Consider the following 288,358-nt stretch of genomic DNA (forward strand, 5'->3'; position numbering starts at 1 on the left):
GAGACTTCCAGAACAATGCAGCAGTTTTCCATCTAGGCAGCTTGTCTCCGCTATATTTGTGTCCCCAGCTGCTTAGCAACGGGATTAAACTGTCACAAAATGCTGGCGGTGCCCTCCCTGCCAGGGCAGGGGCAGGGCTGCATCCCGTGGGACTGTCTGCCAGAAGAGTGAGCAGGTCCTGCTGTCTGTGGCTGTGCCCAGGCTCCAGCCCTCGCCCAGTCTGACAATGCTATGGGAGAAGTCAGGCCTTCTCCCTGTCGGGTGGCCCTGCTCAGTAGTTCTGACCCCCCTTCCAGGGCCATGCAAAGGGCAATAGATGAAAACAGAGTTGTTGGGAGGGCAGTTTATAATATCACTTGTCCTTCTAAGTGGCTGACGTGCAAAAGATAGTTGTTTGCTAGAGTTGACAGCTTGTGTTTACCTCGATCTGCAAGTATTTGTGATTCATTTCCAAAATGATGAAGCTCTAGACATACTGGGGACATTACAAATGACCCTCAGCGCTCTGATGTGCTTCCAAAACATGCGCTGCCATGAGTTAAAAAGCATGAAGACTCAGATGTTTCTGGGGAGAGACAGGGAGATGATGCAGATAAAATGAAAATGGTGGAGATAACTCATCTATCTCTATACAAATATTTAATTTTGATGGCTGGAAGCAACCACAACTATTACAAATGGGGAGAAGGCTCCATCGCTCTGAGCACCTCTCCTGCCTGACGCCACGGCACTACAAGGAGCTGGTGCTAGCAGTAGACCCATGCTTTGGTTTTTATTCTCTCCCACACCTCCTGGCCCTGCTGTGCCTCAGGCACCACTGTGCTGATGGATCAAGAGTCTGGGGACCAGTGTCACACCTCATGGGGGTTGGAATATACCTATGACAGAAATAGGACGTTTTGGAGGTGGGTGGCACTGCCAAAGATTTGGCGTTACTGAGCTTTTCAAAGAAGCATGAGGTAACTTCTGTCCACACAGGTGTCCAAAATTTCGGCTCTTTCATCTCTGTGTGGTGAAAGAACAGAATGCAGTTTTGCTATTTCTCAGTTTCTTTACGTTTTTATGGCAGTTCCTCACGGTGCTCTGTGCCAGGTTGGATATTCTCCAAAATAATGGTGAGGCATTGGAATAGGCTGCACATGGAGGTGGCGGGGTTGTCACTGTCCCTGGAGGTATTGAAGAACTGTCTGGATGTGGCACTGAGGGAAGTGGTTAGTAGGCATGGTGGGGGTGGGCTGAATGTTGGACCTGATGATCTGAGTGATCTTTTCCAAACTTAATGATTCTACGATTCTGTATCTCTTGTGACTAGGGCAGGAAACCTCTGAGACTGGAAAATCCATTGCAAAATCTGCATCAGAAACTGGTGGTGGAGGTGGGTGGGCCAGCTCTGGCCAACATCTGGCTTGAGGTTTCAGCAGCAGGTTTTAGGGAGGCAGTTTTTGTTCTGAGAGGAGCAGGAGAGGACGTTCAAATTGCAACCTTGTGGCTAAGTGATTTTTTTTCCCACCAGAAATATGTCTGAAAAATGCATCTAATGTTTCCCATTAAAGCAACCACTAACATAGAGGCAAGGCTCCCAGAATGAGCCAGTACTTGCTGACAAGATCTGCATGCACCACATGAGGGAATGTATAGCTCTCATGGCTTTCAGACCACCCTAAGTGATTTGCCGTAGCTCTTGTAATGATGCAGAGCCAAACATGTCCATACCTCATGTCACAGAAGGCAGAAGGATCTGACTTCAAACTCCTTGGCTGAATTAAAAGGGAGCCAGCAAGCCCAGAGCTCTGCTTCTGGGCATTGGACTGCCCTCCTGAGAACCAAGCGCTGAAAGGAACTATTGCATTCTGACGGAGCTGTGAAGTCAAATGTCTTTCACTCGCCCACCCATTCACTTGCACAAGCAGTGTAACAGCAAAATAAAAGCCCATACCTACAGGAGAGATTATACAATCCTCCACTTTCAGATGCCCTGGCTCCCAAGGTTACTTTTCACTTTTGGAACAGGGCCTTATTCTAATTTGCAAAGGATTCAGGTGTTAACTCAGATTCCTTGTGATACAATCAGCAGGTAACTGTTCTGAGTGGGCAGAAAACAAGCCAGACTGTTTTTGTCTTAAATGCATGAATTTTCACTTAAATGCAGAGATTTTTACTCGTGCTCTCTTGCTCCCACTCCAGTATTTATCACTTTCCTTTAGTAAACCTGATCTTTCCAAGACACCATCAGCTCTGTCTAGAAAAACACAAAGCTACAGTGGAGGAGCCAAACATGGATAAGTCTCTTTTCTTCTGCATGGCTTGTGAATATTGCTTCAGAAAGAAAATGTATTACAACAAATTTGTATCAACATCCAAGCTCATACAGAGAACCAGCTAAGAATCTATTAAGTTAGTTTCAAGTGTGTTGCCAAATATTTATAGGACAGTCTAGATTTCCATGCAAACTTTCACAAATTTAGACAGCTGCCTCCAGTGCTGTTGAAAGCACATACAATCAGCACATCTGAAAATCAATACATCCCATTGGGTTGAGCACCTCGGTTGGTCACATACTGCAACCACTACCTTTCTCTCAGTTTTAAGTTAGCTCCACAGCATTTTCTATACAGATACCATTGTTACTATATGGATTGCCATTGTTGGGAAAATAAAGGGATATTTTAACCATCGTGATCCTTTTTTTCCCTGTAGTTTGAGCTTCATCTTTATTGCAGCTCGATTTTCATTCCAGAATTGCTCAGCAGGTTTAAATCTAGAGAAAATAGAGCCCTGGCTGTCTTAGTGGTCCTGGACAGCGGAGAACACCAAGCTCTTCTAGGGCCATCTGTTTTGCTGCAAGAAAGGCTTTCGGAAACAAATCCAGATAGTTGATTCATTATAAAATAGACATAAGTTATGAAGATATTCATAGAAACAAATCCATTGAAGACCTCTTAAGTTCCTGGCTGTTATTACTGTTATTTTTTAAGTCAGCACTGACTATCAGCATCACATGAATAATGCAGTGCAAGAGACAAATGCAAAATAGCAATAGCTGTAGAGATCAGAGCCTTACCACTGGTAGCATTTAGATCCCATAATATGATTGTAATTGCTCTTCTGGAGGCATGGTTGTTGTGGGATCAAACTCTGACTGTGGGTGGGGGAAGATGTCCCCAAGCAAGAGCTCACTGTCTCCTGAGCCACGTGTGCCTCTGAAGATGCAGCCAAGCTGTGTGCAACTGTGTGCAGACTCTGGCTTGTGGGACATTGGCCCAGACAGAAGAGGAACTGAGGGGAGTGAGATGCAAAAATTTTTCTCTAAATTAAATCTATGATGAACATCAGGTCTTAGCTTAAATAAACATCCTTCTAAGGAAGCCTGGACCAGGGACCTGTGTCTTAAGTGCCTATTCAGGGATGGATTTTCATCCATCCCTTCACAGAATAGCAGGCTGAAATTCATGTGGCTGCAACAAGAGGCTTGTTATGTAGCCACACAGCAGGCCTGGAAATAAATTCCAAATCAAACAAAATTTAATGCAACTTTATATTTTTAAAAGCATCTTAAAGCAATCTGTAGCCAAGCAGCAATAAAGATGTTTAATCATTGTAGTCTGTGCTATGCTGGAACTAAATGCAATCCTATTTCATAAAGGACTCAGGGGCATCGGTTTCAGCCTGCTTGAGAGGCACGTGTGCCTCATCCAAGTGTCTCTCCCAGTAACAAATACATCAACAGGTTTTATCAAAATTAAAAACAAAATGAGATCTGTCTGTTGAACTCCTAAACACAACATGGCTGGAGACCAGAAAGATGAGCAGCATTAGTCTTCCTCCACACAAAAGCTCCTGGTGAAGTCTGCATGAGAAGGGCATCACAGCTGTTGGAGCAGAAGTCATGGCAGTGACAGCACAGGAGACTCCTGGCATCCAAGTCTGACTTCCTCAGATGTTCATTGCCAAGTTGATGAACTAATATTGAAAGAAAGATCGAATTTACAATAAGTAATTTCAGGCCCTTCAGCTGCCTCCCCAAATGAAAGAGCAAAGTTCAAAAGCACTGCCTTGCTCCGATTTGACCTCACACAGGGAAGGGGATCTTTTTTCACTGACTTTTATGTCCCATTCCTACACGGAGACCCTAGGTAGTATGCAAGCAGGACTTTCCAGCATTTACTTCTGTGCTTAGAGGGAAGAGGATAGAGCTCTTTGAGTACTGAATGCCAATAACAGCAGTGTGTTTATTTCCTTCACCACAGCCCACATGAGCTTTCACATTTGCTGTGCCAGGGAACTCAATGTGCATTGCCCCAGGAAACTTCGGATAAGTGTAAAATCAGAGACAGACCATGTGTGCAACAGTAAGACAAAGAGAGCACAAAGAAAACAACAAGCCTATGCTGAGAAGCTGAGGATGCACATTAACTGACATGCTGATTTCAACTCCTGAGGGAGTTGAAAGAATCCCGTCCCAGTTTGCTGCCTCTCCTTTCCCCCACTGTGAGCTGGCACCCAAGGAAGGTAAAAGCAGAAAAGCCAGAAGGGGGGATGGGAAGCTGTCTGTGTGCAATAGGGCAAGGAAGGAAATAGCACCAAGGAGATGTAATCAGTCTGTGTGCTGTAAAATCACAGCCCTGATGAAATCTATGGCAGACAGTCCTGTGCTCTCATGGACACAGATTTCACCTCCAGTTCTCATGTGAAGACCAAACACTAGAGAAGCCACATCATTTTGCTGGTGTTTATGAAGCTGTGCTCATACCTCGCCAATATTCAGGTTAATGAAATCCTTGTTTTTCACACTCAATGCTTGGAATACTCCTGAAATGAAAAGCAGGACACAGGAGCTATAAATATACTTCATTCATATTCATGCATGAGCTCCCCATCCCACATCGGGTGGCTGTGTCTAGGACAGGGAGGGCCTGGCACAAAGGCTGGATGCTTAGGGCTGCTGAGTGGTGGTGACTGCTCTGAAAAATGAATTCCTTGGAAGGGGAAAAGTCTTGCTGACTTCAGGCCTCTGTGAAAGCCTCACATCAGGAATCAAAAAGAAATGAATGCCTAAGCACTCAGATTTGGATAATCAGAAATGAAACCAAGCAATTTGCATTTCTTTCTTCATCTAATTTTTCTCTCAGTACTTCATACTTCTCACAGAATCACAGAATGGCCAAGGATGGAAGGGACCTCAAGGATCATGAATCTCCAACCCCCCCCACCACATGCAGGGCCACCAACCTCCCCATTTAATACCAGACCAGGCTGCCCAGGGCCCCATCCAATCTGGCCTTAAACACCTCCAGGGATGGGGTGTCAACAACCTCTCTGGGCAGCCTGTTCCAGCACCTCACCATTTCTATTGCCACGGACATACCCAGGAAGTATAGAGAAGAAAAAACAAAAAATATTACTCAGGAAAGTTAATTGCAATTCTCATTGAGTTGAGATGTGTTGTGTTCCAGTTGAGTTTGGAGCCACACTGATGATCACTTCAGTATTTATCCTGCCATTTTACTTGTCTCTACTGCTTCTGCTCCAAAACAAGTGGAACACTGCATGTGAATGAACTAAGACCTATGGTGCCTTGATGAGCAGACAACAGTATCTTCAGCCAATTCAAAAGAAACTGGAGGGAAGTGGTGACAGTGAGTCTGAGTACTGGGGAGAATCGGGGCTGAACCCAACAGGACACACAACTGCTCCATATTTTTATGAGCGAGATTTGGCTAAAAACTGGCTTGGCCCCCTATTCCAATGGGTGAGACACAAGGACACAACACAGACTTTGCCAGCATTCTTTACATGCCTTCTGCATTGCTGCGGAGTTTATGAAGCTGGCTCTATTCATGTGGGGAAATTTTCCATCAGCAGCAAAGCATTTTTCTCTTTACAGGAGAAAAGCTATTCTAAAGACAAATGCTAAACAGAGCTACTTTATGTTAGCCATTGAATATACACGCTTTACCTCAGATATTATGCAATATGTTTGATAGCAACCAAAAGTGTTGTTTTTTTTTTCAAAGGGAAAGAAATTCCAGAGGAAGAAGATACTCACGACTTGCATTCTCTAAGCGAATTAGGCAGTTTAGGAAATCATCAAAATCAATCTGGAACTGCTCATCAGAGTATCGGAGGACGATCAGCTGCAGCAGGTAGTTGTTGAGTTTATATCCTTCCCAAACACATAGACAAAGGAAAAAATGAGCAGCCTCATAGAACAGGCAAGAATCTGCAAATCTGTACTAATGTTGAAAACCAATTAATGGGAGGATGTGCAATGACACACATCCACCCAGGAGGTGATCTGACTGTGAAGTGAATAACTAACTCTGAACAACAAATTTTGCAGTCATTGGATATGACAAACAACTCTTTCTCTCTGAAAATTGAAGAGATTTCTGCAAAGCTAGGTGCTTTAATAATAAAAATACTTTTTGATGTTATGCAAACCCACTGATTGCTCTTCATAACAAACAGCTTACTCACTGCCCCTACACACCTGAGGTGGAGATGGGCTCCAAAGTGTTTTCCTTTAGGGTTTAACCCTGCAGTGTTGAGTTTTACAGAGCTCAACAAAAATGTAAACATTTATCTGACAAGCAAGAGGATGGAGCATGCCACTGGCCCATTACTGGCTGCTTCCAGCCCCAGCTTGGCCATGCTGCTTCAAACTCTTGTGGGCACAAGGAAAGCTAAGGTTGGCCAAGCAAGTGCTCTAACTAAAGGGAAGTCTGATCTTACCAACATCTCTGTACACATTTCGGAAGAGGCTGCAGGGTCATCACAAAGGAACATGCAGGTTTTCACTTGGATGCTAAAAGTCCATTCAATTTCCCTCCTACATACCTAACGCCTTCTCTGGGACTTAACACTTCTTGCAGTTATGGAGTGCCCAGCTGGCATCATTGGTTGCAACCATCTTTGCCTACAGCAAATTTACATGACTTGTCTTACCTGTAGAGCTCATAGTGCTTGTCTTACCTGCAGCTTTGAGAGCACTGCGAAGCTCATAGGAGCACATGGAGCCAGATTTATCCAAGTCAAATCGAAGAAAGATATTCTATTATGCAAGGAGCAGATGGAAAGTTCATTATTTCCACATGAAAGGGAGAGCAGAAATGGCATACAAGGGCAAGGTATTTATCTGTGTGGCATAAGCACTCAGGAAAGTTGACAAGACTTTAGACTAGATCTAGTTTGATCTGCAGTAACTGAGAAGAACATCTGGGCCCCAATTCTCTGTCATATAGACAGGTTGTTGTGAAACTTAAGTACTGCCAAACCCAAGCATTCAGAAATGATGAAGTGCTCTTCATAAAAAGAATTCTGTGATTTTTAAGAAGTAATTTTATCTGAGAAGGATGTATTTTTATTTGTCTTCTAACTTCTTTCTCCTAAGGCAGAATCCTGAATCTCTTTTCATGTGTTTCTCTATAATCCTGAAGGTAGAAACTAATTGTTTAACAAGAAATTGAGATTATCCCTTACTCATTTGCTTGTGGATATAAACGTTCTAAATACTCATGGTGTACCTGGTGCAACTGGTTTTAATTTTGACCTAAGTATTAAATAATGAAATTGGAGTTCAAATCCATCCTTTTAATGAGATGACAAACACAAATCTCCCTTAGAATATGAGTTAAATAGAGACGTTTTCACATTCAGTTTGAAATTTGCTATCAGATATATGTGCAATCTTCTTACAGAAGAAAGGATTTCTCAAGCTTCCTTATTAAAAAACAATGCATCTTTTGATAAAAGAGGTATGACATTAGGACCCAGAATCAGTGTTTGCCATTTCTGATGGCACAGACAAGAAGCAGAGAGCTGCATATTTTGAATGCTTGGGTGAAGTATGAATTCAGAAAAAAAAACTATTAATGACCAGGAGGAAGCAATTATGATGCCTTTATTTGAATATTCAGTCTGTGCCCTGATTCTGAAAGTCTGCTTCTTTCTACTGCCATATACAGTGGCAGGAAGATGTGTTTAAAATTGGAATCAACTTTCCCAGACTTCAGTACTTTTGATTACTGAGAGATCACTAATGTAAATGCAGTGACTTATGAGATGATTGTTTCCTACTAGAGATGAATCATCATTTTCTTCTGTACATCAGTTATGTATCAGTTATCCTTAATTTTCATTTTGATTGGATTCCTTGGTAGCACCCACTACATTCTTTGTCCCAAACACACTTGATTTCCTTATAAAAATCTCTGTTATTTCCAGAAAACCATTAAGGTTTAGCATCATGGAAAGCCAAGGATGTCTTTGATGATCCAAAACAAGCAGTATACTTTTAAAACATTTGTTTTGAGTTTAAATTTCTGGCTTATAAACACTCCTGTCTCTATTTTTGTCTGCATATGCATAATAAGCTAGGCAGGAAATAGCTACTAACATGGAGAAACAAATACAATGCATAATGTCACCTACTATCCATTTCTTCAGTTTTTCCCAGAAAACTTTGAACTCACTGAATTCCAGTTTCCCGTTGCCACTGGTCTAATCATCTGGATTAAGGAAAATAACACATTGTATACAGGTGCAAATTCCAGCTGAATTTACTATTTCTTTAAACATATAACATTACATTGTCTGGTGCCACTGAATCTGATGCAGGATTTATCACGAGGTGCAGCTCAAGCAGTTACAGTCATGGCTGTGGCTGAGATACTTAGGAAGCATAATGTGATAGAAAAACACAGCTGAACAATGCAGGCTCCACAGAATAAGAAAGACAGATCGTTCTGAGGCAAGAACAGCTTTGAATGTAAATGTGATCTAGACGGTTCAGAGAATGAAATTACCTGATTAAAACAAATTGCTACTGTAGTTGAAGCAGTTAGTCAACCAATGTGTTATTCAGTATTGTTATCTAGAGATGATGCTCTACTGCAGTGACTCCATCAAAGATTAAATGAGAGTTGTGAGACGAGGCTGGTAAAATCTGGTCTGAAATAATAGTCTGTAAATTAGTGCTGAGAGATGGTGACAAGATGTACCTGGACCTCACTGTTCCTAAAATGTGAGGGTCTTCTTAATACTTACTGTACTTAGTTACTGACGGTCACCTCACTCGTATTCCTCTTCCCCTTCCCATCTTACTTTTCAAGACAAAGCCCTTGCTCAGATGGACACTAGCTCAGCAATGGTCAGTGTGTGCCAAGCAGGGTCTAGCTCACCCTTATTTAAACAGCATGCTTTTGTTTAAGCTTCTGTACTGGTGACATTACTGAGGGCACCCACAGGTTCCATGGACATTGTCATTCCTATGAAAAATCTGTCTTTGTACCCAGCCGGGTTCTTCTTCCTGGTGTCATGTCAAGACTTTGCTCCCATCCCCACCGCTGCATGGTGACAATTAGGGAATTTGGTGGCATGTGACATGGAATGGACTTGCAAGCATCAACTCAAGCTTACATTTGTGTCCTTTTGCTCCTCCATTTTACTTTAAATTCCATGACCATTATGAGATGATTGTGCCTGCATTCCTCTTGCTTCCAAAGCAGATGAAGAGATATCTCCCCATTAATTCAAAACTATGTAGAGATTTTCTTGGAAGCACTACAAAACATGGAAACTATTTGGTTATAACCTAAATAGTAGGAACTGCCATGAGCCAGGGTCAAGTGTAGACTCTTGTTCTGCTCTAAAACCATGTAAGGATGAGAGGTGAACATGGCTGGCTCCCTACTGAAGCTTGGTTTCTAAGGGAGGAGATTTAGGACTGGTCTGCTGTTTCTTGTTGCATGTGTATGGTGACGGATCTCCACCAAATTTTAATGTTATGGACATAGCTTTTACAGGATACAGTTTTATTTGTTTCAGTTTTGTATTAGAAGTATTTGAGAACATGCTACTGCCATCATGGACTTGAGCAACTGAAGGAAAACATAAGAATTTACTAGTTGAACAAGCAGGACAAAACTCACATATTAGATAGTTATCTTGTCAGAACTGTATCTGTTTTGTCTCTTGTAACAAAATCAACTATCAGAAAAGCATACTACCAAAAATAGGTGTACCTGAATAGAAGCCATACAAAATTCAACAGACAGCAAAATATTGCAAACGATGAACCCAGTGGAGAACTGCCAGGGCTGTGATTCATCAAATCTAATATCTATGCCATCATTTAGCATTTCTCACAGTCAAGCACATCCAGAACAAGCATAATTATACCATTCTTTTCACTGTCTATAGGAGAAGTCTAGAAAGCTAGCACAGATGTAGGCACTTCCATCACAAATGCCTAAATTTAGACAGAAAAATCTTACCCACAAGTCTGTTTGCTGGAGTTCCAGAGTCCAGCTGAATGACCAGATTTACCAGCTTTTCATCTGGCTGTCAAAAAACCCACTGCCTTGATGTCAGTGATTTTTACCAATCTGCTGACTCCTAATTTTCTGACCCATAATTTCCATGCACACCTCTGTCTGGTGAATTCCACTCTACAGACAGCAGACCAGGGTAATACTTCAGTAATCTTTTCCAGATCTTTTTTTAATAACCTGCATCTTGAAAAATCCACTGTTCTGAATTTGAGATTTACTTGTACAGGTGTTTGGCTTGAAGCATCTCCCTCTGAATTATGCAGCAGAAAATGATCTGTCTTGAAACTCCTAACCCTGAATTTCTAAAGCAAAAATCAGGATACAACTTTCACTTTTATTTTCTTTTCCTTTCCAGTGGACAGTGTTCTGAACATGACATTGCCACACTCATTTCCAATATCCATGACAGGCCCTGCTATGAACAATTATATTCAGTATTTGTTCAGCACCACGAGCACTTATTTAAAAGGATACATCCATAAGAGAAATGATGTTTCGGCATGAAATGAGACTTAACTTCTTGAATTTGATGTCCTTTGCTGAAAAAGGACAATAATAAGAAAGAAATCACTGGGCAAATCTGCCTGTTATAATTCCATAATAGAAAACAGAATTTCATAAGCACTGATAGCTGGCTCTTAGGCCTCATGTGGAAGAATTTGTGCACTGGAACATGAAGACATCCCACTCTGTATGGAAATCATCATCCAGACAGAGGAGGTATGAACTGAAGACATAAAAGAAAATATTCTCTTCGTTTCTGGTTATACAAAGGGCCTATGGCAGTGCCATGAACTATGTCCAGGTCTTACTAGTCCCATTCCCAGTCTCTCTAGAGCAGAGTAGTGCAGTGTAGAACTAGCTTCACTGAACTGACATGGGTCATGTCAGAGGCAGGGCAGTCAAGTGGTTAATTCACAGACTAGATGATTTTCCAGCTCTGCCCTGGCTGGAGGACACCATGCAAGACTAGTAACACAGCCTTTATTTTTCCATCTGTAAGGGAGCTTAAGAGCAGCTTTTATAAAGTTCTTTATGGCTCTTAACTGCATGCCACCAGGCAATAACAGAGATTATCAGTACTTACTGTTTTTTAATACTGCATTTAGAACATATTCAAGTTCTTCTGCAGCTACTTCCATGTCCTGAAGTTTAAAAAAGAAAAAGAAAAAAAGAGAAAAAAAAAAAGAAAAAAAAAAAAAAAAAAAAAAAAAAAAAAGAAAAAAAAGAAAGAAGCATCTGGTGCTTGAATGTTTCTAGAATAAGACATATAAAAAAACTCAGAAAATATCATCCCATTCACCTGCACTTTATTGCACCTCAGGAAAAGAGAACCATACAAAACCCAGAAAAGGCTAAAAATCAAAGAGCTAGCAAAATATAGAAATGCTATTGTGTGTGAGGCTGTCTGCAAACAATCTTAAGATGGAACCACTGATTCAGAGGAAGAAAAATGCAGCTGGACACTGAACCATATAGGCTCCCTAGGGACTTGAGTTCTAGTCCTGAACCTCCTGTTGCTCAGTAGGAACTGTGTCCTTCTTCATCTAAGTATAAGGCATGGTGACACCTGGTGCCTAAATGACACACTACAGCTAGGCACACTGCCCCCAAAACGCAGTTTTTGCCTCTCTTGGCCCTGAGAGGGAGCAGAACTCTCTCCTCCTTTCTATCTATCTGTTGTCATCACACACACAGATTTTGCACTCACCTTTCCTGAGATCTGCTCAAACAGTGCCCGGAACTGTTTTTCTTCCTCAGTTTCTTGTGGACTTGGGGTTGGGTTTGAAGGCTGCAGTATCAATCACAGTAAGAAACTGTATGTGAAACATGGTGTTTCTCCTGCACACAGCCCCTCTTTGCATCAGGGGACCATAGTGTATCTTACAAAAGGGTACATGTTCTTGAGCATTGTTTGCTTTGACGGCAAACCTTAGGCCTTCCTACCATCTAGCTTTCTGAGGGGAGTCTCATCCCTCACTGCCTTTCCCTGGATGATTACATAGTGTGCCATTGCTTTGGCTACTTCAAAACCACAACCATCAGCACTGGAAAATGCCTCTTGTCTCATCTCAACACTACACCACTCTGCTTCCACAGTCCTTGAACTACCTTGTTCAAGGAAGCTCTTTCCAGAAGCATCATCCAGGGACTTCTGGCCCCTCTCGATGGCATCAACTAGAGGTGGCTGCATCTCAGCACTTTGCCCAGGGCAATTGCATGCCTATAAGCATTTTCAGTCACCAAGAGCCTCAGTATCATTGCAGGGTGTAGAGCCCCGGATTCAGTCTGCCAATGACACGTGCAACAGCGTCGGGCCATTGCTACAGCTGTGGTGACCATGCAAACAGAGAGCAGTTCTTGTGCCAAACAGTGGGGGAAAGGAAGGCAACCAACAGCATAGCAAACAATGCAAATAATTGAGCTTTGCTTTCTCTATGTAAAGAAGATAAAATATAGGTGATATTTAGCATGTCACCCTCTCAACACTGCTTGGTCATGTCTATTTTTTTACCAAATGCCTGTTCTTCACTTTGTACTGCTCAGGTTTGGGTGCATTCCTTTAAAGATACTGGGCAGATTTACTTTGACCCTGAACATGGCCCTGAGACCCTAGAAATGAAGGGGTACACTTGCTAGTTGGTCTCTGGAGAAGGTTTCTAATAAAGAGATTCACATAGAATCATGGCTTAGCTTGTTTGCGTAGGAATTCACACCACAATGAGCAGATTAGCTGCTGGGAAACGCTAAAACAGGAGCTGACCTGGATTCACCTGCAATTGGTGCTCAGCAGGCAGGTCAGGCCATTCAGGAATAAAAAGAATTTTATCGCTTCACTGGGCACATGCGTTTACCAAGCCTTTCCTTCCAAGCCTTGTGGATAATGGTAGGTTTGTATTCAAAACAAACATAGGTCTGTAGAAATTCTATTGCCTTTTATTTTTTCCACAATAAACAGAATTCGAACAGATACGAAAGGTCACGTGAAACCCCATGCTAACTAAATTTGCACTTTCAGTGCATCTGTGGTAGCTAATAGCAAGCTCTGGTCTATCTGACTGCCTTGAAGCAGCTGCAGAAGTACAGCAACTGTGATTTTGATTGTTACAGCTCTTTTACCATATTCAGCAGAACTGAATGCTTCAGTCACTCACACAAAGCTGGCAATTGTGGAACATTCCTGGGAAATGAATGTGCTTTAGCCAAAGACAGTAAAAGCAGTGTGAGCTGGCTTACACCGAGCTATCCTCTTGCTATTTTAACTCTGTGGACTTACCTCAGGGAGATCAATGGCAACATTTTCATCCAGATCCCTGGAGAAAACAAAACCTTATTCAGTATCTGAAGATGTTCAATGTCTGCTTGGGGTGGAAAGGGCACAAGCTTGCTCATTACATTTTCCAGAGGTGAAAGATAAAACTGCATTTTTTTCTTACTGAACTACTTATGTTTAGACAAAATTAATCAGAGAGATTTTTGCACAATTCAAATTCTGGCATGAGTCGTTATAACAGAATTTAAGCAGGACCTAGTGAGGGCAGAGCCTCTGTGCATGCTGTCTGCAAAAGAAATAATCTTATTAATTGTGTATTTTTTTCCTCATTTTTTTTTTCATACAGAATTGTCACATGGGCAGATTTTGTGAGGAAACATAGAGGAACCAAACAGTATTGGAGCCACATATTGCTGAACAGCAGCAGGCAGCTAGCAGTTTTTCCCTGCAAGCTTCCATTGGATTCACCATGGCAAGCCATATTTCTCCACCTCCTATATTCCTCTCCAAAATAGCCAGATTTAGCAAAAATGGGCAAATGCATCTGCAGATGGATTTTTTCCAACCACTTTGAAAGCAACCAAGCAGATGAGCCTTGACCAAGTTCAGCTTCACATTGGAGGGCACGCTGCAGGCCAAAAGCCCATTTTCAGACCATTCCTTATTCTCCTTACTAAGCAAAAAAAAATCGCAGAGAAGCAAAAAGTCCTCAGGAGCTTCCCACAATGTGGCTCTGTCATAGGACTGGGCTCCCAGCATCCAGACCCTTCCCAGGAATTGGCAGCCCCATGCAGAGGAAAGCATCAAAAGGGCTGGTGCTTTCTGCTGACTTACTCAGTGATGGCCTTCTTCTCTGAAAAGATTCTCAGGCAGAAATCTGCCTCCTGGTGTGGTTCAAATGTGGTTGGAACAAGGATGTAGTCACCTGGTGGCAGCTTGAATCTGTCAGACACTTCCCTTAAATTGATGTAGGTTTTGCTCCTTGCCTTGGAGGCATGGTACCTGAAGAAATCTTTGCTCAAGTGTTCTTCTCCACCAGGGCTCTACAGGGGATTCAAGGCAGCACTGCGTTGGCTGTGGTATACTGAGGGCTACCCCCACCCTCTTCCCAGTCATGCACCAAACTCTGCCTGACACAGTGCAACCCTGACTGTCACCCCCCTTGCCCAAGCACTCACAGAACCTAGCTCATGCTTGTTGGCAAGGACTTGTCTTCTTCCACCCAGAGGACAATCTAAGGGGACACTAGGACACTGCCTTCCTGCATAAACATTTCCTGTTATTAAAGATCACAATTCCAGGAGAGGTGTCACAGAGCAGTGAGACTTCACGGTCCTCTTCTGGATGGAGAACATGCCTCAAAAGATTTTCTAATCCAAACTTCACACAGGGACAGGAACCATCATACACAATGAGCCCCAAGAGGCTCACAAGATGCAAGGGAGCCAGGCAGGGAGATGACACAGTTACAGGGCTGAGGAGTTTACCCTGGATACCCATGGGACTCCTAAATTCTCCTTTGAAAGGACTCCATCCTAACCAAGTCAAAATTCTCCATGGGGTTTGATGTAACCAAGAAGAGTATTTTAGGAGAAAGGGCCCTAAAAATATCTGATGATTGGCAGGATTACAAATCTGGAGAAAGATGCTAATATTGATGGTGCGGCTACTGCACTGTAAAAGCAATAGAGCACCTCATAAATGGAGTAGCCAATGCTTAGCATTTCAGCACCAAGCTTCCTGAGTTTACGGCGATCCTTTTGCATCAGTGCTGCTATGAACGTGCAGTCGTTTTGACCATCGTCTTTCTCTGTCAAATGCAGCTTGATTTGTGGATTGGTCCAGAAAGTGTCTGCCAATGTAAAGAACACCAGAACATTTCTCGCCTCAGAATAATACCACAACCACAAAAAAAAAAAAAAAAAAAAAGAATAAAAAAGTAAACAAAGAGGACAATTAAGCTGAGGTTTTGCTCAAAATTATTTTTTTCCATTAGTTGTCATGCTTCTTTCCACTCAGCTCTGCAGAAAATTAGCCAAATCCTGAAGTCCTTCATGGAGTTAGGTGTAGAAAAGATTTTAGGGCTGATATTTTATTAAGTTACTGTGGTTTAAATAAAGCTGTCAGCTGGGATTTTGTTCACAGTTACCATGATTCCATACTACTGGTGCCAATATGGAGTAACACAGTTCAGATCCACAGTGCTACTTCAGAGCCACATAAACATGCTGGCTGAGCTGGATTTTTGTCTCATTTTACACTTACTGCTGCATTTTAAGTGACTTATTTAGAGCTAGTACGGCTTGTACAAATGTAAGTGAGAGAGAAATCAGATCCAACAAACTTGAGAGCGAAGAAAGCAGTTCCTTTACCCCAAGTCTCAAGTAGGACTGTATTTGTACCTTTGGCTGGCTTCTACTAGCTGAGACTCAGCTGGCCTGTCCTATTTCCACAGTTGTAGCTCTAGGGTAACAGGAGAGGTGTCTGAGAGAGGTTAATGGCTTCTGTGCCTGTTTTTCATTTTCAAAGCAGTATCTACTTGCCTAGAAAATTTCTGCATCCTCCTGCAGTGGATCCCCGGACCCAGCTCCCCTCATGGATGGTCACCTCCCACTTGTGGGCAGTGCTGTCTTCCAGGGCATCTGGAGTCAGGTTGCAGATCTCAACTTTATCAAAATGCACTTTGAAGTCTTCAAATTTCATCCTGAGTGAAAGACATGGGAATTAATGGACAATTATTCACTTCAGTGAAGGATGCCCAGACAAGAACTTACACGCCTGGGTCCCAGGGCCAGACTACCAGCTCACATGGATTTGAATAGCTCCACTGACCATGGAGATAAGCTGGATGCCCACAGAGGAAGAAGATAAGTCTAATTCATTGTGGTGGTGTAAAACACAAACAACCCTACTGTCATAGTCTGATTTTGACATCTCTTACACCTTTATTTTTACACCAATTTTATTCATTTACATTTGAGTGTAAGATACGGTGAAGAGACACTGGCATAAAACCTACTGCAGAAAGAAATACTTAACCGACTCTGTCCCCCTCTGTCTGGACTTCCAGATTCTAATCCTGAGTTGCATCCATACTGACAGAGAGCCAACCAAAGGATGGCAGGCATCCACATAAGAGCCAAGTTTGCCTACAGATCATCTGTGCATTCAACACCAGCCACACAGCAGCACTACAAGTGACACACTGTGATGGATTAGCCAGGCTGTGGTACAGCTAGCCTGTCTGCACTGCAGTTAAAGTAATGTTTGGGCCTCTGGCAAGGTTCTTTGGCTCAAGTTTCTCACCCTTTCCTCTATTATGGATGCCTGGGACTTTGTCTTAGCAAAAACATGCACCAAGCAGAGGGGCAAAAAGTATATTTGGACTTGAATAAAGACACCAGCCAGTCCTTGAAGGTGATACGGACACTGCTGGAGTGTCATACAGATTGCAGTATATGTATTTTAAACCCAAGCTGGATACATACACATGATTACTGAAAGGGAAAAGTTAATGCCAAAATACAGTCATTTTTGAGTTTCTATGGTGGATTGGTCAAACTTAGCCTACTCAGCATGCTAAGAAGCAGATAATTTATGGGATTTTAGCTAGCAAGTAAATTGGAAAAGAAATGACAAACTTTCTGGCTGGAGAGCTGAGTATTCAGGGCTGAGCAAATAGCCAGGAAAAGGGACAGCTGGAGGCAGGCATAGTGCATAGAGTGCAGTCCTGGGCAAAGGGACTAAGCAGAGAAACTACTCCCTCCTGACACAAATTCCTGTAGCTATCCTTTTTCTCCTGTGACTAATGCATAACAGCAAAAACAGAATAGAAGGAAAGTGAAAGCTCTTCAAGACCACATGTATATCTGTGCTAGTGGCAAATAGGACCCAGCTAGCAATCAGTGCAGCTCACTGGATAGATCATATTCCATTTTTCTGCTGTATAAGAAATGGATTGTCTATGGTGTCAATAATTTACACCTGCTATGGGCCATTTTACAACATTTTTTTCAGTGACGGATGAAACAGTAGAACTTGCATTCCTGGGATTTTTCCTCTTTCTTGTCAGCTCATATGTACTGCTGGCCTTGCATGCCACAGGCTCTGTTAATTATTACTGTGGTGCTCAGTAGACTATAGCAGGAGCAGTATAGCAAAATCTCTGCCTCTAATTTCCTGGCCATTCTAGGCAATCTGGGGCTCTCTGGAAGCATGCTGCAAAGTAGATAAAAAAATTGCATTCTACGGATCAGAATTGGCTTAAGAGATAAAACATCTATTTTGACTTCTGTAGGGCTGTCCTAAATTTCCACTGGTGAAGGCGAAAGAGGACTCCAAGCCTCTGATTTTATAAGGGAAGAGACTAAGGCAAGTTAGAAGCTGATTTCTTAGTCAGCAGTAGGATATCTTTTTCCTATTTGGTAGAATCATCATTTCATCTGCCATGACAAGACAGATCTTTACTGCTAAAATATGACAAAATGCCTTTGGGACAGTTAATGAGGTAAGCAACCCTGAGCATGTTACCATGAAGATTTTCTTCAGCTCAAAGAACAGAAAGTTCAAAAGGACTTATGAGATGACTTTGCTCACCTTGGCTGCCTTATCCTGTGTACTGTTTCACAACCATGCTGCCTTTTTGGACTGAGTGAAGCCACTGTGATGAAACAGCACTTATCTTCCTTTAAACGTCCTGTAGCTTTTGGTCAATTTTCCCTTCCTAACTTTCCTATTCTACCTAGCATGAAACCAAATGCAATACATGAGAATAAACAGGAGTATTTCCTCTTCTGCTTCCCCTGTTTCATTTTAACAAAAATGAGCGTGTGCATGAGAAATGACCATTGCTTTTTGTGCACATGAAATAAGCTGGGTCCAAAACCTGGAGCACAATTACAGAAGTTGTTCAGGAGAGCTCTCTGACTGTATTACCTAACATTAGGTCTACTTCATAGAAACTAGTTGTCACTAACAAGAAAAGTGGCAGTGCACCTAGTGTTACCTGCTAAGTACAATGATAATGTGTATCACAGAGAACATGTTTTGAACTCTTGAAGACCTAATTACTTCGCTACTCACTGTTTCTAGCAGCAGGTTTAAAAATGCAAAGATCACTCCAGCTTTCCAGGGAGACAAGCCAAGTCACCACCAGAAGTCCTGGTGAACAGGCTGGCTGAAGGTCCCCAGCTACAGAAGTAACAGTAAAGCTACATCTCTTCATTTAAACTGCATCAGCAGTAGGAACAAACTGAAAGCAGGGGAGAAGCAGCTCTCTTCATCATGTTCCTCATTCTGACCACTTCAGTGTCTTTAGGGATTTACCACAATCATTGATCATGCAAAGTCTGTATACTTATCCTGATGGGGAAGCCATCAAAGTGTGTCTTAGAAAGGGCAAACAGACAAACGCTCCCTAAAGAAATACACAAAAGTCAAAAGGCATCAGGATAAATAAGTCTGATGGACTAGGTGGAAAGTTTACTGGTCTCAACCTTGTTTGACTGGTTTTGGAAGAATTTATTATATTTTACATATGATTTTTGTCCACTTAACCACTTCACGGAAAATTTCAGTCCCAATGGCTTTTGTTTCTGCTCTCAGTGTCTGAGACGCTGTATGAAGACCAACATTTGCCTGGGCGTGGTGAATCTCATTCATTTTACTGACTTTCTGAGGATGTACTTAGCTATCAATAGCAAAATAACTAAAAAACATCATATGTAAAAATGCTTAAGTAATGTATCAGTCACTGGTCCTACTTCCATCAGGAGCTATCAAAGTGTAGGTGTATGGGAACTGCTGAGTCACAGCCTGAACCTCTGATTGATCACCTGAGGCGAGCCATGAGTCAGCCAGAGGAGCACAGCTGAAGGCAATTCACCTGTGCTGCAGGAAGAGCAGACAGACCTATTTAAGAGCTGGCTCCTGGGGAGGGGAAGGATCCCTTCTGGAGATTGCCTCTACTGGTGTTTTGTGGATGAGCCCAGGATAAGGGTAAGCCTTCCATTTATTCTCTTTTGTTATCATAGTCTACTTTGCCTAACTCTTGTTTATTTTGTGATTATAACAGCCTAATATTCTTTGATTATACAGTAGGATAAATGATTTTATGTGACCAAATGCTCTTTGTCATCTTTCTTATGTCACTTGTCAGGCCTGAAGTTAACTTGTAGGAAAGATTTGAAATACCGCTGCTGAATACCTCTCTACATTTACCTCTGTGTAAAAGAGATAAGCATCTGGACCCAGAAAATATGATCAGACACACTGTTAGTAGAGTATGGCGTGGCTGACATGGGGTAGAGTGGGAGAGGGAATCTTGTGCAAGTCAGCCATCTGCTCTGTCTGAGGTAGTGAATTTGGCATGAAGAACGCTTCACACTTCTAAAGAAATTGCTACCATTTGGGGGGGGGGGGCGGGGGCTTTTCATCTTTTCTTAAATCTTTCCTTCATTTCACACATATTCTGGTGTTCTTGTACTTTCTGTAACATAGCATCGCTTATAAGCACTTCCTTCTCTACCAGTATATCACTAACATCAACCCTGAAGGCATTTCATAGCTAATACAGTGTAGAACAATGCTCCCTTGTGTGCTTCAGTTCCTGTCAGGGATTTAAAGGGTATTACAGCCATGGGAGACACATAGTATTTGAAATATGCTAATATCATTAACTAAACTGATATTTAAAACACTTTTTGTTAATAAAATACATATGTACTCACATGAAAACATGCAGTACCTTCTCTCTCCTAGGAGGAAACTGAGCATTTGATCACTCAGATTTCTTCCTTATCACTCATTTTGATCACTCGTGCCTTGATTTTTGACCGGAGTCGCACTTCAACCCTGTGGCTTACCAGAACTCTCCATCATCCAGTGCTGTCTGAGCCAAACGCTTCTGCTCCAATGGGCTGACCAAACGCCACTCTAGAGAGCTGCAAGAAAAAAAATTAAGATATACTGTGAATGATAGAATATTCTGAGTTGCAAGGGGATCCACATGGATCACAAATCCAACTCTGTCATCAGTTTCAACTCCAGTAATTGAATGCAACTCCAGCAGAGTATATGGCATTTAATTTCTCCTCACTCAGAACAATTGGCTGGACACATCTGCAAGCTGCTGTTCTCCCAGATATGTTTTCTTTGAGCAGCACACACAAATATGGATGCCTTTAAAAGATTTACTGAACCCTACTACCATTTCGCCTAGTGGTATAGACTCAGCTAACATACCTGGAAGGAGGACTGGGACAAAGACCTCTAGGCTTCCCTGAGATGATCCTGCCTGAACTATTCTTTGCACTCAGCACTGGGACTGCTGCCAGGCATTGGAGATAGGTAAAATGTGGTAGTCATTAACACCAATGTTTTTGTAAGTCACAGTTCTCTTTAAAATCTGTTTTTCATCCGTAGACAAACATTTTGACAAAGTTGATGTAGAGGGAACCAAATAGGCTCCTTGCCCTGTACAGAGAGACTTGCTGAAGTAGCTGGGTTGCGGATAAAATCCTTGCCTCCATTTTATTTATCTTTACGTCTCCAGCTGCAGCAGATCAAAACCAAACAAAAATCTACTAAGACTTTTATTAAAAAGTAGGAAATGCCCTAATGCATTTATAGGCCCTGATAGCATGCATAGGGCACCTCTTGTGAGGTTTTCAATTCCAGCAATCATTGCAAAAAGTTAATGCAGATTACTGCATTGACCAGGGAGGTTCTCTGCCTTAGCAAAGCTTTGCTCTGGTATCCTGAGTCCCAGAAATCCTCCACTGTGCAGAATCAGATCTCTGCTTTACAGGGACAGTGTTTTTTCAATATACAACCTGAATTGTCAGATGCTTGTCCTGATCTGAACCTCTCTGTTCTTTTGAGATTTCATCACTTGTATGTGCCAATTATCCACATTTTTCATATAAAACAAAGGATTTGAGATTATGCAAAAATATTTCATTGATTTGCATTCAAAGGAGTGCTAGAGAGGACTAGAAGTCGCAGCAATTTTAAAGGTCCAGCCAGGTTATGGCTTCTCTCTGTGACATCTGTGTGAACAAGAAAAAACTCACTAGAAAAAAAAGAAATAAAAAGGAAGTGAGATGTGTACGAATAAATTGGAAATCTGTTTGTTGGGGGGGAGATGTGTTATTTTTTTACTATATGCTTTTGTTTTGTTTGTTTTATTTGCACTTCATTTACTTCTAGTAGTAGAAGCAGACTGCTTTTCAGACCAATCCTACTGTGTTTTTGTGTCTTCCCACAGCTTTGAATGGCACCACAAGGAGAGAGTCTCATCTAACTATCTTATTCATAGAATCATCATAGAATCATTTGAGTTTGAAGGGACTTTTAAAGGCCATCTAGTTCAACTCCACTGCAATGAACAGGGTTTGCCTACCAGCCTGACCTTGGACATCTCCAAGGACTGGACACCCACCATCTCTTTGGTAGACCTGTCCCAGTGCTTTACCAACCTTATCATGAAAAAAAAAATTTCTTATGTCCAAACTAAATCTCACCTCAAGGTGACCTATTCCTAAAATGTTTAGAAACCCAAAACAAATGTAGCTAGAGGGGGTGAAACATCAGTTTTAACTTTATCTATAGTAAGATTAAGTATGGATTTTGTGTTACAAGCACTACAGGAACAGGCTTGTATTTAAAAAAAAAAAAAAAATCACTTCAAACATATAATTTAAGACATTTAAATTATAAAATTCTTAAAATTCACTTATCCTATTTATATTAATGCATGATTTTTGCTAGTACTCTATTTTAGGGCTAAACAATCTGGACAGTGTCCCATTAATTGAGCAGCCCTGAAAATATTGAAGATGACAGCCAGTGTGACAGTAATATTGTTAAGCATATGCAAATCCTTAATTTAATTATCTGTGAAATTACTGCATCTACAGAAAGCTAGATGTAGAGCAGCAGATTGATTTATGTTTTTTGCGTGGTGAGTGTATATGGCATAGTGCACGCACTTATCGCTCCAAGGCCCGTTCCACTCCACTTCTCCCCAGGGGTTCCTTATTCTTATGAGCTGCACTTTCTGGCCCTGATAGCTCACCTGCAGTAGAAGGAAGCAGAGAAAATATTGCGTGTCATTAGCTAGGGAGCAGGACTTCACCAGCATGCATAGGTTGGAGAAGTTGGTGTAACTGGCAGGTTAAAGGTGCACTGCTACAGGAGACGTGGGAGGGAAAGATGGATGGGAATTGGAATCCCTCACTCAGGATAATTCCTTCCATCTCTTAAGAGCAGTAGGCACTCTTTTATCTTTTGACCGTATTTCTCCTTGCCCTGCACTGCTGACAAAAGCCGGAGGGAACGTACCTCATCAATGCCAGTTACAGAGTAAGCATGGCCCTTTATGAGGCCAAAGGGTGTCCTGGCTTCTGACTCGGCAGCACTGCTGGTCTGAAATATGGAAAACAATGTGAAAATATCTTTTTTCATGGTGAGGCTGCAAGCAGTACCTCTTGGTCCCTTCCGAGAATCAGATGAAAGACCAGCAGCTAAACAGCATTGTAAACAGGCAGTTTGTCTTTCTGCTCCATGCTGGCAGTGATAGTGCAATGGTCTCCTCTGAAAGGGAACTCCTTAGAGCTGTGTGATTTTCTTTTTTGGAGCGTTGTGCACTCTGAGGGAAAACAAGGTGATTGCAGCCAGGAAATAAAGTTCATTCTTCCCATGTGCTCATACTAATGTCATCATTACCTTAAATACCATAGCCATCACACGATGAAATATGCTGAATCTTCTTTTCTTTTAAACAACTTTCAAACTAGGCATTACATTAATATTACATATCTATCATTTCATAGCTATTATTTGCAGAGTCCAGTGCATATTTTTAAATGCAGAAATGATAAAACTAAGCTGAGAAAATCAGACCCCCTTTCTTACTCACATCAATAGAGCAGCCCACCATTGATGATCTTTTCAGAGCTTTCTCTAGGATTTCAAAGAAATTGTCAGGAGCTTTTTTAACCTCATACATTTCTCCCACTCCACCAGTGAAATCCTCCATGGCTTCTATTGTACTGCCTCCTTTCAGAGCCTCATAGCTGCCATTCAGCCTGGAAAACACATGTGAGACATGCTTTCAAAACTTTGAAGATATCCATGTGTGAGAGCTTTCTCACCGTAGGTATAAAATTGCAGCAAGGGCACTCAGATCAAGAGAGGTGTCCCAGATCGCAACCAGGAGATATGTGAGGTGTCATGGGAACCTTCTGCTTTCCTTGTTCTTTCCTTTTTAATTCATTTGATCCTCCATACCTTAAAGCCTGGGGGTTTTCTTTTGTTCGTGCCAGTCATCAGGTTGGCAAGGCTGATATCTTTGCGTTATCCGTGGCTAGCTACCTCCCAAATCAGTTAAAAATCTAGAGTTAGCCAGAACCATCATTTGAGTATCAGCAGTGACACAAATGGTAGGATTCAGGCTTTGATCGAGCTCTACTGCTGTAATGTCAGATTGTATCTAATGATCTGATGGAAGATGGATGAGCTCAAAAAGGATAGACATAATATCTTTAGGTCAGGGCAGCAGCAAATAATAATAATAATAAAAACAGGATAGAAGCTGTTAGCTTGAATTGTGTATAATGTATTTACAAACTGTGTATAATGTATGTACAAATAATGAACTGTGAATGTACAGTGTGGTATACCAGACTTACTTGGCATAGGCTTTCTCTAGTAAAGCACTCCAAAATTCATTGTGTTCAGCTGAATGTACGAATACCAACCGGTCTTTGAAGGTGGGCAATCGATCATCAATCACAACATCCAGCCACTCATTGTGCTGCCAAAACTATTTAGAAAGGATGGAACGTGAATTGGTTGCCAGCATGTCATTTCCTGAGCATAAGAATTTGGTGTTCCAGTGCTTTTAAGCATAAGTTAGTGCCAATCAAAGGCTTTCTCAGAAGTCAAAGATAAACCATCTATTCCCACTAAGCCATGATATGTTGGTCTGAAGGAAGGACGCAGTTCAACTCTTGATTCGTCTTTAACACCTTATCTCCTAAGAGAGGTTAGGAGGGAAAATGAGAAATGATTCATAAAGCCATATTTTGCTTCACAGAGACTGGCTGTGTATGTCTGTCTGTAAGAGGCTGTTCCTCAAAATGCAAACAGCAAAGTGAGTTCAGCAATCTCACTTTCTGTCAAGTTTTTTCTGGAATAAGTGACAGCCCCACCACAAAGCAAGACACAACGTGCAACAATCAACTGACCAGAAATGTTATCGTGCTGTGCCAGATGTTCATCTTACCTGGAAGTGAAATATCCCAGCATAACCTGGCCCAAAATTTTGCTCCAATGGCACTACTCTTGCTAGTGTTTTCTCATTCAGTGTGAGAGAAGCTATGGCTGCTAATAGCCAGCAGTCACCTGCGAATTGAGAAGGGGGAAGAAAAAGCTTCATTTTCTTCCATTTGAGAGGAAAAGAAGGTGTTGTGGGGATGAGGGGAGATGTTGTCACAGACAGCTGCCATTCCCATTGAAAAGTTATCATGTGTGTCCCAGGAAGAACATCCCCAGGAAGTGTCCGTGACCAGTGAGTGCAGTTGGGAAGTGCGAGGGGATGAAAAGCTCCTTTGGGCTCCCAGTACATTTGCATGGTGATCTTTCCTTGGCCTTGAAACCCACTGCACCAGAATGATACTTGGCAAACATGGAAGCATGCCACCAACAAGGTGGTTATGGGCAAAGTCAGCATGGGAGGTGACTCCAGCCTGACTGCTGCTATTGGTTCAGGAGGGACAACATCCCCTCACTTGCGAAGATATGCCTACTGCTCTACACAGGCTGCAGAGGAATCACTCACCAAGATCCCCTTGGCAAATGTCAGTTCTTGTGGCTCCTCCGAGGATAAACTTGGGATCTTTGACAATGTCCTGGAAGAGTGGGAGTGAGACACAGAATGACTGAAAACATGCCAGAAAATACCGCTGTCACTCTGACCCCAGATGTGTGGCACTCTGCATATGAGGAATCCCTACTAATTAATTGTAATGTAGAGCAATTAAAGAATTAGCTATCCTAATTTCTTCCAAATTAGTTGGCTGTTAATGAAAGGCTGGCATTCTTTGTTTGCCTATAAGCAATTATTGAAACATAGTACATCCTGGTTCAGAATCCCAAAGTTAAGCTACAAGCCTGGCTAACGCTTGCTTTTTTTTTGTTCCTCAACAGCTGAAAAAGAAACCCTAGAATTGGCAATTTACCTCAAACACAGTATTATGTCTTGTATTTACCTGCACATAATATGGACTTATGGTTGTCAAACACTGTATATTCTATTTCCTTCTCAAATAAGGAAACAAAAAAGTAGACTCCAGGCTTGTTTGTTTTATATAGCTGGTTTTTAGGAGTTGTTTTTTAATACTACCCACCCTTGTATGCTCCGAAGTTGGAGAGAGTATGTGACCATGATGGCATTAAAGTAATTCTCAAGTATCTCAGCAGGATAGAAAAATTGAAGTGGTAAACCACAAAAGTGGCAAAACCCCCCTTCCCTCCCCCCCTTTCCAATGAACTGTAAATTGGATTGAACTGAGTAGGAAAGAGAGGAGGATAACATGTAATATTCTACTGGAAGATTTCCCTGATATCCTACTGCAGACCTGTTGCCTGAAGTTCTTTTATTCAACCATCAGTTTGCCAAAAAAAGGCAAACTAAAGAAGAAGGAAAAACAGCAGAGTTAATTCAGTCACTTAACCTGTGCAGTTGTCCATAAGGAAATTGGGTTACTCTTGGTTCATGTCAGTGCATTTTGTGAGGTCATAAGGGTAGGATACAGCTAGTTTTGTTCAGCTTCCTACACTTACTCATGAAACATCTGCCACTGGCTGCTGCTGCAGCTTGGGCTGTGACCAGATAATCCCTACTGCTGTTCTCATTTTTGGCAGCAAAGCCTGGGCATGCCCCAAATGTGCAGCCTGACTTTTTGGTCTGTCAGGTCATGCAATGCTTTGTAAGGATTTGCAGATGGCAATGGGCTAGTACTGATGCTGAAGGGAACAGCGGATGTACTAGACAGAGTAGTTGGCTGTTTGCAGATATCATGCCTGAGAGTTCAGCTAAGATGCACACAACTTGCATCATATCTGAACGTTTTTAAACAAAAAGCACAGGTGTGTTTTTTGGACAGTCAGAGCAGGTTTACTGCAGCAGCAGCAGTACGAAAAGATCGTGCTGTATGTCATTCCATGATGGGCAGTGTGCAAGCATTGTCTAGTGAGCCAAGCCAAGGCATGCCAGCACCACTGTTTCATTTCCTCACGCCTTCCTAGTAAATTTTGTTGTATTCATCCACTTCCTGTGAGGTGGCTGTGCCAGACATGACCCGCATTACAGCAAACCATGCAGCTCATCACATCAACCACCTCCCTGCTTACAAGAGCAAATTATCCATGACTTACTTGTTGATGAGTAAGCTTCTCTTGGCAAACTCACCCTCCAATGGGTGGCTTGTGCTGATCCACACAGCCTGTCTCCATATTGCTGAAAGCCTTTATACAGGTCTGAGGTGTTCAAAACTCTCTTGTGGACTGAACAAACAGGAGGGAAGAGAGGAACATCTGCAGACTACTGGTGAATGCGTTTGAAATGGCCCTGGCTATAGCAGCTTAAGCTTTCTGCTTTGTGCCCACAGAGCCCACAGTGCTGCTCTAAGGCAATGCTATCCTGAATCCTCTTCAAAGCTCTTCAAAGCTCACATTTAAGACAAGCAGTGAGTGACCCAGTCTTTCAGAGAAGATACACATCCCTGTCGAACATGTAACAGGGACTCTCCCATAGCACCTGGAGCTTGACAGGTCACCAACTCTATTCCATCCTTGTCAGAGTGCTATGATGAGGGTGAAAATGATCCAGGTACTATATCTACGTGTGAACTTACCTGGCTGTCACTAGCTGATAAGTGGCTTTCTGTGACTTCAGTGTTGGAGAGAGTGGTCCTTAGAGAAAAGCCGCAAGTCAGCACTCTCCTGTCATTAACACTCTATTTGGACAACAATCCTCACTGCCTACTGCCAGTTTTAGCTACTGAAGCACACACTGCAGGAGCCAATGAGCCAGTTCTAACAGCTGAGGGGAAGAAAGAATCACTTAGATGGCTGAGGAAAATGGCACACAGCCACAGAAAAGAAAGCAACACCTACGAAGCCAGTCCCACAGAGGCACCATATGGGCAGGAAGCTGGTTTCATATTTTGTTTGCCTTTGCTGTGGAGGAGGTAGTGATAAGGTTGTAACCCCAGTGTACCTGGCACAGGGAAACCAAACAGCACTTCCCTGTCACCTGGCCCACCTGCTTGTTAAATACAGCCAGTCATGTGTGGATGGGATGGGAGTGATAAAAGCACAGCTCATTGCCTTTAGACATGAGTATTGTGATGGCTGATAATGTAGCTGATCTTCAAGAACATGCCTTATTTTAGCACTAGTGCTTCTGGGGAATGTGATTCTCACAGCAATCACTGCATTTAGCAGTTACCAAGAAACTCTGTGTTAACAAAGATACTGAAATACACTGACACAGACATAAATGCTGCTGAGCATTGTGAGTCATTGCTCTTTGCCTATTACACAGCTCTACAGCTAAGAAATGAGAAAATGTTTTCAATCTCTGTGTCTAAAGCAAGCACAAATGAAAATCAATGAAAAGGAATTTAAAGGACTTTGAGTGGACTTGTGTCACATTCTCTGCTACACAAAAGAAAACCAAGCACTGCAGTTTATGAGTGGAAGTTATAAAAATACTGTTAAAGGAATTTTCAGTCTGGGTACTATATAAATTTTAATCAGTTCATTCAGAACATTAAAGGACAAAGCATAAAATTAGGCCCTGCATTCATGCACAGCAGATAGCAATTCAAGGCTTCACCTGCAGAAGGGTGTTGCCTAGAAGCAGAGCAGGGCAATGTTCAGGGAGATGAAAGGAGGCACCTGTACCTCTCCTGCTGTCTATGTTTCTTTAGAGTTACCTGAAGATAAATGGCATCCCTTAGGTCTCTGTCACATATGGGAGATATGTGGAGATCTAAGAAAAGCTGAGGCTGTTTGATGGGGTGTTATTTTTTGTTATTATTATTTCTCTGTCTGTTTCTAGTATATAGTTCCTGTCAGACCAATGGATGTTTATATTAGGATAATTTCCTTATTATTCCTCCTATAAACCATGGGTAAAATGTATTTGACTTCCTTTCCTGGTTTTTCATTCTTTGTCTTACAAGTCTCTAGCTTTCCCAGACACTGAGCTATTAGAAATAAGTGACAGATATACCAGTTTAACAGTTGAATTCAGATATAAATTAACAAGGAAAGAGAAGGAGAAATACAATAAGAAAATGGTAATTTATTCTTAACATTATTCTGAAATTTTATTAAGGCCTAATTTCAAAGATTTCATTTGCAAGGGACAAGGGATTACCAAACTAAACTGCTAAATATCTTTCTGACTCTCTGAGCACTTTATGTAGAAATCTAGGTGTTGTATTTATGTAGAAATCTAGGTGTTGCCCTGGTGCAGCTCACTGTGGTTGAAGACTTACAGACTTAGGGTGGCTGAGGGTCTGGTTCACGTTGTGTACAAAGGTCTATGCACATGAAAACAAGGAGAAAGCCTTTACTCCCATTTCTGAACTATATCAGGGTGCAGATTTGAGGGTTAACATTATTTTGCCCTGCAATTACCTGCATGCATTGTACTACGCTATGCTTCAGTGGAGCCACTGTAAAACACTGGTAGGCAAAGCAGGCAAAACCAGCCACCAAGAAGCCATTTGAGCTCTGATACCCACATGCAGGGGCGGTGCTGTTGGGCTCACACTGCCAAGGCACACAGCTTGGCTAGCTGAGCTGTGATATCAACCTGGCACCTGCTCCAGGCTCATACCCCACCTGCAAAATGCTAAGTCAAAATGATATTACAGTGATTGTATTTGCTGCTGTAAGTATGTATAAGCATAAACATAATTATAATGTGAATATTTATACTTGTAAGTGTATGAATATACTGATGGCTAATAGAGATGAAAATAATTCAGCTTAAATGCTGAGGAGTTAGAGGAGAGTTAAACCTTGTTTTTTGGGTCCTCAAAGCCTCCCCTGAGCTGTATCTCTTGCATCTCTTGCTGTGTTGCTCACAGAAGTTCAATTTTTTTTTTTTTTTTTGCATGGTGGAAATTGGAGCAGAGTAAAGGCAAAGACTGTATCAGGTGACTTATTTATCATAGAAAAATTTCCACTTCAACTTACAAACACCCAGAAGCTTAGAGCAGTAAGAACAACAGGCAGACCACCCTCTTCTCTCCTGGAGTGCCACATACAGGAACACAGAAGCTCTCAGCTGCTACCAGTCACACCGTGGAGGAAGGCAACTCACACCTCCAGCCTGCTCTTGGGGTAGCCCACAGCCTCCCTGTCTTTCAGGGCAATATCAGACAAGATGGCATCAGTGCCATTGGGGCCATCTCTTGGGTTTTCATAGCTGAAACTTGTTGAGGAGTAACGGCTTTAATAACACCGCAGTGGCACTCCATCAGCTATCAGACAGTAAGGCATTTGAATGCTTCTCATGGATTAAGTGAAGCTAAAATATAAACCCAGCTTTAAGCTTCTTTTGTTCTTTGTCGCTCGTTATCACTATCAACAAAAGTAAGCTATCTAATAAGTGAGAAGCTTTCAGACTATGAAGGAAAAGAGAATAAATGTCAAGCATTAGCAAAGAAATGAAATTAGCCACAAATTTTCTGTGGCTACTAGTTAAACTTGGTTGATGATGGGTTTGTGATCTGAGAGCATGTGACTGGTGAAGCTTCAGGCTATCACTGTGCTATTAATGACTGTTATGCAAGATGCATTAAGAGATGCTCATCAAGCCCTGGGCTACTGCAGAATGGCTCAGTGACTGTGGTATGTGCTTCATGAAGGAAGCATCTCATTTTTAAAAGTGAAAAGTTTTTTTTCTTCCTGTTTAGCCTTAATTATGAATTTCCTCTATTAAGAACACTTGTTTAGATAGTTATCACATCACCATGATGCATTCCTTGCAAGCTCTCACATTTTCATCTTTACACTACTTTTGTTTAGCAATAATGTAGGAGAAAAGCCTGATTAGAAATTACTTATGCATTTAAATAAACATGTGCACATTAAGTGTGCCTGCACATTAAGCTACAGGAGGCAGAGCAGAAGAAAAACTACATACAATATTTAAAATGAAAAAACTGAAGGCCTTCAGATGAGCAAGGGAAAATGGACAAATTATAGGATTTTTCAGAATAGTCTAAAAAGTTACGTGCTTCAGAAACACTTGCAACGTTTTATGAAAGATTTTAGCATTTACAACAGTATCCCTACCCTTCCACCCCTCTCTGCAGTCGTAAGCCAGCAACATGCAAATCTGCATTTGCTGGAAGGCAAAACCTTCCAGCTCTTCTCCTTGCCGAGAGGACAAGACCTCACAGAAGCACCCCAAGCAGACATCACGTTTCACTGCTGGATGTAGCAGCGATCCCACGGAACAGTGGGCTGAGTGGACATTGTGTACTCACCCCAGGCCTCTTCCAGAGGAAGGGAATCGGTGGCTTTTCACTGAAGAAGAGGGAGGCATTACTGGCGGGGAAGTCAGGGTCCTCAAAGAGGCAGCCACTGCGCAGGCACTCCTGCTTCAGCTCCTGGTAGCCCTTCCCTGAGCTGTGGATGGCACGTGCCTCCTGTGGCAGTGGCGGTGGCCTTGGCTTTGAGTCGTGGAGGAGGTAGGGCATAGTTCCCAAAAGGGAGAAGTGCAGTGGGCTGAGGTCTAGCAGAAGAGGGCACAAGGGGAGAAATGAGTGGGAGCAGCTCCGAACAGCACGAGAGGTGATGAACACCCTGAAAGCAAACAGGGAGGGAAAGCGTCTGGCCCAGCCACACCAGCTGCTGGGGTGGAAGCGGGAAGGTGGTGCCAGACCCTCCCTGGGGCAGGGCTGCTGTGCCCACCCGGTGGCAATGGGCCCACCCGGGGCCTGGCACCACTCCCGGCTGCCCCAATGAGGATGTGGGGACAGGCAGGAGGCGGCTGCTGACTTCAAGGTATGCAGCTCCTGAGGAAAGCCCTCGTGGCAGTGAGCCACTGGAGTGAAACTGGAGCTGCAGGAGGGTGTAGCCTCAGCAGACACTGCAAGCTCGCCCTTCTCATCCCGCATCAGAGAAAAGCCTGGCATGCCCAATGGTGGGGCTGTCTCTGTGGCCAGGCGTTGACCATATTCAAGGACACCAGGGCTGAGATCTGCAAGGGCTGGCTCCGTGTTTGAGGTGGTGGAAGCTGATGCAGAGAGCTCAGAGCTGGGCAGGTAGCAAGAGATTTTAACTAAGGGAGGGATTCTATTGGACTGTGCATTTAAGAAGTTCCACGCCCTCTGTAACTCAGGATTTTAAAACCAAACACACGCTTACCTGCCACTGAGTTCAGGGTTTCACAACCTTATTCATCTCCTGTTGTGCTTTTGCTGCCAGCCATATCACATCTCACATTAGACAGAAAAACACTGTCCTAGAGAGGATGCCAGTACTGAGGATGATCTGAAGATATAATGGCAAGATTTCGGAGACAAACAGGCATGGATACTCCTATATGCGTTGAAAAGAAAGAGATGCCACCCTCTCAGAAAAATTACAGTTCCTGTAACACAAAACACAGCCTTGAGTACAAACACTACACAGCATCCCTTTTCTTCAATTGGCCCTTTGGTGGACCAGTCAGAGCTTGCTGTCAAAGATGATTTATGGAGAGCAATTAGGTGAAACAGAATTAATTCCTTTCTGTTCTGCTATTTTTCACAGCAGTGCTGTGAGCAAAGCTTTCTCAGAGTGCATATTCCCATGTTTAGTCTCCATAATTGTACCCACTGTTGCTGTCTGCAGGCTCCCTCCTGAGACCAAGTTGTCCAAGAATATAGATGCTGTCCAAATGTGTGAGCAGGGCCAGGTCTTGTATTCCAAATGTGGCAGTCATTTGATCAAACTTTGGGTGTGCAGAGCAGATCCCAAACTACACATCTCTGCTTTTTCTACAGTCAGCACAGAAGAGCTGTGCCTCCAGCGAGTGATTCATTGTGTCCTCATTCATAAGATCTCTCTGCAAATGACCGTGTCTTTTGACTGCCTAGAGGTGAAGCCTCATGGCCTATCTTACAGAAGCTATTAAATGTGTGTACCAAGTGAGATGAATCTCAACTAAAAGTCTAAGATAGGCAAAGGGCACGAATGCCAACATGAGCCTTACGGATGTGATGTACCCAGTGTACCATATTCAGACAGTGGTTAAAAGGGGAATGTTCTTTAGCCCTCACAGAGATGCTGTGGATTAGGGTCACTCTCACATGTCAAACTAACATGAAGACTGGAGAAGGAAATGCTCAGCACCCTGGACACAGCTATAATGTGCTGAGCTCTGAGGGGTGCTCTTGCTGCTGAAGGGGAATTGATACAGTTTGTCTCCTATGTGTATACTTCGGTGCATCATAAGGGATGTTTTCATACTGCAGCAACTCACTCAGAGGGTATGGACAGCCCTTCCCACCTCCTCCCCTCCATCCCCCCAGCATGAAGCTTCAAGTCACGATGCTGCATGAAATGTCGTATCTCTGAGATCTCAGCCTTACTTCAAGTCTGCCTGAAAATGGCCTAAAGAGATGATGCCTGGGGAAGGCAGATGGAAAGCCCCATCCCAGGAGGCATTCAGGGCCAGGTTGGATGTGGATCTGGGCAGCCTGATCTAGTGATTGGCAACCCTGCCCACAGCAGGGGGGTTGAAACTAAATGATCTCTGGGTTCTTTTCAACCCAGGCCATTCTATGATTCTATGATGACTCTGTGAAAGAGACAAACGAGCAGAAAATGCTCCCAAAAATGTTTCAGTTCCCAGATTTCTACATCACTTTGTATCTAGCTAGCCATGCTGAAGTGTTTTACAAGAAAAGGGTCTTCAAGCAGTTTTGGTCTTTTACATGAAGTCTCCTTTTAAAGCAGAGAAGTACATTTTTCTCCTGACATAACTCTTGTTATTATTACCACTTTGTCTGTCTGCAAGCCCTCAGATGTGGTTATAGGCTGGGGGAAAGTGAAACATTTGCATCTTATTTCAGGTAGGATAGTGCAGTAAGTTGTGGATTTCTAATAGGAAAAGAGTGGATGAAAGAAATTGATAATATCTCTCTCCATGAATGACATTGGCTGGTCTCTTCATTCATCGGGGCAATTATTTGTGTTAGATTTATGTATAGTAGGGACTATTAAACTCTGCATTGCGCTTGTAGCTGTGTAGATATGTTCCCTGCTGGAACAATGCTGTATGTATAAGATATGAGGTAATGGGGAGATAAAAGAGAAAGGCTATAAAAGTGTTTTTGAAAGGTGGATGTGGCAGGGAGATTAATGTGAAGAGATTACTTTGATACAAGAAAAAAAAAAAAAAGGCAATTATACCTATTTGTCCTGGCCACTTTGCCACAGATAACTGCAAGGATACCAAAAGTAGCAATTATTTTTGTGGTATTCCACTACGGACAGTGCAGCAGAAATGCTAACTTGCAGCTGGACCCAGTGATTCAGCACCTGGTGAGAAGGCCAACCCAGGGAAGCTCAGGTGCATGCAATGTACCGGAATGACCAGAAGAGGTGGAGCCAGGATGCACCCCTTCCGAGACCTCATTTAAGGATTAGCAGTGCAAGTGAGGGTATCTTGCTGGAGTTCTCTGTGTGCTGGAGATCTCCTAAAGGTAAGCAGATTTTCTTCTCTTGTTTCTGCATCTATGGCTGCTGCACCTGGGCTTGTTCTCATTTGCTGTAGCCTAGGATTGTGACGCTCCACTGTTATTGTGCTGCTTTCCATCACATTATAGTATTACAGACAGACAATAGGAACATGTTGTTATAGCTCAGGGTACTGACAGACAGTATTAGATCCACTAACTTAAAAAGGCTTTGATCCTTAGTCATGCTCATCCTCTGAGAAAAAGCTGAGTAGATTTTAATACTAGAAAAGGAGGTGAAGGCAGACAGTGAGAGGCTGTGATAGCAGGCTTTGTATGCTTTCACTTGGCAAGCTGTTGCAATGGACATACTGTCATATTAAAGCAGTGTAAAGAGGAGGGCTTGTGACAGGCCTGTGCAATTCCTCCATGCTTGCATTGTCTCAGTGCACAGCAGATTTCCATTCCCCTCTCTCAGCAGGGGTGATAGAGCAGGTCTGTCCTGGCCCTGCAGAGTGAATGCCTGCATAGCTGTGAAGGCACGGTCATCTGAGAGATAGATGTCAGAGTGCATGCAATTAGCTCCCAGTAGTCCTTCTCTGGAAAACCAATAGGCTCTTGTAGATGTGACTGGGCAGGATGTTAAGTTAACGGTGTAGAGTTCATGTGATGCACAGGCTGGCAATGTCTAGTGAAGCTGTATTTTTTTTTTTTTTTTTTTTTTTTTTTTTTTCTCCTCTCTCTATACACCATGGCTAAATACCTATTCCTTAACAGACAAAGCTCCATCCATTTTACCTTCAGCCCTATCCAAGGGCTCTAAAACGTACAGAGAACGTGAGCACTAGTTCAACAGCTGCTGCCCACAGACCATCATTCAGGCTCCAAGGGTGTAGGCTGCTATTGGAGCCTTTAGGCAAAGGCTGTGTGAAGCACAGCTCCTGGGAACCACCAGCCCATAGCCAGGAGAGCTTGGACAGGTGGGATTTCGCTTTTTCTATTACCGCAGAGGTGATACCTTTGTTTCTGTTCTCCAGAGCTTTTGAGTGATGAGACTTCATTTCCTCTTCCATCATTAATGCTGTCAGATTAGATTTCCTTGACTTGTTGCCTTTTCATTGAGAAGGCATAAGGTTTGATTTGGATTTCTGTGGCCTTAACTGCCTTTCACGTGAGGAAGACTCTTAGCGCCTCTCTCTTCAGCTGTTAGTCAAGGTGACATAAATGGAACCTAAAAAGCCCAACATAGAAAACTATTATGTCCACTTCTTGCTGGGCTTTGTGCTACAGCTCTGAATTTCAGCCCTCATTTTAAAACATCTGGTATGAGCTTTTCTTAGTCACGCTTATGTAATTCCTTCTCCATCGACACCAGGTGGACCCTGGTCACTCAGGATTTAAAGTTGGTTATTCAAATGACAGCAACCTGATTAAGTCTTTCATAACCTTGTTGTCATTAAACCTCATGTGCTGTCGTCAGTTTAATGTTTCAGGGTTTATCCTCTGACTTGACTGATCCTAGGTTCTCTAGTGCTTGTTGGCTGCTAAGCCCTTCCATTGCTCTATCCTTCTGTAAGGGGCTGTTTTTAGGCCAGATGATTTCATTTTGTGCTGTCTCCAGGGGCTTGAGAAACATGATTGGTTTGTCTGGGTCTCTTTATAGCTCTCCCTATATTTGCACTGATTTATGGATAGAATTTACTACGTAGATTGAGATGCCTCTGTGAAACTGAGCAGCTCTCTGTCCTTGCTTCCTCCTCTGACTTTGTATGAAGTTATATAAAACATCTTTGTTCTGTCTCTGAGATTAGTCTCATTTTAAACTACTTGGTGCTTTTCTGAACTTTGCATTGATTTGAATCCAAATGTCACAGCCACAGTCACATGAAACCACAGTTTCTTATACTTTCCATTACTTTGGCCCATTGTAGTGTGGACTTGTGCCCAGTGTATTGCAGCCTGGCAGGGTTTGCTCATGCTCCTGCACACATCTTTGCTAACTGGGAGCATGTTACAACTGAAACTGAGACTGGATGAAACTGAGCCTAGCTTGGGGTTAGTTTTTAAAGACTTTTCCTTCAGTTTTCAGCAGTAAGGTAATACAGGCTTTCTGTGGCCTGTTCTCTAGGGACAACATCCTTCTCTTCTGTTTCCAGTGGCAGAAGAGAGGTAAAGGAAGGGGAGGTCAGGAAGGTCATGCAGAGTTTTAGGGGCTGTGCTGGGACTGCAAGAGCCAGGCCTGAGATCTAGACTGCCCTACTAAATGTCATGGCCAGCCTAGTGGAAAAATGCTTCAGAGCAATGAGAAAAAAGGGTTCTAGAAACCACGGGGAGGGGCTTTAATAACTGCCCTTTGAAAATCCTGTCTGATGTTTGTTTGTTGGTTTTTAAGAAAAAATCCCTTGGAGGGACTGAAAGATATCAGAATCTTATCTAAAGGAGGAGACCAAAATTACATGCTTAGACCATTTTGCCCAGCAGAGAGATGCTAGATGCCCCTAGGCAGTTGCTTTCTCTGTGTTGAATAGTAGCAGAAGAGGAGTCTGTCCCAAATGCGGTCTTAATATTCAGACATGCTCACACCACCTGCGGCTCTGCCATCCCTGACTGCTGGCAAGGAGATGCTGACACAGAGCAGATGCATCCTGGGGCTGTGTCATTACCCTGAGTAAGGGTGACACCCAGGGCAGACCCCTGCTGCTACACGCAGGCCCCTTCTCTGCCCTCCCTGCACAAGCCTGGCAGTAGCATTGCTACTTCTCTCTTTGTGCACCCAGAATGAAAGACAAAAGACATCATTCTGTATGCTTTGGTGAGTAATGACAGCATTATCTGTGCTGGCAGCTGCAGTATCAGGCAGCTCTCTAAGTACTTTACCAGGGCAAACAGGCATAGCTATCTGAGCTGCAGGTCCAGGTTTTCTTTGAGCCAAGCCAGCACTGCTGCATTCATATGCTACTTTGAAAGAGGAGTTGTTTAACGAACAAAAGGGTGCTTTTATGATTATTTATTTTTATTCTTTTCTTTTGAGCTGTGAAACACCAAGTGGCAGTGTAGGAGAGCAGTCAGCTGCTGCACCTCCTCAACCCTTTCATCACAGGAAAGCCGCACAGAAACTCGGATTGTATTGGGAAAATGGATGTCAGAGCATCCACTGGGCTTTTGGGGAACTTAGGGTTTACAAAGGCTTCCATTAGTGTGTGTTCCAGCACCCTGACCAGAGGCAGTCCTACTTGTTTTCTCACTGAGAGCATCCTGGACTGAATTCACTGAATTCATTCAGTTCCATCCCCCAGGCAGTAAGCTGAAATCTTATTCTACAGTTAATACTGAAAAGGTGGAACAACAAGGCAAGGTAAAATAAACCCAAAACCACATCAAACATTTAAGTGCTTGCTTAGGAACCATCCAGTAAAAACAGAAGAGTAGGAAACACTGCTCTCTGACTGCTTTTTGCCACTTACTGCATCCTCAGAAACTTCAGTCACGAGCTTTCGTTATTTCCTGTAAGAAAACAGCAGTGGGCCTACGTTTAACTTTCATCCCCCTTGCTTCCGGAGCTGTTGGCTGGGCAAAGCGAAAGGTTAATGACATTTCCAAGCGCTGCGTGACTGGGGTCCTCCACACGGTGGCAGCTTCGGCTCAGGAGAAAGGAGCGGCAGTAGGCGGCCGGCGGCCGGAGCTGCTGCTCTGCTGTGTCCTGTGCTGTGCTGTCCTGCGAGCTTCTGGGCTCCAGGCAGCCCCACTGTGGATGCAAGCAGCTCAGTGGGAGCTGGTGCGACTGCAGCAGCTTGTATATGTAGCCTTGCTACATATACAGCCTGTCAATGGAAGCTGTATCGTACCGAATGTCGTTATAAGCTGCAGCAGTGCCTGCTGGTGTTGGTATGTTTGCAGGTGTTGTATTGTTAGGTGAGCTTTGGAGATAGGTGTGCACCAGCAGAAAGGTCATCTGCAAGAGAAGAGGAGATGCAGAGTTGGTGGTGCTGCTGCAGGGAGCTGGGAGCAGCCTCCTCCATCATGCAGCAGGGCTTGTGGCACTGCTAGAGCACCTTGGGAACATGGCGCCCCATGCATCGTTTTGGGGAGACCTTAGCTACTTGAGTCAGCCCCACAGCTGCCCACTCACAATCCGTGTGCCCAGGTATAGACAGTGAAGCTGTGAGGGATCTGGAGAACAAGTCTTACAGGGAGCAGCAGAAGGAACTGGGATTATTTAGTCTGTAGAAGAGGAGACTCGGAGGCTTTATTGCTCTTTATCTGAAATGAGGTCATAGCAAGGTTGGGGGGGGGAGGGGGTTGGTCTCTTCCCCTAGTCTGACTGGTAGAATGAGAAGCAATGGCCTCAAGTTGTACCAGAGGAGATTTGGATTGGATATTAGGACTCAGAAAGAGTGGTGAGGCACTGACACAGGCTGCCCAGGGAAGTGTATTGCGTCACCGTTCCTGGAAGTGTTGAAGAACTGTGTAGATGTGGCATGAGGGATGTAGTAGGCATGGTGGGTTGATGGTTGGACTAGGTGATGTTACTGGTCTTTCAATGATTTTATGATTCTATAACCAAGTCGAGCACAGCACTGATTCAGTTTTCATGCTGAAAAATTGGCATTAGGGTTAACCTTTGCTCACATGGTCCCTGGGTTTAGTTGTGCTTCTCTTCACTGTGAGAACCAGCATCAGCAGCAGGATAATCTCTTTCATCATCTGCACTTTGAATGCTATTATTGAGAAGCATTTTTGCAATCCTCTTTACACAAAAAATTGGGCAAGTGCTGAGTACATCCCTCATGTTCACCAGCTGCTTTCACAGAAAAGTGTGTCCTGCCAACAAGGGCAGAAGTCAGGTGTACAGAGAGAACATGGGAAAATAAAAATTGATAAGGAAAAGCTTTGTATGTAAAGTGTTATTAGAATAGTCCAAAAAAATTACTTCACACAGCCTTTCCCCCTCAGAGATGAGGAAAAACAAACAAAAAATGGCAACTTGCCATAGCTGTCACAGAATGGGGGAAGGCTGGTTTAGTGTCATGCAGAAACCTGCCTGGCCTATCAGCAGGTCTGTACTACCTGACTCCTCCCTACTTATTTACTCTGGGAAAATTCAATGAGTACTTTGTGTGCAGTGGAAGTGAGAACAGACCCTGAAAGTCTGGCAGGAGATAGAGAATCAAATTTCAGGCCTCGTGCAGTGAATCTGCCAGTAGTTAATATGAGTGCTTTGACTAAGCAAGAAAAGAAAAAATCCCCTTAAAGTGCCTAACTGATATTAGGAGCCTAGACACTGTTCTTGCACACTGTTCACGTTTCCCTGGGCTTATTGGTGTTTTCTTTTTCTTTTTGAAAAGACAACAGTGTGCTCCTAAATGTGCTGTACGAAGGAGCACTGCCCAGCTGGGGTCAGGTTTGCTGGGTGTGATGGTTCATTGACATAGTGACACTGAAATAGTATTTCTATTTCTGCAGAATGAGCCAGGTTAAGCTGACCTTAGCTCAGAAATTTGTTTCCACCATAGGCAGTGGACAGGCACTTAGAGAGGAGTCTGTGAAGTGCTACATAGATCTAAAACTCGTGACGGCTTATTGTGTGGCATCTGCTGAGTTAGCACCTGAACTATCATGTTCTGCATCTTCTGATGACTGTGCCCTTAGTGATTTCACGTAAAATTTTGCTTCAGTTAAACACTTTCAGTTTCTACAGCGTCCTGTGGCTGTGTCTTCTGCAGTTTGTGTATGAAGCAGGACACTTCCTTTCTTTTACATTTTCTGCCTGTAATTTTACTGAGAACTTGCTAATTATGGCAAAACGGAGTCAACATTTGGTGTGTGACTTCATCATTTTGTATTTTCTCTTCCAATCCCAGTGGTTATTCTTCCAAACCAAAATGCCATGTTCTCCCCAGGCACTTGGTTGCTCTACAAAGATTATACTGGGGGTTTCACAAAATCTCTTCCTTCCAGCATGCCTGCTGTCTCACAGCAATCACTACACCTATCCTTAAAGCAATATTTCCTGTCCACTTCTTGGCAAGTCCTCCCACACGGGCTTCCTCTTTCTCTTTCCTGTCATTTTTGTAGTTTGTCCCCTCCTTGTCCAGACCTGATGTGATGCTCCTTTTTCAAAACAAAAGGGAGAGAAGAGTTATGAATGTTGATGGTGAACAGAGATTTGTGATTGCCAACCAAAGTTCACAAGTTGTACAGATAAACTCTTTTGGTCCTGCTTTCTATTCAAGGTAAATCAGTCTTAAAGAAAGATACTCTACAATTTAGTAACATGTGCACATAGTCACGTATCATACACTCTGAGTTAACCCTATGTGAATTCATAATCAATGCAGGCCAGAAGTGTCAACTCAGCCTATGAAGAGCTTGTGTTGATGTTCTTAGCACTGCCTTTGGGCTGAGTCTGAGCACATCATTCCTTATCCTCTCTCCAAAGTGAGTTCTTTCTGCATGAATCCCATCCTAACTTCACAGGTGACTATTGGGATGCTGTCCTAGTAGTATGCCTGGCCCCTTTGAGTTCAGGTCTCAGAGTGAATTATGGAAGACTGGAAAACAAAGGGAAAAAAAAAAAAAAAGTACAATATTTACTAGTATCTCTGCACAAAATGCTGAATTTTATATGGCCCTTCCCAGAACTTGGATCAATGGGTGCTTCAGCAGAACGGAGACAAGGTGTTCTTCAGCAAGAGAATTGCTGGCTTGCTGATCAATTGAAGCTTGGTGTTGGGCAAAAATATTTTTTTCCTATTGAAGACCTGATTACTCACTTCTGGCTATAAGATCAGTATTACTCTACTGGGGTTAAAAATTCTGAACCATATCTGGCAGCTTTTACATAAGTAAGCAGTGGCAGGAACACACCCCAGAAGTTTTCTTGGGCAATAAAACTATCCGCTATTTGCACTTCAGAAGAGAAAGGCTGGTAAAGGGGTTTCTTTTTAATGGAGCAAAGGAGATGAGGGAGGCTGCAATCAGAGCAGTGACTGCAGTATCAGCAGGAGCAGATTCTCAGCCACTCTCTGCTTCCTTTCTGGAGAAGGCAGCTGTGACCATGAATAACAAACAGGAAAAACAGAGGCAGGTCTTTTTTTTTTTTAATAAAAGTAGGGCAAGGGGAGGGATGAGAAGCTTGGGCTTGCTTATGTAAGGGTGAGTACAAAAGGGAGTTCCAAGACCCCCTCCAGAGATCAGGAGGAGTGAAGCAAAAGAAGGGCAGGAACTTCTTCGTTGAACAGCAAGCTTGAGAGGTTTGTGCTTCTTTATACCTTTATTGTGGGTATTGAAAGATGAGAGTTGCAACAGAAAATCGGGGCTTTCTTTGTACAGGCAATGATTTTAGGAGGGATCTTGCTTCTATGTTCTTGAATCCCTAGCTGCTGGAAAGCCCTGGGGAACTGGTGGAATTGCTGTCTTTGGAGGCTTTCAAGAAAAGGCAGCTATGGCACCTAGGGATGTGGCTTAGTGGGTGGGCATGGTGGTGATGGTTTGACAGCTGGATGAGATGACCTAAGCGGTCTTTTCCAACCTTATGATTGTATGAAAATTTTTCAACCACTTTTTTCCCAGTGCAATTCTTCTGCCACGGTTCTCTTTGGGGACAAGAGTCATCACAGCTGACAGGCAGGATACTTTTTCTCTGGCAGAGTGGTCAGGTGTTGGAACAGGCTGCCCAGGAAGGTGGTGGAGTTACCATCCTTGAAGGTGTTCTAGAATGTTTAGGTGTTGTGCTGAGGGATGTAGTTTAGTGAGAATATTGGTGAGTTGTGGACAGTTGAATTGGGTAATCTTTGAGGTCTTTTTCAACCGTGGTGATTCTGTGATAGAGACTGTCATCCTGCTGAAGTCTAGCTTTTCAAGCACAGCATCATTCCTAAAATGATAGCAGCTCAACAAAATTAAGCCTGACAAAAGCGTCCACGTATAGTAATTGGGATAATGCTTGTGCTCTCTACCTTAAAAAGAGCTCAGAAGTGAAATGAAAACCTGTAATTAAGTCATACTAGGAAAAAATATGTTCCCAGTTGTGACAATGCATACTCTCTATAATCTTAGAGTATCTTCTTTAGTATAAAATGAAAAAGTAAATGTCAGAGATCTAAGAAATACACTACTGAATGATGCGTAATTGTAGGGGAATGCTAATTGAATGAGCATAAGGGACTGGCAAACTTGGTGGGAGTTGTGTCTGAGCTTTGCACTGGGGCATAAACATGGGCAGAAATCAAAGTCTTTACCACCATAAGGCACAGTTACCACCATGCTGTTGAGAACTGTGCCTACAGACAGCAAAAGGAGAGCGTGATTCACTGCAGGAGCTGCAATGTGATGTGGTTACAGCCTACAGGGCAGCTGGAAGCTGGGATTACCCAGGCTGCTCCCTCTGGGTGCTACAACAGCATTTCTGTATCACATGTGAGGCAAAATGACTTAAGAAAAAAAAAAGTACAGTAGCTAAGGGTTAGATGATTTCCCATCCAGTACATAACATCCACAATAAATACGTAAGTCTGGCAGCTTATTACTGAGCAACCCTCATTAAGGATACTTTTCAGTTTTATAGAGCACAAGGTGCCCTTTGCTGAAACAGCCCAGACTTCAGTGTTCTTGATACTGAGAACTTCAGATGGAGCTTGCATTTTCTCTGTGCCCAGGCCTGACTCAGTAGGATGCAGCAGGCTGGCTGTGGTCCATGGGCATGGTGCAGCCCAGCTCAGAACATGCTGCTAGGCCCGATGCCTCCTGCAGGCCTGACTGCTTTGGTAACACATGCACCTTCACTGGCCCTGGGGAATGGAAGGTTAAAAAGGGAGATTACAATCTTTAGCTGAACACAATGCATTCTTAATGCAAGAGCTGCTTCTCCCTTTGCTTGGATGTATGGCTGGGCTCCATGCATCTTATAGCCATTTGGAGATGGTGCAGATGCACAGGGCTTGTTCTGCAGCCAGATGCTCCTTAGATTCAGATGGAGAAAACACGTTAAATATTTCAAGCTGTTTGTTTAGGCCTTGTTGCATGACAGCATGCCATATGTGGCTATGCTCAGGACTGTTTTCAAACCTCATTACAGCTTAAGTAGTGAAACTGTTCAAATGAAAGGCAGTGCTGCAGAGATGGACGTTTTCCATCCCTCCATCAGGGCTCAGATGTCACTGACAGACCCTTCAGTTTCACCACTTCCAACAGCCCAAACTCATCTAAAACTTTGTTCAGTCTTTCTTGGCTTGCTTCTTGAAGTCCTCATGTGACTGAACTCTATAGCACAAATTGGGCCTGACTGGCTCTTTAAAACTGAGACCCTAGGATGTTGTCAGTTCTATTCCCATTAAGGCCATAGGATTTAAATTGCTGACTATAATGATGGTGCTGAATGAGACCATCTATGTCACCCCCAGTTTAATTTACCACTTACTTGCTTAAAGAGGAAGAGGGGCCATACAGGGGAGTAGGTCTCTTCCAACCTGAGCAATACTATGACTCTAGGCCAAAGCTGGAAGTTTGCTTCCAAAGCAGCAGAAAGATCTCTGAGTCCCTCTCTTTTTTTTTCTAAATAGGACTGTTGGAAGTTGAGACTGGGAGAGGTGAATTCTGTTACCTGGATCTGGTGTCCTAATCCCTTCTAGTTTTCATCCTCTTCTTTCCAGCACATTTGCTTTGAAAAGGAAAATGAATAAACTGTTGATGTTATGGGTAGATTAAGAGGATAAAAATTGAAATATCCCACTCACTGATGTGTCACAATCACACTGACAAGCCATAAGTTAAAGATTTTTATCCAAGAAGAAAAATATCTGATCTGACTGCAAAAACTGCAAGCACAAGGAAATCTGCATTTATTTGAGTCTGGCACAAAATAAGCAGGGTTATTTTCAGGTCCTATAATCAGTTCTTCTGCATAACAAAACATCGGTGTCCATCTTAGTCAATGTGTAACAGCAGGCTGCACAAATGAGCTGGGTCGGGTTAAAGGTTGTGTATTGATCTTTAGGGTTTTTTGTGCATCGTCCAATGTTAAATTGCACTCGAGTTTCATTGGGTCCTTTCTGGTATGATTTAACTTTTTTCAGCCTTCCCACCCATGAGGTAGCTTTGTGCAATGCTACTGGAGACATTTGGGAAGGCCCCCAAATTGGGAAGGGCATAAATGCCCCTGCAGCCACCACGCACTGCTCAAAAGGAACCACAAGGAGTCTGCCCCAGAGGACAGGGCATCTGTGGGGGACAGCAGCACGGACACTAAGCACACACGGTGGGTTTGCTCTGAATGCCAGTTGTTCACCTCAAGTTTTCTTCCTTTTCTGAAAGGCTCTGTGTGGATTCACTTAGGGAAATACAGCATGTTTGCTTTGCACAGATCAGGTTGTTTAAGTGGCAGCAGTGAGAACTGCCCTCCTGCTGTTTCTGCCTGTGAGAGTTGGTGTGGTGGCTCTGGGGGAAGCAATCTGCCAGCACCAGCTGCTGTGAGGATGAAGGCAGAGAGTGGAGGGAATAGCAGCACCAGCTACTGCTGCCGATGTGCTGATTTAGAAGATGGGATGGGAGTAACTACAACAGCAGAAATTCCTTTTGTAAGCCAAACCTGTTAGACATGTGCCTACAGCCTGAGAATGTGAATGCATGTTAACAGACACGTACCTAGTGAGGTGTCTGTCTAATTACTAAGTGTCTATTCCTCTCAGGTTTTGCGTTTGCAAGAGGGTGGTGATACTGCAGACCCGAGCATTATTAGGCATGAAACACCTGGAGATCCCTGAGCAAAACGAATATTGTTATACCTTGTAAATCAGGTGGGGTGTCAGCTCTCAAATGGCTGGATTTAATCCATAGCACTTCCACTCTGTGTAAATTAAAGCGTTAGTGAGACAGACATTGCACTGCATCTTCCTAAAAGTGTCAAGCTACCAGGCTGGCACTACTTGGAGACTGTCACCACTCAAAAACTGGAGGAAGAAGGTGGAGATCAGAGCTTGGTTAGCATTTCGCTTGTTCAACAAACTCTGCAGAGACTGGAAAGGGCAATAAGAAGGTGAAAAGAGTTGAAACAAACAAGATATGACTCGTGGTGTAAAAATGTAGCCCTGAATAACAGCATTATGGCCCATAACAAGCATTACTCTCATGGAAGAGTAATGTCTTACGCATTTGGATTTCAACTATGTGAATCTGAAGCTGTAGACTACAAACCCAAGGAAGGTGCAGCAGAGTTATTAGTTATTAAAAAAAAATAATGATACAGGAGAAGTGAGAATTACAAATACAGAGAAGTTGTCAGTGTGTTTATGTATACAAGTGTATGTGGATATGTATGTGCACGCATACATGTTGTGCCTTTCTTGTAACCTATATGCAGCTGATCCCTTGTGCTAAAACACTGGTAATGTCCATGTTCAGGAGAAGTCTCCATTTCTAGTCAGGAAAAACAAGAGCGGCAGGAAACCTTTTACTGGAGAAAAGGATTACTTGTGCAACAGAGAAAAACTGAGTTTATCTTTCTTAATCCTGTTTTTAAGTGACGAAAGTGCTATGAAGATAAATACTTGGTTTCAGCGGCAACACACTTGTGTAAGAGAGCCTTGAGGCAGTTTGTCTAGAAGCTAGAATGAATGTTTGCACTGGGCTGTGGAAATATGAAGTGCTTTGTTAGTGCCATGCACTACACTGACTTGACATACAGAGCAGGAGAGCTCAGTGATGGGACCTTAAGAGAACTGGTTTTCAAACCCACTTCCCCCGTAACAGCAGGCAAATCGCTTAGCTTGTCCTCGTGTCAGCAAGATTTAGTGCAGCAGTATGCAGGCAGATCTTTGACTAGGTCCCAGGAGCAATATAGCTGCATTGTTATAATGTTTTGAAAGAACTAGCAGTCTAGTTTGCAAGCCTAGCTCACTGAGATCTGCAGCCCTGTTTCTTACAGTGCACAGTCTTCAGGTTGTGACAGTGGGTAATGCAGTCAGATCCACATTTAGCATTTTCCCATCTGCAGCCACTGAATCTGGTGGTCACTCCACCCTGGCCTTTTTGTTGAGCAGACAGTGCAGGCAGCACTAGACACTGCTTCCTGCCTTTGTAACACACGAAGTGCGAGCACCTCACCATAAAGGAAACAGCATTTATAAGAGGCTGATCAGTCTTCTTTCCTCCCTGCTTTTTCTTTCAGCAGACGCTGTGGAAGTGGTTTTTCAGCATGAAGCTGGCAGCAGACCTTCTCTGTTTGCTCCTGTGCTTCACTGCAGTGGGTTGCGATCGGGTCTACGTCCACCCTTTCAGTTTGAATGCTGTAAATGAGAGTGCCTGTGAGGAGCTGGAACACTTGGCCCAGGAAGGAAAGAAAACATTTGTGCCTGCCTCCATTGAATCCCAAACCACGCCTGCCTATGAAGAGGATGTGAAAAATGAAGTCAGGCTAGATTCCCCTAGCCTAAGTGTCCGTGGAAGGCAGAAACTTATCTACCTGAAGGACTTCGTACATGTCCTTGGCATGCGATTTTACAGTTTGCAGAGGGAAGCACGGCAGGGCCAAAATGTCCTGTTGTCCCCTACCAGTCTCTATGGCTCCTTGGCGTCTTTCTACTTGGGTGCATCCAATCAGACAGCTGCTGATTTGCAGGGTTTGCTGGGATTTGTTCCCCCCTCTGGAGACTTCGATTGCACCTCCAGGGTGGATGGGCACAAGCTCCTTGCAAGCCTGAGGACTATCGAAAACCTTGTCAAAACCCAGGATGAAGATCTGCTCTTTTCCAAGATGTTCTGCCTCTTCTCTGCCCCTGGCATACCCTTATCCCAACAGTTTGTGCATAACTTGCTCCGCTCTGCTGATGCTTTTTACACACGAGCTGTGGACTTTACAAACCCAAGTGAGGCAACAAAACAAATAAATGCCTTTGTGGAGGCCAAAAGCAAAGGCCAAAGCAAGCACATACTGACAGACCTCGACCCGACTACTGACTTAGTGTTCGCAGTGGATGTTCGCATGGCAGGTGAGAGGGAGGCAAGTACTTATGTTGAGGCAGACTGGGTGGAAGAAAGGTTAGCTACTGTGCTTCCAGGGTAGAAACAAGGCCAAGAAGTGAGAGAGAAGAGCTCACTCGCATGGGAACCTTGAGCACTGCTCCATGCAGTGTCCTGTTCCTGGGGTTCTGCCCACATGCCACCTCCTCTCAGCCAGCCTCAAGATAGCCAGGGCAATGGAGAAGAAGTGGAGGGGGTGGCATCAGGGGACTTTTCCTAGACCAGCTAAGGTGAAGAAGGGCTTGGGAAGGTGAATAATAGAGTGCTATGCATGATTTCTTACAAAAAAAGTATCTAAATGTCCTGAGGGGCTTTGGGCAAAAGTCATCTGGAAAATAGGTTTAAAGCAAACAAAAGCAATACCTTTCCACAGGCTAAAGGAAATATCAAGGTCAGAAAGTAAGCCACCAGTTAAGGAAGCTGGGAGAATATGCAAAAACTAGAAATAGGGCAATCTCATAATTATGTGGTGTTATTCCATTGCTAATGTGCCAGAACTCCCTCTGTTTTGCATCTAAGAGTGTAGTTGGTTTTCAGCATCCTAATGCCTGAATGCAATATCAGAGATGGCAAATTTTTGGGCAATCTGTGTAACAGTGACTGTACTTCAGAAAATTTGCAGTGAATCATAAGTTTCTAAGTGGGCTTCTACTGCCAGCACTGGAGCTCTGGTGTTCATAAAATGCTTTTGTACCTTTATCTTCTCAACTGCAAACTTGATTTCAGATTTCCTTTGCCTTTCATGAGTGCTGTCAGAGGATGCTCTGTAATGCTCATTAACTGACCCAAATTCTGCAGAAGAGGTGTGACAGACCATTACCTTTTAGTCAGTGTGAGGTCTACCATAGAGATAGCACTACAAAAATAATTTTTTGAATTGAAGACTAGGATGCAGAATTTTCTTTTAACAGAGAAATTTTTCTTTTTCTATATAGGAAACTTGTAATTTTATTTGCTTAGCAACACGTCTGAAGCTCTGAACGGCACTAGGTCAGCTGTTCTGCCTCCTCTTTCAAAACAATGCACTTGAGATGCTGCATTCTCCACCTGTGGGCTGGAGAATATTGGCTCAAGGATGAAATAATTAGATAAGTAACTCTTTATTAATAAACGTGGGAAATGGGTGGCAGCATTGGCTTGGCCATTTGACTACGGAGGGACAACAATGACAGCTTATGCTGTCTTGTTCCATGTTCTGCCTTGTAGCTGCAGGAAGAAAAAAAAAAAAAACCCAACATTTTGCTCTGACACATATTATAGAGGTTTATGAAACGCTTCAAGAGCCAAAGGATTGATAGAATGATGTGGCAGAAATCTGAAGGCTAAATTTCCTCAAATAGTCTCAACTGCTGCTCACTTCTCACAGTTGTTTTCACATTTATAGACTTACTGCTGAGCAGGAACTGCTATTCAGAATCCAGCAGGGAACATTAAGTGCAAATCTTACTGATTCAACTTTTTTTTTTTTTTTTTTTTTGAGGTTGCAAAATAATTACCAACCAGTGAGTGAAGACACTGCAGTTGCATACATGATTTTAAACCCACTGGCATTTAGCAAAACAGCGTACAACGAAATGGTGATATTCCCAAGCAGCACCCTTGCTTCGGAGGGCAGACTTTCTGCATCCAAAGTCACGTTAAATGCTCCAGAAGCAATCAGCTTCCTGGCATGTTGTGTTAAGCCTTTCTGGAAGCTCCTTTCATTTAATGGGAATGCAGAAACTGCCTGGAGCTAATCCAAGGTCTGTGCCCTCAGGCATTCACCCTTGCCAGAGGGCAGTGCTGCTTCGGGGAAAGGAGTGAGAAACACCAGTAGGCAGCCTACTGATCACTTGCTGCCTCACAGAGTTGGGCATCACTTTATTTTCCCCTCAAGACCAGGTTAGGTTTTTAAAAATCAGTTACTATCCCAATTTAATGCATTTAACCTGAAATTTCAGTTCTATTCATTTCTCTTTTAATTCTGTTCTTGGCTTCTGCTCTCCTGGGCCTAAGTTTGGCAAGGTTACAGATGCTGTGAAAGTGGCTCGTTACTGCTTTCAGGTGCTTTCTCTTTCTCCTGAGATGTGGAAAAAAAACAGTGAGCAACTCTTTTCTGTTATTTTGTTGTGTTCATAGAATGGCTTAGTTTGGAACAGAGCCTAAAGCCTTCCCAGTTTCAGCCCCCTGCCATGGGCAGGGCTGCCACCCACCAGCTCAGGCTGCCCAGGGCTCTATCCAACCTGGCTGAGAGCCTCCATGGATGGGGCACCCACAGCTTTTCTGAGCAGCTGTGCCAGTGCCTTGCCTGCCTTGCATCTGCCTTCCTGGCTGCCTCAGCTGTGAGAGGGCACTGCATAAGGGCTGCCCTGGCAGATGGGTTCAAAATATGCAGCTGTTGTGCACAGTCATCACAGCTGCATGGGGGATGTAGAAGGAATCCATGTCTTCTGCATCTCACTATAAGCCATTCAAGAACTGCTTAGCAGCTTGGGAGGGAGTAAACAACTGAGCAGGCAGACATTTCGGCCAGCTTTGTAGCCCTTTATGGTTGCAAAAAGTGGTATAAACACAGCAGTTTTGATCAGTCTTGATAGCATTTCAGAACCTGTGCTGTGAGTCTGTCCCAGCCTCTGCCTGATGCTACCAAAAGGCGTATTAAGGTAGGTTACACAAACTTGCAGTAGCTAAATGCAATTGTACATGTGCAATCCTTGTCAGAGACAGTGTGTTATAAACAAACATAGCCCCCAGTTAAGGGGCAGAGGGGAGAATGAGAAAGAAGAATCAATTTAAATTTTTTTTTTTGTTTGTTTGTTTTTTTGTTTTGTTTTGTTTTGTTTTTTAGTGAATGCTAAGAAAGCCTCTCGGATGAAAGATCCTCAGGAGTTCTGGGTTGATTCAAACAGGGCAATCTCAGTCCCCATGCTGTCAGTAACTGGGACGTTCAAGTACATGACCGACACCAGTGAGACCTTTTCTGCAACTGAAGTCCCTGTTGGCAAGAACGTTCTGCTGGTGCTGCTGCAGCCCATCAATGGCAATGACCTGGACAAAGTAGAGGCTGAGCTTCCCTTGCAGTCATCAGCCTGGCTTGAAAATCTGTCCCCAAGGTACATTTTGGACACCATATGATTTCCTGTAAGAATGAATGGGTGAGGGTGTGCAGTGCAGCTCTGCCTACTTCCTGCTCTAGAGCGAGGTTTGGATCCTGCCACTGAGAATGTAGCATTTAATGCAGAGATGCACAGAAACCCAGGGATGCCACATTATTAGTAGAAAAAACTTCCACTGTGTGGCAACTGACAGATCTATACAATGTGAAATGCGTTGCAACAGATAGGTGATGACAGAAGGACAGGCACAATAGAAAGGTGCTATAAAGGAAGGGAAGATGATTGCTGACCCGTATCAGAAGATTCCAAGGTTCACAGGAGAAAGTTTCACCAAGGAGGGATCCCCAACCAGAGATCCTTCCCCTGTGGGGGAAGCCCTTAAATGAGGCCTAACAGAGGTGCAGCCAGGTTCCACACCTTCTGGTCACACAGCTGAAGCGCCTTCACCTGTGCTTCCAGGGTTGACCAGGTCCATCCTCCAGGTGCTCTATCAGTGGTTCAGGTCCTGACTCAACAGCTGCCCAAAAACTACCCAAACACTCTGCTCTGATACTACAGGATACACTCTTCTTTTTTTTTTTTTTTTTTTTTTTTTTTTTTTACTTTTTTTTCCCCCTCCAGAAAAATTAAATTAACTTTGCCTGAGTTAAGAATAGAAGACAGCTGTGATCTACAAGAATTTCTTGCAGATATGAAACTGCCTGCACTGTTGGGGAAGGAGGCAGATCTCAGTAAAATAAGCAACGCCCACCTCACTGTTGGAAAGGTACAGTACACATCACTGGTGTTCAACAAAATATGCCTCCTGTAGCTGTATAACTTCAGAATCATAGAATTATTAAGGTTGGGAAAGATCACTAAAATCATCCAGTCCAACTGTCAACCCAAGCTTTTTTCTCGTTATGGAATGAATATTTCAATGGCTTATTTAACATCCATGAGCCTGGTGGTTATGGCTGATCCAAGTAACTGATTATTGCATGTGCTTTTTTATTTACTTAAATTCTTATCATATCCTGATGCCTCACCTTTTGCGTTACAGATAATGAACAAAGCCTTTTTCAAACTGAGCAGCGATGGAACACATCAACCAGAAGACACCACAGCACAGGAAGAAGATTCAGTGCCCCAGGAAGTAATGCTGAACAAACCGTTTCTTTTAGCAGTCTTTGAAGCAAAGTCAAGGGCAATGCTTTTCCTTGGTAGAGTAACAAACCCCCTGCAGGAGGTTTAAATGCAAGCAGCAAGGAAGAGGGGAGAAGAAAAAGGATGCACATTTCCCATCACCTTTTTGTACTAATAAGCTGTTTTTATGATCATGTTGAGTGCTCTGCCCTACTTGTAGGTCAAGGGGAAAGGGTTTGAAATACAGCTTTTTAAAAACTAAAAAAAAATTACAACATCCCATCTTTTGTTTCATGCAAACCACCCAGTTCCCTTCTTTCCTTCTCCCCCTCTTCTCTTCCTCTGCTCCACCGTTTTTCAAGGCAGTGGGGATAAAACAGTAATCAGCAAGTCAACTTACACTGTTATTTTATAAGTGCAAATGCCACTTACTACAGAAAGGTAGGAAAAAGGATCAGTTTTGCAAGACATCTCTCCAATTTTTCAAATTATCCACAGGGACTTCTAGCTTGATCAGCAGTATTTGCCTTTAAAATGCTGCCAACAGCATGGGAAGGCTTTACTTGTACCACTGAGACAAGATTTTGCCTTGCAAGCAAAAACACAGTTATAGAAGTTTCTTCTTTCTGCAGCCTCGATGGACACATTTATTTCTCAACTCCGTGGAAAAACTAAAAATAGGGCTGGTAGCATTAATGAATTGCTGCAGATGAATTCTCATAGCCTGCCAGCAGTTTCTCTGATTATTTAGAAAAAAAGAAAAAAGAGGCCCACTTACTATTCCAATACAATTTCATTACTTAGAATATTTACTGATCTGAGATGCATTTATTACGGTCTTATGGTGAAAAAAAGAACATTACTGGTTAGAGGTAAGATGTGTAAGCCTTAACACATCCAAACTATATTTTCTGAGGGGGGAAAAAAAAAGAACATTATAGTATTAGTGGCAGTAATCTATACTAATGGTGGGTGTGCTGCTACATGTTAATAAAATGGTTTTAACAGTCCGAATTTTAGCAGTCACAGAACTTGGGAACATTAAACTGGAACAACAGATTATTAAGAGTTGAATCCTGAATGAGAAAGAGAGAAACTGGGAGTGAAATCTTGGTACTGTAAAAGCCTGCAAGAGCTTTTCCCTTTGATTTTATTGGCACACAGACTTCCACCTCACATTTTTAGATTTGCCTTTGGAGCTGATGGCATTCAGACAGTAACTGCAAACCCCTCTGCAGTACGATACCAGATGTATTCCACAGGGAGCAGTATCTTACTGTCATCCACAGCGGTACAAATTTCTATCTTGCCCAAAGCCACTCATGTCAGCAGCTAGCTATCGGTGCTACAGATACACAGTGGATTCTTCTACTTAATAAAAAAGACTATTAATAACACAACTCACTCTTGTGAGTACTAGGATTTCAAATGCTGTAATATCCATGCATTTATCTAATTATTCTGTATGTATTCCTGATGCTTTAACATATAAATACTGTGCTTGCAATATACACAGCAGCAATTAACTATGAATTTGCAGAACAAGAAAGCTACAAATAAAACCGACTTCTAATTGCTTTGCCACAGTTCAGTTGGATTTATGCCTGTAACAACTAAATCTCTTGTTCTAACTTTTGAAATTTGCTCTAAATCAGATTTATGTTTTACAGGACAGTAAGTTGCAAATTACTGCCACCGCTATAGCTGTAAGCATGAAACAGACAGCTTCCAAGTATTCATAAAGGCTCAATTTAAGTTATTCCACTTATTCATTGAAGCCAGAAGGTACAATCAACCGCAAATAAAACTGCAGATCATAAAAGTTTCCATTTTTACCATGAAGATGGGAGTGTAATGTAAGGGAGTCCCTGGCAATGATGCCATTAAGTTCTAGGACAAAACACCATCATTTGTAGTTGGGGGACTACAAGATACTAAAGGACTCCATGTACTGCTCAGTATTACAGAGAAGAGAAACAAGGAAAATACTGGCAGTAGAAAGCAGCTGTCCATTGACACCCTGAGGACAAAAAGGAAGAAAGTAGATGCATCCAGCTGGATGCCTAAGTCTGAGAGTCCAAATGGATTCATCCTAGGGAACTCACAGCTGGCTGATGTTATTGTAAGACCTATTTTTCAATGGTCTTGTGAATCTGGAGGGGTCTCAGCTGATTAGGAGCTGGCAAATGCAGTCCCAGGTTTCAAGAATTACAAGAAAGAAGAGCCTGCTAATTACAAGCCAGAAAATTACTCTGGGAGTTATTGAAAAACATCTGAAAAACAATGCAATCTTTGTTCACCATCAACATGGAATCACGAGAAATTGTTTAATGAACTTGTATCTCCTTTTATGACACAATTACCTACTCAGTTGACCAAAAGAGGCCACCTGATTTAATCTTTTTGTATTCCAGCAAAGCTTTCCATGGTGTTTCTCACAGCTTTCAAATGGAAAAGATGTCCAGCACATAGCTAGGCAAAAACATAGTATGATGGGTGAACAACTGGTTGGCAGGTTGGGCTCAAAGGGTAATAGTAGATGGGGTTACATCAGGCTAGTGCCCAGTCACTGTTAAGGTTCTCCAGGGCTCTGTTTTAGGTCCAATTCTCTTCCGCATTTTCATCAATTGCTTGGATATAGGACTTGAAGGCAAACTAAACAACTCTGAGGACAACACTAAATTGGGAGGAGCTGCTGACTCCTGTAAAGCGTTGCAGAGACATCCTGATGCACTAGAGAGCTGGACAATCACCAGCTGCATAAAGTTTAACAAGAACAAGCTCCTGCTTCTGCACCTGGGATTGGGCAAGCCCTGGTATATGTACAGCCTTGGGGAAGAGAGGCTGGAGAGCAGCCCCATAGAAAGGGATCAGGGGGTTCTATGTGGAAGAGAGAAGTTCTGGAGTCCGTGCTACAGTATGAAAAAGATAAGCTTTCCTGAATATTCAAATGCTGAAAAACATGGCATCTGTTCACTTTCCCAACAACATTATTTTACTGAGACTTGTTCTGACATCAATTTTACGTCTAAAATACTTACCACGTATTACTCTTCACTCCATATAGCTAATGAAGTTCTAACAGAAAGGTGGATGTGTTATTTTTTGTTTTCTTCTTTTTCACCTCCACAGTTAATAATTTTCTTGGTATTTAAGCTCCAGCTGCAAAACTTCAGTACAGGCAGCAAAGCAGATTCCAAGAAGAGCTCAGACAGAGTTCCAAACCCATGAGGGAGTTTGCCAAGCTAACAGTTTAAAAAGCTCTCACTCTTTTTATAAAATGAAACATATTAAGACAGATTTTCTCCTGGCAGTATTCACACTGTATCTTACATAACTGCATACGAAACACTACCAAAAAACAGTGAAAGCTTTTCAGTCTGCCACTTCTCAGCAGCTGTTCTGTTATTGCCACATATATTCTTCCCAGTCTTCTGTCCCATCAGAATATGGATGCAAAAATCCCACTGAAACTTAGGAAACACAGTTTCCCCAGTCCTAACAAATTCTTCCACCACACATGCAATAATGTACACAACAGGTATCCTAAGCACCATTCAAACACTGAGCTCTCAGCTGTAGTTTACATCAACAGTCTAGCGAATGAGCACCCAAAATCATGCTCTAGAAGATAGGAGATCTGGAGAAAGAAAACAGAGGATAACAACACGGATCATCATTGAGCACAGCCTACAATTATGCATAAAGTCTACAATGCATCTCCTACTCATCTCTGACTGTGTTACATATTCTTCACTTAAAGAAATGTCAGAAGGCAAATCACCCTAGGTTTGAGGAAACTCTTTAAACTCTTTTAACCATTTAAACCTTAATAACACTTAAAATTTTCAACTATGCAGTGATGCACTTTGTATTGAGGTAGCTAGGTTTCTAATCACAAGACTTCCGCATGCATTTAGGTAAAACGTATCTAACTGCAAAAGGCAAATTGATCTATACCAAATCTGAATAAATTCTAGCTTAGTATATTAAGTTCTAGTTTGAAGGGAAACAATTATGGAAGCAATAGCCAGAAAGTTAGGTACCGGTACTACAAATGACTTTTTAATTATACAGTACCTTAGCAGCTTTCTGTACGGAGCACTTCTCACCAAAAAGGTCCATTAAAAAAAATCTGTAAGATAAGAACATCTGAAATCCTAACAAGAGCTAACCATGACTCATGATGAGGCAAAGCTGATGAATGCAAAGCAACAGCAATAAACAGCGGACAGGTATTCCTGTGAACAGTTTCATTATTTCAGAACAGCTGTTCCTTAGGAAGATTTAGACAACTAGCAATACATTCGATTCAAAAAAACAAATGGGACATCAGAGTTAGGAAGACAATTTATTACATACTATTTTCATCATATATGTTCATTCTTCTACATATTAAGATTTACAAGAAAAATAATGGAAACATTTTCTTCCACTTCCCACTTCTGCAGTAAGAAGTTTAAACTTACGATTGCTTTCCATATAATGGAAAACTATTGGTAAACTCTCAATCTTTTGGTGAAACAAACAGAAGATGCACCGATTTGTTGCTTGAGATGCAGCAGGAAGCACTTCATTGCTACTTATTTGGGAAAATAACAAATAGTTCTCCTTCATCGTCAATCACGTTTTCAAAACCACTTAGGATTGTTCCACTGTAGCCTGATCCTTGGCAGTTAGAACAAGCTCTGTAAGGGCTGAAAAGCTTTTTATGTTGTTTGTTTCCAGTCCCATCTTTCGTATCTAAAAAGAAACAAAAGCAGCATTGATTTGCTTTAAAACAACAAAAGCTCATGTTGTTAAAGCAACTGGGAAAGTATATGTTTTATCTTACATTAATGAATGGTAAAAAAAATAAGAAAAGAAAACTCTACAGTAAAGTTACTACAAGACATTTCTTACCTAGGAAATCTGTTGTTCTAACAGTTAGAAAAACACAACAATGATAAACTTGAAAGTGCAATGAAATCTAAATATACTAGTAATGAAATAATCCTGAAAAGGTGTTCATTGCTGGAACTCCAAATTTCGTCCAAATGTACCAAATCAGCTCCTAAATGATTATTCATAATCTAACCCAATTCAACTTAAATTCACACATTGCAATATTGTTATTGCACATAATAGGAACACAAAAACCAAGAACCCAACTCATGCTCCTAGCTAAAAACTGCCAAATGGTATTTCCTGTTAATACTTTTCATGCCTCCACTTAAATCACTTTCCTTTCAGTTAAGCCTCAGAAATGAGAAAAGCATCAGTTCACACACAGGCCAAACGTATCTGCCTGTTATAATGCAGCCACAGCATGTGCTCATAAACAAGACTGATGACAACTGCTTGGCAACTAATGATGTAGACTACACTTATTTGTTTATATCTGCATATTACATATAGAAATGATGACTGCAAATCAGGATGTTTATGCAGTTTGATACAGCTACTACACATATTTCCTGGACTATCTTCTTCCCCTTTTTTTTTTTACTTTGGTAATTAAGGTTTCAGATTTGGCACTGAAAAGAGCTTACTACTGCGTAACACAACAAATAAGAAATCCTCTAAGATCTTGGATGTAAACCCTTGACTATGCATTAAGGCAAGGCTGGAAATACCCAGAGAAAAGACAATCAACAACTGAAGCCATGGAGTCATTTCTACTGGAGGAGAGAAGAAAATTCCCTCTGATTTGTCCACTTAGTATTTCTTTTTAGCTTCTGAGTACTAAGAAATATTTGAATTCAGAACATTGAGAAATACAAGCTTTCTCATTTATGTAAGAAATCACAGGAAAGCATCTATCGCTCAAGAAGACTCTACACTCAGGTTTCAAGTCATCTGCATTACACAGCTGTAAAAGTCAACCAAACAAAATGTATACAAAGTTTCACTTTTGAAAAATGAAGCTGAACTTTCCTCCTGCATCTCCTCTCCCTTCCCAAAACCAGTAATAGCACTAAACAAATGTTTTCTCTTTTAACTTACTTGCTCTCCAAAATACTCGACATCTAGAGCCAGCTGCAGTCGGATTTTATCATCATCACTCATGCCCCCATTTGTACCAACAGGGTTCAAAGCTGCAGTCCTCCTGGCCTGCTTCAGCCTTTTTAAGCTCTCTTCCATTTTCTTAACCGAACTCAGAACATCTGATACAGTTTCATAATACCTAAAAAAAGGAAAATTAATGAGAGCAAAAATTTCACTGTTACAAAAAGCCCACCTGCTGCACAGAATGTTATGTATGGCTCTCTTACCTTTGTGTGCTTTCAGAGAGGGCACCTTCCAACCACTGATGGATCATAGGCTGTTTCAGGACATTTCTGTACTCATTCTGCAGTCGGTAGAAGGGCTTAAGAGCACTATCAACATAAGATGAAGCTTTAGTTGGCACTTCCTGGGAGAAGACAGAGAAAGAAGGTAGAAAAAACAAATAACCTGTAATTTATCTACTGATAAGACAGACACCAATTACAGCATGTATGTAGAATGCTAAGGGTGGATGTAAGCCAAGAAATAGATACTTATTCATGCCCAATCAACAAAGAGGTCTTCATATGCAGGAAAGACACTATGACAACATCATTTAGTAGTGTTATTCTATGGAATATACTATGGAACAATATCCAAAATGACACAAGTTTCTGAGGATGCATGTGCCAGCCAGCTACTCGTATCATAAGGGCACTTCCTACTCACAATGGCCTCAAGAGAAGCTGAAAAGACTCAGTATATATGATGCATTTTTGTTAGAATAGCTACTATCTTGTATTATACTTCACTAAACTGAAAACACTGCTCCTTCTATTATTATACCACCCTATTACCTCAGCATATTTTCCAGAAGAATGCTTCTGGGATAACTCCAATATCCACCCCCTTTACTACCTTCTTCTGAGCTAGTCTTGGATGCAGAATGTTTCAGCTCTCCAGGACTGATCATCCATCCAAGAGCTTGGACAAGCCTCACTATTGCAGAGGAACCAAACATATACAGGGTACACCTGAAATAACTGTTACTCAAGTTTTCTTACATTGCCATTTTCTTACATCAGACCAAGCTAGCCACAACAACTGTACAGCCTGGTGAAAAACAAAATCACAGTAGCAAAACAAGGCAATATCTGATTTGGGGTTTTTTGGAAACATATTTATGAATTAGCTTTTGTTAACTTCTCACCAAAACAATATTAATTTTTTGTCCATTCTTATTTGTTCTTTCTGTACAATACACTTCCTGAATAAAATCTAAGAAATTAGCTCACTGGGAAAAAGTTTCTTGACACAGGAGTCAGAAAGAACCACCCCCCTGAACATACTCTAAAAGAAGCCTGCAGCTCAGTAGCAGCTCATCTTCTGATACATGCTATGACACAAGGGAAACTTTTATTCTTATTATTAACCCTTTTTTGTTTGCCTAATAGTTCTACTCCTTGCCTTTCCTTCCATCACAAGCCTGTATTCTCATTGTTACCTCACCTAAAATTTCAAAAAAATTGTAGAATCATTATGGTTGGAAAAGATCACTAAAACCACCTAATCCAACCATCAGCCTGTCCCCACCATGCCCACTAACCACATCCCTCAGTCCCACATCTCCAAATTTTCTGAACACTTCCATGGACAGTGACTCCACCACCTCCCTTGGCAGTCCATTCCACTGCCTCAACACTCTTTCGGAGAAGAATTTTTTCCTAATATCCAACCTGATTCTCCTCTGTTGCAGTGTAAGGCCACCATCTCTTGTCCTGCTTTGTCTGGGAGAAGACGTTTCCCACCTCACTACACCCTCCTTTTGGGTAGCTGTAGAGAGCTCTCAGTACTCAGGAAGACATTTAGCCTCATCTCCCTTGGGCTCCCTTCCTTTCTATGAGGTAAATGGCAATCACTAAGTCATCGAAAGTTATAAAATAGTTCTGTTGACTGCTAAACAGATACAGACAGCCCTGGAGCAAAATGTACTGCTCAGTTAGCATTCTTCACGCAGACTCCCCAAGATGTATTTTTAAATCTGCAATCAGTACTGACCTTATTGGTTCTCCTATATAATCTTGGAATTTCCAGTGCACTCTTCAGGTAAGTGAAAGAGGACTCGCTGAGATCCTGGATAATCCTGCTATTCAGCGTCGGTATGCAGGCTGATAAGGAAGTCTTTGAGTCTTCCAAGGCTCCTATTGAAGTAAAAATACTAAAGTTTAAGATGAGCTACCCTGCCCCATCACAGTACAAATCCGCATCATTCCCATCTCTCTCATCTGTCCTAGATGGCTGCTCCTGGTGTCAAATACAGGATAGTTAATAAATACATACATATTAGCCATTTATAAGACATCTCCACTAATATCAGCCATTCCTCAGCCAGAAAAATGGGTTCACAGAAGAAGCAAACAAACAAACAAGGTAAAGTGACATTCTCCAGGTTCACAATATTTTTCCAGCAATGTACCAGCAGTTTACCAACGTAGCAAGGGGCTTGAATCAAAAAGCTCAGATCCAGCATGGAAACTGGGACTGTAAAATTGTTTTCCACAGTACCTAAATTCCCCAGGGAGTAACTGGAACATGCCTAATGCACACTCGCAATTGTCAGACCATCTACTGAGTTGCAACGTACACAAGCTCCTACCTCTCTTACAGACTTGGACATCTACCCGTAATATTTTAGTTTCAACTGGATACTGCAAACCATCTCCTTTATTGTTCTCCATTTTCCTTACTGCAAGAGTTTAAAGATTTGATACTGATCTTCCAGACTGAGGTTCCTCGCTTCATGGAGAACCATCTTAATTACTAGACAAGTTCTCTCCCAAGAAACTACTTTAGACTCAGTAAATTTTAATTAAATGTTTTCTAGTCTTCACAGTTCCATTTAAGGCAGTTTCTATTTCTCAGAATCACAGAATGGTTCAGATCAGAAACAAGCACCATTACATAAACAAACATAAAACATTCCTATTTTCAAGCTTTTCATTGTAAACAATACAACTCTGCATAAAAGCTGATATGGTTCAGTTAGCAGAGGGACTTGGGAAAGGGGGAAAGACTGAATTCAGTCTCTCAGATTTACCTTCAATACAAGACAAATTCTTGAAGCCAATCATCTCAAGTTTTGGTTTAATCATTTCTAAGATGCCAGGAATCTAAGGAGTGAAATATAAAATAGACACAATCTTATTATAAACATATTTCAATAGCTCTTCCTGTACTCCGCAAGTTAGCAGTGTATCAAAAGACCCTTTCAACCTTCTCTGCTTTTTTGTCATGTTTATGGAAACCCAGACTCAGGTTAATGAGAATATTATGGGAATTAAGGCCTATTCATTCAATTCCCTACATTACCATTTTTGTCCTCAGAGAAAATAACTGACAATTCACAAAACATTATCGACACAAATGCAGCTTCACAAGATACAGAAATTTCAGTCTCACTGACTGAAGTACATTAGAAGAGTTCCCACTGAAAGCATATTAATATCATATAGCTCTTTTAAAGTTTCTGGATCGTTAGTAAAATACGATGATGATACAACTCTTTTCAAGAGGTCTTTTATAAAAGAGAACATAATATTATTAAAGCCAAAATTGCACCACACTTTGAGGCCAGAGATCTTACAGGCAGAAGTGAGACTCTGGGAACAGCGCTACTGTGCACCAAAAAATGAGCAGAAACATTTTAGGAGTAGAGTCTATCAGCTACTGATTAAATATCCAAACAGGTTTTTCTTGTAACTTGTAACTCAAAGTAGGTAGAGAATAGACCCCTTATTCCAGGTGATATTTTCTCTGTCAGACTACTCCAGTTTCAGTATTCAAGATGCATTTTAAAAAATAAGTACTTTTTTTTCTTTTTTTCATTTATTTTTGAATGAACAAGATGCAAAACCAACAATACTGGCACACAGATTGACAAAGACTTCTGTATGTGAAGTCACAAGCACCAACCTTTTCCTGGAGTTTATCCAGATCTGCAGCAACATGCACCAACTGAGTACTTGATATGGAAGGCAAAGGCTGACTTTCTGGGGAAGATCCATTCCCTTGGTCCTCATTAGAGCTGAGGTTTACAGAAGTTTCCCTTCTACCAGCTGGCATTAATTTTTTGCTTTCTTTTGTATTCTCACTGGAAATGGGCCTTACAGAAACCTGAAATGTCAAATTGAGATGGCAACAATAAAGGCAGTTAAGATTGCATTTATAGAGACAGTATATAAAGGATTAATAAGTTTTTCACATTACAATGTTGCAATTGCAAGAGATAACTGTATCCCTCAATTACATTAAAAGAGATGATTTTAAAGCAGATTTTGGTGCACTAAGTAATTTGATGACTTAGAGTTTTTTTGTCACTATACAACAAGGCAGTACAGTTGTGGAGTAATTTTCACCTGTGTGGTGCTCAGATGAACAGACCTGATTATCACCTGCTTTACAGAAACTGTTCGTTCCTGTGGATTGTGTGGGATGGGTAATTCTCCACTGCAGAGACAACCAATTCCACTGCTAGAGTGTTTGAGTCAAAGCCAAGAATCAACACACAATCTATTCCACTGTCACACTTTTGAGAGGAATACTCAGGCACATGTCTAGAAGAGTTTTAAGGATTTTCTAGGCCAATGAAATCACCAAATGGAGGAGTTTGAGCCCTCCCCAGTCATTCATCCTCCCTTTTGCTCATATCTGTACAAGGCTAGCCAAGGTCTTGCTTGGTTTCAAGAAACATAACTCACTGTTGTCAATCATCTCCTTTCTCTCACTTCCTCAAGCCCTCTACTGCAAAGCACGCGTTTCACTCAGCTATCTGTTTTAATTCTGAGACTTATCAACACTTTTCAAGAGACAATTCAGCTGAAAGAACTGTACTATTCAGTCTCACAAGGAGTATTGTCTTTAGCAACCTACGGGGAATGCATAGAGGAGATGGAATCAGACTTTCCCCTTAAGTTAAAATGAAGAAATGGACAAGTGCAACAAAGGCAACTGTATCGAATACAAGGATATTTGATTGTGAAGGTGGTCAATCACTGGAAGGAGGCTCAAGAGGCTGTGAAGTCTTCAACTTTGGATATTCAAAATTTAACCTAACATGGTCTTCATAACCTTACCTATTGTGGCCCTGTTTTGAGCAGGAATTTGCACTACGGGACTTCCAAAAGTCCCTTTTATCTTCAATTATTCCCCAGTATCAGGTGTGGGTTGTTTTTTTTTTGTTTTTTTTTTTGGTTTTTTTTGTTTTTTTTTTTAGGAGGACTCTTACTGATGGGCATAATCTTCAGAACCATAACTATGTTGTTCTCTTACCTCATTAATGAACACAGAGTACCGTGCCAAAATTTGCAGACTAAGTTTCCACAGACGGTGTGCTAACAATGGTAAAAACATTTGATCCGACCAACACTTCAAAAGACTCATCCAGACCATGTGAGTAGCCAAAAGGCAATACGAGCTGCCCTCTAAAAAGAATCAGGCAACAGAAGTTAAGCTCCTAAGCACACTCTTGAAAGATGTTAATTACTGATGTTAATAAATGCATTATCCAACATTTAACAAAAAAATTTCACTGAGACACAATCACAAGGATAGCAAAGAGGATTTGTTAAATACAGACTAAAATAAACTCTGAAAATACCAGTTCCTCACTCCTTTAGAATATTGTCTAATGACAAGCATGCTTTGCAGGGCCTTATGCAAGAGTAAAACTGTATTAACACTGAACTACTGTTCCTTTCATAGTTAAGTGTGAGGAACATGCTAGAAACAGGTACTGAAAACAGTGGGAATATCCATATTGAAACCAAATACTTATAAAGCAGTTTATGCACTAACATTTTTCCTCTTGAAAGATAATGTGGCTGAAAGACCAGCTGAAGTGCCTCTATACCAATGCATGCATTGAAATTAGCAGGAGTTGGAAACTGTGGTGCAATTGAAGAACTACGATCTTATTGTTATCATAGAAACATGGTAGAAAATGAAAAACAATGTGAACTAGCAGTGTGTGCTTGCAGCCCAGAAGGCCAAGGGTATCCAGTGTGTACCAGCTGGATGAGAGGTGATTGCCCCCCTCTACTCTACCCTTGTGAGGCTCCATCTGGAATACCATATCTAGGTCTGGAGCCCCCAACACAGGAAAGATGTGGAGCTTTTGAAGTGTTGAGAAAAGGGCCACAAAGATGATCAGAGGACAGGAGCACCTCTCCTATGAAGACAGGCTAAGGAGCTAGATTTGTTTAGACTGGAGATGAGAAGGCTGCACAGAGACCTCATTATGGCCTTCCAACATTTAAAGGGAAACTATATATAAACTTTTTACATGGGTAGATAGTGGTAGGATGAGGGAGAACGGTTTTAAATTAAAAGAGGTTAGATTTAGATGTCAGGGGGAAGTTTTTCATTGAGAGTGTGGTGAGGTCCTGGAACAGGCTGCCCAGAGAGGCTATGGATACCTTCTCCTTGGAGCTGTTCAAGGCCAGGCTGGATGGGGTGTCTTTGGCAAGCTTATCTAACACTTGACCTAGTGGATGGCAACCCTGCCTGTGGCAGGGGATTTGGAACTCAGTGATCCTAAAGTCCCTTTCAACCCAGGCTATTATGACTCTGATTTTATAGCATAGAATCCAAAAGCTAATTAATGTGATCGTGAGTTCCAAATAAATGCCTCGAAGTTGTAGGATTTACTCATTTCATCTTCATGAGTTTTTTTCCTCCTTACTTTCTTTAGCTTAATAGTTAAAAGTTCAAAATATTACACACAAGATGTGTATAAAGATATGTATACATATGTGTGCATTATATACGTACATTACTTTTCACTGCCTTCCTCACAGGTATTTTACTCAATTAACTGAAGTAAAAGCTTGTCTAATTAAAATATACTTCTAAGAAATACCCTAGGTTTGTCCTTCCACTATAATCTTTTCTATGCTTGCCTTCTCACCTGCTCATAAATCAACGTACATGTTTTGAGTAGAAGCCAACAATACAAACCACAGAAAGCCTAAATGCTGCCAACAGATAGACATCTTCCTCTCCACATGTAACAAGAAATGTGCCCCAACAACAAAGCATAACCTTTCAGATATCATGCACAGGTTGCCAAGTGGAAATTTAGACCTTTTTTGACATAAGGGAATAGACTCACAAATATGTTAATTACTGCTACCATAAGAAGTGTTTTTAGTAAGTGATCACCGAACAATGCTTTTACATTGCCTTCCCCATAAAAATGTAGTCTACTGTTAAATCTGTTCATAAAAAAAACAACAAAACAGCAAATGTGAACACTGAGGATGCAAGTCAGTAAATGATGAAGAGGCAATAATCACTGCTACTTAAAATACAGCTTCCATCACAATAGGGAGAACTACTAATTTTCAGTGGAAGTTTACCTGGTGCTTCCTCCAGGGAATCTGAAAGTGCAGTTTCTAAGGCCCCTGCTATTTCTCTAAATCTGAAAAACAGGGAAGTGTTGATTATAAATAAATCATTTCTTAAATTGATGCCTCAATACTTTTCAATGTTCAGTCTGTATGCCATTAGTGTATACACACTGACAGGTTATACATTTATTATTTTCCTCAACGTAACCCGGGATATAAGTAGGGCCAACAATCAACAGATACTTGAAAGACAACATTTCATTTTATATAGGCAGATTTAAAACATAGACATTACAAGTAAATATACAACTTAGAATTAAGATCATGTCAAGTATTTAGATCTTTTTTTTATGGAGAAAGGTTTGTGTTAGTGGGCTCTTTTTCCTAATTGTTGTTGTTTTCACACTAGAAGTGAACACATTACCACATACTTACTTAAGCTGACCTTCAGGTATGTCACGTGGCACTGGGAGCCTCTAGCTTTCTATGTGTTTGTTAATGGACAGTGGCATAAGGTTCTGCAAACAACTCTGTACCTGACAAAAATCAATAGTTCCTCACAGGATGCCCTACCCTCCTCTTTTTCTTTTTTGCCTTTTTTTTCTCCCCCTGAAGTTTAACAGCAAATAAGACAGCATTTCCCTTGGATAAAAATGTAATCATTAGTAACATTTTTATTCCTAACTCTGAAATAAAACTATATTTTAAACTTCTCTATAGAAAGCTTTTGTCATTCTTCCTTATTGCTTTTATGTTCATCACAGAAATCTCTACACCTACCAAACTTTCTAATTATGAACCTGCAAAGATCATCTTAAAACTTCTCAGCTGTCATTTCCAAATCAGAGCAGGCACCTGCCCAGCTTTTCCTGTTCCAGCTACTAATGTACCAGATCCATATTTAAAGTAATTTAAGTAGCAATATCTGTGATTGACACATTAAGGAGAAAGAAACCCACAAGAGGTTTCTTGTTCAGTTGCTACCAAGAGTTAGCATGTATTTTGAAGTATTTGTGAAATGGCTTCAAATCTTAATTCCTGCCTGTGCAACACTTTCACTGACAAAGCAGCACATTCAGGTCTCACAGTGAAATGAATTAGAGAACTTAATCACTTTTTTTTTTTTTAATTATTCAGCTTTTGCTAAATATTTCTCACACGGGAAAACAATCACAAGCGTGAGTTCCTTACAGTCCCATTATCTGTTGTACTGATGTAATTGAAAGAAATGGCAAGGAAAAGAGTTACTGAGGCAGCTGGTACCTGCACTGCTACGGAAGAAATGCCTCTACGTCTGTCTATTCCTTACAGACTGCTTTGTAGAGGCTTTAGTGAGGGCTCTTTGTTCTGGGCAATTTCTGTAATTGAAAAAACTAGCAATCTTAACCATAAGTGCAATAGTGGAAGAACACACTTCACTACAAATCCTGTGTGACTTGGGGATAGTTACATACAGCAAAGAAGAAGCTTCCACGCTATGGATGTGTTTCATTATTCGTGTACTAAAGGATTCATGGGCAATTCCAAAAGTTATCAGATCATTCCAACATATAGGAATGATACTGATGAAAGATGAAGCAACTCCTGTTGCCCAATCATCTCCTGAAATAGTGCACTGTTTGGATTTACAGTAATCTTAAAGGAGAATTACTATTTTTTTCCTTTTTGTTAGTCAGAACTCAAAACACCTAAGAGATTATTATTTTCTTTTAAAAGAATACGCTGAAGATTGTTTTCAATGTTTAGAACAGCAGTATTACAGCTTGATCAAGTGGTCACTTGTTAGAAAAGCTGTGCTTTCAAACAAAAGGGAAGATTCATAGACTCATTAATGATACCTGCCTTTTGCTAAGAAGTTTATAATTGCTGTAGTTCTACAGACACTTACAGTCTGCATAGTCAGCACCACTATTGTAGTGAGTACTCCTGCCCTTTCCCTTGGGCCAGCATCAATATTTGTACAGTTAAGTGGCTTGGAAAAATTGATTGGAGTTGGAAGTCAGCCTTTTTTTTTGCCCAAGGTAACAGTTCTTCATGTTGGTTCACTACACAGCTGCAGAACAGTTGTGCAAGTGGAAAAAAAAATAAATAAAGAAGGATGTCAGAGGAGGCCAGGACCACCAGTTTACAAAATGTAGCACATCATCAAAACACTAACAAACGTGCTCCCATCCCCACGTTCCTAACACTTGTCTTGAATTCGCTCCAGCTCTCATAAGATACCCAGATGGAATTTTTCAGCAGCATCAGATTTACACTGGATTAAACATGATGTATAAACGTGGCTATGGCTGTACCATACTCATCATTTATAGACATGCAATAAGGAAAGCCACCATGGTGATCCAGGTTAAAAAATAAACCTCATTTTCTTATCCTTTTTTTTTTGCATATCATTCCCTTTGCTGCCACTACCTACTTCTCCTCTTTTATTTCTTAAAAAAAAACTGATAATTTCAGTGATCCAGCATGTAGGTCAGCCCCACAAACAGCTGAGGTGGAACAAATAAATGTGTAGCATAGTGGGAAACAAAGGCAAGAAAATCTTGTGACTGGATTTGCCAGCATAGAAAACATTATCCAAACCACATTCAAGTAGAATGCAGGACAAGAGGCTACATAGAGTTAGGGTAGAACACAGTGTATACAACACATCCAGAACAGTTCTTAGGCCAGCTTGTTCTAAACTAAAAGCATATTAAAAAATTCATTAATATCGTGGACTGTAAACAAGAATAAGCCATAAATTCAAGCATTCATCCTCACTGTTTGTATGCAAACTGAAAGACATGTGGAACAGAAAACTGAGAAAGGAAACTGTTAGCTGCCTCTGCTTGTGATCTGATTCCCAACTAACAGTGCCGCATTACCCTCAAGGGAACAAGATCTACTCCTGCAACAAATAGCATATGAAGCTGTTGAGAGACTCTCAGAATGCTTTTCAACCTTTGCAACCTACTGTAGGGAACCTGCTTTAACTGGGAGGTTGGACTTGACAATCTCCAGAGGTCCCTTCCAACCCCTATGGTTCAGTGATTCTTTGACTCTGGAATGAGAGAGATAACACACAGCACATTTTACTTTTGAAACAACCAACAGATGCTTACCAACCTTATCTGAAAATAAACAGGCAAATTCCATTTGTTGTTAAAGCTGTGGTAGGAGGGATGAGATCTCAACCGTTTCACACTGGCCTGTGAGCCACACTGCCGTTCAAACTTCCGTACAAAATCCATGCTGGTAGTGTACTTCTGCAGGAAGAAAATGAGCATTCTGATCACTGCCAGGGTCCCATTAAGCAATGAAGGCCACAACCCTCTGAAAAGAACTCCCATATCAGCCTACAGTTAAGCTCAAGGCTCAGAATGGGCCAGCACCAATACCTAATCATATAATGCCAAAATCCTGGAGTGCAGTGAAACCAGAACCAGTTATCTAATAGGTATTCCACTGGAATATGAAAACCCAGTGCATGGCACTTCTGAAAAGTATTAAATTGTCTGAGCTACCTCAACAGCCAGATCAGAGAGACCTGTAAGTATTTCTGAGCTGAATCACCAAGGTGGAGCAACACTGGCGCACAGCACTAAGAACAGTCAGTCCCAGTAAATGAGAAATAAAGGGATACAGCAGATGGATTTTTTGTTCTTAGTTACTTCCAGAAATATGCTCCACCAAAAGCACATGAGAATGAAAGTATGGTATTTTATTTCTGTTATATAGAGCTGTAGTGTAGGAATTTCTAAAACTGTTTCCCCAAATGTAAGTTTTAGAAACAACAAATACATGCTAACAGAGCACAAAAACTATGTAAATCAAGGAGTTGTAATATAGCTCCAACTGAAATCTGCCTCTCTGCAATGAAAAATAGCATGGTGACATGCAGAGTTCTGTTCAGCTAACAGACAAACCCAACAATACTGAAACACCCCTAACCAAAACAAAACAAGAAACACCCAGAAAACAAATCAGATGTTGTCTTGTGACATTAGATTGTGCTCATTAAGCCACTGTTGAATTAACGAAATATGCCTGGATTAATCTCCAGGCTACCCAGTTCAATCAGTAGTTGGACAACACTCTCAGGCATAGGGTTTGAACTTTGGGTAGTGCTGTGTGGAGCCAGGAATTGGACTCCATGATCCTTGTGGGTCCCTTCCAACTTAGGATATGCTAATTCTACTTCTCTAGGGGTACACTGATTTTACTTCTCAGTGCTTCTGACAGTGCAGGGCTGTAAGCAGCAGGACTTTTACCCCACTCCAGAGCAGCCGGCGAGCAACACACTCAGATTCTCTTACGAAGTAGTAAAACATCCCCAGAAGTTCCTGAGTTGATGCTGGTAGGTTCAACCCCCAGAAACGATCCTGGGCAACGCACTGGCATGGACAAGCTTTTGCATGGCATGTCTCAGTGCATTTGGAGCCTTCTGTCAAATATATAATTACAGTATGCTTTTCTTGTGATGTGGCAATTGCATGGTGTGGAGATGGTATACTGGAAGTGGCACACAAAAGCCTTCAGGTTAGCTACTTTTGTCCCTGTGTAGTTGTATTTAGAACACAATAAAACTGTAAGAGATGTGGGAATTGAATCCAGAAACAATGAGAGATCAGTGTTCTTTCCACCTGCTTTCTTAAATAATAAACTCAATACTTCCAAAAAGATAAACAAGGCATTAATGCTCAACTGCCTGACATATTAGTCAAAGGTATAAACAGAACACTCCGGAAAGATGTCTGACACCTTCAAAACAGACGACAACTCTGACACATTACCTAGTTATTGATAATATTATATTTAAGAGAGGGAACTACAAGCAAGGTTGGTTCCCTTTCAGCTTCTGGGACTGGATACCTGATGAAGTTGAATGATGAAAATGTGAAAAAAAAAAAATGCAGCAGCTTTCAAATACAGGAACCTAAATTCAAATCAGTGCTGAGAAACAGAAGATACATTATTCTCAAATGCCTCTAAAACTACAAATCTGAGTTTGAACGAAAGGCACAATAACCTAAAACAACTTAAAAACTCTGCACAACAACACAGTTACTTTAACACATGTTTAAGCCAGTTTGATTTTACAGCATGACCTGAAAGAAAAGTTTTTTCCATCCACTCCCTCCACACATAAAGACCCTTTAACAAATAATACTTCTGAGTATTACAGCTATACTTACATATACAAAATAACCAAACCAACTTGGAGAAAAAGACTACTCTGCAGTTCTATCAACCTAGGAAACAGAAGACTACTGACTACAGTCTGCACTAATAGATTATCAGCAACATGGCAAATGTTTCACAGGTATTTTTCCCTCCTTCATTTATAACTACTCCTACCAGTTCTTCCACAGACATCTGAGCACTTTTACACTTGGCACTTCAGTGATTTTTAGATAAAATATATTAATGGCCTAGACTCCAAGTTTTATCTTATGTAGACAAAAGCAGCCTTGAAAGAAATTAAGAACTTTGGACTGATTACATTAAGTAACTGGAAGTCATTGTGGGTGTTTCTTGGTTGTTTTTTTTTTTTAATAAATACAACAGCACCATTGGTTGATATCAGCTCAACGTAAGATGAAAGGCTTTTAAGAATAATTCTTTTAAAAGAGTAAAACCATCTAAGTATAAAATACATTCTTGTATAAAGCAAACAGCACAAGTCACAACGTCAGGTGAAAGCCTGAAGGATGACTGAAGCTTTGTGGGAAATTGAGAGGTATTAGGGCAAGTTGTAACCTAGCTGTTTAATAAAAAAACTAAGACAACAGCCCTTTACATACAGAAGACCTGATCTTGCAAAAACACCATAGCCATCCACTTCCACCATAATCAATGTTGCAATTCTATAACTAAAAAAGGATAGTTACTCCTAAAACAAATATTTAAGGCCAAATTCACATGACAAACTGGCTTCCAGTAACCCCTGTAAGAGCTTTCCTGACAGCTGTGATTTAACCCAGCAGGCAGCTAAGCCCCACACAGCTGTTTGTTCCTGCACCCCATGTTTGCTTGCATGAGATGTGGGAGAAAACTGGGGGGAAAAAGAAGAAAAAAAAAAAAGGGTAAATCTTCTGTGTTGAGACAGATTGGTTTAACAGGACAAGAAAGAGATTGGAAAATAATAATAATAATAGAATACGTAAGACAAGCAGTGCACCATGTAATTGCTCACCACTTGCAGACTGATGCCAATGCCTGACTGGTTCTCAAGCAGTGGCAGCCCCTCCAGCTAACTCCCCCAGTCTTATAGTTCCACGACCCACAAGATAGGAGACATCCCTCTGGCCACTTTGGATCAGTCATCATGGTTCAGCCCCTCCTCATGCATCCCCAGCTCCTCACCAGCAGCACAGCACAAGAAGCTGAGAGGCCTTTGGCTCTGTGCAGCACTGCTCAGCATCAACAGAAACACCAGTCTGTTATCAACACAATTCACATGCTAAATCCAAAGCACAGCACCATACCAGGTACCAAACTGAAACCATGATGCTGACAAATCTGAGGGGAGAATTAATTGCTATGAAAAAAATCAAGTGTTGTGAGATAGTCTTCTCTTCCAAGCCATGCACAACAGAAGTTTACATAAAAGCAGTAGGAAAAGAAAGCTAGAAACTCATTCATACATGTGTCACAGAAATAGCAATTGGAAAATAAGTCACAAAATTAATTACCTCATGAAACACATCTGGGTTTCCAGGGTTAAATAGTGATGGCAATTTTTCTTCTAAACCACGTACTATTTCTGGCCACACTGAGTTCACTAAGAAATCATATCCAGGAACAATATCTGCTTTTTCACTGAAATAAAAATGAAATGATTCCATGGTTGTATTTTACCACTAGGCTTCTATTTAGAGGTAAGGACAACTAAAAAGATATGCACTGCATTAGACAAAATGTAATTACTTTTTTTTTTTTAATAAACATAGGAATGCTGGTTTTTTTTTTTTTTTTTTTACACTGTTCTTCCTTCCACATTGGGATGATCCCAATGATCTCAACAAATTGCAAGTATTTTTATAACCCTGAAAGTGTTTTACAATTTTATCAGTTACATACTTTGCAAGTGTGCCTGGAAAGCATCTGCTTTTCAGCTGAAAACTCCTAACTCTTACTCATGTATTTTCAAGATTTAAACAGCTCCAAACTTGAAAGAAACAGCAAATATGTGCAAGGTGACTTACGCAATGGAAAGAAAGAGAATTCTCTTTTGTCATTGTTCCAAGCTGTATTTATACACGTTACAGTGATTCCAAACGATTGAAAGCCACCCTCGTTAGGAAAATTTATAAATCAAGAGCAGAAGAGACGCAAGCATTTCTTTCCATTTCAGTATACAAAAGTCAAAACCTTCAATTATGACAAATACAGATAAAAAAACTTGCTGAAAGATTAGAGGTATTGTAACAGTAATAAAACTTAAGAGCAAATGATGACCAGAAAAACAATTCTGCAGTCCCCATGGGATGTGTTTGTAGTTCTGCTAATTACAGCATTCCACTCTATTAACCAGCCTGCAAGCAGATGGATAAGTGGATACGATTCGGTACACATAAAACATTTAAACTTCAGAAAAGGCAATTTAACTGCATAGGGAATTAAGCTCTTTTTAAGACAACAGTGGAAGTACCATAGAAATCAATTAAACGTTGTCATGCAATAAATCTGTCAAATTGCTGGGGATCTCCACTTTTTTGATGCACCCTAGCAACCCAGTCACTTTTGAACTTTTGTTTTCTAATAGCTTTATGATGCCCTTGGATGAAACATTCAATCATGTTTACTTGAGCGGAAAAAAACCAAAAACACAACAAAACTTTAGATTTGTGGCACATTTTATTGTGATTAGTACTCAATTCTAGTACTGAAATACAGGATTTTATTTGCCTCCTGTGAAGGTTTGGACCCCAGATCAAGAAAATTTGTTCACTGTTTTAAAAACACACATGTGATACAAATCAAAATTGAATATGAATCCTCCAGAAAGACCCTGTAAGTCATTTATGCATGGAAGGTCAACACACAAAATACTTCAAAAATATATTATCTTTGAGATAGCCATAAAAGCAGTAGCAACCATAAAAGCTTAGAGCAATTGAAAGAAACCCCAAACATTTACCTTGAAATAGCTCCCCCTGTAACTTCACGCAAGAGACGGCAGTGGTGAGGAACAAACTCCAGCAGTTTATTGTACATGGCCTGAAGGCCGTTAGGATGAGCTTGGACATACTGCTCCACAATCACCTGTCAGGAAGAGTTCAATGCTGAACATCAGAAGAGCAAGTATGAAATACAGTAGTAAAAGATTCAGATGTCTATTCACTCAAAACTCCCAATACCTTATCCAAAAATACTGCAATATTCAGTATTTTACTTTCCCAGTTTCCAAGCAGGACACATCAGCTTGAGAGAAAGAAGACCATTTCCCACTGCAGCAGTTCCAACAGCATTACAAAGCACCCAAAGGAAGTCCATTCTTAAGTGGATGTCACCAACATTCTACTTCTTCTACCATCCAAAAGCCATCAGCTTTGTTTTCTAAGAGTATGTGCACACAAACTAAAAACAGAACAATTTTAAATGTTTCCTTTCTAAAGAAGGGAAGATGCATCCTGTTGACAATGATAAACAGCTCACATTTTATCAGATAGACTGTTCTTTCACCGGGGAAGGTAAATAATTTCATATCTTGGCTGCTGAAGGAATTACTAAGTGTTAAAAAAAAAAACAACAGTAATTTATTTCCCCTATCTTGATTTAGAAAAACTCCTTCATCAGAAGTTATACAGATTAGCTTTTGCTTGCCTTAGTTAGAAACACTGCATGGCAAACTGCCTCTAAATAAAAGAAGGAAACAAATAGCTTAAGTTCACTTCTGCATTAACATGTAGGAAGGCACACTAACCTTCGAAAAGGCAATTAATACTGTCTAATGCTACACATTCAACATTTTTAGGAATAATGTTCACACTGCTTTTATGGGTCTTAATAGAAATGTCAACTCTTTAATATGAGTGTAAAAAAAACAGTAGAGAATAATTGTTTTAAATATCCTGAAAGCAGAACAGTGCCTTGCATCATCCCATGCCTCTCACTTAAGGGTTTATGGAGCCAGGGGAACACCACTAAACATTTCCATTTCAAGAGCAATGGTAATTAATGAAAATACAGACAGCAAAGAGAAAGATACAGTAATGTAACTTGGGACTTAAAGTACTGAAAAGTGTTGTCTCTTTTAGAAGCAATGATGAGGGAAAGGAGATCTATTCTGTTTCCTATCAGCATACACCAATTTGAGCAATCACAATCACTAAGGCAGCTCTCATACTTCAAGGCCTTACCTCCCCAAGGACACAGAAGTGAAAGCTTGTAGCCAAACACAGAATCAAAGAATGGTCTGCGTTGGAAAGACCTTTAAGATCACCCAATAACAACCCCCTGCTATAGACCAGGCTGCCCACGGCCCCATCTCAGCCTGGCCTTGTATGCTTCCAGAGAGGGGGTATGCACAGCCTTTCTGGACAACCTGTTCCAGTGTCTCACCACCCTCACAGCTCTTCCTAATACCTAGTCTAAACCTACCCTCTTCAGTTTAAAGCCATTTGCCCTCGTTCTGTCACTGTGCACCCTTACAAAAAGTCCCTACTCAACTTTCCTGTAGGAAATCATAATTAACACTGCCGAGCCGTGCATAACGCTAGTTTTAGAACAACTTTATAGCCCTGGCACTGGCCCAGCTTAACTTTTTCTGTAAGACCAGTGAATTTAATAGTTTTATAAAATGTTCTGATAATCTAGTGAAAACCATGGAAACTGCCTAGAACAGGGCAATTAGTTAGCATTAGAACTTATACTGTAAAAGGACATTGATTCACATCTATCCCAGTACAGAAAAAAATATCTGTCTGCAATGACACATCATTACTACCTGACCTGGACATAACTGCCAACACACTGATGAAAACTTTCTTAGCATCTATTGCCGCTCCGCTCTTACAAGAGTCAATGCTTCCCAAACAAACCCTTCATCTTGCTCCTACTTTTGTCCTGGCACTGGTGGGAACTGCAGATGTTGCCTCTTCCCGCAATGGGAAGAAAAGGACATTGCACTAAGAACTACTTTTGCTGCATTTGCTTGGTACTGAGCCTGCTGATGAAAAATGCTCACTTCAGTCCTGATTCAATGCACTCCAGAGTATCCAGAGTAAATTGTGTTTTACTACAGTCATTTGCTTAGTTTCAAGTCTGTTAGTTGGATCTCTCCCCTGCCCAAGAAAAACATAGGTAAAGAACCTCAAATGGATATACCCAAAATTGGTGACAGGTGAATAGAGAATTCCTCCACCTTTTTTCCTTAAGTAAAAGAAACAGAAAACGACATGGTCAGTTCCCTCACTCCCTCCACAAAGGTACTTTGAAACTGCTAACCAGAGCTGGAAAAATAAGTATTCTTGCAAGTCAGTTCACTTTCCTAGGATTCTTGATTTTCTCTTACCTCGTCCATGTAAGGTTTTACAAGCACTTGACCAACTAATGCCTCTGCATCTCGTGTTTTGTCAATTGTTGCATAAGTGCGAAGACAGTGACGTATTATGTCAACATTTGAAGTCTGAAGTCCCTCCAAGAGTAGTCCTTCCAGAGACTGCTGCAACATAGCTGTTATTCCAGCTATACGCTACAAAGAGAAACAAAACATGGTAGTTAAAAAAAGCCTTGCCATCATTGCTAAAGTAAATTCTTCCAGAAATACTTGGTTCAGCTTTCAATTTTTATTTGAAAAGCACACGAGTTCTGATAAATGTTAACATCAAATGAGAATTAACACAAGCTTTCTTGGTTACGGACGTTATTCAACGCAGTATTTATTATAATAAATGTTAAATTAGAAGGCAATTATTTTCTTGTATATTTTGAAAGAGACATCATAACTTACCTAAGGTACTCATTATAGTGAAGAAATAGGTCGATAATTATTCCTTGTTCAGCTGAAAAACTACGTGTGATAATACACAAAACTTTTTCAGTATGTCACCTGGGTAACAACTGCAGCATTTATCCCTCTGTCACATACCAAAGACACTGAATTATACTGGCAAAAAAACGATCTGCCAGTACATTCCTTCTGACTTCTGCTAAACAGCTGCTTCAGTTAGCATACATCCTCCTGTTCAGTGTGTATATCCCCTACATTTCTTCTATTAGACCCAACTCCCTGCTACACTAGCTGCAGATATGATGTTGGCCCAAGATGGTCCCTTGCAGCTCTGTACTGAAAGTGAATTCAATAACATGCAATAATTAAATCAAAGTTGAACTATCAATTCAACAAGTCAAATCCTCTCTCTAGCACTTATTGCACACATCCATCTTAAAGTTATTTACACTGGTACGTTCAAATTTTTCATCACCAGTCCAAAATAAATTTTAAAAAGCACCAAACAGGCTCTATTAAGAGATCACCCAACCAAAACTGGGATATCAACAAAAAGTATAGGAGACCAGGCAAACACTTTTAAGAAAGCTACACAACAAAGGTTCTCCCACCATAAATACTACTCCTACTACATCCTGTTGTTATTTCATAGTCAGTAGCCAGAATAGTCTTGTGAGCAGTCCATGAATCAACAAGGTACCACTGAAGTCTTGATATAAAACAAGCTCATATTGCCAGTAGGAATAAGTAATAGCAAGAAGCTATAATGATGAAACATCTCACTAGCTCAAAAGCCATTAAGAATGACAGATTCCATGCTAATCTGCCTGAAGCATTACCTCAACTCATACTATCTACTTCTTAAGCACCTGCCTTTGTTCCTTCTGACTAGGGAAAAAAAAAAAACAGTAGTTCATCTTTTACATTATAGTTGCTATAAACAGGCTATCCGGGAGATCAGCCTACCAGCCAGGACACCACAACAGTTAGGCACCAAATACCAGCAAGAGATGAACTTGAATTTATTCAAGTCAGCCACTCTAAGCACATTCAATTTATATTTTGGTCTGGATGCTGCAGCTAACAAAAACAATGTACATTTCTGGAACTATGCTTTGTTATTATTAAGCAGACAAACTGCAAGATGCATTTAGGCTAACAAAAGTGTCTGTCATATTTCCCACTATTATTTTAAGTAATTTATCCTGAAGTTAGCAAACAAAACACAAGAAATAACACTTCACCACAGCTGATAAAATGGCCTCCTGAAAATAATTTTATCTTCTGTGGAAATGGACTTTTGTTTTCTAATAGTATCATTTTAGCTCGATCATGCAAAAGGTTAAGCCGGATATTAGGCAATACTCACTGGTCTCACTTTGTCTAGAAGGGGCATTCCTTTGCTTTGTACTGCATGAAATTGTAGTTGATTAAATTCTGTGGCAATTCTCTCTAAAACCTGTCCAGTTAAAAGCGGGCTAGAAAAGAGATAATGAGAAAATGAGCACACACAGATCCTTTTGTATCAACTTACTTTCATTTGCATCAGACAGGCGACTCCCTTCCTCAATTTTTGTGATTTGACACAAATATTTGAAATTTAGTACTGCTGCAACCACATGATAATAGCACATAGACTATCACAGTTGTCTGGGGCCCATGAGGATACAAGATTTGTGAGCAGAAGCTGAGGAACACGAGATCCTGTTTAGAAGTACGAAGTGTTTTTTTATTTTGTGATGATGCTTGCTGTCATAGACATCAGTCTCACAAAGCTCAAAAACTGCAGTAAGTGATCTTTACCATCCCAATTTCCTTATTTCCTTCTTCTGTCCAGTGGTAAAACTAACAACAGCTACTTCTAGAGAAACCATCCCTCTCAAGTTTATACGGTGCCAATAAATTTTGAGTCATTGAAGCAGTCTTGCTTCCAAACATGATCCTGCAAAGTCTCTGACCCTGACAGAAAACACCTGCATATGCTTTTTTGTTCTGTGTATCTAGTTAGTCTTCTGTCCACCTCCACCCACTCACTGCTGTGTGATCCAGCAGAACACCAGAGCTTATCTCACATTCAAACAGGTTCATGAAATTGTCTTTTTCCTCTGCCTTTAAGTAACACTTGCATCACAATTAACTATTACAAGCACCCAGATGGTACATCAGTTACAAAACTAAGAGACATTTTCCATCACTCCAAGATAGAGGGAAAGGACACTTTCCACAACGCTGTTAAAAATCAAAACTTGAGTCTGTAGAAGACTAAGCTCGAAAAAAAAAACCTAAAATAATAGTCACATATTCCACCAGAATTACAAAGATGTACATTTGTAAATTCATTTACAACAATACCATAAAATTCAGTTGGTCCCATCAATTAAGCAAGCACTTTTTCTTATTTTTTACCTGTTTCCTTCTAAAGTGGATAACTCATTAGTGCCTTGGGAATGTAGAATTTTCTCAATTTTCTCAACTGACTGAATAACATGGATAAGCCTCAAGACACACACCTGTAAGTAAAGAAAGACTTCTTAATGTCTGACCTCAAACCCACTACAATACCTCCGAAGATATCTGGGATACCTTTTTTTTTAAATATTATTTTTCTCCCCTGATGTAAGATCGCTGCCTTCTTAATATTTAAATGGTGCATCAGTTACTGATCAAGTGAGTCTATAAAATCCCTCAATGTAGGAGAACAGCTGTTCTTACCCCTGAATTTTTCCAAGTCAAGCAAGAAGCCAAATGTTATTTTTCCCCCCATACAAAAATTAAGCTGCTGTGTTTCAATTACTTTCACAATATACAAGTTTACAGACTGCTACAAACAAAAGTAAGAGCAACTGTAATTCAAAAAGCCAACTGAGCCAGTGTTTCCAACAAACAAAGTATTTATCATCAAGAAGACGTAATAAAAATGAAGTCAATCAAAATATCTCAGTTTAACAACCACAAAATTCTGCACAGCATTCATCTACATGGCCTAGATCTTTATAAATTCAATTTTCTAGGGGTTAATGTCAGAAGCTGCCCTAATAGACATCTCTTCAAGTTAACAGTTTATCTATCGTACCTTTTTTTTCCTGATATCTTCCTGTTTGGACAGACGATCATCTATTGCTTGAATTCCCTCACTGACACATGACCTTAGACTCTGTGAGAGAAAAAAAGTCAGCATGAAAAGCTGGCTTGCTACTATGAAGAAGTAGTTTAAAAAAACAACTAAAAATCCGAACTCTAACAATGCAGAATAGGAAACAGATTAACTACTCTCAAAGTAAAAAAAAAAAAAGGCAGAAATAGTTCCAACATTCTGTATAGATTTATCTTGCAGGAGTTCACTTGTTCATTATTTAAGGAATCCATAATTGCTTGATTGAAAGGCAGTACTACAATATAGGAAATGTAGTTTCTGCAAGTCCTAGAAAACACATCTCCTCTATTACCCAACCAGGAATATAATTTTTAAAGATTATAACAAAGACTAACATAAATAAAATATAGTTTACATATCATGCAGAAGTAAACACAAGTTATAATGACTTTTTTGAGCATACCATAACTTCTTCTCTTAACTGTCCCAAGGGTACTGAAAGCTGATTGAGGGCCTTGTCCATGCCAACCTAAAGAAATTACCATAAAAACATTTGCAACTCATTTGATAAGTTAGTTGGTGAAATTACTATTATTCTATAGATACTGAAGGAGAACTGAGATATATCCTCCTATAGACTCCAGTTTTAAGTGCAGTACAAAAAGATGTTACTTTAAACGCACGTATACAGATATCAGATTGTCACATAAAGCCAAAAGTGAAAGAAAATAACAATTTGTAACAACTTTTCTTACAATAAAAAAGATAAACCTCAATCTTTGAACCTGTTTGATGTTGTAAAATGAGGTAAAAGAGTAGGAGAAATAGGGAACGAGTAATTTTAACACAGAAGGGATTAAAACTCTCGGTAAAATGAGCTAGAACTTCTAAAGATGGGCAGTAAGTTTGAAGACTCGTGAAGAATCCTGCAGAGTGGCCTTGTCTGAAACTTTACTATTGAATATTAATGACTCACAGCATTCAATTTTACAAATATTAGAAGATGAAAACAGAAAGCATCTGCCTTGAATCTATTTTCCTCATCAGTTATAATACATAATCAGAACATATATATATATATTATACTATAAAATATAATCAGAACAAAAGTGCATTCTAAAACATATATGATGGGTCAATCCTCTACTTCAGCTAAATTCTCCAGGAATGGTCTTTCACCTCCTCTCAATGCAAGGAGACACTGTTTAACATGCCTTAAATCTAACATACGCTTTTCACATGGAAAAACAAGAAGCACGTTACAATGCACAGCGTAAACACGACAGCAGCACTTACCAGGTTCGTTGAGAGATTAACAAAGTCCGCATAGTCCTTATTTATGAGCTCTACCATGGCCGTCTTAAGGAGTTTGTAATAGAGCTCCAGATCCTCCCTGAGCTCCTCCAACTGCACGCGCTTCCTACACTCAGATACAAAGTGATCGACGTCAAAATCCGGCTGGAAACGAAACAGGAAAAGCAGAACGATGGAAGGAGAAGCGCAAACCAAGCACGCACACACCCATCCCACCCATCCCCTTCCCTGGATCAACCCCAGCGACACACACCACTTCCCCGCTGCGGGCTCAAAGAGCCTGACCGAGGCTGCAGCCCCCCCCGCTCATCCCCGGGGCACACACGGCCCCCACCCACCTTCATGAACTCGTCCTTGTCGAAGCAGAGGTTCTCGGGGCCTCGCGGCAGGTTCATCTTCCTGGCTTCCATGACAGCCCGGCTCGGCAGGCCCAATACGACAACACGAACCAGCTGCCGGCGCAACGCCTCATCCGCCCCGCGGCCCGGACGGGGCGGGCCCGGCGTGCGATAGTGGCGCGGCACCCGCTGCCGCCATGGCAGCGCCCCCTGCAGCGCTCCGAGCGGCACTGCGGGCGGGGCCGGGCAGCTCAAAATGGCGGAGCCGGGATGAATGCGGGGCTTGTCGTTTGTGCTGGCTCGCGCAGAGCTGGCAGCCCCAGGCCGTGCCAGGCCCGGTCCCTGGGGTTTGATATCTTTTGGAGTAGAGTTCCTGCTGCTTTTCTTGGTAACCTCTGCCCCTGACAGCAAAACCAGCTTTTCCTTGTCCACGCGTTTCAGGGTGTGCCCATGTGTTCCTGAGTATCAGAAATGAGTCAGAGCATAATTCACCTCCTCCATTCTGCTGCCTTCCAGTGTACTCTGTTAACATCTTCTTTCCTTTCAAGTCTTTCATTCGCAGTTTCTCACATGTTAATAAAGGTAACTTCAGATCTAAAAATATGCCTGGCTATCCTGTGCTTCTGTATGCTGCCTCAGAATGGAAGAATAAATGACTTCATTCCTCACATAAGTGCTTTACTTTCTATTTAACCTTGCCTCTTTGACCTGTACTGAGCCATTGCACTGGTGTCCCTGTTGCAGTGCTCTTTGCATGTCCATGGACAGTGGTGGGAGAGGGTCACTGGGTGCAACAGGTGTGGGTTTTGGTAGGGAGGTCAGTAAGGGAGGGCTGAAGCCTTGCAGATCTGTGCAGCGTGGGTATTAGCAGGCTGGAAGCCTACATCCCAGCTTAACTTGTTGAGCTGGTCTCTCCCGGCATGTAGTTAATTAGGATTTCCATGACTTATCAGGATGAAGAACTGAAGAGTTCAGTAACAACTGTGGGCATTTTACCCCACCTGCGTGCTGGTTGTCCCTGTGTGATAGACAGGCTGGTTTGCATCCTGTGAAACCAAGAATCCCAAGGGTCATCAAGTTCCAACCTCCCTGTCACTGGCAGGGTTACCAGCCACTAGATAAGTACTAGATCAGGTTGCCCAGGACCCCATCCAACCTGGCCTTAAATACTTCCAGGGATGGGGCATCCAGAACTCTTGGCAACCTGTTCCAGCACTTCACCACTCTCTCCATAAAAAACTTCTCCCTGAATCTATCTTCTATTATTTTTGTGCTAGGATTATTTATTTCATTTCTATTATGAAGCCTTTCTTGTTTTTCCTTTCCCAACTTTCATCACTCATTCCAAGATTTCTAGGTCTAGCAAAGCACAGGTTTTAAATTTTTTGCTCATCATTCTTCCCAAGATGCAAAGGCATGACACTTAATAACTTCCTATGAAAGCTGGAATCACTATATAATCTGCAGGTTTTGGATAACATATGATTAATGAACTCATTGAATGAATGAAGAGAGAGCATCTGAAAGTGTATCTCACTTTATTATTACTACCTGAATAGGGTTGTTGTAGGGGCTAGTGAGTAGAATAGCTACTTTTAGCTTTTGTGTGGGCACTGAATTTTAAAGATTCCAGCATCCCTTCTTATTCTCAAATAATGAGCATTGTGAGGGATGTGTAATGATATGACAAATCACGCTTAGTATAATTATATAATCATTTTCTTGAAGGCTGCCAGTGACAAATCCACTATCTTGGAACTACTTTCATTCCAGTATACATTAGGTAAGCTGGAAAAGAAAGCATCTGCTTTTACCTCCCACCACATTCTTAAGACTTCTCTCTGTTTCTATCGTTTTAAAAAGCTGAAGGCCTGACATGCAATTTATGATAAAGGAGAGAAGTGTGACAATGTGCATCATGCAGGGACAGAGATACTACAGGTAATTTGTGGTGAACGCTCTAGGTACAAAAATCCTTCAGGAAATGTAGATAATATTTGACAAACTATCATGCCAGCTTGAGTATCTTGCCTGACTAAAATGACTTCTCCATCAACATATCTCTTGGCTCTGGGAAAAGTGTGAGAAAAAAAGGTGTTTGCTGCTTTCAATACATACTAGAAACAAAGAACTCCAGCTAAACACAGAAGTTCACAACAAAAAAAAGGATATTTTCCTAATATTAATGTTTTACAGCTTTTTATTTGTTTTCTTTTGATGCATAAGACATAGGAATGAACTTGCTTCCGTGAATACAGAAAGAAGTGTTTATGCCCCTTGTTCCAGTCCTGAACACTGAAGTCAATGAATGAATGCTGCTGATTTCTTGTATGACTGTCACTCATTGCAACATGTCACTGCCTAACTCTAAAGACGTAAATAATTCTAGTGTTATCTTATCAGTAGGCAAATTAAAAAAAAAACACTTTGTCCTAATTGGACAAGGTAAGGAAGTTTGCTAATTCCTCAGGTGATGTGACTTGGAAGCTAACAATAAAATTGAAGTAATGCCATTGTTTTGTGATTATATTAAGATCTATTGGGTTGGTTTTGTTTTGATTTGTTTTGATTTAAGTATGATATGTGCTGTAAGATCTATAGTGAACATATGTAGAATATAGAACTGGAGTTTGAAAATGAACTGGCTTAAAACATGTTTTGAACATATGTCATGTTAAAATGTTGCAGAATAGCCTCTGTTCCCTGATGTGCTCTGTACGAGGTAGTACTTTACATAAAAAAACTCCTTCTGAGATGCTCACCATGATTGTGATGGGAGCTCTCATAATTCAACTTAATTATTTTGAGTTAATCTGAAAATTTCTTCTGGGCTGTTGGTGTCTCAACTGGCTCCTTGAAACTGATCAATATCCTAGACAGCGCAGAATTGGCAGCATTGGAGCTGAGATAACTGCCTGTGGCTGATTCAACTGACTCTTGCCCAAAATTCAGAGACTATCAATTTATTTCCATTGGGAAAGGAAACAGATGATAGAGTTGCTTATTTCTTTGAGAACCTGATTATTTATAACAAAGCGCATTTTCTTCAAGAGGAGAGAATTCAAACAACACCTTTTTTTTTTTTTTTTTTTTTTTTTTGTCCCCAGCCTTTCTTAGCCAACACTCTGCCCAAAAGTGCCTGTGATGCTTTTCATCAGAAGTATGTTATGGCTGTTGCTTTTGTTTCTTTCTGTGTTCTTTCTTCATCTTCTCATGCTGTCATTCACACACCTCCATAGAAGACTATCTAGTGAAACCCTTGTATGTATACAGCTAATACTTCCCAGTAGTCTCATATCTGATTGTTTAGTTGGTTTTCATTGTAATCTGTATCTGTTTTGATGGGAGATGCCTTTGGTGGCATGATTTCAGCCACCCGGTTTCTCAAAGGGACTCTGTAGGTTCTTACACATAATACAGATGAAAAAGAACAATTACATAATGCATGATCAGTGAGGTTTAATCAAACCCAGATAAGGATGTATTGTGAAAGATCCAGGAAACACATCTTTTCTGCCTTTCTACTTTTTCAAGCTGCCTGTTACAGAAGGAGAAGGAGAAATATTAGGTGTCCCTTGAGAACAGGGGTTAAGCATTCTTACCATTTGTGTTGGTAACCACTGGATGTCACTAATGCTTCACACAAACATAGAAATCCATGTATATTTTCCAGGCTGTAAAAAAAAAAAAGACTTAAGGAGCTGGCCTGGGGAAGTATTTCTGGTTAGAGTGGGAGCAGATTGTATCAGTGTGCAACAAACACAGAGCCTGTTGGGTTCACCAAGTTGTGTTGAACTGAATGACTTTATAAGTGCTAAGCAGATCTTCTATTGTAAGACTTCGAGAAACAAAGCCTGCAAAGGTTTTTTGCATGTGTCAGTTAAGAAACATGAGCACAACCAAGCTGCTAGAGAAACTACAAATGGGAAGGCACTGATATGAGTTGGGATGCATGTATGTTTTACACTGTGTGTAAGTGTACACACATGCACACACAGACTTCATCTATTATCAGCAAAGGAAAGGAAATAATGAAAAAGGCTAAGATATGTCACTACTGTATAAAGTTAAGAGGAAGAATACGTCTGAGGATTTTCATAACTGCAATTTAAAATGGCAAAGCATCTTCTGCTGGCATCACCACATAGGTTCCTCTACTGTTGTGCCCTTTTTGAATGGCTTGCACTGCAATTCTCAAAGAGACAGCTTACTCAGTGTCTTATGCTGTCATGACTTTTGCATTAAATTATCAACCACTAGGATACCTGCTGCAGATGTATGTAGGATTTCCAGACTTCTGTTCAAGAAATCTCAGAGAGATATTTCTATTTATGCAGTGCATATGCCAGATATCAGACATATCCCAGCTGCTTCAGATTTGCTGTGAATTTAGAGATCAACTGTGCAGCCACTCTGCAAGAGATGTCTGTCTACTGCCATCCAGGCAGCTGCTTTGGTCAGATTCAGCAGGCTCCGTTGCCATCCCCTTGCTGAGAATGCCATGAATTCCCTGACGTACCCAGGCAATCTGCTTGTGCACCACCAGCGATCTGCCAAGGTCTGTCTTGCTTCTAGAAATCCCAGAAAAATAGCCAGACTTCTTATCCTTCCAAGACAAAAACTGCAGAAAGTAAAAGAGGGTGTGCCAGGCTTAAAACTCTATAAGCAAGCAATAGTGAGCAAAAAAAAAGAAAAAAAGATACACTTTGTACATATACCATACTATACTATATACTATATACTATATGGTATATGCTATATACTATATACTATATACTATATACTATATACTATATACTATATACAGTATGGCCTGCTACACAAGTCAGGCTGGACAGGGCTTCGAGCAACTTGTCCAGCTGTAGGTGTTCCTGTTCATTGCAGAGAAGTTGGACTAGTTAGACTAGATGACCTGTTAAGGTCTCTTCCAACTCAAATTTTCTCAAACTACCATTTCATTCTTTATTCTTTTGCTATCCTTGTTTTGAATATTATTATTATTTGTTTTGTTGTCTGTTAACTGTTCGCTCTCTTTTCCTTCCATTTCGAGATTAAGGTTTTATTGCTATTTCATAATTGTCATCATTTTGATTCTTGTCTGTTTACTAAAGCCTAGGCCCAACTCAAAGGAAAGTGGCAGCAGCACTAATGTATGTAATGTATGAATCTTACGGTGTGGCATACAAAGAAAACCCAGTCAAAGCATAATGATGCTCAGTGTACTAATCATCTTGCTGTAACTATGATTTTACATGGATTGTATCAACAGAACAAAAATTTAATTTCTTTCTATAAGCAAAAAGGCATGCTGAGTCAACATTTATCGATGGGAGCTGAATGTGAGAGAGACGTTTGCAATCTTAAGGGACTGATCATTCATAGACAGCATAGCTACAGCTCTCTTCTGGCAGTCCCTGGGCCAAGGACAGATGCTTGCAAGAAATCTTGTCAGTTCCTTTGTGGAACAGCATCCTGCTGTAAGACCTTGGGGAGCTGAAACTTTAATCTTAACTCTGGCATTGAGTTTCTTTCTGATCAGAGGCAATGTACTTAACCTTTACTTGACTCCATTCCTTCACATTTCTAAAAATGACACTGCATAGCTAGAAACTTAGTGATATTAAAGAAAAAATAATGATCCTAAACTCTATTGAAGTTAAGCTTACCCAAAGGTCTGGAAAAAGATCTCTTTTATGAGGAAAGCTGTATTTGATTGGAATTAATTTTGCCCCTTCCTACCAGGATGCTGTCAGGCTGCATTGTTTTCTTCTGAGAAGAATTCTTAATCCTTATGCAGATGGGAAGTAACAATAAACACCATCTGCTGTAAATTCGGTTACTCTCTTAGCAACCACTGTGATCAGGCTCTGTCTCAGCCTCTCATTTCTCTATGCTGAAGTATGCACTGGCACTTCAGCTTGTATCAGAGGAAGTGATCAGAAAAAAAGTGGAAATGAGAAATGAAAAATATTTCTTCCTCTCCTCTCTGTGAGATCCTGCCCTTCCTGCCAATCCTGCTACGTTACTGCTGGGGAGCGCTGCTCCTCACCCACCTTCCTCCTCTGGGGGTGGTGAGAGAAGTATCATCAAATGTTGGCAACCTCTCAGCTGCTCAATGCTGGGAGCCATCCCCAGAAGTAAATAGAATCAGCAGGAAAGGGCTGCTTACAGGAAAGAAGCTTAAAGCTGCCTGCCACTGGCAGAGCTCGGGGGGGGGGGGAGAGCCAGCAAGGCACTTGATTGCAATATGGCTTCCCCCATCCCATCCCATCCCATCCCATCCTCAGTGTTTGCCTCTCTGATCAGCCATCAGTCTTCTCTTAGAATCAAAGAATCATGGAATATCTTTGGTTGGTCTTCCCTGCTTCACCCAGAGATGGCTCCGTGATTACAGCATGCCAAGTTGCTTAGGACAGCAAATGTATGGACAGACACTTGTAATTCACTTGGCGTGGCACTGCTCCACGTAAGGTGATCTAAAAAGAGAATGATCTTTTTTTTCCCCTCCCCCAGTGTTTCACCTGGTGCCTGATCAGCACTCTGTCCATGAGATCTTGACCAGGATTGGGCAGCTGTAAGTTCAAGTTCTGCACCTATCACGCACACATACACTCAGAAGACATAAATTCAGTCTTCATAGTCATTTAAAGCACCCTTCTTATGCAGCTATATAAGGAAACCTTATCCTTATCTTGAAATCACCAAAAATATACTTGTAGATAAAGGCCTTGAATTAGACTCACTGTCAGAGGAAAGATCTTTCTCTTCTTTATACAAATATTTTGGAAAAAAATGTGCCCATCTTGACAGTTTCAAGAACTCCTCATAGAAATATTGTATGTGTCATTCCTTTCTTTGTATTTGTCATGCTATTGTTTTGAGTCAGCACACAGGTAGGCACTCTTAATCACCAGGGACCAACCTTTTTAATCTGCCCCGAAAATATTACTATCTCTGTCCTGGATTTGTCAAATTAACACATGCAACACACAATGAGACTCAGCTGATTGCAGTGAGCAATGTAGTCTGTTCAGTGCTGCACTCATCTGCCTGTGGACACATCAGTTGCGTGTGCTAACCAATGGGTGCTCCTGAGAAGTGCAGGATTTATGGGCACAGCCTTGTGCTCATGTGTTGTTCCTGCATCTCAGGCACTATACAGCTGATCTGTTGGCGCTTTGAGGAGATACCCCTTGCTTTCCAGACATACATGGCTGGAGCTAGTGAGAAATACTGCCATCTGCCCAGAATTCACAGGCAAATGTGAAAAATCCTCTCATTCTGCCCAGGCAAACTTTTTAAGTGGGAAAAGACCATATTTGAGACATATGGCAGATGAGATGCAGGCTGAGTCACTGTCATCTAATGCTGTACAGTTAGAGCTGGGAAAAAAAACAGAGCAACAAGGTTATGATATGCAGTCCGCATTCTGTCCTTAGGCCATCTTTGTCAGGTCTCACTTAGGCTACCAGCTAATTTACACCTGGCAATAAGTGATCAGAGATGACTTCACATTTTCTCTCGATTCCACCATTTTCAGCTTGTCCTCTGCAGTATAAATGTAATTAATGGCTCTCGATGGGATGCTTCTGCAGCCAACTACTTTTTTTAAAAGAAGCTTCCCCTGACCTTAGCTACAGTGTGGAAAGATATCGTAATGAAATTTTCAAGCAATTAGTTGTGTAGTGCTTTTGGCTTAGATAGGATATAACAATTTGAAGAGACCACATATTCAGAAGGTTCTTAAGAATCAGATCCTTTCAAGATGGATCGCCTTCAGTATCTGAAGGCAAGGCAGGAAAAATCATGAGTCATAAAAAAGTAGAACAAATCTGTGCTTTACCAGAGGTGTAATTTATGTACACTAGGATAAGAAAGCTCTTCTTATGAAGAAGAATTTTTAGCACGCAATCTCCTGAGATATAAGCAAAGAAATTAGCAATAGAAATGACCTATTTGGTCATTAAGTCTATCCCTTTACAGCAGGATAGATTCTATGCAATGCAGTGCACAAATAGCTCAAATAAGCTTTCATTTCTTGCACAGAAGGCTCACAGCAAGATATTACTTCTTTTTATAGATTAAAGAGACTTGCTTTGATGAATGGTCAATGTTTGGTATAAAAAAATCATTGTGACAAGATGACAATGCCCACCTTTGATAGTCTCTGAAAAGCAAAAGCCATGGTTTTGTCTTTTCTGCTATGAGTATGAGGTTCCTGTGAGATATGGGAAAAATATGCTATGGAGACTGATAAGAAACAGACATGCTCAATATTCATTTGCTGTGAAGAATATCTTCCATTCCTCCCTCACTGATCAGTGAGGGCCATTCTCCACTTTTGGAGCACACATGAATTGTCCTTGCATGTAGACGTTGCATGAATGACACTGAATGTACTCAGCTGGGGTTCTTGCTCCTCCTGGAAATGTAAAGGTGGAGGGCAGAGTGCAAGGGTGCATAGACACTGCCTGTGACCCCTTCCTGCTGAACTAGTAGGGTGTTTGCACCTGAGGCACCCTGAAGTGCAGGGAGGCATCCGTGACAGCTCTTCTCAGTGTTCCCACTCCCACTGCTTGCTGAGGATCTTTATTGTAAGTCTCACAGTAAATCACTTGTTTCCTTGGTGCTTTCATTTCTATTTCACTTTCCCACAGCCAGATGACAGAATGAGCAACAGCTGCTTTTCATTCAGCGGGTGAATCCTTGCTGGTATGTACAGGGGCCAATGGAAAGGCATTTAATCACAGAATCACAGAATTGTAGAGGTTGGAAGGGACCTCCAGAGATCATCGAGTCCAACCCCCCTGCCAAAGCAGGTTCCCTACAGCAGGTTGCACAGGTAGGCATCCAGGCAGGTCTTAAACATCTCCAGAGAAGGAGACTCCACCACCTCCCTGGGCAGCCTGTTCCAGTGCTCCGTCACCTCACTGTAAAGAAGTTCTTGCGCACATTTGTGCGGAACTTCCTATGCTGCAGTTTCTGGCCATTTCCCCTTGTCCTGTCACCATTCACCACTGAAAAGAGTCCGTCCTCGCCATTCTGCCCCCCACACCTTAGGTATTTATAGACCTGGATCAGGTCCCCTCTCAGTCTTCTTTTCTCAAGGCTGAACAGACCCAGTTCACTCAGCCTTTCCTCATAGGAGAGATGCTCAGACCCTTCACCATCTTCGTGGCCCTCCGTTGGACTCTTTCCAAGAGATCCCTGTCTTTTTTGTACTGGGGAGCCCAGAATGGATGATTAGAGAATTTAAGAGCACTTCTCAGCCTGAAAACCGAGCTTCACACCTCCCAGACATGGGTGCAGCCCAGAGCAGGACTGAGAGGTGTTTTTGACAGGCATTCACAGTTACTGTTTAAAAGCCTGTAGGACTGAGGAAGCCCATACAGAGTATCCTTGCATCTCAGCTGAGGAGAGCAAGAGGACAAAATCAGAGGAAGAATGATACTGAAGGAGATGTAGACTGAACTTACCTAGCAAACCTATATGCAGATACTGCTGAGATGTCCAAGAGTGCTGTGTAAATTGTTTGAAGTAAAGAAACCACAGGAAAGGAACATGGAAGAGTTATGGGCTATTTGGGAATACTGAACAAAAAGTGGATTGAAGACAAGAGAAAGGATAGTCCCTGTCTGAGTCATGGTGAAGACAAGTCTATAATGTAAGTCTATAATATTCTAAGCCTCTCTGAAGCCCACTTTTAAGTTGTTGCCTTCAGAATTCTTGGTAGTGCTGAGCTGTGTGGTGCTATGCAATGATGCTTTTCCTTGCTAATCACAGCTGGATTCCTCTTGGCCAGGTAGAGTCTCTCTTGATCTATCTCCATTGCTTTTGTATTCATCAGAATCTTGGTAAGCTGTATTTTACAGGTATACTAAGTGATGCCCAGCTGGGTATGTTACCACTCACATAAAAACAATGACAATATTGTTTGAAAAAGAGAAAAGCTTGGAGGAATTTTCAAGATTGAGGTGCATTTAGAGTAGCTGTGAGTAGACTAAAACCATAATCATATCTGCTTTTCTTTTCTAACAGTTCCCAAGATCACAGGTTCTGATTGTCACACTCAGCAAGGACAGGAGAATGCAAAAGAAAGAAAAGAATACTGCTTGCAGTGTAGAAAATGCAAGTTTAAAATTTATTTCTGTCTCACAGGCCCTAAGCCATGACTATTTTGTGCAGGTGGTGAGTTCAGCCGTGAAAGCGCGTGGGGTCACCTTGCTATGAGTATAACTCACTGCTATTTTCTCTCCTTGTCTCACAAAGTATGGCATGGGTGGTTTCAGTTCCACTTTGTTCTCTCAGCTCTCTCCCATGCTGCGACATCCCTTTCTTAAAATGTTTTCTCTCTTCCTATTTGTAAATTAAAAATGTTTCCACTTCAGCTTTTCAGTTCTTCTTTTATTTATATATATATATATATATATATATATATGTATGATAGCAGTTGCTACAGAAACTCTGACTGACAGCTCAGCTGGCCCCACATTCTGTCTTTGATGGTGTCTAAAAACAAGGATATTTATTGAATCTCTGAAAAATATTCTACTGAAATTTCTCCCAGTCTAATTCTTGAATTCACTCAGATGCCTCAAAGCAAAATTACATGGAATGTCAAAAAAAACCCCAACAAAATAAAACAAAAAAAACCACCATTTTTGACACAGTGATTGCAGTGTCCCCATTACTGAAACAAAAGACCAACACTTGTTCATACACAGTAAGAACCAATCACTGCTATGATCATATGTCACTCTTCCCAATTCTGCATCCTATCAGGCAAACCCTCTGCAGCAACTGCTTAAGTGCAGGCTTTAATTCAGGATAATTTGATGCCTCTTTCTCAGAAGGAGAAACAGCTTCATGTGCCCTGTGGCACAAGGAATGCTGATGGGAGCAGTGGATGCATTCTGGTGGGAGGTAATGCATTTGCAGCTCCCAGACCTCTTCTGCAGCGCCCCATGCACAGACTGAGCGATGCCAGGACCTGTGCTGCCCACAAAAGCTCTGTAGAGACCTGGAAAGCAGGGTGCAGAGAGAAGTGAGCAATGGAGGTGAGCAGAGAGAGTGTGGGAGAGTCAGGAATGGTGGGGACAGCCACAGGGTGGGCACTCATCCCTGGCGAGAAGGTAAATTGACTTATTTTAGAGCTACTGAATCCAAGCTTGGCTGCTGGCCCAGTTTTATTTCAGGCCAATCTTTACAGCACATATTCACTCCTCACCATGGAAGAAGAGTTTTCTTCACGACATCTGAGCTGACAGGACCAGCTGGAAGCAGAGAGAGTGTGAAAGGGAAGAGGGACTTTCCACTGGTCTTCACTGGCCTGGTTGGTGGCAATAATGTAATTTGTTGCTTCAGCTCAGAAAGCTCTGCAGAGAGCAGACTCGTCAGCATCTTAATTTGTCATTCTGACCCTAGGGCAGAAATCTGTGATGGTTGTTTTTTTTTTTTTTTGCATTGACCTCTTAGATTGTTATATTTTAATTTTTTTTTTTTAAAGAGAGGACACAAGGTATTCCATGTGCTCTAACAACATTTGCTGTTTATTATCCTCCATCTTATTCAGATTATGGCTTGCAGCTTCTGCACACCAGGGAAGTCTGCATAATAGTTGCAGTTCACTTGTTAACAGTAATTATTTTTTCCTAGCTTCTCATTTGATGTACACTTAGTAGCTTGGCCTCTAAGAGATGTAATTAGTGATTCCTGCAGTTTGCTATGGAATGGGGCAATTGCATCATTAAATTCAAGATAAGTCTTCACTTTGTGTTTCAGACACTCACATAGCATGTTATGCATCAAGGGAATAAAAGCTATGAGAATCTGCTCTTAGAACTTTGCCCCAGCTATTTCCGCCTCTCGACAGCTCTAACACAAAGTGATAAAACACTGATTTATCAGTGCAGGTGAAGAGATATTAGCTGCCCCCACAGCACCAGCTGACATGTCACTGGCTGGTGTGACATGGGGTGAGAGGCTCCTTCCACTCCCCTCACCCTTTTGACTATTCAGCTTTTGACTATTCAGCTAGGAGAGTCTGGACACAGAAAGCACACCAGCAAAGACAAGAAGCGATATTAACTCAAGAGAAATTAAGAAAACAATCCTAACTTACTTGAAATGAATCATATCTGGGAAATTCAGGTCAATCATTCAAGAGATTTATCATTTACTATTTTCTCTGCAATTGTTCAATGTCTTCTGTGGAAACTCAGTTATCAACAACACTTGATTTTTTTTTTTTTTTTCTAGCATTTTCTACTGGTGGATATAAAAGCAATGTTATTTAACCTTCATCTCATTCCTGCAAAATAACCGTGATGTTATTGGTAGGAATGCCTCACCCCATAGGGAAATGAAAGCACAGAAATTGTAACAATATTCGTCTATGGCTGTGCATAAGTGGAAGAGTGGAGAACTGACCCCTCACAGCATGTAGCTTTTGCAGTTTCCTGCCTTCCTGCTTCACTTCAATTTTGAAAGAACTCAAAAAATAATCTTTTCACTGGGGAAAAAAAAATAATTAGAGTTTTATTTAGTAAAATTGAAATACACTATTTAAAATATTTTTTTATTATTTTCATTTTATTCGCCCCCCTTCTTTGCAAATAACTAGGGTTGATTTTAAGGTAAAGGCTCTGGAAAATTATTTATGAAATCCCTAAAAATGTCTCTGCTTTGGGACTCTCCTTTCCTCAAAGTCATACACCCTATGACAAGGCACCATTGTACCTGCACACACAAGTCCTAACACTGCCTCAGTGATTAATAGGACACTGCCACACAGGAGACAGAAGCTCTTTTTTTAACAAATTGCAACCCTGTCTTAGGATCAGAACTGCATGACACTCAAAAGAAGTGGCAACTGCACCAAAACTTATCACCTTTATTTCTGTCTGAAGTGCCCTGCAAGTTAATACATAGCTGGATGGATGTCTCCAGTACCTGCTATCAAACCATCATTCTTTCAAACCACCTAAAACTTATATGGTCATCCTTTGACTGTTCTAAATGCACCAAGAGGCTTCCATTCCACAGTTGTAAGACAGTTTTACCAGCACTAGTGCCTCATCCCTCTGACATTTTCAGAAAGAGGAGAAATTTGGTAGAAAGATTCGGTTTTTTTGTGCTTTGTTGTCTTTCTCACCATTTTTTTCTGTAGTGTCTCTCTTACCTACATACTCTTTTCTGAAAGACGTTCCTTCATGCTCTCTTCCCTCCCACTTCTTATCTGTTATAGTTTTTGCTCTCTTACTCTTTCTCTCATTCCAATTCTTCACTTTGATCTTCCTGCAAGAATAGCCCAGATATTCTGATGGATCCATGTGAATACTGGTTCAGATTTAAAATTCATTTTAACCAAAAGAAATCTATTTCAGCTATAGAAAAAATAGTATAACAAGAACTGGAGTTTGGCCTATTTGGAGTCTTCTTCAGAAGAACAGATCACGCATTGGAATTTGGCAAATCTGTCCCATATGTTATTTTTTCCCTTTGTGGAGATCCAGTCCTTTGGTAGGCTTTGTGCATGCTTCCCCATGTCCAAATTAACCACATCTCTTTTAATTTTAACACACAGACTCCCTTATAAATGTTTCATATTGTAGCAATATCAGTATTTCCTTGAAGAAGATGCACATCAGTTCTTTCTTTAACAAGCTCTGCCTCGCCTAAAACCTGGAATCATTTTTTGAAGATATCCTTTTAAGCTCAGTTAATTGGTCTGTCACATTTATATATCAAGCATTTAATTCCTCATTCTTGCTGTATCAAATAGACCTGGAAAACACAACATTCCTCTAAAGCATGCTACCAAAAAGATCAAGCCCAGCTTCTTAGGCTGATTTATGAGATTTACAAGACCACTCTCAGGTGGCTGAACCTTTATTTCTCTTCCCATTGCTGCCTTTCCCATTGATGGATGCACCTTCCAGGGATCTGTGAGGTGACAATGACTGTGCTGTATAACTCTTCCTATCTTTGGTTCACATTATCCTTCTATTCCATCAAGGTTTGCCAAACAATGTAGAAAAACAACAACAGGTGGAAATCTCTGATTAAGCTAGGAACAGGAGCTGTTGTAGTGACATATGTGAAGAGCAGCTCCCATAGCATTCCCAGGAAGCACAGCTACTGATAAATGTTAATTAGTTCATTAGCATCCGCATTAGTATCTGGCCGAGTTTGATTAAGCTGCACAGAGCACAATGGGGAAGCCAGTCAAAAAGCTACGGGGATCTCAATCCACTCTGTAGAATTCTGCCAGCAACAGAGCCTCAGAGGGTTCTACTCAGTGGCAACAACACAAGTTACAGTAACACCACAGGAGTGAGAGGAATAGAGGTTCTACCTTATTATCAACATGAGGAAACTTCACCAAGAGCGCTGTTGGGAGTGTCCATGGCCCACCTCCAGCCTTTCCCTGCTTTCTCCTTAAGCTAAAGCTTGAGGAGCCTGCAGCTCTGAGCAGTGAAGTGAGGCATAATGCAGATAGATACTCAGCAGAGCTGGCCCACATCAGGTCTGGCATGAGAAGATTGTTGCAGGCACAAGAGAAATATGACCATCGTGGTGTTTTGTGTTTTCTGATCCTGCCAATGTTGCTACTTTAGCATTATCTGTATATCCTCTAGGGCAGATCTCTGTATTCTAATAAACACTTCTGTAAGAAAAACTGGATGGAGAGTTTTTGAAGGCAATGCTGTGGGAATTACTCTTTTCTTCACTGCTAATACAGCACATTCTTGCACCTCTATCATTTACTGCATTAGCATAATTTTGTTTCTACTAGAAGTCACTGCTCAGTGCTGTTTCTTCGGTTTATTGTTCTCTTTTAATGATTAAATGTGGTGCTGATGGAAAATGTCTCCTTATCTAAGACACAGACTCTGTGTTAGCTATCAGTCCTTACAGGAATATCCTTGACCATCACACTAGAACAGTCCAGCCTTATTCTTTTTCACAGAGAGGGAAGGGTATTTGATTTCTCACTTTATAATCCCTGTATTTCCCAGTATCTGCAAAGTTCTTCTCCTTACATGGGAAGAATAGCCACTGAGGTTTTGAGTGTGCAGGTGGTTCTACCATGAAGGGATGCTCCATTACCCAGGACTTGGCAGTGAAGGTGTGTAGAGGCTGCAGATAAAACAGGCAACTCTCTGGTAACAGAAATACCAGCCATGCTTTGCTTCTAACAAACAGATTAATCCTTCGCAGCCACCAGCAAATAGAGCTTATGAAGTGCCACAGCCTGGGTCTGTTGTCTGTTGTCAACATTTCCCACTCCTCAAAGACAGAACATCACATTCCAGGTCAATGCACACATAGGCCCAAATCAGCTGGGTGGCATACTGAAATCCAGAGCTGCTGCTCCTTGGTGTCACTATAGGACAATAGAACTGGTAGGATCACTGCCTCCGCAGTAGCTGGAGGTTGTTTTGTAGAAGTTATTTAACAATCATCTGGGGAAATAACTTCTCCAGTCACTGAATATTGCAATGACTTTGCAGTTTGTGACAACCCCGAGCTTTACTGATTTAAACGGCTCCTTGCAATATTCTCACTTCTAAATTATTAATCAAGTGGCTTAAGAAAGTTCTGGTAGCAAACTTGTGGCCACTTGTTTCCCTGCTGTGGCTTAGGCACTATTTTTTCTGTAGTTTCCTTGCGTGAAGCATAAATTGTCAGTTGCATGGTACTGTGCTGGAGACACATCCTTCAGAAAGATGAGAAAGAGCCAATTATGACAGAAATTATTTTGGATAGCCAAAGAAAGCTGCCTTCATATGCCAAGCTTAGCTGTCTTGACAAGTCATTAATATTAGGTTGACAAAAACCTCCTTTTTCATTTTAATCTATATTTTTTAATTTACTGTCCCCATTGATTTTATGGAAGACTAATACTGAGCCAATACAACCAGTGAAAAATAGGGCACAAAGTTACCCAGAGGAACCAATAACAAGGAGAAGAAACATGAAAAACCAGACCAAGTTCATATCACTGCCTAGAGGCAAGGCTGCCTGACACTTCCCAGGTAGAACTACTTTCTTTGACTCTAATTTTATAAATCTATGGCTGCTTAGGACAGAACTTGCCTTGCTGGGTGTCTGTCATAAATTGTTGTTGGATTTTATTATTATTATTTTTTCTCTTAATGCCAGCTAAATACTCAATAACAGAAAAGAAAGCATAGGGAAGCTTTTCATGGTATTCACCATCTGGAACAAGAAATTCCAGACTGCAATCTTCTGAAACAGACCTATCCAGAAAAGAATCCTCAATTCATTATGATATATGTGGCTACTGGATAAGCCACAACAGCCTTACAGATAGAACTGAATAGACTTCAGTTCTCTGGAGTGTTTGTGGGTTGAAAAAAGAGAAGCTCACACTTCGATATTGTTAAAAGCAGAAGAAATAAATCATGACACAAATGAACTCACTGGGTGTGACTTCTGAAAGTAAAGAGGTGCTGAGCTTTTCTCTCTTTCTTCCTGCAGTCTTGGGGAATTCCTCTGCAACAATTGGAAGCCAAGAAATGTTTGGTTTGTCCTTGTAAGCTATGAAAAGCACTTTCTTTTTGAGTTCTGATATCCTGATCAATGTCACACTTTTAACATAACACGCAGCTGTGAAAATATGCTTTATGTACATGACATCATCACTTCTGCCATGTCAGCTAAGTAAAACTGAAAAATTTGCTAGTCAGAGCTGGATTAAGAATATGGTTCTGCACAAACACCCTGAGCTGAAATTTCTGCAGTTGATGGAAGTCTAAAGAGTTACCAGTTTTTTAATAGTTTTGTAGCTTTTGCCTTCAAATTTTAAGTGGATGCTGAACTTTGGGAAATGAAAGTTTTGAAGTAGGCAGCTTAAAAACATTCACCTGCCATCCTGATTTTTTGAATTTACTTTTTCACCTACTTTTGCATTTTCTCAGACTTTGCTTGTGTATAATCAAGATGTTATAATCACAATATAATTGTATAATCAATAGATATCAAGATGTTATAATCACAATATAATCAAGAGAATTAGGCAAAGTAAACAACGATCACAAAAGAGAATTAGTGGAAGAGCTTACCCTTTGGCTGAGCTCACCAGAAGACACCAAGAGAGGTGATCTCCAGATGAGATCCTTCCCCTCTGGTAGCCAGCTCTTAAATAGCTCTAGGAGGGGTGGAGCCTGGCTCCACCCCTTCCTGCAGCACAGGTGAATTGCTTTCACCTGTGCTCCTCTGGCTGACTCATGGCTCGCCTCAGGTGATTAATCAGAGGTTCAGGCCGTGACTCAGCAGTTCCCATACAGCTTGTTATTAGGACCTCAGAATCCTCATTAATTTCCAGCTTCTGGCAGTATTGCTCCTAGCAAAAGTTGTGGCTTCTTAACTCTTTGGATGGATAGAAGTGAATTGATTATTGTTTTTATAGGAATGTTGTTGGTGAAATTTCCATTCTTTGCAGTACTTTCGAGAGTCTGATAATTGAGATTCAGTAACAAAGGAGTAGATTAACTTTCCTATCTGTCACAACATGCTCCACTATTCAAAGCCTCTTTCTGTGGCCTTTCACTGCATCCTTTGAAAACACACTGTACCAGATAGCTTTGGAAAGTAGAGTCAAAGCTTTCAAGCAGACGGTTCCTCACACTTGGTGAAAGAAGTGCATGCCTGATACTGTGACTAACACTTCCCACCTTATGTCCTGAAATACAGCACCCTGTTTGGATCATCTCTTCCTTCCCTTTTCTTCCCTTCCTAGATATGTAAACAGTTTTTGGCTTGTCCTTTATGTTGGCTTTTGGCTTGTTGCATTCAGAGCATGCCCGTGACAACAAATACATGTAGCTCGTATTTCCTTCTATTGCTGTCTGCTTTCTACTCCTGACACAGAGCTGAGCCTATTAGCAAAGCCATTAGTGTGTATGCTCTTTTTTTTCCCCACAAGAAGTTATTTTTCCTCATAATAGCTAATCTCAGTGACATTCATCATGTGACTTGTTTATTTAATAATTTCCATTTTATTTATAGCTTGTTTGAGATCATCATCAGCTTGCTCCTTGTGCAGCAGAATAATTGATCATGTGGTTCACAAAATTCCCCTGGCCAGAATAGCTTGCACAGGCACTATGTTAACACTGCATCCAAAGATCTAGTCAACACAATATATGAAGAAGTGTCTTCCTTGGCTAGAATTTTCTTGAGATGATTCTGCACTGGGAGCAACTTTCTGCATTCCAAATATTATTATAATCAGTTCTGTGCTTACTTCTCTTCATTCGGGGCATGAAGGCACTTCTGGTTTGAAAGTCTTTATCCAGCCCTTCCTCCTTCATTGCAGGTGGATGCCCATACTGAGTGAGAGCAACAACTCCTACAACTCAGCATCCTGTCTCTGATACTAGATGCTTAGAAAAAGAAAGTAAGAAAAAGGGCAAATATTAAACAATCTGTCTTCCATTTCTTGCAGCCTCAGCTGTGGAAGCTGGTGATATGAGATTTTTTTTAATTGCTTTAGAACTGATTTTCTAAATCATCTTTTATTGTCCAAAAAAACTTTGTCATCTAGGCATTCATACCCTCCTGTCATCTATTTTTTATATCATCCTGTCATACATTTCTCAAGTCCAAGCTTAAAATATTTTAGATTCTTGTTAGTAATTTCCCTTCCCTTATTAAAAGCGATCATTTGTTCCTATTTTCCCTCTTATGCTAAGCAGTTTTTAGTGACAAAAGTTCCTTCTTTCCTAAGTCATGATAACTATATTCCTTTAAAAACTTACTGTGAAAGAGCTTACTGAAAGCTTAGAAAGGAGTTTTGACCTTTGAGTGCTGAGGATTCAGATTACAGAGCAAAGCATCTGGGTCAGCCAGAGGGAAGCTAGAGCTACTGAAGGTCACGACAAAACAGCTGGAGAAAACACTGAGGAGACCTAAAATTAGGACTGGCTGAGACAAAACAGGTTGGAGAGGCTAAATGATCAGCTCATGCCAGATCTTGCTCAGAAAGCTAATTCAGATTAAGCTGTGCTATATGAAAGCAAAGAATTATATTAAAATCACATCACAGAAAAAGGATTAGATGACTTGACATAGAGGCTCTGTATCTCATTCCTCTCCGACTGTCAGTTTAAATCCAGATCAGAGCTGTACTGCTCAAGACTTACTAGTATCGTGTGGCCCATCTGTGTACAGTATGATTATACCTGCAATCTCTAGTAATTCAAATGGAGACAACATAGGAATTTTCCCTCTATGTCTGCTCCACCCTGGTCCAGTTCTCACGATCAAACCTCTTAATATATGTGGGTGACCCTTGGTCCTGAAATGCCATATTAGAAACTGGGAATTAATTCAGAGTGGGTACAGCTCTTCAGACACAGTGAAGGTGGGTATATCTTAGTTTCTCTCACAACAAATATTGATGGGTAGGAGCCAAGAGCTCAGTTTCTCATCAGCCTGTTAGTGATGAAGGGTGCCAGCAGAGATGCCAAAGACTGACGAAATAGGCTGGAGGAAATACCATATTTCCACCTCCAAGCAGGTTCATTTCTGATGGCTGATGATTGAAGACATACAGTTCTAGGTGGGTGAGGTCTTTCATTCAATCTATCCTGTTTTCATGCTATTGCTTACCTCTGATCTATTTGATTTATAAATGTTGCATCATTCTGAAAATTGTTTTTGAAAATATTCAGAGCTTTCCTCTTCATTCCCTAGCTTTGGCTTTTTGAATTCACTGCATGCTCCATCCATCTTTGTAAGACTTAGTGAACTCTGCTGCTACCAAACTGTCCTATTAATAAAAAAAAATACTGTGTTTAATTGTTTGAATTTATTTTCATTTCCTACACTTCCGTTCACTCAAACTGCTATTTCTCGAGTGTATTTTTAAAAAGCAAGGAAATAAAAATACCTAATGATCTATTTGAAACAAAGTAATGGTTGAGAGGGAATTTTAGTTTATATAAAATTATATGTTTTAGTCGACAGACAGGGTTCTGATTGCATACGAGAAAATTTCTTCCCTCTTTGTTTTAATGTGACCAACAGAGAAAGGAGTATTTCTTTGTAGAGTCTTCTCATTTTTCATCACAGACTTGCACCTGGTTTATCTTTGAAGAAATGTTTTTACTGTATGAAAAGGGAGTGTTCAGTATGATATATTGTTGTGCTGTGCTAGTGGTGACTTTTGCTATTTTAGTGCATAAGGCCAAAAACTCTTTCAGTCTGGAATGACTTTAATTTAAATTTCATATAACAAACTTCCATGTCAGATAGTACAGTGTGCCTCTCTTCTTTTCAGACTACTGAGAATTCTCCCAGAGGGTTATTAGTTTGAAAAGTTAGACACGTGAAGCCATGACTCTCAGCTGTTGCCTTTATGACCTGTATCTCAAAGACCCTTCACTTTGTACAAGTAATGAGGTCTTTAAAAGAGAATTCCTTGATTGTCTCTACTTACCACCTCCTGGTTTGATTCACCAAGTGCTGTCTGTGCAGAGCAACTAGATTTGCTAAACTGGAAACTCTGCTCCAGCCGTGCACCAAATGCTTTCTCACTCCTGATGGGAAACATCAAGTTTTGTGACAGCTACTGGTCCATGGGACCTGATCAGCTTCACTTACACCAGATTAACTGCCTGCAGACAGCTCCTGGATACCCCAGTCCTCAGCTGGTCGGTAGTACTGCTAAAACGACTGACAAAACCAGACATCTTCCAAAGATAAATTCCCACAGTCTAAGACTTGGTGGGATGGACAGGAGGAGCAGCTCCTTGTTGCCTCGCTGTGTGGCCAGAGGCTACCCTGCTGGGTGAATGGAGATCAAACAAATCAATCTCAGATTTCTGGGAGCAAGTTGTACTCTGACTTCCCACATAGTGTCAGGTTGGTTGAAAAAACCTTCCAGTGAAGCAAGATTGTCAGTACTAAACATGCTTTCAGCTGAAGATGTTGTATTTCTAGGCAAAACTTTTGTCTTTTCAAACTTTCCAGATTAGTAAAAGAACCTTCAGAAACCTTCTTGACGTCTTCTCTGCCTTCCTTGCAACACGTTTGCTGATCACTTCTCACTTGGAACTGCACTCCAAGGTGGCTGAAGCTGAAGACAACCAATTCTGGTTAATTATAGCCTTCTCGTTCACTCTAACTTGTCAGCCAAAAAGAAAAAACTGATAGCTATGTGCTTGTGTGTGTGTAGGTGTAGAGAGAGACAAAGTGAAATACTGGAATCAGTGGGTATCTGTGGGACTACTAAAAGGGAAAAAGAAAAGCACACGTTTAAAAACTTGAAAGATGTGGACAGACAAAAGCAAAAATTCTAGAACTAAGAGAGAAAAGGAAAAGCATTGTTCAGACAAAGGGAAACAGAAAGACTATCGAGGAATAATGAAAGAATGAATACCCAGAAGAAAGGTATTAAAAAACCCTCAGTATTTTCATGATGAGAAAGCAATTTAATTTTATGCCCATGCATCAGTGAATGAAGTTGGCTGCACTGCCAATGAGTTTCTGAGGGCTTACAACTTCTCTTCATTTTTTCAGCAAACTTCTCTCATCTCAGTTGCAGTTTCACTTCATGAACTCAGCTGTAAGTCTCTTCTCTCCTACCGGGGCTCCAGGAACCATGACCAGCCCCTGGCATCTCACTGATCTGTTATGGAAAGCTGTGGGGACCATCACCATCTACATACGAAAGCAGCAGGGATGGCAGCTATTTTTAGGACATCCTGCAGCATAAAACCCAAACCAGTCAGGATCTACATTCATATTTGCAACTGCTGACAGGTTCTCAGATGGCATTATTGCAATTCAGAAATTATTAATTTGGGTGATTTGTCATTCTTGCCTTCTATCCATTTAAGGTGGAAGTGCACTGTTGGTTTTTTTTGTTTTTTTGTTTTTTTGTTTTTTTTTTTCAGAGGGGTTGATGTACTTTCTGTAGCATTTTAAATTAATGGGGAAGACATTTTTCAGTGCAAGTTAAAGGCATTTTGAAGATAAATTTCAGTTGAACTCTGTTTAGACAGTTTATCTCCTCTTGAGATAAAGTCCTGTCTTGATAGTCGTTTCTAGAGGTCACACCAAGGAATGATCTTTCTAAAGGCCTTAAAGCCTCCTTAATTCCTTCACACATTATAGAAGATGAAAATGTGCGGTGGAACAACTCCACAAAAATTTCCATCTTGAAAGAATTAATTATGTAAAAGTAGGAATTTCCTTGTGCAAGCATACACTTGAAGGAGACTTTCTGCAGAGTATTTTTAGTAACAGCAATAGCATTAAAAGCAATAACAATAAAAATAATGGAAAAATAAGGAAATACATTTTGTGTATATAGCACAGAATCATTTCTCTGGGGATTTGCTTCCAAAAGTGATATTCTTCCAGTCCAGAGGCACATGCTTATTATGATATCTATATATCTAATTAAATCCAAACAACAGTGCTCCAGTTTCAGATATTTTATATTGTTAATAAGAAGAAAAGTCATCTGACAGTGGTAGGAAGATCTTCCTAGGGTAGGCTTTATTAATCTTTATTCGTGCTGATGAGCATTTAGTCACCTGAGAAGTCCTGCTTAAACAAAAGAGAGAATAGTAAGGAATTTCTCCATCTCCATAGACAGTTATCTGTAGCTTTGAATATATGATCAATGCCATCCTTGTCCCTTCTCTAAAAGAAGGGGATGGATAACCAAGGTGTATATAAGCTGCATAGTCCAGATTTGTAAACAGTGAAATGAAGATTTTAAAGATTCTGAATGAAGATTTTGAAGTCACCTTCTAGTGTTCTGACCCGCTTTTAGGCTGTGCATGGTAAATATGACTTAACTTAGCACTTATGGTGACTCCAGCTACTTACATATCGAATGCACTCTACTTATCAATAATGAAATGCTTTCTTTTGCATCAGTGGGAAACTGCCATGTGCTATCAGATTTGCATGGTATAATCCTAAGTCGCTATTTTCTCTCTGACTTTGAGCCTTGCAGATTTCCCTTAATGACTCAGAGAGTCACTGTATGTTACATGTTCTATGCTTCTTCATTTACATTTAAAAATGATTAATAACACACTGTGCTTCCTTTTTCAATGTTTTCCCCCACTGATAAGAAGAACAGATGTGGTAGGTTTGCTAGAAATGTATAAAGCCTATGCTTACATGATTATTTAAATCTCCTTTTGGTCCCTAGGATCTTGCTTTGGTTTAGGTACAGAGAAGATAAATGGTTAATCATTACAGTGATTGCTAAAAAACAACCCTAGCAACAGAATCACTTGCTAGTTTTTCTTGTGTAGTAAATTCTTATATTTTGATAGCTTTCCAGTCTAACTCAAATTCTGTCCAGAACTGACTGACATTGTCCTTTAGATAGCAACTGTGGAGGTATTACACTTGATTTCAGATTCTAGAGAAGTTCAGATAGGTGCCTTTAACTGCCTTCATTTGCCTCTGGCACTTCAGTTACTTATCTCAGCAGAATTATTGACATGAGCTAAATCAACCATAACGAACGTGCACACAGCTCCACACCCACACAGCCATTTCTGCCTGGCTTCCTACACAAAAGACAAACGCTGTGTCGCCTATTTGTGACAGTCACCTAAATTCTTGCAAATACGAAGGCTATCATCATTTTTCCTTTCATCAGGTAACTCTCACAACCCCTTCACTGCTGCAACAACAAGTAGAACAAGCAGCCCCTCTCATCTGCAGTCACACACACTTTGAGTGAGTGCTCATGCTCAGCTGGAGATGTGCATGTGAATAAGTTTCAAAGAGGATTTTTCTAGAAGTGGTTTCATCTCTGTGAGTCTGATTCTAAACTGTGTTTGAAAACCTATTTTGAAATCCCCTCCTGTAAACTGTGTAGCTTCTGTACTTTCCCAGGTTACAGATGTAGGCAGAGATCTGTAGTGTTTGCCAAGAGTGTTGTGACTCTGACAGTTGCAAAAGAAAATAGTTACAGTGGACATTTGGAAGCTATCTGTAAGGAGAAGATTCAAAGTTTGTAGCATCCAGACTAAGAAGTACCTACAAAGGACCTCCAAATTCATATTCGATAGTCGTTTTAAAAACTAGCTCAAAATTTACCCTGAAAGTCTGTTCATTTATCATGCTTGCATAATTTCTTTTGGGTCATAAACATTGATTGCAAGAAAAAGAAAATCCAATGATGGAAACAATGATTTTGTCTTCTTCTTTGAGTAGGACATGACTTGTATTCAAGCTTGGTTACCATTCACCATCTGAATTTTGTTGCTTGAAACCATCTTGATTTGCAGATGAAGAAGCTGTTTTCCTGCAGGGAACACTCTTTTCTCTGACGTATTTTCTTATTTTCTCATAATGATTTTTCTTTTTTCAGAGAGAAACAATTTTTAGTGCTGAACATTACCATAATGTTTTCTAAAAGCACTTTCTGTGATTGAAGAGACCACTGCTGGGTTCCACACAGGCCTGCTTCACAGCCTCCAATAAGAAAAAAAAAAAAAAAAAAGAGAAATCTGCAAACAGACATGATTCCCCACGTTAATAAATATTTCAAGTCATCTCACTAATGCTGTGATTTTCTAAGAATACCCAGAACCTCTCATTAATGACCTCAGCTAATGCCTTTTCCTGGCTAGAGCCATTCCTCTCCGTCACACTAATGGCAACATGAAGAACGGGCCTGTAATAGCCTCCTGATGGCAGGGTTCACCCTCTGGCTATGCAGGCTGCTGCCCAGATGGGAACTGTCACAAGGGCTGGAGGGGGCCATGCTAGCCCCCTGGTTCTTCCTGGGGGATGCCATCACCTGGGGATGCCTCTGCCAGGGCCAAGTGGAGAAGGAGCGGTGTCGGTGGGAGAACAGGGATGATCCAAAGATGTCAAAACATAGGGCAGCCCCTGAGCTGCTCTGAATTATGTATGAGGCTGAGCTTCAAATCACAGGATATCATGAGGTGGTTGAGGCTGGCAGAGACCTCTGGGTCCATCTGCTCCAGCAGGGTGCGCAGGACCATGCCCCAGTGGCATGACTGAAGGTTTTCAAGGGACTCCACTACCTCTGGGCAACCTGTGCCAGTTCTCCACCATCTGCAGAGTGCAGAAGTTCTTCTGGTGTTTGGAGGGAACCTCCTGTGTTCCAGTTCACCTGTGGCCACATCAGCAACAGAGAAATCAGAGAATCATAAAATCATAGAATCAGCAAGTCTGGAAAAGACCTACAAGGCCATCCAGTCCAACGTTCTACGTATCACCAATAGTTCTTACTACACCATATCACTCAACAACATCTAAACATTCCTTGAACACCTCCAGGTTCAGTGACTCTACCACCTCCTTGGGCAGCCCATTCCAGTGCCTGACCACTCTTTCAGAGAAATAGTATTTCCTGATGTCCAACCAGAATCTCCCCTGGTGCAGAAAGGCTGCAAAAGACACCTTGTTTCTGCCACAGGTACTATACCCAGGAATACTGTCCAGTATTTTTACCATGGTGTTTCGGTGTTAATATTTCTGCAGCAATCTTCTGAGAGTACAAGCAAAGAGCAAAACTTAGGCATGAAAGCATCCAGGCTTCAGTAATTGCCACTCATTCATATTTCAGTCTTTTATATGTAAGTAAATGAATCCTGAGCTCCAAGTGGAACAATCTTCATGCATTTTTCTGGTGTCTGTTGAAAATATTGTTACATTCTGACTTTCTTGGGAACTTTCTTCATGTGACTCCAGGCAAGGAAACACTGCTGCTCTGTCAGACTCCGGGATATGGCAATGTGCAACAGAGGGGAAGAGAAAGGCCTGAGCAGAAGGCCCTTTGGTGACAGCCCAAACAATTTGCTCTTCAGTATCTCGCTCTGCCTCTTGTGCAGAATTCATCCTTTCCCACAATTGGACCCAGCCTTTGCTTTGTACCCACCCAGCAGTATTTGCCAAGGCTTTTTTTTACCAAAGTGCTTCACCACATTTCTCAACATCGACTTTGCCTGGAGAGACTTTGGGATGCCCACTGACAACAGGACTGAGCTCTGCTTACAAACGCGGATGTTTTCAGCCAGTTCCCAGACTGCTATTCCCCCATTATGGTTGTTTGCTGTACTGCCTGCACATCAGTGTTACAGTTGGGTGCTCACTGAGGCTTTTTCTTCACTGTGCTTGAGCTGATCTGAAGCATAAGTCATATCAGGTCAGCAGACTGACGGGGAGCAACAGCTCCAAGTTCTTGCTTGCAGCAAAAATGTCTATGCTGCCTCTGTGTGCAGTAGACAAAGGGGACATTGCTCCTAATGTTCTGTAGTATTATCTCTGTCATGCAGGAAATTATTGACAGACAGCTTTAAGTTATGCAATACAAGTGCACCCAGTGTGCACCTCATGCTACCATGCCTTTCATCCATTCACCATAGCAGCATCTTTTCACGCAGATGCCAAACAGTTGTTGCAGTGGTGTTTTTTCAGAGGCTTTTGGTGTGAACATCTTTTCTTGGTTTTCTAGATGAAAAAATCCCAGTAGATCTGTAGCTCTGCATGATCTGTTTGCTTCCCCAAGGTGCATCACTCAGAATATTTTAGAAACATAGCACTCAGAACTCCTGGTGAACTGACATTTTCCTCCATATCCTCCTTAAACATGTAGAATTAAGGGAGAGGTTGAAGGAGCAAAGTTTGTCCAAGGTAATGCAATATGACAGGTGCTTTTGACAGGGATCTCAGGACGTGCCCAACATAAAACCGAGATGAAACCAGCTTTGCTTCTCTGTGCTGCTTCTTAAAGGCAGGCACACATTTCTCATCTTAAGCTGACTTGAAGGAGTTCTTTTTGTGTTTGACCTGTACTGAATATTTTTGGTGCTCTAACACATATTTTGGATGTAGACAGGACAGCAGCCAACTACTGCAGATGATAAGGAATATTAAGGGTGAGAAATCAGAAATGCAGAGCTCCTTGTTCTTAGGTACTTAGTTCAGAACAGTGAGCTACATCTTCAGATGATCAAATTAATTTAATCATAACCCAAAGATGTCACTGCTCAGTTCACTTATGGGATGTGGCCAACACTTGTTCCTGCTCATGCTTAAGCAATGCATGAGCCAGTGTCACAGACTTCTACTGCCAGTGACTTAACACTCACAGTATGTGACATGTGTACCTCTCAGGGTTAGCAACAAGAATCCAGATTACAAAAGGTAAGGTTGTTGAGTTTTAAATGTTCCACTTTTAGGTATATAATTTGGACAACACCACCAATAAATTCCCCCGGAGTGCTAAATGAAAGCAATATTCTTCTTGATTTTGAGATTAAAAAATATTAATGATTTCTAAGTTAAAAAAGAAAAATACAGTAATTGATGGAAATTATTTTACTTTGCAGCAGCTTTAATCTGGAATTTGGATACCGAGATGGATATTATGAAACATTTCTTCTCAGAAAGACAGAGAGGCAGTGGCACAGGCTGCCTGGGGAAATAGTGGGGTCACTATCCCTGGGGCTATGCAAGAACTGTGTGGATATGGCACTGAGGGATGTGGTTAGTGGGCATGGTGGGGGGGGTGTGGGCTGGTGGTTTGACTAGGTGATCTGAGAAGCCTTTTTCAGACTTAATGATTCTATGGCTCTTTAATAAAACACTGAATGTATTGCAGTGTCTCAGCTGGGTGAACTCTAAATGTTTAATAAATGTTCATAAAGTGACCTCAGGATTTACCTGGGAAACAGACAAAAGAACACAGCTTTTCAAGTTCTATAAACAGGGATGGGATCTTGAATCCACCAGAGTCAGTAGAAGAACCACCTCTGAGTCTTCTTTCCCTTCGATATAGCTAAGTTTCCAATTTCAGCATATTACATTGGCTTTAGAAGATTCCTTCATGCAGAAAGATAATCTGTAGTTTGAGCAAGATAAGCCTCAGAATTAATGTATTTCTTGGTTTACTAAGCAAACAAACAAAAAAAAAAACAACCAGCACCCACAGATACCATGATTTCAACTCTTTGTCTATAGAGAAATGAAATCGTTTGCTTTGTTTTTCCTAAGAAAACTCTGGGAGAATCTATCTACATCTGGTGAATAAGTCTAGCCACAAGCAAGTTTCAAAACACTGTATAATGTATCCATTTGTTCCTTCTTCCCTTCCCTTCCCTTCCCTTCCCTTCCCTTCCCTTCCCTTCCCTTCCTTCTCATTCTCTTTTCTTCTTCTGTTCCCTTCCCTTCCATTCCCTTCCCTTTCTGTCTTTATTTATTTTTAGGAAAAGTCTGATTACACTGTGAAAGTAACTAATGCCTTAAAGTTCTACTCCATACGGAAATTACAGATGGTGAATCAAGCCCCTGAGAGAATCACTGAGAAAAGAGAAAGGGCCATTTTTAGTACATAAAAATATAACGAAGGTCTAAAAATGCCAGTGTGAAATCTGTAGGCTGTTCTAACCCCGAAGCAAAAATTAATACTACAGAAATTTCTGCAGCTTTGAGACCGGTCTCAAGTTCTGCCATTAAATGTTAGTATCTGTGGTCATACATATTTAGTTCCTCCAAAAGACCTCTCACTGAACAGGACCCATTGATAAATTGTTGTTTTTTGGTGAGAGTGAGAGTCCTAATCTTTGCAATTAGAGAATCAGTTCTGATCATTCAACCATCCTCTGTTTCAAGGCAGCATCAGGTGTCTTCATTCTCTAGCAGAAGTAATCAAATATCCTCAGAGCTGGCTAACACAGTTTGTTACTATCTTCCTATGTGCACCTGTCTTCTAGAAGCAAAAGGTTGCCTAGATTGTGTTCTTCCATTGTTATGGATTCAGTAACTGGAAATACTTGTTTTAAAACAGACACATACACGACAGGCTCACACTGTTGCTGTGTACTGCAAGGCAGTATTCATGTCTGCTTGGCATCTGAGCTAATTTTAGTTAAAACAAAGCGGTGCCATTAGCATCACGGAGGTAGGAAAGCCGTAACCCAGCCTGAATTTCTCTCTGTTTGTAACTGCCCTTCTCACTCTGGCACCATATGCTGCTATATTTTGTGTTCCAAGCATTGGTGTATTTGTGTTATCAGCATTTTTAACAAACAGTGCCTGCACTGTGGGGCTTGCCATGTTGGTGGGGTGCTCATTTAGGCACTGCATCTGCCTCAAAAGGATCAGGCACTCCATCCCCAATGTGCTGCTGAACACACAGATCTGTGGCTGCCACCTGTGCTGAAATGCTGACAGATATGATCTTTTTACAGCATCCTTGCACCAAGGTTTGATTTCGTTTCCTGAGAATGCAGGTATTTCCCCACCTCCCTGGGCCGTCCTCAGCAAGACAGATGATCAGTGCTTACATACATGCCATGCAGTGACAAGATGTCCTCCGTCCTCCTTCACTTTCCTTTCTATAATTTGCTGCTCTCCTAGCCTGTTTTACAATGCATTTCATAGTCGAAGCTGATCCATTCAAGCTTAAAAATGCAGCCAGGCTGCTTTCTGGCATCATCCCAGCATAATCACTGTAATTCTTTCAGTTTCTAATATAGGAAAAGTTATGTCTGATAAGTTATGTCTGATAATCTAATCAATGAAATATTATTTTAAAGCAAGCATCATTTATTCTACTGTGCATTACTCTGTTTAATTTTGGTAATTGGTATCTATCATTTTTTTTTTGCTTTTTCAGATTTTCCTTGGTCTTTAATTCTGCCATCACATGGCTGTTTATTGAAAAGCTGAACCTTTGTTAAATAAGGTGACCGCATACAGACTTTTCTTTGCAGTTCATTTTGCATTTTTCCACACATCAGCCTTCATGCTCTCTTGCAGCTGAGTGAAGAAGAGACGAATTCTGATTTTCAATTATAGGCAAAGAAAAGGAAAATGGGAGGAGAGGAGAGGAGAGGAGAGGAGAGGAGAGGAGAGGAGAGGAGAGGAGAGGAGAGGAGAGGAGAGGAGAGGAGAGGAGAGGAGAGGGCCTGGATGTAGTGAAATTTGAAATGGTATTCAATAGAGGTAGAAATAACTCATTAAATAAATTGGTCTAGCTGATATGTGAGGTGTCTCCAGGGACTGAAATTCTGACATTTTCTGGTGTAGCACTTGGGAACTTTTGGAATGTGGAAAACATCACCACTGCTGATGAGGGAGAGAAACAGCTGTAGGTGTAGGTGATTATATCTCTTTTTATTAGGTTATTATACCTCTCTTTGGAGCCCAGAATCCAAAATGAAGGATGTGCAAGTTAAAGAGGTCAGAAATAAATAACAACAAAAACATCCAAAACTTTCGCTGTTGTGACTTCAGTCTGAGAGATCCTCTCTGCCACAGGCAAAGACTTCTCAGCAGCTGATGGTCCTGAAGGCAAAGACTTCAAGGAAAGCAGTTTTTCAAAAAGCTTTCAAACATGCACAGAAAAGATGCACGATAAAGAATGCCCGGAAATTGAATATTTTGGAGTAGGTAAACTTGTAAAGAGAGATTTCATTTTGTTTTGAAATGAAATTTAATTATAATAATACAAATTTGAATTCAGAATTTAGGCAAATTTAAACATGTTTAAATACTTTATACTGATTCTACTAAGTCCTTTGCCCCAGATCTAGCAATATTTAGGGCATGAAAAAAGGATGTCAAGTGCAATCATTCTCCTGAGGCTCTGCTATGTTCCTGTGTCTTTATCTAACAAGACTTGGTGTGTCAGCACAGCAAACCTGCCCGAGGAGTGGATCTGCTCCTCCCTTCCACTGATCTCAAGCACCCTCTACAGCCTTCTGTGTGCTGCTGGGTGGTGTGGATGTGGGCGAGGAGTGGGGACAGGGCAAAAAAGTCTTGCTGGACTGGATGACCTCTGCTCAGGTTGGTCGAGGGACAAAAGTAGGACAGGTTCTTCATTATGCAGCTGTCTCTGTATCTGATCTTGTCCTTCAGAGATCCCTGTGCTTGATGTTGTCCCTCTGACACAGTGGTGACTCAAGCCTGTAACTTTTCTTTCAAGCTACACAAGCTGCTGTTTGAGCTTTGCTGTTGTCCAGCACCACCAGGCTGTCACAAAGCATGAGGGCTGAGGGGGGACTTCAACACTGCCTCCCCCCTCACCACCCCCCCCAGGATTGCACTGGATTAGAAAACCATGTTATCATTTGGAATCTCAGAGATTTAGCAGTTATAATCCCAGGGCAGATCTGTCCTATATTGTTCAGACTGTAATTACTACCATGATCTGATACTCCTTTAATCCTTTTGTTCAGTCTAATAAGTCTAATTAAACTCCTGGCTCAGCAGCCAGAAAAGTTTGTGTTCATTTCCACACCGTCACCTGGAATTGCTGCTCAGTTTCTCCAAATTTCATCCCATCCCTCAAATCCAAAAAGCCTATCCAAAGTATATTGATCATTTCAACCATGTGGCTGAGAAAAATATTTCAAATTAATGAATTATGTTAGGCTCTCATGGACGATTCATCCTGCTTTAATTCCATTTATTTCACTGAACTAACACCAGTGATCATTTGGCTCATATCTTTTGGATCTGTGAAGTAAATATCTATTCAATTCCACACATGAAGCCAGAGCTGTCAGTGTGCCAAATATGATTATTGCAGTTCTTGTCTGGTTTGATGTTTTTTCCTGGGTTGGTCTAGAGGAAACTTTAGCCGCACTGAAAAGCAGTTCCAGATGATGTGATTTCTTATCCTGATTAAGTCTTTGACATGACTTTCTAAGAGATCTACTGTGATTTCCAGGTGCATCCATGTGGAATAAAAAGGCAAACTGCTGTCTATCAGGGACAGCAATTAGGGCTGTGGGTTCCTGAACCAGCTGCCTCCAGCTTTTAGTTACTTTGGAGGATGACTGAAACAAAAAATATGAGAAGATGTTGCTTTGCGAGATGTGATTTTGAAAGTAGTCAAGGCGTGAATTCAAACAGTAAGTGTAGTGGAAACAGAACTGTCATGAAGAAAAAAAGGTCTTGAACTCTAGTCTTTACTGAGCATTTTATTTTGTGCACTCCGAAGTGTGGATGTCCGGGGGACTTCATAATTTCTCCAGGGCCTCTGCTCACGTAACGGAGCTTCTGCTAGGGGCAACAGCTGCTTGTTCTGGACACAGACAGGCTGAGCTCACATGGAGGCAGATTTTCTGTGCTGTTTCACTGCCATTCATAACAGTGTGCATGTGACTAGTGTTCCAAGATAACAAAAACTCCACCTCAGTTAAATACAGAGGTTAACCCTGTTTCCAGACCAGACTCGTCCACCTCCGGGATATATATGTGAATATACAGATGCCACTTCTGGCAGGGCACTGCATGAGGGAAGGAGAAACACGCAGGCTTTCTGTATGCTTTAGGCTGTACCCAGAACATTTTTCAGATGGACTGGCTGGTGTCAGCACCATCAGAGCTGAACCCAGTCCACCCAGCAGCACCCTGAGTGCAGCTCTGCTGCAGCACAAGGAGAGCTCTCGGCCAAGCTCAGATGCATGGACCACAACCCTGGAGCAGTGCTAGTGTTTCTCAATGCCTGGGGACAGCAAGGGGCACTGAGCTGCCTTGTTATTACCAGGAAGAAGAGAAACTACACAAGATGTTTTCCATCCTTAAGGTTTTTCACTTTCTGGTATCCAAAGGACAGCACAAGCTTCAGCAGCTATCTGTGTTTGGGAATTCAAGTGAGGGGATGGGACAAATCAAGTATCCTCCACTCCCTGGGGAAACCTGTTGTAACTCTGCATCACGTCTGGATGACAGTGTGCTGTTGATTTTGTTTGGAAGAAGATGCCTTTTTAAACTCTGACCTGATTTTTAGGGCTGACAGAACAAACCAGTTTCCAAATATGCTGTTGCTGTCTGGATTTCTTCTAGTGCTGACTTCTTTCCCCTACGTAAGCCTGCTTTTAAGCCCAATTTTAAAGCAGCTAATGAGGGCATCAATCAAAATTCCCAAATATATATTTTTTCCAATTGACCTCGTACACAGGACCTGACCGTTCTGGAAATTACCCCATGTTACAATAAACAATTGTTTTAAATCAAAGATAGCTGGAAAAGAAGACATCTACTAACATAACTGATTTTCTCCAGGCTTTCTGGCATTATTTTTTCTTAGAATTCAAATTATCCAAGTCAATTTTGAAGCCAAATCAATTAGTTACTCAAAAATAATAAATGGGGAAAAATTAGATTTAAAACTGTAAATATAGAGAAAATTTCTAGTCTCCATCCTGCTCTGAGACAAGTGAGTAACATTGCTCTGGAGAAAATCACATTAGTTTAATCACGTAGGCATTCATTGTGTCAATAGAAAAGTATAAAAATTACTTTGACTAATGGTTATATTGCAAGAGACTGAAACTATTACATTATTTGGATAGGAAAAAGCCAACATATGTGCACCATAATCCCATAGGTGCAGTAAAGAGTAGTAGTGCTTGGAGCACACAAATTTTCACATGAAATATTCTAGGAAATAACTTCTGTATGCCTAAGGCAATAATGGCCATAAAATCATATGTAATTCTTTAACAGAAACAATGCATTACATGTAAAGAACTTGCTGTAGCTAGGTGTCGTAGGAAATGCTAATCAAAATGTATGTTTTCACTCACTCATCTCATCTTCTCTCAATTTAAAAATGAAAAAAGTTGGGACTAATCTTCCAGTTTTGCATTTCTCTTCAACAGTATTTTGTGGTTAATATAGGCAGCACTACAGCAGCTGAAATGAAGCTGTACATCCTGCCAGCTGCTGACACTCAGTCATTGCCTCCCTTGTCTTCTTAGACTGCACCTGGGCCCCTCTGACAAGTGGTCCCCAGTGCAGTTGAGTCTGAACAGCTACATCACTCCTGTAACCTTTTCTTCCATCATTATCACAATTTTAGCATCTGTCCTCATTAGGAATTACACTATGATCTGTTATTCCTCATGGATAATATCGACTTCATCCAAATGTGACAAGAGAGGTTATATTGGTCGATGTCTTAGTCATCTCTTACCCCTGACACTGTAATTTGCTTCTCGGCAGTTTCCTTCCACCCAACTCTCTGTTCTTTCTGAAGATGGCCTGAGAAAAAAAAGTTTGTATCATTCAAATCTGTACAAATGTATGCATGCTTGTTTTCTTTTCGATGTCTTTGTTTTTACATTAGATCAAACCACCTAAATTCTGAAATTATACATCATCTTATTATGTTCCCGTCAGCAATAGTTACTCGTGAAAGAGAAACTGGGTTTCTTTTCCTGAATAATTCCTGAGAATATCAGTTCAATATTCAACATCATTAAAAAAGGATAATAGAAGATTAAAAACTAGTAAGAAAGGAATACAGGAAAAAAAAAAAGAAGAAGAAAACATGAACAGGTCATTGCAAAAGTATGCAACACACTCACACAGTGAAACCTTCATGTGGTTTTATTTAATCAGAGTTAAACAGTAAACGTAGAAAAGGTACAAAAAACATTAAATTGTGGATGCCACAGAGAAAATGAATGTGTGAGGATTATTGGCTATTCCTCACAATGAAAGAACTGACAGACGTGGAATGATCAAGTGGCAGGTTAATAAAAAGGAAATACTTTACATACTGCTCTTAAACTGGGATTGATTACCACAACTTGTGAAGTGTGTTGAGAAAGCCAAAAGAATGAGTCTGCTCAAAAAGCAATTAGAAAACTGACTGGAAATAAAGCCTATCAATGCCATTAGACAGAGATAATGTAGTTACAACATCCATGTCTAAAAGCTGGTAAGCAGACAAGATAAGGCCAGGGTCTCACTGGCCTCACATCAGGGCTCTGTCCCATTAGGCTTTTCCAAGCTTCTGCTTGGAAAAAGTCCTTGACAAGAAGAGGCTGTGGGCAAGAGAGCTCTTTCGTGTGCCTTAGCATTATTGTTCTTGTTTTATTTTCTTCCCTCTTGGTAGGTTCCTTCATCTTTTGATCTGTTCCTCCAACAGGTCATCTTTCCTACATTAAGTTTCCGATATGTTCCACCTCTTTCATGGGAATTCTTGGATGTTGAGTCATCCTGGAAAGATGTAATTATTACCCTTATACCTTGAATATGTGTGTCATAAGCTGATCTGAAAGACAAACTGATTTTGGAAGGTGTCATCCTTTTTTAACATGTGCGTATTGCTGAGAATGCCCTTGGGGACAAAAAAAACCTGTCACTGTATTTTCCAGCTTCATAATATTGTGTACACATCGCACAGATTTCTTGTGGTTGCGGAGATCAATAGTAAACCTAAATTAAGAGACAGAAAAAAGAAATGGATGGATACAGTCTATATTCAGCATTGATCAAAAGAACGAGTTCTGCTTCTGAGATGATGCAGAAAAAGTTAAGACAGTGCTGAAGACACCTGAAATCTTTCCCAACAAAGCTGTCATGGAAAGGAGAGTCTGTGCTTAAGCCAGAGGAGAAGGCTTTCCATAGAAGCCACAGATATGGCCCATCTCTTGTCCTGTGATAGGACTCTCATGTCATCTGCCACTTCACACAGTGATGGTGATGTCTTGATTAACATGATGGGCATACATCGAATCTCTTGGAGCTGCTTAGCACTGCTGGAACAATTCATCCAGCCAGCAGCTGGCTCTCTGCTGTTTCTGGGAGTCTTTCTGAGGTTTTCTGAAGGAAAAAGCAGTAAAGATAAGACAGATCTTGTTGGTGCTCTCTGGATACGGGCTTGGCTGAATAGAGGGCAGGCCTGCATTTCTGGGTTTACGATTCAGTGCACAAGATGGATGAGTGAAGAAATTGCAGACTTGAGCACAGACAAATAAAAAGCTTCCTAAACATGACCAATAGACATCTGATGGCCAAATAAGGCTAGTAAAGCTGAATATTATTGAGTCAAACAGTTACAGCCCTGGATTATCTGGCTTAAATTATTGACTGACATCACTAAGTAAATGCCACAAACAAATATCCTCATGAACAAGCAATCATTCATTGACACTGCAAATGTGATGATAGAGTAGCCAGATTTCCTTAAAACGTGAGTACATTTTCCACAGCTGTATACATTCAGGTATATGCCCTTATTTCTGAAGAAGGGCAGATGTGCAATAAGGCATTTTATCTGTAGCTTTTCCTTATTATTTTCTCTCAATGGAATCAATGTCTCTTTACTTATATCACCCAACAAAAGATGCCTAATACTGAACAAATCTGTTTAATAAGATTCACAGAATGAATCTCACAGACTTTATATTTGGGTTGACATTTCTGACGCAGCTAAATACTCACGTTTTCCTTTTAGATTTCAGTCTGCACTTGTGTATTTAAAATCAACAAAATTAATGGGATTGGAGCTCACTGAATTAGTTGAAAGGGGACAGCATTATAGCCAACAGCTGATGATTTGACCTCTGCTCATCTTTGTAGAGCATCTGCTTGGAAAAAAAGAGTTGAAATGAAACAAAGATGACTTAGAAGTATAAATCCAGCTAAACTCATCATAGAGCAAATTTAAGACTGTGAAATGACGGAACATTCAAAAATAACCCTCACAAGCGTCCTTGGAAAATAATTGTATCAAATTATTAATCTACACTAAATAAATTGGTTTGACTTGTGCTGCAGCTGCCTGCAGCAAATGTCTATTCTACTAAGAAGTTCAAGGCTCTAGAGGAATGTAATTTACACACCAATCTTTAACTACTTCTAAGACTAATGGTCTTTGGGAGGAGAGTATATTTCTGGCAGTATTTGCCTGAGGTACAAACTTTCTTATGGCTATTGAGTATGGCCAGGATGCAAAAGAGGTTAAGAAGTTTTCCTGGAGAAGACAGAGGACAGAGAAGAAACTCGTAGCAACTGAGAAAGTAAAGAGATCTTGAACTAGATATTGGCTTCTATGTGGAAGGTAATGACATAGCTTATGTGTTGGGAAAACAGGATACATGAACATTTACCTAGGAATGGAGAAAGCAGGGAAGCTACAGTGACTGCAGCCCCATCACTAAGTTAACAGCATTCCCTTGAAATTTCTTGGTGGCGTGGTGGCTATTCAGTCCTTACCTATGAGAGGGTATGCTTCCCTGACGGAGAAGGGAGGCTGATCTAGGGCTGGGTATCACGGAAGTCTGGGCAACCAGTGTGTTCTTCAGCTCAGGGTCTGCAAAGGAGGCTCTCACCATTGATGGCAGACTTCCCAGAGGAGCAAGTAATGGCTGTTTATAGTGGGGGAAATGAAGAAGGATGCAGATGTCATTCAAATCAGGAGATCATTGCTGTATTTTTATGTGTTATTTGTGTAATCTCCTCTAGGGACTAATGTTACTCATAAAGAGCTTTGGAAAGGCAAGTGACCCAGCTGAGGAAAAGTAAGTGAATAAATAAGTGGTTTTACAGCAGATTGCTAGAATGTTTTGCATAATGTCTATTTCAAGCTTCAGCAACTAAACTAGTATTCAGTATTCTTCTTTCTCTTTCTTCTTTACTTGACTCTGTCTTACTGCACAACTTTGAAGGACTTGTAGTTAAGTATTTGCAATTATTAAAGTCACTCCAGAGTTTAGTGAATACCAAGTGCCTGTATTCATCATGTTTTCTCATTTGATTCATCAGACTAAGACATGACATGTGAAGCACTGTCAGATTTACAACAGTGTCTGAATTTCCATGAACATGAACACTCTGCTGTTTTCAGCATACGTAGTTTTGTGGGGTTTTTGTTTTTGGATTTGTTTGGGTTGGGTGTTTGTTTGTTGTTTTCTTTAAACAAAGAAGCAAAACAACTGCAAAAATCAACAAAACAATCAAAGACCATTCTCAGTGAGGCAGGGCTCATTTAGCAGAATTAAAAAATACACATATGAGAAAAAGATATTGGTTTTCTTTTTCCTCTTTTTTAAGAAAGGAGACAACAGAGAAGACTGAGATCCTGATAGCAGGGAAAGGATCTGCTCAAATCCAGGTCAACATGCTGTTGCCTCATCTTTGTAGAGCTCTGGTGGCTGGCTGATGCTCTGACTGAAACACACTGCTGGTACTCCAGAGAAACTAAGCTTGAGTATCTGACCAGCGACTGAATGAGTACAAAGTGATCCCTACGGCCAGTCTGTGCCAATTTGAGAAAAGCAATCCCTGAGCAAAGCCATAAGAAATGTTGGAAGCTCCAAGGACCAGACTTTGAAGTTCCAGTGAGCAGTTCAGCACCATGGGAAAATGTAGAGCAATGAACTGAGGCACAACAAGGAACTGGCCTTGTGACTCCTATGTTAGATTTAACTAGCAGCTTGGTATTGTCAGGAGGAAGACAATGCAGTAATTGGGGCACTGCCTTGCAGACTAGATAATCTCCCTGAAAAAATAAATAAATAAAAAATTGGAGTATGGCTTAATCATGTAATAATGTTTTCACTCATTTTCTTAAGAGTTGGAAACTGGCTACTAGAAGATTTTAAGCTTCCCCTGAAACGCAATTACTTCAACACACAACAAGTTCATGAAATTGGGAAAAAGTATGAGGGTCTGTAAGGGAATGACCATTTGAATGAAAGTAATACTCAGTAACAAAGTTATTTGAGCTACACAAAGACAAATCAAACAAACAAACAAAGGAAAAAAAGAGCAAAAAATCTGATTGGTATTTATTTTTTTCATTTCTGTAACTTTATTTTCAACAATACATAGAGGGAACTTCTAACAAATGAACTTCAGTTGATCATTTTTTCCATCTCGCAGTATCAATCAGTCTGATTTTATTTTGACAATGTACTTTGGAAATGTTCCTCTTTCGAATCCTGAGTGTGTATTTGGAGAAAAGCTGGCATGTGAATAAACCCTTTGTGATAGAGAATGATGAACATTTTTTCCATCCTATTTCTAACAGTATTAAAGGGTAATTAGCGACTGCAGCTTCTGGAATTGGTATCTTCCAGTGGTGCATCTTGGAATAGAAACTCAAAATATGTTGAGATAACAGCCAGTGATGTGCCCTGAAAGGATTGGTTGATGGGCCAAATCCTGAGAGCAGGGAAGTGTTTCTGCATTTCATTCGCTGCTGCAGATGTTCTATTACCCATAAGAGCCAAGACCATTATAACATGATGGTTGAACTTTCAGCCTTTGCATGGAAAAATAAATTGCCTCCTACAAAGTAACAGGTATCAAACAGAAGGTATTTCTGAGATTAACAATTATTTTTCTTAATTAAAATAGCCTGTCTTTCTTTTACCTTCTCCCCTCTCACATTTTCAATATTGCTTCATTTTATGATCAGATTTTGACTTCTAAGGGACTTCTTTTGCAGGAGCTAATTGGGAACTGGTCTTTCTCATGACAACATTGAACAGAATGGGTAAATGCCCTAAATCCAGTGGTGACTAACAGCCATCTGCCATACTGTATGACTAACGCTATTCCATTTTTGTGGGAAGATGTGATTCCATTTTACATCCTTAAGCAATTCAAATCTCCCTATACAGAAGACATTTCGCTTTTTCAGCTTCTTTTTCTCTTCTCTGGAGAGAAGTTGAATCCCATTAAAAATGCAAAACATAATCAGTTTGGTATCTGATAAAATGCAACAGAGTTTCAGTCTAAATATATTTTGTTAACTTATACTGCTTTGCAAGGACAACCAACTTTAATAGGATTCTAATTGTTGAATAAGTTACTGCACAAAAAAAAAAAAGAAAAAAAAAAAAAAGAAAGAAAAAAGGAGATTCTGTCTTATAAGAAGGTTTAGCATAAACTGTTGATGGATTGAAGCCTGTTTAGGTAACAATAGAGAATGCATCCTGGCAACTACCAGATGGAATACTTTTTATTTCTTAGTGGTTTCAAAAGATGTCTTAGAAAAAAGGAGTAACAACCAGAAGTTCTTTCAGCAGACCAAAGGAAGGTAGTCGTGAGGGGAGAGACAGCTTGAAGAACTGTTTTTTGGGTATTATGGTTCTTCTACTCTCTTGCAGGCTATGTTTTTTACCTCCAAAAATATTCTTAATGTTAGGGAAACTTTGAAGTGACTATTCAATTTCTTATTTTATGACATTTTACAAATCTTAATGGTTTACTTGTATATTGATAAAGCAATTATTAATTAATCATTAAATATAAAGTATTTATTATCAATGCTTAGTCTTTTTGATATCTTGTGATTCTGTCACTCTAATTCTATCTTAGAAAGGTAAATTTACAGGCTGATAGGTGGAAGAAATGAGCTAGTTGGGCAAATAGGATGATACCTGGAATTATCACTTGTGGCAAAAGGTGTTGCAGGTGGTAGAAATACAGGTATTTTTTGATATGTTACTTGCATGGTAACGAGTGTGTTATCACAGCCCATGAGCTGCAGATTCTGAGAAGAAAGCTTCTGTCACTGAGCTTCATACCCTGACAAATTAATGATTCTGTTGTGCATTATAATAAAATTCACTAGCTAAATACAGACATTCCTGATCCCAGTCACTTTCTAGGTTCTGTTCCCACCTTGATCAAAGGCTGGACATGATTTCCACACAGGCTGTCATAAAGTATTGGCTTAATGACTTCAGCCCTTAACAGTGCTCACATGAGGCTCTGCCTTACTGGATCTGCTTACTTTGAAGTGTGTGCATGGGGTCAGCCCTTCAAAAGTGGATTTCAAAATGATGTGGTTTTCAATGGAAAAAATATGTGCATTAGAGCACTCAGCGTTTGATTTTTTTTTTAAGTCAGCACACTTCTGTGCTTTGGGCCTACTAGATATAGTTTCTGCTCTACTCATGCACCAGAGAGCAAGAAGAATAAAACAGGGCTTCTACAGACAGTTGCCGCATACTCTGTGGACCCTCTATAAATTATTGATGAAACAGTTAATCTTCCATGCATGCCTGAGCAACACACCTTATCTTTCCCTTTGGAGCTTAGGTGAGAGTTGTTTATAAAATAGCTTTAGCTAAAAATGTTACATCCATGCACAAAATGAGGATTGCAAAGGCTCCTAAGACTAGCAAATAAAAAGTATTTATCACTGAAACACTAAAATTCTTTTGGTAAATTTTAAATTTCAGCCTGCATGCTTCAGTGGTAGAAATGTCAAAATTCACCTCTCCCTTTTGTGTGATAGGAAAAATGCATGTGTTCCCTTGAAAACAGCAACTTGTTTTATTTCTGTGAGCTTCAAGTTAATGTCACATTTGGGCAATGTGAAATATCAGTCAAAGAAAAAGAAGGTTCAGACACTACCACGAATTTGGAAACCTAAGTGTGGAAAGGATATATCTAGTCATGCCTTGCTATTGCTGTCAACATCACCTGTGCTACAACTGCCTAAGAAGTTCGAAAGCAAAATACATATCCCCTTTTTTTCAGTGTTATTTCACATAAGAGAACTGTAGGGAGAGCTCCACAACTCTCCTTCATGGAGAGTGTGTATTATGTAGGGCAGCACAGAGGCATATTAGTCTCTATAGAGTAGCTTTTCCCCATGCCATGCAGCCAGGCATGTACCAGAAGACTTCATAGTGAAGAATGGAGAGTGGTGCGACGTTACTGGTTGTATAGATTTCTGCCTTGTAAGTGGGGGGTAAACCAGACAACACATAGTGATGTGCTGAGAAACAGACTGATATGCAATGCTGTCTCATCTCCAGGGTTTGGGAGAAAGCTGTGTGCTGGCTCCATTTCACACTGCAGCGTGTTATCAGAGAACTGGTGGAGTAAAACCAGCATTTCCAAACTCGATATATTTATCTTCTTTTCCACCAGATTATCACATTTTTCAGTGCTTGTGAAGTTTTTTCTTCATCTTTTCTGCTCACCTGAGGTTGTACACTAACAGAAGAGAAAAGTTGAGTCTACTTCACCTGATGAAGAAATCAACTCTGATTGTACAGACTTCTTTAAGGAAGACATTGAGATGGAATTTTGTGGAAGGCAGTTTGAAATTCAGATTCTGGGCTACATTTGAAGAACACAGGTTGGAAAAGAGTAAGTTTGTAAACTGAATAAATATTATTCCAACTTGATGAATTTGTGTTCTGAAAGGACCGTGCACACATCAGGACTGCGAACCATGAAATCAATAGGAAGTAAGAAAGCTTAGATAGCAGGTAAAAATGTCAGTGTGTTATTGGGTCTGAGCCAAGGTTTGACAGCATAAAGTAGTGTGCAAACACAGCACAAGACTCTTCCTCAAAGAGCTTGATGTCTGACTGTAAAGAGCAAATTATTGAGAAGTAATACAGGACTTCCCATTACCAGCTCTAGGCATCACATTTCCTATCCTATTATGTTTTAAAACTCACAATTTTAGGTTTAACAGACCCACTCAGAAGAACTCACAATTTCCTTTTAGCATGTTGATTTTCAACTAGATGTTGTTGCCTTCTGATACACATGGAATAGCAGTACAAATAAACCTTGTGTACATTTCTGTCTTTAAACACTAAAAAGGGAAGTAGTTTGAAGAGGAGAATTAGAAACCCATGATTTGCCATCTTTCAGTAGTTCAGTTACTCAGCTAGAGCTCTTCAGACAGTCCACAGTCAGTTGGCAGGACGTACAAATCTACTACAACAGTCAAATACTAAATAAAGTGTTCTTCCTCTGCATTGTAACAAAGGAAAAAAATTAGGGCCCAATCCCTCTTCCAAAGAGGCCCATATTGATAAAGGCAATGGGATTATTCTATCTTTGGCTGCAGCAAAAGCAGGACAAAATTTGAAACTGTACAAAGTGAATACAAAGGACAACCTGACTGCTTGTGCTGACAGTGTGCTCTCCTATGCATGATGTGGCACATCATGTCTCTTCCTCAAAGTATTTTATAATTTGGTTGAAAGATGACTTAAGGAATCAGCTATTGGCAGCTGACCAATGGATCTCCAAGTGTTAAAAGTGTTGAAGACTTTAATGACTTGCTATACACGATGAGAGGCTGAGGCCCATCATAGTCCTACCCTTGAGCATTTGCATGATCAGAAAAGCATACAGAAGGCACCTCTATTTTTGCAGTAAAAATAGAAAACATCAAGGAAGAAAAAAATCCCACCATTTTCTCTGAAGACAAATTAAAATTTGACCCACAGGTTGCCATGGATACAAAAGTCAGTTTACTCTAGCAGTGCTTTCTAGCAACTAAACACTTGTGATTAAGGAGAAAACACATTTATGTTTATTATGTTCCATTAGGTTTATATAATTAGTTTTTTTCAATTGCAAGCCTCTACTGATGACTGTTTTCTCAGCTGTTCAGAAAAACCTTGCAGCATGATGAAACCATTGTTAGAACTACCTTTACTGTCGTGGCTTCTCCACAGTCATTTGTGAACAAATGACTACTAGCACTTATTATTATGACTTTTACAATCCAGAATCCTTATTTCAGGTTACAGCAATCCAACCAGTAGCTTACATGAACGACTATGAGTTAGACTGCTTACTACAAGCTAAAATCCTAAATGTGCGGTCCTACATGGGAGCCTCTAGAGTTCTGTCTCACAGAAGTGATCTTACCCTTCTACGCACACACAACAAACTCAAAGCAATCTCTCTACTCGTGGGACAGGAAGAATAGCTACTTGTCATTTTACAGATAGGCTGAAACAGAGGATAGTTCCATCAACAAAAGCTGCACATGTGTGTATGGCAAGAGATTACACCTTTAAAAATTGTGCTGGATTAGTAGCCACCAGCCATAGCTGTCTCCTCCCAGAGCTCTTGTTCCAGAATTCTCTTTAAAAAACCAACCAACCAACCAACCAACAAACAAAATAATATTTTTTTAAAAAAAAAAGGTAAGCTGAAATTTTGGCATTTGTCATGCCATTCAGAGTGAAGGCAGTGGCAGTGTGCCCAACCAGCTGTAAGGGGAGCCTAGAATGAAGTGTTCAAGACAAGCAAGAAATCACTGCTGTGTTAGCCAGCAGCTACAGAAGTTCACGTGTGATTCTTCAATCTCTGAAATGGTTCCATTAATGTCTTTACTTGGAACTCATTTTCATGAGCCTTCTTTTTCTATCCTGGTCTTCAGAGCAGTCCTTCCTGTTGTTGTGTTTTACTGAAAAATAGAAAATATAGAGACATTTCAAAGTCCATGGACACACTCATAAAACCTGCATGCTGAGATGAATTCACCTGGATGAATTCAGCTCCATCCAATCACAAATCAAAAATTTACTTCAATGTTTCTAGTACAAAAAATCTGACAGCATCTTTAAGGTACTTTTCCAGTCTTAAAAAACACTGTGTGTGAAGGTCATCACAGAGCCTCACAATTTTTTGTTTAATAGGAGCTCATAGGGCTCAAGCTGGTCACTCATCGATACCAGCAAGAAAATTTCTGCAAGTCCAGTTATACCTCCAATGGCAGCTTTGCAATTTCATTGTCTTCAAATGACAATTTGTTATAGGTGAGCGTATTCTGAAGACAGCAGAGTAGCATGGATGTGGTTCAAAGGGCACTCTGGCTACAGAGCTGTGATTTCTGGTGAGTGGTGAGGTGAGATGAGAGGAACTCAGTGTGATTCCCGCATTACAGGCTAAGCTGGCAGAACATGCAGGGAAGTAAAAAAAAAAAAAAAAGAAAAAAAAAAAAAAGAAAAAAAATCAATTTGATCCATTTGTACAGAAACTTAGTAATTTTTAATATAATCAATAGGACATTTATGAGATTTTTCATTGTAGAAGAATGGCTTAAATCTCACCCCTCAAATTACCCTGGGCTTTTCAGTTTGCTTGAGGATGCGTAGGAGATGGATTCTTTTCTCAGGACTTGGCTGCATGCACCATACACAATCTTAAAGTTTTAATGAAGTCATTGCATTTTAAAAATATCTGAATAGAACATAAGATTAAACTTTTAAATACTTATACATTCCAGTTTTTATTATATTCCAGGTTGTGCTAAAGTCCTTGAAAATCATTTGAAGGACATTAATCTTCATTTTTAAAGGACAGAGATATTCACTGTTATAAAACGTGTGACGTTTGTCATAGTAACAGATCTGTACAGTAACCTACACCAAACGATTGTATATAAAAATGCAAATTATGCGTGTTATCCTCTGCCCCAATTGCATATAGCCATTCCACAGCAACTGATTCATGGCCATTTGAAGGCACTGCTGTAAGGGTAGGCTTGATAGTCACTGTTGTTGGCGAGAAAGAAGGCAGAGAATATTTTTGTAATGAGTGTTTGTACAGTAAGCAGCACAGTGGGGTGTCAACGGTAATGATCGTAAACCTTGATCAGTGATTTCAAACACAACAGTAATGTCAGACAGAACGTTATTTGTGCATAACCAGAGATTTCAGCTGCCTTATGAAACCCGTAGATTGCTCTGGGGACACTTCTGAGCCATCTGTAACTAACCCACTCAAAGCACGCTTACTTTCCCCTCCCCGTTCTCCTTGCGCCACCATATTGCTTTTCCATCAGTCACAGCAGCGCAACAAGCGTCACAGCTCCGGCGGGGCCGCCTTCAGCACCGGGCCGGACGGACAGCTCCAGCCTGGACCGGCCCCGGGGCGGGCTCGTGCTGGGAGGCGAGGCCGCGCAATGGGAGCCGGGGCCGTGCCGGGGGCGGCGCGGCGGAGGGTCCCCCCTTCCGGCGGCGATGAGCAGAGGCGGCAGCTCCGCAGCCGGCGCTGTGGTTTTAAATGGGCGGAGCGGCGGCGGGCGGAGGGGCGGCCGGTAGGCGGTCGGCGCTGGCCCGCGGCTCCCATATAACCCCACCTCCCGGGCGAGGAGTGCCGCGGTAATTGGCTGGATGTGGTACTTGGAGATGTTGAGCTGGCTCCTTCCCCCCATGTCCCTGCACACACACAGGGGCGGGTGGTGCGGGCGGGAGCGGGAGGCAGGGCTCAGCCCCGGCGGTGGTGGAGCTCGCCCATCCGCCTGCCTGCCCGCCGCCGTGCCTGAGCCGCTCCTGCTGCTGGGCTGCTGCCTGCGGCCGCAGGACCCGGCCGAACCGCCCCGAGGGGAGCGCGGGCGGCTGCTGGCGGCTGCCGAGATGATGGCGGAGGGCGGCGGCGGGCCGGCGCGGCGGAAGGCGCTGTCGCTGCTGGAGGCGGCCCGCTCCCGCTACGAGAGCCTGCAGATCTCAGACGATGTCTTCGGGGAGTCGGGCCAGGACAGCAGCGGGAACCCGTTCTACAGCACCTCGGCCGACTCCCGCTCCGCCGCCTCTTCCCAGGACGAGGAGGACGACGAGGAGGGCGAGGGGCGCCCGGAGGGGCGCCCGGAGGGGCCGTGCCCGCGGAGCAGGGCGGCGCGGCGTCGCGTCCCCAGGCCGGCGGCGGCCCCGGCGGAGCGGCGGCGGCAGCAGCAACGACAAGCAGGAGGCGGCGCGGTGCCGGGCGGCCCGGGCCCGATGGAGGAGGGGGAGGAGGAGGAGGACGCGGAGACGGGCGGCTGGACGCGGTCTCTGCGAGACGTCCCGCCGCCTCGCTTCAAGGATAGCAGCGGTACGCGGGGAAATCGGGGCGGGCGGCGAGGCCTGGGCGATGGTGCGGCCGTGCCAAGCGGGCATCGGGGGCGCGGGTGCCTCCCGAGGCCGGCCCGGCCGTTAGGCTGCCGTGCGGGGTGCGGGCCGCGTGCGTGCTTAGTCACAAACGTCTTTCCCCGAGGCGCAGAGCGCGGACAGCAGCGGGGTGCTGAGGGACTGCGTGCGGGCTCCTCCCGGGGCAGCGCTTGCGAAGGCCCTGCCCACAGGTGGGGACACGCGGGGAAGCGAGCGGCTGGCTCGACCCGCTGCCCGCGGAGCGGAGCGACTTCCTCTTGCGAGGCTTTTCGTGCCTCTCTCTTTCATCCTAACCGTTCTGCGTGGTGCGTGGTGGAAGTGAAATCCTGAGGGTGGTGAACCGGCAGGCGGTCGGGCAGCTCGGATCTGTGCGGGGCGACTTGTGTAGCGAGTTGCACCGCTGGGTTCCGTCAGCTGACACATCTGTCGGCAGGGCCGAGCATCCAAGTTGGCTGTGGAGGGGAAAAGCTTTGCAAAAACAGGTCGTTGGTTACAAAGGGGTGAGGCATCAAATGAAGTGCTTGTGTCTCAGAAGGGTATGCACTGCCTGGCTCCACTGAGCTGATGGATGGCTTGTTTGCCCTAAGGTTGCTTGTCTTCACTGTTTGTTTGTTTGTTTTTTTGTTTTTTACAGCGTTTAATTAATTCACTTTGCTATTAGAATGTCAGTGCAGGTGAGTGCTTCTACACCTGGTGTAGTATGCTGGAATTTGTGCAGTGGGATGGGTAGAAACCTACCTGAGGGAGCAGCTAGGGATGAGGGACTGAAGTGGAGCTGGCACTGAAACTCAGAGTTCCATGGTGCTTCAGGCAGATGTGAAAAAGAAGTTGCCATTTCCCCCTAGCTCCAGAAGTCTCTAGACACTGTAATATCCTTAAATATCAAGCTGATCTGCCTCTTTAAGGAACTCTTTGATTTTCAACTCATCAGATTGGTCTAAGATCAGATTCTGGACCACAGGCTTCATGGTGTGATGTTATTTTGGTATTAATTATCATTTAATTTCCTGTGCCTCCACTGGCTTATTTCTTCATATCATTACTTTATAGGCAGTATACACTCTAACAAATAGAACTGGGATTCGCATTTTACTGTTGCTTTGGGAAAGAAAATTAAGTTGACCTGTTAACTCTAGAATTCAGATTTCCTTTGAAATGAAAGAGTCTGATCTGCTGTTGTCAGAAATAGATGCAGAAGCCTCTTGAGATAGGCATGTGGATATTACTGTGAATATTTCCTCCTAGTAATAGATGGTGTAGAGTTTGCTGCTGCCCTTTCATTCTGTTGATCTTAATGATGATAATAGATGCTGCATGCTGTTCGTAGCATGGTGATTTGGTTTGGCAAAAGTTCAAATAGTGTAGTGCTTTGATGTGTCTGAAGCATGTACACTCTTATTATTTATTTATTGACTACTCTTATTCCAGACTACAGAAACTACTGCATTGTACAACCAAACTCTTGTAATTCTAGTCTGTAGATCAACTGGCTTTGGTCAATGCATATCTCATAATTAGGTCCGTGCTGAGCACACTTGTACTGTCACTACTGCCACTTCATTGGACAGTGTTCTGACCCAGGAGACTGGGACAGCACCACGGAAGAGGAGGACTCAGCTGATGTGAAGAGAACTGTTGTTTCCAATGGCACCACCTCTTTCTGTACCTAATGGACAAATGTAATGAAATATACAAGAAAGAAGTGTAGGGTCAAGCATGCAGCACTAACAAATTCTTCTCAATAAAAAGTTTTGGATGAAAGAATCTTTTCTTTCCAGGTTCTGATCTTAAAAAGAAGTTTTGAATGAGATAAAATTGAAATTAGCACAAAAGCTTCTCAGTATGGTCTTCTCGCCTTAGATGATGCAATGTACTTCCATTACTATACTTCTGAGATTTCAGCCAGAAAATAAATGTATTTAAGAACTGAAGTCTCATGAAACATCAGCTATATTGATTCTAGAAACAGATCTTTGAGTCAGACTAGGATCAAACTAGTGTCAAGCTGTTTGGTTTAGGAGACAGCCCCAGTAGGAAAGGGAAGGTATGGGACAGAAAAGGATTTAAAGTTTCTAAATAAGGATGAGCTAAAGCTATCAAGAGAAAAGTAGCCATTTATGATACTCTTTTGGTCTTTTTAACCAGAGGCAGACAGTCCTATTGCTTTACCTTTTTCCTTTTCTAAAAAATAATTACTTAATGCCTTTCCCTTCCCAGCCTCAATGTATTAACAAAGTGTTGTACTTATCCCTAGAATTAGTCTCTAGAGTTATCAGGCTTACTGTATTTCTGAGATGAAATATCAGTTGAGGTCCAGATGCTGTGGGGGCTGCTGGCAGTGTGAGATGTTTCAGTTCAGTATGCCCTCAGTCTGGACTCAAGTAGCTATGTGTACTCATGAGGATGTCTGTCTGCCTTGCCCACGTACTGCATTCTGATGGACTGGGAAGGAGCTGTATCAGCTTTGGGTGCTGAAAGAGAAGTGACTGGAGAGAATTACTGCACAACACTTAATTATAGGCTGCTTATAGCCCTGACTTGTTTTCTGCCCCTTTTTCAGGCATTTTCAGTTACTAGGTTGTTTTGTGTTTTTTTTTTTCTGTTCAATTTAATAAAAATAGTGGGTGCTTAGTGTCTTTTTTGTGCTAGGGAGGTTCAGGTTTGAAAATAAGGAAAAAATTCTTTTCTGAAAGAGTAGTCAAGCATTGGAACAGGCTGCCCAGGGAGATGGTTCCTGGAGGCGTTCAACAAATGTGTGAATGTGGCATGGAGGGGCGTGGTAGGTGAGCATGATGGAGGATGGGCTGGTGGTTGGCTACATTTTAGAGGCCTTTTCCAACCTTAATGATTCTGCGAAAGAAATATCACAAACATGAATAGCTTCATCAGACTTCCTTTGTGAGAATCCAAGGTAGCTGTTAACTCTAACACTGAGGTTAGAATGGATGGTTTTCTGGCTCTTGGTGTTACTTTCAGTTAAGCTATTCTGCAAAATCATTCTCTTTAGTTGCTGAGAAAAATACAAGCCATACTGTGATGCCCTGATTTTTGAACTGATAAATAGTAGCACTATGCAGCTCTGATCAAAATAAGTTGAGGAAACAAGGGAGCTCAATTGCTTGCCATAAATTTCAAAGTAATGATGTGAGTACTGTGATATAAGGTGTATAGGAGGTGCTGAAATTCTTTCCCTTGAGAAAGAGTGCATGGCTCCAGCAAGTCTGTGGGTAGCTCAATATGTGTATTTAAAAGGATGACTACATTCTTGAGGAAATGTTGGATCTCAGAATGTTTTGTTATATCCCTTCTCACTGTCTTGAAGAGAGAACTTCCCGTTTTCTCCAAACCTTACTGTGCAGGGAAGGTAAAATTAATTTGTTTGGAAGTGGACCTACAGAGAGGGAGAAGGGCTTCCAGGAAAGGAGATCTGACCTCTGCCCAAACACTACTTTCCTTTTGCAAGGAAGGATGGGTGGATTTTCTGTCTTCCCTTCCTGTGAGAGGAGGACTGAGTGAGCTGGGAAAGTGCTATTACAATAGGGGAAGTATAATTGAAATGCGGACAAAGCAACTATTACTACTTCATATGTGGGCTAGTGAATGCTAGAAACTCAATGTAAAACCTTGATTTCTGGTTCCTCCTGCCTTAAACTTATTTTAACATGTGTGCTGTTTCTTCACAGAATACCCTAGGTTAGAAGGGAATGAGAAAGATCATTCAGTGTAACTTTTGGCTCCACATAAGACCACACAAAGTTCAAATCCTATTTATGATAGCATTGTCCAAATGCATCTTGAGCTCCGCCAGGCTTGTTGCCATCACCCTGGATCACCACTGACTGAGGTTACCTCTCCCTAACAGGAGCTGTAGTGATAGTGCTCTTCTCTGTAGCCCTGAAAGCCACAGAGTGAACATCCTTCAGTGATAAGAAAGTCTAGAGGTGAAGAGAGTTGGGTGGCTCTGAGTAGTGCTTTCCTCTGTTTGCCTAGTAATCTGACCAGGAAACTTTCTATAAAACATGGGCGCTGTTGCTTTTGGTCTTTCTTCTTGGAGGTCCTAGAAATACGAATATTCTTGTATTAATGCATCTCGATGTTCCTGAATTGGGCAGCTGATACTGTGTCCCTAGAGTTTAATGCTCCCCCTATTTATATATCCAGTGACTAGAAAATTGGTTCTTAGATGTAAAAGCCATCCTGTTGTTAGAGATCATGTTTTAGGATGACAGCAGTAGCAGGGAAGTTTGATTAAAAATTATTGCTGAAGTCCTCAAAGTTACAATCAATCAGTGCTACTGTTTTCTTCATTTTTGTGTTCTCGGAAATCTGTTCTTAGACCTAAACCCAAGGACAAAACGTAAGGGCTGTTCCTTACTGACAGTTTGAGACAGCTCCTCCTCAGCAGGTTGCGTTTGGAGAGCATAGCTAGCTTCTTATGGGCTTTCAGAGTATATGTCAGACACAAAATGTGCTGTGAGATATCTTTGGAGAATTCAGTCCAGTAGAACAGCTTGCACTCAAGAAGTTGCATAGTCCATGTCTGGCAGTCAGGCTTCCCTTGTTACCTAGAAGAGGTTTAAATGAATATTTGAAGTAATTTTTAATATACTTCTTAGGAGACTAATTTTTTCCAAAGGGCCACGTGATGGGAAATAGTCATTTATTCCATGATGGCTAGCACATGAGAGAACATCTGTTCAAGGGAGGTTGTGTTGATGAAATAGCATGCATACAGGATAATAGCATGTTCCAGCTACTGTCAGAGAAGCAAGGGATAGCTCTAAATTGAAGTAGTGAACTGTCTACTTCATGCATCTTCTGGGAGCCAACTAGATACAGCTTCATCTGCAACAGCTTCTGAATAAAAGTCTCTAGTACTTGGTTTGAGTGGTATTTTCTTTCCAGTACTAGTAGTAGGCAAGTGATCTGTTTCACAAACTTCTCTTTAATCTTAGATACTTATATTTCAGCAGGTTTGCTTAAATAAAAGGGTATTACATTACGTTAAGCTTGGTCATTTAACTATCCTGTTCAGTAGCAGGAATACTTCCAAAGCATATACTGGAGAGGCAGGCTGTTTGTTTTTGGTTTTAAGTCTTTGATTTGAAACATGGAACTGAAGTGTGTAAAACTCATGTGATAAGTTTCCTTGATTTGGGGCTAACTAGTAAGAAAAGCTGCAGCCAGTGGCCCTTCAGTTCAGTGAGTGAAGACCACAGAATCAAAGAGCAGTTGAGATTGGAAGAAACTTCAAGATCCTCTAGTGTAACGTCTCCTACTCAAAACATGGTCAGCTAGAGCAGTTTTTGCAAGGCTCTATGCAGTTGGGATTTTAATATTTCCAGGAACAGGAGGCTCCAGCCTCTCTGGGCAGTCTATTCCAGTGTGTGACCACCTTTCAAGTAAAAGTTGTTGGTTTTTCTTTTTTTTGTTTCCTTGTGATAATTCACAAGTGCCTCTTTGTACATCACCTGGTAGGACTTCACTCTTTGGAATTCTTTCATTGTTGTTGCTTTATGAATGCTGAACAATGAAAACTTAGCCTTCAAGCTAGTCAGCAGTGAATCTCGCAGTATAATAGATACAGGTATAGCACAGAGTTGTTCATTTGACCTGTGTTGGGAACAATATTAGCAGAGTTAAATAATTCAGCTGAAGTTAAATAATCAAAGGAGAGGAAAGGAACAAGGTAGAAAGGGAGAGGCTTTCAGTGTTATTTAAGTATCTCTAACTGTAAATCAGAGTTGTAGGGAGACATGCAGTGTTGCGTGCTCTTCCCAAGAATAGAAGACTTGTATGGGAAGGCAGATGAGAAGACAGTATTCCAGCAGCAGGCAGACAGGACAAAGAATTCTTGGGTCAGGCTGGGTCGTAAAAGATGGCCAGATACATGCTGCCATCTAACAACACTGATCATCTTGGTTCAAGTCCTGAACTGTATCTGAAGGCTTTCATCTTACTCTTCTTACTCAATTGAGGACCATAGCTAAAGATTCCAGAGGTATAAGAAAACCTGTAAAAGCTATTTAGTTGCTTATGAAGTATTCTACTTGAGAAATATCTGGGCCAGATTTTCTGTCTGTAAGTTGGTGAAGTGCCTCTGATGTGTCATGTTATTGCTTACTTCTGTCATCAGAATTAGCTGCTTTTGACTTGCTTAACCATGGAAAATGGCATATCTGTATGAGCTGTTCTTGCATTCTAAGTAGAAGTTATTTATAGCTTCCTGGATGTTTTGTGATGTTGCTATGTGGTATGATAAATACATCAGAAAGATGTACATTACAATTTTCCAGATCATTTATTGGATGACTTAAAGGCTTGATGTTTTGCTAAAGATGTGGATTAATGCAAGGGCTTAATACATCATACCTCGTATGAAACCTAAATGTGCTTTCTATATGGTTTTAGAACACACTTTCCTGCTTCCATCATCATTGTAATACAAGTTCATGACAGCCTTCTTAATTCTAAAATTTACTGCAATTTAGCCATGTTCCCATCCTTTTGTGTATAACTCTGTGATTGAGCATATATTTTGTGAATAACATACTATTGATAAATTTCACAGAAGTACCTATTCTCTGCTTTTATACAGAGAGCCAATCCTGGTCAGTACTTGAGACATGAAGATATATAAATGCTGCTGCAAATTAATGTCTTCTCTATAGACACTGACTGAACGTCTACAAGGGAAAAACTTATTTATTTCTTGATTTTTGTAATACATCAAATGAATCCTTTCCCCTTGCAGTTACTTATGGGGCCATTTCAAAGAAATAGGTTACTTCCTACAAATAGTCATGTCCACTTGCTTGCTGTACTGTTTCTGTGATGCTGACAACTTCCTTCGTTTACTTAACTCCAAGTCAGCCTGGAGAGGAAACTGGCCTCTCTCCTGAGCCTAATGAGGATGCTAATAGCTGAATTGACTTGCTTATTATGTATAGACTGCTGGGCCACAAGAAGCTGTCCTGGGTTCTGTAGAAGTGGGAAATTTGTCTTAGGTGTGCTTGTTTGTTTACATGTTTTGTATAGTTTTCCTCCCATGCTTGTCTTTCAAAAACTTGGAGCAGATGGATTTAGCAGTTTGGAAGTAAAAGGTGCTTCTCAAAGGGAAGATAATCATGGGTACAGTTTTACATTTTATCTAGAGGTCAGAGGAGTATAGTCCCTAAAATACCTTATTCTTCCTAATACTGCTGAAATTTCTGCATGTTGTTAGAAAATAGAACAGGTGGACTCCAAAGGAATACATAAGACAGATGTATGAGAACACTACCATTTGACATCTCGCTTCTTTGCGGCAAGGCATCCTTTTTAGGAACTTATCCAAGCTCCCACTTCAAACAGGATGTTAATCAGTCACAGTCTCTATCTGAAAATGAACAGATACATAACTGAATGGGTCTTGCAAAAATGAAGCCATAGTTTCAAGAGTGAAGGACTGCAGGGAAACAGTTTTAGAGGGCTCTGCAGCTTGTTTTGGCCTCATATAAATATTTCTGAATTATCACCCTTGATTTTCTGTGAAGATGACTGATATTAATGATTACCTGATTAGTAGACTTGCTTCCAATTTTGCTCTCCTGGACATCATGGGTTCATATGATTTCTAATAACAAACAATATTTTTCATTAAGAAGGCTAAAGAACAAACACAGCAATACAAGGCTTTAGCTGTGCAGTTGAGAACTGGTAAAACTGAAGTATGGTTGATGTATCACACTGTAAAGATGCGAAAATCTTGTCAGAGAAGGATAAATAGGAGTCACTGTAGCAAAGAGTAATTTATGTCCATATGGGTGGGGGAAAGAAGTTGTTTTGAACAAAAAGATTACTGGACTGAGAGGATACAGTGGGCCTGTCAGTAGTTACAAATGGTTTTGGTTGGCTTTTTTTTTTTTTTTAGGGAAAGGGGAGAATGAACAGAAAACAGACTTCAAGCAGATGCTATTATAACTGTGATTCATTTGTGATTACATGTGGCAGAGAGGTGGGTGTGTATGAAATAGATTGCAGCATGAAAAGAGTATCTTTCTTCTAAGTTACTTACGTAATTCACTGCTGTGGAAAATTTGTCTATCCAGTGTGTGGAGTCATCTGCATTTTTTTGAGTGGTAAATGCTGGCTGACTTCCCACTGGGAAGCATCTGGAGCTGTGCAGTCCGGGATCTGTGTGTTGCTGTGGACGTGTAGCTGTCATCATTGTTATGATGCTCCCTGCTTGCAGAATGCAGACTGGGTTTGGGTACTGGTAATCTTGTCAGTTAATGCCTCGAAAAATTACTTGGAAGGAGTTACATATATTGAAACTCATGCATGCTTTTATGCATATGGTTTGTGGTAATTGGGGTGGGGACCTAGTATTACTTGTTCTGTCAGTACTGGGGCAGAACAGTTTAACTGGATTGCTATTGCAAGGCAAGAAATAGGCAGCCTTCACTAGAGGTCAAGGTGGTGGATCTTATAACTTGCCTTGCTGCAGTGGCCTGGCAAAAATGAGTTATCTTTGGATTAGGTTGATAGGTTCCCAATATGGTCTTGAAAAGTGTGAAATGCTCTTACATCTTTCATGCTGGAGACATTATATGATGGATATAAGAACATGTGTGAATGTAAATTCTTATTTAATCATTCAAAGCAGTGTGTTACTAGAATGGATCATGGAATGAGAAGACCTCTTTAAACTGAAGACTTTCTCCCATTTCTAGGGTATCGTAGTTATTTTTTACATAAAAATTTGTCCTACCATTTAGTCATTGTTTATGGAATCACAGAATGGCCTGGGTTGGAAGGGTCTTCAAAGATCACGAATCTCCAAACCCCCTCCGACAAGCAGGCGAAGTTTCAAATGAAGTGAAACACAAAGTATGAAGTTTTATACTGGTAAGATCTGCATTAATTACCCCTTGTTATCCTCTTTGAGACTAATAGAAATGAAGCACTAAGACTTGGAGTGCCTTCGAGAGATTTGTGGCTTCTTCCAGAGTGTTAGCTTTCCTGCAAATAGTATATTTAAAAATAAATTTTAAAAAAAGAGTAAGGAAAGATGCCTTTGAGTGTGTTGCTAATCTCATTCAGAAAGGAGTGATGGCTTTTGGCATAAACTACAGTACTCTTTCTACTTGAGGAGGCTGTATCTGAAAAGGAATGACCCCTTTACCCCTTCAGAAAAGACCTTCACCTGCTTCTGTACTGCTGGGTAGTGGCTTGGCTTAACTGACATCACAGATTGTCTACAATAGTTGGCCTCCCTACCAGTGCAGGTCCTGGTGACTGGGACCCACTCTCGCACAGCCAGGAGCATCTGGGCAGGGAGACCCATGGCCAGGTGAAGCTGTGGGAAGTGTAACCCAGCCATGCTGGGGGTGAGGCTTAGTGCGCTGGGGGATAACCTGAGACCCAGGGCCATAGGAACAGTTTGATCTGTCAGAGCCCCTAGGATAGTCCCTTGAAACAAACTCTGAATAAAGTCTTTGCTTTTGCTGAAATGTCTCTTCCACAAAAGAGGAGGTGGGAAGGAATTTGGCACTTGTTTGGGCAGCTCTTCCAGTCCACATACAGGCTGCTCTGTGGGTTTCTTTCTCTGCCCATGTAACTCTGGCTGCCTGCACCCAGCCTCTCCTCGGTCAGGGGGAGACTGGTTCCAGTCCTGAAGTGTTGTGTCATGTCTTCAGAACCTGCCTTTTTTGCAGGTGCTCTGCAAGTTTCTTCTCCATAAAATTACCTGTGCTTTTTGTTGTGTATGAAACTAGGTATCAACTGATGCTTTTAGTGCCTGGAGTGCTTGCATGTGGTTAGGAGCAATCTAAGACTGGAGAACTACAACTGTTGTGCTCCTGTCAGACTTGTCTCCTCCCTTCCTACAGTGAATCAGAGGTATCTTCTTAAGGCAGGAGCCATCTTGCCGTTATTAGCTCTGATTTCTGCAGAGTGCTTTGTGTTATGTTATATCAATCATGGCAAACACCTTCTTGCAGACATTGAAATTTGAAGGTGAGAAGGAGCAGATGCAGCAACAGCTGATCTGTTAGATACCTGGTGAGGGCTAGATTACATTCTCACTAAATTTGTTGTTACTGAAACGGTCTGTTTCCATTTGAATTTGAAGCTTAAGTATTTTGACGGAGAAATTGTTTTCTGGAAATTTGAAACTGCCTTCCTTAATGGAGATGAACTTACTGAATTTGTTCATTAAACTTTTAGATAAAACAACTGGGAGGGGTTATGTGTACATTGGAGGACAGGTTCAGAATTCATGCAGTCTTGACATCCTGAAATAGCCCAGGGGAGTGAAAGGGTGCAGTGCATGTGAGAAACACATAGTGTGAAGGCAGCAGTGATTAACAGTGGAAATGCAAAATGGAGGGGAAGGGGAAGAAGTGTTTAGATAGAAAAGGAACAGGAGGATGAAGCTGAGCACAAGATGAATGTGACTCAGTGTCATATTTTTGTGAAAAGACAAACATCCTCCTCAAATATTTAAACAGAAAAGCTTACAAGATTTATGATGAGACTGACTTGCCATTTAGGAGAGAGTGAGTCTGGGTCACCACCCCAAGTGGGAGGTAAGCAGCCAAATGTGAAGGGAGAGAGAGAACAGAGAAGGAGAAAATCTACCAACTGGACCATGTTTCAGTATTCTGTTTATAAACTAAGTGGCCATGTGGATAAGTAAAGGCTATTGTAGAAAAGGGCATTATCTGCCTTATCTGCTATGGAAATTAAATACAATGAATAACAGGCTTAAGCTGAATTGATGGAGAATTAAATCAGTCATGATAGAAACTCTCAGCCAATGTAATACTGCGGCAGACTTGGTTTGTCTCAGGAAACCTAAGAACAAGCTGTACTAACCTGTTGCAATAGATTGACACCTAGTATGTATACCAATCTCTGGTTGAGACTTGGATTAAATGACTTCTCATATCCCTTGCAGCACTCTTTTCTGCTGTTTTACAAATGGTTAAGGTAGATGTATACGCTAGGAAAGCTGCTCAGTGGCAAGTTGTATATTGGAGTGCTAGGCAAAAGACTTGCTACTTGCATCGTCTGCCTCAGCTTTGGGTATGGGGTGAAGATGTATATCTTGCAGGAAGGAACTGTGTGCTCATAGAAGGCCTTCTCATCTGTTAGGGTGAACCTCTCCCTTTCCTCTTGCTCTAGTACAGTGGCCCAGGCTTATATGGCTGTTACTCAGAGTATTGCTGTCTCTATCATATGCTAGAGTAATGAGTTGCATGTCAATGCATACTGTATCTCTATTCACGTGATTAATTCTAGGCCTCATTTTGCGTGTTTAAAAACTAGTTTTTGGATACAGCATTACCCAAATAGTTGTATTGCTATCCTCACAGCACCTGGGAATCTTTTAGTTGTTGTGTCATCCAGTGGCACCTAGGTCTGTAGTTACTTTTGTCTATGACTCTCTTGAGGTATGAAGACCCTCCTTGCAAGTAAAACACCAAGAATACTACTGTAAAGTGTGATGACAGGCAAGAACACAGGCACAGGTCTTTGATATGCTCAACTGAGTCCACGATCCAGTCACCTGCAGTAATTTATGACCATGGAATAGGTGTCTTGACAAGGAAAGACAACAGAATGTGTATGTTTCTCAGAAATTTGTTTTCTCACTTCTTTGTGAGCTTTGCAAATTTGCTTCATCTTGCAAAGAATATTATATTGCTTAGGTTGGTCCTTTTCCTGATATATAATTCAAGTATGATTGTAGGGTATCTTGTTTATGATACAAGTGAGTAATACTGCTCTGAATTTGTCTCAGTGCCCATGGTTGTTATTCTTTTCACTCAAATCTGTTCAATCTTGAAAAAATCTTGAGATAAGAGTAACAAGCTTAAATTTACCAGGTTTCCTCTTTCTCTTAGATTGTACTTGTTGGGTGTTCTTTGTTTTAGCTTAGGCTGTTACCTTGAATTTGGATTCACTTTGGATCTTGTTATGAGGCTACTAGTATTTGAGGAATAAGACCAAAAATATTAACTAACCTGCAACATTTTAATTATTTATATTTTTGTTTCTGCTGCAGGCACTGTAGCTTGTGCTGTCCTATCCTCAGACTCAAGAAACTTATCCTCTGATGAACCTCATTATTTGTCTCAAAAACCAGGGCAAAATCCTTGCCTTGACAGCTGAATCGCACCTAGCTTATCATAAATTTGTGTTCCGAAAAATTCCCTAACCTTACTTATTTCTTCATCCCCCTTTTTCTCCATTTTATTTTGCAAAAATGCCTTTTAGCTCTTTCTTTATGAGACATGGCTGTTTCTGATTAGGAGGTGCAAGAATGTAGCCAGAAGTATCTAATTCCCTAATTCCACTAGGCTGGGATAAATATGAACCACTTTGAGCTCTGTGAGTGCAAATCTGAAAGCTACTTGCTTTCTGGGGCAGGTGGTGGGTGTAAAATATTCAACTATGGATATATTTTTTTAAATGGTGCTGTAAAACTGGGCATCAAAAATGAAAGATTCTAGGAATTTAAAATGTACTTACACTGGTAATGATGCTGGTGAGATTAAATCAGTTTTAATTCTTCTGTTTTTTTAACTGTTGAATGTCACTCATTGAATCAATGACAAGAAACTAAATGAGCATTTTTTTCCTAAGAGCACCTATCTGTGGTGCTATATGCTGAAGTAGAAACATTTGATAAAATTTTATGAGCAGATGCAGAAATTGAGCAAGTCAGATTTTAAAATACAAACGATGCCTTCTCTTTCAGCCTTTTGCTGAAAGGCTGACTCTAAAGGGAGAGAAAGGGTCTCAGTATTGACCTGGAGAAGCTTGACATTGAGGAGTGTGCTACCAATTGTTCTAATGTCAGCTTTTTTCCTGAGATAAAAAGGAGATGAGATTTTTTTTCTTTTCAAGCTGAAATGGGCAGCTGAAGGGAGAATGCTTTAGCACAGTGCTTTAATCAGAAAAGGAGCTAGGAAACAAGTATAACAAAAGCTGTTCAAAACTTTACTTTGAAACTTTCCATTGCTAGTGAATCCTTTTAATCTGTACTATAACCTTTTCCTAACCTCTTCTCTGCTGCAAGCATTTAGTTTCTCTAACTGTTTCTCTTTCTAGAAAATTCTTTGCTGTCATAAAAATAACCATTTCTCCTGCACCTTAATATAGGTCTTGCTAATCCTTCACCTCCTAGCATCATATTTTTACTCATTATGAACTTCCCTTTTTATTATTCTGAGCTCTACTGGATTCCATGTCTCCACTGTCCATGTTAAAATTGCAAATAGTCTCGGGCAGGAATTCATTGTTCACACTTTGCTTCTTAGTAATTTGAGCTTTTTATGTGTATGTTGTTTTTTTTTTGTTTGTTTGTTTGTTTGTTTTTTTTGCTCTGTCATGTGGCAAGGTCCATTTCTATGGCAGGAGAAGGAAAGGGTCTTCCAGATACTGAGTTCTCACCTACCTCATGCAAAAACAAATGATGAGAGCACTTTGAAATGCCCCTGCTTAAAGGTAGTTTGCTCAAGTTCTATCCTTATTAGACAGCAAATGTGTAGTGAGAAGAGCCTGTCCTGCAGCAAATATATGGTGCTGAGGGATATGATCAATGGGCATGGTTGTGATGGGTTGATGGTTAGATCTGATGATCTTTGTGGTCTTTTCTAGCCTTAATGATTCTATGAAAAAGCCAGTTGATGTTGAAATGAAGTCATGTGAAAGCAGGCTCTGCCTGTTCTTAGTGCCACATAAAGATGGCAGCTGGTACTTCTAGTATACTGCAATATGGCCAGATGCCTCTAGACCACATTTCTCACTGACACCTGCTACAGCTGATGTTTGAGATCTGAGTGTGGGAGATGCAATATGTGAACAACTGTCACACCCACCACAGCATCAAACTTAGCATTCCTTTCAGCCTGTTAACACTTCATGCAGCTCAGCAAAATCTGTCATATCTAATCAGAATGGTGCTTTTCTGTGGCTTTGGTTATCCCATGATTAACTGACCTTCCTTTTTGGATGAAGGCTGAGCTTTGAGGTGTCTGCTGTCTCTGCATGTTCTGAGCCAGCATATTAGTTGGATTGAGGTGTGAATGCATCTGTAATGCTGCTGCCCAGTACAAGATCCTAGTAGAAATTTAGAGGCTAAGGCACTGTGTGATAGCTCAAATTCATTGCATTGAGCAGTTAAGAAATATTCTCCCATCTCTTCCCTCAATGTATGGGCAAGGGCATGGATTGGGTTCCCAATGCCTTCTTCCCTTGCTTGCATAACTACCTGAGCCTGTCATCACTCAGACATTCATTCCAGAAGCAGGAAGATGTACACAAAAGCAAGTGACATCTATTAAAAAAAAAAAAAAAGTCTGTTGCTTTCCTTTTCCTCTTAAGATTAGCTGAACTCACTGTTGTTCTGTGTCATAAATAATTATATTGATGGAGCATAAATGCTTCCTAAAGAGACAGATTCATTTGAAATTTTGCTTCCTCTGATCACTGCTGTAGACAGCTGCAATAAGTTGCCTTGCCTGTAACTTAAGAAGAGAAAGTGAGGTCTTTGCTAAGCAATTTCTTCAAGCTCATCTTTTTTCTTTTTTCTTTTTTTTCAATTTTGTTATGTCTTCCAGGACTCTTCTTGACATTGCTACCACTAACACTTTTGTTTAGAGCAACACTTGGTTATCAGAAATATACCTAACCTCACAAGCATTCATTTCAGTGAAGTGTGGGACTGGTGCCCAAGAAAAACATGCTTGACTTCAAGATATTGTGATTAACTGCCTCAAATGGTTTCTGCTAGACTGAAGCCTGAGACCCTAAAGGAGAGAAGTGTTGTCAGCTAACTCCCCACCTGTATCCTCAACCTTTTTTCACAAGCTGGTTTCTGTTTTGAAATGCAGACCTGCTTCTCTAGGAATAGTAATGTTTGTGTAGGTTACTTGGAAGAATGATAGGGGAGGATCTTGCCAAACCATGCAGTATGAGAGTAAAGAAGGCTGCGCTGCTAGTAGCGCTGCTGAAGCACTTGTAAAAACGACTCTGTGTGGAAGAACAAACTGGCATCCAGACCTATGCCTGCGTTTGAGTTTCTAGCTAATCAGCAGGAATCGATGAAAACTATCAAGATAATTAAAGTAAAATATAACAAAGACCAAATGAATAACCAAGGAAAAACTGTTTAGCTCTGTAAAGCAACTCTATCCACTTCTTATGAGCAAAAAGCTTTCAGTGTAGTTCTGGAGTCTGGAGCTTTCTGTTAAACAACAGTCACCTACTCCTACTGCCGGTCTTATGTGTTGTCATTCTAAAGAAAATCTCATGAAATATCTGCTGCTTCTTTGCCCCTTAGTTGAGCTTTTGGAGTAAAAGGCATTAAATGTGCGCAAACGGAAGTCTCCCCTTGTCTCCAGAGAGAATTTCGCTTGCCTTTTCCTAATCCACAGGACACAGGTGCTATAGATCTTTTCTTGTCATTTTCCTTGACCCTGTTCTCTTGTGATGAATAAAGGTGGATTTAAGAGCAATCACAGGTTAAGGAAAGCAACTTCGAACATGAAGTCATTCCACCTACTTTTATGTAGTATAAGAGGAGTTTGGCCTTTGTCGAATGACAAAGGGGAACATTTTTTTTTTTTAAGATACTTGTCAGTCCCTTTAGTGTGTTTATTGAAAAGCATAACCTGTTTGCTTTGACTGTATGAGGAGCTTTGAGGCCAGATGTTACACAGCTTGCCACTGCATGTGTGACTGAATTGCTCCTTAAAAATGGCGTTCTTATAAACACACCAGCAATCACTGTGATATCAAATCTGTGTCTAAGTGGTAGAAACTAACAGTAAGACCCATGATCGAAAGGGAACTCCCATGCTCCCTGAAGAACACATCAATTGTAATCTGCTTGTCAAGGCTTGAGAAAAGTCATTGCAGTCTATTGAGTGACAGTCATAAGGCCCTGCAGGGATGATGATAAGGCTGTGGGAATGACTACAGCAGATTTGTATGGTAGAAAGATGTTTCCCTCCTTTCCTACCATTATGCATATTGCAGGCTCAGTCTTGCTTATAGAATTAATAATTTCAATGGCTGACTGCACAACAACTTTGTGCTCTGGAAATTTATTTCCATTAGAGAAAAACATAAGGCTGTTGAACATCCTTTTGATTTGTCAGCAATACAAATTTAAGTCAAAGTTGAGTGTCAAGGGATGTTAAAAAAGCACATTATGCCTTGAATCTAGGAAAGCTCATAAACACATGCTTAAATCCTAAGCTTTTCTGTATGTGAATGCAGTACTACTATAATGATAATACAGTAATGTACTATAAGTAGAATAGCAAGGGAGCTGTTATACCAATGCAAAAGTCCCTCTGTCCAATACTACTGCTGCTTTGCAACAGTATAGTTTTCTTACAAGAGAAATAGTTTTCCCGGGGTCAGAAAGGGAACCAACTCCACTGGATATACTGATATAAAACCATTTGGTGATACATCAAGCCTTACTGAAACTGACAGATTTGCATACTCAACTCTGCTGAAGTGAGCGTTTGAGTGAGTCAGATAGGCTGCTTTAGTCCTGGATCTTATTACTGAAGTATTCTAAAGCAATGGTCTCCAAAGTTGTTCGGTTGTCCACCTCTATCAGTAGAAGTTTTTTGATGTATATTTATCTGTAAATTGTACATGTGTGCTACTGTGCTAATAAATAACATAGACTATCAAATGCACTCAAAAAAAGAAATTAAAAAAGGATGAGATAGAGATGAAATAAATACTATTTAGATTTTTATTACTTAATACAAACAAAATTTTCTTCCTGCACCAGTATGGATTACCATGTGTGCTCTCTGGGTTTGTGATACCCCAAGTTGGAAAGCACTTATCTAAAATCAATGAAAGGATCTTAATATGGCTAACATTCATTTCTGGTCGGTGCCCAGTGAACAGGACTATGATCATCTGTGTGCAACTCTGCAACCCTGCTTCAAACCAGGCCCATACAGAAAATTTCTATGAGGTGGCTTGGCTCTGTCTGATGGTAGAACTATGACACCTAGTATTTAGCAGTGATGCAAAGCAATATGTTCATCTCTTTCTCCCTCCTCAACAGATAAGTAACATTCTAGCTTGCCAGGGGTGCCTAAGTTTTTGATAACGCTAGTTTATGAAAACTCTAGGCCTTGCTAATAATCTGAAAGCTTTTATTTATTTATTTTCCTCTAAAACATTGATGGTGGGTTATAGCACTTAGGATCTAGTAGAATCTGACCCTGGGGGAGGAACATAATTTCTGATGTGGAAGGGAAAACTCAGGGCAATTCATTATGAGGAGGAAAGAATTACATCAGAGATGATGGAAGAAGCTGATGGGATTGAATGGATGCAGCAGATCTGTTACTTTTTTCAATTTTATTTTGAGACAGTCAGTGTAAATAAAGTACAAATGGAGAGAAATATAGCTTAAATGTGAGACTTTTGTGAACACAGCAATAAGCAGCTGAAGAAATAGAATGGCTATAGAAAGGAGCAAATCTGTCTTTTAATATAAAAACAGCTGTGAAGTGAAGTCTGAAAGGCTTAGGAAGCAGGAGACAGGTGGAGACAGATATTCTTTTCTTTGTTTGCCTTGCTATTCCTGCATACAGAGCCAAGAGAGCAGGGAGAGACTTAGCAGTCAAAAGTGGAAGTATTCAGATACTCCTTTTACAGTGGGACTAAATACAAAGAGTGCTGGAAAAAAAAAAAATAATAATGAAAGGAGTTCTGGAAATAACGAGCGTTCATCCTAACACAGAAGCTGCAATTCTGTTGCTCTGGCTGGAGCAGCAGCATGGGCTGATCTCTCCAGGAGGCGTGAGCCAACACCAGGGTTTCTGACAAGCAAACATTGACTGAGATAGTGCTGCAGCAAGGGCGTGGAGGGAGGTCTCAGATCTATAGGAAATGCAGTGGCAAAGAGGCAGAAAAGGTTGGATATCAGCCACAAGGAAGAGACAGCTTTTGCTGTTTGGGATCAGAGACTTTCTTAAATAACCTTCAGTCATTAGCTTTTAAGTGGAGGCTGTGAAGCACCTAGGGGATTCCTTGTAGGAAATGTTGTGGTGCTAGATGAAGACTGATGAGTAATCCTCATACAGACCTTGGCTCTTCCTTGCTGGCAGGGACTGACAAAATTGAAGAAAGGGACTTGAAACAGCTCCGTGTGAGGTGTGCTACATATGCCATGAGATTACATTGATTTTTGTGGCCTGGGTGGATGGACTATACAGAAGAACTAGTCTGCATTTATTCACTTGCAGAAATAAGTACTTAAACCTTTTGGTGTATTGTTTCTAGGCCATCAGAATTTGAGTCTGTGCTTTAGATTTTGAATGCTTTTTTCACTGTGTTGAGGATGCTTGAGGAGGATGTATGTACAGCATGCTTGTACCTGAGGACTGAAGGAAAAGAGGCAGGGGTTATGGCTTTCAGCATTCAAGGTCAGGGTGGATGGACCTCTGAGCAACCTGATCTAGCTGTAGATGTTCCTGGTCACTGCAAGGGAATTGGACTAGATGGCCTTTAAGGTCCATTCCAACTCAAATGACTCTATGATTCTATGAATGTAAGATTGCATTGACTTCAAATTGAAAGAGAGAAGTCTCCAGCTGCAGACCTCCTTGGCCATTAGTTATGGAATTTGATCTGTGTTTATTTGCTATCCAGGTGCTCCTTGCCAGAAAGGGATTAGTAGAAAATGGATGTGTGAACTTGTGACTGCAGATGTCAGTACTGGGCTTGTGGGCAAAAGGAGGTATGAGCAAGACTCAAAAGAGGACTTGGGATTTCTGTTTCTATTATTTTTGGCAGGCCAGGCACAGGTACAGATCTTTATTCTATAATTTACAACAGAATTATGTACAATTGGACACACTCCTGACCAACACCTACCCAGATGACCACCTGTTGTATCCAGCAGCTAATCCTTGTTTTAAAACATATCCTTAGAAACAGCAGGTACACACAGGATTCCTACTGGCAGAAGCCTCACCTCATCCCATCCCTTCAGCAAGATGTCAACAGAACAGGAAGCTCTGAGGAACATCAGTTCTCAAAAATGCAGGAGGAAGGGAGAGGAGAGTGTAGATCCTGGGGGAAGTCAGGGTGAGCCCAGCAGCCTGGGGAAGGATGGAAACTTGCAGGAGGGAACAAATGAAAACAGGACACAAAGCCCACTGTCAGCCTGAGGCATGGTGAAGCAGGAACACAGATGATTTAATTAGCCTAAGACAGCACAGCATATCAGTAGCAGAGGAAAGCACGCAGGGAGGCTGACTCCCAGTTTCATAACTCAGTAAAATATTTTCTCTGGCTTGGTGAACAGGCAGTTAGAAAGGAAGAACTGCTCTTGTTGTCGAGCGGTAGTCAAAATTCACAGCCCTTGTTTAAATGGGAACTTTTCCAGTTACTTGTCACTGAGTAAATACACTCTTTTTCATCATATCATGAAATCATAAACCAGCTTGACATAGAAACAGAATCTTATTTTTACCCTTTAAGAAAATCAGTCTTTAAATAGACAACAGCACGTGAAATGAGATAGGAGGCCAAGTCTACAGAGCAAAAACACACTTGGAAACTTTCTCACTTTCTCAGTAATTAAAACATTACTTTAAGTAAGAGGAATAATACAGCTAGCATATGTGAGCCTTCAGTTTGTGAAACCTGCAGCTGTAAATGTCCTAATCTGTGGTTCCAGAAGGGAAAGCTATTGTTTCTATTCTGATAATGCCCGAAGCCTTTGTAGGAATACTTAGTGTAAAATGTTTGGTATTTTACAAACAGAAGGATGTGTTTTGCAGAGGTTATTCCCATGGTGCTAATGTAAATTTACCTTGCAGGTGCATCCTGCATAATTACATACAGATTTAAGGAACTGATATGTGGGTCTAATTTTAATACACCATAAAATGTATTGACTTTGTCTTCCATCCTGCTACTTAAAATGAGCTCTGACCCAGAGCTCATCGCTCTCGCTTTTTTTTTTTAATGTGAGCATATCATAAAGTTCTTTGGAAATCCCTACTGTATTAAATATCTATTGCTACTCAGTCCAAAACAAGAGATACAAGTACTTCTTTTTATGAGTTGAAGTGTGTTCTTACAGTGATTAAATCCTTCAGGGTCTTTCAGCGTTTATTTGTTCATTTGTTGCCAGCCCACAAGAAACATGGAAAAGATGAGCTCAACTATATTTGTGTTCATATTTTTAGGTGATTCTGTAATCTTGAAGTGTATTAAATTGCAGGATGATGAGGGAGTTGGAAGGAAGGGAAGCTTGCCCTTGAGTTACCCAGAAAGGAATGCTTTGGTCTCCAGGTTTGTCAGCTGGGAACCTTCTCCAGTGCAGAGTTAGCATCTGGTGTGATGGATGGGTAGTGGGAAGTGTTGTCTTCCTAGCAAGCTCAGACTTTTTCCCTTCCTGAACTCAGGGTACAGCAGAATAAAGAGTGAGTCTGTAATTGAGGTGATCAACTTTGGCTCCAGAGTCACGTCCTGCCTGACCTGAAAAGCTGTGGAGGAGCATGTGATGGTCTTCTCTGTAGACTTCTCTCCGTGACCTATTTCTGCTGTGTTTGCCCCTGACAGCTGTGCAGCCTGTCACTGGCCATGGGGGAAGTTGGAGGCCAGGTGCTCCAGTTCTGCTTGCTACTCAAAGTAGCTGGGAGGAGGTTGCAAGAGCAATGCTGTGTTGCTGACAGACTGCTACTTCAAGGTTCTGCTTTGACTGCACTATGTTTAGCTCTGAATTGTGCTTCTGGCTCTTTGTCTGCAATTACAGCTCCCACAAGCCTTCCCTGGGGGCACAGGGGTTGGTCAACGTGTGCATCAGCTTGGAGTCAACGCAGGCAGTACAAGTGGTAAATCCACCTTTTCGTATGGATGATTGCTTTCTTGTTTTTCACACTTTATCACTGAAGAAATGCTCTGGTTTCTTAAAACTGAGAAGTTGTGGGTTTATAAGAGTTATTAGGAAGCGGCCAGAGTGCTGTGAGATGCACGTCATGCTTCCTGCCTGAGCTAAGAGGATTAGGGTTGCTGGTGTGCATGATGTACAGAAGTCATTCATCAAAGCTGCCAGCCGTGTGGCTATTCTGAGTTGAGATGTTCAGACACCCTGCAGTGTTACCTGTACATCAGTTCTAAGGGGAGGTAGAGCAAGGATGGAAAAAGAGAATCTGACAGCAGTGGTTCTCTTATACCTGTCCCTCTATGTGCATTCTCCTAACTGTTCTAAGAAAATAGACTTTCATTTGCCCCTAAACCTTGCCTTGTTGGCAAGGCACATGATTTGTAAGTGCTCATCCCAACACTTTGGAGGATTTTGGGTTGGAACATGGGGAGTTAAAAGTGGCCCTGGAACGTGTTCAAAGGAGGGCAAAAAAGCTGGTGAGGGGTCTGGAACACAGGCCATATGAGGAGAGGCTGAAGGAGCTGGGAATGTTCAGCCTGGAGAAGAGGAGGCTCAGGGGAGACCTCATTGCTCTCTATAACTTCCTGAAGGGAGGTTGTAGTGAGCTGGGGGTCAGCCTCTTCTCTCGTGTCATTAGTGATAGGACCAGGGGGAATGGCTTCAAGCTACGGCAGGGGAGATTCAGGCTGGACATGAGGAAGTATTACTTTTCAGAAAGGGTGGTCAGGCACTGGAACGGACTGCCCAGGGAGGTGGTGGAGTCACCGACCCTAGGGGTGTTCAAGGAAAGACTGGATGTTGTGTTGAGGGACATGGTTTAGTAGGAGCTATTGGGAATAGGTGAACGGTTGGACTGGGTGATCTTTTAGGTCTTTTCCAACCTTGGTGATTCTATGATTCTATGATTCTATGGTAAACTTGCAAATTTAAAAACAGCATGTAGGTGAAAACTTGTTGTGATGTTATGTTCTCTGATGGAGATGGTGTAGTCCTTAAATGAGAGTGCCAGTGTTGACTTATTCTTTTAGTCTCCAAAGTGATGGAACTTCCTTTGCTTCCTTGTTCAGGGCTGCACAGCAGAGAAAACTAGTCTGACTGAGCAGCTTGTGAGGTCACCTAGAGATGCATGTGCACCATACTACAGAGAGCAGTGAAATCCCAGGGAGGCTGACAAAGCCTTTAGGAAGCTGACATGGAAGAAGAATCTGAATATCATTCCCATAGAGTCCCTGGCACTAAGCTCCTTTGCCAGCTTCCAGTTTTTAAGCTCTTCTAGCTGGGCTGCAGCAAGAGCCCCAGCTCCGTGCATGGTGACTTGGGGGCAGAGTCATGCTGTGGCTTCGTCACCCTTTTCCAAGTGGATGTCATGGCAGGAGCTTCATTCTGCACCTGGGAAGAAGCATCCAATGCTTTATGTACAAAGGGCTTGCCCTAGCAGCCCTTTTTCAGGAAAAGGCTGTAGCTGCTTGGGTACAGTTCTATAGCCCCAGTTCCGAAGCTACATTAGCACATGTAGGATGGAGATGAATCATTGGGAGGCTCTGCGCTGAAGTGAATGTCTTTGCATGAAAAGATTGTCTCTAATGCTTTGCTGAGCTGTGTGGATTTCCAGATGATATCATCGTTGTTTTTTACATTCAGTCTTTTTTAAAAAAAATCAATTTTTGAACAAAGCAGAAAATAATTTCCTCGTGAGAATTGTTCAAAAGCAAAAAGTCAGTTTTCCGGAGGCATATGTGTGTTTTGCATGTAAATGCAGGAGTTGACACAGAGACTTTCAGCATCTCATTAGCTGGGTCACTTGCTTATTGACTTTTACTTACAGAAAATAGATTAAATATCTTGATGATTTAAATGGAAAACATACTGGGCAATTTTCCCTTCTTCAAACACAAAATCTCTCCCCTTACAAACGGAGGGTTCTGACACCAAATACTCCTAATGCTGGAAGGGACAAGTTGCTTGCAGATAATAAATGTTGTTTGTAGGCGTGCACTGGAACTGACCAGAAACCCTGGAGAGAAAGATGTGAAAGCAGATTGCATCAGCGAGAATTCCTAGCTCAGGTTCCTCCTATGAGGCTATCCCAAAACAGCTTTCTTGGATTTAGCTCTGGGGATCACTCTGCTAGTAATGGAAGTTGTGCTGGCATAAATCTATCTATGCTACTTTGTGAAGTTATCTCAGATAAATATTAACAGCTGTGCCTACAGCCAGATGTGTACAGCCCACATTACAGATGATGAATGAAGCCACCATGTTAATGGTTGTCTCCAGCCTGCTGGGTGTGTTCAGTATCACTTGGACTGTCAGGAGCAGCCAATCTGCTATGATGTTTAAGTGTGGTAAAACATATTAATAGAATTAATAGAAAACTGCAGGTGCAAGGAAAGCTGCTGAACAGAGAATTCCCCTGAGAAAGGAACAAGTGTGTTCAATCCCACAGCCAAATGAATAATGAGCAAAGCACTGTGTGAGCTGGCACTGTATAGTACTGTTTCAGCATGTCTGCTGTTTTAAGGGGTTTTTGTTGATGTTGGTTTTAATGATTTTAGCTATAAAACCTTGTACCAGTGTTTGGGAAGTTCTGTTGGGTTCTGATGATGCTGGCTGGTAGATTATAAGATCTCATCGTGGAAATGAAGTATATAATTAAAAGTGTGAGCTCTGCCTGCAGTGGGCTTTTTAGTCTCTCATTCACTTGCTGCAGCTTGAAAGCTCAAAAAGATGGTAAACAAATAACTACATTTAATTAATTGTGGGGATTTTTTTTTCACTGTGGTGCAAATCCCCAAGAAGCTGCATTTCATGGAAGGCTGCCACAACATATCGCACGTGTTCATTTTCAGACCAATGCTGCTGATGGAACAGTCATTGGCTAGGGCACAAGACCTGCCTGCTTGGACCATGAAGACATCCAGAACTTTACCTGTTTTTATGTGGTGTCTGATCCTATGTAGTAACCTGCTGAATTACAGCCAAAATCCTTTACCCTTGGCTTGTCCCACTGGTATTGTTCTGGGCCTGCCCGGGGCTGCCCTCCAAGCTGGCACACAGCACCATCGCAAGGAGCAGGAGACCATCTTGCGCTGGATAGGAACAAGGGAACTACACTAGGTTGACATGCCAGACTTGGCTCTCAAGGTTCTTGCTATCCTGCTGAAGAAAGTGAGGTAGGAATCTGGATCCAGTGTGTAGTGTGGAAACAAGTTCAACTGCAGGAAATACTTTGTTGAATGTTACCACTTTGTTTAAATTTTACTGTTTGGTTTGCTGAGTAACTTCTTTATTTGGCTTGTCCAACTGTAGTTCTTTCTGCTCTTCTAGAGCAGCCTGGGACTGAAGCTAGCCTCCCTTGACCAGAGCAAGCATGAAGCAATTATATGCAGGTTGCTCAGGGGTAGGTGAATGCAGCAGTCCTCTTCCATTTGTCCTTGGACTATGTTGGATCCAGCTCTAAGTTCTCCTTGTGGATAGACGTTGGCACACAATGTATGGATTGCTTTACTGCTGTGAAGAAAGCAGTCTTTTTAACACTGGTGAGGAATGAGAAAGTACCCTGTTACTGAAACTGTTTGACACAGTTGTTGTGCTTATGGTTGTTGCACACCAATGTGAAGGTATTGGTTGGTGCTTACACATGGATCTTGAGTAAGTGCTATCAAATCATACTTCACTAAATAGGTTGGAATAAATGTAACTATGAAACGAAGATAAAAGTGTGTGCAACTGAGTTGCTAGGCAAGAGTGCACGTTAACATCTAGTAAAAATTCACATGGACACATGGGCTGCTGAGAGTCAAACAAGAGACCCATCTTTAGAAGAACACTCTCCAAATTCTTATTTCTAATATAAAAATACAGTAATCTGTGGGTTTTTTTTTTCTTTATAACCTCATCAACTGTCTCTGAGTCCCAAGTGAGTCCACAGTATGGATTGTTTGGCTAATTTAGACAGAATTCTTGTGCTGAGCTTTTCTAAAGGAAAGTAAAATTAATCCACCCAAATAAAAAATGCAAACATCCTACTTCCTGTAAAATATGTCCAGAGCTGCAGCTGCTATAAATTAGGATGACTCCTTTGGCTTGACAAAGAAGAGTTGTCATTGGAGGTCTGGTTGCTATTTTTTAATAAACTGAATGAAATACATGCAGCATAATGTATTACAGACCTAGATACTTTGCTGCCCAGTTTCAGCAGAATGCCAGTATCTATTTGCAGAATAAACTGCAAAAGAGAATTGTTATACGCACTCAAGCACTGTCAGACTTCCTTGACAGACTTGTCATGAGGCTGTCAGACTGGCTGTGGTTTGAAGATGGTCTGATGAACATTTTTTACAGGCCATTAAGAACAGAACTAATACAAAAGCTGATTTTCCAGTAGGCTTGATAAGCTCCAGTGCTTTCAAAGCTTAGATGAGGGAACTTAGTGTGAAACAGAAATCTTGAAAAAATTATTTTGGAAAATAATAAGACATTGTTTTTAGATATTTTTTTCCCCCAGTTCTTTGTGTTGTTCTTTATTCTTTGAGAAAGCTGAAAAAATTGATAAAACTGTCTACCGTATTTCATCAATTGACGCTTGTTATGAAAACATCATGATTTTTTTGATGAATGTTTATTTTCTGACAGAAATCCTCCTTCAGCATTTTTTGACTTTTTTCTAAATAAGACTTCAAAATCTTGTTGTGTACTTTTGGAAAGTAATTTCCCAGAAATACAAAACAGTCTTTTCTTGCTTGGACTTAGGATGATGGAATTAATTGGGTTTTCAAACCTTGCTCTTTGAAAGCAGCGCTATATATCAGAAGAGAAAATACTTCCCAATCTTCAGAAACTAACAGATTCTGGTTACATTTTCTTCTTGGATACATAGCTGTATGTAGTACACCTTAATGTTCATACTTGGGTCTGTTAAGGCAATGGGATATTTTATCATGAACCTCAGTGACGGGACAGTACCTCAACAGTTTCCCTTGGGCAGCCTGTTCCTGGGCCTCACCACACTTTCTTAGGGGATGTTGTTCCTAATATCCAAACTGAACCTCCCCTGGTGCAACTTGAGGCCATTCCCCATTCTCTCCAGTTCTATCGCTAGTTATGCAGGAGAAAAGGCCAACCCTCACCTTGCCACAAACTCCTTTCTTTTTTCCTTTTTGTTGAGAGCAATAAGATCTTCCCTGAGCCTTCCTCTTCTCCAGACTGAACAATCCCAGTTCCCTCAACCGATCCCTGTAAGACTTGCTCTCCAGAGCCTTCACAGCTTCAGTGCCCTTCTCTGGATGCTCTCAGTGGCCTCAGTGTCTTTCTTGTAGTGAAGGGCCTGAAACTGAACACAGCACTTGAGGTGTAGCCTCACCAGTGCCAAGTACAAGGGAATAATCATGTTCCTGCTCCTGCTGGCAGCACTATTTCTGATACAAGCTAGGATGCCATTGATCTTCTTGTCCACCTCGGCACACTGCTGGTAAAAGGTAAATTAACCTATTAAAAATGTGCACTCAAATACCTCAGTGTTGTGAACCTGACCATGCAAATAAAGAACAAGCAGTCAATTCACTGGAAATTCTTAGTTTTTTTTTCCTAAATTTCCCCTCAGGAGGAAGGCAAGAAACACCGTGAGATTGGAGCAGTGGTAAAAATGCAAATGGTAGAGACCCATTGAAGAGAAACACTACAGGGGCTCCCTCAAGGATGGTTACCTGGATGCTTCCTCCAAATTTTTATCCTCAGTATGTCTGACTTCTTTCTGCAATGTGTGTGTTTGCTGAGAAGTTGGGCGTGCAGACCAGCCAAGCTGCTGTAACATGCCCTGAGCTGAGCTGGAAGGCTCTGCAGTGCACGGTTGAGGCAAGTCTCCAGTCTCCACTCCAGTTGCACCAGTAGGTTGTATTACAAATGGTGTTCCCTGCTCAGCATCTCCATTTACTTAGAGTCTGTCCTGATGATTTAAATAGTGATTTCCCTGCTGGTTGGCTTTGGCAGTGATGTTACTTCTGAGTGCAAAACAGAATGTGGAACCAATCTAATCAAAATTGGATTGCATGACAGCAATGACTTGCAAGGTGACTACTGCTGATTGCATGTGCCAGTTTTTCCTGGTAGTCAAGGTGAGAAGGAGGGAGGAAAGTGCATTTACACGTTGTATTGTAACAGAGGTAGACTGTGTTATTTTCCCTGTTCTGCAGAATGTGACATAAAGCAAGCCCTGAATGCTAGTGATGATCCCACCTGGGTGTAATTAGACCACTGGGTCATGTAGCGTGTTGAAACTCAAGAGCACTTCTGTGCTCTGATTGTGCGGTATTGGAAATCTTGATTGATTTTTAAAGAAAAAAAAAAGTCAAATATATTCTCAATACAGCAATTTAAATGAAGAGGAGAGAATTCTAAATTTGGTACATGGTCATAATCTTATATTCATTCTGAATTTCTGAAAATTAGTGTGGATTTTTTGTACTAATTTATTGAAGTCTCATTAATTAAAAGAGAAGGAAGACTTGACAAAGGCACTATTTAACTGAATAAAACTTTGAAAGGTAAACAGTGTATATATACATCTTTGAGATTGTTTTCTATCAGTGTTGTCTGAGTAACTGCCATTGAAGTGTCCCTGCCTATAGCAGGGGGGTTGGAACTAGGTGATCTTAAGTGTCCCTTCCTACCCAAACCTTGTTCTGTGATTCTAAGTCAAAGTAGAAGTGCTTAAAAAGCTCAAATGCAATATTTAGGTTTCATAAGCAGCTTGCTCTGTTTGTGGGATATATTTGTGGACTTAGCGGATCATATTTAAATAATTTATTCTGAAGTAGTCATTAGCTGTGCAAAACCCAGTTTATGTTAAAAATTCAGTTTTCTCCCTGCAGAAACTCAGTGTCACTCTTGCTTTATTATTTATCAGTAAATTATGAATCAAATGTTCTCACTTTACCACTAACGGCTTTTTTAAAAGACAATAAAATTATACAGTGGCTTTCAGAATTATATTTAGTCAACTATTAGGTTGATGATTGAGTCAGAAAGTGCTTCAGCTTGCTTCTAGAGCTGTGTGGGTTGTGCAAGGCAAACAGGTTACCAGTCTTGCACATTTATTTCTAGGAGAGCAGATGGGAGATGTGTGCAAGGTAGAGCAGATCTGCTGGGTAAAAACTAAAGCAACCTATCCAGTCTATCTGGCAATTTGCCATAATCACTTTTCAAGGTAAACTTGTACAACTTCTGAAGATTTAATAGTGTACAAAGTTTTTTTTTTTTTTTTTTTTTTTTTTTTTTAACTTCTGGCTGTGCTTGACTTAGTAAAAATGGAGTCCAACACAGACTTGTTGCTTGTATGCACCTGCCTCAAGACCAACATATTTCACTTCGTAAGTCCTAATACTTTATGAATGCATTTTGGTTGCTGTAAGCAAGGTTTGAAATGTTACCACCCAACCCCACCTTCTGCTTCTAAAGGAAAGAACTTAAAAGCTGCCTTCATGTACTACCTGGAAGGGTTGCATGGGCACTGGAGGTAAATTCACACAGCTACTCAAGGCTTTGTGTACAACTAGGAATGCACAGTGTGTTGTTATCAGAAAGCTGTATCTCTTGCAGAACATCAAAACTTGATTAAATTGTGGGGAAGGAGGAAGTGATGAACTACTATAAGTAATTCATGCACAATCATTTGTAGAGCATTTTATGTCAACTATAACTGTCTAGTGTGTGCTAGCAGAATATAAATCTCCTGGTCAAAAGAAAAGAAATCTTTATATAATATACTTTACTGTTGCAGTAGCAGTTAAGGTTAAACAAGTATATTTATACTGTCCCCACAGTTTCCAGTTGATAATGAAAGCTTTTTATCATTTCAGCTGAAATTTTCTGCTCTGTCCTTCATATCATATCCTTCCATATCATACCATGATTTGTGGGGAGTTCTTTCAGTCTTGTGCTTTCAGCTAAACTATTTCATTTATAGTTTTCCAATCTTGCAAATTATAATTGGAAAGAAATTTTTAGATGTATGTTTCCTTGCCCATCGTACTTGAAAAAAAATCCCCTCCATTGTGTTTTTGTTTTTTTTTTCTTTCCTTTTTTTTTTTTTCAATCTCTTCAACCTGAAGACTTTTTTTGTTGTTGTTGTTTTGGTGCCATTTCTGCTCTACTTCTAGTAACTTGAGTTCACCAGCTTGTAGCCAAACACTAAGGCTTTAACTACCTTTTGAGAGCAAGTTCAACAACGTAGTTTATTTGGTTCCTATGCAGTACTGTTCCATGCGATATTTCTGTAAGCCATAGTTGTTGTTGTAACTAAGAATGTGAACTGAGATACAGGTGTACAGAAGAACGTGACCTAACCAACACATTGGTGAGTCTTTGAAGCTCCAGGGGACAGAATGGCAAACTTCTTGCTATGGATTCATCTGATGCTGAGACCTAAGGAGCCGTGCAGTACAAGAAAGACTATTTTGTATTAAGTAGAACTTCAGATGAAAATCTGTGTACTTTCTGCTTAAGAGCACTGTTCAGTCAGTCCTAAGCCTGTCAGTTAAATTAAGAACTGGATTTGCTGAATCCAGCTCTTAAGTGATGGTCATAACCCCCATCTATCTTTTGCACAGGGATGCAGAACTGCTCTTAGCATTGCCCTGTGCTTAGGTTTGCCTGTGCTGCCCCTCTCAGATGCATTAATTTTGTGTGTTTGGCAATTGCACAGCTTTCTTAGGAGAACAGGAAACGTCCCTATTCCTACAGTCTTTACCTGGTGACTCAAGCACTGCCAATGTGGGGCATGAAAGCACTACTTTTAAAATTGAGCTTAATTAACTTATGGAAGGGATTAGAGGAGAGAGGGCTGTAAGGATTGGTGTCTGCATCCCTGGTGTTGCAAGCTTGATGTTCCTATTTCAGCTTAATGTAATTTAGTGTCTGACTGGATAACCTCATTATGCTGCTACAGGACTGCCAACCCTTACTGCCTCCTTCCCACCCCCACTACTTAAGAAATAAAATAAATACTTGAAACTTGCAGCAAAAGAGGAAGATCGTTTAAAAGCCAGGCTAATGACTGCATGGGACTGCAAAGCTTATTGCATTATGTGAGGAAGATGACCCAGGATGTGCACTGTAATGCTTAAGAGTATTCCATATGATGTGGGATGGTGAAATCAGTCATGTAGAGAAAGACAAAGAATATAGGGGTGAAGAATCCTGACAGCTGTCAGTGGATGTGCTTCTAAAGGAATTAGCTGTCAGTGGATGTGCTTCTAAAGGAATTAGCTGTCACGCCATCACTTTGGCCTTGTTTTCCAAGTGTCCTGTCTGAACAGCCATTGCTTTAACTATCATGGTTGTATATACATAGATTCATTTTCTTGTGGTATCCAAACTAGCATATTGACCTGAAGTAGTCATGACTGAGCTCTGTGCATTTCCATTACAACTGAGGGTAGGGAGTTAATTGAAGTCACTATATGGTAATTCCTACCAAACAGGTTAGTCTGGCTTTAAATTGCTGATGTTGGTTGAATATGTCTTGTGAGCTTGCCTTCCCTTTCTACTTTTGTCCTAGGTCCAACACGAAAAATGCCCTTGACTGCCAGTGCCATGGACTTTTTTCAACTCTTTGTCCCCGACAACGTACTAAAAAACATGGTGGTACAAACCAACATGTATGCCAAGAAGTACCAGGAGAGATTTGGTAGTGACGATACCTGGATTGATGTCACCTTGACGGAAATGAAGGCTTTCCTAGGCTATATGATATCGACCAGCATCCACCACTGTGAGTCTGTTCTCAGCATATGGAGCAGCGGCTTCTATAGCAACAAGAGCATTGCACTTATCATGACACAATCACGGTTTGAGAAGATCCTGAAGTACTTCCACATTGTGGCCTTCCGCTCGAGCCAGACAACGCATGGACTCTACAAAATCCAGCCTTTCCTGGACTCTCTGCAGAATGGCTTTGACTCTGCTTTTAGACCTTCACAAGCCCAGGTAAGAGTTAATCTCTTTGTGAGGAACATAACCTACATTCTCTGGGTTTTGTTGCTGTGTCTGAAAATGCAAAGCACAGCTGCCTGTGAAAAGAGCTAGGGATTCACACTTCTAGCGACTGCTAGCAATGACCAGCCTAACCTCGTTGGTAGGTGCTTGCCATATGGTCCAGGCCCTCCTGGGAAGTAGCAGCACTACAGCTATCTCCACACAAATGGGTAAAGAGCAAATAAGCAGGGCATTGGTGACTTTCCTTGCTGCTGTTGTCAGTTGTCCTCAACAACACTGCCTATGCCTTGTGCTGGTCCTGGTTTTTGATGATGGGTGATGCTCCTGTGGAAGAATTTATTGCTGTGTATGTATCCAACCAAAGTGTCAGTATTTCTAGACGACCAGAAATAAAATAAGCAGGTCTCTAATGAATATTCATTTCTAGTTACTAGTATGTGCATAGCAGAAAGCCATTTTGGAGGGAGGCTGCTCTGGAGACTAGGCAAACAGTGTAAGGAACTAAAGATAGAAGCTTATGGAGCTAGTAGTCTGACTACAGCATATAGTTGAAAAAATGATTTTTTTAAGTGCAAAAAAATATTTTCTTAATGTTTACGATATGCTTGTTTAAACTTTGATCTGCCACAAATAATCTCCTTTTGGAACTGCTGCTACTGGTCACGTTTAAAAGTTTGGAAAGAAAACAGAGTAACAGTGAAATATGTGACTATTTGAAATAGCTTCTCAATCAGATCTCTATTTTCAGGATATACGCTGAGTTCACACAGTCATTGGGAAATGTTGTTAGGTGCACCTTCTTCCCATTTTCATGTTAAAACATTAGGCTTTTGTTCACAGCATACAAAAAATGGAGACATAGATACACCTTATCAATGGAAGTATGCCTAAAAATATGATTAGGAGTGACCAGGGAATAATCAAAGGTTTTTTTTTCTATTTTACATAAAGTAAAAATCATATCTCTGTAATCCAGGACAACTCAGCTTCCTGAAAAGCAATAAATGCAGAGAAGGGAAGCAGAAGTGGTTTTGCTAAGCCATGCTAGCAAGGTGCATTTCCATTAAGACAAAACAGGCAGTTAAAGACATGGTATTGTTGGGATGAAACTCTCATTAAGATGTGAAATCTAATCCTTCTGGGCACTAACTTCAATGGGCATAAGATAAAGGGTTCAGAAATGTGATCACAGTGTCTAATTGTAAATGCTTATAATGGTGCTGTGGGACATGGTGAGAGTGCAAATCCATTAAAGAATAAAATTTGATTTGCATGTATATCCTTTCTCCCTTCCCCTCTCCCAAACAAGGTTTGAGAACTGAATTGATAAGTCCCATTTGCAGTGATAAAACCTCTAAATTTCCACAAGCAAAATGTGTGATTGTATTAGGCTTGGTAAGGAGATACTACTTTAAGGAAAAAAAAGAAAAAAAAAGAAGAAAAAGTGATAATCCAGTTCTCTTCTTTCCCTTCCACTTCTGTGCCCCAGTTCAGTGTTTACGTCAGTGATTTCTATACAACATGTGTTGGTGGTATTGAGCGGAACAAAAAGCACTAAAATACCGCTTCAAAAATAACTCAGAGAAAGAAAAAGGGTTTGAATTTGTTGTTAAAAATAGTCTGGCGTAGCTTCAGTAGCCTACTGGGGGATGTTCCAGGCCTCCTTTCCAGAGGAGCCTTGTTGCCCTTCAGGGTGTAATCAGGAGGAGCTGCATACTCCCTGTCTCAAGAGATGCGGACCCCATCTGCTCAAAGCTGCAGGAAAGGCTCTGGAAATTAGATCCTGAGTACAGATTAGCAGACAGCAATAACCATCAATCCCAGAATGACAGACCCACTGAGGTTAGAAATAATTCAGCTTCACAAAAACAAAGGGAAAACACAAGGGGAAGGGCCGTACAGATGGGCTTTCAGATGTGCTGCCTCTGAAAGCATTTTGGCAAGAGGTGCCCGGATTTCTGCAGTCAGTAATACATGGAATCCTAAGTTCAAAATGCATCTGTAGCTTAAGGGGCACCTGTGTTTTAGACATGAAACTTGGTATCCAGATGGTTTGTGCCAGGGCTGCAGTCAGTGCTCAAGCTTTAGGCCAGTGTTTTCTAAATGCCATCAAGCAGAGGAATTACTTGCTCCATTTTGTTGAATGCACTGAGGTTGTTTGGGCTTCTGGGTAGTCTTTTTACTGACTTTCTTCTGCTAGCAATCTGGGTTGGGACAATGCCATGCTTAACACACTCCTATGGACTTTGTTGGTAGTCTTGGTGCCAGGCAGGCAGTGTGGCATCCACCTTCATTGTTATTTCTTCTGTAGCTTTGATCTTCTCATTTTGGAGAGCTAGAAAAGACTCTTAAAATGGAGTTTCTATCAGAAAATATTTAGCTGGGTTTTTTTCTTCCATGCAACCCCCCAAAAAAATGTGCATGAAAAAATGACACTGAGCTTTTTATGAAAGGGAACTGAGAGGAGGGAAATATCTATGCCAATATACTAAAACAAAGAAAAACATCTAGTGAGTTATAATTATTTTGCTCAATATACTGAGCAAACAGAGGGAAATAATTACTTTCTAGCCTACAAAGGCACTGGAAGTCCAGAACATTTTAATTGTGTAAGCGCAGGCTTCAATTTTGGAGATAAAAGAAATAGTGTTCTGACCTAGATTGCATAAGAATTATGGGAATAATCTGTGCATCCTATCCCTCCCTGACAATTCATGTATAAATCACTGCTGTCTGTACCTGAACAACAAGAGGTGAATTTAGGGGTCCAGTTCCTGGAATCGGTATCATCTCCTTGCTAGTTGGGTCCCCGTAGCTTTGTAGCTAGGCTACTAACTGCAAGTGAAAGCCTGAGAACAGAGAACATGCCCTGAGTGAGCTCAGAAAGTATACTGCAACAAATTCAAGGGTACTCACCTACCAAGGGTATAGCCTGAATTCCAGAAAGCAGAGGAGCTTGGAAAAATATCATTACTGCTTAAATATCCTTCTGTGCCTGCTGAGTATTTATATGCTTGTCAGCAGGATGTGGCTAGACAAGATTACTGTCTCCTGACCAGCATGGGAGAGGTCAAGAGCACAACTCGGTGCACTCTCCTTATCCTTCTCCTTGGCATCTTGGAACCAGACATTTCTGCATCCACCCAGTGAAACCAGCTGGGAGCAGTTAAACACGTTCGTGTAGCTGACTAAAGTCCTTACTCCAGGCAGTAAAGAACTCCCTAGCAAAAACAGACGTAATTCTAACCTCATGCTCCAGAGGCAGTGCCATTCTAATTTGGCTAGTTACTAAGGGGCTTGTTGATTTTCATTCTTGGTGGTATTGCAGTTCTTCCAAAGCAGCTCACAGCACTAGGCAGCAATTTCTCTGAAAACATAAAGATGTTAAAATAGGCTGATTAAATTGTAGCTATTTTGTGTCCACGTGATTAAATGTTATTTGGTACCTGGTATTTCTGAATTAAAAGATTTTGCTCAAGTCATAGCATAGCTTAGATTGAAAGGGACCTTACAGGCCCCATCCAACTCTGCCTTAAATGCCCCCAGAGAAAGGGTATTCATAAAAAAGCAACCTGTTCCAGGACCTCACCACCAACTTGAGTAAAAAAAATTTCTTCCTAACTTCCAACCTAAGTCTGCTGTCTTTTAGTTAAAAGCCATTCCCCCTTGTCTTATCACTGTCAGACCACGTAAAAAATGAGTTCCCCTTCTGCTTGTGAGCTCCCCTCAAGTACTGAAAGGCTGCAGTGACATGTCCATTCTCAGTATCCCCATATAGAAAAGATCCTTTGTGTGTAAAGATCCTGGTTGTAGATCAGGACTCTGTTTTCTAGGGGTTCTGTGTGCATAGCACAAAGATCCTAAGTGTTCAAATGATGTCAGCCAAGACATGGAGCAAGACAAAAACAGGCAAAGTAACAATTAGAATATTAAACTTCTGATATAGATCTTGGCCAGTTGATTCTCTGGTGAAGCCAGAATTTACGGAGAGTTTGATAGCAGAAATTCATGAAGTTTGTAGCTATTTTTAAATGACCTCCTGGCTGTGGAGTGCTTTAAGAAGTGATTTTTTCTTTTTAGTTATTTTAAGCAAGTCAATTGAAGACTGAGCAAACAGGCAGAAAATCTTGAGAAGAGCTTGAAATCATGGCTCCACTGGAGGTGGCAGTTAACCTTTAAACAATGGCAAAGAAAATCAGTAAAATATAGAAGTGTTGAACAGGACTTGGAAAATGAATGAGTCTTTCTGTACTACTGGAGAAAGAGAGCCATTAGAGAGAAACACAGAGAGGAGAGACTGCCTAGTGTGATGGCCTAGCAGAATGGCTTCCCGGCAGGAATCGTTAGAGCAGGATTGCCTTGTGTTGAGACCAAACTGCTGCGGGGTGGCTCTGACCTTGATTGGAGTGGGTGGGTTGAAAAAACTATGTATTGCAGAACTTTTACTAAGGAAGCATGGAAAAAAATGGAGGCATTGCTTAACTCAGAGTATCATGCAAGGAGCTGCAGTAAAAGTGGCGTTCACATGCACAAGCCAGCAAGATCTACTGCAGAGGAAGGGGAATGACTACTAAGACCAAAAAAAGGAGATAGCAAGGGGTTATCTTAAGGGGAAAGAGATGATCTCAAATGTAGCATAACATAACTAGAACTGACAGATATCCAAGCAGAGATGTCAGATGCTAGCAGAGGATTTAGTTTAGATGGAAGGAGCTCTAGAGCAAAGAAGCAGAAAAGCAAGGAACTGATGCAGAAGCAATAGTTGAATCTGTATACACAGGTGCAGCTCCCCAAGGGACCCTGTTCACAGCTGGATGGTACCTACCAAAAGCCAGAGATGAGACAGGCTGAGGCAGTTCCTCCAGGGGACAGACTGAAAAGACAGCCTCTAGTAGGGATGGCTACAGAAATAAGGGAAGATAAGCTATAAAAGACACATCCAAGGCAGTGAGAGTCCAACAAGTCTGACAACAGTAGAGTTAGTGGCTCTTTGACTACAGGCTATTTGGGCTGCAGTGAACAGCATTGCGGAATGGAAGGAACTTTAGAGGTGATCTAGAATGGAGAAGGAAGACACCCTGTGGGCAGTGACTACCTGCTATGTTCAGCAAAGAAAGATTTTGTGAGATGGAGTAAAATTACTGGATAGACAAGACTAAGATGGGAATCCCAACATTTGGAGTGCATATACTTATGGAGGAGAAAATGAAATCTTAGCAAGAAGACCTGGCAGTGATGAAGATGGCTGTAAACAGAATGATAAACAATGGATAGCTGAGAGGGAGTGAAACAGCTAGATGAGAAGCTCCTTAACAAAATGGGATTTGAGAGAAGAAAATGGGAGAAATTTCTGTGAAGAAATCCGCAAGGTATCTTGCATCAATAGAAGTCAGAGTAGGAAGAAGATAAAGCTTGGAGAGTGAGTCAAAGATGATGAAAAGGCTGCCAGGGACGTGTGTGGGAGTCAATTAAGCCTGAAAGTAGATTTTATCTAGGAAGATGAGAAACAGGAAAGAATATGTCGTGGGGGCAGTAAGCCTGCTTTTGGAAAAGAGCACTGCAGAGACAGCAAGAACATAGAAGGGGAAGGGGGAAATACCACTTTGCATGGGGATCTGGCAAAAACATTGTTTGAGTTGGGGGAGGGAAGATAGACTAATAGGGTTGACCAGGGGCAACAGAAGTAACTTTTCTCAAAAGGAAGATATTCCAGTGCCAGAAGCAATGAACTGACCCCTTTGAAAGACAGGTGGGGATCAGCTGTCCCAGCAGCAGGCATGACCCATACAGCACTGTGCATGCGAACTCCTTTACAGCTACTGAAGCAGTGTTTGCACACTGGGGTGGTAACACTTGTCTCCCCACTTTCTCTGGAAGAAAGAAGAAGCGCAAGCTCCAAAGTTGCCATTTCAATTTCCCTGCCTGTCCTTACTCCCTTGTTTCAGCAAGAACAAATCCCTACCTTGTTTCCATTTGTTGTCCCTTCTCCCAGATATTCAGTAGGAACTTCTGTAGAGCTTTCATCTTTTGGAGAAATAGGAATGTCTTAAAATATTGAGTCACAGAAAGAAAGTCTTGGGAACTAGAGGAAGGCTGGTCTGAGCATAAAAATGGATAAAGGAAGCATGAGATGTTTTCAGAATTCAGGTTTACTTCTTACATTTACAGCTGACAGGTTTTACTTGGCACTGGAAGGTAGAAAAAGGGCAAAGGGTGTAAACAGAATGCAGTAAAGCGCTGTGAGGAGAACTGATGCTGTCATGCAGCATGACAAATGACCCTTGAAGCAGACTGTTCTTTCTGCTGTTCGCCATCCCCCAGAAGGAGACATTACAGCAGTTGAACCTGGTAAGAGGGTCTTTCCAGAAGCTGACAAATTTCTACCAGTTTATCCAACACCATCCCAATGTATGCGGTCCTCCTATCTGCCCAGCAGAGACAGAAAGACAAACAAAAGGACTAAGGACATGGATAACATTTGCAAAACACTGTCAGAATTCCTTGAGATCAAAGTGTGAAACATCCCAGGTGGCATTCAGGAAAGAAGAGCAGTATTTCTTGTGGATCTTGAGAGAGGAATGGGAATGTGCTCCAGTGAGGTAATGGGGAAGCTGCAGCTTTAAGAACGAATATCTTTGTCTGCAACACTCCTTGCTTGCATCTGCATTTTGGTGTACAATTTGGACATTTCACAAGAGTGATTTCAGATGGTCCTGTGAATGTTTTATAAGCCGTTAAGAAGTGGAGTATATATAAATGAAAGTGTGCCGCTGCTGCGCAGAGAGAGCTCTGATGCCTATTTTGGGCTGCCAGAGTAATGTTCAACAAGCATCTTGCATTCAGAAGGGCAGCAGCTGCTCATCAGTGGTGCTTAACTGCTTACCTACCACTTCTACACAGATTTAATGCAGCATTCTGCTCATTTTCACCACCAGATGCATGCAGATGTGCGCATAATGGAAAGGGTCTGTTTAAGGGTGACAGCCTCTGCCTTGTGGATGTTTGTATCCAAGCCCTATCTCTGTGAGGTGATGGTTACTGGAAAAAAGCGTACTCCTTTGGGCATAACGCAAAGATGAGCATTATGTATCTGACTTATTTACAGAAGTCTTTGAGAGAATATAAATTATGTTCCTCTGGGATGCTTTCCCCTGAAGTACTAGGTTGGGAGCCTCCAGTGCCTTGCTATAATTTAGATGCAGTTGTCTGAGTTTGGTCAGGAGAAACCCTCTTTCCTCAGTTGAGATCTTTCAGCAACTTGAGAGCGTGTCTCAGAAGTGTCTTGCTAGGCAATCCGCACACTGCATAGTCAGGAATGTGTGTGCAGCTACCCTTAAGCTGCGAGGAAGTAGCAGTGCTTTTCTATAGGTAGGCTCTGTGGCATAAAACCTAATCATTTTGGTACAGAATTAATGGCCAGAAATGTAGTAAAACAGCTATAAGCAAGAGGATGCAGAATGCAAATATTGCTTAGATTCCATAGCTTTTCATTACTTTCTCCAGTCTATCTTGTGTTTTTCTATTCCTCTCTGTAGTCTTTTATGTTTCCATCTCCTTTTGTCAAATTTTTCAGCTCTTGAGGCAAGAGAGCCATCCCTGAAGCTGCTGCCACCAGGAAAATTATTTTCTATTTCTTCACCACCTCCACAATTGGCAGCAAATACCTTTTTCTCTCTTCTTTCATTCTTTGCTGTGTGTTTTCTGTTTGCTGTAGGAAAGGAGAGTACCTTACAACAAATTGTAAGGGGTATTTGGGTGGAACACGTTCTGCCAAACAAAATGAATCAGATGATGAAGCTTGCAGAGGCATGACGCAATTCCCCAATAAACCTCAACGCTGTCCCATTTTGGAGCATATAGCTTATAGTGGTAGAGGGACACATTTTGGAGGAATGTTAAACTGTATCTCATGGTGAGAAGCAGAGAGCCATGCCTCGATCCTTGCATACAGTCCTTGCAAGCTGTATGTAGAGTAGCCATGCACAGAAGAGTGCTTGTCCAGGCTTTGTTTTTGTTGTTTTTTTTTGGTTGAGTAGCAGTACTGAAAAAAAGTAGCTTTTCACCTTTGTATGAAATGTTGCACACAAGCATAAGGCAAAAATTGTTGTTCCTTGGAAGACTTTAAAGCACTATTTCTTTTCAATAATCATGAACTCTTCTGTTTTCTTTTTTCACCTTCTTTTCTGTCTAATTGCAGGTTCTGCATGAGCCCCTGATTGATGAGGATCCTGTTTTCATTGCCACGTGCACAGAGAGGGAGCTGCGCAAGAGGAAAAAAAGGAAATTCAGCCTCTGGGTTCGTCAGTGCTCATCCACTGGTTTCATCTGCCAGGTGGGTTTCACTTCTTCAGACGTCTTGATTTGGTTCCTAGCTGTCCCTCAGATGCACTGCAAAATCAGTGGTAACAGATGCTTCTATCCATAACCATGCCATGGTCTACAGTCAGAGTACAGCAAAGATTCTAGTTCTCAGATACTTGATCCCAAGGGCGGTGATGACAAGTTTCTGATGCTCTGATTGCTTGATGATTTAACTGAAGATTCCTGTCTGTAACATGATCTGACTGGCTGCCGTCCCTAAGCTAATTAAATTGAAAAAGAACTAAAGGGTCTGTTTGTACATCTTAAGTTTATTGAAAGGTCTAGGAACTGTGACTCTTGTCCTTTTTAATGGACCAGATTCTTTCTCAAAGTATAATACTGTCTGTGATAGCCAGCCGTGTCCAATAGACTAAGTCAGGATGGTATAAAGATGTCCATTTTTTCTGTGAGAAATGTATTAACAGGGTTTTCTTTTACATCTCTTTTTATACCTCTACCAAAGAAATTAAATCACATATGACCTCAAGATGAAATATGAGCTTCGGTGGAAGATGTGGTAAGGGATCTGTATTTAGCACTGCAAAGCACTGTGGACTAATTCTCAAATTCTTAGATTCCTCATCTGCTGGTGTGTTTTTGAGCACTCATCAAAATCTGCCCAGTTATTTTGATACCTAGAGGTGAGGAAGCAGGTAGATTCTGATATTTCTTTTTCCCGACAGCTTTTGGTGTCCTGCATGCTCCAGAGCAGCTATGCTGAGGTGCCAGTAGAACTTGCACACAGACTGCTCGGACTTGAATGCATGTAGTGCTGTACAGCCTGTGGATTTGCTGTAGTTGAATATGCACACTGACCTGTGAATCACTGCAACATTTGAGTAGCAATGTAGCAGAAGTCTGTCTGGGAACAGATGTTTGCACTTCCAGTAGTGCTTTTCTCTGCAGGAGGAAAATGAGGATCATACATCTTCTGTCCAAGTTTTAAAGCAGTTATTTTGTCCAACACAAAATAGATTCATGCTGTGAAGCATCCTTGGAAATTTCCACTCTCGAGTCTTTTTGAAAAACATTTGCTCTACAGAGGTAGTGTCCTTTATCTCCAAGGTGAACTCCACTTGTCCCAGACATAGCTTATCACTCCGAAGTGTAATGGTGAATGCAGTGCTAACAGTGAGCACAAAGTTTGCTGATCTCTCTTGTCATGTTTTCCACAGCCAACTACCACTGAATAACTAAGTCTTCAGACATGCCAGAGGTTTCAGATGCTGAGCTGTAATTATGTTACATCTCCCTTCCTGTCCTTTGAGAGAGTAAATTAATGAAATGTCATGGAAACAGAGTAGATGCTCAGTACCACCCTAATCCTCTTGCTCCATTAATAAAATAGATACTTAAGCTTCTCTTGCATCCAAATGACGTCTAGGATTTTCTTAACAGCCTTCTATTTTCATTCCATGATTTGGCTCTGATTATCACAGTGATAAAATGATTGGTGAGAGCAACCTTAGAGAAATATGAAAAAGAATATAAAGGAACATGAACATTCCTTCTAAAATGGAAATACCTAGTCTGAGAAGGAGGAAGGTCTTCAACTAGTACATGCTTGAAATACTGTGTTCAGTTACATATTGCTATTACAAAGGATCATAAGTACTAAAGTACTTGTTTGGTGGTTGGATTATTTGCTGTGCTAAAAAGAGCTTTTTATTTGTTTAAAATATTGAGAGAATTGATCTAATCAAGAAGATAATCCAGTATTTAAGGACTGACTGGTTTGTCACTTGTCTGCTGTCAAAGAATTTACACCTACTTGGAAATACGTACAAATTTTTTAGCACTCTGGATGAAGTTCTCCCCTCATCCTTTCTGCAGTGACATCAGAGGTCATGTTATTTGGAATAAAATATAACACTGAACACTTTATAAATCAAGCTAACGAAGTTAACTGAAGTCTGAAAAATGCATAGCTGTGAAAGGGTGAGGCAGTCCTGACAAAAGAGGGAGCTAAACAATGTATGACTTCGGGATAGAAGCAATCTCAAGAGGTTCATGACACTCCTGGCCAAGGTCTTATAAGCCTAAGTGATTAGTCTGATGATAAAAACCTCCATTTAGGAAAATCTAGTTTTCCAGCAATCTGATTTTCCTACTATGTAAAGGTTTAGTTTATTTTCCTTATTATAAAATTGGTATCAGTGCTTTGAAGAAAGACATATACTTACATGTTCTCTCTTGATAATGTTGCACTTGGTAGCACTAGCACTTGTGTTATGTTATTCAGGACAACACAGGTAGATCCAAATACAATCATATATATTGAATGATCACTCATTTTCTTTCCCTACATACCACTAAGATTCCTTTCAAACTAATATTTTAATATCCCAATTCCAAATTAAATGTCTGCAGTAGCTAAGGAGTGTTTCCTTTCTAGAGTATTTGCTGAGTAAGTCTTTAAATCAAAGCTGTAGATGTGTCAGATTTTTTTCTCTCAAGAAGTCTGGAGCACTTGTTCGTAAAAGACATGCATGAATATGATTAGCAGATCTCTCTTTATATATACATTATAGATATATATGAATAGAGCTTGTAATAAGAACTGATGAGAGTTCCCAAATATTCAGGGTTAGTTATTTTGTGCTGACACATCATGTTTTCTCTTTCTAGAATCATAGAATCATTAAAGTTGGAACAGACCGCTAAGATTAAGTCCAACTGTCAACCTGTCAACCCATCCCCACTGTGTGCACTAACCATGTCCCTCACTGCCACATCCACACATTTTTGAGCACCTCCAGGAAAGGTGACTCCACCTGAGGAGTCCACTCCACTCCTGAGAAGGTGGAGTCCGCTCTACTCCCTGGGCAACTTGTTTCAATGTCCCACCACTCCTTCTGAGAAGAAATTTTCCCAAATATCCAATTCTTGCTTGTGTGTAGCACATAAGGAACAAACAAGAGTATTTCCTGGTCTTGTAGATGGAGAAGAAAGCACTAACAGCTGGTGCCTTGCATGGAACACTATGGAGCCAGGCAGGATAAAAGTATTCTGATAGAGCCTATTCCAGTACTACAGGGCCATGGCACAAGGACAACCAAAAAGGCAGTCCCCAGCATCATCAATCAACAAAATGAAGGCCATATATAGACAGTAGAGAGTACTGCAACAGTTTGGTTGGGCAGTATTAATCTCTATGATAGGTGGTAATGGAATTAGCTCATCAACCTAATTATTTGCTTAGAAAACTATGAAATTAAGAAAAAAGGTGAGGAAAGACTACTTTTTGGATGTGTATATGTTTCGTGTTCTTTATGATGAAATTTGTTCGCTGAGGCTATTCTGTGCAATCTTCCCTTCCCGCTTTCCATCCTGCCTCAACTCTACAGGTTCTGCACTTGGTTCTATTTTCTGTCTATATGGGAAAAAGTTCTGGAAGTAATGCATTTCATTTTCAATACTATCATTGTGAAGTGTCTCTGTCAGATTTATGAAGTTCTTTAGAACTTTGTACTGAGACTGAACTTAAATTTCCACCTTCCTCTGCTCATCCCGAAGAAGGGATGAGTCAGAAAAGATTCAGAAAAAGAATTGTGTGCGTCTCTGCAGCTCAAGCCTTCCCACATTGCGGTATCTAATGAGTGTACACCAGACTGAGGTGGTCCCTATTTGAGAGGTAAGGCAACAACTCCCTGAAGGGCTACACTGCGCTGCCTGAAAGCACTCCACAGACCAGTGGTAGGGCTGGGAATAAATCTCGGCTCTCCTAACTCAGGCAGTGTCATATCTGTTGTCTTTTGCTGCTTTTTCTGCTTCAGCATGTCTTTATTACCTTATTGCATGTCTTTGTTGCATCATTCAGTTGCAGCAAAAAAATGAAAACAATGCAAATATTGCAGTTGTGTAATAAATGCTGTAGTTCATTCCTGATGCCAAATAGAGTGGGTACAGTTAGCTTGAGTATTTCATAGCTCTGCTGATTTCACTGGCTAAGAGCTCCCAGAATTCATGGAAACTGAGAAGATACCCCCAACAGTTCATGATTTTGCAATACATCATGTAAGTGAATTCAGTCTCTGTTAAGCTATAACTGTTTTTGCCCATTTCCTTTGGAAAGGGAAAAGCAAAGAGTAAATATGCCTGGGATTAATGTGGTTCTCAAGGTCAGAATTGTGGGAGCATTAGCCATCTGTGCATTTGTTTAGCAAAGCTGCTCAGAAATGTTGGTGTTTCAGCCTATTTAAGTTCTGTTTTGATATTAGCCTGAGCCAAGGGGTTTCTTTAAACAGCACCCTGATAATTTCTCTGTCACTGAAATAGTTGCATCTGAAATGCACAGATGTAGCAGCTGCTTTGAACAAGTCCTCAAGGTCAGGTTTTGTCTGGGAGGGAATCCCAGGAAATCTGATCACCTTCATTTGCCATTCACTCTTGGCTGGAAAATCCTATCTGCTTTCTCCCTTTGGCTCCCACCAGCTCTGTCTTTTTAATGCATGTGATTCTGTGTTGTCAGCATCTGAGAATCTCAGATCTCAATTAAAAGTCTCTAATCCTCTTACTCTCCAGTGTTATGCAGGAAGGTAGTTTTGCAGATGTGTGGTGGGCCAGCCCTGTTTGTTTCTCTAGAGTTCAAAAGCTTACTGTCTTTCTTACTTACTTTCTTTTCCTATGAATGGGAAAAACAAACATTTAAATGTGTCTTAATGCAGAGATTCCTCCCAGAGTTGGCCCATGGTCTCAATGTCAGTTGTGAGCTGGGAAGGAATGTTACTATTTAGTTCCAGTCTGTAGTGCATGGGGATTTAATGATGCTGTTCACAACTCGCAGATCAGTGCTGTAGTCCTCTTTTTGCAGCTGTTCTCACTCATTCTCTGCCTGAAAAAGGAGGATAAAAGCTATGGGTCTGCTTCACTCTCTCGATTAACAGTATTGCCACAGGAACTTCACTCACACATCCTACCCCATGTGCTAGGTGCTGTAGGCAGAACAAGAAGTTCAATATCTAAGCACGAGATGGAAGTGTAAGCTGCCATCAGCTCATGAGTTTTGTTTGGGTGCCTTTCAGTGTCCTAGAGACTGCAGGCAGAATACGTGCAATGTTATTTGCTGGCTAATACAGGCTGTAGGCAGCTAGGGCTAGCATGCTGCTTGGCAGCAACAGACAGCTCCTAGTCCACAGCCGTCAGCCATGTTGCTTCTTGGAAATGAGTTGGGTCCGTAGTGGGATTGAATTGCCGTCCTCTGTTTTTTTCTTAAGATTTTATGCTTTTTATGTAAGTATTTTGCCCTTGAGCTACTAAATATTATCCCCTTAAAGGTTACAAGATGTTAATGGTTTTTACTTATCTTGCATCACTTAAATACAATCTCACTTACATAACTTTGCTTATATACCTTCTTAAAGCTCAACACTAATTTTCTCAGGAAAACTGAGCTAAAATTGTGTCACTGTGTGGCAACATAGTGAGGGCCTAGTCACGGTCTTAACTAATAGCCCAGTGAAATGGCTTATAGGTAAGAAGGTAGCCACACAAATGCACAGAGTAGAAGTTGACTGGGGGGGAAAGGAGGGTTCATTGTTTTTAAGGAAAATGTTGAAGGAGGAAAGAGTTTGTGGAGATTAGAAATGTTTTCCAATACCAAAAAGGAGAAGAGCAACATAGGAGCAAAAATGGCCTTGTTCGGCAACAGTAGTTGGAAGTCTGGCTTCTCAGAGAAACATAGACAGGAATCAGTATATTGAAAAAATATAGGAAGAACTCAGTGGGGAATGCTAGACTAGAAAGGCCTGTATCCATTTTCCAGGCTCTCTTCTATTTGATGCTGTAAACAAGAGGGAGCTGGCAGAATGCTGAAATGGTCAGAGCAAAGGATTATTAGCCAGGCTGGATGTGCCCCTGGGCAGTCTGATCTAGTAGTTGATCTAGTGGCTGGCAACCCTGTCTGTGGCAGGGGGTTGGAACTTGATAGTCCGTAAGGTCCCTTCCAACCCAAGCCATTCTATGATTAACCAGATACAATGCCTGGAACTCAAGATGCTCGTGAGCCAGGACCAAAGGAAAGAAGGATGATTATGGATTATATATTTGAAAAAATGGGAATGGATTTCTCATAGAGGCATTGTGGATAACGAATCTGCATTAAATGTGACTGGCCTGAGAGAAGTTACAGAGAGACATCTACATTTGTTGATCCACAGATTTACATTCACCATACAGATGAATTCTGTGGTGTCCTCAGTGGTGAACAAATTACTTGGAGGAAGGACATCGGGGTGGAAAACTAAGCTTTTTAGCCATATTGGACATTCAGTATCAACTTTATCAGCATCTCTCTGCAGAATCACCAAGATCTTGTTAAAAACTTTGATGAATGTACATAGGAAAAACAAAGATTTGGCAGTCCACAGAGTTGTTAGCTGGATCTGCATGTAGATGCACATTAACATCATTCAAAATAGGAGGCCAAGGAAAGAGATTTTTAGGCAGCCCCAAAAGCTATCTGGGGACAGCTTCATGTCCCTTGAAATTATCTGAAATAGCCTTTGGACAAGTAAGAAGAGACTGAGAAGAGGTTAAAACCATTGAAAAGATCCAGTGTGAGTAAGAGCAACATAAGTACACCAGCAAGCAACAGCAGCTGAGGAAGAACCGGACCTAAAAGCTGGCTGATAAGAGGGCATTAAAGAAGGGGAGAACATGGGCTGTAGAGAGTTTGTGGTAGGGTTGGAGGGGAGAATCTCCCAAAGGTGATTAAAACAGTAACAGCTAGAGGTAGGGTTTAGCGTGAGAGGGGAAGACAGAATGAGGCAGGATCTAGAGAGCAGTGCAAGTGAGTATTTGGCTGGGAAAACTACAGAAAAATGAAGTTAACCTTTCAATAGCAATTCAGGATCCAACGAGTATAACAGTACCATTCATTCTCTTGCATTTATAAGTGTTATCTGTAAATCTGGCTCCTGTTTTGTCGTTGTTTACTATCTACCCTTTATTAGATAATGTAGCCTTCAAAATCTGCTTCCTGCTTATTACTATTTAGCCCCATTTTCTTCCAAATATCACTTTTTTCATTTGAGAATTATACCCTGAGGTGCTTTAGTTATATATGGATGCAAAGTATTTGGGATACAAGTGCTTTCAATCTGCGATCTGAACTATGAATATTAACAGAATACCCAACATTTTAATTTCTAGGGTGCTTTCAAGTGTACAGACAAGTGGAAGATTTAGTCTCTAACTGATCGGTTTTTACCTTGTTTCTAGCAAGACCTTATGAACCTTCCACATGACTTTTCCATAGAGAAAATTGCCAACACAAAGCAAGAAGAGTCTTGGTGGCTTGTAGCATGAATGTCTGCTCCAGAGAATGGAAGATCTCAGTACTGCTTTTTGTAGCAACCTTCTTCTGTAGCCAAACAAACATTTTATGTTTCTGAATGACAGGTGATTGATTCGTCTCTTATCTGACAACATGTGGAATCTCCTGCTCAGAAATCTGATGTCTTCTCTGTCTGCCTTTGTGTAGATAAATAGACTTTCCAAAACAGTTTGCAGTGTTTTTCATGTTTTGTAAGAGCTAAGCACAGTCTTAATCAATACCTTGTCACTCTGTCATTGAAGTGTGTTAAGTGATACCTACTTTTGCCTCTGTGATCCAAAGGAAGTTGTAGTGGATGGGAAGATGAGCCAGTGGCTGTGAAGGTCTGTTCTAATTGTCAGGCTTTTAGGACTATCAGGATGGTGCATGGAGACTAAAGGCAGAAAAGAGGAGATTTTGAGGGATGAGTGAAAGGGTGTGAGAAGGCAGAGCTGGTATTGTGCATATGGATTATGCACAATACATGCTGGATTAAGAAATATCTTAACTGGTGCAGCAGAGCTACCCTAGATAAAATGATGGCAGAACTTAAAGTGTAATAAAAAAAGTGTCCAATAAAGAGAACTGAAGGATGGCTAGAGAAAGTTCCTTTTCTGTTCTATCACTGCAGGATAAAGATCTTCAGCCTGTATTTGTCTTTAAGAGAAATGATGTTACATCTGCAGAAATTATTCCATTTGCTGTTGTAGACTGAATGGATCACTATCAACTAGAAAGAGCTACACAGTAAATGTGATCTCTGCAGACATTTGAGAGATATTGCTTTAACTGTCACCTGCAGAAGCAAAGGGTGTTACTGCCAACATCTCCATCTGTTGTCCAGCAGCAGTTGTCAAGCCTGTACTTCTGATGATGCTTTCCTGTTAAAGCGCATCAAAGGGGCACAAAGCTCTGATGCTGTCCCAAGGCAAACCAGCAGCTCTGGTGAATGGTTTAACAAATACTTTTGGTGCAGCAGCTTCTGACTGTGCCTGTGAAGGTCCTACAGTCAATTTCTGGCAATTCTGTGCTTTGTCTGCATACTGCTAAATGTTAAATAGCTCAAGTAATTAATTACAGAAGGTGAGGAGAATGCTGTGGGCTTCAGTGGTGAGGGTCTGTATGATTTGAGATAGAATGAAATAGGCTGGATGGAAAGATGAGAAGAAAAGTAAAGGCCATATGGAATCCTAGATACTTGGAAGGATATTTGAAGCTATGCTTTTGCCAGCTGTCTGTACCCAGCCACAGTTTCACAGCAGCCTTAGTGCCTTCCAACATTATGCTGCCGTCACCCATCCTCCCAGCAGAGCTGAACACAGCAAAGCTTTGAATGATGATTTTCCAAAACAAGAAGAATTGTGCCTAGAACAAAGGCTGTGCTTGTGTATGCAAGGAAGTGCCCAAGAAGAAAAAAGGAGTATGTATTTTAACATTGGAGGAGGAGGGAATGTCCAGCAGTAGATGTGGGTGTTTGGGAGAAGGACATGGGGAAGTAAACAGAGTGAAAGGGAAAGAGAATCACCATGAGACCATAACAGGGAACCTCGATTCAGAGGGAAGCCCAAAGGAAGGGTGCCAGACGTTAGCTCTGCTTACAGAACATACGGAATATGTAGCATCCAGGTATGAAAAGAGTAAGTGGGGACATGCTCTTCAGAGAAGCTACTTTCAGACCCAAAGCAGCCCATAGTAAGGGAGCAGTTGGGGCACCCACCAGTGCCAGCAGATTGTCTCATCCCTTCGCATGGGCCTCTGCAGGGAGCACAAAGTGAGCATGGAGTCTCTTGGGTGGTTTGTTCTTACTGCAGTAGGGAAGGGAAAGTGCAGAGCACTTTCCTGGGCTTAGGGATGCCTGCTTTGTTTTCAGCTCAACTGCTAACCCAAGGTCAGAACTAGTCTGTATGCAACTTTTTTGTGTCCTCTTCACCTCTTTGTCTGTAGATTTTTAAGGGCTATTTGTGTGGTCTCTCTGCTGGCGCACTACTAACTAATCTTAATTTTGATACCAATAAACCTTGATACCATGCACAACCTTTGTTGTAAAACTGTAACAATCTGCCCTTTGTATGTGTTCCACCATTAAGCTGCTCTCTTGAGTTCTATTTAATAATCTAAATAACTTACTGTAATTAATTAGTCCTAAGCTTAGCGTTGAAGAAAGCACAAATTTGACAGCTTTCAGAAGTGAATGGAGGATGGTCAGAGAATCTATGAATATTTCTGCCTATGTCCTCGTCTAAGAACTATCTTTATCAAAAGAGGGTTTACATATACTTTTTTTTATATGTAAATAATGTGTAGTTAAGACTTTCTTTTAAGATATGCTTTACACTTCTGGAATTAGTGTGTGTTTATCCTGGCACCATCTCTGTTCTGTAGCATATAGTTTACTTCAGAATACAGATCATGTATCATTTCTCAGAGGTTTTATACATAACACACTCTTCCAGGGTCTATTTCATGATGAATGAATAGCTAGGGAATATTATCTTAATTTATGTCTGGAATACCAGTGCTGGGAGATGCAACATCTAAAATAAGGAGAAGCTGTTTAATTTAATTTTGTCCCTCTCTAAGATCACTGAGATAATAAAAAATTACGGAGAGCACTATTGCAAGCATACAAGAATTTTTATTCTCTGAGCACTATGAAGAAGTTTCTTTTATGAAGGAGTATGTTAGTAAGATAAATATGCAGGAAAGCAACATTGTGTATTCTGAATGGCTGCATTCTCAAGCAAGTTTAGCAAACACTCATTCTGGATACATCACTCCAACAAACAAAGTACAGTTCCTTTTTCCTACATGAATACTGAGAACGTTTCAGCTTCAGAGAGAAGCTGAAATTCCTGAAATTTTTTGAAATTCACAGAATCACAGAATTGCAGAGGCTGGAAGGGATCTCCAGAGGTCAATGAGTCCAGCCCAAATTCCTAAAAGATTTGAAGAGGGGAAGTTCTGGAATTCCTAAAAGATTTCAGGGGGAAGTTCTTCACAAAGAGTGGTGAGGAGCTGCAACAGGCTGCCCAGATAGGCTGTGAATGCCCTATTCCTGAAGTTGTTCAAGGTCAGGTTGGATGGGGCCCTGGGCAGGCTGGTCCAGTACTAGGTATGGAGGTTGGTGGCCCTGACTGTGGCAGGGGTTTGGAACTGGATGGTCCTCGGGATTCCTTCCAACCCAAGCCATTCTGTGAATCTATGAATGTTTCAGAGCCGAAGTCACATAGATGTACCTGGACAGCTTTTTCAGAAAATAAGCATTTGTGTGTATTTAAATCTTTGAAATTAGCTTGGAGTTACAGTGCTGTTTGAATGACTGAATATGGGGTCTGCGTCTTCTCATTCCTCTTCCCAGCAAGTAATTTCTCTTGAATTTCACAACAAGATAAAGGTCAGACACCGAATTCATTTTGATGGATGTTGAACTTTAGTGAAAATTACACTTGTGAAATACTTCCAGTGAAATAAAGTTGAAGGCTTCTGTACAAAGAAAAGGTCATGCAGAGGCAGCAAGCACATAGCAGTGCAGAAGTCTCCTCTTCTAGAGGGGTCATTTATAGGAGTGAAGGAGGAGCTTTATTTCAGTGCTCCTCCTTCAGTTGGTGTGAGTATGCTAACTCTGCTGTCTTCAGTTAATTATGCTTTGTTCACATTACTGAGTGTAAATGTTCCCACTCTCTAACATGTATGTCCACCTGCAGGTGATGGTGGCAACTCTCTTGAAATGTGTAGCCATGTGAGTTGCACAGCAGCAGAACACATGCTAAAGCAACTGCAGCCTGCTGCAAATGAGCTAGACATTTCATTATTAAAAGCAGCATATTGCACTGTACTCTGCTTCCTGGTTCAGTCTGTTTTGGTGGGTTGTCTCCAAATCCTGGTCTAAAAGGATCTCTGATATAGTGCTGCGCCTGGAGAGTTTGATTAGGATGTTCTGGCTGGTTAAGTATGTACACTGCTGGCTCCTCTCATGTATGGGGGTGCACATATACTTGTATTGCAGCTTAAGTGACTGCTGCCAACAGAAATAAATCAGAATATTACTGCAGGGAAGCTCATGGGCCATTTCCTTTTGGTCATCTTGTAAAGCCTTTTTGGAACTGAAGATTCTGTACTCTCCTTTTGCTGGCAGCAGTAAAGCCTATAAAGACTCAGTAGAACACATAATCTTTTCTATGACTTCAGATTTTTTTCTTGCCAAGCAAACAGTCTTCCAACTGCACAACAGTGATAGGAAGCCCTAAAACTGACACTGTTTATTGGTAGCTACAAAAACTAAACTAGGGTAGTTTTAAAATAACAGCTCCTCAAAAGAGCCTTTAGATCACTTGTGCTCGGTCTGCTAGTTTTATTTTTTTATTGTCCACTTTATTAATGTTTTAATAAAAAAATAAAAAATAGAAGTTTTGTTATTTATATACATTAGTTATGTTATATATTTTGTACATGACTCAAGACAGTTCCTCTTCAATCAGTGTGGTTCAAGTAAGTCCAAAGACTGGAACACCTGTGCTTTAGATATTTGCAGATTATTAAGAGTATCTTCTGCCTTGATCTTTGCATTGTCTCTCTTTGAGCTGATGCACTGGCCATTGCATCTGCTTCCTCTGCCTCTGGATTCATTATAATCTTTTGTCTTTTCTCTCTGCTTCTCCTTTAAGATTTATGTCCATCTCAAAGAAGGCAGTGGTGCTGACGGGCTGGATGCTTTGAAGAACAAGCCACAGCTGCACAGTATGGTGGCCAAAAGCCTTTGTCAGAATGCCTCTGGGAAGAACTACATTATCTTCACTGGCCCAAGCATTACCAGCCTCAATCTCTTTGAAGAATTTGAGAAGCAAGGTGTGTATTGAGTGACTCACTGTGTTTTAATGATAACAGGCCTAAGGGCCTCCTGCCACTGAATTAGAAAGAACCTCCCAGAAGGCTTCAGTGAGATCTCAATTCCATGTATGGATAAGTTAGTCATCCCTCAGAAGAGATCTCATTTATGGAAAGGTACTATGAAGAGTGCTTTTTAATTTCCGTCTATGATCTTCAAAATTTCCAAGCTAAAATGAGGGTATTTAAAGTCCTGGATTTTGGACTTTGCCTTAGAAATGTGAGGTTTGATCTTCTGTATGACCTAGGGGACTTTTCAAGGCATTTCCCTATTTGCCTGTGATTTTTCTGTTCCTGTTGCTAAAAGACTAGGGATGCAGTGAATCCTTAAAGATGTGTCTTTACAAGTCCTTGCTAGTTTAGTATCAGTTAGACGTGACTTCTTGGGGTGATAATTTTATGTTGTTGCAAAAGCCCAAGCATAGTTCAGCTTTTTGCTAGTACAAATAAGCCTTAGTAGAAAAGTTGGTATTTGGAAAGCATAATAAACTCTGCATTTGCCAGGAGAATGCTCTTCATTACACCAGTGTGGCTCCTCTAGCCAATATCTTGCTTGTGCAGAGAGTATCCTCAAGACATCCTTTCTGTCAAATGCCTCTTCACCTTATGTGAAATAGCTGCATGTTACCTTGCTTTCAGAGATGCTAAAGACTTGTGACTCCCCTTGAATTATAGGCTCTCGCACTCTGGCAATCAGTTAAAAGTCATCTCAGTATAATTCTCAGCTAGTTGTTCAGTCAGCACAGCCTTTCAGGGTCATTGTGGTATGTGAAACACTTGAGAATATAATCTATAGGGGGCTACAGGGCTGTTCCCCTTTTCGACTCATGGCTGATGACTGACTTTTGCTTTTGGCATGTTTTCCATTGCAGAAGCTTAAACCCACCTCTGCCATTATAGTAATGCAACGTGCTCTAAAGCAAAGGGAACAACTCGGGATTGAGACAATATTTTGATTTGCATCTGAAACAAGCATACCAGTCAGCTATACCAGTGCTGTAGTTGAGCCCCTCAGTCCAGTACTTCAAACTGCACTGGCACTGAGGGCTGTCTCAGATGCAGAATTTAGCACCTGAGTTATTTTAGGTAAACTGGAAGCTCACAGAATACCAGTGTATTATCACAAAAGAAGTTGTTAATTTTCCAAATGCTGTAAACAGCCATATGGGAAAAAGTTGGACATATCTATGGTGCATTGGAATTAATCTTCTCCAGAAAATGACTGGTTATAACCATTACATTTTTAAGGCTAACAAAGCTGGAATGGAAAATGGCTGGTCAGAAAAAGTACAGGATATCCCACATGCTCCTTGCACATGAAATGTGTCAGGTTTAAGCATGAAGAGTGACAGACAAAGAGTCACACAGTTTCTGCTCAGCTGGGAAAGGAAAAAAACAAATATGACATGACCCTGTTAGTCCGTAACCCCAGTGGAAAAGGTAAAACCAGTTGCATGTTGTCTATTTACAGATAATTCACATTGTTTACAGAGGTATATTACTCGTGGGCTTTACACTGAGCAGGTAATTCTAATTAACAGTTTCTAGCAGGTAGAACATTCAGTAATAATGTTTTTACCACATGCAATTTGGACTTATTATTTGATCCAATATTCCATTACTATATTGATCTCAGTTTGACTCATGATTTGTTATTCTGCTTCCTGAGACGTTTACAATATTCAACAGCTCCTTGCAAAATTAAATTTCTGATCTGGTACACTCCATCACTTCCCTTACTGGCTCTGAAAAATATCTTGGAATTCCTATATCATGCAATCATAGAATGGCTTAGGTTGGAGGGGACCTTAAAGATCATTTAGTTCCAAACCACCTGCCTTGGGCAGAGTTGCCAACCATTGGATCAGACTGCCCAGGGCCCCATCCAACCTGGTCTTGAATGCCTCCAGAGAAGGGACATCTATAATTCCCGTGCCTTACCACCCTCTGAATAAAACATTTATTCCTAACATCTAACCTAAATCTCCCCTCTTTTAGTTTAAAGCCATTCCCCATTGTCCTATTGCTATCGGATCATGTAAAAAGTTGGTCCTCCTGCTTGTAAGCTCCCTTCAAGTACTGGAAGGCTGCAATGAGGTCTGCCCATAGCCTTCTCCAAGCTAAACAAGCCCAACTCCCTTAGCCTTTTTTCACAGGAGAAGGGCTCCTGCCCTTTGATCATCTTCGTGGCCCTCCTCTGGACCCACTCCAACAGTTCTGCATCCTTCCCCTGCCAGGGGCTCCAGGCCTAGACATGGTTCTCCAAATGGGGCTTCACAAGGGCAGAGTAGAAATGGAAAATCCCCTTCCTTGCCCTTCTGGTCCCCTCTCTTTTGATGCAGCCCTGGATACAGTTGGCCTTCTGGGCTGCAAGCATACACTGCTGGCTCATCCCTGGCTTTTCATCTGTGAGGACCAAGTCCTTCTCCACAGGGCTGCTCTCTTTGAGTTCTTCTTCCAGTCCGTACTTGCTTCAACCCGAATGCAGCACCTTGTACTTGCTTTGTTAAACCTTATTAGATTCTCATGTGCCCACTTTTCAAATGTGTCCAGGTCCCACTGGTTGCTGTCCCTCCCTTCTATTGTGCCAACTGCACTACTCACCTTGGTTTCAGCAGCAAACATGCTGAGGGTTCACTAAATCCCTCTGTCTGTGTTATTGATAAAGATGTTGCAGACCACTGGTCCCAAGATGGACCGTTGGGAGACACCATTTGTGACTGGCCTCCACATGGGCGTAGAGCTATTGACAACAACCCTCTGGCTGTGACAGTCCAACCAATTCTTTATCCACCTAGCAGCCCAGGCTTCAAATTCATATATCTCTACAATTTAGAGAGAAGGATGTGATGAGGGTGACCATGTCAAAGGCCTTGCAGAAGTGCAGGTAGATGACATCAGTTGCCTTTCCCTTTGTTCACCTGTGCCATCACTTCTTCATAGAAGGCCACCAGATTGGTGAGGCATGATTTGCCCTTGGTAAAGGCATGCTGGCTGTCTCGGATCTTCTCCACATCTTGCATATGCCTTAACATCTCTTCTAGGAGGATCCACTTATGATCTTTCCAGGCACAGAGGTGAGTGTAACTGGCCTATAGTTCCCCAGGTCATCCTTTCTCCTTTTCTTAAAAATGGGAGTGATGTTTCCCTTTTTCCAGTCACCAGGGACTTTGCCTGACCACCGTGATTTTGCAAATATGATGGAAAGTGCTTTGGTGACCACATAAGCGAGTTCCTTCAGAACCCTTGGATGCATGTCATCTAGCTCCATGGAGCAGATTTCATCTGCATGTTAGCTTTCCTGACCCCATCCCTGCACATTTGGACAGGATCCCTAGATTCTTCCCAGGCACCTATCGCCAATCCACTGCTTGTACTTTTTATATAAAGAAGGTCACAATGAGTGTGACATTCTTTATATAACGAGAGTGTGTCTGTTTAACAAGGATGTGGGATTGTTTGTGATTACCATGGGATACTAGGTGTTCACTCGCAGGTTTGGTAGTGTTGTTGAAGTGGAAGGACTGTGATAAACTATGAGAGATCAGATGCCAAGCGCTGGTAGAATCAGTAGGAGTTCTGGAGGAGAAGTAGAGTACTGACTGTACTGCAGAACAAGAAATGTGTTGCCAGCACCTGTTGGGATCCTGCTGCATTGGCTGTACATTTGGAGAGAGGCAGACAGAGAAGTCTGGACTCAGCCACCAAGCTGATGAATGCTGGACCACATGTTCCACTCCAAGAAGGGGATTGTGCTTGCTCAGCCCAGAGAAGGGAAGGCTTTGGGAAGGACCCAAAAAACACCCTTCCCATACCCTGGGGAGGTTATCGGGAGGATGGAGCCAGTTCTTCACTAGTTCATTATAAAAAGATGAGAGATACAAGACGTAAGCGGAACGAAAGAATTAGCTCAGATTAGATTTGAGGATTTTCTGAGGACAGTGAAGCAGGCTGCCTGGAGAGGAGTTACAGTCTCCATCCTTGGAAGTTTTCAATCCCAAACAAGATAAAGCAGTCCTGTCTGCCCTCAGAGCTCACTCTGCTTTCAGCAGGGGTTTGGACTGGAGGCCTCCTAAGTTGCCTTCCAACCTGAATTATCCTATAATCTGTTGGGTCCTACGATCCTATTAAGACTTTTGTGGAACTGTAAATGCCATTAGTTTTCCCTATGCCCCACATTCATTCCTGCAAAAATCACGATGTTCTTTTTAGAAAGCCTGCTATGTAGCACCTTTGCTGTACAACAGTAAGAATACGCATCAAGTAATATAAAGGGATATCAATGAATGTAATTCGAAGGTCTTTGGAGATACCAAGAGATGAGAAAACTTCAAAAAATAAGACTGGGAACTTTGGTCTATTTCAAAATCTAAAACCTGAATAGATTCGTTTTCTTTTTCAAGGAACATTCAAAACATTTCTTTTTCTGGCTTCTGAATAGAACTGGAAACCTGCACTGAAATGCCCCAAATTCTCTGTTCTTTGAGCAGACAGCTGCTGTTATTTGCTGTGACAGTCATTCATAGCACATATTCCTTTTCACTCCTCAAAGCAAAAGTGTTGTTCCCTACAGAGGACAGCACATCCTGAAGCCTTATGTTTCCCTTGAGGATATGAACCCTAAAAATCCCTGTTGTGCTTTCTAAACCAGCAGGAGCAGCTGGCTCTGTACTGCAGAGCACTTGGACTCATGCTGCAGGAGCAGACAGCTGGATGTCCATGGTGCTCACAGAATTGTTGCAGGGTCCTTGGTGTTTGTAACACCAAGCACATGGATTTAAGCAAGCTCACATCTCCTTGTTCCAACAGGCCCCTGAGTTGCCCTGGCTCTAACATGACCCAGTGTTGCATGCAGGATATATGGTTGAAAAATGTGTACTTCTGTCTGAACTGACTTTAGCCTGGATACTTCTGCAAATGGTATCATTTGCAGCACTGAATAGGCTTCCAAGCAAGCTCTCTCTGGCCTGGAGACCTCGGGAATGAACCTGGGTCACTCTGCCACACTTTCTCTTTTTGCTTTAATAGCCTATACCAGCTTAGGTGCTTGCATTTCTATACAGTTACTGTTTAAGACTGGTGGGGAGCCTATCTCCTTGTCTCCTGTGCACGCAGCAAACACCTGTTGTGATTTAGACTTAATTACATGCAAAAACTTCATTGATCCAGATGGGCTTAATTTTTACTGCTTCCATTGCTATAGTAACTGGGTGTTTTTTAAAAATTCTGCAGATTAAGGGTGTCATCCATGATGAGAGACACCAGTATATCTCAGAAGTACTGACTGAGCCTTTCTGTGCTGTGTAGCAGGGAGGTTATGCTGTGTGCCTCTGAGACAGGAAATGGTTCCCATTATTCTGTGTGAGGATTGAAATATCTGCTGAAGGCTTTCTCCAGGCTTACCGCCTGAGCTGAAGGGAAAGCTGCAATTAATTATTATGGGATTTCAGAGTTGTCTGTTACTATTTTGAAGCTCTAGCGCAATAATGTAGTTATTGGCTTGGTTTTATACTGCTGCAGTCTCCTGGAGAGAGTTAGTATCACCCTTCAGTGAGTCATAAACTTTAGGCAGCTCAGGAAAGTTCTCAGGCTCGTGTGTTATTAGAGCAGGAAAGTCTTACTATTGGCTAGAAGAAAGCTTTTTAAAAATTTAATATGCTAAACCTATGTTTGCAGGAACATGACCTCCATGACCTCTACAGTATTTGTGTACCTTAAAGCAAGATATTTAAAAAAAAAAAAAAAAAAAAAAAAAGCAGGTGCAATTCCTCCTGTATTGATTCTAGGCCTGTTGCCATCAGGCTTTTCTTCTCTTTTGTAGAGGGAAATTATAGATTTCCAAGGATTGATTTCTTTCCTTAGAAATAACCAATCAAGTGCCTTCCTCTTTCTGAATAAGCTCCAGTGCTGTGTTGGTTGACCTTCTTCTGACGTGAGTCTCTTATGTTTCTGATGGAAAAGTCTTAGATCCTTATAGATGTGCCCACAAAAACTAGATGAATCCTTGAGTATTTGCTATTACTGTATCAGTATTCCATTAATGTTTGTGAATCCTAGCTGCTGAGTATGCTTAGAATGCCAGGCTCTATATGAACCAAGGGCAAAGGCTGTACTTGCCCTCAAGAACTTGCATTGTTACAGGCAGACAGACAGAAGCAGAAGAGTCATGTGAGTGGAAATCCAAGAATGCAGTAATGCTCTTTGGAATCCAGAAACTGTAATCTGTCATAGCATTTCCCCTTTAAGGATATCCAATTATCCATTGTGGAAAATTAAGCACGATGAAAAAATTGATTAAATGGTGTTAACTGACATATTAGCTTCAGACTACTGCAGACTTCAGCTGCCATATGAATGATGTACACAGATGTCACCTACTTCCATGCCCATCCATTTTTTCCGTGCAGGTGGATTAAAGCAAAGCCTAGGGACACTGAAGAAATTTCTATCCAGGATTTCCTCGAGTTTAATTAACTTGCTCAAGAAGATCTCCTTCTCCTTGAAAGCAGACCATTATTATTTCATGACCTAGTGAGAAGTTCAAGCATTTTCATCATTAATTTAGTTTCAAAGTCTTGTCTATTCCTACCTGGCTGCACTGAGATGTACTTTGTGGCATTGGATGTTGTTCAGGAGGAGAAATAGGAGCTAAGATGAGCCTGGGAATAAAGGGCTGTGAGGGGAGCATATCATTTGGTTTTAGTTCTCACAACCCTACTCTGTTATCAGTTGTCAGATTAATCTTCCCCAGGCTAAGTTCATTTTGCCTGTGACAGTAACTGATGAATGACCTACCTGTGCTTATCTCAACTCATGAGCTTGTCCATTGTATGTTCTCTCCCTCTCCTGCTGAGGAGGAGAGTGAGATTGTGACTTGGTGTGAACCTGATGACCAACCAAAGAAAACCTACCACAGGGCTTTTGTCTCCTTTCCCTAAAATCTGCTCTCATGAAACTTTGTGTTTCCATTTTCTCCATCATTTAGAGCGTGCATTTTTTTTTAACTGGCCCATGGTTTCAGTAGTTCTTAAATGCTTATCCATGATTTCTTTAATAAACTAGATTACCCATGTGCAAGAAATGCCAAGATAAAGAACAAGAACTGGATGGCACAGTGAAGCAGCAGATTTATCAACTGTGTATATTATGAAAGGTATAATAGGAGCAACGTATGAGATTTCAGTTAACAGTGAAGATGTTACAGCTTTCTTTCCCTCCTTGCTTCCTCCGCAATTTATTCTCTCAGTTAAACATGAAAGAGTCTCTTGGATCATAAATTCTGATTTGTTCCGTAATACATATCACTGCTTGTATTTTTCAGTCCAATTTAAAACCTGGTGAGGAATATTACATGGGTTATAGATGTCATTATTGAGAAGACACCCTGCATTCTTCTCCTTGTCACTGCACTGTGTCTGTGCAGGAAATGTCAGTACATTCCATCTTAAAAGCGGGCTTTCTGCACTTGTCTCATTTTCCAGAGCCATTCAGAATGGACACAAATGTTAGGTACTGCAGGCAGAAGCCAATTGGCTGATGTATTTGTTGGACTATAGCATTGTAGGACAAGCTGTTTTTTAGTCAGGTCAGTTGGACTTGCTCCGTTGCTCCTGCTTTTTGGGTCCATGTGATGTTTTGCTGATAATGAGTGCTTTTTTCACATGCAGAAATTTACTGCTGTGGGTTGCTGAGCGCCAGGAAGAGTGACTGTACAGGCCTACCTCCATCCATGCTGAACAACCCTGACACTCCCCAGTCCAGAGGACAATACAGAATAAGAATGAAGGGAAACATGTCCTTGATCTGCTGGTACAACAAAGGGCACTTCCGTTTTCTGACTAACGCCTATTCACCGGTTCAACAAGGTAAGCAGTATTCCTGCTGCTCGTCTGGAAAGTGCACATGCTTTAAGTGACAAGGCAAGATGAGTCATGGAGTTTGATTATAAGCCTGAACAAAGAGCTTGATCATAATATCCTAGAGAAATGATTGCAGTAGTGATGACTTCCCTTTGTGTCTTCTTACAGCTATTATATTTTCCTATTCAAAGGTTAAAAAAGCCTTTTGCTAATGCAGCAGCCTTTGCCTGTACTGGTAAAGACTGTACCTTTTAGGTATAAAGATAATATCTCTGCTGGTGGTCAGAGAAGGGGAGTGTTGTTGTATGACGCTATACTAGTCACATTTGCAAAACATCTTGTGGGATTGCTGCTGCAGAAAAAATAATGAATGACATTATACACTTAAAACTCAGAGCAGGTCCTACAATTAATTTATTTTATCCAGTAAAAACACAGTCACAAACAAATGTATTTTTGCGAGAAGAAAATTAAGGCTTCCTGTTACATTAAACTGGTTTTGGCAGTTGATGAAAAGAAATGAAAACAGATAACTTGAATAGTTCAAATGATGGCCAGAAGTTTCTTGATGACTAAAATCTTTTCCATTTCAAAAATATATAAATATTTTAACTTAGAAACTATATGATACAACATGACAACTCTTTGAAAATCTGCATCAGTGGAAATGTTGCTTCAGTTTATCTTCATTTTATTACTCAGAATTACGTGTAACTGTCTGAGACAAACCACTAAGTGTAAAGCCACCAATTCACAGGCATCAGGGAGACTCACGTTCTGAGCCCCACCATCGTCTCTGCCACGACCTATGCAGTAGGTGGGCTTTGGTGACAGGGAGAGCTAATTGCCCCTTTCAGAGAGGGGCCATGAGAGGCTGAAGTTGATGGTGGCCCTCCCAGTGGTTTAAGGTTCTTTGGTTAGGACTTGTGCATGTGTTGGATAAGACCTCACAGTGCTCACCAAATGCCTGCTGGGACAGCCAAGAGAGTTCAGGGTGAATCAGAGCGGAAAACTGAGAGGTTTTTTCAGAGCTGTGCTGGGGAGAAAAGAGTCTCCAGTGAAGGTCTGAGAACAGATGGAGGTTCAGCAGGAGGGTAAGAGACCAGATTGCTTGCCGCTAATTTGGCATCTCTGAAGTCAGTGCAGCAAGAGTGGTTGAAGGCAACTTGACCACCAAAGTCTCCTCTAAATGATGTAAACATGGAGGAGGAAGAAATTTGTGTTCCTTGAGGCAATCCTGAAGCACAGACCTGCTGAATAAGTGTGTTAAGTGGGAGAGGAGTAAGGAGTAAATGGGACTGAAACCTACGTGGAATAGTCAGAGACTGGAGCCAGTGGGATTACTTGACAGTAAATTGTGGATTTCTACATTGAGCATAAACGTTAGTGAGAGTAGAGAGGCCATGAAAACAAAACATAAAAACATAGAAGATAAGATGGACAAAGCAAAACCTAGAGTGAGAACAGAGGCAGGTGTAGCTAATAGTGAGCTATGTATTGCAATTTAAAGGAAAGTAGGGAAGGTAAACCTTGCATATACTTGGAGGGCAAATCCCACCAAGCCAGAGGCACTGGAGGGCAGTACTCTTGTCACCGTTGATCTATGAGTGCTATTCTTAGATGCAGCACATTATTTATTATAGATGTTTTGAAGCAGTATGTCGTAATACATCATCTTGGATGCTAAAAGATGAGTCTTATTCCTTTAGTTTTGCAAAAAAAAAAAAAAAAAGTCCTCTTTAGTCTGCTGTGAAGTACAAATTTTCTGCCTAGAACAAAATTCAGTGTTTTCTTAATTTCCCTGAAGTTTTAACTTGAGTTTAATTTTCTTTTGTGTCAGTACTGCAGAAGTCAAAAGCAATTTCCAGAGAGTAAAAAGTTATCCTTAATATAAACCAGGTGATATGCTGGTCCAAACCTTCCTGTCCGGGTGACATGGCCACATTTTGTTTTCCATTCAAGATCTGGAACCGGCTTTCCACACATCTCCAGGGCTGTGTTCTAGAAACAACAAAAATCTTCTCTACTTTTTTATTTTTTTATTTTTAAACAAAGCAAAACAGAGAAGGCAGCAACCTCTCTTGCACACAGCAGGATGATCAGGAACTCAGGGAATCCTGGGATTTCTGGTCTACAGAAGGAATAGGGAACCTCAGGGTCCCTGGTGTTGTGTAGTGTTCCCAGCCTGCTGGAGACTGTGAAAATCCCATGGCTTTGGCAGCATGTAGAGCTGGAAATGTCAGCTTCTTTGCAATTAGGGGGGCTGGGCTGCTTTCTTTTGAGCGTATTATGTTTAAGCAAAAACTTATTGAACCCAAGATCCTTTGGAGAAGCAGCTTCTTTCTGAGAAGAGCTTTCGTAGATGCCAGCTCTACTTAGAAACTATATATATATATTAGACATTAGCTAATGATAAAAATGACGTTTGAGCTACACATGCAGAGAACAAGGACCAAAAAGCTGCAGGTGACACGGTCTCACCAGTGACTGGTGGTGGTAAAAGGTTGATGTAGGGTTTAACACTTAGGAGTTCGGACTAGATAGAAAGCTAAAGGGAGACAAGGGGAGCATGGAGAGGCAGTTGGAGAGGAGACAGTGGTAATGACAACAACAAAGCATGATCAGGAGCCAGCTGCTAATAACATCCTACTGACACAGCCAGTATCAAATGCTGCAGTCCCCTGGGAAGCTCTCATTAGCTTCTCTTTGCTGTCCATGCCTTTTCTGCCCACCCTGCCTTGAAGATTGTACAGCGGGAACCAAAAAAAAGATGGGAGATGTGGAAGCATTGCTTTTGTGTACACTGCTTTGATAAGCAAGCCCCAGTGTGGTTCTTAGTCCTGGAGGAGCTGGAGTGAGGAATGCCTGCTGACATCTTTGTTTCCTGAAAAAAATTCTAATTGCAAAAATGGAAAGTCTGGGGTAAGATGCGGAATGTTAAAAAATATGTTTCAGGACAGGGAAGCTCTAGGATTATAACTTTAAATTTACACATGTTCTTTCTGAGATGAAATCATGGGGTTGTGTCCAAGTATGGTGAGACTTAGGATGGAATGAAGGCAAGCCCTTGAACATTAGTCCTTGTGCCAAGCTGCCTGTCTGCAGCTCTGATAAAGAACTGTAACAAATTTACATCCAGATCAAAAGCCATATAGCACTTGGAACGTGAAACAATCCAAACCTAAAGCTGATGCCAGCAGCCTGCACCAGAGCGGCAGGCAGGCAGGAGAAGGCAGGCGCAGGCTGCAGCGCAGGCGGTGTTCTCCCCTGGAAGGCTGCCAAGGACTGAGCACAGTGATGCTGGGGAAGGACCAGGAGGGGAAATAACTCATCTGAGGTGCCGGTGAGTCAGCTTGCTTGGGGCTTCCTGCCACAGAGACCTGCAGCTATGAATGACCCAGCTCCGAGGGGTTGCCTTGTAGCTATGGAATAAGCCTAGAGAAGGCCGTAAGGATAATGTGCATATGAAGCTATGTAATATTCTCAGTACAGAGGAACACTGCACAGAATACAATAGAAAGTGAGAGGGAGTGTGTGGTGCCCACATAGTTGACATCACAATGCATTGTTCAGGAAAGTGAATACAAAGCAAATTGCAAAGGAAATATAAATTCTCCAAGGGAAGATGAGGGGGAGAAGAGAGGGAACATTTGCACTCTGTTCTGGAGGGGAAGAGGTGAGTGTTGAACGTTTTAAAGGTGACATTGTTCTTGACTCATGAAAAATCAGCATTTAAAAACCCCAAATAAATTGCTGCGTGGCTCAGCAGTAACATGACATTTAGTATGTGTCACAAGTCTTGCTTCAAAATAGAGCCTGCCAGCTAGGACAGCACAGGGAGCTTGACAGAGATAATGGATGGAATGAGACTTCCAGCCGAAGGAATGAAATGGTGAAGTCTGCAGTCAAAACGTGAGGAGCATTTTAGGGATGACTGTAGAAGACTTGGCAGAAGGAAGGAAATGGGAGTTTGAAGGTTGAAGAAGTGAGGAAGCCCAGGATCACATCTGTACCGAAAAACACTTGTGCCCAGCAGGGAGCAGGGGATCATCCCTAGACAGTAATCTGTAGCCGTGGAGCAAGAGATGGTCCATACCGTGTAGACCTGACAATCAAATGCTGAAGGAATATGAAGTCAAAAATGAGGAAATGAGGGAACAGACTCAGTAAGGTACTACAGATTTATTTCATTCATCCTTCCCTTCTACAGACAGCCACCCTTGCTGAATGGGAAGGATATGGAAGACTGGAGTAACAAAGGAAAGAGCTGGGGCAGTTTCTTGGAAGAGCATTGGGCTCATAAATACTACGGTAGTGTTGGAAGAAGCCAGTGAAAGACACACCAAACAAACTGAGGCTACTCTTCTTTTTGTTGTTGTTAGGTTATTTTTTTGTTTTTGCCAAGTAGCACCCACTGGAGTGGAAGTCCTGTTGCTTTTGTTCTTCAGGGGAGATATGAGGAAGGGATCTCATTTCAGGGGACTTGTTTAGGACTATTAGAACTCAAAGCAGGAAATATCAAGTTACAGCTCTAGATTTGACCGCAACTCACTGTGAACTAGCAGAAGAGAAACTAATACGCTATTGGTAGGGGGCCACTGTAGGACTAGGGTAGTGGTTTTTCTGCCTGAAACATGGTGAGAACATTTGTCTCCGTAACACCTTTTCACCTCCAACTAAATATTGATTTATCTTCCTTTTTCCCTTGTTCAGTGTACTATCAATGAAAAAAAATGTCAAATTAGCATCTCCATTCCGGGTAACAGAGAGGCCGCGTCCCAGTTTTGGACAGAAACTTGCAAAAATTTATTTTGTAATGCTCAGTGTATGTAAACTGTATCTTTCAATGGCTACACCTACTGTGTGGATTTAAAACTGTTATATTTCTAATTGATGCAGGAGTTATAATTAAGAGAAAAAGCGGAGAAATTCCATGCCCCTTGGCGGTTGAAGCATTTGCTGCTCACCTTAGCTATATCTGCAAATACGACGACAAATACAGCAAGTAAGTGAGAAGGGGTTGGGGGTGAGGGAGTTTCTTTCTTTCATTGCTTCTCCATGAACTGCAGCTGTGAGCCCAGTCCTGCTTTCACTTAATTCATTTCTGTCCAAACTCTTGTTCTAATCAAAGATCAGAATCTGGCTCTGCACAGTGGTGAGAGCTGCACTGCTAGACGCACTGTAGAGAATCTCTGCAGGAGTATAGAGATGAATGAGCACTAATCATTAAGCACATTGCATTTTTTACTGCTTCCTTTCACCTTTTGAATAATCTCAAAGACCTGCCATTCTCGCTTTGGCTCTATCTACCTACCTACCAATCCAAAAAAGAAAATTACGTGTTCATGTTCTTAGCATCTTGAAAATGACTTGTAAGAGGAGTTGGAAAGATGAGCCAAGAGGCAGATGTTATTCTTGGCCACATCAAATTCAAGGCTAGGTTGAGAATTCAGCAAAGGTCTCCAAGTCTCTCAGGGTAGCTCAGTCTCCACTCCTATCAGCAGGTGGTGATGATCTGTCTTGGTGCTATTTGAGCCACCTTGAGCCTGAAGATGCTCAGCTGCGAATACAGAGCCAATCTAGGTGGATTGTGAGAACAGAATATAGATATTTGGGCTCCTTGGTTCCGTTTGATGTCCTCATTGCTAGCTCTTAATGTAATGGAGAAACAGAGACAAGTATAACAGCAGTGGGGAAGCTTGGCTGTGGGTGTAGCAGTGAGATGCAGATGATTTCATGAGCTGAAAACTGAGGAGAAAAAGCAGCAGAGATTTTCTAAATTAATCTGAGCAAAGTCGCAAGAATTGGGTATGTGGAAAGCAATGTGAAAAGAGATTAGGTAGTAGATTTAAATGATTACTAAAATCATTGAAGAGAATATTCTGGTAATCCTAGAATTAGTCAGAACCTAAATATAAGGTGGTCAGTCTGTCCTAGTTCTTCTGCCCTATGGAGAGGAGGTGCTCTGCATACCAGCACTGTATGCTCTGTTTCTGCCCCCATATCCTCCCACATGCTGTTGACAACAGCAGAAATAATTTTTCTCTTACAGTTGAAATAACTGCGAGAGGCATCAGCAGTATTCCCTAAACTGTAGCCTAATGGGCCTGAATCTTTTATTTTAGTTACAGTCTGAAGGGATTCAGACCAATGGCTCCCAGCATTTGGGTGTTTGTCACAGGCAAGCTCTAGGAGTATAGCATCAGGTTTTTATGATGCTATGTGCAGAGGTGAATGCTGCTGAGGTTTTGGCTCCTGAAACGAGGACACTGCTAGAAATTTCCAAAAGTAAACAGGCAACTAACTGTAAATGATTTCAAATGCAAAGTACGGAATTCTTGAAGATCATACTTGCACTTGGCAGTAAGTACTGGTTCTGCTTCCCTTTTGCATAATCTTCTTCTAGGGTCATTTCTTGCCTTCCAGATGAAAGTGATGGCTGAATACTGTTTGTTTATTTGTTTGTTTGTTGCCTTTTCTCTTGGCTTTGTAGGTATTTTATTTCTCACAAACCAAACAAGACCTGGCAGCAAGTATTCTGGTTTGCCATCAGCATTGCTATAAACAATGCCTACATCCTCTACAAGATGTCAGAGGCCTACCATGTGACGAGGTATAGCCGTGCACAGTTTGGTGAAAGACTTGTAAAGGAGCTTCTGGGCTTGGAAGACATCTCACCTTCCCATTGATGTAACGTTCTTGGAGGCATAGGCAGGAGGTGGAAGGTAAGCAGAAGAAAATACCACACCTGCAACAGCAAAGCAAGGAACTTCTGATGCCACCAGTGCTGTCCTTATCCAAAAACACCAAGTGATGCCACTAGAGAGGTGGAAACTTTGTTCCTAGCAGCAGCTGGATGTAAACATGTTCTGCAGAAAGTGCCACAAGAAACGCTGACACAAAATTGCATATGTGAATGCCCTGTGGGTATCTGTACACTGGAAATGGACTTAAATTAGTTGTCTCTCAATGCCGTTCATTAAACAGGGTCATCTTGTAAAGTCATGCTTGGGCTCAGTGCTTTCCACAAGCTGAGATAGCTCAGCAGGCCCAGGTGGGCATTGCGTAGAACTCTATACCTTATTTGGAGTTATTCAATTCTAGGACAAGTAGTGTAAGTCTGTACCATGGACTGTGGTTGAGAGTGCCAACCACCTTGTAGGAACCATTGCTGTCCTCACAGTGTGCTAGAAGAAGCAGTTCCAAGACACAAACCCCAAATAGGCATATTGACTAATAAAACCTTTAAAGCAGGCAGCCAGGAACTGAGAACTGATTAAGACTTTTTTCTTTCTTTTTTTCTTTTTAAAGCATAAGGCAATTTGATCCCCTGTAGATCACAGCAAGATTAGAAGAAACCAAATACATGAGTAAATTTAAAATGGAAAAGCATGACACTGATTTTTTTTTTTTTTTAAACCAAGATGAAACATTTTATACATGAACAGTGAGTGGATTAATACTGCCTCACATCTTAACTGCCATGGCAGTTAAAATCTGTTGGTATACAGATCAGAAATAAGAACCTAACAATCATATTTTTTCTTGATTTCAGCCATCTTGTATGTTGCTTTAAAGTCTAACATAACGGACTGTTAAGTGGATAACAAAAACAGTTTGTTTAATTTCCTTTTATAAGCGTCAAGACTTCTCAGTCCAGTTTGGAACTTCACTTGGCACACAGTTGGCAGGAAGAAAATAATTCACTAATAGCTGTGTGTTTCACATTATCACTGCAGGATGTTCTGTAGGAATTCTTCTCACTAGAACACAGGGTTTGTTGCAGTAGCTGTAATTAAGCAGATTACTTGTTTATCAAAATAACATAGCATTGTGTTTTGCAAAAAGAAAGAAGTCCAGTTACAGCCAGAAGTTAAGCATCACTAGAACAGAGCAAGCCTAAAGAGTTCACCTGAGTCACACTGTAGAGGACAAGCATTGTCATGTGCTGGGGCCTGTGGCTGAGCAACTACAATTTGGCATTGGTGGAATCTGAAGGCATTAAAGCTTTAGGAAGCAGTGGAGAGCGAGGGAAGTATGGTTGAACCAGGAGAGAATATGGAGGTGAAATACTGCCCTGCCCTCCACGCATTATTGATTTCAGTCCACAACTCAATCACCAAAAAACCGTCTGTATTCTAAAGGTTAACAGTGATGAAAATAGAGTTGTATTAACTTACAAGGCATAAACCATGTTGCTAGAAGGACCAACTGATTTTTGGTCCCCAAGCTTAGCATTTCCTGAGAAATTTTATCAAAGAACAACTTGGGCTGATTCAAGAGTGATGGAGTGATTGATTGATTGAGAGATCAATGTAAACCTCACTAGTTTATATGAAGGGTCGTGAACATGAATTTCAGAACTGCCTGAATTCCATTGCTATGACCATCAGATATGCCAAGGCACTGCAAATACGTATTGTGTAAATCAGCAGGGGCTGGTAAATTACTCTCTGGCTCAGAGAGAATCCTTGCACTGACAGCTGTCTGTTTCCACCAACGTTTTGGTTTTTGGGGTAAGCTTAGGCAGATCTCACCTGGTTGCAGGGAAAGTAAAGGGACAGCCAACACTTCAGTGGTTCTGCTTGCAGTACCACCTGGAGACTGCCCCACCTGTCCTGCTCTGCCTGCCAGCCACAAGATGAGTGACAACCTACAGGTTTCTTAGGTGCTCATTTTCTCAGTCCACAGCGTCTCCATCCTGGAAAAGAGAATAGCAAAGGTTACAACCATGTGCACTGGAGGTCTCAGAGCCTCAAGAGGAATGGGAGGGTTTGTACCACTGTAAGTCCTTGGCAGTGCTGGGCTGTGGAGGGCCCTGAAGATGAATTCAAATCTCCTTGTCCCAGCAGGGAATGGAGATGATCCTTCTGCAGACTGAATGTGTGTGTGGCTGGGTCTTACCAGTCTTCTAAATATCGTAAGTGGAGGGGGAGACAAAAGTCCAGCTGTCAGTTTCCATTTCTTAAGAAACTCCAGAGATACCTGAAGGCAAATGGTGTTATTGTTCTGAGATCTCTGCTTAGGCAGTGCTGGCTTTCATTGTGACAGGATGATTAGTGACAACTTTCTTATGCCCTGTAAGTTTATATGGCAGTCAGAGTCAGGCTAGTAAAGATAGGTGTGGCAGGAACTCTGCAGGTCAAACGTTGCATGAACAGTAGCTGCTGGGAGCCCATTCCCCTGCTAAACCAGAGCATTTGCAAGATGCTGACGCCCCCAGCAGCAATGGAAAGGCTTGCAGAGCTTCCTAGGAGCTGCTTTGCATGTCTGAGGAGCAAGCACAGCACTCTCCAGCTGTGTTGTAGCCCCTTCAGCTGGAGCTGGAGCCCTTTGCAAATTATTACATCATTACTGTGTATGCTTGAAGGCCTGGATCTATGCCTTCCCATTTAGTAAATGCCTTTTCTTTTTCAGGTGTCAGTAGGTCCAAGGTTTTGGAACATTGAGTTTTTCTACTAACTTATGTTGTTAATTACGGGAATTACTTGAGCTAAAATGACGAGGTCCTAGCTTTTTGCCTCAGGGACTGGGTCCTGAGTAGTTTTCCCTAGAATTGGTGTTGATGGGGGATTACACAGTGGCTGACTATTACAGGGAAGATGCTTTAGTCTCCTTTTGCAAAGGAGAAAAATTTAAACAAAATTATAGCTTTGCAATGAATTTCATTTTCTTAGCCTTAACCATCCTTCATCATTTTGAACAGGTGCCCTAAGCATGCTCAAACATTCCATAAGTAAGCAAAAATATTTATATATATTTGTATGTACAAAATGCCTGAATTTTGGCTCTGAAAGCCAACAAGCAGAACCCACCAAAGCATAGTTTATATCCACAGATAACTGTTCCACCTTATCTTCTCCATCTGTTGACTTGGAGTGGATAGGGTTGAGGAAAGTTATGATTTTTCCTTGTCAAAAAAGCATCTTGCACTTTCTCTAAGTTACTATTAAAAAAAAACACCAAAAAACAAACAAACAAACAAACAAAAAAAACCCAAACCAAAAACAAAACAAAAAACCCAGCAAAGTAATCAAGGAAGAAATAGAATGAGATTAAAAAGCAAAAGTTCATTAATCTGCAGCTCAGATTCTGTAGCATTTCCTTTACTGCAAATTGGCTGACTCAGATTTGGTTCTCCCACCTGCCTGTAACACTAAAGCTTCTCCCTAGGTAAAGGGGAAAAAAAAAAAAAAAAGATTTAGTCTCAAAGTAGTGCAAGGATGCTGGTTGTACTGTGCACGTGTATGTTAACTGTGCAATGGCTTGTGAGATGACACGAAGTTTTCCTATCTTTTGTTTTGTTTTGTTTTGTATCCTTGAGACAATCTGGGTAAGAGATCTTAAAGCTCCGCAGTGGCTAAAAGACAGTAGAAATACCAACCAGGTCACAGAGAAACTTCTGTACATTTTTCTGGGAATGAGAGTTTGAAGCTGAAGTAAACATGGGATCAGAAAGACTCATGTCTCTCCTGCTGAACTGAATTTTAATTCATCTGTACTTCTGAAAATGATTTAACTATGGTATGCAAACTCTGTTCCAGAGAACCAAGACCATCAGTGAGACATACTGACCATCTTCTATGCACAGTGCTTCTTTCAAGAAATGTCTGTCCTGCCATGGTCCATTCATGGAAAGCATTTCTTTCCTAGTGCATAATATAACAATATGACAAGAGCTCAGAAGCCACTGTGAAATGGTTTCCACTGCTGTTGTCTTAGCTGAAAAATGCTCCAAGGGCTTGCAGAAACTCTGCCATTTTTTACTTCAGCCCATTTGTGCACTCAGCACTAGGGCACAATTTAAAGACGCCTCTTCTCTGTTTATTATTTCTTTTCTCTGGCCCCAGCTCTTCTTCATTTACAGTGACATCCCAGAGCCACTAATAGGTACAACTTTGCTTTCTTCAGAAAAATACATTTACCCATTTCCAGACTGGCATGAAGGAGAGCAACTCCAAGCCCTTTTGTCACCTTCAGCTGTGCTTCTGTGGCTGTGGCTTTTTATTTTTGCTGAAGGGTTGTTTTTTTTTTTTTCCTTCTAGTATTTAGTAGACTGCCTTGAGCTGTGGGTAGTTAAAGAACCTTCCACTGGCTTTGTGTCTTGCATGTCTTAGCATCCACTAGTCCTGCATCTGATTTCAGTGATGAGCAGAGGTTTATGCTGCACTGATAGCTGTGTGTGTCTACCTCTTGGAAAGTGCTCTTACAACAGCGGTAGTCATCAGATACCATTATCCTTTCACATAGGAGCTTTCCCCTTCATAATCAGTGAGGCACAGCAGAGATAAAGGCATGATAAAACTGTAAAATGGGGCTTGCATTCTTGCTGATTAAGTCCATGTTCTGTGTTTTCAGCAACTTTGTTCTTTGTCAGTTGTGCTTTTCCAAACTAAAACTGGGAGCAGGATGGACGTCATCCTGCTCTGCAGCAAGGGCTGTGGGAGCACAGTATGGATTCTTTGCACATACAGGCCCATATGAGTCAAAACCAAGCTGTGCTAAAGGTAAGAGAAAGCTGAATAAAACAGAGCAGCCCAGCCTGCCAGGGGAGCACAGAGCAGGGATATAAACAGAGAATCCAAAGCCCTGCTGTAGACTAGTCATCAGTGCAAAATTCAGAGAAATAATTACTAAGGCTGTCTTGAGGAAAGTATGAAGTCTTCCATCCATCCCTGCTGTGGAATGTGCCACAGCAATTTCTGATTACTGTGACTGGTGTGAGATTGTCTGTAAAACAAGGATACATCTCAGTCTGGTTGAGAAATACAAGCAAGTGTCAAAAAAAAAAAAAAAAAGAAAAAGCTAGTGATGTTTTGGAAGGTGAGAAACTTCAGCTTTGAAACATTTATGTATTTGGTCTTCATTAACTAGGCTATTTTGCACAGAGCTCAGCACTTGCTTAGATGTAAACTATTGCCAGCGCTACTTGGTGTATGTTTCTTCTTGTAAAGGCTCTTTCCAAACCAACCTTTCCTTCCAGAAGCATTATGAACTCGAACTGGAATGGCCCTTTTGTGGTCATCTCACTGTTGGGGAACAGCTGAGAATATCCACGCTTCTGTACAAAAATTCTCATTCTTCCAAAATTTAGCCCTGAAGAGCTTCCCTGGCTAACAATGCCTTTGGAGCTCATGCTGATCATCCCACCAGCTCCTGGTCAGTCTGGAAGAGGTCACAACAACAGAGTTGACCTTTCCATTTACTTTTGTATTATTACTTCACTGATCCTTCCTGATATTTTGAAAATCACAGATGCAACAGGGTATTGTTTCTGAAGCCTTTACTAATTGCAGTCACTGTGAAGGTGTTCCTGTTTTGCCCCATCAGTGCTGCCCCACCAAGTTTCATATGGGCCGAAGAGATATTGGCATCAGCTACCCACTGCTCCCATTGGAATGGCTGTGAAAGCTCTTAGCGCTGTCCAAGGGGTTGTGGTATGTTTTTGTTATCAATGGTTTGGTTTTCTTTTTCCTTTTTCTCTTTTTTTTTTTGCTTTCCCCTTTTATTTAAACCCTTCACACTTACCAGACTGAGCGGGCTGGTAAGCAGCTATTAGGTATCACAGAAAGGCCTTACGTGGTAAATCCCTTTTGTATCACTCTTCTGAAGTAACGACTGCTAGCATTAGATGTCAAAGTGGTCCACACAATGTGTAGTGCAAAAATTCTATCCGTGAAAACATTACTCTGCAAAAATGCTCATTTGATGTAACTGTAACAATTCTGGAATGCTTGGGGAATCTGGATGGAGAACCTAGTGGGAAAGGAGCATGGCATCATGCTGTAGGGCTGGGACATTCAGGATCCAATTGGATAAGCAAAGAGAGGCAAGATGAGTGCCCATACACCTCTGTTCATTAGAATCAAAAAGCCTGCAAACGCTTCAAGTATTTACAGAATGCTCTGGATTTCAAACAGAGCACTCAATTTCAGTAGTTACCAAAAAAGCCTGGAAACAATGAAAAAGAGCCCAGTACACTAGGTTCATCTGTCCAGAGCCTCAACCCACTCAGTGTCAAAGTCATGCTGTAGTCCTTTTTCTTCAATTAATTCGTGCCAAGGTGTGTGCAAAACGTGCTGAACTATTTGCATCTCTCTGTGAAACCAAGTTACTCATTTGATGGAAACCAAATTGAAGGTCTCACACTTACTTTTGCAGCCTGGATTTTTCCTCTGTTTATAAGCCAAATATTTGCCTGGCATTTCAGTGCAGAAATTAAAAATAATTTTACCCCGTGTTTTGAAGAGAGATCAGGGACAGCGAAACAAAGATTTTTGCCACAGGTGTGGCTAAGTGGTGCAATGAAGTGGCAGAGGGAACAGAAGAGGCTGGGCATGCAGAAGAAAGGAGCCAGATGATCCCTTCTAACTTACCTGTCAGCATGTGCACTCCCCTTCCCCTGCTGCCTTGAGTCCAAAAGAAAAGGCTGATGTTCAATACAGCCACTCCTCTGCTAGCTTCGCTCCATGCTTTTGCTTACACTGTGCACTTTGGTAATCACAGAGCAGGGAGTGCGAGGAAGGGAAGCCGAGGGGGTACCATGGGAGAGATGGCAGTGATGGGAATTCTGGAAAAGGAATCTCCCCATCAGCATCTCATTCTAGTTTATGTATAAAATGTTAAAGTGGCATTCCATTTAATGCGGCAACTGCACCAAACACAAAGCTGTCAGAGCGCTTTCAAAACAGCTCCATTGGGCTGCGCTTACATCAGCGATTGCAATTCTGTTGCAGAGTTCCACATTTCTGTTGAAAATGTAAATCCCACAGGTAAAGCATACACTGCAACTGCTTTCTTTTCTTTTTTATTTCTCCGAGCAGTTTTCTAACAGCCACGTCTTTTGGGGAAATGCATGTGTGTGACCTCTTCACAGAGCGATCCACAGCTGTGTTTCTGCATGGGACAGGGAACTACTTTTGTGACACTGGATTTGTTCTACACAAAGGCACGCTTGCAATAAATTTTTACAAGTTTTGTACACCATGAGCTAAATTCTGAGTTCCAAAAATGTGAAGTGTGGCAACAATAACAAAATGGATTTATAGTATCACTCTGATATCTTGTCATGTGAATTTATTTCTTCAACGATGTTTGTTTACAATCAGCAACTTTGAAATACAGTCAGATATATTACCGGTTGCTTTTCTGCCTCATTCTTTTCTAGAATAGCTATGGTAAGTTGTTTAGGTGAAAGGATGTGGAGAAAATACCCACAGATAAATTACACGTTCTCACTCTCAGACTACTACAGGCCAAAAACCTGATGCCTTTACCTGGCCACTGAGTATACATATTCTTCTGAAAGAACTGAGTGCAGACAGAGCCCCAGGTCTCCAGCACAGGTTGCACACAGAAAGGGAAGGGCCCTGCTGCCCCCAACACCCTGGTCAGTGCCTCCTGCTGCCCCTCAAGCTGATCACAGGACTGGGGCTCCAGACATCTCTGCTGAAGGGTGATGGCCCTTTATCCTTGCTGCTCTGACCCTGCCTTGCCGAGCTTTATCTGCACCACCAGCAGTACATATTGGAGCCATCACCCACACGCCAAGCACGTGGCATTGGCAGAAGAAGCTAAACGCATATCACATGGTTGAAACCCTAATCCACAAAGGAAGTGGAAACCTCACAAGAGAAAACTTAAGTGAGGCTACAGTATCTCTTTGCCAGCAACTAAAGGAGAGATTTTCCCCATGCCATGTGCCTGTGTCTCTCCAAGGACCAGGCTGTATAGTGTGTGTGGCTCAGCACTAACCTCTTGCTGGGATGTGTCAGGTGCCTGCTGTACCTTTACCTTGCTCATGATGTATTTCTTCCTAGAAACCAGTATTTTCCATGGGAAGAAGTCTAGTTAGTATCTAAATTGTCCAAAGAAAAACACAGATTTTTGGTGAATGTAGAACATGACCAAAAGCAACCAGCAGTGCATCCCTTGACCTTAGCTGCTTAACATCACCATGGACCCAATTACATGGCTGTTTTTCTCAAGTTGCTCCCCTGCTATCAATAAGGGAAGGAGAGGAGAGTCTGGCATGCTCAGCAGCTCTGAGCTCTGCAATGTACCAGCAGACAGGTGGCTGAAGGGGCAGCCTGAGCATGCCATCCTGGTACCACAGGTATGTCACTCCACAGACACTCTGAGCCAGAGCTGACCAAAAGAGACCACAGGCCCCTGCCACACACCGGCCAACACATTTAGCTGTGATGAGCCAAGTGGGAATTTCTTTAAATTCTCTGTTGTGGTAGAACAGCTCCCAGCACTCTGCTCACCGGTCCCTGGATGCACCATGACCTGAGCTAATGCTGTGTGTAATCAGGCTCCGTCATTGGAGCTGCAAGCAGCAGCACGAGTCATCTTTAGCACACTAATTGAATGAAACAAGGAATTTAATTTGTGTAATTATGAAACCCAGGATCTGATTAACGCTGAGACACATACATGTGTAACCTCAGCGCTCTCACTTAGAACAATGGCATCCATTCAGATCAGGCCAAGGCCTTGCAGTAACTCAATCTCCCATTAAATTATTCTCAGAGGAATTTGCAATTAGTAATTCCAGCAATGTAGTCTTTCTTAATTAAGCCAAACTTAACATTCCATTTTGCAGTACTTTCTAATATCCTGCTTGACTTGCCTCTCCGTCCCTGGAGATGAGCAGAGTGAAAGAAGTGCCAAGTCAAAGGCGCTGCAGATAGCCCAGCCACCACCAAGCCTGTGCACTTCTTCAGCACCTTCATCCAAGGCTCAGAAAAGCACTTGACATGCATTAATGAATTGCATCTCATCAGACCCCTGCAAAGCAAAATCATCCCAGCTCTGCACAGACCACCTCTGTGTTCCAGTTTCCTCTGATTACAGAACAGGACAGATGCACAGCCAGCAACAGTTTCATCTTTGGCAACGAGAGTTTAAGAAAGGAAAAGGTTTATGAGAATCGAGGAACTCAGGGACCTGGGACCCTGGGGTTAGCATGAAAAAAACAGCTGCAACACAGGAGGGCCCTTACAGAGGCACCTCTGCCTAGCTGCATTTCAGCATCCCTAATTTCACCATCTTTCTTTCCCTCCTCTTCTTCTCCTTCCGTGACCTCTGCCTTTTCCCCATATCTCTTGTTACACCACTCCTCTACTATTGTCCAAATGCTGCAGTTCACTTGCATGCAAGTGCACCCTCTGGCCCTAGGGATTCTAGGGACTTTTCTCCCTTTTCTACTATCCCCACTTCCCAGGAATGAATGTGATTTCCCAACAGTGCTTGTGCTGACACCACCCATTTCCTGCTAAAGGTTTTGCCTGGAAACCCCAAATCTCGTCTTCATTCCAAAAGCAACAAGAGTGGTAAAGAAAATCCTCAGACTCACTGGGAATTCACAGCCCACAGACCAGAAGGAGGATAGCCAGCCCTAAGCAGGCAAACTCTCCTTCCACTACACAGCCCTTGCCCCAATGTAGCTGGAATCAGTGGTGACGTGAACACAACAAGGTGCAACAAGCCAAGATATTCTCATTTGTACTTTCACAACTTGGAGCTAGATTTCAAGCTTAAACGAAGAGTTAGATATTCCTTCAGATTGGAACTGACCAAGGAGAATGAGGCAGAATCACAGCATGTCATTGTCATTGGAAAGAACAGCAAAGGAAAACGCTAATCTCTTTTAGACAGACACACAACACTTAAAATAAATAAAAAGAAAATCTTGTCAAGCTTCCAGCAGCCAGACAGTTCAAAATAACACTGTCTGTGAGGGAATACAGGGAGGGGGAAGACCTTCCTTTAATTTGCTGTGAGATCAGCATCTGCAGCCAGCCGTGGTGGAATTATTTCACAAGCTGGAGAGGTGCATTGCCTGCTGGTCTGTCTATACCCCAAAGCCTTTTAACACAAACTGCTAGAGATAAAATCAAACAGAAATTAATGTACATGTGCAAGTATTGTCACTTCAACATTTAAGCAGAAGAGGCTTCTCTACAAACATAAGCAACTGTATTCCCACCCAACCATAGAAGCCTCCACCCAACACTTGCAAGAAAAAAAGGTAATTCTGTTGGTGTCAGCTTTCTGTTTTCAACTGCTGTTTCACTTCTCATTGTGCCCGATGCATCTCCATTGCTGTGCCCAAAAACTCACCAGCTGGTCCAATAACATTTCTGCACTGGAGACAGACATCCCAAATCTACGATTCTACAATTAATGTAGGGCAGATGGAACACTGCTCAGAAAAGCAGTTTCAAAAATGTCACTCATTGCAGAAATCCACAGTTACTGTCCTTGAGGACAACAGATAACATTAAGCATTTATTAAACCAAATACAGATGGTGACCCACAACCAAAGCTATTAAATACTGCAAGTCAGGTTCAACAAACAGATTAAAATATGAGAGGCTCCAGCACTTTTAATCAAGAAAATGTGTTGCTGTAGCCAGGAGCTGGGCTCTGATGCATCTGAAAGGCACTTCAGTTGGACTCAAACCAGTCACTAAACCCCTGTATTCCCTTCAGGGGTCAGGGCTAGTGCAGTAAGCAGCTACCAGGCAGATACGTGTCACACATATTCACCAGCACACACCTGTGGTGACAGCAGTCAATTTCAAGGCATTGTGCACTACAGTGGTTTTAGAAGCTACTTTCCCATTGCATAAAATACACATGCCCTAATCTCTGACCTGGAAGAAGCATGTGCACCCTGTAGGCACCTGAGTGGACCCAACAGGAGCCAGCACCAGCTTTCTATTGCTCCTGCAACTCTTTCCTCCTCTACATGCTCGCCCTGCCTGTTGCCCAGTCCCTTTGCTGCTTTTGGCCCCTGAAAAAAGCCAAATTGCCTTGTTGCTGCCCCAAAGGAAGAAAACTAGGGCAGAAAAACAATTTTTAATCTTGCCATTTATTTTCTAGTAACAAGGAGTTATTTATAGTGCTGTTAGGTTTGTTGTTGCAAGGCAGCATTGCCCTTTTGCAGCTGACAGCCTCTCTGGCAATGACAGCCTCACAGCAGCCCCTGGGATTGCATCGCCTGGGGTACTTAACCCAGTTTCTCATTTCATTAACAAAAACCAGCACTGATTTGCTGCTGTGGCTGTGCTGTGTGGCTCTGCACAAAGGCTGAAGCGCCCCAGAGGGCATCTCTCCCTCTGGAGCAACACCAAAGCTCTGCAGTGCTGGGTGCTGAGGAAGGCCCAGTCTATCCCTGGAGAGACTCCCTTGTCTGCACACAGGCCCAGCTCATCAGCCCTGTCTGGCTCCCCAGGAGACATTTGGCAAGTGCTGGCTGCTGCATGCCCTCATACAGGCTTTGAGGTCCATGGGGTGTTCCCAAAATGGAGCTGTGCCACCTGAGCTGGGATCTGGCCAAGGATTGCCACTAACTGCACAGCAGCAGCTGGAAAGATGCAGGACAAGCATTTGGCACAGTGGCCAGAAATTGATTAAAACAAAAACAAACCAAAAAGAGAAACTTGCATGCAGCACAGCTGATCAGTCGGGTCAGGTAGAATGTGTGCCTGGTGCATGCGTCAAACCCAACTCCCTGCGGTGAGCTCACTTCTACCTTTCCACCTCCTCAGGGCTAATTTAAGAGCTGTTCTTCACAGCCCATAATAGTGGTGAGAAAAATCAAATTCTGTTCTGCCAAGAAGAGGAAACCGGAACACTGGAATCAGCAGGGAACTTGTCCTGCTGCCATCTCTGGCTTTCCTCAGGAAGCTCGTGCTCCAAGCTCTGACTCAGAGACCTGAGCTGCCTGAGCACACCGTAGTCTTCCCTGTGAGAGAGCCCAAAGGTTCAAACACAGTCAGAGCACTGCGAGCTGCCTCAGGGGGGCCCAGCAGTCAGCTTCACTTGGGCTTGGACACATCCTCTGTGTCACCCTGTGAAATGACCTCTAATTTTGCCAGATGTAAATAACTCTGTGAGGAAGAAGAGTATCTTAAAATGGTTGCTTTTTTCTCTGTCAGGAAAGTCACTCTGTGGTTGCTGCTTTGAGAGAGCTGCTCACTTCTGCCAGGCTCAGTCCTGTGTGGCACAAGCAGAGCACCTCATCATCCACACGAAATGGGTCACAAAACAAGTATAGCATTGACACTAACAAAAATGGTGGGGTTGGTTCCCACCACATCTCTCAGTGCAACCAGTTCTCTGGTTAACAAGTCACTGCTTTTTATCACCTTTTATTTTGTGATGGAGCCCAAGGTCACACATCACAGAATCACAGAATCACAGAATCGTTAAGTTTGGAAAAGACCACTAAGACCATCTAGTCCAACCATCAGCCCACCCCCACCATGCCAACTAAATGATGTCCCTCAGTGTTGCATCCACACGACTCTTGAACATGTCCAGGGATAGTAACCCCACCACCTCCCTTGGCAACCCATTCCCATGCCTCACCACTCTTTCTGAGGAGAAATTTTCCCTAATATCCAACCTGAACTTCCTGTGTCACAATTTAAGGCCATTACATCTCATCCTATCCTACCACTAACATATCTTCAACAAAAGACACCTCTTTGTGCCGGGTGAGGATATTGAGAAATTCATACAAGTCTCTCTCCAAGCACTGCTGATAAAAGTCCAAATTCAGATGCATAGCAAAGATCATTGCATTCATGCTAGTGGAAAATTCCATGGCATGTTTTCAGTAGTCTATGAAAATTTGTTTTCTTTAGAAGCCTATCCTTTGGGACTGTGCAATGAGGAAACACCAGAATGTCAAAGATGTTGTGTCTACCCAAGATGCTATTGAAAATGCTGGCTTTTTTCCCTCCTATATCTGCAGTTATGTTAGATAGGCAGAAAATTCTTTAAGTAGCATGTGGCATTTGATCCCTAAAGGCGTTAGATTTCTATTAATAATAATATCAGAAGTTATTTTCCTGATCTATTCTATGCTCATTTTTTCATCTTTCCAGATGAAAGCCTTAAATTTAAATAACTTTCTGCAGCTGTATGCCATTGTAATATCAAAATCGTCCACCCCTTTGTTCACATTTTATGCATGATGTTATACATGTGACTTTGCAGGTAAACTATAGCAAAAGAAAGCAAATTGGAAATGAGAGCTGGAGATGGGACTCTCTACAGAACACATCATACACCAGCTGCTCAGCTCTCACTCCTATGCTCGATCAGCACAGCCACCCTGCCCTTTCCTGGAGATGCACTCACGTGCTGTTCTCTGTGCATCCACATATTTGTCCACCTGTGATATGAGCCACCCAATGTGTTTCAGCTGGAAACCGTTAGCCAGCGGGGATCAGATGATGATCTAACTCAGCATCCAGGCTTCAACAACAGCAAGTGCTTAAGGAAGGATCAAAGGAATGATATTTATACTACTATTTCCTCCACTTGCTCTCCAAGCTCCCATCAATCTCTGACTTAGAGACTGCCTTTTGATGTCTTTTCCTCACACCTTTACAGGTTTACCAACATGTTGTATGAACATATTTTTTAATCTATTCCAGCACATGATCTTGTTCAGAAAAGCAGGAACCACAATATGTCATAGGTTGCAGGTAGACAAGAATAATTTTGGGGGATGCAAACTGACAGCCCTGAGAAGTACCAGTTCAGATCAGTAGCCTGAGTTGCAAACACTGCTCCTGGACATCCAGCAATGTTTTGTTTATTGCTTGCACATGTACACACAAACCTGCTTTATTGCGTGAACATTGATATATCCCGCTGTGCTGGATTTGCTGGAAGTCAAGGAAGATCTGCCATCCCCGTGGTATCATTGATTCAAAGCTTCTCAGAGCACACTAAGGCCTATCTGTCTCTATTACCAATTTCAATTCCAAAATATGACACGCATGGTCAGCATCGATGGACATCTGACAGGTAACAACAGTAAGGACCTAATTCTGCTTCTGCCAGAGCAGGAGGACAGTTATACCTCATCATCCCTCCATCTGCCCAGATGGAGGAAAACCTGATGATCTGCAAAGCCTGTTTGCTGCTGGGCTCAGCCTGTAAGGGGAAGAGCTAAGAGATGATGGGATCAGATTCCAGAAGCTCTGATACAACGAAGAATATTCTGAGAGATGAAACTTAATTAGCAGACAAAATGGCTGGGAGTTGAAGCTAGAATTTCAGCTTGGAAACAATTAGTCATTAAAACAATCTTCTACTGGAATAGCTGACAAAGAAAAAAAGAATTAGATCTGCTGGAGAAGGAGATTTCCTAATTCTCAAAATCTTTGATTTCCCATGATGCTTAACTGCCTAAATTTTATCTTTAAATACTGTCCTAAACTCTTTTGAAAATTGTATTCAGTCATTTATATCTGAACTGAATGCTTTTCTTCGAGGTCACATCCAAAAAGAAGCTGAGGTCTTGGCACAGATATCATTGCTGAAGATGTCAGAGCTTATGCTGTAGCTTACAGGACAGTTATATCTTATTTTATCTTAATTTACAAATGCACTGCCCCTGAAACACATTCAACTGTGCTGTAAGCAATAATACTCTGGAAGAAGGAAATGGAGATTTCCTTTGTTTTTTCCTCTTCCCTGAACACAGTTTCCATGTGTTCCCATCCAGGTCAACCTGACTAATAAGAAGTTTAGGTCCAGATAGGAGAAATTGGGACTCTCATTACCTTATAGGTAAATTTGCCCTGCAGCTGCTTCTCCATACCATCTCACTTTGCTTTCTCTGATGCTTCACTTTTCTTCCACCCTTGCCAACTACATGAATACAGCATCATATTCTTTTATAGCTCCTACAATTTTCAATAGAAAAAGACAAATTAAAACCTTAATATAATTCTGAGAGCAGTTGTCAGAGTCCAACACCATTATGGTGTGCACCATATCATACAAAACACAAACTGCATTCAAGGTGTAACATTTTCTTTCTCAAGATTATCTCAATGAGAGAGTCAGTCCCCTTCCAAGTAGCTAAAATCCCAATCAAACAAACTTGATGCTAAAACTGAGGTTTGGATCTAAATTAATAAAATGTTTCCTTTCCATCTCTTGCTCTCCCTTCTCTCTTCCCAACTTGTCACTGATACCAGCAGTAAGGCTGTTTTGGTAATAAGCTGTAATCATAAAAAAAAAAAACAAACACTACGCAGAAGTCAACTCTACTGGAAAGCAAAAAAAGAACATCCCAGCACTCAGGCTCACTCAAAAAACAAAGGGTTTGATTTGCAATCTAGTTAAGCCAAGCTCCAATGGCTTGCAGCCACTGAAAGGAACAACTGAGCTCTTCCCATGATTTTTTTTATTTGCAACCTTCTTTATGCTCCTCATTAGCCCACTACAAAGCGTATCTAATGAGTGTTTGCTAACTCACAGGTCTGTACAAGACAGAGACAAACTGGTATCCAAGGTCTCACTGTGATGACCAGGAGGGAAAATACAGCTGATGCACCCCACAGCTCCACAGGATGGGCAAAGTGCTTTGGCATTTCAGTGTTGCTAATTTTCTTGACGAGGAGCACAAATGTTAAGAAGTACATTTTGTAGAAATATTTCTCACCAGGCAACCAGGGCAGAGCACTCAGTATCACTTTCTAACCCCCTATTTTTATCTTAAAATTTGGACTTCCAAAGGCAAGGTTTAAATAATGTGAGCGTGGCAGTAAACATAGGTGTTTCCTATTTCAAGATCTCTTTTAATTAAAACAACATCATACATCTGCTGGGTAGAAATAGCAAATTGAAATCAAACAGGTCCCTCTTCCTGCAGCATAGGAGCATATTGTAGCTCCCTATGCAAGAAATCAAATCCAGTCAAAAGAGTATTTTGCACCCATTCATCCAACAACCTCTTGGAGGGCCGCACAGAGAGAACATCTGTGCACTGACTTGATTCCCAATTTTTCAGCTTGATTACTGGCAGATCTTAAAATAGCTGCTGGATGATAAGTTGTAAATAAAATGTGCAGTCCAACAAGAGATACAACTCTGACATTTTTGCTCATTCTGTAATCACAGCCTATTATACCAGACTATTTTTTTTAATGGCTTCTATTCATTTGAAGTCATTCTGTACAGGAATAAGCCTCTTGTTAGAGCATTCTGTAATTATTGCTATGAAATATTTCATTGTATTTCAGTCTGGATGAGGAGAGTGATGCATGCAACTGAGAATCACACTAATCCATAGCATATCTATATTTAATATAAATACAAGTAAAACAGTGTAGACTTTTTCATATATAAAAATGTAACTTAAAATTAACTAAGGTTATGGTAGTCCTATTCCAGACAGGAATTGGACAGTACTCTACGGGACCCACCTCAACTAAGACAACCACCCTTACCTCGAGCAGTTTAGCATTATAATCTTTCAGTATTCAGTTATGTACAGTCAGGGATTCTCTTGAAAATTATATATTTAAAATATATTTTATTTAAACATGAAGAAAAACAGTTGTAACGTTTTTTATAAAAATGGTGTAAATATCTGACTGTGAGCATAGTGATAGGCAAACAGAAAACCCATGCAAACAAATAGGCAAAAAAGCACAACCTGACATTCTAGCCTGGAAGTTTCAACAGATGAGAAACTTTGATATATATTTGGAAATAAGGCAAAGGAAACAATTAAGTTTTAGTCAGAAGGAATGCAGAAATTGCTGGACAGTTCAGATACTTACATTAAGCAGCTTACTAGGAAAAGCACCCACAGAAAAAGCCTAAGGCTCTACAGAGACATGAGACAGACTTCTGCATTTATCACTGGATTAGATTACAAAGGTACTACTCCCAGAAGCCTAATTGCTTTCTAGTATTACCTGCCAGCTCAGAGGTGTCAAAAGGCATTTAAGATGGAGAACCCTCATTTGAATTCTCAAATACAATCCCTAAATACAAGGTGTTTTCTTCCGTTTACTACAGTTTGACAGGGCAATTTTATTTTTCCAACCATAAATATTAATCAGTGGTCTATTTTCTTGATAGAAGATTCCATTTAGACTTCATTCAAACCTTCTGAAAGGTGACAACTAGTCTCCTACCTCCAGCACACAGGGAGAGTAAGCTTACACCAAAGAATTCTCCTTCCCTACGGCTTGATAGGCAAAAATCCTCCTGTCAGTACAATTAAAGCATTTAGATCTTTCCTATAAATGCCTCGGCAGGTTATTCTAGCTGATAAGTCCATGGGGCTAACTGCAAACCTAGGTTTCTCAGAGCAAGAGCAAATGTTCTAGTTCCATATGCTGCTGAGTAGAAAAGGATGTGCCTCAAGCTCATTTAAGCCCCAGAAACTGGTCTCAGCTGGGATTTTAACTTCATCCATGCTCCTGCTTGCCCTCCTGGACAGATTGTACCCTGTTGTAGTTGTTGGATTGGCAGCCCACATCTATCATAGATATGTTGCAATCAGGTACTGCGTCCCAACTGCAGCCCACAAGAGGAAGATCTCACATTCACAGCTTTCCATCACCTGCTATGGAGAATTTGCCCCCTCCCCAACTGAGCCAGTGTGACACTTCATTTGAAAGTTCTCTGAACTACACCTGCGAGGTTCTTGTCCCCCAGGAAAAAAAATACTTTCAGAAAAGGTGTCTTTTTTAGTTTTGTTTTAGAGAGTACTTCAGATCTTTCTTCAAGAGCACCACAGACATCTGAATTACCGCCCAGCATACAAAAGAAATCTCTGATTAAGCACAGAGAGAAACACAAAATCACAGAATCATTAAGACTGGAAAATACATTTAAGATCATTTAGTCGAACTGTGAGCTCATCCCCACCATGCCTATTACCTATGTCCCTCAGTGTCGCATCCACATGGTTCTTGAATACTTCTAGGGATGGTGAATCCACTGTCTCCCTGGGCAGCCTATGCCACTGCCTCACCACTATTCCAGAGATTAAATTTTTCTTAATATCCAACCTGAACCTCTACTGCTTCAACTTGAGGCCATTACCTCTCCACCTATCGTTGTTACCTGTGAAAAAAGGCTGACCTCCACTACAACCTCCTTTCAGGGAGTTGTGAAGAGCAATAAGGTCTCCCCTGAGCCTCCTCTTCGTCAGACCAAATAATCCCACATCTCTCAGCCACTCTCCATAAGACCCTTCATCAGCTTTGCTGTCCTTTGGGCACGTTCCATGATGTGAGCAGACGAGGACAGGCATGCCAATCAACTACAAGAGCCGTTGTTGCAATCATCTTCCTCGAGTCCCTCCAGGCTGAAGTAAGCCCTGCCATGCTTGGAACAGCACTTTCTAAAAGTGAAAAGAGGAACAGCATTAGTCTTGAGAAGATCAGATCTAACCGGGTCACGTTAAGGGACATGCCTTAACCACGTATTTTTAGGTAACTACTGTCAGAGTAAATTCACCCAATTGGAAACAGCTTTGAAAATAAGAATTTCCTCAAAGCTATCATATTAAATACAAATTCTCTTTCCTTAAATATAAATATATATTCATGTACACACACTTTCACAACAATTACAAAATAACCAAGCTTCAGGCAGACTTCTTGGTTTTACTTAATTGCATCAACCACCACACATGTATCTATAAAGCATTCTTCTTTATTTAAGTTAAACAATTTTTCAAGGATGGTTTCCATCTATAAAATGAACAAAGTACAAGCTCTGTACAGCAGACTTTTCAAACCAACTGAAAAAACAGTTTCCAAACTAAGTTTTGAAAATCTGCAAAACAAACAACATCACCATTCTTGCTCTGAAGATGGTAAGAAAAGTTCTCAGAAGACTCCATCACCATTTGCTTCAAGGGCTTTTAATTTATCTTTCACATGGGCCAATTTCCTAAATATTTGTATATCACAGTAATTAACTTTGGCACACTGTCATGTAAACATAACAAAAGGATAACACTTGTCTGTTCTCTCAAAGAAAAGTAATGCTGTCTTTAACATACATCTCCTGTACTAAAGCCCCTATGCACAGCATCCACGGGGCATTAGTGAAAATATTCCTACTTTATATGATACCAGTTGACATTAAAGTCTTAAGAGGTGGAATACGATTTTTTTTTTTTCTATCTCAGAGTTAAGAGGCCAATGTTCAGAGCTGCAACTTTTGATCTCAGTTGAGCACTATGTTTACTATGATCCAAGTTGCAAGTGGAAGTAACCACATAGAAGCTGAGTGCTTTCTCCTTCTATATTCTGTTTTCCAAAACCTCAAGAACTGGTTTGCTGCTGAGCCCACATTTCAGCATTTATTCTCCAGAATATTCAGAAATCTACTGCTATGTTATGAACCATGTTCTTCAAGTTCTCAGCAAGGTTAAAAGGCTACAAATAGGGAGAGACAAAAAGATGGAAACTAGTTTACCCACTGCATGGCCATGGAAAATAGACTGTGAAGAAAAAAAAAAAAAAAAAAAAAAAAAGCATTAATTAACCACATATGAAAAAAAAAGTCAGATGGATGGGAGAAGTTGGATTCAATGTCTACATCCAAAAGGTATGCAGATACTTGCAGGTCATAGCTCCAGAGACACAAGATATTTGTGGCACACTGACTGACATAATTAGAGCCATTGACCAGAGGAGTACCACCTCTATACCTAGCATATAGATGCAGCCAAAGGAAACACGAGAATCAGGAACTACTCTACTTCCAGAAACAAAGAAAGAGGGGAGTGTACTGGAGTTACACAGTACAGCAGATGCTTTTCATCTCCTTATGATCAACTCTTACGCTTTTCCCCAAGATCCTTATCTTACCAAAACCACTTCCTGGCATCGCAGGCCTGCACTATTTCTTTTCTTTTTTTCTTTCTTTCTTTCTTTTTTTTTTTTTTCCTCCTCCCACCAATGCTGTGTCACTTATCAGTGCTGAAACTACTTACTCACTTTTCATTTTAGAAGCTCATTCAAGCATTTAATTATTTATTTGTTTTAATAAAAAAGTACATAGTCTATGCAAACATAAGAAAGTACAGGTCAAAGTTGATTTAACTTTGACAGTATTATTTTAATATAAAAATGACATCAGCTGAGTTGTCGCTGTAAAACACACAGGCTCAATGGTGAAAAACACCACATAGGATCTGCTGGTATCCAGACTGATTCCCAGAGCCAAACCTGAATCCACCCAAAAGCCCCATATAATGAAACAAACAAACAAACAAAAAAAAACAAACAAGAAAGTTACCCAGTAGCAGGCCTATAAATTAAGTAAGTGCAATTCAGAGATATTACCTAACTGCTCATCCTTGCAAATTAAAATTCAGACCTCATGCTGCCAACAGTGACGTTCCCTTCCACCTTATTCTCAGAACTCAAGAGGGGAGTTTGAGACAAGGAAATTTTTGTTATGATGAGGGCCCAGAATAAAATTGTGCTGAACCCACATGGCTGCATCTGTGCAAGATTTGCACCACTCGTACAATTTTGTAATGAAGAGAAGTATTTCAGGACATAATATTACAGAAATCATCAACACAAATATCAAGTACAAGATTAACGATATCCAGAGCACGTGTAATGAATTCCCAAGCTGGAATAAACAATCCGAGCAATCATCTGTGCAGATGCATTGGCTTATTCTGCTGTTTTCTTTCTCCTCCTGAGTTTCATGATCTCCAGTGAGGGAGAAGCTTCAAAACGTAGATCCAGTTTGCAAAGCAAAGCATCCAGTGTTAGCACGGACATCATACTCAGCAGCACAAAATCTGCACCTTCGTTAACATCCACTCTTCTAGCATTTTGATCCAATTTCTGGTTATACATACGCCAATGACTTTGTTGATAATTATAGGGTGATGAAAATCGATATAAATCATTGGGAGCTGGCAATATATATATTTTATATATTTATATTTAGAGTCCATCATAGAAAAGTTCATATTCAAATTACCAAGTACACACAAGAAAAAAAAAAACGTTCAAAATGACACTTCTGTTTTTGGAAACAACAAACAAACAATGCATTTCTATGTAAATGGAGATTTCAAATGACCTTCTCCTGGTAATTTTTCCCACCCTCCCTCCCAGACCCTGTTCCCCACAGGCGTTTTTCAAGATCCTTTTTCTATCATACATCAGTTGTTCCTAGAGTTAGTTATCTGCTGTGCAAGTATGTAACTGAAGACAGAAAGGAACTGTTAAAGTCTTCACACCAAGAAGGAGCCGTGCTGAGGCCACGTTCAGTGAAATCTTTGCAGTGCTCCGAGTCCACCTGTTCCCTGGTGTCCGCTTCAGCACTCTCCTACTTTCAGATAAAGATGGAATACTGAGGTATATAAGTTCCGTGGAAAGTTTTAAGAAATACATCAGTAATTCAATCAAAACTTTGCCCGATGTCTATGAGTTGAAACAGCATTTTGCTTGTAAGTTCTACTGCTGCAGATTAAGTGTGAATTTCCACTGTTGTGATAAAGAAGGACTGCAGATCTCAACAGTGAGACCACCATTTTTGGCATTTCGGCTGTCTAGACAGAGGTTGCTGCCAACGTGCCTCAGTTTAGAGTTGCTTTCAATTTGCTCCCATTTCTGAAAGAGAAAATAAAGTTAAGCTGTAAAAATCAGGAAAAAAATGCATTCTATATCCCATCAACTGAAATCATCATGTGCTTTCCTGGCTTGTGCTTAGGAGAGATGTGAATACTGCAATAATGCAGTTTAGACAATCCTTGATTAAGGGTATGTACATTATAGAAAGCCTTGTCAAAGCAACTGTTCTTTCAGCTAGTGCACTGCACAAGATACAGAATACACCAAATCATTTTCTTCTACTTCAGCATTTCTCAAAATATGCTGTCATACCATATTTGACTTTCCAAAGCCTTTAGTTTGAGGAAGAAAGTAAGTCACAAAACCCATCCATAGTATCACTACTACTACTACAGTTCAGAACATAAAGAAGAAGTACAATCACCAAAGACAAGCCTGCAGAAATCTAGAAATCAGTCAGATGTCTTTCAGTTATAAAGATGTCAACTGGTTAGTCTGTGCTGTCGGAAGCACTACTGCCCAAGGTGATGCCAAGGACAGAGCAAATACAAACTGTAAGATGTTAAAAGATTCTCTGTTGTATTTTCTTTGAATTTTTGCCTTCAAGCCTTATCAAGAAAATATTGCCTCCTTGGTTTCTTTATCTGAAAAGTGGCAAGAGTATTTTTTTCTTCTTCAAGACATCATTTCTGTTTGCAAATATTGAAATACAGAAACAAAGAAGGTAACAGAAAATCAGATCTGATGACTTAGCAGAACTGTTACATGACAACTGACAACAACAAAAAGGCGATACGAGTCTGCAAATGTAATTTTCCTAAGGCATGGGAAATAGATGAAGTAGCACTGCTGCATTAATAAGGAGACTATCTAGCAACAGAGTCTAGCACTGTTATAAACAGGTCACAGCTGAAAGAGGAAAGGAAAGCTAACCCCACCCTCCTGAGACAGATTACGTTATCTTCAAACTTCACTGAAGGCCTTTCAAATATACATCATGAAACACATATTTTATTTCAGAAAATGGACGGGACAGTTGAAGACTGTCACACAACAGAGCTGCTGTGTGAAACCTTTATATAAGGCCAATTTTGAGATAACAGCTCTATACGTTATCATAAGATTGTCACTGGTTTATAAAAAGGAAAGATCAATATACAAAATTATTCCTGCTGCTCTGCAGGGTGTCATGTATCCAAATTTTATGTGTGCAAAGAATGATGCAGAGAAAGAGTAGAATCCTTAGAATAGAATACAGACACAAATGCGTGTTCTTGCACTCTCATTCACAACCCTTGTTTTCCCACTATTCAGGGAGTATACTCAGGACATACTGACCTGTCTACTGTCATTTTCCCTGCAGCCCTGAAGTTTTATTAGTGAACCAGGTGCTCTGTCCACAACAGTAAGGCACAAATCCATGTGTTTCACTGACTTGTCCTTTGTTAAGGCCCATTCCTAGAAAAAGAAAGTAAAATTTATGAACGGTATGCAAAATCATTTATACTAAGTTATACACAAGGTGCACCTGCTATCTCTGCATCCATAGCACAGGTTAAACTCCTGTCAATGGCTCAGTAAGAGCATTAGAACAATTTATTATTGTCCACAGAGAAGGAGATGAGAAAAACTGTACTTTTGAAACACAGTACTTTCATTTACTCCAATGGTCTCAAATCTACGCTGGGCTGGGCTAGTTGACTAACTGCTCCCTCTACTGGCTTCACGGAGGTACAACAGGAAGTCACAGGTTCTCAAGTAGGGTCAACTTCTAAAGCAAGTATCTAACTAGCTACATTTTCTATGTATCTAGCAATAGCTGTATAGATTTTATATAGCTTTCGCATTAAATATATGAAAAAACCAAGCTTGGTCTGCAGTATCACTGGTCACCCTATCCACACACTAGGTAACGCACATGTGTTGTGAGGGAAAACAGTTCCTAATGGTAGAGCTCACCAGAAAGCAGAACACAAGGCAGCCAAGGTCAGAGGTAATGGGAGAATGAGACTTCGGACCCAAAGTGCGACGTACAAGAGAATTTCCTTTAAATGCATATTGGCAAGCAGTTTCTTAAATGATGGGCAAAGAAAAGTTGTTCTGTATGCACCAATGCCCAGCTGGTTTTACCTCAGTGTCCTCCTACACAGGACCTGATCTTGCCCTGATGTTCACACACTGCATGTGTGAGAGATTCACCCTGAAGTCTGATCTCCAGGACCCAGATTGGTCTCCCTGTCTCATTATCCTTTGAGGAAGGAACTTGATCTCCTGACTTGCTGGAGCCACACTAACTGTCTAATTCTCCCTCATTGCTACTTAAAAAGGAAAAATCAACTTCACTCCAGTGAGTTCAGAGGGTTGTGTAACACAAAAACCTAGATATACTCTAGCTCATGTCTGGCTATATTTAGTGTTATTTTGTAAGCAGTGAGTGTTTCAGAAAGAAATTAGATGCCTAGTCCCATCCCATTTTTCAACTTACTTTCTAATACTGTAACTGATGTTCAGCTTGCATGACCACTTAAACCCAGTAGATTTAACAATGATTAAATTCCTTTGAGAACAGATGCTCAGGAAACAACCAGAACTTCTCTCCAGTGTTATTACCAGTAATGGCCATCATACAGGAAGCAAGCCCAGCAACACATCATTAGATGGACACCATATTATGCAACCACAACTGACTATGCAGAACAAAAAGGAAGGAGAACTTTGCATGTCTCTTTTCTTGGCTCCCAAAACACAAAGCTAAAAGCTTTTCCTTTCGCTCTCAATACATCTTTTTTTTTTTTTTTTTCACTACATTCAGACTGGATACTAGGAAGAGGTTCTGCACCAGAAGGCAGTGGGCATGGAACAGGCTGCCCAGGGCACTGGACATGGCTCCAAGCGCTGGCGTTCAAGGAGCAATTGGACACCACTCTCAGATACAGGATTTGGATTTGGGGTGGTGCTGTGTGGAGCCAGAAACTAGGCTCCAGGGTCCCAGAGGGCCCCTTTCAACTCAGGATATCCTATTCTGTTTTAATCTCAGATGCCTTCTTGTTCCAACCATTTTGTCCAAGGCTAAGTAGCATCATTGATAGCCGCTTTCAACAACTTAAGGAAGTAAGCAAGTATTTTTAGAGCTCATCAGCAAACACAAGTGCCAATGAAACAGATGATTTATACTCAGTAATGACATTAGAAAATACTGTCAGTGTAGTGGTTAAAATTCAGGTTCAAGAATCCTGCAGCAAAAGGAAGTTAAAGCCTTGAAGATACTGATTTTTACATCTTTACCCTTCCATCAGGAGACCAGAAGAGGCCCAGACAAACCAGCAACCACACAGGAACTTAGCTTATCTAAAAGCAAAAGCTACAGCTTCACAAATGTCTCCAAGTTCTGCAGCTGGAGGCATCAATGTGATGGCCCTTCATAGTGTAAAACAGAACGTACAGATGCTCCCTCCTAGCGATCAGGATCTGCGATTTGCTATAGTGCTGAAGTTTAAGCAAGTAGCACTACAGAAGAACAGGAAAAAAATGCAAATAGTGCATGTAATGTGCTATGGATGCAGGCTGGAAATAGGTCACGTGCGTGACAACTGGAAAACCAGGACATCTAAAAAAAACCTGTCTCATAAATCAGAAATAGAACACTACTAACCTTGAACTTTCCCCTTACACATGAGTGCATTTGGCTTTGTCTTAAGCTCCTTATTATGACCCTAAAGATTCGCACAGACTTGTCAAAACAATATATCAGAATTTTTTCACCCATTTTGAAGTGTAATTCTACCTTTTGGACCACTGAATTCTAACAGTCTGCTTCAGGAAAACAAATCCATTTAAACTGAAGTTTTGCTTTTTAAGCTGTGTAAGCATAAGCCAGAGTACACTCTCCATATGGTAGAACAAGGTTTCTGCAGCCTGCAGTAGTTGAGTACTCACAGTCTAACCCTCCACGCCCAACCCTAAACCCTATTCTCAGTAAGAATAGTTGCAAAACACATAGGACAAAGTTGAAGATTCTGCTTTGCTCCCCCAGCCTTCTCCCATGCTAAGATCACTCCCATTCATTCCTTGAATCCAATATGGAACTCAGTGTGGATGTAAAAAGCCACTGTTGACCAGCTCCGTCTCCTAACATGTCTGAAATTCCATCACAGAGAGAACATACATTTGTTTTTCAAGGTCAACTTCACAGATGAAAGTACACTGAAAATTGAAAAGAGGGATCAGATTTGGAAGAGGGAAGGACTGAAAGAAGCATGTACGTATCTATAGAGAACATACAGGATAACCAGAAACTATCAAAACTTCTGCACAGAGGCAATTCTTTGACACAGTTATCCCTTCTCAAAAAAAAACAAAACAAAACAAAACAACAAAACAAAACAAAAACCCCTGTGCTATTCTGAAGATGGTGTGCATTTTCATAAAGATAACAGAAAACGCCTCCCCAAGTATATTCCCTTTAATGATATGGAAGACACATCTCAGATCTACAATAGCAATTCAAATCAACATTATACACTGCCTGAAATAACTTCTGTTAGGCTTTATCTGATTATAGGGTTTTCCTCTTCTAATTTAAATCAGAGCACAAAATTCTGATACAATCACTCTTTCAATAGTAGATCTGCAATTGGTCAGGCTTCTGATCTAACACATGCATTTGATTATTAGTTTTAAATTTATTTGAATTTATAATCACATTGGTTCTGAAAAGTTTAGTGACCACACAAAATAGTGAGTACATAAGCACATACTTTGTTAATAATGATGAAGTCATGACTGCATAATTAGATTCTTTACAATAATGTTCCCATCTACAGATGTGACACATTTGCAAGTAAAAATAGGCTCAGATAAATTTTGTTGAAACACTCCCTTTACTGGTTGAAAATAGGAGATGAAGTTTAGATGCCTCTCTTTTCTGGAAGAGGTGAACAGGGATCTGAGACAGATTTTTTACATGCCACTACTACAAACTGGAAATTACTAATACAGCATTATAGTAAAGCACTCTTCTGATTCTGCTGACCTTAGGCCATATGCTTAACAATCCATATTTTTTCTTAAGAAAACTTCCTTCAAAAATCAAACATACCAATTAATGGATTAAAGCTTTTTATGAAAGCCTAAAACTCCTGGGAAAGATTCCTGGCCTCCAGCATAAAAATAAATATTGATAGACAAAAAGGAAGGGAAAAACCTGACCGTATTGAATGAACCTCTCTGCTCAGATTCTAACCCTGAAAGTGCAAAACTACATTTGAGGGAGAACTTCTTACAACAGACTGCCTAAATAACTGGTTTGTTCATTTCAGTTCGTATACCTATCACTGACACACAGTACATGGTTGAGTTAGTTTCAATTTATTTTTAAATCCTAAGACCACATATTTTGGAAAAAAAATGAATAGCATACAGACCTGGTTTCCTCCGGCATTATGACATTCGTAAACTCCAACAACACCATCCGCAAAATGGCCCAAAGTATCAAGGCAATTGGTACCCTGCTGCAAAGCCCCAAAAGCTATATCTTGATGATCAGGTACCCTAAAATAAAACCAGAAATATCTCCCTCAATTAGTCTATCTTTGATATTTCTTTTACCTCCTCATCAAGTATTTTGAAGATGAGAGGTTTAAGATGAGTGATGACTACTGTTTGGAAATTCCAAACATCTTTTGAAGACAGAAGCCAAATTTCTGACCAAACTCAAACCTGCAAGCATAGGACAAAAATAGAAAACAAGGATGAACATACAAACTCCTCATAATGACCAAATTAAAGGTGACATCATTATCATTTAACGTCGCTCATATCTTCACGCTATCAGTTCAGATTCACCACACTTATTTCCAGACAAGCCATCAGAAACATTCTACTTTTGTCCCAAATTGATCTTTACTGAAGTGTTATAAGTTGGGGTTGAAGGGAAAAAAAAAAAGAAAAAAAAAAGTGTTTTATTCATACTTATTTTTAAGCAGTCGCATATAAAGTAGAATTCATATAGTCTGGAAGTACATAGGCAAACACATTCAGAGCACCCTTGTGGGGCATAGAGACCATAAGTTCATATTAAACAGAAAAGCAAGGACATACAAACTCCTTTAAAAACTTCAGACTATGATAAGAATACAATAATTCAACTCAGCAAAGTGAGCACAAGGGAGGTGACACAGAATAAGATAACATTACACACCAGTAATGCTTATTGTAGCACATTTTCCAAGAAAAATTGCAAGCCATATTTCTTCTGACAAATTAAACACAAATAAATATCCTCCGGCACTGTAAGAGAAATACAGAATAACTTTCCTCCTCAGCATTATCCTGGTTCATGAGACTCTTTAACATGTGTGGCTTCGTAAAATACACGAAGGCTGTAACAGTTTATGCTCATGCATTCCAAGCCTGTATTCTAGTAGTAACAATCCAACTTCACTGACACAAAGTGTCCTCAGCAATAAACATTCCTACGAACCACACATACAGTATCCTGTGCAACCAACAGTATGTTGACAGAAGACACAGTAGTTTACAGTCTAATACCAAAGCAGCAGCGTTGGAACTGGATAATCTTTAGTGTCCCTTCTAACTCAAGACGCTGTGATTTTGTGACCCAGTAGACATACTTATCAGTAGACACATTACTGAACAAAAATCTTTTCGTTCAAGAAGTGCTAAAGATTTTTTTTTGAGGATTTTTCATTGGTTAGTATGCATTCTACAGCAGAAATTATTCCTTTGTATCATGTATTATATTAATGCTGTAAGCACTGATTCATTTTGCAAAAAGTATTAGTTATGTTACCCATAATTTCAGTTTGCTTTTTCCTCTACACATGCATAAAGGTTAGCTATTGGCCACTGACAGAGCAAGAGATAATAAAACATGTGACTTAGCTTCTTAGAGCAGTGCATTTACCAATGCTTAAAAAACTTGCATGACTTTCTTATCTGCTAGCTTCTGTTATTTCTGCTGTATTGAGATTCAGCTTTCTCACTCAGCTAATCATGTGCTTAAGTGAAGGCAAAACTTTAAAAGGGAAGACAACAGGAGAGAGAACAATGTACCCTCAAGCAAAAAGCCCATGTAGGAGACAGGCTACAGAGGAGTTTAGGGCTCTGGATGCTGTTCTCTGAAATACTGCAGCTACAGCTGCAATTCTATGTAAGTGGAAAAGAAGATTACTTCGATAAAATGGACTTTTAGGAATAGAACAAACAATACTGAAAGCAAATAAGGCCACAATTACATTTTACTTCCAAGGAAGGGGAAAGAGAAACCAGTGATTTCAGGAGAAGACAAGTCAAAACCCCACATCATCCCAGAGTCAGATGAAACTCACCGTAACTCAGGATAAACATTTTCAAGATACCACTTGAAGGGTTTGCAGCTAAGTCTTTTTCTGAGTTCCATTCGGCTTTGAATACTAGAAAGGGAAAAAGAAGAATGATTTTCAAGGTCTGGATGCTGTGTTTGTATGAATTAATGACTGTATACAAAACCCAAATTTCCTCAGTAGATCTACATCTAAAGGACATAAGTGCCATCACTACTTATACCTCAGAAGCCACTGTTTTTTGAAGGAGGAAAAAGAAGTAATTGTGACTTACTTTCCATAAGGTACATTCCTGGCTGAAGGCACTGCTGCGTAATAGAAATTCTTGTACTCATCCATCCAGACTTCCGCTGCCCTGCGTGTATTTCTAGGGACAATCATATGAAAAAAAGGTCATATTTTCCCCCAACTGCAATTAAACCATGTCATTTATTCTTGATTTGATTTTAATCCTTCTTAGTACTACATCATCAGCTGCCTCAAGCCAGGCAGAAGATTTCCTATTAAAGTCCCAAGTAACAGAAAATCATTAGAAAATCAAAACTGAAATCAATACATTTAGAAAAAATGCCTTTTCCACAATTTGCTGCTTCACATTTTCATCTGGAATTTAATACGCCCTGGAATTCTTTCTGTAATCTTCAGGGAATGTTGTTGGTTTTGTTTGTTTTAATACAATTTGATAGACCAAATTCAGTGAGTCTTCACCTGAATAAGCAAGCTAATTGGAAACACAAAATTTCAACAATTTGAAATATTTAACAGTGTATATTGCCTTGCTGAAAACAGATACGCTAACTTCAGCAACACATTTTCAGTCTGCATCTTACTATTACCAGCATAGCATTCAACATTTCAAGACATAAGCTGTTCTGACAAAGCTATGAAATAAACAAGTCTACTAAAACAGAGGAGGCAGTACTTAGAAAAATTTTTTTAACACTTGAAAATTCAGAGCTTAATTACTGCTGTAAATGTAAAGGAAAAACACTAACCTGGATTATTTACCTCAAATCAAATGGCTAACTAAAATGTCTATATTTTTGTAACAGTGTGTTTACAGCTCCTTTTGGACTGTGAGATTGTAAGGTGTTTTTTTCCCCATCTCCTGGCTTCCATGTAAAACTCATCTACTTCTATTGTTTGTAGTTTCATTGAATTAATTCCCTTGCAACTGTCATGCTCTGAAACTTATTTTACATTTGGCAGTAAGTTCAATCTTAAGCAGCCAGAGTAAATGCAGTCAGCCAACAACTTATTGGTATGATTCTTTCCAAATTAGAAGGCAGAAGTAGCCAGGACAATTTCAGTTCTTGCAAACTGCTAAGAGTAGAGGAGGTGGGGAAAGGGGAAAGAGAGAAAAAACAAAAACAAAAACAAACAACAGCAACAAAAAACAACACAAGGCAGACTTTGATCATTTGTTGTTTGAGGACCAATATTTTCCTTGCAAAGATTCCTTTTTTTTTTTTTTTTGTGTGTGTGTGTGTGTGTGTGTGTGTGTGTGTGTGTGTGCGTGTAAGCAAAAACCCATTCAATCCAGATTAGACTGTTTCAGTTCAAATTCACTTGTAGTCTGTCAGGTTTTAATGACTCAATCACTCAGCCACTCAGCAATCAGGTTGGCTATCTATTCACAGGCAAAATGGATTTTGGTGGTGGGAGAGGTACTAATTAGTTTGCCAGAGTTTAACAACTCAAAAGGCAATTCCAAGGCCAGTATGCATCTCTGTACCACACTTTTACACAACCAAAAATTAAGAATCCAGACACAGTGCAATATGGATATAGAAACCATATAGATGCTGAGAACTGCTCAAATTTGTATGACTCCAAAGCAGTCAGAGTACTGAGAAATACAGTGTAGGGAACACTCAGCACCTAGATTAAACCACAGATAATGAAACTTAGCATCACGCCATCAGAGATAGTTTTGCACATACCAGACTAGGGTCTGTAAGGTTTATTAACTCAGATGAAGTTGTGTATTAAAGCAGCTGGCCCTCAAGCAGTAAAGCATATATATGTGCAAAAGCAAACCTGATCTAATACATTCTGCTAGAAGCAAGAAGCATCTGCCCCCGCACAACAGCCACGATGTCATCCCTTTTCTCCTCTTGTACCACACGACTCCCAGCCTCTCATCCAGGATCAATTTGTTTTGGCTGCCCAAAGGCAGTGCATACTGGCTAGTCAGCTAAAAATAGGAAGCTTACCCAGAGCACTCCAGAACAAATTACATACAGTCAAGGGACAGACGATTGCATAAGCTAATGAGTCCCAACTGCACAAGCACTGATTCCATGCACCAAGTTTTTTTGGCACCATGGCTCCACACATTCGATAACGTCTGCACCATGAGGGTATTCCATTACCTTAGGTTTCACATTCTCTCATTGCTAAAAGTACTTTTTTTTTTTTTAAAGGGAATTTTGTTATATTAGTTTGACACACAAGGCAGCTGACTGAGGAAGAAACAACCTTCAACTAAAAAGCAAGGTTGACAATTTGCTGTAAAGTGATATATAAGTTTTCTAGGTCAATTCAAAAATAATTCCAATGAAACAAAGAACTTTAATGGCATTTCAGAATTTGAGACAGCTAGCTGGACAGTCAAGCATAATGGCAATAAACCACTTGCAGAGAAAGACAGACCTGGACAGGAATGCAAGTGCCCAAGATTAAAGATCACAGGCTTTACTTGTCCTCATAATTCAAGTCCAGGTAGTATTTCTTTTAAAAAGTCATTTCGAACACAAATAACAGAAAAACAAAATGCATCAAAAATAATCTGTCATGGTAGCTGTCATGAAATGTGAGTGATTAAATCACAGCGATGATTTGACTTAATAGCAACAAAATCCAAAAGTTGTCATCCCAATATAAATGCAGAATCTTCAACCACTGTAAATGACACATTTATGATGCATGCTCTGATCTTGCATATGCAAAGCCAGCCCCTTTCTTGCTTTTCAGATGAGTTATGTTTAAGTACCTATCTAATAGCACAAGTGTGCAACAGACATTAGTTAACAGACTAACAATGGAAAAGATCCAGAGAATTAGGAAAACTGCACAGCTTGATTTATTTACTGAGCACGATCCTTGTTATGAAATCATAATTTTATAACCTACTATATATGTTTCTATGATAAAACAGTTCCTTCCTAGGCCTTTGTAATAGTTCAATTGTTAAATCCTTCTACCCTACTGACATACATAAATAGGAGAAGTTCAGGTTGGGTGTTAGGAAAAGGTTCTTTACCAGAGGATGGCTGATCCCTACAGCAGACTCCCCAGGGCTGCGGTCATAGTCCCAAGCCTGCTGGAGTTCAAGAAACATTTGGATGACGCTCAGAAATATGGTTTGAGTTTTGGGTGGTGTTATGTGGAACTGAAAGTTGGACCTCAGTGATCCTTGTGGGTCCCTTCCAGCTTGGGATATTCTAGGATTCTATATCAGTATAGAGATGTAATGTCTGAAGAGAGAGGGTACTTCTTATTAGTTTTTGTTTACCCACAAATACCACAAATACCCACAAAGTCATTTTTACTGTAGCATATAGACCTCAAATAATAGCGTACCAAGAAAATCCCTCCTGTGACTACTGGAAGAAATAAAGACAGTGACTTTATTTTAGCAGACTACTAAATTGATTAGTGTGGTGTTGCTGGCATAACCTATGCAGAAGAAAATTTACACCTCTAAGATGGTTCCTCAAGTTCAGGTGAAACACTATTCCAAATATATTGGCAGCTTGGAACATTCTTACGGACTTGAACACATTTGCACTCTGTGCTGTGGCTCCATATTCTTCAAAGATAAATAAATGAAATTATTTAAATTTGAAGCTCTTAACTCTTAGAACCTTTAGCTCCAACTTTGCTTCTTCAGACCTTGGAGAGCATTAAGTTCTCTGAGCCAAAACGCTTCAAAAGCTGGAACTGACAGAGCCTTAGTCAAAATCCCTGTCATACACCACTCAGTGCCTTAACCCATATAACTTAGAACACTATGAACATGAATCAGGACTTGCTATTCTCATTCTACGGGAAAAAAAAAGATGAAACATCTCCACATTCCAGCAACCGCATACATTAAATCAACAGTAAAATTAACACACATGCTAATCTATGCTCTTACTAATGTAATTTCTTAAGTTTACACAAAAAGCATCTTAATCATGTGATGAGAAAAGAAGATTCAATGAAGAATTAAGCATCCAACAGCCTGGTATAAATGCCAGAATTAGCCTACACGATCACTTGTACATCTCATACTCATTCTGTAATAACAAACAGCAAACAAAGCAAATTCCTAACCTTCTGTATTCTGGGTCATAGAGAACGACAGTATCGTTCCTAAAAAATGAAGATGTATGGGACTGTTCTGAAAATAAAGGTTTCTTCAAAACCAAATAAACAAATTTCTCAAAATTGGCTATTTCCTTTTTTTCCAGATTAATCTCTAATGGAGATATTTTGCCTTAAGCATATTCTCCTCAGTCATCAGCTTCTTCTAATGAAAAGGTCCCTAAAATTAAATTACTGCCACCTGCTGATCATTTGAAGAAATTCAAAACATCACTATTTAGCTGAAGATCATCTTAAGAGTTACCTTGCAAATACAGTACCACTCCCACCAGGAAATGTGTACGGATGTTGCTTGCGGAATACGTGACCCACTCTGCTGCAAGGGATGATTTCTAGGCTCCCACCACATTGCCAAACTCGGAACGAGATCTCTGCAACGAAAACATAAAAGACCAACATCACAAAATACACCACAAAATACTGTAATTTCCTACGGTTGTTTTTAAACAAAGAAAGCGGTAATTGCTGAGAAGATCAATAAGATGGATTTCTGAGAAAATCTAGGATAAAACCAAGGCATATGCTTGTTTATTACTATCCAAACTCAGAAGAAATAACTGTATTAACTTGGAAGCAAAACTGCATGCCTTCTCTCCTCTGAGCAGTATTCTCCAAACTCAGAAATGATGCTGAAATTTGCCAGAATAAGTTAGGTTTATGTGTTCTATTGCTGTGCTTTATCTAAATGGTAAATAACAGTAGATTCATTTAGCATAAATTAATTATCTAATCTATAATTTTAAAAATCAGCTAAAGATTAAATAGAATGTCAAGCAAATTCAGTGCACAATAAAACAACAGATTCGAGCTGCTGGCTCAAAGTACTGGCAGTAAAAGGAGTTATGCCAAGCCAATCTTGATTTGAAGATAGAGTAGCAACTTATATAAACCAAAGGCTATGGTCACTACTTTTGTAAATCAAGCAAGCAAACTAACTATGGTAGTAAAGACAAGGTCTAGATATATATTGCGTATTTCTCATCTTAGACCTCTAACAGCAGAAATCACCTAGTACTGACAGAGAACTTGTCTTCATTCATTTGAAGCAAGCACAAGGGTGCTTGCAATAGCAGTATTTCAACTTTGATATTTTTCCCCCTTTTAGTCTAGTAGCTGCAGCAGGTTACCATCTCCTACCCTTAGTCTATTCATCATCATTCAGTATCTTCCCACAGATTTAAAAAAAAAAACCAACACAAATAGTAAGCAAAGTCACATTCCTCTTTTAAAACTAAGTGCTATTCTTCCTCCAGAAGCCCTCCTCTCACACATATAAATCAAAAGTTTTATTTCAAATAAACTTCCTCATTTCAAAACCAAAAGTAGGAAAACCTGAAGGTTAGCAATGTCCTCTCAATTATAGAATCCTTAGAGTTGGAAGGGACTTCTAAAGGCCATCCAGTCCAACTCCCCTGCAATGAACAGGGACATGCACAGCTAGATCAGGTTGCCTAAGGCCTGATCCAGCCTTGTCTTGAAAGTCTCCAGGGACAGGGCATCCACCACATCTTTAGGCAACCTGTTCCAGTGCCTCACTGTAAAAGACTTTTTCTGTATACCCAACCAAAATTTGCCCTCCTTAAGCTTGAAACCATTTCCTCTTGTTCTGTCACCACGGACCCTTCTTTCCTGTAGCTCCCTTCTGACTGGTTTGACCAGGGGAAAAATAAGTGCTGTCATTTCAAACTAAGGCAATGCAAGTTAACTGCTTTTCGTCTGAATCTTTGCTTTTTACAAGAATTCTTTCTAATTTTACCTCAGAAAATGTTTCTGTTCAATCAAGGCCAGTTAGTCATATTCATGAAGACTAGATAATCAACACAGTCCAATCTGCAGACAGTCAGTCTTCCAAAAAAATATTAATGACAAAAACATTATCTCTGGCAGTAACTTATGGCCTTGATTTTATAGTTAAATTAACATGGGAGGATAGGCAAATGACTTTAAGAAGCAACTGAATATGGCATTCTCACCACACATTTTTCACAGCACTGACTTTATTCTTATCTCTTATTTTATGCTAAGAAAAGCAAAAATTGGGAATTACAATAAATGACTGTTCAGTGTTTCTATTAAGCTAGCAAAAAAAGTGCTTTTCTGTAGTGCTTTTATTAAAATGATGAATTTTGAATACTTCATCCAAAACATCAATACTATGTTCATTAATGATCCGGATGATGGGGTAGAATGCATCCTCAAATGTGTAGATGACATGAAACTGGAATGAGTGTCTGATTCAGAGAGACTTTGACAGGCTGGAAAGGTATGCTGACAAGAATCTCACGAAGTTGAAGCAGGACAAGTGCAGAGTCCTGTGCCTCGGCAGGAGCAACCCCAAGTACCAGTATGTGCTGGGAGCCACTCAGATGGAAAGCAGCTCTGCAGAAAAGGACATGGGGTTCTGGTATCAAGTTGAATACAAGGCAGGGGCATGCCCTTGCTCCTAGCAAGGCTAATTGGTATCCTGGGTTTCCTTAGGCAAACTATCACCACCAGTTCTATATTCAAGACTGGTTATACTGCATCTGGAATATTGTGAAGAGTTCTGGGCCAGCCAGTAGAAGAGAGACTTGGATGAACCTGCAAAAATCTAATGTAGGGATGAAGGGACTGAAGCACCTCTATTATGAGGAAAGCCTGCAAGAGCTGGCACCATTCAGTTTGGAGAAAAGAAAGCTCACGTGGGTTCTTATCATTGTCTATAAATATCTGAACGGAGCCTGCAAAGAGAATACAGCCATGCTCTTTTCAGAGGCGCTGTGTGCCAAGACAGGAAGCAACAGGCATGAACTGGAACACAAGAGATTCCAGCTAAACTTCAGGAAGAATTTCTTCACCATACGGGTGACTGAGCACTGGAATAGGTTGCCCAGAGAGGTCTACGAGAAATATCCCTCCTTGAATTTCTTCAAACATTGATTGGACATGATTCCCTGCAACAGGTGGCCCTGCTTGAACAGTGTGGGTTGGACCAGATCACCTCCAGAAGCCCCTATCAAACTCAAACATTCTGCTATTCCGTGATCTACTGAACGTACATAAGTGCTGAAAAACTATTCCAGAAGTAATTTAGAAATATCTTGCATACCAACTTCTTCTATTATTCATAGCTTCCTCTACTCTGTACACTAAGTTAATGCTTTGTTATTTGATTAGTTCTCCCTTCACAAATGCCCAGGCCTGTACACCTACACATATACTTTCAGACACCTTAGGCTCTGAAGAATATCAAAAAGATGAAAAATAGCTGCGGGAAGTACAGCAAAAGGGCCTGCAAATTGGGAGGGGTAGACTAATACTTACATCACCGTGGCTTCTAAAGTCTGCATGAATTTTAAGTTAAAAGGAACATAAAGCAATTAAAATGTAAGGTGTTAGGCTTTTCTTGTTTTGTTCTTAGGATGCTATTTTTCATCATACTCATTGGGAAAATGAATTCTACTATTTTAACAGTTTCAGAAGACACAATTTTTTTTTTTTTTTTTAAAGGCGCAATTAGGTTGGATGTCAGGGGGAAGTTCTTTACAGAGAGAGTGGTGAGGTGCTGGAACAGGCTGCCCAGAGAGGTTGTGGATGCCCCGTCCTTGGAGGTGTTCAAGGCCAGACTGGATGCGGCCCTGGGCAGCCTGGTTTAGCATTAAACGTGGAGGTTGGTGGCCCTGCATGTGGCAGGGGGGTTGGAGATTCGTGATCCTTGAGGTCCCTTCCAACCCTGGCCATTCTGTGATTCTGTGATAAGATTACCTTCAATACTGCTCTTGCAGCATATTACCAATTTAGAAGGTGAAGTCTTACTTGCTTTCTGATTTCAGCAAAACTAGAAAGAAAAAGCTAGGTTTTCAAATTTAATCCAAACCTTTCAATGATCTATCCATTTCTTTAGTATACTTGATCTCCCTATGCTTATCAAAAAAGCACTGCAAAAGCTCTCAGGATTAGAGTCTATGAATTCGAGAAGACTGGACAAACCTTGATCCACGTTTTATACAGCAAACGTGTTATCAGTCATATCTGGCAACAGTGTGAAAATACACCATATCTTCACAGCAAGAACAGTCATTTAGCTAATATAGGATTTAGACTAGGCAAAATACTGTAAGCTCATACACCTATTATATGAGTATAGTTGAACCTATACTACTGTGAAGAAAATCTCACATCTGCCCTGTACACACTTGCAAGAAAATGCAAATTTAAATGAAGTATAAATATGTTTAGAAGTATTTTACGACTCCATCTAGCAGATTATTTGCACGTAACATCAACTGACTGAGAGGTACGCCTGAGAATAAAGAGGCTGTACAAATATGCATATTGAACTGCACATCACAGATTTCCACTATCTGGTGCATGTCATCTATTGGTAATTAAATCAAAGGCCATGCAATTTTTATTCATTTTCAGTTAACCTGGTAGCTATGAACAAATAATTAGCTGTCTGCTCTGATAGGCCTTGCATTTTCAGGGAGCAGAGAAGATGCACCCCAAAGGCTCCATCTCCCCTCCCTCCTACTGCGGAGAAGAGAAAACTGAAAGCAAAAGAAACAAAGATTTTTGCATGCCAACTTTTCACCTTGAGAAATGAGCTGTTGCTTGTGCCCTTTATTACTACAAAATCCTCAATTATCAAAGCATACGAGCAGTTGCTAAGTTTTCAGAAAAAAAAAATCTGAGTGACTCAAGTGCATGCTTACAGCTAATCAGATATTTAAGTGCTCCAGTGTCAGAAGAGGTTCTCAGAGGATAAAAGCATTGCTGTAGTAAGTTTATTCAGTGACTTTCCAGAACATTTTAAAAAATGAAAAACAACGATGATGTTCAAATTAATACAGTTTAGCCACATGCAGCCAAATAGTGAGGAGAATAAAATCTAACAGAGAAAGTAATTGTTCATAATACGTAAGAGTGAGCACTGTACAGAAAAGTCAGAGGAGATGGTAAGGATGTTTTTTCCAGCTTACGTAAGTTCCAGCTTATTCCAGTTCCTTATGTGAGTGTTAAGCAAGTGGTTATAGTGTCTCAGTATTTAGAGGTGTACAGGATAAAACAGACATTTTCTTGTAGGCCACATACGCCTCATGCAGGTATTTCAGTAGCTGAAAACACTCATGAGTTTTTACAAGTTCAAGGTATTTCAGTTTCACAGCTAGAACAGCAGTAGAGGCATTTTAATCCTCAGAATTGGTCCTAAACACACTATTTAGAATGTCTGAGATGACCCCTACCTTGAAAAACTAAATTAATGATACCTGTAACTCATAAGCAATTAGAGTTCTGCTCCACTCAAACATTTCTTTAACTATAAATGCACTTGTCTTAGCTGAGCGAAAATACTGTAAAGCAGAGAGCCAAATGCCAAATCTAACCACAAGGTGAAAATAATGGCTAAAGTGCAAGTTCTTGGTCCCTCCTCCTTCCTCCTCAAATCCCATTCAAACATCTGAAAATAAGGAATTCCAATAAAAATGCCTTCCCAAGCATAATTATCTTGTTGAGCTAAAATAGGGGTATAAAATAAAAAACCTAAGTTTAAAAGCCTAAGTTTAAAAGATCAATGATAAAAAGATCATTTTTTGGTCAGCTGTTTTGATCAATTGCTTAAAGTGTGTGTAAGAACATTAAACTCATGAACTCTCGTGCTCTGATTTTTGTCATTGAATTTCACCAACATTTTAAAACTTGCCTTAAATTGTCAGCATTTAAACACCGTACTTTAATCAATAACATTATAGGGGGATATGGCTTTCAAACAAGGTATCATTTTTGAAAAGAACTTCCTATCTGCATCCTTAGTTCATTTCATTTTACCTGCCAACTTATTTAACTGCACAGTAAGCAAATAGTTCTGCTTTCTCATACATAGTATAAAATTGCTACCATGTTTTAATTCTTACACTGAAACCTTCTGGATTTTCCCAATAATGCACCTGAAGTTTTGATTGCTCTCTAATCTTCTTTGCATGAAACCATGAAGATCATGAAACCATGACAGTAAAAGCAAAGCTGAAACTTGCTTTTCTGTGAAAACTGATCTGAAAGTACATTATGCACTTACCTAAGTTTTCTCCACCCCAAACATCCATCATCATGTCATACTTCCCCAGTTCTTCAAAATAGGATTTGTCCATCACAAATAACCCACCAGCTATCATGGGTGTCCTAAACAGACAAGAAAAATTAAATTAAATACTTACAGAACCATGAACTGGGAGGTAATTGATTTGCATCTCAAGGTTAATATCTCCTTGAAAAAAGCTGCAATGTTTTCGAAGGCAACTAAGTTTACATCCATCATGTCAAAGCTTGTCTGCACAACATCATGCAACATTTCTATGGCATGTACAGCATTATAACTACCACTGCCTCAGAAGCTGAATTTCCAAAACTCCCCTTGGTTCCCAAGTCCCTTATTTAAAAACTGGGAACTTGTGCCAGCAGTAAAACATTAAAGTTTTGTTGCTGTATTTTTAGCTGTCAAAACATATAAAACATCAAATTTTAAAATAAACATGACTTTTTTTTTTCTTTAAGGTTAAATAATCTACAGGGGAACTGTTGGGTGGGGGTTTTTTTGCTTTCTTTTTTGTATGCTTTTTTTAAACACTATTTGTGAGAGCATCACAAGGATGCACAAACATGAATGAAGTTACCATATTCTTGAAAGCTAGCTAAGGTTCATTTCTAGACTGATAAAACAAGTTTTAGCTCTGTTTAGTCACAAGCTACTTGGCCTGGATCCATTTCTGTTTTAAATATGTCAAGTCTAACTGTAAATATACAGTTGCTACACTTCAATGCATGTCATTTACAGTAAAATATAAAATGCTACAGATAGGAAAAAAAAACCTAAATGAAATTCCCTTAAGCAAAAACAGAAAGGATACAAATTCTGTACTACTTTGCTTATTATAAACTATAATCTTGAAAAACGGGGACTGTCTGCACTAATTGTCTCCATTTGAATTGAATTTTCCCAACTGGTAATATCACTTTTCGTTTCTGAGATGGTGACATGCACAAAAGTAAGTCTCATACTCCTGAGTTAAAAAACAGAACAGTATTCGTGGTAAACTTTGCTTCAAGCTATGCTCTCATCATGTCCTACAGCAATATTACACTCTGCCTGTTTTAGTATGCATTTAAATCAGATAAACCAACCGATGCTAATCTATTTGTACTGAAGATCTCTGATGGGAACAGATTCCCATGAAGATGAATCAATACATTTTTTTAATTAAAAAAAAGCATTATCTATCAAATGGAGAATCAGTGATATAGACATACTTTATGGGAGCAACTGGGTTTCCTTGCCGTGCTCTTCTTTGCTCTGGTGTCATGTAATCCCATTTGAATACCAGGTTCCAGTCAAAGCCTTTAAGAAGAAAACAGAGTAGGATGTTAAGACTGTGGTCATTATTCATGTTGTAGTAATGTAATATCAAACAAAATCACTGGGAAGGAAATTTACACTTGCACAATCTTCGTGGTAGAAAACAAACGAGGAGGAGCTCGAAAGAAAAGAAGTTGAACAGGAGAATAAAAAAGTAATCTAAATAATATTGATTTTTCTTGTTGACATTTATTACACAAGGTAAGAAACCCAGTAGTAGATGAGAAAGCATAAGTCACAAATACATGAAATAATGGATTCGTGTGTAAGTCACACTGAACATCATGCAAAGATCTTCATCCCTTTACAATTGCCCTTAACAGTTCTTATTGTACTGTTGCATCTCAGCTGTTATGATCATGCTTAGGCTTACAGAAACTTTATACAGCACTCACTGCTCTTCTCTATCAGCATTGGTTCTCTATCACAAAGGTTACAGCAGGTTATGTAGCTCTCACTTCTCATTAACATCCATACAACTGCATCCTTTCCTACTGCATGCTTCTACATGCATCATTTTTGAAATTCAGATCAGTGCTATAGAGACAAAAAGCTTAATCATCTTCTGCACACATATATATGTGTGACTGCATGCACACAAGAGATTGGTTCTTTTGTGAGCTAAGTACAGAAGCACAAAGATCACCAGAAAAGGGAAGGCCGAAGTCACAGCAGCTTTCTACCTGACATTTTGAACAGCCTTCCTTTAGCCACCAATACAAAAAAAAAGCCAACACAGCAGGTGCAAGATAAACTTCCTACGGAAACACTAACTGGTTTTGAGCTACGTTATGCCTTTAGGTATGAACCTCTATGGAAAAAGCTCCATGAGCTGTACAGCGATCTCCCAGTGTACCTAGCAAACCAGCCTTACAAAGACTGTGGACTGCCAAAAGCATTTAGATCCTATGAGGTCATGTAATAAATGATTTCCAGATTTCTGTTGCGCAGATGTCAATAGTTTTCTTTCTTCAGTATGAAGATAAAGCAATTATTTTCTGGGGAAAGTAGGAAAAAAATTTAAGCTAAACAGGCAACAGACTGTCTGGATCTGTAAATGTGCATGGTATGGATTGATGTGGAGAACTAAAATGAAAATTGCTTAGTTTTCAACTCCCAAGATATGTCTATCTCACAGAAGCTACCCTGAACACTTTTTGCAACATGCATGGCAACTCTACAGATTTAAGGTGTAAAACTGTACAGTGTTACACTGTAAAAAATGAAAGATCATCTAAATACTCCTAAAACTCCAAGTTTCAAAGCATTAAAATGGCTACAACTGATAGCAGTGCAAAGCCTCCACGATGAGAATTAAAACTAACTCCAATATTTCCCTGCAGTTAAAAAAAAAAAAAATTCATTGCATCATACATCCCCAGCAAAATTACTTGCATCTGGGAAGAACTGAAAAACTCTACTGTTCCCCAGCACAAGTGGTAGAGATAGAGTTACGTACACCATAGTGAACACAAGGGGTCTCTTTTGGAACACAGCACTGCATTGCAAACTCGAAACAAGTGTATAAATTGTCTACTCATAAAAAAACTGTTCTTCTGTCTCCATTTTCACTGAGGTTGGGAAAAAGCACTCAATGAGATAGTATCAGTAACTTCGTAAAAGGAATATTTTTAAACACAAGTGCATATACAGTATGAAATTCTATCATGTGTAAACTTCATAATAGGCATATCCTAAGTTATTAGAACTCTGTTAACTACAATTTAGTCCAGTAATTAAAATGCTACTCAGGGTGTAAATAGTTTTGTAAGCCTTCTTCCTTCCAAAAAAAAAAAAAAAAAAAAAGTAATATGAAGTGCACGGATTTAATAGTGGCCAGCCATGGGAATTATTTCAGTTCTGTCCACTTCTAAGTCTGTAGCATTTGCTAGATTGCTCGTCTTGGGTGATTAAGTCTTGCAAAACAGAGCAGGCACAAATGCTGTCCCAGCTGTCTCAACTCTCCATGTTTAAGCCACGCAGACACTATATCGAAGGTTGAAAGCACGGTTTGATTTCCATGTTTAGACTTGGCCTCAATGAAAGTGTCCTGTGATGCCAAATGCTGGAGTGCCCCTAACGTGCTAATCTGTCCTTTGGGATCTGAATGCGACTATATTATTCACATTTGAACATACCACCAAATAGCATTCAGACATTGCTATGTGAAAAATTTCTATTGTTAAAAGGCAGCTTCTCACTTCACAGCCCAGAAGTACAGAGGCTCAATGCGCTTTAAAGAACCTATTGTGTATAAGAGAAAACGAGCACTAAAAGGAGAAAAAAAATGGGAAATATAGTTCATAGACAAAGCAATGAAAAGCAGCAACAAGTAGAATGATCGCTCAATCCTCTCCCAGTTCAGTTGGAAAGAATTAAAGAGCATGAACCCCACAGGAACCAATCTAAGGTTTCAATGAAAACTCCTCCTCCCACTGCAGACAACAATAAGAGCTACATAATGGTATAGAGATTTCCATAGTTGCTGCATAATGAATAGATTGGGCAAAAGCCTTAAGGTTTTAATAAAGCTAGCACACAGATAATAGCATAGTATTATAAATTAGCATACTGTGAATATATCCATGGCAGACATCTTTTCAGAACGCTAATTAAAAGGATACAGAAACTTTTACCTCAAGATCATGACTGGAACTTGAAGCACATGCAGCATTATGCAAACATTACTTTAGTTTACTGGAACAAACACTTGGTGCCCAGTTATGGACTAGGATTTCACATACAGAAGGAGCTTAAAACTACTACCTCACTTGAGAGAGCCCATTCAAAATAAGCTGAAAAACTGTGGGAACAGTACCACATAATTTCAATATTGTGGCTTATCTTACATCTGTTCTACAGGCAGCACAGTTTCTAGGGTTGTGGGAACAATTATTGTGGATCAGTTATGGGACAACTATTCTAAACGCTAGACACCTGCTAATAGTGAAACTAAATTTAAAAACTTAACAAATAAGGATTTTACTGCAAACTTGTCTTTCCTCTTTTGGAAAGAAGGGAGAGAATCATTTTTGAGAGTTTCACAAAGCTCTTTACTACTTGCTGTTAACAGTTTGCATTAACCAGACAACAAAACCATAGCTTTTGTAAACAGAATTTAACAGGAAATTTTCTAACAGTAAAGATATGAACACTACAAATTTCAAGGTTATGTGTTACTCTCTTCACAATTACAGATCATGGGTTAAAAAAAAAAAAAAAACACCTTTCCTTTTTAAAAAACAAACACATTCCAGAGGTTTCTGCTTTTTCACAAGAGATCAATTTTTAAGCAAACCAGCATCTTAAAAAAACCTCATAGGCACCGCATTGCTGATGGACTTCTGAACTAGAGAGCAAATAAACTGTCGTCTGTAAAAAGGGAATCATAAGCTCTTCCAACCATAAGCTGCTTCTAACACTTACACAGCACTGCAAACATTCGAGTGACTCCTGTGCATTGGTAAAAAGCAGCATAAACTTATAAGAATTGGTATAATAAAGACAAACTCTTGTAAAGTAGAATGCAACAAGGCCATTTAAAATCTAAGCCTGGAAACAGTCGATATATAGAAATTAAGCTAGATATGCAAAAGGTAAGAGCAGTGTGTTAATTGCCCATTCCACAACTGCAGTGACCACGAGCTTTGACTTGTGATGCTTCTTATTTTATTTGTATTCCAGCAGAGGTACATACCGCCTTTTAAATCAGCTGACGCCCCCACGTACTGGAAGTTGTCCATATTAATTACATCGATAATAGGAGACACAACTCTGGTCTTGTCCTAAAATAAATATTAGAAAGTGATATTGAAATAATGAAACCAATATATAAGGATTCAGACAGGATAAGACGTTGCAGAGTACAGCAGGATTTCATGAATACTGCTCCCCCACCTTTTCCCCTGCTTCTGGTTCTGAGCAGCATTGCTCACCACTGCTTCATTCAGAGAGCAGAAACCACATTACATAGCTAAGAATCCTCTTCATATTCCAGCCTACCTTACACACAGGTAAACCTCTTCTGGCTTATCTGTGAAGAAGGCAGCAAACTTCTATTTCAAAAGACAGACAGGCAAACAGCATTTTCATTCTTACTTTTCAAACCAGTGCAAAGAAGAGAACCATCTGGGTAATTCATATTTTCACAGCAAATTCCTAGCCCATAAGGTAGTGTGATGTTATTACTATAATCTTTAAGGGACATTAAGGCCTTTCCACAATCAGAAAAGTCTTAGGTTAATGATAACCGATTTCACCCCAGAAGAATCACACTTCACAATCAGATAGAAAATGGGGAAAAAAAAAAAAAATCCTCCTAAACTAATGAACGCTATTAATCTCTGGCAGCCAAAATTCCAGTGGCATAGATTCTGCATTCCTCTGTCTGAACTTGGTCTCATATACTATTCTAAGCAACATTAATTACCTTAGCTCATGTGTTTGTCAAAGTAGCTTTTAAGTTAAAAAAAAAAAAATAAAAATCTTTCCAGTAACTCCACACACATCATGCATTGGGATCATAAGACATCTGTAATCTAAGAGAAAATCATCTAATATTAGAAACACAGTGTCATGGTTAAACCAGTTCTTCTCCACGAGGTACCTCTTGAGGCAAAAAAGAAAAAAAAAAAAAAAAGAAAAAAAAAGATATATTTACAAACTAAAGTATAACTTCTATGGTAGTTTGATTAACAGGTAGCTTGCATTCGAAGTAGAACTTTAAACACCACAATTTAGCAACAGAGCATAGGTAACTTCAGAACAGTAAAATACCAACTTTGTGAATACAAAAATGCTTTAAACGAACAGGATATTTTGGTAACTATCTTACAGAGAAACTGTTCTTATGGTTAAAAACAATACTAACCTAATCGTCCCCACTGTAAGAATCTATCTGTAAAGTATTGCTCCAAACAACAATGCATATATTCTAAACAGGTTCAACAGTGCATCCATGGCTACTGCAGTATTATACAGAACAGCTGGTACTAAATTAGCAGGAGAATATAGTGTGAGCTTGTAACAGGAGGCCTGAAAGCAACTCTTTTAGACAAATGATTTTGTTGGTCCAAAAAGGACATTAAAAACACCCATTTTCATTTACTGAATCTTAATTACTCAATCTGTACAGATTTTAGTAAGCCCAAATTAAATAGCTGACATATACTACATCATTCTACATAAGTAAACAAAAGGTCACTTTCCCCCAAATTAGCCAGAAGGAAAATCTGAGTTGTGTCTCCAGCCAAAATCTGAAGACTGAGCTAAAAGCTGACAACTTGTATTGCTTCTACATTCCTTTTAAGTAGAACTTGAGCTATACAACATGAGTCTTTATGAAGGATATAATGCAAGATGTGATCATGACTTTCACTAGCTATTAATTATCTTTGGCCTAAAGCAAATTAGAAACACAAATAAAAGACGACACTGTCCTATTCTGCTATTGATTACATCTTCAGCTCACATTTCTGTTAGCTGTAAACTCAAGTCTACATGTTCATAATGCAAGGATACGGTTTTACTAGCAGTAATCCATTTGGGAGGCAATTATGATTGACTGCATCTGAACTGCAAAACACCACAGATTTCTGCTGTGCCTTCCTACAACTCTAAAACACTTCAGGTGTACACATTGTTTTAGATATCTATATGCAGTGTCAAAACTAGAAAACTTCCTTATTTAAAGGCTGATGTCTTCTAAAGATACCCAGCCTACCCAGTATTCACAGTACACCCATCAGCATGACATGAGACCTTATTGCTCCCTATAACTACCTGAAGGGAAGTTGTAGTGAGCTGGAGGTCAGCCTCTTCTCTCGTGTAACATGACAAAACTAGAGGGAATGGCTTCAAGCTGCACCAGGGGAGATTTAGGCTGGACGTTAGGAAATACAACTTTTCTGAAAGAGTGATCAGGCACTGGATTGGGCTGCCCAGGGAGCTGGTGGAGTCACTGACCCTGGAGATGTTCAAGAAATGTTTGGATTTTGTGTTGGGGGACATGGTTTAGTGAGAGCTATTGGTGACTGGTTGGATTGAATGATCTTAAAGGTCCTTTCCAACCTTGGTGATTCTGTGATTCTGAAATAGAAATAAATATGAAATTTCCCTTTCTTTCTTATTCCTTCCTCAGCTGAAGCTGAGGTGGCTTATACAAATCTATGCCCATCTACAAAAACCTCCTCCAGCAAAAGTCTGTACTCTCAAATGATTATACATGATAGAGCTAAATGTGGTGGTAAAAACTGCCTGTCGTCTGTTACATTAGGAAGAGCTTCAGTGAGACTTCAGCTTATCTCCACTACATCCCCACAATGCTGAACAAGCAGGCAAGCACAGTTTCCACACATTCAGGATTTCCTGAGGTCATTGCTGTCGGTCTGATTAATTCTGTCAATATCAGCGCAGTGGCAAACTAGCACCATTTGCAACACTTAACGCGTTACTTAGGCAACTTCATTATTTCTCTGACACGCAAATACCTAGACTGATGTACAACTGCCACTTTCTCAGCCTTGGAAACAAGCTGCCCCCTCCATGCTTCAAAACAATACCTTTGTTCAGCAGCAAAGCAGACAAAATACTTGCACATCCCTAAGGTGACACTTTGCAAGGCACTACAGAATTGTTAATGTAGAGACTGCTAAAAAAGAGCCAGTGGGTCTCTAAGGCAGAAAGAGTTCAAAATCATTCACTTAAAATACTAAAACCTTGCTCTTCTTAAATTATCCTCAAGCACAATAGAAAAAAAAAAAAAAATTCATTACAGTAGAAACCTGGTGTATGTTTTGGAAAAAAATAAAAGCAAAAACAAAATCTTTCTCATCTGATTTTGTTCTGAAGGTTTCATACCATAAAATACAATGGAATACACAATTGGGAAACCTTGTGCTTTCTGATGATGCCAATGGAAAGAAATAGCCCATGAACACTGCAGGTCTCTAGTGACTGGAGTTTTGTAGCAGACTTTCATTTTAATATTTCATAAGGAGGTTATACATGCTCTAGAGAGTTAGACTACCACTACTACTCGTTTTTCTCATAAACAATTGGAAATTATCCTCAAGATTCTGCATACATTGTTTTTCCCCCAATCTAGTATCCAAAAATCTCAAAGCACTTTAAAGATTAAACTTCACAACACTCTTAACAGAAAATACAAATATTTTCCTTTCAGCGATGCAGTAGTTGGAAGTAATTCACTCAAGGTCGCAGAATCTAAGGATATGAGAAAAGAATCCACATATCATTTCTTAATTCTAATTCTTTCCTCTTTTAGGATGTTTTGTGTAAAAATATTATCAGAAGTGATAGACAATTTATAGTTATGCTATGAAAATAGATGAGTACAGTTCTGTACCAGAACCTTCCAATTTCTATTTTTCTCAGTCAATATACTGTAAGAATAGAACAAAGTGATTAGAAATAGGAAATGGAAAAAGCCAAGTAGAAAAATTTTCATAAAATACACCAATGTGTTCAAGACTGTGTGTTTTATCTCCCCCTAATACCCACACACAGCTAGAATATACAAAAGGAAGTCTTGTGCAAATAGGCAGGAAATGTCTCTGCAGCTGGGAGCAAAGTGGAAGAAGGCATATCAGCTGCAGTTTGAACAGATATCTGTCCATTCTGAGTGCTAAAATTTTCACCTTGTATTTATGTTTTCGTTGCTTTAGACCTTCGCTCAAGTTGCTGAAGGAAATTCCTATCAGTATCAATCCCTCCAGGAATGCCAAGCAAGTATGGACAATGAACAAGGACATTCTAACTAGGAAACTAGTTCAAGAAGTAAGCACTGTGATGGATCGTTCTTCAGTTGAAGAGATCTCAGTGCCTCAGGTGACCACATAAGAAGTCAAACACACAGCGTATCAGATAGCATATTTCAGAATGGATTTCAGTCAGACTGTTTCTGGCAGATCTACGTTTTTATACTGTAAAATGCTTAACAAAACTCCTAAAACTCACACAGAATTAAATGCCAAGAGGACAATTCTGAAATTGAAGGAAAAGGTAACCTTTCTGCCACAAAACAGAACAGATTCAGCAGAGCATCAGAGAACGCTGCATTAATGTTTAGTATTCCTGACATGAAAATCCTCCTCGACCTCAAAGTTAGGTAAGGAGTTCATATCTATTCAGCTTCTTGTCACCAAGACCATTAAGAAAATGCTGCTGATTAACATCAAGTAGCATATCATCTGCACTGTGAGCAAAATTAATCCATTTAAAATAACAAAGAACTATCACAGGCTATGTGCAAGCAATATACATTCACTAATGTTTTCTAAGCAGAAAGCTTAGAAGCACCTTTAACAAACTTCATACCTGCTGGTTGGGAACCTTCCCAGGTAAAAGCAAACTGGAATTCCATATAATTTATTTAACAACAGATCAAGAATGGCTCACGATTAGCGTTTTTCACCATGACAATTGTGAGGAGCAAGTTTTTGAAAGGTCTAATAATTCTTTTGCCTCCAAAAGTGGCTGGTACAAAAAAAAAAAAAAAACTAAAAAAACATGCACCAATTTCTCCTATCAAGTATACCACACAATCTCACGTCTTTACTAATCTAGCAGCAATTGAATAGGTTTTATATTCTGTTATGATGAACACTTTCACATCCCAGATTGTTTCAGAAAAATAAATAAGTATGCCAAGAGGAAAAAGGAAAAAAAAAAAAAAAGGGGCAAGCAAAACTACCACTGTCTTCTCGTTTCTCAAAAACGTGGATAGTTCAAACAAATTACACTTGAGAACACTTCCCATATCCTAGAGCCAAGACACTGCTTTAGCAGAAAGCATTTTCCACTCCCTTTTAAAATGTATTTAATGCCTTCAAGTTTATTCTCCTGATTAAAAATTACATAGGAACTACCTTTCTAAGTCTGCGACACTACACTGGCAAAAAAAATATATTGCAAAGTGTTATGCTGCTCATGCTCAAGGGCTCTGTGAGCTCCAAATATTTTTAAAATGTTTAGGTTTAAACTGATTATAGTTATTTCTCCTCTAGAATAGAATTTCAAATGCTGATGTGCCTTAGACAATTTACAGTATTTTGGAATACACAGTAAAACACTGCAGGACCAAAAGGAGTAAGAGAAGTTCCCAGTTGACAGCAACAACTGGTTTTCTTCCTGGCATACTGAGAATATGACTTCATCCTCCCCCTCTCTTTTGGAGGAAATGCAAAGGAAAGCACATGGAGGATAAGCAAGAAACTGGGCACTAACAATACAGAGTAAAACAATTTTGACCAGGAGTACTTTGAAGGAAAGATATTCCAGACTAACATATGTTAAATTAAAATGTGTGTTCACCTGAAAGAAAATGCAATTATGGAAATAGCTCTGTCGTTTCGAACACTCCCTAGCATTCTGTGATTACACTTGATTCACTGTCTGCTTCAGCTGAGTTCCTCCAGAGCACGGAAAAAACGTATAACTCTCAGTCCTGTCACTAGCTTTTCTGGGACACAGGCAAAACATCATTTTCACAGAAGCTGAGAGCCCACAGTCCCTGTTAATTTCCATGAGAATTTTGGTTTCACAGCTCAACCTCTCCGCCATTATCACACTGAATGTTAACGAGGCATAAATATTCAGGGTAAACTGAATTACATTGAGATGATATTGGTTGAAAGGAAGAGTGTTTTGCTCTAAAGATTACTGTGGAGGTCCCTGAAGAACCAAAGAAGCATATATTTGAATCACTTGTGAAGGTAATAACAAATATTCACGTTTTATATTTCTATGTTCACAGATTAAATGAACAAAAAGTGAGTTTTAATCACAGAATACTCTGATCATCTCCATCATCTCACTTCAGAGAAAAAGCTTCTTCAGAAAAATGCATAAAATTAATGTAGTATAAACCAGATGGCTTTAAAATTTAAAAGCTACTCCTTCAGGAAATTACTTTAGAAGAACTCTTTACTAACCTCAGCTACTCTTTCCAAAAGTGGCTCCAGCCAGTGTTCATTGCATTCACAGTGACTATCCAGGAAAGTAAGTACTTTTGCTTGTGCTGCATCTGCCCCTCTGACCCGGGAGCGCATCAAGCCTGAAAAGGAAAAAAAAAAACCAACACAAAAACAGTTGAAGTAGGTTCTGGAAGAAAACAATCAACAGCAGTAAGACAAATTATTGCATTTCAAGATAGTAATGAATTTAATTACTCTAACTCAAGACATGAACACACAAGTTTCATTTTAAAAAGAAAAGATGCCTGTTAACAATTCATAATAAAAAAGCCTACATCCTTAACTACTGTACCCAATTTTACAGGTTCTAATCTTATTTAAACAGAAGAATTGAAGTGCCTTTAAAAAAAAGCAGTCCACAGGGACAGCTGGGTCTGCAATACAGCAGATGTCATTAATGGGATAAATGTTACTTAACATCAATAAGGAAAGCAATTTTTTTTTTTTTTTTTGTCAGATATCCAGAATAGGATTTGATTTTAGTAGCACAACTGAAGGATTAGTGCTGAGTGAATGAAGAAGCCCTACCTCTATGACCGTATTGTAGAACTGAAGATCCTAACCATCTTTCCACACTCCTTCCACTTCCTACTTTAGAAGCCATCAGGAATATCCTGTCCATTCTTCTGTCTGCTTCTTCCAGAAATAACTACACTTTGTTAATTCGTGTTTGAGAGCCTCTCTCCTTATCCCTTTCAACCACTTCTTTTCTACATTTTTTGTAAATCTCTTCTGTTTGTTGTTGTAGTTATCTTTTATGTTCTGTTGTTTGTTTTGGTGGTTTCTTTTGGGGGGAGGGTCATTGCTGTTAGCACTTTTTTTTTTAGTTGTTGCTTATAAATCTCACCTTGAAAAGACTTGTTTAACAGAAAACTTCTGGTAAGAAATCAAAAGACTTCTCAACACCTCATTTACCCAGGTCCCTTCACTGATTTGCCCTGTTCCTTTCTTGCTTTTGCTCTTATTATTTGATCAGTGAACGACTTTACCATTCCTCCAAGTCCCTTGTAAGATTTACATGCACACCCTGGAACAACCCACTGTGTTCTTCAGTCAGAAGAAAGTGAGCTTGTTCTCTCCCCTTAGCAAACTTTCTGCCTGTTTTTCTCTATTACTCTTCAAAATTAACTGATTTCATTTACTTTTTTTTTTTAATTAAAATATTTTTTTAAAAAAAAAAAAAAAAAAAAAAAAAAACCACAAAAAACCTGAACAACCAAACGAGAAACTACCAACTACTTCTTTTCATCCTCTTCACAAAATAAAACTTGCAAAATGTCACTGCCAAAGAGAACAAAAACTTAAGAGTAAATAGCTATAGAACAAGCTTGCTCTGCCCAACGTTCAGCAACTAAACAGCTTCAAGAAGATCCTTGTGCTCTCTTATCATAAGAGTACTTCGGTATTGTAGATATGCTCTGTGGTGATCCTGTGTCAGTGCTTTCTACTTTACCTGTTGTACATTTGCAGCTAATCAGATATACTTAGGCTCTCTCCTGAGGCTGAACCCTGGCACTTTTCCATGCAGTTACCTCACAAACCATTCCTCAAGCACAGTGTTAACATTTGTTCTACTTCTGCAGTTCCTCCTTCCAGAGTTTCTTATTTCAAACTTTTGTTTTCATAGAATCCAATGTCTTCTTCTACTTCAAAGAATGTGGAAGTAAACATTTGGGTCATCGAGTCCTCTATAATCACATGGAGCAATAAGACAGGAAGAGTCCAGAAAGTTCCCCTGGCCATAACCAGACTCTTCAAGATGGATGTGTTCCCATAGCAAACTGGTCCTACATATGAAACCTAAATCTACTCTGACATATTTCTGAAAGAAAAGCAGTCAGTGACATCCCTGTCTGAGATACCAGTGTAAGTCTTCATATAAAAACAACAAGCAAACTTAGCATTAAGCTCCATCACAACAATGTAGCAATCAAATGAAATCTGAAAATATTTTCATTAAAGAAAATTATCTGGCTGCATAAACGCATATCTAGGAAAAACTTCCTAACCAGCACAGTAGCTTTCATGCCTGATAACTTCATTCTAATCTCATAAAAACACCAAGAAAACCAGCACTGCACCTTCAATTTGAAAGCAGTTCTTTTCTGACAGTGAGATTTGTCAAATCATATCTTTTTCAGATATACTAGTGTTTATTTTGAAGTATGAATGAAAACTCTGTATGTACGGTACAGAATATTTATAGTACAGAAAAAAAAAATCAAAGGGTTATTTCAGTCAGTTTTTCCATTACTGCTATCACAATCTTCAAATGTTGCATTGAGATGAGATGAGATCGGCTCTCTCAGAACCCCAAAACCATGGAAAGTCATAAAAGGCCTGCTTTCCTAACAAGCCTTTGTTTACAAGCATATTCCAAACAAATGCTTAAATACTAAGAATCCCCAGTAAGTCATTACTTTAATTATGGGATAACACAGGTTTTGTGCATGCAACTTCCAGATTCTGGCAATCTAATGATTCTAGCTGCTCTCCAGTCTGTCAGCCTAGAAGATACAGTGCCTATAAAAACAAACAGTAGGTATCTGCGAACTCAGTCAGCTATTTCAACTGTCAGCTCCTAGTTACTATTTCAAACAGCTGTAGAATAACAGTTGCCTTTAATACTTTAAGCTACACAGCCAGGAAGCTGTGACTAAACAGCTCAGTGATATGAGGCCATAACGTGCAAAGCAACAAAAAGGAAAAGGATGCAAGAAAAGCTGGCATATGTGGTCCCGGCCCTCCTGGCTGCTTAAACTCACGTTTGCCAAACAGTTAGACAGGCTGTCCATCAACTGAATCCTTAAAACCACTTCTCATAAGGGAACCAGCAAAGAGGGATATTTTTAAGCTGGGTTTTTGCAGACTTACATACAACTTACAGTGAGACCTTGCATACAGTTGGAGCAGCTTAACAGAGGATTCACTGGAGTGAGAAAAACAAGGGGCTGAGGATGAGAGGCAATGTATCAAGTTGTCACATGTGCAACTGCACACAACAATAGCAAGTTAATTAGAATTACTATTTTTAATCACAAATACAACAGCTTTTTTTCCTTCCACTTGTAAGGTGATTTATGAAACAAAAAATCCGCCCTTCCAATACAGAAAGTTCCTTTAAAAGACTTGATAAGCAGATAAGGCAACACAGTGGAATTTGTATCTTCCTTTTCCCAAATCAAGCCTACCTTCTCGGCGATCATTTCGAAGAACTCGCACTTTTTCAATTTTTCCCAACAGAGCACCATCATCAGCTTAAAAATAATAATAATAATAATAATTAAAGTGATCAAAACCAGTCTCATTTACCACAAGTATGTTTTTCTTCAAAAACAGAACAAAAACTTCATAGTGGAAAGCAATCATATTTACAAATAATTAAGAATCATGCTTAAAAAATGCCTGTTTGTTGCTCCAGAAATAAAGAAAAGTGACCAGGGTAAGAAATTACCACCATCATTATATTATTTAAAACTAATTTTATTACTGTTATTTAATTACATTATTTTATGTAATACAAAATACATTACTCTCAAAATATTTTTAATCAATTCTGCTCTTTTTGTTTACCTTGAGTAGTTTCTACATTTCATTAAGGAAAAAAAAAAAAAAAAAAAAAAAAAAAATTAAAAATTTTTTCTTCTTTGCTTACTTTTAAGCAACATTAAGGTTTAAACTAACCTAAAGTATCAATCAGCATTGCAAATGTAGACATTGACTTCCGTTAGAGTGTTACTCAGAGGTTCACTGTTCAAATTAACATTACGATATCCTAAAAGTTTTTAAATCTTGACTTTCTTTATTCACCAAGAATTTTCCAAAAGTGATGGAGAGCAGCAGCACTCCAAAGAAGTATTTTGTGCAAGTGCCATGGGTTTTATTTTTGCATCATAATGTACTAAGGGAAGGCTGTTTTCAACTCTAAACTCTGCTTCTTCTGCTAACAGGAAGCAATAAAATAGATCTGAAGTATTTTAGAACTCTTCATGCTTCCACAATGACAAACACAAAAGAATTAAGAGCTGGTTTAGAACCATACTTTACAAATTCCCATTCATATGACTAACTCCCAACTGAGTCACCTACTTTCATTTATGGAAAGACTCAGCAAAATAAACAAAATAACATTTGGACATTATAAAAGTACTTACGATCATTACTGTAGTCATCCACTAGTATGATTTCCTTAATAAGATGTGATGGGCTTTTTTTAAGGACACTGAAACAGACAAAAAAGCATTCAATACAAAGCAGTTTCCATCTCATATAAGCAGTGCTTTTAATGACAGTATTTCTTAAACTACAGTTTAATATAGTCCAGGATCCCATCTTTCTACAACAGCTATTAGCTTACTCGGTAAAGAGTTTGTGAAAAAAAGAGCACAGAGTTGTTCTTCCCTCAGATTTCCAGCCTCCAGAAATGAGTGAATTACACAGTTTGGACAATGGAAGCTTTGCAGATATCCTCAGATAAAATAGCGCCTGAAAAATCCATCTTCCACGTATTCTTCTTGAAACCATTTATACAACCAATCTCAAGATATCTTCTTGCAATTAATTTCACACTTTCATATGTTTGTAGTTAAGGGAAGCATTTTTGTCTGTTTAAGATCACTCTTTCAGGATGTAAGACCTGGAGGCATCAGTGAAATTAAGAGCCAGCTTCATCCTTTGTAAATGGTACAAGAAAAGCATAATGGATTGCTTTGGATGATGGATTTGCTACTTCTCTTTATCAGAAGCTATTCTAGCACAAGAAAAGTGCTTTTTGTGGGAAAAAAAAAAAAATACAAAGTCATGGATTGTCTCCCAGGCATACCTGACAACAGTTCGAAGTAAAGCAGATCTTGCCTCATTATGAAAGGTGATCACCACACTAGTGGCTGGCAAATCTATCCGCCATTGTTTCCGTTGACACCTGAAAGACAAAAAGCCTGTCAATCTAAGATTTACATTACAGTCTTAACAAACAGTCTTCATCAAAAAGCAGTTATCTACTAAACTGTGTACACACTGTATCTACCTAGAAAGAATGATGTATCTTATTTTCAAACAAGATGATTTATAATCAGCTCCTCTTTTACCACTCTTGACACTCATCTTTGTATACAACAGACTGAGCCAGGGTCAGATTTGGGTAGATAAACATTGCTGTACTACAATCGCTGTAGTTTACTGTACATACCTTTCATGCAACTGAGTATGAAACCAGAGTTCTATTTCACTTCAAGACCACTTATTAAGTCTAAGTAAATGAGCACATTAATAAAAAAGCAGAGGTTCACAAGCTGTATGTCTCCTTTAGAAAAGCACTCATCCACTTTCATTTTTATTTTTAATACTGCATCCTAGTCTTGCTTGTACAAGTAACATCTCATTAGCATAGAAAACTGTTTAAGATTGAGACTTACAGTAGTCCATCTACACTAGCTCATTTTTCGTGATCTCTTCAAATAATAAGCAAAAAAAACCCCAAAATTCTAAAAATACACGAACTCTTGTACATCTACGTAAAATTAAGCTACTCGAATACCTTGACAATAAACCTAAAAAAGGACTCATTGTGCAATGAGAACAGCATACTAAAAATGGTGTAACAAAGAGTTTGTGTTAAAATCATTGCTGTCTGATCATAAGATCATAAGATCATAAGATCATAAGTCAAGATCATAATCTTCATTCATAAGTAACATATGAGTGATGCATTTCTTCACACATGCTTTATCAAACATTTGGGGCACAATTCCAACAGACCTAAACATCTTCAGAGAGGGCAATCCCAGTTGAATTAGCATACACCTGTGGTGAAGTCACCAAGGAACTGTAATCTATGCAGTATGAATCAAGCTAGCTATTAAGGGAAGAAAGGAAAGTTGTATTACTACCCAAACTTCTAAAACAAGCCAAATGCTTGTATAAAAAAACTGATGAAACAACTGTCACAAATCATAAATCACACAACCTTCAGCTTCAAGGAATTAAAGCGAGCAATCTGCTGCTTCTCCTTGTCCATGCTCCAGAATCCCAAGGAAGAATAGTGCTTTCAATGCAACACGCCCATAAGGTCATACAAATGTTTGCACTGGTAATGAAACAAAATGCTATTGTGCCACTGTGTTCTCACTGCCCTGAAGAAAAACAAAGCCTGTGCCAAACCTACAACTGCTCTGTGTCAGATTAGCAAGGCCTTATCTAGCTTTCTTCCTCCAGTGGTGGGTGTACAAGACAGCATTTCCACAAACACCCAAGTTGAAGCAATACATCACAAATACTCATGGAAAGTAAAGAATTAAAACCTCCTCTATCATGATCTTTTGGCAATTCATCTAAACAGCTGAAAGGAATTCAGCTATTACATACAAAAGCCTACAAAAGCTAAAAGAATTATCCTGTTTTCTGGTAATTTCCAAACTGCCCACACAAGATGAGCCTCCTGTGCACACAGTTTCCCATGAAGCCCTGACACAGGCCAAGAAGCTTGGTCCTTTACTGATGAGCACTCAGAATTCAAACTTGAAATTTAATCTGTTGAAATGTTCCATTGAAACCTGCATCGTAAGTCATGCTCAATAATTCAAAGCAACCCTAGAAGATCACAATTAAGCGTGACAAGAATTAATTGAATACTGTATCAATCCAATTTAGAATAAGGTCATGAAATTGAGTAAATTTAGTTCAAGTCTATTGCAAGCAAGTCATAATGCCAAATTAAATGCATTAGAATAATAATAATAATAAAAATAGTTATACTGTTCTCTTTGCATAAAAGAGCACATCTAAAGAGGTAATTAATCATGGCAATGAAGCCTGTTCTTTAAAAAAAAAAAAAACTCAGGAGAATAACACTACTACATATTTCAGAGGAAGAAAAGATTTTTAAACTCTCAAATAAAATGAGAGGAATGCTTCAATTAAGCATTTCTCTTCTTTTTATGTTGGTGTCAATAATGCCACAGTTAAACTCAACAAACCAAAGAAACAATGCCATCAGTTTTGGGAAGCGTGATTTTCTTCCCTCGACTTACAGCACTTGAACTGAAAATATCAAACTAGACCTTCAATGCTTAGAAAAAATTATTAAAATTAATGAGAGACAGAAAGTATATTTTTTCCCCCAGAATTTTGAATCAGAGCTAGCTCATATCATTAGCCAAATACTTGAAATCTCTGAGTTTTGTTGAAATCATCTTTTGGTAGAAAAATTCCCTTTAACCAAGGAGACATTCATTACAACAGATGGTATCTGGGTACTAAAGAGACAAGAAAGTTTCCTTCTTATCTATTTAGAATGAAAATTCGAACATGAGTCCAGAGCCTGCTAATACCTGTAGAGTCAGGGGAAAAAAGGTTTAATTGAAATAAAGACATTACCAAAAACCACTGATCTGAACTGTGGGAGGCCCAAAAGCATGGAATATTCCACCCAGCTCCTACTCAGGAGACTATTTCACTCTGACCAAAGGATGACTTTAGAGATTTCTGATTATGACTGTGACAGTCACCTCCTGAGTCTCCAAAATCCACCATGATCAGGTCAGCTCTCAGCCTGAGACATGTTATAACCAGACAGCAACATAAGAAACCCAGAGCTTTCTCAATCCTGTTGAAAGTGGTAGTGTCATGAGCATCACCTCATTTACATTCCTCCAGACCTTCTCACTTCATTTCAGATGATCTATCAGCCTGTTTCTCGCTTTTCCCTTTTACTTAAACAATGGCAAGCAGCTTAAAGGGCCAAACCAAAATATTTTCCCGTACTGCTGACAAGTTTTCACAAAATTATCAATTAGAAAACTTGTCTTGATGCTAGTATAAATTTCTTAGATACAGAAAAACCTAAGCAATATAGTAAAAAAAAAGAAATGCATTTACACATTCAACTGCTTCTAAACAACCTAGAGAATTTCAGCTCTTAAAAAGTATTATTATGTAGCTATTTCAGAGTCAAATAGCCTTTATAGACATCAATTAGTAAAGATGCAAGTATAGAAACAAATATTTCCCCAGTTTTCCTGAAGAAAAATGTTGCAGCAATTCCAAAGGAAATATTAATTTTAACCCAGCTGCCTTCAATTTTTACTGAAAATAACATGCTTCCAAGTGTCAAATGCTCAGTTCTTTAACATATTCTTCCTCCTATGGCTATTACTCTTGCACTTTCCATTAGGCAGATATCAAACAAGTATTTAATGCAATGTTTTCAGCTTCTGCAGTTACTGTCCTTGCCAAAATAGAAGGAAAATTAATTGCAAGACAGCAAGGAAAGCACCATGAACAATTTGCAGGAATTACTGCTAGAGTAATTTCCTTTTCTTTAGAAAGATGACTATTTACAGATTGATGGGCACTTAAATCTGCTTCATAGCAAAGTCTAATAAGCCCAGCACAGATGCAGCCTTTCCCCGGGACTATCTCTCACACTGCCTTGCAAGGCTCTTTTCTAGGACCATTTAAAAAAACAAAATAAAAATGAAAAATAAAAATTAGCCAGGGAAGTCACATCACAAAGTCACAACAACCACAGCTACTGTAATATAATTTGTCTTCTGTCATCTCTCTTATCTAAGTTCTTCTCAACAAGAGATAGCATTTGTCTGTTAGAACCCCCTTAGAGAATATTCAATATCTAATTAAATATATAGAAAATTTCCAAACACAACCTAAATTATGAAAGTTTACTTTTCAGTTCAACTAATGCCAGACTACAAGACTTGCCTTACATCATCTGCAATATTGCATGTTTAAAGAGAACACAAACCACACTATTATATAAGGGATTTAACATTACATAATAAATATCCACGTTTTTCCAAATACCTCCTCTGCTATACTGCTGCTTACTAGGGAGTATTATGAAGAAAAAAAGTCACCTTCCTTTTCTCCCTCTGGCATCTCCTCTAGCTTCTTCTACACACAGCTGTGAATGTACACTCATCCTAGCTGCAGAATTACTTAGGCAATTCAGCTACACACAGCTGGTTAATTTCATGCTTTGAGGCTGTACTTGCCTTGTTTTTAAAAGAAAATATTAATATTTGTAATTATGAAGTCCAACTTTTTTTTCAAGTCACTGACATCATAATGAGCAACCTTCATTTTAATATTAATCAAATCTGCTTAAGCAAGGTTGGTCCAAATCACTTAATTTCCTTACCAAATGTCAGTCTCCTTCAAATGAGAAAAATGTTTTTATCTTGCTTTGAAGCATGCTAATTTGCTGATTCAGGAAGTAGTACAAGCAGAGAGACATGGCAAAAGCTTTCAAGCATCTGAAGTTTTAGTTTGGCCCCCAAATGGTACTGGTGCATGAGGTTATCTCTTCCCTAGGACTCTATGCTTCCTGTGTACCTGTCCCTCTCTCAGCTTTGTATCATCTGGAAACTTACTGAGATTGCACTCTGCCACACCATCTATGTTATTAATGAAAATATTAAGCAGTATTGGATCCAGTATTGACTCCTGCTCCACGCTGGTCACCCTCAAAAGTAGCTTCTTCTATATACCTGCTTATTCCACTCCATAGGTTCAGAGAAGCCACAAAGCCGCACCAACACACAGCAGGCTTCCATTCTCTCTCAGAAGCAGGTGAGATGAACTTCGTGGTTGGGGAAAAAAGAAAGCATCCTTTTGTTTACATAAATGTGGTCTATTAGATGGAATACCACATTCAACAACTGCCTACCTCACTCCTACAAGAAGAGGAAAACATCACCACAAATATAGGATGGTGATTCCTGCAACTCAGGGAAACAAATTTGTCATCATTGAGCAATCATTCCAGCATAATTCCAAGCTACACAACAATTCAACCTCTGGTATGAACTTTGAAGCCATAAACACAGGACAGTTTATATATCAGAAAAACATGTCAGATTTACCTGACTTTGAACTAATATAATAGCATGTGTTCACAGCACTATCTTGCCTACAGTTTCCCTCAGAAATCGGAAAATGGTTCAGCAACCAGCCCAGCTTTGTGGGAAAGACCTGCAAGCCAACTCCATGTAAAAAACTGCCACATGTCTCTGGAGACTAGCAAGTATAGAAATACTGCTAGAGTTTCGCTGCAGGGATACTGATGAGAGCTGTGTTTATTGAGATTTCAATCACCAGAGTGAAGCTAAGAACCCTTCACAAACATAGAAACCAAGAAAAGTCATCAGATAAATAGGGACAAAACGAGATTGAAATACAATGTCAGTCTTGATATCAAATACACACTGATGGAAGTTCTGGAAATAGGACAAACTTGAACAAGGAGTGTTCCTTGTTGAACAAGCAGCCCTGCAGAGAAGAACCTGGGGTTCTTGATAGGTGAAAAACTTAACATGAGCCAGCAGCGTGCCCTTGCGACTCAGAAGGCAAATGGTATCCTGGGCTCCATCAGAAGAGGGCTGGCCAGCAGGGACAGGAAGGTGATTGTCCCCTTCTGCTCTTGTGAGGCCCCATCTGGAGTACTGTGTTCAGGCCTGAAGTCCCCAGTACAGGAAAGACAGAGAGCTGTTGGAGAGGGTCCAGAGGAGAGCCACAGAGATTATCAGAGGCTTGGAGCACCTCCCCTATGAAGACAGGCTGAGGAAGCTGGGCTTGTTCAGCCTGGAGAAAAGAAGGCTGCGGGGTGACCTCATTGCAGCCTTTCAGTACCTAAAGGGAGCCTACAAACAGGAAGGGAATCAACTCTTTGAAAGGGTTAATAACTGTAGGACAAGGGGAAATGGTTTTAAGTTGAGGAAGGGAAGATTTAGGTTGTATGTCAGGGGGAAATTCTTTATAGAGAGAGTGGTGAGGTGCTGGAACAGGCTGCCCAGAGAGGTTGTGGATGCCCCATCCCTGGAGGTGTTTAAGGCCAGATTGGATGGGGCTCTGGGCAGCCTGGTCTAATATTAAATGTGGAGGTTGGTGGCCCTGCATGTGGCAGGAGGGTTGGAGATTTGTGATCCTTGAGGTCCCTTCCAACCCCGGCCATTCTGTGATTCTGTGAAGATTCATTGTTCTTTACTCCACTGTTTAAGGATTGCAGCACAGTTTATTGTTCCTTACTGAAAGTTGGAGAACTTCTGCTACAGGAGAACAGCTCTCTGTTCAAAATAAGCAAACAAAAAGGCTAATCCAAGCCAAACATGGCTCAGTTGGGAACTTACTGATCATGTCTCGTGTCAGGAATGTTTCGGTCCATTCGTAGTTTGTCACTTTCTACCTGATTGAACTTATTGCGAGCATATGGATCCTGACCAGATCGCACCATGGTAGCGCTAACATAAGCATCTTGATCAAAGTCTTGCCACCGAACTTTGCCTACAAAAGAAAAACAGGAACATATTCGGTTTAACCTCTGCAACTTCAAGAGAATTCATAAATCCAAATATAACTAATCTTATTTTGCAATGAAGTAATTAAGCCCCACAGTATTTTTAACAGTGTAGCGTCACACTCACTTTTGCACATTAAGTTGCTCCAGAACACCCTGTGAATTAATGAAATTGAACCATTTCACAGCTCTCAGTTCACACAACTAATCATCAGATGGCCATGCATCATCTTATCTGCTATTTTGTTGGTTTTGCCCCTACAACCACAACTTCAATTTAAAATATAATTTAATATATTCCAAATTTTCATACACTTTAACAGAGTAGATCTTTTTAAAGGCCCAGGCTTCAAAGACATTCTAATTTAATTTACTACTGTCACATTATTCAAACAGAAACCAAACGATTCGAGAAACAGGGCTTTTAGAAGTATAAGACGACATTATTCTTAAAAGCTAGCATTTCAGGTAGGCAGAGCACCACACAGCTCTCCAATGCTAATTACATGACATAACTGCAACCTTCTTTACATTAAAAAGGAATCACAGATTAATTACTCTTTAACAAAGAAAGTACTATTCACGTAACTGATTGCAGCACTTGAACTTGTATACATAAAACTGAAAGGCAGATTAACATTTATTATCCAGGAACAAAATTTCAGAATGTTCACCTTCAGCTGTAAAACAGTTTAATATCAAATGTATCAAAGGTCTAATTTCTCACTTCTGATTCAACACTTTCTTTTTGTACTGACAGTCAAACTTCTGTTACCTACAGCAAATTTATACCAGCTGTAACTAAGGAAAGAAAGTTACAGAGCTGACATTCTAATATAATATACTTAAGATCAGCTTTTACGCAAATACAAAAGTTCAGGCATATCCTACAGTATACCAATACACACAAAAGGAATACTATTACAACAACTATTAATGAGAGCTAGAGATTGCTCAGACATTTCAATGTTTACCTTTCTTCCTTCTCTCAATTTGTGAAGCACAGAAACTAAGGTGTTCCTCATTTAAAGCTTTCATCCATAAAACATGCTTTAATTATCTTACGTGAACTTCTGTTAGGAGATCCCAATATTGAAAGAAAACTTCTATTTCAATGCAATTAAATATTATAATTGCTTGTTGCTTACCTAAAACCTAAATTGAGCAGGTTGGTAATTTCAATCTTATGTGTGAGTTTTAGGGCAACCTACACTGACAGCTAACATGATAATAAATCCAACAGTAAGTGAACTGCAGAGTTTGCTATTTAAGTCAAATAAAGCCAAAAATCACTCAGTTGGTCAGGTATCTGGAACCAAACAAATGCTGAACTTGCATTTGACAAGTGCTTATTTTACAGATGCAAAGGTTAGATGTTCTTCAGTTTTAAGGTGATCACTAGTACAACTGTTCTGAGACTGAGAAGCTGAGCAAAGATAAGAAGAAAAAGAAGTGAAATATAGTGAGGCTGCTTTTCATCTACAGACAGAAACAGTTATTTCCCAACTCTAAGGTCTTGGAGGAGGTAATCAACTGAAATAGTGCAATATATATTTATTTTTTAAACACACCGGGTGGTTTTAAACAGGACTTTTTTTTTTTCTTTCTTTCTTTCTTTTTTTTTTTTTTTTAAACTCTGAAAAAAAAATTAGCTCTATTAAAAAAAAAAAAAAAAAAAAAAAAAAAAAAAAAAGTGGATTTGTTGTAGGAAAGAAGTCAAGAAGGGAGTCCATTTCACAGTGCTAAATTTAGTGAAAAGCAGTGCCAGCCCATAGAATAAAAAGACAAGTGAATCTGGCTTCAGAAGGCAGGAGGCAGGCAAAGCCTGGCTCTGGCTCCAACAGAAGATCCTGTCAACTGTGCAGAATATACATCAGATCCATTAGGGAAAAACTCAGATAACAGCAAAAGCACCTTGAAGTCAGACAGAAGGAAAAAAAGCACAGCAGATAAATTTGTGTGCAACCAAGCAGCAGACCTCGAAGTGTAGGAATGGATAGACACAGAATTCTACAAATAGCTTGCTCTCCCTCTTCCTGACTCAGAGGAGCTTAAAAGCAGTAGGATACCTAGTATAAATATGATCATTTTGACTAAGAGACATTAAGAGATTTGTTAACTAACAGAAGCAGCTAGCTGACTAACTGTTGAAACTCTTATCATTGCCTGTTCAAAGCTCAAAAAAAGCATTTAAAAAGAACCTGCCATATAGTTTTGGTTTTGCTACTTATGCAGAGAGTTCAGGGCCAGACAGTCTTACTACAAAAGCTGATGTCACTATTTGCACAAAACACGAAATACAATTTCACAACACAAATAAATCATAAAATGACAAAAGAGTGATATACTTGGTTGTATGGGAAGTAGTATAAAACGTTTAACTACCATTTTTCTAAATAATCTTTAAAAACAGCAAATAATTTCTTATTTTGTATAAATCTTGAAAGACATCATATTGCATAATAGTGAAACCTAAATTACAGGTCCTCTAACCTCAGTGGAAAAAGCAAGGCAGCTTTGAACCAACCCTCTCCTGAAATTTGATCATTTTGTTTTGAAACACCCCAAAAGTTTCTGCAGAAGCATGAATTCCATTTGAATTCAAAAGTCGCCTACTCAAATAAACAAAATAGTGATTTGAGAGTGCAAAATTCTGAGTAGCCTTTGATATTTGACTTGAGATTCATGCTGTCTCGCAGTAATGATTATCCTGCCTGTTAAATCAAGTCTTAAAGAGGCTAATCAATGGATTAAAAAGGAGTTCTGACCTGTCCTACTTTACATCTAATTTTGCTTCTAACCTTCCAGGTTCTGATCTCTCTCCCTTCTGACCTGTAATACTTCCCACCTCTTAATACTTAAACAGCTACTTTGGGCAACATAGAAAGGAAGACCTCTGAAGACATAGATGGGGTTTGGCTCAGAATACATAAATATTCAATATTTAAGAATATTGATTTTTTTAAGTCTTATTTTCCAGGTAAATATTAGCAGAAAGAAGAATTCTAGTTGGAAGATATGCACTGGCTGACCTGTAATTCCAGTATCAGGAAAAAATATTCCTTCAACTTGCAGAGATTTCTGTTCAAGAAAAAGTACTTGGAAAAATCTGCCAGAAACCAAGCTGGGTTGGAAAAAAATTGCCAAAAAGCATATATACATAACCAGAGCCTCATTTCCCCTCTCCAGAAAGCAAGAAGACAAAGCAATCCAAAGGCTGCAGGAATAAAACGCCATGAATTTTAAACAGCTTATCCAGTGAAAGGGTTTTATGACTGTAAAAAAAGAATCACACGTCACATTACTGGGCACGGAAGTTCCCAGTTGCTTAGAAGGAAGTTTACTTCAATTAGGTCTTTCCTCCAGATCTCAAACAAATTCAAATGTTTCTCTTATTTATAGCTAAGAAAAATAAGGATTAACTGTGGAATAAAAAAAAATTTGTGAAGCAATCTGATCAGAAGGTGTCATCTTTGTAAAGTTCTTGAATACAGTGTCAAATATTTAAATCCATTTCAGCTCTTCTGCACTCCTTGCTATAGCAATTCTAGTTAAACATTAAATCTCATTGATGTGAAGCAGTTAAGAGGCAGAAGAATTTTTATAGCAGTCACATCAAATGAAGGTTCTGTAACATTTAACTATTCCATCTCATCTTCAAGTTATGACTCTACTTCTTTCAAATATCTAGTCATACGGCGCTGTTTCTTTGCGAATATGTGACAAATACTCAGGAAGAATAAGGAAAAATAAGGTACACCATCAGCATGCTCAAAAAAGAAAACACCTACTACTTCATACCTTTGTCACAAAAGCTACACAAAGGCAAAAAAAAAATATGCCAGAACCTTGATTGAATCTTCAGTCAGAAGTATAGCTCCAAGGTGTCTTGTCTGTTGCCTGTCAACACTGTACACAGAGAAATGGACAACTTTTCTGTTAGATGCTTTAACAGCAGCATAAACCTATTGCAAGGCGACATAAATGTACTAGCAAAGAGTAATTTTCTTCCTATGATTTTAAGCCCAAAGTAATAGTGAAGCAGGTAAGAGGAAGGTGAAGCCTTAAGAACAGAGATACATGCTAATCCTATCACTTCCAAACTACAAAGAATTGTTAGAATCAGAAGAACTGGTTTGCTTTATGGCTATCAAGTAGTTGCATCTATGCCTAGGGATCTTTCATCACAAACTTTACTGCAATACCTGGAGGCAATGTCTCCACACTTTGTGCTTTGTCCTCACCATCACTGACATGCAAGTCTTTCCTTTTGGCATCGATGTCATTTGGGTCCTCCTGAAAAACAAAGTATACCAGTTAGGAATATTATGTTAAAGATTATTTAATTTTGTGTTGTCAAACAACACAGCAGTAACCAAGCTTATTTAGTAGTCTAGCTAACTCAGCTTATTTAGTAGTCCAAGAGATACAACTTTAGATTTTGGAAGATAAAACATAATCATTTCCTCTACTGCTTAAAAAAAAAATAATGAAGAAATCAACAAAATGTTGGTGCAGACTTCTGCATTTAATTTACACAACAATGCTTTCCGGGAGAAAGTAAGAATTAAGAAGTAAAGATAGAATAAAAACATTTTGACCAGAAATATTCAAATATGCAGGGCAGGTAGAAATTAAATGAAACATGAAGAAAGTACTTCTCCAATAAGGAATAACACAACTATGAAAGTTACCTGAAAAAGAAGTCAGATTACCTTGCAATAATATGCCAAGTGACAGTTTTCTGACTGACCAAAAAAGCCTCCTAAATTGTTACTCACAAGTTATTATTTTCATCTTCTTTTGAGATTATTCTGGGTTTCACAGGTAAATGATGGATTTGTTATTACAGAAATATGGATAATACCCATTTAGAGAAACCAAACAAGCAAACAAACAAACAAAACCACTAAGATTTTCTCGTCGCCTCTCTCCAAATTCCAAATTTATTCTCAAAGTCTTATTTTCCTTTCAACAGGGAAAAAAAAACAACCTCATACCCTTACTTCATTATTGTAAAAATATAACAGGAACGTGGAACTGAGATTCATATTGTATTACATACTTGGATGAAGTGGAGAAGAGTGTAAATTTAAAAAAAGAAGATAATTACCGATGGTATGCTGATTCTCACACTGAGACAACTGATTTCAGAGCCAGCTGCTTTTGCCGCTCTCAGACACTTAAAAGAAATTTTGTTGCCCTTTCTACATCTCCATCAAAGAAGTTCTAATTACAAGCTCTGGTTTTTGGGTGGCAACCCCACTAAAGGCAACATCTTTCCTACCAACAGCAGAACTGTTTGTACCTCTTCTAGTAATCTGCCCAAGCCTCCCCAGTAAGGTGACGGTGTGCAAGTTGCCTACTGCAAGTGGACTCAGCTATGGCTATTGCCATTCCTAAACTGTATCTGGTACTTCTTTAGAATAATAAGTGGATGGAATGAGCCAAATTCATTTTGGAAAACATTTAAACCAGAAATGATAGCTTTTCAGCATGCCCCCAGGCACAAACACTGAACTTCCCAATGTAAACTCAGCTTAACTGTCTATATTAAGTAAGAACTAATAACTGGAGATATGAATGTAATGTCTCATATTCCTAAAACACCAAAATGCAAAACTCGATGTTTTATTGTTAGTAATCATTTCTAGAGAAGCAGTTATATAAACACTGAAGTTAAAACCGAAATGCTATCAATGCATGTTTTTCACAGAATCATGTATCGAGGATATCAGAGAGGGAATTTGTCCAGGTTCTTATACTAAATTCACCATGCAGTCTATGCTTTGAGCTACAAAGCCTTGAGAATGTCACTTAAAAAAACAACTTTAAGGCAATAAGAAAACGCATGTTGAGAGAATTATCGTTGCTCATGGAGGTGAATCAAAGTATATTTCAGTGTGCCTTAAGCCCCAGCAGCACAGTGAAGGAAAAGCTGTCCTTAGTTCTAGAAAGTCTGGATTTTACTATTTGGTTCTTTTTAAAGATAGCAACACTTTATGAATAACTACAAATATCAACTGTAGGTGGCAGAAGATCTTCCCAACACAAGAATGTCAAGTTCTGCAGAAATTCTACCAGGCTCTTGACTGTCCCATGAGACCAAGACAAAAATATGTTAATTGAAAAATAAAAGCAAAACATCAATAAAGCATCCAAAAGAAACTGGAGGGATTTTTCATTAAGTTAACGAAAGGTGCTGAGTGCCTTCTCATTCTTTCTTCTTCCACCCTCACACCTTTCAAGTCTTTAAGGAAAAGCACTGCCATTCCTACTGAGTTTAACAGCATAGGAGCATGAGTCATTAGGCACGATTATATGTTATTTCCCCTTGTTTTCCCAACCACCTCCCCAATTAAACTACAAAGGACAAAAGTTAGACTTAGAAAAGTTGAATGCAATTTTGAATACTTTTGAATGAGAGACTTGTAGCCAGCTATTTGGGTGCAACCTACAGAAATTCTCAGGCAAACCACACTGAAAGGATGGAAGTTCCCAACACAGATTGCTGGATATTCAATCTCCCTCCCAGATCTCCCTATCGAACAGAACAGAGACAGCAGAGTATGGGATATCGACCTATAACCTGTGTGCCTTAATTAAGATATTGTGGTATTTTTCTTCTCCAAAAGAAGTCTATTTTAATGATGGGATCCTGGGCTCCATCAGGAGAGGGGTGGTCAGCAGGGACAGGGAGGTGATCGTCCCTCTCTACTCGGCTCTTGTGAGGCCCCATCTGGAGTACTGTGTCCAGGTGTGGAGCCCTCAGTACAAGAAAGACATTGAGATTTTGGAAAGGGTCCAGAGGAGGGCGACTAAGATGATCAGGGGGCTGGAGCACCTCCCCTATGAGGACAGGCTGAGGGAGTTGGGCTTGTTCAGCCTGGAGAAGAGAAGGCTGCGGGGTGACCTCATTGCAGCCTATCAATACCTGAAGGGAACCTACACCCACGAGGGGAGTAAACTCTTCAAAAGGGCTGACAACAGCAGGACTAGGGGAAATGGATCGAAGTTGAAGGAGGGAAGATTTAGGTTGGATGTTAGGGGGAAGTTCTATACAAGGAGAGTGGTTAGGCCCTGGAACGGGCTGCCCAGGGAGGTTGTGGATGCCCCGTCCTTGGATGTGTTTAAGGCCAGATTGGACGGGGTCCTGGGCAACCTGATCTGAATGTGTGTGTTTGGTGGCCCTGCTAGGCAGGGGGGTTGGAACTACATGATCCTTGAGGTCCCTTCCAACCCGGGTGATTCTGTGATTCTGTGATTCTGTGATGTTCTATTTTAACCACCAACTTTCAGCCAATAAAGCATTTTGAAGATATCTGTAGACATCCAATGCCTTTAAAGGGGAAAAAAATACATTATATCCTCTAGAGAAAACTCGAAGTGCACGAAAGGGAAAGAAAGCAGACATTAATGCCACACAGATATAAATACACCAGGATCAACCACTTTCTTTGGATCTCTAACTGTAAATTGTTTCACCATGTTAATTTGGAGCAACACAAACAAAGCATATGGTCAGATAACATTCCTATGTTGTCATCATCACAGGAAAGCGTTGCCTTTTCAGCTTACTTACAGTGAAACAAAATACCCATTTCTAATGTAATCTTAAAAAGCTTTTTGCATTTGATGAATAATCTTAGCAGATCATTGCAATTCTTGTACTAACAAATTTCATTCACATAAAAAGCTAAGCTTAAGATTGAAACAACCAGAACTGCTCAATGAGAGGCATAGTTCCAAGCTCTGATGATGAAAGAGATTTAATGAGCAAAATAAGAAAAAGGCTAATGCTATAACAGTATTAACACTATTAATATTTAACAGTTCATGATCCTATTTTCCTGGTGTACTAAAAAAGCTGACAACATCAAGCTGTCAATTGTAGCCATTTTTTATTTGGACAAGTATTTTAAGCTTGCTGAAAAAATTGAAAGGTAGCTAGCCAAACATAACTAACAGGTTATAACCAGGTTGTAACAGGTGCTAACCAAACATAAGATGCATGTGCAACACCACTACAGTAATATTTGTGGTCCTCACTTGTGATGTTACTTTCTTAGGTCAGGATACACAAAAGCTACAGCAGTGCTTTCAACTGCAATGCAGGTGTGGGGATTTTGCATATACTGAATTTTATTTATTTTTACACGTCACAGCTTTCCATTATTCTTGATTTATCAGATGATCTACAAAGAGACAAAATTGCAAGCTTTCAACTCCATTCAGAGAGAAATCTTACAGAAAAACTGTAGTAATATTAAGATGTACCAAACAAAACTAACTGAACTGTATTTAAACTTCAAACTCAATTACACTTCCATTACCCCAAAAGCTCAGAAGCTAAAACAATGTACACTTATCAATTTGTTAAAACACTCCTTGCAAATCAGAATCACAATAGATTTTTTTCAGCTGCAAATTCAAATAAACTGATATCTTCACCAGCTACCCAACTCTGCTTTTCATTTATAATTTAGTAATATTTCAGCAAAAAGGAAAGTGCTTACTTCTCAGATTTAATGCGTAGGTCACTAAGTAATGCCTTCTATTTATTTTTATTTAGCTACAAAGAGCGCAATTATGCTATTTGACAGAGGAAATTCTCAGCTGCAAGACATTATTTTTCAACATAGTCACCACCAGTAGCTTGCATTTTCACCAGAGCCTGCATGCTGTGCTCCTGACAATCTGCACCAGTGGACATGACCCACTGTCGCCACTGCTGAAGCGCACCACCCACTGCCTCATCATGATCACGTCCACTCTGTGGTCTCCAGAAACATCCAACATGCATCAAATGAATGCCAGCAGGTGCCATTTTTTCCTCATGGAATAACTCAATTACACACTTTTGCTTCATCAGCACTTTCACATTAGATGCCATTTTGTCAGATTGCCCCTTAGCAGCCATCTCTCACACAGCAATTAAATGTAACAGAATATTGGTGGGAAGGTTCAGCCTCTACTGCCACCAACATCTACGTCTGACACCATAGGTGGGAGGCATTACTTCCAGAGCAGCCTTCGCATAGCTCAGAGTAGATTGTGCTATAGGTAGAATTGAATGTATGAGCAGTTTTTGTTGTTTGGGTGTGTTGTTTGTTGTTTTGGGGGTTGTTTTTGTTTTTGTTTTTGTTTTTAAGGCTGATTAATCCCTATAGTACAGCAACTTTGTATTTCAGAAAATGTTAAAATGTCTCTACACCTGAAAAAGCATATGTTAGTTCATAAGCCTTGCAATTGCCCTTTTTCTTCTCCTGCTCAACTCATCCACCCCGTTAAGACAACATGATAGATTCAGGCTGAGATAAGAAAAATGGTGCAGGAGGAGATTTCAGCTTCAGGATTCAGACTCTCAGCTAATTTCTACAAAGTTAAAAAAAAAAAAAAAAAAAAAAAAAAACCCTTCATCAAATGATTAGTTACACATTTAAGAGTGCATGGAGTGGTGGGTGGGAAAGGAGGATGAGGCACTTAATAAAAATTCTAAGAAAGATTCAAACTCATTTTTACAGCATTTCTACACATCTACTGCAAGATGTCATCATTTGCAGCAAGAAATGTAAGATAAGTGCCATTTCAGTTTAGAAAGCTGTAATTACACACAGACATACGTTATTGGATCATTTCATTAGCATTACTTAGATCATCCAGACTGCCTCCCCTTCTGGTTTGGGTATATTTATTTCCATCTACTGCTATATTCCTTAGAAGTGTTTCAAAGCAATTAGTGTTTCACTGATTGTTATTTCACTTGGCACAAAAAAGACATTAAACTAATCCAAATCCCTAGGTACTACTGCTCTATACATGTACTACTGTTTTTCCTATTTACGTCTTTTTCTTTTTTAAACTCACATTTTGAGTGCCATGGATCTGACATTTAGCTGTGATGTATTAGACTTCATTATAGGATTTCTATCCTACACTGACTTCCCATCACCAAGAGAACAATTTACCAATGTGTAATATTGCCAGATATATCAAGATCTCATATGCCTTATAAGTGGCAAGTCAACACAGACTACAGAAGAACTCCTGTGGTTAAAAACATCAACTGGAAGCTGAACATGCATCCAACTCCAGTCTTTCCTATCACTGTGGACCCTGATGCTGAACACCACACAACATTAAGGCGCAGGAGATGTTTGGGAGCTATGACTGCACCACACACAACCAGGACAGCTGCTCAATGTCTCTTGGATGGAAATGGCAGCAATGTAGATAAAAACACCTCATGGGTGAGCGCACAGCACTATCCCACGGGCTAATGCCATCCAGCCACCTTAGATGCATGTCAAATGTGGAAAAGACCTCCCTTGCTCATCGCTGTGTAGAAATGCAACATTTCAATGTTGTCCATGCAGAATGCAAAGCATGGGATTAAAATAGAAAGCTCTCCTTTGGTAACATACATTAAGACAGAATAATTGAGAAGAGAGGCATGATGGGACAAAACACGTGCTAAAGCTTAGTATTGGCTGTGCTACTTGCTTTTAAGACACTGGCCAAGGGCCAATTGCAGGCAAATTTCCTTCTACTGAAGATTTTCTAAAAGGAAACTGAATACTGGCAGCATCCTCAAAGCGTCATCGGATCCAGCCGGCCTAATAGAAGGCTTTTCTGCACTGCACAGTACAGATCAGACAAATTAGTTGATTTTGGAAGAGGTGCTCTCACTGAAGCAGACACTTCTCTCAACACTCCATATACTTCTGCTCCAGTGGTGCACTGGAACTAGATACGCATAAGCACCTCAGTGTTACATAGCTTAGTACTTGGCACTGCAACAGCTCAGTGCCTGCTAGGATTCAGATCCTCTCCAAGGACCAAGGCTCCTTGCAGAAGCTAGTTACCTGAGAAAGGACTCAAAGCTGGCTATGCATGGATGCAGTAAAAGTCCAGTCTTGTTTCCTACTTCTTTTTTCCCTTACCCAGTTTACAAGCTTATAAACAGACATCACATGAGATGCTTATAGAATAGCTATGCAGGCTCTGAAGCACAAGTACCTCCTTGTCCTAGGGAAACTTAAGCAAGAAGAATCAAACTCATCTGCTTGCTTTCCAATTTGCTGCCATCCAAGAAGATGCCTCAAGAAATAAGACTTCAAGTCTCTTCCTGTGGTAAATGAGATCAGTTTTCCTACATGCCAGACAAGTACTCTAGCAATTTAATTTAATTACATTAAGGGGCATCCATGTCTTCCCTTGTCAGCAAAAACGTTTTGTATGAAGCAGACAAAGCATACTTCAGTAATGCCTAGAATGGTGATTCTTACAGGCAAAACAGGGAGGAAATATCCTGTAAGCAAATGCTGACTTTCTGTGGATGCCAAATTACTTAGCATTAGCAAAACATTTCCAAGTACATCATGAAGCATAATGTAAGTAACCAAAAAAGCACTGAAAACACCTTGCAAAATTTGATTACGTATTTGTAAGTAGTCTGATACTATTATAGCAAAAGATTTATTTTTCTCTTAATTCCTTCTTTACTTAAAGTAAATTACTGCCAAAGGTACATTCTTCTCATACATTTGAATACTTTAAGTTAAATAGAAGTTTCCACCAAGGGAGAACAAAAACACACACAGTCACCACACACACATACAAGAAGGCAATTTCAAATTCTCAAGAAATATGAAGTAATCAAAATTATAATTTGATAGTTCCACATGTTTAGATCCAGTCTCAGTGAATATACACAAAGCATTTTGATAGTGCCTCCTACTATAACCTGCAGTCTCCAGACAAAATGAGGTACCTTTGAGTCCTACTTTTCTGTAAAGTTTACCTTTAGTTAGGACAAAGCACATATTTTAGTGCTTTCAGGGACTATCTGAAGTGCCAGAACAACTATAAAACCTGACATGACATTTCATAAACTTAGATCAAGTTAGACAAAAATAATGCTTTCTCTAAAGTTTCTGGCATATACGTACACATATTCTCTGAGGACAGCCTGAGCCAACTTTGCAGAAGAAAACTTATTTGTACAGCAAATGGCAAAAACTGGAAGCTCCAGTTAAGCTTAATCTAATATTCCTGGGCATTATAAACATATTCCACTTGAACGAGACAACAAGTACAGAAAACCCTCAGGTCAGGGCAGAGTAGCTCTTTAGATGTAGGTAAATTGTTTTAATACAAAGATTTACATTCCTGTGTATTTTGAGAAAAAAAATCAAAATGAATTTGAAGATAGCCTAAAATGAAATGTGTGTTTTAACTCTCAAATCCCTGCATTGGTTTAATATGCATTGGGTTAACTGAATAGCATGTAAATGTTATGCAGTTTTTTATTATATTTTAATATATTATAACAAATGGTAAATTCTTCCATAAGCATCTGACATTGAACAGTGCTGATTCTCTGATAAGCCATATTCTCTTGCATAGAGATTTCATCAGCTCCAGTAACAAGAGTCTAAAACTAAGTGGTCAACTTTATCTATGAGAAGAAAAATAAGCATTGTCTGCCTTCCACCAAAACAAACAAAAAAGAAAAAAGAAAAAAAAAAAAAAAAAAAACAAACAAAAAACCAGACAAATCACAAGTCAAAGACCACAACAAACCCTACTTTTTTTCACTCTGCAGCTGAAAAAGTCCTCTAACAGAGGACAGCCAAAAAAGGGCAATAATATAAACATACTCGCTCATTTAAACTAACAGTAGATAAGAACATACCATCTTATCAGAGGCTACTTCTAGTAACATCAGCTAACCTTAATCTACCCTGCCTAAAGCAGTCTGACCAACCAAGAAAAAACCTCAGCACAGCCTGCCTAAGACAGAAGCACAAATGGCACTTGCTGTGAAGTGCCCAAAGACCAGAAGGCTAATCAGAGTCTCACTCCAACTTGCGGGAGAGACAATTATCTCTCCCTAGAAAGCTGAAGTGAGGGGAAAGTCTCATACACCAGAAAGACCATTAATGCAGCAGAAACACTACAGAGGAAGCATTGAAAGGCTGCTTTCCAAGTCCATCATGCTCGTTTGAGCATTACTGCACATGTTCTGCTTTTCACCGTAGAGATTTGCAAGAGGTGAAATCCAAACATTCAAGTAGCTTAACTCAAGTATATGTGCTTCAATTTAGATCCAAGGAATCTAAATGGGCCTGTTCATCATTCAAAAAAATTTACCAGGTATGCCAAAACCCGTTTGATTTGCTTGTCCCACAGATCAAAGAGATCCCATGGAACAAGCACTCTAGAGACAAGAAGAAACCCAATGACAATACAGCCTTCAGCTGCCATCCTGCTCTGCAAGCGAGCATGTGGCTGAGGCAGCTCTCCCTGACATCGCTGCACCAACTGCTGATGGTCCCCACTTCTCCCCTTACAGACGCTGTTCTCAGCTTTGTTGACCGGCTTCCTTCAGCAGACCTGGCACTGAGCTTTTGGGCCAGAGCAGAGAGGTACACGTGTACCTATTGTTTCAACAGTTGGGCTTTTTTTGAACCACCATATCAACTACAGAATTATGTGATTTGATGGAGGGCAGCAGCTGGAGGAGTGTGCACACAGAGTAGCTGAGAAAAGGGTGATGAGAATACACTTTTCAGCACGAGTAAGGGATTAAAAGTTTAGCTACAACATTAAACCACCCATCACTCAAAACCACTGCCTGCTTTCAAGCAGAAAAATACACAATTACCCAACAAATGTTCAGGCACAATTTAATGCCACCTCTTGTTAATTCTACAGTATCAGAAATGCCCCATGAATTAGTGTGCATTCCAAAGTCCTGTCTCTAATCCTCTTTGAATACAAATACTCACTGCTTGTTCTTACCTCCAAGACTAACTTCTTCTAAGTGGGGGGGGGAGAGGGAAAGGAAGAAAAAAGGTTTCTCTGAGCACAAAAAGCAATGCGTGTGGTGTTTTGATTTATTATTTCTGCACATGAGAAAGACTCTTTTTATTTCAGTTAATAACTCCAGTTTTTTCTGAACTTCCAGGTAGTAAGCTAAGGACTGAATAAGTAGGTAGATCTCAATTTACAGAGTGTGAATCCAATAACAATTATTTCAATAACCCAGGTATTTCCAATTTTCATTCTGTATACTTCTGAAGGAACCAGAAAGCAGTTCCTCATCTGCAATACAGAAAACAGCTGGGAAGAAAATAAGAACAGAAGAAAAATTCTCATGCCTTTCACATATCTTGAAGTTGAAACGAAGGAGCACAATCAGAACTATACACTTTTCAGCTTAATTTTGTTTTATAAATATTTAAGCCTGCAAATATAACTGAGGTCAAAAGGATACATACATTTATGAGATATACAAGTATATCTAAAAGCAGAACTGCTATTGCAGTCACGTCTGTGGTTTGTTAGTAAAGGGAGCAAGGTGACTTATTGCAACAAACCAACACAGAAATAGGATCCAAGAGAGCTATTCCAGGAGGGGGAGGTGGAGAGGAAGGAAAAAAAAAAAATAAATGCATTTGACAGCTTGAGTGCTTTGCTGGATTGGAACTGCAGTATTGTGATGCAATGAACAAAGCATTATACCACATTTTCCTAGATGTAACAGTAGGTTAAAACAGGTACAGAATCAAACTGTAGATAGCAACTTTAATTACCTTATCTTAACCAGTCTTAAATCATTCGTTTAGCATGCAAAAGTACTTTTGTAATGTCTAAGGGACTTTAAAAGGATGGCAAAAAGTTCATTTTCAGGTTCGGGAACTGAGCCCCTGAAGAATATGGGAACGATTTCTTTCTACCTCTTTCAAGGACACCTTTTGAACACAGATGGGAAACGTTTTATCTGTAGAACTTCATAACTTCTTTACTGAAATAAATTTGTAACAAGCTAGCATTTGACAAATGGCTTCTGCCTTCAACAGTTCTCTACATTTTTCCCTTCCATCCTAACATTAGGATTTACAAACGACTGCAACTCTCGACACATGATATAGTACTCATAGTATCACTATTAAGAATCTGCAGAGTTCAGATCCTAATTAAAAGTCAAAATGAAAAACACCGCTCACATTCAGTGTTAGTATAGTTCCAGAATTCTGACAATAATTGCACCCAATAAGCAACATCCACCAATGCAATTAAACATCAAAGGCCCCACATTATGAATTTCATGCAAAACTGTCAATAACATCTTTCAGTTTTGCCAGATCTAGGCAAAGTTGTTCATCTGAAACACTTAGGATTACTAAATTGGACAGATCATTAGACGGATGAAGAATCAGCTGCAGGATTGAATCTGGAGACTGTTGCTCAATGGCTCAGTGTCTAGACGGAGAACTGTAACAAAAGGTGTCCCTCAGGGGTCAGTGCTGGGACTGATGCACTGTAACATCTTCATCAGTGAGATGAAGTTGTCTGATATAGTTGACACACATGAGGGATGGGATGTCATCCAGAGAGACAGGCTCAAACAGCGAGCCCAGGAGAACCTCATGAGGTTCAACAAAGCCAAGTGCAAAGAGTGCCGCAAAAAGTGGTTTCAAACTAGGAGAAGATTTGGATTCAACATAAGGGAGAAGTTTTTACAATAAGGATGATGAGGTATTGGAACAGGTTGCCCAGAGAGGTGGTGAATGCCCCCTTCTTGAAGACAATCAAGGTCAGGCTGGATGGGGCTCAGAGTAACCTGATCTAGCTGTAGGTATCCCTGTTCATCGCAACAGAGTGGGACTCAATGACCCTTAAGGGTCCCATTCAAATCAAACGATTCTATTAAATTAAAGCTCAGTCAATAGACAAGTGTCTATCACAAGTCGGATACCAAGTGTGAAAAGTGCATCCTTGCATCAGGATAAAGAAATACGAATTTCCACAGAGATAATGGGTATCTATCCTTCCCTTCCCTCCATTAAATTATTTCTGCCAAATTTTAGTACTATGATCTGCATCTGGAGTAGGTAGAGCTTTACAACCCTACACAACACAGAACAAAAGTACACAACATTATACCTCCGATAAAACCATTCTGCAAAAAGGTACCAACTGGGGGAAAAAAAGGACTTATTGTGGGTTGGCTTTTTGTTCGTCTTTTGTTGTTTCGTTTTTTGCTACTATGCATGAGATCAGTTTGGGTGTGAACTGTTATAAGAAACTCAAAAATCACAATTAAGTAAAATTTAAAGCACATACAGACCCAATCCTTTAAGGCAGGAAACCACTTACTTCAGATAACTGCTGTCGTTTGTGCTCTTAGCACTCTGTGCTGCTTTTCCACTGAGCTCTGCTTCACTAGTTTGCCCCCGCTTTCTGAGAAAGTGCACTTCCTCCAGATGGAGCCCCATTTTCTGGGCTCTGTACAAACAGATAGCAAGGCACAAAGCAGAGAAGCAGCTTAGTTGTATAGGAACTCTATAAAGGGAGAAATAGTCTAGGTCTGTGTGCAAAACCTTCAATTTTCCACAGCATATCTAATGCATCTCTAAGGCCTGCAAGAATATTAGCTCCCAGATGCTTCCATTACCTCCTTTACTGAAGCATCCCAAGAATCCTGTGCATCTGAAAGCATCAAGTTAGAAGCCAGCTTCACACTAAGTACTCGTGCTGAAATTAATCTGACCCTAAAAAGCGGTGGGAAACCTGGATGCTAAGGCCTAGCAAGAAGACTGGAACTCAAGTCTGCACAAGTTAAGACCTATTCATCCAAAATCCCTCAGGAGAGGTCACCAACTGCGCGCTCTTCAATGAAATCACACACTAACTCTACAAAAGAAGCTTTATAATAGAAATTGACCTTAGAAGGAAATAAAACAGAACTAAAAACTGATCCAAGCATGACGGATAAACCAGGTGCAACACAGAAAAGCTTTTGTGCTGCTCTCAAATCCATCAATAACAAGTATCCTGGAATTTAGCAACTCAAAAGATTGCAACAGAAAAGATTCATACTTGCAGATTCTACTCTAAAGCTGCTGAACAGCTGCTCTATTAGAAAGTTTCAATGTTTACATTTAAATCTTTCTGTAGGATTTTATGAGTTACCATTTTCTAGGATTCATTACATCAAACGTTTTTCACTACCAAATTGGAAACAGAATATTAGCCTTAACATTAGAAATGCCACAAGACGAAGTCAAAGCTATCATCTGTTTTGGAACTCGTGAATGGTATAAAAAAAGATAAAAAAATGTCATTCTCATCTTCCATTTCCATAATAGCAATACCACACCGTATTCTGCAGTGAGCTCTCTGTATGGTATGGATGTATATTGAAATTTGAGACAGAAAGCATCCCAAAGTTATAAAAACAAGATTTCAGGAGAAACAGTCCTTAACTCTATAAGTTCATGCATACACACAGACTAAACACACTTTTAAAACTGCAGCAGAAATCCTGAAGAGTAATTTGAACTACAAAATTACTTGTTCTCTGGAAGTGAGGTAGAATTGAAATCCTAACCATAGGAGAATAGTAACAGAATTAAGAGACATATTGCTACTCAAAGATAAAAACAAAAATAAGGGTAAAACAAGATTTCACACACACACACACAAAAAAAATCAAGATAGTAATATCAACCATCTCGAACTAAACAATGGTATCATGTTCAAATTTAACCAATAAAACAAGAATGTCACTAGCTTCCAAAAACAAAAACAAAAAACAAACCACCGTAACAAGGGTTTAGAAAAGTGCTAAAAAAAAAAAAAAAAAAAAGATGAGAGAGTAAGGACTACATCATATCTAGGAAAAACTGTTTTTACACTATAAAACAGCTCCAAATAAATTAGCTCCAGTAAGAATGCAGTCATCAATTTGATGCTTTTACTGAACAGAAGGTTTCATATTCCAGAAAGATCACTGCAGTGCTGTAGCTATTCTGCCATGAATGTGTGAAATAACATCGACTTACTAATTTATTCATATGCTATTAGTCAACCAAGTACACATACAATCAAGTAATGCAATAAATATCTATATTACAAATCATTTTTTAAAAGCAGCACAGTTCTGATGATGATAAGAAATTCATGTTTCACTAATAGTGTATTCCTTATTTCTCATTGTTTTTCACTTATTTTCTGTAAGTTAAAGCAGTAAGGGAACTGGCAGAATGAAATAGTTGATGTGCTAGAAAAGGACTAGGGATTATTTTAGTATTGGTTATTCCAAAGAATACTCAATTTAAAAATATTATTTGAGTGATGTTTTCTCTTCTTGCATTAGTCTGAAGTGGGTTTTATTTATGCCTTCACTAACTGCAGATGCAGCCTTCTGTTTTGCATGGCAGTAACTTCACTGGAATGAGAAATCTTACTCATCTGGCCTCTCCCAATTGCTGTTCAACTATATTATTGTCTCTATTGGACAGCAACCTTCTTTCTGACTAAAAAGGTGACTGTCTTTAGAGAAGTCCCTCCACTATAAATTGAGTCAACACAGTGGCATTTCATCAGACAGCTCATCAGAAAAAAAATAAAAATTGAACATGAAATGATTTTAAAACACTAGATTGCGCAGTCAGATTGATATGGTAGTATTTTTCCACTTTTACTGATTGTAGAGTTTAATCGGTTTTATACAGAAACTCATTTTATGTAGATTTTTAAGCAGCCTCATTCTTTACAAACACTGAACAGCTGTTCAGCTCCAACAGTTAAGACAAGAGAGGAATAAAGGAAACAGGTAGTAACATTAGATAATACGTGTAGATATTGAGACATTTGCTTCATTTACTTTTTAATCTACTTTGTCGTTCTTCTTTCGAATCATCTGTAACTCCTCCTCATCACAATGAGGCCTTTGAAGTGATAGCTTTGATGAATCAGCTCTTTCACTTCAAGGCCAAGTGATAACACTCTTCAAATCGACAATCTTTTCTGTATATTTCCCAAGTCTTAGAACAGTTTGTTTCACCTGAAAGATTTAGAAGACAGAATAAGAAACAAGTTGTTCATCAAACTCAGACTGAATAAAACTGCATGAGTCAGAAATTCTCAGACATAGCCCTATTTTCCTGATGAATTGTTTTGAATAGTGCAGATAAATTAAACAGGTAGACTTGACTGGCTTCAATTTTTAGGCCAGATTTAAAAACAACATACTGCTCTTTATACATACATTCATACATGAAACAAATACTGCTCTTTAAAAAGAAAAACAAAAAACCACATTATGTTTGCATCTAAAAAAAGCACAACAAAGTCACAGCACACAAAATGAAATCATGCATCAGAGGGATAGTAGAGCCATGCTTCTCATTTACCCAGACTAATAATTCAAAAGCAGCTTCTAAACTCATGAGTAAATCCAATCTGTCAACATTTCTTAGATTCTGATTCATATAGATAAATAGTTGAGATGTAGTCTGAAAAGCAACTTCACTTTTATTTCTTCTATTAGACTAGAATAGAAAAAACTGCTTAAACGTCGGCATTTTACAATGCTAAGGCCATGAGAAATCAGGCTCTGTAATCTTAGCCCACAAGGAGTTACAAATATTTTGGTTCACGATACAGCTGTTCCTTTGGAAAAGTCACAATCCCATTTGCAATTATCTACAACCCTTATCAAGCTTTTTGAAACTGGACAAGATGGAATATTGAAGTTTATTTTAAATTGGACAGTAGATTCAAAAACAGATAGAGAAAGAAGAACAAGGAAGGAAAGAAAGAGTCCATTGAAAGAGTTTTCTTGAGGGAAGAAGAGTAGACTAATAAATACCCAAATACACAAAGATGCAGAAGAATCCCTAGAGAAAATACACAAAAGTTTCAGAAGAATCAAGCAGCAATTCAAAGCAAATGTTTCTTTGACATTTAATTCTCAATACTGGATACACACCTTTCAGATAAAAGCGACTTTAAAAGGTTTATTATTAAAAAGATAGACCCCTTGAAAACTCATTTATTTTACACTTGCAGAAAAACTAAGATAAGGGACAGAGACATAGATTAGGTCACCTGCTCTTAAAGCATGTGCCATTCTGCTGATGGATAGTCATCACGTGCTTAGATTAAAGTTGAAAAAAATGAAGAGCTACAGAAAATTCTGAGATAAAACCCCTTATATCTATACAAACATTAAAAGATACTTTCACAAAATTAAAAGATTGAGGGAGGAGGGGAGTGGGTGAACATGGGACTTGATACACCATGCTAATTTCTCCAGCTACTGAATGCTAATTTCCAAAAGCCAAATTCCGGTACTTTTTTTGTCAGAGCCAAGGAATATTACTTGGTTACTCCAGCTTTTTCTACATTTTTCATTCTTCTCACTCAACCATGCAAGCACACACAAACTCCCTCCAAGAGGATGAACCAGTCTTTAGAACTGGGGTTGTTGGATACTCAAACTGATCACACGCCCCTGACCCAAGCTACAATAAAAATACAAGCCCATTATAGCAGTGGTTTCTCACAATGCTTTTGAAAGCTGCCAGCTCTACCACCTCAACCTAACATCAAAGTTATGTTCTCATTCTGCCCCTTTACCTTTTTCTAAACTTTTCTGACTGCTTGCATCACTAAAAGGGATTGCATACTGTCAGCAATAGCTGCACCTGAAAAACCTACATACTGTGGCCATGGTTCTAAGAAAAAGCAAGTGTTAAGCACTGTTCTTTTTTGTTTTCTAAACTGCTCTGAAGTCATGCACTCAGCAGCCACCAATTTCTCTATTTCTTGCACTGGTTACTCCTTTACTATCTGCACTAAAGGCAAAGGACTTGAGTTCTTTATCAGCTACACGCCCAATGTTAACCTTCAATTACAATGACACATACTTAGAGGCAATGCTGAGTTTCTCTAAAACATATTTAGTCTCTAAGTCTTCTCATACAGGAAGAAATACTCCTGACTAAAGCATCTGGTACACATCTTGGACAACAGCTTCCCTTCAAAAGGGCAAGAATTCTAAGCTGCTTTTAAACACCTGTTGTACAATATTATTATTGGGTTTATTCCATTATCAGTTGCTTTCATTACCACTAAGGGAATCTTTTTTTTTTCGAATGGAGTTGCTCAAAACAGCAACTTCAGGAGATGGCAGATGTGAATTGTCAGACATAAGTAAGAATTTTAGGATTTTTGAACTCTTACTTGAGGAGGTGGAAACAATTAAAATATTTAATATGTTAAAATTGATAACCTACAATAGGTTTTCTGTTTCTGAATACCATTGTAAGAAAGTGATTTTTTTTTTTTTAATCAGGCTATTAGCTTAAATGCATTTCATATATGATAGTAAGAATGCCTTATTAAACACAAAACAGCAAGTGATAGCCTTGAGAATAACCTCGGTTCAGTGGTGGGTTAGTGTGCAAAGCAATTAACTCAGGTTTATTGATTAGTTTTAGACACAGGAAGATCATGTATTTATGAAATCAACTTGAGGCAAAGCAACTTACACCAAAATTTGTATACTGCAGTTCACACTTAAGAGAAGTTACTGACTCAGTCAATAAATCCCATTTTATTCCCCTAACTATGAACAAGTGCTGCTAGCATATCTTAATATAAACAAGGCAGTTTTGTTTTTAGATTTTTATATATTCTTTTGCACTGTTCTTTAAAGAACGCGGTTCTTTAAAGAAATGCTTTAACAAAAAGTAGAACTATATTTATGGGCTTGACAACACTGCAAACAAGGAGCAAAGTTGACTTTTTGAGCATAGGGTATTGTAATTATTCAAGTCTTGTCTAAGTAATTTCAGCATTCAGAACTAGTTCTCTGGCAACCTCACTGAGAGCCTTCTGAATGAGGAAGAGCACCTTGTACTTCCTGGTGTTCTTTAACATAAGTAAGCAGTCTGCACTCGCAGCCCACAAGGGCAACTGTAATCTGAGTCCATCAGGAGAGGGATGGCCAGTAAATCCCCCTCTACTCTGCCCTTGTGAGTACATCTGGAGTACTGCGTCCAGGTCTTGGGCTCCCAGCACAGGAAAGATGAAGAGCTTTTGGAGAGGGTTCAGAGGAGGGCCACAAAGATGCTCGGAGCGCTGTTTTCACCTCTCCTGTGAAAACAGGATAAGGAGCTTGGTTTGCTCAGCCTACAGAAGAGAAGGCTGTGGGGACACCTCCTTGTGGACTTCCAGTATTTAAAGGGAGTTTATAAACAAGAGGGATGCCAACATTTTGCAGGGATAAATAGTGATAGGACAAGTGGGAATGGCTTTAAACTAAAGGAGGGGGGATTTAGATTAGATATCAGGGGGAAGTTTGTTGGTTTTTTTGTTTTTTTTTTTTTCTTCAACTGAGAATGTGGTGAGGTGCGGTTACAGACTGCCCAGTGGTGTGGATGTCTCATCCCTGAAGGAGTCCATGGTCAGGTTGGATGGAGCTCTGTGCAACCTGATCTAGTGCTTGATCTAGATGGCCGGTCATCCCGCTTCTGGCAGAGGGGTTGAAACGTGATGATCCTTCGGCTCCCTTCCAACCCAAGCCATTCTGTGATTCTAAATCACTCCACCGAGTAATGTGGCCAAAAAAGAAAAGAAAAACAAAAAACAAACAACAACAACAAAAAAAAACCGTCCCCAAAGTTTTCATTTCACACGCCTGCTTATTCTTGTTTGCCATCCTCTGTACTATAGAAAAACACACGGTACCTACAGACAGCTTACAGACCTGATGGCAACTCTGGGGATAATTCTGGACAACATTCACCAAGAAAAACCATCCCCCTCATACTGGAGATCTCAGTCAGAACAAAGAAGGTGAACAGTGCTGAGAGGGTGAGGGAGATAAATGATCCTTTGCAAAAGCTGATCTGCAGAACGTAACCTATCAGCCCTCACATATGACATAAAGAGCACTGTATTCTGATAAAAACTTACGTTTCTCACTTTTTAAGCCAAATTACTCCTTTGCATCTCCCTTTACCTGTCTAGTTCTAGAAATGTCTATAGTGACAGTGAAAATGAAGGAATTTGTGAGGAAAAAAAACACAGCACTTGCAAAACTGATGGATGTCATTGAGATTGTTCAGAAGGGCTTCTACTAGAACACACTAGAGGAAAGATAAGGTTGGGGGAAGGAAGAGATAAAATACAGTTTAAACAAATCCTGAATTCATACACCGAAGGACAAATACGAAGTTCTACCCTCAGGTTTAATTATGGAAAATAAACACATCCTGAAATTATTTCTACTTTTGGAAAGCAGCAGAGATCATGCTTCAGCAAAATGAAAAGGAACTTAGAGTTCTGTACCAGTAGAAATAAACTACCAAGAAAAAAAACTGCTCTGACACCCAAAACAAATCTTAATAATATCTAAAAAAAGTAGACAGTATAGTGGAATGAATAATATATATTCCAGATTACAGAAAATAAATACTTGTTCTCTTAATGAAATCATTCCTTCAGAGACAAAATAGAATACCAGTTGTTTGGTTTTTTCTTTCTTTTTTGCACAGCTGAGTTCTTACATTTTTATCTCCTTAAAAGGAGGAGGACTGCATCCCTAATGAAAACAGTCTTTTTTGAGGGTACCAGTGCAAGCTAAAGGCTCTGACCTTTCTAGAAATTATACTGAAATCTTGTAAAATTTTTAGGAAAATAATGTGTCTATTTCTAAACACTAAAGGACTAAGTTTGTGTAGTCAGAGGAAAGAAAAGTGAAGGAAGGAGAAAATGCACAATGTGTTAGGCAACATAAGTGAAACAGCTACTGGAAGATCAATATCAGAATCACACTGTTGATAAACTAAGGATGCTTGGTTTTCAGTGAATGAAAAGACTAAAACCAAAAGGGAATGTTTTCCAGCACAAATACTAGGTTTTCCAGCTCACAACTTGCAGGAGACTTTTTGCAGCTTGCATTAACTTGCTTTCTGCATGGTTCAGCATACAGAAATGATGTGTTAAAAATGCACATTGGCAGTATCTTTAGCTACAGCTGAAAAAAATCAATTAAAAAAAATCTTAAAGTTCCTCTCTAACGATCCTGGGACGACCAGCTACAAGCATGTAAGAAAAGCAAACTTATTTCTGGCATACACACAGTGCCACAAACACCTAACCCATTAGAATAATTACCTATTTAAAAGGTAAGTTACTTCCGTATTCTGGTAGTAATTTCACTTGCATTTTAGAGATAGCTATGGGGTCCAACAAACAGATGTGTTTTCTCAAGAGAATGTTAGCCTTCACATGAAATTTGCCCTATATTTAAAATAATAATAATGTAAAAGATTTTGTGCAAACAATATGAAAATGAAAGGGTAAGCTGAAAACAGAAAGATAAAAGATCTGAAGCTTTGAGATATGACTGTTCATTTTTCCAGGGTAAAGTTTTAAACGGGTTTTTCATCCTTACAAGCAAGCAGTAAAGTTTTGTAACAGAGAAAGAAGTTGCTGGAAAATGATATCATGTTCCTTTCCATCATATCATTCCTGTTTAGAAGTTAACAAAAAAAAAAAAAAAAAAAAGAGAGAGAGAGAAAGAAGAAGTTGGTTCATTCTCAGACTTACTTCCCAGAAGTTAATACAGGCTATGAGAAATCATTCTCGATGTCATACAGCTCCTTGCACTGCAACACTGACTAATAGAGCTGGTCTAATAAAGTTGGTCCCTCATGCTACTACAATAAAGCCAAATACCACAGCAGATGCCTAAAAAAATCCCTGGTCAACAGCAACAAAAAATTATTAGATGAACATCTTTTTTTGTTGCACAACCAGAAAACAGTAATCAACTTTATTCCTTTCACAGGAAGAAAGAATTACAAGAGAGAACAAAGAGAAATAGCTGTCCTGGCAATCAATACTTCTCTTACCCTTGAAGAAACATACTGCATGTCATCCATTATGAGAAATATATTAATAAAGGAATGCAAAGTCTAGAATTCTCAGGCTGCCAAGCTCTGCTGCAGCACAAGAAAACCAAGTTTGGCTTCCTCTTACTCCTACTCATGATCTTATCAAGTTCTTGTATTAGCCTTCCAATGACTCACATGCAAAGAAAAAATTTCATCTCTAAAATGACTTCTTAATTACATTACTGATAAAGTTTATGTAGATGTAAACAAGAAAAGAGTGCTTTATCAAACTAAGATAGGAAAATTGCAACTTGCTAACCCTAGTTTCTGTCTGTATTCATATCTGTGGTTTCATGAGATTCCCATTCTGAAAACTGGTCTAACTATAGATTTATTTGTTCACTAGCTACACACCTCTTGGTCTATGGATTAAAGCATTGCCTACTAATGCAATCCTGTTTCATTAATGAAAAAGTCAAAGATTAACTTGGCAAGTCTGTCAGAGTTATCTAATTTATACATAGAAATATTATCTAGGCAGTGTTTCCTTCCATCTTGAGAAGGTGACTGAAGAGAAGGACTTCCAACATTTTCCTAAACACCAGAAGGAAAGAATGCTGCAGACACTGCTCCAAGTGCTCATGAGATAAAGCTAGCAGGGTATTACAGAACTGTCAAACACACAGCAACAGGTAGCTGTTCAGTGCACTTAATACAGGCTACCTCCCCGGCTACCTCGGCACTGAGTCAAGGACGTAAGCAAGTTACCAACACTGAAATTTTTACATACACATTTTAATACTAGAATTTTCTGAATTATTTTTATTGCACAAATTTACACAAAGAGTAGATACTCCTGGCATTTGTATTTTTGCGAGACAATTGTAAGACTTCAGAAAAAGGGCACAACAGCAATGTACTGCAACACAATTTGTATCTATCTTAAGCACTAAATGAAGAGCGAGAGCTGAATTAAATTGTTAACCAGTCTGCCAGCACAAACACAGACATGAATAAGCTGTAGCCTTCTTCTTATCCCAAAGGCTGTGTTTTGGGCAGAATTCATAGCAGTGCTTCCACACTGACCTGCAGAAGTACTGAATTCAGTAAGAAGTTTAAAGTCTGAAAAGATTAACTACTCTCTGCATGATGCAATATGCTAAACTTAAGTCAGGTGAAATAAGAGGTGTCTGATTTTAATTTTAATATTAATTATTTATAATTTAAAACTAAGTGCCAATACTGAGACATATGGGGGGAAAAGAGGTAAAGCATCTCTGGTACATATGTATACACCCAAAATACAACAGTAAATGATCCTCATCAGCGCCAAATATAAGATATCTGTAGCCTGGTAATTAGTGGAAATAAACTATAGATATAGATAAATCTTAAATACCCTGTATATTATGACTGCTTGGTGTAAGCTTATCTTCAACTTTTAATATAAAGTATTACACGGCAAAACCAATTCTGCAGGCATGTTGGAGGTCATTTATCATGTAAAAAGTAGGTCCTTAGCCTAAAACTTCCTTCAGAGATGCACATTGTTACAAGTCTGTCCTCATTAACTGGTAAAGGAATTTTGAGCACTTAAAATCCACCTAATTGCTGAAGCAATACTGAAGACTCTATGGTATTCCTAATAGCTTGCAATTCTGCAGGGATGCCTTGGGGAAAACCTGACCTCTCTGCTGTGTCTTCAGAGTAATTCACAATCATCACAATGAAGAAGAAAATATGGAAATCAGGCAGTGGATTCATAGAAGACACAGGCCAGTTAACTGCAGAGATTTCTAAGCATACATATGAGAGTTTGACAAAAAGTTACAGTTCAGAAGTGATGAACAACAACTAAATTGTTTAAACTGCAGGACGATATAGATTAACTACCTATAAAGGTATATAATACATTAAATAATTATCATGCTCTTACAAATTACCATGCATTCTTAAAAAAAAAAAAAAAAAAAAAAAAGTATTTGCAAAAAGTTAACAAGCATTCCTGAAGAGATATTTTAGGCCAGTTAACCTCACCACTGAGTGCACCACAGCATTTTTTTCCTGCTCAAGCCAAAGGAGGAAGCTTTGTCTTAATTTATCAGTGAGGTGCTGAACAAATGTTTTCATAACCAAGAATCCAAACCACTGAAGATTTCACTGCTTCAAAAGATACAAGTTCCAAGAATATCTTTAACATAATTTCTAACAATTCCTAACAAAAGGATGCTAGAATCAGAAGTATAACCTAAAACAAAGGCAAAGGGTTTCAGGGCAACTCTCGATCTTTCTGGGGATCACTCATTACAAAGTGGTTGTTTCCTCCATGCAGTCTTTTGGGAATTAACAGAATGCAAATTTACAGTGAAGCATCCCTGCTCAAATCCCAATATTGTCACTCAAAACTTGCCAGAATCACTAGAGAAATACAAATTTACTGACTTGAAAGATGTTGTCATTCGTCATCTGGGAAACTGTGCAAAATCTGGCTGCTAGCCTGCTAAAAAGCATTATTAAAACCAATGACAGAGTTTCAGATTAGAGACCTGTTTCCAGTACCCTCGAAGAAAACAGTCACATCCACTGTTCAGATGGATTGGAATTTCAGATGGATGTCACAGCTTCCCCCAGAACCTGGAAGAAGCACCGTAACTGAATAACCCTGCTGAAAGCTAGCAGGCAGGTGATGGGAAGAACCCATTTCTTCCCAGGTTAAAAACCACTAATCCCTCTTTCAGTGGCTTGATCACTAGTGGGGCAAGGGGGGAGAGGTCTTAAAAACCATAAAGATCTGTTAAAAATTCAGTGAAGCTGAGCAGCAGTATCAGGAACCTGGCTAAACACAGGTATTTCTACACCTAGTATGGAGGATACATGGTCCATATACATCTACCAGGCCTCTTTCTTGCAGAAGGACAGAGGAAGGAACAAAGTGATTAAGGAAGAGAATTAAGACCCTATCAAAAAATAAAGTAGAATATAAGCAAGCAGGATGTTACCAACAGGACAGCAAGTTGGAGAACATACAGCAAACCGTAATCTTGCAGCTAAAAGCCACGAAGTTCAGAGAACCCAACCAAAACAAACCAAAAAGGCTCCACTGTATTTCCATACAAAATATTTGGGCTTGGCTCTTATTTTAACAATAAAACAGTAAAGTTCTTGAAGCTTATCACTCAAGAGATATTAGAACAGAACAAAAAGAACAGTATTTGACTTCAGAGACAAAAATTGAAATGTAATTGTCAAAATAATTTTGAGAAAATGGCAGACTTGTATGCAAGTGTCTCTACTGTTTATTAGTTGAAGACAAAGCACAGCTCTGAAACTGCAGGAACAAGATAGCTGATCTGTTTAGTACAACATTAGACAAGGAAAATGTTATTGGTACTATTTTACAAGCAGACTGCTAAGCAATAGGAAGGCATTTATGCTTGCAGTAAGATGCTTTCAGAGCCTAGCACAGAAGCATTAAAAGTTACTCTGAAAATTCCACTCACAAGAAGGGTGGCGTTGTATCAGTGCTTCAGCTGGCCTGTAGCACTGCCCATTCTCTGGGCAGGACACAAACAGCAATGCCATTAGAACAATTGGGAGTCTGTAATACAAATGCTGAAAAACATTTGGGACAGACCTACAGATTGTATGTAGTCATACATACACAGCAAGCTGTGTCTCTAAATCAATTTAAGAATAATCAATACTCCTCTAACACAACAGTCCGACTAGATAAGTTTTATTTTCACAACTTTTTGTGAGCACATCCTACAGCAAAACAAAAAGATGACACTCAAATCTGATTCAGTACTAAGAATAACTTTTCTGCAGTTGTTCTGCAGTGAAATTACTGCAATCTCTCTCTTCCGAGTCAACCAAAAATGTATTATCACAAGTGTCAAGAATGTGTCTTTACCTAAAATTAGAACCTTATATATTCACAGTAAGCAAAGACATTTTTCTGTAAGACTATATACAATTTAACTTTTTAGAAATCATTACAGAAATACTATGAGATAATGAGTTTGTACTTAAAAAATGATTTTAATATGGTAACTCACTACATTCTGCAGAAGATACCGACAACTGCATTTTCATGCAACTTTTAGTTTATGGGAACTAAAGACATGTCTTAAGTATTTGCCTTAACGCCTGAAAGCATGTGCCACATTAACAAAGAGAACATTACAGAAGCATATCAACAAGAGTGGTATGAACTCACACAGAACTCACCTACTCATCTAGAAATTCACCTTCAGGTGCACAAGTTATTCAAAACTTAAGTTCTTTTTTAAAGCCAGTTTGCATACCAAAAACGAACTCTTTACAATGCTGAGGAGCTTCCCAATAAGCTCATCCTATATTTCAGATAGATGTCCCCAAGCACTAACCAGTTTGCTAGTTTTCGTAGGCAGCTGCTGGGCACAATAAAGCACAGTGATTCCTCGCTAACTAGCAAGTAGACACCTGATTTGTGGCTGCTGCACAACACAAATTCACTTTCTGTTTCATGAAACATAACTGAACGTTCTACCACTTGAATTCAGTCATTAAGCACCCTGCAGAAAACACTCAGTTGTAGCAGTCAGATTTCACAAAAATAATTACATCTAAAACTTCAGTCTTTTCTACCTCTCTTAGTGGCGCTAAGAGATGTAGAAAAGGTATGTCTAGTATTTTGGGATGGCAGGAGATGAAGAATAACGCTGTAAAACTACTGAAAGGCAACAGGGACACCCTCACAATCTCACCCAGCACTCTCACTTAGATGACACTCTACATTCCATTGGTGAAAATTATAACCCTGATCCTGTTCTTATGCTGAAGTTCAGGAAGCAAAGTAGAGTCACAGAATGGTTTGGGTTGGAAGGGACCCCAGGAACCATCAAATTCCAACCCCCCTGCTGCAGGCAGGGCCACCAACCTCTGTACCTGATACTAGACCAGGCTGCCCAGAGCCCCATCCAACCTGGCCTTGAACACCTCCAGGGACAGGGCATCCACAACCTCTCTGGGCAGCTTGTTTCAGCACCATACTACTCTATGAAGAACTTCCACCTGACATCCAAAAAGCAATTGACAGGTATAAAAACAAGTGCTGTCCAGAAAGACGTGCCCAGTGAGTACCATCATTTGAGGGCAGCTAGTTCTATAGCTCACTGTAGTCAGGGACAGCCGGTTTCACTGCATCTCAGATTGCCTACATGTATGCAAAATTTGATGCTTTCATTTTTGCTTTGACATCAACTTTGCAAGTGATAATTTTGTGTTAAAATATAGGTTGGAAAACTTAACTGGAACAGAAATTTGCACTTTCGAGAACAGATTTTGGTAGCAAAATCTGAAGTACAGTCAACATTTAATTATACCCGCCATGCAAGAAACGAAGATGTAATCAGGGATGAATAGAAAAATTGCAACTTCAAGTTGCACAGCTTAACACTAGCACTACCTTATAGAAATCTCAAAGCTCTAATTTTACAGAAATTAGCACAACAATTTAGTGCTAGAAGTTTCTGAAGATGCAAATAATCAGGTGATACTTGCTCCTTCTTGTAAATCTGTAAGGTTTATGCTTAACTATATACGCTGACTGCTAATGAAAAAACTTACAGACCCAGAAAAAAAAAAAAAGCACCAAACAACATGCAAAGCCTACATTCAGGGAATTTGTTTGCCATCATATTTGTGTTTTAATTTTTCTGATTTAACTTCAGCAACCCTTTTCTTTACAAGCAAGTGGTTAGCAGTTTAAGAACATATGTGACTTCAGAGTGGATTCATGTTCTCAACTATGCCCTTTACTCCTGGATCAGAAACCACACATATGCCCCAGGACTTGAATAAATTTATGTCATGCAATTTCCTTTCAACAAGAAAATTCCGTAATAAGGTTTAGAGAGACATAACAACATAACAAATGCAGGCAGATTTCCAGTATGATCAATACTGAATGTTGAACTTGAATCCCTGTATTTTTACAGCACAGAAGCAGCTATTAAGCTTAACTAGCAACACTGTTTTGGCATCAACTTTTTGCAGATGAATAACTCCAAGGGAGGTCCCAACGATCTTGATCTCTTGATTTAAGCTTTGAAAAATGTCACATCTGACCCTGTAAAGTTAGTGTCACAACAGCTTCTAATCTCCTGAAGAGTCCCCTATGTTCCTGTTCTGCTTATCTAGGACAAGTGGAGTATTCAGTAAGCAGATTACAGCTGGTTGAAAACATTAACACTTAAATAGCGGATATGGCTCATACCAGCTGCATCAGCAACAGTGACTTAGCATGCCAAAGAGGTACTCCTTGGTGCAAGTTCACGTCATGTCTGTATTTGGAGTTTTGCAACCTCTACTAAGGAACAAATCGAGTATGCTTGAAGCATTCTCCCTCCGAATGAAAACAAAGCCCAAGTCCCACCACCCACTATTATCCACTATCATCTTAACGAAGATGCAAGATCATCCTAGGGGTGCATTCATAGAACTGACAGCTAGTGCAGACTTCACTGAGAGGGAAAATGCAGAGTGGACAAAAAGTCCAGAACCATAACAGAACATAGCAGTCAAGACTCCTCACCACACAAATCCAAAGGACTTGCACCCAACCAGTTTATTACATCAGAGCTACACATATGCCAATACCTAGGTTGGTTCTTAAGTTAACTAATACTTAATTTATCCCATATCACAGCAAGTTGTCAGAAGGCTTGTCTTCACATAAACCTCTAGTTTTTCCTCAAAAATCTCCATCTGTATGTGAAGCAAACATACCAGCAAATATTCTGTAAGTAAGCTGACATGAAATTTCAGTAGTGAATTAACATTTAGGCTTATTTACATTTTCTAAAAAGTGATGATAAAGAACAGGTGGTTGGTCTGCCCACTGCCACTTTAAAGGCACAAGATCAAAAATAACATGCTCACATTCATTCTATGTTCTACCCGCTTTTCACCAAGACCCATCTGCTCCTTCATCTCTACAGTGCCCACTCCCTGCGCTCTGCCAACTCTTCTAAAGCAGAGCATCCTTTCTGACTGTGTTATGTTGATGACACTCAACTGGTATACATTCTTTCCTATTTTCCTCTTTCGCCCTTCTTCAACCTTATCGTCTTTTCTGAGCCTCTTTTTCACCCCCTCCCTCCCTCCCCCAACTCTTACTTTCCTCCCTCTCTGCTTTAGGGCTGCAGAACAGCTGAATCTAGCAAAGTTTCTTTTACTAGCCCATTAGGGCTGCCCACTTATCTATACTAGCTAAGTAGGTATCAATACACGATAACTGAGACCACAGAAACCTGTTAGTGTTACTAAGGCGATAAAAGAAGGCTCCTGCAAAAATAAAACCAAACAAAAAAGCAACAACAACAAAAAAAAAAACAACCCACACAACAGTCACCTGAGCTAAACTGCTTTTTCAGAGACTGACTGTCAAGGTAAAAAAGAAAATTGCTTCCTTATCACTATTGCTTTGCTTCCAAATTGTGTTGCCTTACCAGAATTTATAGACAAAGATAAAAGGACTGGCTCAATACTCTTGGAAAACCATACAAACCTTAGTGATACAGGCTGTAAAGCAACAAAGCTTTAACAGCATGGCAAGACAAAAAGTGCTTGCTCACTTGTCACACTATCTTGCAGTTATCTAATAATCCATTTTTTAAGATAACAAGCCTCACATACGTGCTTACTGGACCCCTAACAAGACTGGTCATTCTTTTGGATCAGTGGCACTCTCCTGTTCACTTTCCTTTCCTAATAATGTGGGAGTGAATATATCCGTTTAGATTTATACAAATGCACTGCTCTGAAAGCCACTGTTTCATTCAGCATTCAAAATAAACTAATAAACTTTCAACAAAAACATACAGATTTGTCAGATCTGTGGTCATGTGATTAATGACAGTGAACTCTCATCTCCAAACACATTTCCTGACTGAACACCCTATTGCACTACAATCATGCACATGGACTGTGCTCTGGAATTTATTCAGTGCTTTCTTACCTCACTAGCTTTCCATATACTGTGTTCTTTAAGCTGCTACTTACTTAAGAAACAAGAAAAGGTGACAGTTTTGCAGAATTCTTATATGCAAAAAAAGGTCATAATACTGGAAAAAGATATTGCAATAGTCAAAAAAAAAGCAGAAGTGATGAAATTTATGCAGTTTATGTGGACATTTTCCTACTTGCAGAGCACAGCTGAATGAATAGCAATATTCATTCACTTGATCCACAAATGAATAGTCCTCAAACACCCTTGTTTCCAGAATCTCTTTTCTACCCCACACAACTTCATTCTGCAACACTCTCGTCCAAATGCAGTCTTTTGTTTGACCATGTGAGCCACGTCCTAAAAAACTATTCCTGATCCATCTAAATGAGGTAAAGAACAGCAAAATATATCCCA

At 40.3% G+C, this 288,358-nt stretch overlaps 5 protein-coding genes and 1 long non-coding RNA gene across 9 annotated transcripts in view; 2 read left to right on the forward strand and 4 right to left on the reverse strand.

Moving 5' to 3' along the window:
- Positions 1–3,500: 3,500 nt before the first annotated feature.
- Positions 3,501–31,510, reverse strand: CAPN9 (calpain 9). Of its 2 annotated transcripts, XM_042824455.1 has the most exons (20): positions 31,182–31,510; positions 25,448–25,517; positions 24,893–25,011; positions 24,297–24,430; positions 23,525–23,693; positions 22,948–23,031; positions 22,596–22,681; positions 20,469–20,546; positions 16,149–16,309; positions 15,300–15,457; positions 14,440–14,648; positions 13,609–13,645; positions 12,043–12,123; positions 11,419–11,476; positions 10,806–10,870; positions 8,431–8,499; positions 6,973–7,051; positions 6,047–6,163; positions 4,751–4,809; positions 3,501–3,960 (listed from the first exon to the last, which is right to left on the reverse strand). In XM_042824455.1, the coding sequence occupies exons 1-20, from the start codon at positions 31,392–31,394 to the stop codon at positions 3,934–3,936; spliced, it is 2,073 nt and encodes a 690-aa protein (XP_042680389.1). In that variant the 5' UTR covers positions 31,395–31,510; the 3' UTR covers positions 3,501–3,933. The 2 variants fall into 2 exon arrangements, with proteins under 2 accessions (XP_042680389.1, XP_042680396.1); XM_042824462.1 differs by lacking the exon at positions 22,948–23,031.
- Positions 31,511–44,479: 12,969 nt separating this feature from the next.
- Positions 44,480–53,181, forward strand: AGT (angiotensinogen). Of its 2 annotated transcripts, none has more exons than XM_042824902.1 (5): positions 44,480–44,616; positions 46,525–47,344; positions 50,203–50,467; positions 51,092–51,236; positions 51,513–53,181. In XM_042824902.1, the coding sequence occupies exons 2-5, from the start codon at positions 46,552–46,554 to the stop codon at positions 51,702–51,704; spliced, it is 1,395 nt and encodes a 464-aa protein (XP_042680836.1). In that variant the 5' UTR covers positions 44,480–44,616; positions 46,525–46,551; the 3' UTR covers positions 51,705–53,181. The 2 variants fall into 2 exon arrangements, with proteins under 2 accessions (XP_042680836.1, XP_042680832.1); XM_042824898.1 differs by having other exon boundaries at positions 44,481–44,616; positions 46,528–47,344.
- Positions 53,182–55,927: 2,746 nt separating this feature from the next.
- On the reverse strand, positions 55,928–80,802 carry COG2 (component of oligomeric golgi complex 2). Of its 2 annotated transcripts, none has more exons than XM_042819503.1 (18): positions 80,657–80,802; positions 80,301–80,462; positions 79,468–79,533; positions 78,984–79,064; positions 78,317–78,420; positions 77,280–77,388; positions 75,473–75,652; positions 73,097–73,221; positions 71,649–71,775; positions 68,080–68,219; positions 64,978–65,039; positions 62,891–63,042; positions 61,535–61,735; positions 60,660–60,732; positions 59,621–59,763; positions 57,850–57,989; positions 57,581–57,761; positions 55,928–56,338 (listed from the first exon to the last, which is right to left on the reverse strand). In XM_042819503.1, exons 1-18 carry the CDS (start codon positions 80,726–80,728, stop codon positions 56,237–56,239), a joined length of 2,220 nt encoding a protein of 739 aa, XP_042675437.1. In that variant the 5' UTR covers positions 80,729–80,802; the 3' UTR covers positions 55,928–56,236. The 2 variants fall into 2 exon arrangements, with proteins under 2 accessions (XP_042675437.1, XP_042675442.1); XM_042819508.1 differs by having other exon boundaries at positions 80,301–80,424; positions 80,657–80,744.
- A 148-nt stretch (positions 80,803–80,950) lies between these two features.
- LOC122157941 lies at positions 80,951–97,787 on the reverse strand. Its single transcript, XR_006168086.1, has 3 exons — positions 97,747–97,787; positions 84,259–84,330; positions 80,951–81,114 (listed from the first exon to the last, which is right to left on the reverse strand). It is a non-coding gene; the product is annotated as an uncharacterized LOC122157941 (long non-coding RNA).
- Positions 97,788–126,582: 28,795 nt separating this feature from the next.
- On the forward strand, positions 126,583–200,575 carry PGBD5 (piggyBac transposable element derived 5). Its single transcript, XM_042826618.1, has 7 exons — positions 126,583–127,036; positions 157,584–158,011; positions 166,218–166,352; positions 178,361–178,541; positions 186,248–186,445; positions 191,339–191,444; positions 192,933–200,575. The coding sequence occupies exons 1-7, from the start codon at positions 126,583–126,585 to the stop codon at positions 193,126–193,128; spliced, it is 1,698 nt and encodes a 565-aa protein (XP_042682552.1). The 3' UTR covers positions 193,129–200,575.
- Positions 200,576–214,373: 13,798 nt separating this feature from the next.
- GALNT2 (polypeptide N-acetylgalactosaminyltransferase 2) overlaps positions 214,374–288,358 on the reverse strand; it is a 94,067-nt gene continuing 20,082 nt past the window's right edge. Inside the window, exons 2-16 of the mRNA XM_042815562.1 lie at positions 259,453–259,543; positions 255,081–255,234; positions 248,759–248,857; positions 248,091–248,158; positions 247,128–247,193; positions 243,895–244,016; positions 237,639–237,726; positions 233,836–233,923; positions 232,607–232,710; positions 226,796–226,922; positions 222,452–222,544; positions 222,184–222,267; positions 220,258–220,384; positions 216,173–216,292; positions 214,374–214,873 (exon numbers count right to left, since the gene is read on the reverse strand). Coding sequence (XP_042671496.1) covers positions 214,718–214,873; positions 216,173–216,292; positions 220,258–220,384; positions 222,184–222,267; positions 222,452–222,544; positions 226,796–226,922; positions 232,607–232,710; positions 233,836–233,923; positions 237,639–237,726; positions 243,895–244,016; positions 247,128–247,193; positions 248,091–248,158; positions 248,759–248,857; positions 255,081–255,234; positions 259,453–259,543 — 1,587 coding nt within the window. The 3' untranslated portion in view covers positions 214,374–214,717. The remainder of the gene's footprint in view (positions 214,874–216,172; positions 216,293–220,257; positions 220,385–222,183; positions 222,268–222,451; positions 222,545–226,795; positions 226,923–232,606; positions 232,711–233,835; positions 233,924–237,638; positions 237,727–243,894; positions 244,017–247,127; positions 247,194–248,090; positions 248,159–248,758; positions 248,858–255,080; positions 255,235–259,452; positions 259,544–288,358) is intronic.

Source organism: Centrocercus urophasianus, unplaced genomic scaffold, assembly GCF_019232065.1.
Source record: "Centrocercus urophasianus isolate 14NV4802_14NV808 unplaced genomic scaffold, USGS_Curo_1.0 seq_10, whole genome shotgun sequence".
In the NCBI taxonomy this organism is placed as follows: domain Eukaryota; kingdom Metazoa; phylum Chordata; class Aves; order Galliformes; family Phasianidae; genus Centrocercus; species Centrocercus urophasianus.

What these genes read in the sequence shown, in the direction of transcription:
- CAPN9 (XM_042824455.1), bottom strand. Translation starts at nt 31,394, where the DNA reads ATGCCCTACCTCCTCCACGACTCAAAGCCAAGGCCACCGCCACTGCCA. An exon ending in TTGCCATTGATCTCCCTGAG is followed by an intron (nt 12,124 to 13,608) that starts GTAAGTCCACAG and finishes TTGATACTGCAG; the next exon opens with CCTTCAAACCCAACCCCAAG. An exon ending in AAATGCAGTATTAAAAAACA is followed by an intron (nt 10,871 to 11,418) that starts GTAAGTACTGAT and finishes GTCCTTTTTCAG; the next exon opens with CAAAGGACATCAAATTCAAG.
- PGBD5 (XM_042826618.1), top strand. Translation starts at nt 126,583, where the DNA reads ATGATGGCGGAGGGCGGCGGCGGGCCGGCGCGGCGGAAGGCGCTGTCG. An exon ending in TCGCTTCAAGGATAGCAGCG is followed by an intron (nt 127,037 to 157,583) that starts GTACGCGGGGAA and finishes CTTTTGTCCTAG; the next exon opens with GTCCAACACGAAAAATGCCC. An exon ending in TACGACGACAAATACAGCAA is followed by an intron (nt 191,445 to 192,932) that starts GTAAGTGAGAAG and finishes TTGGCTTTGTAG; the next exon opens with GTATTTTATTTCTCACAAAC.
- AGT (XM_042824902.1), top strand. Translation starts at nt 46,552, where the DNA reads ATGAAGCTGGCAGCAGACCTTCTCTGTTTGCTCCTGTGCTTCACTGCA. An exon ending in AGTGGATGTTCGCATGGCAG is followed by an intron (nt 47,345 to 50,202) that starts GTGAGAGGGAGG and finishes TTTGTTTTTTAG; the next exon opens with TGAATGCTAAGAAAGCCTCT. An exon ending in CTTGAAAATCTGTCCCCAAG is followed by an intron (nt 50,468 to 51,091) that starts GTACATTTTGGA and finishes TTCCCCCTCCAG; the next exon opens with AAAAATTAAATTAACTTTGC.
- COG2 (XM_042819503.1), bottom strand. Translation starts at nt 80,728, where the DNA reads ATGGAAGCCAGGAAGATGAACCTGCCGCGAGGCCCCGAGAACCTCTGC. An exon ending in ACAAGGACGAGTTCATGAAG is followed by an intron (nt 80,463 to 80,656) that starts GTGGGTGGGGGC and finishes TTTCGTTTCCAG; the next exon opens with CCGGATTTTGACGTCGATCA. An exon ending in TAAAACCTTACATGGACGAG is followed by an intron (nt 73,222 to 75,472) that starts GTAAGAGAAAAT and finishes TCTTCCTGACAG; the next exon opens with GTGATTGTGGAGCAGTATGT.